Raw genomic sequence first — 288,358 nt, forward strand, 5'->3', positions numbered from 1 at the left:
CAACAAGGTAAACCCGCACCAGATATTGTGATTGGCTGCCGTCTGCCACTAATGGGCTGGCGCGTTTGCTTCCGCACTGAATTAATCTGATTGGTAGGGGCAGGCATTTTTCGCGAAAAGATCTGCACACCTATTAGACTGCAACAAGGTATACCCGCACCAGCGGTTTCTTCCTTGTGATTGGCGTCCGTCTGCGAGAGAAGTCGTTGCCTTATTTGGCCGAGCCACTCAGGACGCGTTTGCTTCCGCACTGAATTACTGTGATTGGTGTTGTTACAATCGACATGTACCTGGAAGAAACTCACCCAATCACGAAACACAGACGATGCTACAGTGTTTTAATTTTCAGCTGGTCTCAAAATCTTTTCGCGAAATCTGCATGGCCCTAATGATTGGTGTGCTGACAGGAGGCATGTACCTGAAAGAAATTCACCTAGTCACGAAACATAGCATAAATGCCCGGGTAAGTAGTGAGAGTAGAGATGTCTGCAAACCACCGCAGCAGTAGTTCCTGTCAACTGCGCATAGCTTACTGTATGTGTGTGTATGTACCTTAAGTATAGGTCTGTTGGAGGTGGTCTTGCCGAGTATGTGTTCCAGAGTTGCTTCTTCAGGCACAGATTATATAGATTTACATGTAAAATATTATAATTTAAATTTCTGGTTTGTTCCCAAATGTGGCACAAAAATTACCTATTATGAAATCATAGCATCATTTATAAAAAAGTATTTCTCAGTGTCAATGATTTAATTTTGTTTATAACATTTACAACAAATAATATAAAAAAAATGTCATCACGTAAATGACACGCACGCTGAACTGAAATTAAACCACGATTCACACGTAGTTTCCGATATATATTTATATATAAATTATGAAAGTATATATATGCAGGGGCGCAACTACAGGGGGGGGGGCAAGGGTATTTTGCCCCCTCCCCCCCTCTGAAACCTTGAAGTGGGGGCAAACGGGGGCAAAGAAAGTGCTGTGTAATCAATTTTTAGATAATAAAACTGCTTAAATAGCTCCATTTTCCACCTTGAAATACAAATTTTCCCGGGGGAGGACCCCCGGACCACCCACTTCAATAGGGGGGATCGATGATTCTTTATAAAAATATATTTTGCCCCCCCCCCCCCCTTTGGAAATTTAGTTGTTGCGCCCCTGTATATATATATAAATTATGAAAGTGAAACAACTGGTGGATAAAAATCGAATATTATGTACTTATACTAGATTTAAAAGTAATCAGATGTAGAGGACATTATTATGATTATTAATGTATCAGATGTAGACGGATATGTTACTCTTATTATTAAAGATAATGAAAATACTCAAATTAAGCTTTTATGTGAGGGAATAAAACTGTAGATTTACATTGTGATCATAAGATGGATTTTTATTAGGGTAAGTACTTACCTTGTGTAAAATTATAAAGCTGATGTTATAGATCATATAAACTCAGGTGCGATGGGATGATAATGATACAATTATCTTGAACAAAACTAACAAATATTTTTGCAAAACTCCGTTCCCCCGGAGAAACCCCCGGAATGGCCACCGCATGGGGAGCCCAAGAAAAGAAACTGGCTCCCCATTTGGAAGCCACCTGGAAGGTTTTTTTCTGTTCCACCCACCGTTTCTTTTGGTAGCCTGACTTGTTGCAAGGGATTGTATTCCTACCAGAGAAAATGCCACCATTTAGTCTGGGCAATCCGCCTTGGAGGAGCCGGGGCGCGAACCCGGGTCCTACAAGTCACAAGGCAGGCGCTCTACCCCAGAACCAGAGTGGTAGAGCGGATACTTGCAGTCTTCTTAACACTGACATGATGTTATTCCACGAGTTTACTGTGCTTACTTCTGGCAGTTGGTTTTGGGAAGCAATCATGGACATATGTAGGCAACGAGCAAATTTATAATAATTTAACACGAAACTCGGATACGAAATTTAACTTAGAATTATTTAAAAATATTGCCGAACATGATATATATATGCCAACTGTATTTTCAACTAAATTTCTGGACGCGAATCATATGTGGCTAAATTTTGATGTGGGAGCAGCCGAATATAAAATTATTCCATTTGCAGAGCTGAATTTTAAACTATATAATGAAATCGCTCCGATAAAGCGGGAAAGACTGATTTCCAACAAAGAATTTTATTAGTATCGTACCCATATTGATAAAATTCATTAAACAGTTAATTCTATAAAGTTAACCCTGCCATCCGCCAAAGATGGCAGCACCGTTCCATGCACGAAATTTCTCCTACCAAAAGCACAGTGCCGAGAGCTAAGGTGTTACATTTCAAACAAGCAGAATTTATTTATTTATTTATTTTTTATTTATTTATTTTCATATCCTTTGACCCCATTTCTGGGGTATGATACATGTCAAGTACATATAGGAAAAATAATATATATATACATATAAAGTTTCACAAAAAAAAAACAACAAAATATACAATTTCACAAAAAACAAAAGCACAAAATATATAATTTCACAAAAAACAAAAACACAAAAATATACAATTTCACAAAAAAATAATAATAATAATAATATACAATTACATTTTACTTATAAGTTAACATACATTGCAAGTGGGATTGAATTTACCCTATAAAATCTTTGCTATTATTTTTTATTTTTATAAAGTCTTCTACATCTTTGAAAGAATAAAAAAACTGTTTTTCAGCTATTTTTTTTAACTCTATTGCAAACAATTTTTTATTATTAATATTTTTAACATGCCGAGGTAGACTATTATATAAGCAGATTCCCACATAATTACAGTTTTTGGCATATTGGCTGGTGGAGTGAGATGGTATTCTGAGGTTGAGTGTAGTTCTTGTTTGATACGGGTGTATGTCACTATTTGTTTTGTGTAGATGTATGTTATCTTTCATTAAAATCATTAGCTGGATAAAATATTGACAGTAAAAAGGTATAATTTTGAGATCTTGAAATAGGTGTCTACAGGATGATGATGGTTTCGAAAAGGAAATTAGTCGAATTGCTTTTTTCTGAAGCTTAAATATTCTGTTTCCTTCTGCTGTGTGTCCCCAAAGTTCCATGCCGTAACTCATAATGGAATGAAAATTTGCAAAATATGCAGATCTTACATAGTCTTTAGACAATAACATTCGAATCACCCTAAGACCATAACAAGCACGGGTTAGTCTTTTAACAGTGTTGTGTATATGCAAGTGCCAGTTTAGGTGTGTGTCTATTTCAAAACCTAAAAATTTTGTTGAATTTTTTTCCTCTATTAGTTGACCGTTATAAGTGTAAGAAGTGTGTGTGGGATTGAACACTGTGTTTCTCTTGAAGTGTAGGAAGTTTGTTTTATTCAGATTTAGTTTTAGTCTGTTTTCTTTAAACCAAGATTCCATGTTATCTAGAGTGTTTACGGCTAATGCATTTAATTCGGTGTTATTCGGGGCTGTTAAAACAATATTTGTATCATCAGCAAAGAGTATCATCTTTCCATTTATTTTTTGAGAAGGAAGGTCATTTATGTACAGAAGAAAGAGTAGCGGCCCAAGTATACTTCCTTGTGGAACTCCAGTTTTAATTGTATCCCAATATGATGTTACTTCCATAGTATCTTCTTTTAGGTGAACCCTTTGCTTTCGATTTTTTAAGTATGATGAGAGTAGTTTAATGGCAATACCTCTTATACCATAATTTTCCATTTTTCTTATTAAATTTCCATGATGTACAGAATCAAATGCTTTTGATAAATCACAAAAAATGCCAAATACTTTACTACCTTTATCCAGATACTCTAGGATGTGTTTAAGAAGGTGGTAAGTCGCTGTAGTAGTGGATTTATTTTTTTGGAATCCAAATTGTTCTTCACATAATAAATTATGTTTGTTTAAAAACTGTATAATTCTATTTGAAATAATTATTGAGACTTAGTGGCCTACAGCAGCAGTGATCAGTGGCGTAGCCAGGATTTGCGTATGGGGGGTGTTAAGAAGCATGCCCCCCCCCCCCCCCCCGTATTAAAGCGGGGGGTCCGGGGGTCCTCCCCCGGGAAAATTTGGATTTTAAGGTGTATAATAGTGTTATTTTAGCAGTTTTCGGTACTTAAATTTAAATATTGTAATGGTAAAAATTTTATTAATTTATTAATTTTAATATGAAATTTGTTTGAGTGATGAATAAGAAATTAATTAAAGATTTGGAGCTAAGGGGGGGGTTCGAACTCCTAAAACCCCCCCCTGGCTACGCCCCTGGCAGTGATATATTTAAACAGACGCAACTTTGGCAGAACAAAATGCTACCAGAGGTGATGATGCTTGTCACCTGAAGTAGCACAATATAAAATTAAAATATACAAAATTATAATAGTCAGCCCACGAACACGAAACATTCTACGGTTGGAGCCGGGATGTTATAACTATTTAGCAGTTAAATGGGTAAGTTGGCAACGCTGCAGGCAAGCCGCGCCTCGCGTGCACAGCCTGGACTGCGGAGAACGCGGCAGTGCTACCAACAGTCGACGGTGGTGGACGCGCGCTATAAATAAGCAAAGAAACCAATCCAGTTTGGTGTCCGGAGTCGCAGTCGGCGGAGGAATGGGCCGGCATTCCGGACCGCACGACGCACTGCGCATGCGCGGGCTGCTCCGCCTGTCCGGCGACCCCCTCTTCCCCATCCCCATCCCACCAACCGCCAGTAACCGTCACCGCGTAACCGAATTCTGTACTTATTTTTATATGTATGTATAATTGTTGAAACACTTGCTGTCCAACTATCCACTGCATCAAACTTTTTCCAGCAACGGTAAGAAATATGTATTGTAAAATTGTTCAAGTGTTTTATGTTTTTTTCTAAAATATTAGCTATATGTGATCGTGCAACAGCGCAGGGCCGTTGGAAGACGCTGTGTTTTGTATACACTTTTAAAGTGGTGAAATTAAAGTTAAAAAAATAGAAAGAAAAAAAGTCACCGCTGGCTGAGCGCAATACAACTCTCAGGACACGTGGAAACTGATTATCAGATGCTCACCCAGGAATTCTTACTCCGAAAAATAAAAAATAAATAAAAGGAACAGGTTATGGTCCATTATATTTGAGCGTTACAGATTTAAAGCGCACATATATCAGGGTCATTACAGAGCAAGGGAAACTTAGGCTTGCCATTTCGGAGCTCTCATAAATTAGGGCTGGCGTTCTGGAACAAACACAAAATTAGGGTTGCCGTATCATAAATTACGTTGTCTCTAAATGAGGGTTGCCATTTCGGAGCTGGCGTAAGTATGGGTTACGTCGCAGCGGACGTAAATCTGAGGCTGCCATCCCGGAGCGTACACAAATGAGGATTGCCACTTCGCAGTGTGAGATGAGGGTTGCCATTTTGGAACTCAAGAACGCGTGAAGCAAACTGCCAAATAATAAAGATTACCAAAACTCGTTTATATGCTATGCAAGACGCGAATACGCAGTGCAAGAATCAGTAAACTTAAACTTCATGGGTTTCGGGTTGCGTATCCGCATTTTATATTTGAAGTAAAGTTTTGTGAAATATTTAAATAATGCAGACAAACAATAAGTTACCTATATAAGACTAATATTTTATTTTAATTAAACGCCTCGCTTCTTAAAGCATCACATAATGAGAAAAAAAACTTGTTAATGTAATAAAATTATATATGTAAATAGTTTTAATTCATATCAGTTTTGAATTCGTTTTGTATTAAAATGCTATGTAGGCTACATTTGGTACATTTATTGTTTAAAGTCAGTTAATATTGTTGTTTTCTGTAGTTAATAGGCCTTGCAGGTTAAGTTTATGCTCTCGTGCATACCTGATTGTGAAGCGTGAATGTACTCGCGGATGCAATGAAACGGAGGATTCTCGGGCACGTCGATCTCCTTGGTTAGTCTCTGCTTCTGAAGCTCCCTTCTCCATGGCGTCCCTCGGGCCGTGCTGTTCTCCGCACTCAACTTCAGCTTCAAGTTATATCCAGATTGTGGTCAGGGAAGGACCGAATACAATTTTCTAATACAATTTTGGTACATTTTATTTGTGGTTCAAAAACGTCGTATTATCCATAGCAGAGGTTCCCATTTATTTATTTTTTTTCGGCCAGGGAACCCTATGATCGACTTTTCTTTTGGCAGAACCCCAAATTCTTCAAAGAAAGTTATTTGAAAGTCATTGTGCCTGCTTTGTGTGCAGGGGCAAAGCCAGGGGGGGGGGGGGGTTTAGGGGTTCAACCCCCCCCCCCCCCTAGCACCAAATCTTGAATTAATTTCTTATTCATCACTCAAACAAATTTCATATTTAAATTAATAAAATTTTTACCATTACAATATTTAATTTTAAGTACCGAAAACTACTAAAAGAGCATTATTTTACACCTTAAAATCAAAAATTTTCCCGGGGAAGGACCCCCGGACCCCCCGCTTTAATACGGAGGGGGGGGGGGGGGGCATGCTTCTTAACACCCCCCATTCACAAATTCTGGCTACGCCACTGTTTGTGTGACATTCGTTCTGACTCACGGAAACCCAGGGTTCCGCGGAACACCTTGTGGGAACCGCTCATAGATAGCACTGCAGTAAAATAATACTTAAGCAAGTTTGGTAAACTATGATAAGGGTTTAGTAGAAAATTAAAAAAAAAAAAATTCAGTGTTTTTTTTTGGGGGAAGAGGAGGAGGGGAAATGCTGCTATGTCCTCCCTCGCCTCTGGATCCTCAAATGGGTTTTATAAATGATAAATTAAAACCAATTCCGCCAAGTTCCAGGCATTAAATCTCACTACAATGGTGAAACTTCTTGCTCATTAGGTATATACAGAAATAAAGTTATTAGTATTTTTTTATAATCGAACAAACGATAATAATTGACAATATTAAAGATGCGGGTATAATCTAAAAAAAATTGGTTGTCTGTAAAGTCGGTTTACGGACGATAGTTTAACGTGACAAGGTCATAACAAAACATTGATGAAATGATTGCATACTTTATGAATAAAATTGAATCATTTTTATTTTAATAATAAAAGAATAAAACTTGAAATTATACTAGTAATCAGATTTTTAAAATGCAAGAATAATTAACCTTTATTGCCGAAATTGTTGTAATAAGCAATGAAAACCACATTAACTTTTCACTTCACTTTATAAATGTCGAGTGGAAGAGAGATAGATGCGGCGCAAGCGTACAATGGGCGTAACGGGACACAGCGTAACGAAACAATGTGTGTAACGGGACACTTTTTCGTGCGTGCAGCCGGCGTTCATCGATTTATTAGACGTCACTTCAAGAATGGAAAGGGCAGGCGCGGGGTCCGGGTGTGGAGCGCGTGTCACGTGACTGTCGCCGAGCGAGTTCAAGCAGTGTCGAAACAATGGACACCATTCGGCCCGACCGACTGTCCCGCATGCGTTCCTAACTCATTCATCCGGTTACGATGAAACCTTTTGCACACTTGACCTTCGAAACACTAGGAACGTCACTGCCTACACGAGATTTTGAGGAAAAAAAAAAAAAAACCATCCCCCTTTTTCATTCCTTAATGCATTGTGTTGGTGAGTATAAATTAAATCAAGCACAATTAATGTTAAAAAAACACGAGGAAACTTAGGCCTACTGCTTTATCCGATTTCAAAATGGCCGAATCCATCTTCCAGACCGCGCGAGGTTTCGGAAACCACCATGTCTGGCGAGTGAGGAACTGGACGGTACACAAGAAGCTTCTGTACTGATCTTGGCCAATCAAGGAAGGGACGTTGCGAACTAGTGCGCAGTGGGTGGAAGTTTCGAAACACCAGTCGAACATTTCCGCCAAATACTGTCACGATTTTATACGGACTTTTTTTTTTTTTAAATGCACTGCGAACTTCACTGTGACTTAACTTCACGGAAAGACGGACCTAGCTTCGAAATTTTTGAGGAACTTATTTTTTTGGGGAAAAGGATGATTGGGGGGGGGGGGGATGCAATAACTATACCTCACAGTTAAATGGGAGTCAGATATTTCGAAACGTAATAGCTTTTTAGTTTGACGTACGTATTAACTTTTTTTTGTAAATCCAGTTATTTTTTGTTAAAGGGGTTATGGAAAAAAAAAGGGGGGGGGGGAGCCTATACCACTGCTCTCACGCTCGCTAATACATTGTAAATCAGGCTCTAATCTGTCACTGATCTTGACAGTCGTCGAGCATTTCGCACTCAATAGAGCGATCTGTAGACCGGAAAAATTCGCGGGTTATTTCGCGATAAGCTAGAATTCAAATAGTTATACCTCATTGCTGCCTCTGCTATTGGCTCACAACTCACCTGGATGACTCTGGGCCAATGAGATAAACTCAACTAAAGCAGCATCAAATCACAGACTGCTACGTTGGGACGTCTCACAAGACAGCAGCCAATGAGTGGGTGACATTTGAATGAGTGTACGTAGAACTATGGAGTTCATGCTAGAGGTCATTGAACCCGCGAATTTTTTCAGGTCCCCAGGGATCTGCGTGCCTCACCCCACTCCGACGAGGTGAAAGAGCGGACAGGATCCCCCCACCATGTGTCGGCTCCGCCAAGAGCAAGCGCCATGTGGATTCTCGCGGCACACACAGCGGCGAACTGCCCCGTACTGGACGGGACTTTACGTATCTTGGAGCTGAAGTAACTACCCCGTATCTTGAGCTGAAGGAATAACCCCTTATTTACGGCTAAAGGAATTATTATGGAGATGAAGGAATCACATCTTATAGCGGTGCTGAAGGAATTACTCATCCCTAGGGCCATGCATATTTCGCGAAACGATTCCGAGACTAAGCTGAAAGCCAAAACACTGTAGCATCGTCTGTGTTTCGTGATTGGGTGGGTTTCTGTCAGGTGCATGTCTACTGTTGGAACACCAATCACACTAATTCAGCGCGGAAACCAAAGCTTCCTGAGTGGCTCGGTCAAATGAGGCAACGGCTTCTCTCGCAGACGGCCGCCAATCACAAGGAAGAAACCGCTTGTGCGCAGGGCCGCAACTAGAGTCTCTGGCACCCGGGGCATGAAGCCGGGTTTATAGAAAACGCAAGAACGCAGAAACGCAAGAACGCAGGACGCGACAACCGCAAGAAATTCACAGTCGTTTATAAAAAACGCAAGGACGCCGGCCATCGCCAACGTCAAAAATTAAAATTTCAGGATTAAGTCATGATTATTTTTAAAATCTTTGTTGTACTTAGCGTACAGGTAGGGAAAATTTTGGATAAGCTGAACAAGAAATTCATCAGCTTCCTCCATTGCGCTGTATTCACTTGAAGAATGCCAGCCCAAAACATAAATAAACACAAGCGTAGCGATTAATTACAATCGCAGAGCCTTTTATATGCATTACATAACAGTTTCAGTTTCCACATACTAAGCAACCAGTATAGAAGGCCGAAACGCAAGAAGTAGAAAGTTGAACAACTTCTGCGTTGCGTTCTTGCGTGTCTTGCGTTTTTTATAAACGTGCTGGTAGAAGAGTTAAGGTTGGACTTTTACCGTAGTTGCGTTTCTTGCGTTTCTGCGTTTTCTATAAACCCGGCCTGAATGGATTCATGCGCCCCCCCCCCCCCCTCTTTTTTGCACATACCACACCAATAAATCGGGGGGTCCGGGGGCCCTCTCACGGAAAAATGGTGCTATTTAAGCATTTTCCATACCTACATGTAACAGTTTCTGTGCTACTGTACCTTCCATGCATGAACTCACTATGTCCATAAAGTAGTCCGTATAATCACTAGACTTGTTCATTAAATATATGTTGAGACGTTATATTGTAAATCAGATTAGACATTCCTGGCATGCAAGTTAAAAAAACTTTTTACCAGTTACCAGTTGTAGTAGGAATTACAATGCAAGCCGGTGATTTTGGCGCCCCCACAGCTTTGCGCCCGGGGCGTATGGCCCGCTTGCCCCCCCCCCCCCCCCCTAGTTCCGGCCCTGCTCGTGCGGGTATACCTTGTTGCAGTCTAATAGGCGTTCACATGTTTTCGCGAAAATTGCCTGCCCTTACTCATCCCGTATCTTAAGAGCTGACGGAATCACACAGTATCCTTGAGCTGATGGAATCGCCCAAATAGTTAGATTGATCATCACCCATAATATGTTTGTGCTGAAGGAACTATCCTGTATCTTAGAGCTTACGGAATAATAATGTAATTTAGAGCTGACTGCACCATCCCGTATCTTGGCTCGGACGAATAAACACGAATATTAGAACTTATGGAATCACCCAGTGTCTTAAGAACTGACGGAATTATCCTGAATATTAAAGCTAACGGAATCATACTGTATCTAAGAGCTGATGGAATAAACCTGTAAGCTTGAGCTGACGTAATCACCTCATATCTTACAGGTGAAGGAAGTCCCCTGTATGTATGTATAATTGCAAACGGAACATCTTTCATCACATTATGTTTGGCAAGTATGCCTAATATTTATTAGTTGTTCATCATTTTTTTGGCTCCCTCAGTTTGCTGATCTAGCGAAACCAGATTTTGTCAACAAATATATGGCAGTCGAGCTTTTGTTTACACCAAGCAAAGAAAAAAATATATAATCACCACTGCAAAAATATTAACTTAAGTATGTCATTGCATAGAATTATTTAGAAAATATAAATTATTCCTAATTTTGAAGAAAATCATCCTACATAAATTACTTATAGTTATATTAGTTAAAAAAATATTTTATCCTAATTCAGATGAAAAAGTTACCACTTAAATTACTGGTTGAAAAAGCATTTCACAACCATATGTGGTCAGAAATAAAGGTACAAAGAATGGAAACCACTGAAGTTTTAGTTTATTTTGACTTCTCAGATTCTGCACCTAACTTACTACTGGATTCCAAGGTTCTTCCCACCAAGCGCCTCTGTCTCATCGGCTTCTTGTAAAACAGAAAACTTATATAATAAAAAAATTACCTTATTCCATCTTGTCCTAGATGAGACAATATTGCATATAGGATGGTGAAGTTGTGAATGGGACATCAACACTAATTTGTAAGTGGGTCATTGTAACACTGCAATGATGCATTAAGGTATCCACATCATGACTAAGCATAAGTAATGTTACCATTTATAACTCTTGATATTACTAAACAGCAATTTTCCAGCCATATTTTTTTTTTAAACACAAAACAAAAAGCTTAGCCACTTTATTTTATGGCGTAAACTTAATCATGCACATGCTGTAGGCCTACATTAAATATAAAGCCTTGTAAAATACTGAAATATTTTTTTTTTGATAAACATTCGAACTAATGGCCATCTCTTTTCATTCGACAGTGAGTCACAAATTGAGGGGTGTGGTTACTTCTGTTAGCAGCTGTTGCACTGTGGGTTAGCCTTATGATATAAAGAAAAATAATTAATAAAAAAATTAATTTTCAAATTATGTATATATTTTTGATGTAAGCTAGCTGTCTGACGAGACACTTCTCGACAGTACTGCCACACGCTAACTTGGTGCCACACCTCCAAGGCCAACAATCTTTGTTTTTAAACAACTTTTAGCTCTAGTTCTGTTGTTTATACTTAAAATGTACGGCTTGTTCCTAAGGCCTATCCAGTGATCTAATAGTGTGAAAAGTGTAATTTTTATATTTAAGTATTCATTATTTATATTTTAATGTTTTGTACTTTATGAATTTAATACTATGCTGTATACATCAGAGACTCAACAAATCAGTGCACTTAATTTTGGCCTGGAAGCACAATTTTGGACAAATAAAAAACCAAATGTGAAATTTGGCTGATATTTTCCCAATAGTTCTGGCTGGAAATAAAGACTCAACTCTATCCCCATACTCACAAAGCATTAGCAAGACAAATTTTAATATAACCTATCTAAAGATTCCTCTTTTATCCACACAACATTCTAAATATATATATTCTTTATTTGAAAATTATTGATCTACAAAATAGAAAAATATTAGCTCACCAATTTCAGGAAAAACCTAATAACTTTTGGCTTAACACGGGTTGTTACATTTAAAGAAAATCTTAAAAACCAACATAATATAAATTTAGATATGTAATTGTTTTTAATAAATCACTACTTAATGAATAAATGACCTCATGCAAAAGCTCAAAACCAGTTTATAGTATTTTTCCCGAAGTCCTAAATTTTTTTTTGGGGTTATTTATTTTAATTGTTAATATCATAAAAATCCATAACATCTTTTCAAGCTTTTAATATTTATAAAAAGTTTTGAGTTGTAACTGCCGGGCAGAAATAACTAAATAAATCACAAACCAGTTCACTCTACCTGTTTGTTGTGCATCTCCGCACACTGTGATCGTGGAAGAGTGAATAAGATGCAGTGCATATTACCAGTGGCGTAGCCAGGATTTGCGTATGGGGGGTGTTAAGAAGCATGCAACCCCCCCCCCCCCCCCCCCGGCCCGTATTAAAGCGGGGGGTCCGGGGGTCCTCCCCCGGGAAAATTTGGATTTTAAGGTGTATAATAGTGCTATTTTAGCGGTTTTCGGTACTTAAATTTAAATATTGTAATGGTAAAATTTTTATTAAATTTAATATGAAATTTGTTTGAGTGATTAATAAGAAATTAATTAAATATTTGGTGCTAAGGGGGGGGTTTGAACCCCTAAAACCCCCCCCTGGCTACGCCCCTGCATATTACTGCAAGTGCATGACTATGACGAACAGCACACAAGGGGAGACAACACACAAGTAAACACACACGCTGATGATCAAGATGGCTCAACTTGCATCCTGCATCAGCATTTGCTTTCAGAACTTAAGTCACCGCAGCTTATTTGGAAGTCAAGTACTTCTAAGTTAGTGTTTATCTTGAAATTATTCCAGAGATCGTTCGCTCAGCCAATATGGTCTCATGCCTAGTTAGTCTATTAGATGAATCTGTGGATAGGATACATAATAAGGAAACTGTGAAATAAACTCAACACAATTTACTGTTTTAGCTTTGTTTATTTTAACAGTTTTTTTCTCCATATTTTTATTCTGTTATATGGTGTTGCAAAGAATAAATAATAATACGTAGGTACTTACTGGTATTCATTTTTAATAGTTTTGATGACATACCCACATCAAAACAAATTAAAATCATTATAGCAATGTCATTAATAACTATTTATGAACATAAAGAGTAAAACAATAAAAAATACAAAAAATCAACAACCTGGTATTCAATGCAATCAAAAACACCCTGCAGGAAAAAAGACTAACAATGTAGCACTTATTTCCACTAAGGAATAAGCATTACAGACTCTTTGGCAGCATGAAAAAATATGTTAGCTGTACCCCTTGCTCGCCACAAAACAGTGTGGCAAACATAGATAAAATCTAGATAATGTACAACAAAGTATAACAACCACTCAACAAGTTTGGCACACTTTTCCTCCTCAAACTCTTATAAAAATGTCAAAGACATTTTTTTTTTACAAACAACCACACTGTTAGTATTTGGGTAGTTAGATAATCCTAAAGCAATAAATCATCTACTCACACTTTTTTTTATCCAATTTAAAATTACAAAATTTAGAGTAATTATAATAATGACTCACTATTAACAGACACCTATAACACACATTCTTCTATTGCTGTAGTTGCTTTTTAGAATCGAGACTCCCTCAAGTTTTACATTATGATATTATCACTACTATGCTGAAATTTTTTGAATACTTGAGATTTAACAATCTTAAACAAGAGTATCTACACAGACTGCACTACAAGTCTTAAACACGCTGCCCGATTGTGAAAACATCAGAAAGGTTTGTGCCAAAGCTTCGTGCGCATCAGTTTCGACACACATTACGCAACTTCCAATCAATAACGCCCACAATGTCAGTAATGGCCACAATCTGAAAAACCAAATTAAAACGTGGCACACCAGTTTACAAGCCCCCTACACCGGCCACCGTGAAGGCACCCCTCTCGACAACAGCTGTCGCAAGCAAGCGGTGTGTCTTTAGCTCCCCACCCACGCCACAATCAGTCTCGCCAACCCGCTATACTTACACCTAACACCAATAAATAATAATAAATATGCACCCCCTGATGTACAGCACCGCCCAGCGGACACCAGCGCTACGAAGCCAGCAGAGAAGGCAACGGGAAGCCATGCACAGTGTACAACGACTGCAACCGGGCCTGCGACGTTCTAGTAAAGAACAAAAGGTCAGAATGTTGCACCATTCGCATAACCGACTAATGTAGTCGTACCATCACGAAGTATGTCCTCCAGAAACAAACTGAATCCCGAAAAGCCTATAGTGACCACAATGTAAAAAATAAAAATAAAAATAATAATAATAAAAAAATAAACAAGGTTGCTGAAGACTCGGAACAATGGCTTTCCCACAGTCACGGCAGCCAATACTAAGTCTGGAAAGTTTTTTCAGTACAAGAAAGAAGAAAAAAAATAGAAGTAAAAAAACAAACATCATCCCTCATACCTCTCAAACCCATACAAAAATTACAGCACCAAAATTTTTGAGGACAGTCATTTAGCCAGTTTAAATTTACAGTGTCACATATGTATACCATTAAACGTCACATTTTTACGCATTAAAACATACAGGTAATGATATTATCCCTTGCGTTGTTCAGCCAATAATGCCACCATTATTAATGTACAAGGAAACTTATCAAAATTTAAAATTAACTCAAAATATGTACACTAATCAGCATACAGGTTCCTAACAGAAATTAAGAAACTCCTTTTCGACAATCATTACTCTACGTTTTCAAATGTGTTTCCTCAGAATTACATGGCCTACTGGCAATCAAAACCAATCAAACTCATTAGTATATCTTTGGCACAAAACTTTCGTGGTCGCCCAAGTGTCACTCTTCGACACAAGTCCTGAGCATGACGGGAGTGTGTACGCTAAAAAAAAACACATGAAGTATTCTATACAGTAAGTTGATTGTTTGTTTTGTTTATGAGGAAGAGCTTTTATATCACTGGAGAGACATAGTTGAAAAAATATACATGATTTATATATTATATATATGTATATATGTTACTGTACAACAGTAAACCCCATCACCTGCCCAACTATTTGGCTAATGAACAACTATATTATTAGTTATGTATAATGTGAGTAACCTACAAGTACAGTCTGTAAATGTATAATACAACCACTCAATCTAATATATATAATCAATCTTCATATAACACATATACAAGTAAGCAACAACCTAAATATACTCACACATTTTCATTTTAATTTTCCCAACCCTTACCATTATTAAAGCTAGGAAATTTGGAACCCGATACTTATTTCTGTTAAACCTAAAAATTGTTCCAAAAATAAAACTGTACAGAACGGATTAGAAGTAAAAACTACAAAAATGCACAAAACAAATAATTCACACAAAGCTTTGTACACATTAAAACCAAAGCAATTCTAACCATGATGAAAAGCAAAATAACTGCATGCTTCTCAAGTCAGATCTACTGATCGGAAATGAAAAACAACCGTGCGTCCCGTTAGTTGCACGCACAGGCTCTGTGCACAAACACACCAAGAGTTTCCTTAGAGCACCTGCCGATCACGCGCTTCCATGTTCGAAACTCTCAACTATAAATGGGTAATCACCAAAGCATCTGTGAAACCAACAAGTATGTCACTCAACTAAGGAATGGAACTTTCACGATGATGGAAAAACTACATGCTAGACTTCTCACACAGCCAAAAACAGCTCTTATCAAATGCTGCAACTCAAAAAAAACTCTGAACGGACATACGCAAAACTAGGGTAGGAGACTGCACAAAATGGAGAGCGCGACAGCTTAGAGCTCGCGCGGACGTCTCCCACCACAATACGCACCAGCTCGCACTCCGTCCGTGCATCGCGCACACGAACGACGTTAGTCGGGCAGCGAAGCACGAGCTGGCTTCCGCTGATTCAGGTTATCGAGAGCTACTCTCAGCTTCCGTCCAAGCTCCTCCTGCTGATGGTATTTAAAACCGATTCTTGTTCATCCCTTTACGCTACATCAAAAATACTAAATTTAACATTAAAACTACATACATTAAAGCGAAATTGCGTCGAAAATTTCGGGACATGAATTTACATTACATTTATATTTCTTTTGGGAGAGAAAGTAGTAAGGCAAAATGGTGATTGTTTTCATAGTAAAATAGCTATTTCAGCACATCATGTGCCTAAGGAATACATACTTCCTAGATCGTCACATCACCGAGCTGTAAGGTCAAACGTAGGTACATCTGTCGCAGGTATACAACTTGTCAGGGGGGCAAATCTACGACTACCCCGAAACAGTCCTCTCTCCCACTGCCACAAGAACATCAACTCAGAACGACAACATTGAAAACGCACATCTGTTGTTGCTCTTACTTTTGTGTTTGTAAATTATGTTTTTTTTTTTTTTTGCTGGGAGTGTATACAGTTTTTAAATAGTTCGCCACAATATGTTTTTTTTTATATTCCTTATAACACAACATTATGGGAATTCATTTAGGATACTGTGCACACACAAACTGACACAATTTAAATATGCTAGCACCAGCTTTTTATTTAATTTTCCTAGAACTGTTTTAACAGGTGGGCTGTTTATTTTATCACTCAAGTGCAGGCTCCAAGACGGCTTATGTGACGTCCCAAGGCCCGATTGTCCTGAAAGCAATGAAAGAAAGGCTGCGCAAAAGAGCTCTATATGACGGTCATAATAATACATTGAAGGGCCGGTCAAGTAATTAAAATCCTGGTCTGGCAATTCTGGTTTTGGTTTACTGTAGTTTCTCAAAATCACTCCAGGCCAACTCTGAAATGGTTCCTCGGCTAATTCCTTCCCTCGATCCTTGTTCTGCGCAGTGCTGTTATCTCTGTGCCCTCGCTGTTGACCAGATTAAAAAAAAAAAATATTTTCATATGCAGAGTATCATTTTTCTAGAGCAGACAGAAAAGTCGGAATACTGTATTTCAAGAATTAATATGGTGCTTCATTATTCAGAAATTTTGAAGTTGCTTATAAGTTACTACTTGCTGTGTGTGAGTTTGTGTTTGTATGTGTACAAACACACGAGCGCAATGCCTTAGCGATTACGTCACTGAGAAACCTTTAAAATGTGCCTGTTTTTTTAAAAAATTAATATTAAAAAATTTACCCTTGCATGTTAAATTATATGTGGGAATTAGAGCCATTGCTTTACTTATGTGAACGATGCACAATCATGACTTCACTGTATAGTGAGCCTGTGTTTGCCGAGACTGTACACAGTGATGCAGGGAGTCGTCGTTAAGGATATACAAGTTAAATTAAATGCTTTTTAAAACAGGATTTTTTGAACTATTCACAACAAAAGTGTTTAAATCAGTTTAATGTAGACGCATGTCAAGGGAAGGAAATTGATGTCTATGCTTTATGGAGATCCTCACACTTCTCTAATGAGCACTGTAAGAGAAGGCAGTAAATATCCCTCCACACGCAAGTACACTGCTACAGGTTTGTCCCACACCTACCAGTTTCTTTGCAGCCTGCTTGCAGCTAGTCGCTATGGACTCTGACAGGAATAACTACCTTGCAATTCAAGATGCCGTACTTACGTTAAACTACCCAAGATATTTGAAACTTGGTGATATCCGACTCCATAACGTAGCTACCACAGAGCTTTAATCTCACAACGATGACATACACAGTTCTACGAACACACAACAACTAGGGACAAGATTGTGAGGTAAATAGAGATAAAACTGAAATAGCACCGCGAAGCATGTCCACACAACATAACACCAATATGCAAGTTAATACACCATTTAGCACCAACATTTAACAAAAAATATCCAATCAACCGGCAGTTTGACAGCAATTAACTGTAATTACAAAAATTGTTATCTTTTACTATGGTTAAATTGATTGAATGTAATTTATTTAGCACAAATGTTTACCAAAATGTACAAACTATGGATTGGAAAAAAAATTGATATTACATTAATGATGACTTATTTTTCAAACAAAAACTTGCAGATTAATTTTTATTTCTCTGAGAAGTTTTGTTCAAGATATGCTTATTACTAATGGTTTTATTGTATAAGTGCATCATGTGTTATTCAAAATGTGACTATTTTATGAAATAAATATTCAGAAATATATTAATTTTCGTATTTGCTGAATTATAAAATATTTTTTATGAATAAGGACAATGTATAAAAATTAAAACATTAGCACAAAAATACCCAGTTTTAAAAACCTAAATTGGTCTAAAAATAAAACCAAAAAATGTTGTCTCTAGCTGTACCACGTCACGCCTCCGACTGGAACTCCAGCAAGAACCAGTCACCCGGTGATGTGTTTGTTCACAGGCCTGTGCTCGCGTCGACACGCCACAACCGTGCTGATCTCTGCGCCACTGCTATCCAAGTACGACGTCCTCGCGCTCTACCGAGTTACCAGTCCCACAGGGTCACGCCAAACCAACCAAACAATTACTACATACATAAAATAATGCATGCGAGCACCAATGAGAATTTATAAAAAATAATACAGATCGTATTTTGTATTTCAATCAGTAAAGTCAAGTTTGCAAGGTTTTAGTTTACAATTTGCGTAAATGGAAACAACACTTCGAAAGAGCAAGTTTCTATTCAGTTTTACATGCAACTACTGCTTGTCTCAATAAATTACAGCAAAGGCCACAAAGTTAATTAATGCTCGTATAGTACACAGTTTAGTGAAGTTGTGAAATCAAAAACAAAAAATAGATGGCTACAAAATAACATGGGAACTATACATTCAACATGCAGCAAATCAATCAAGCAACAAGAATTAAATTTTATAGAAAAATATATTACTACATCATAACACATTGCTTGTAGAATCTGAACATTCTATTTACTTGTATAAGCTATGTGAGTCCCTTCTTAAAATCTATCAAGAGTTTGAATTATTGCTTGTGTTATACATGCGTCGAAAGTCACACTTGCAATTTACAAAGGAAACTGCAAGTAAAATTTGTTTACAAAAAGCCTTCTAGCTAAAATCACGAACACATTTAAGACTGGTACTCATGCTGTTCGTGTTGACTAGGTCATGACTAAAAGGTTCTTGACTGCTCCTCATGACATCAAAGGACTTTATTGAAATTGTTGAACTTTTGTTCAAAAAACAACTACAAGAATGTTTGTGTCAGCATGACTTAAAAACACAGAAGTTGTGCAGCTTAAGAAAACCTCTGTCAGCAGTTATTGTAGAGGTGATACAACACAGAGACAGCATGACATCACAAACACTGCACCATTGGTCTTCAAGTTCGACAATTAAAAGTTGTATCTATCGCCTTCAAATTAACACGTAATACGTTCATTTTCTTTTTAGGGAGTTGTGATTATGTGTATATACCATATTAACCTGACAATAATGTGACCCCCAAACTTTTTGATTACGAGTTTATGGAAACTACTTTATGGGGTAAAAATAATAATTCAAACGCATAGAAGTCAAAAATTATTTTAATGAGTAAATTTAAAAAATATTTATTTCAGCTTTTCTGGTGTCACTTTAATGAGTAGAATAATTTACATGGCCTTTTATGAAACAACACGTGGCAATTAGAAGGAAACATAAGAGTTTTATGGCTCTCGTTGAGAAGCCACTCGTCATAATTCTGCGATACATGGGAATATGGTGGTCCCCTGGCAGAGAGAGATGTGCCGTGACAGACTTCCCCTGGAGTTATCCTGTTTGTCCGTCACACCTGCTGATGCCCGACATCATATCACTAGAGCAATATTTCGTTTCAAAGCCGTCTTGAGGACATTGTCAAATGTTTGCAGCCACAAAAAGCCAGTATTTTTAAGTTATAGTTAGAGACCCGTAAATTTCGCGAGTTCATTTCGTGTTATGCTAAAATTCAAATAATTATACCTTAGTTTTGCTAATGTCATTGGTTCACTGTTAATCTGGAGGACTGATGGCCAATTAGAGACCCTCACTCATAGAAGTGTCGAATCACAGGCCACCCAGTCGAGACGACTCACAGGTCAGCAGCCAATGAACAGTCGGCATTTGCCCGAATGTGTAGAGGATGTTGGAGTCTATCCTGGAGGTCATTTAACCCGCGAATTTTACGGGTCTCTAGTTATAGTTGAAGCTTTTTGTGTTTAAATTAATTTTTCTCATGATGATAACTTGAATAAAATCTGTTATCCCTAACATTATCATTAGTTATCATAATTAAAAAATCCTGTTCCATCTGTTGATTCAGCACACACATATTCTGATATCATTCAATAAACCTTTTCATTTCATTTGCAGCATTTGGGATAGGTGTGAAAAGATATACCAAACACGATACTAGAGATGGTCAATTAAATATTTTATAATTAAATTTGAATTTATTCTTTAAAAAAATAATAAAATGAATGAAAACAAATCTATTTATTTACTATCCAAGTTAATAATTTTTTGGGAATAGTGGAATTAATATGTGGTGGCAATATGAGGGGAAAAGGGGAAAGGAAGCCTCTAAGATGAATTCTTGCCCTGGGTGGAAACTAGTCTATTTACGTCCCTGAATCCCACTGATATGAAGGTTCAAAGGTTACCCAACATCATAGGAACTGAACACAAGCTTCGTAATGTCCCAAAGATCTACTGCAAAGATTTCGATAAAAGCTACAAAACAAGTCAGTTCATATGGCTAGATTATGCCAACACAACAACAAAGCTAACGACATCACCAAGACGCAAGACGTAATGTAATAGAGGCCAAATGCTAGTGTGGTATTTATATTAATTATATCCACAGAATGTGAAAGGAACACTTATCCACCCTGTCTCTGAACCGAAGACGATCACACGTAAATTGCCCACAATTGTTACAGAGCCATAAAAAAACTTTATTTTTATAAAAAATAGCATGTCTGAATTTACTGCGAGACAACAACAAAAAACACGCATTGTTTACACCTATACATTGATAAACGCATAAAAAAATAGTTGCTTTAAATTTCCAGTTACTAGTTTTCACATCATTAAAAAGCATCCTATGGGATGTTATGAAGAAAAAACTGTCATATTTAACCTGAGTGCGTTTGCAACTGGATTGTCTGGATTGTCAAAACGAACAGCCAAGTACACAGCACAGAAAACAACAAAGTGGATGACAAATGTGGAAGAGAACCAAATTTCCACAAATTTACATTGGAGAAAAAAAAAAAAACCTTGCAAGAAAACACTAGACATTATAAAAAAAAACACTTTACAGCTGTCCTTTCGTTTGAAACGAACTGTCATGTTAGTGGCAACTGAATACTTTGAAACAAATAAATACTGAAAACGCACACATTCTAATGCTAAAATCACTATCCTGTATAATAAAACACTGGCTACCTGATCTCTCAACACATGAGTCAAAACAGCTATCAGGATCTATAAAAGTAAAAAGTCACATGTACTGACGAGATATCGTCAGACATTAGTAAAAGTTGAAAACTTGGGATTTGTGTACAACTGCATTCTACCTGGCATGCAACATACTGTAACGAGAAGTATGCAAGTTAGCCACTCTTACCTCAAAACATAAAAATTTCTCTTGCAAATAGCCTAACAATCTGGGTAATCAATCAGTCAACCACCTAAATTAGAGGGACGAATCTATACCAAATATTGCACCTCTCAAAAATAACATTTACACACAACACAGAATACAAAAAAAAAAAAAAAAAAAAAAAAAAAACTGTTCTAATAGCAAATGTAAAATACTAAAATGCCCTTGCATACTCCTCGGAACAACGGTGAAAAATGTTACACTCAGGCCCTTTCAAAAATATTTCCCTGGAAGCATTATTTCATTCCAGACATTTAAATTAAATACTAAATAAATCTATTACTCTTAAAAATTGTATCATAACAATTCGATAAATTGTTTTCAAACATACGCGTATTTCACCAAAAAAACAAGCCTATCGAAAACAATGCACTACCGCCTACGAAACTGCACTAGCGAGAGTTGAACGTCCGCTCCGGAAGGAAATCCTACCTCCTGGCGCGGGTCGCCCGCTCCTCGCTCCTGGCGTGTCGAGCCAACACTGCCTCGCTCACAGAGGATCGTTTCGACGCCACTTTACAGACTTTAGCACCGGCCGCGACCACAACGTCGTTGTTGTTGTTGTTGATGTTGTTGGCGGAGGAGGCGGAGCGTCTCCGGCGGTCCGCCGTGCCGCTCCTCTTGTGGGGCGCGCGCCTGCCGGCCCCCTTCCTGCGCCCGCGCGGCGCGGGGCGCTTGGCGGGAGGGGCGGCGCCGGCGCGGGAGGGCGGCCGCTTGCGCGTCGCGATGCCCGCCAGGTTGAGCAGGGCGTCCGCGCCCTCCGCTATCTTGCGCTGCTCCTCCGAGTCCGCGGCGCCCTTCTGCGCGGCCAGCAGGTTGGCGATGTTGGCGAGCAGGCAAACGGGCCGCGGCTCGCCGTCCCTGCGGGGCAGAGCAACCCCCCCTTCGCGAGCGGCTCCCGGGCACAACACTCCCTGACGACAGACGATAGTCCTTCCCATCCGCTGCAACATTCCCCACTCGTGAAGCAAAAATCATCTGCCTACTGGTTACCATATTGCTGCTGTTACTGCAAAAGGTCGTATGTCAAAAATTGGCATTTATAAATTTTTGGCTGTCTATGTATTTCAGAAGGCAACCTACGTTGTGGGAAAAAGTCGTTTGTCAATAACTGTAAAAAAGCATAATTCTAAGAATACTACCAAAATTTCATAACATAATTCGATAACCCTGATGAATGAAACAGTTTTTTTTTATCTCCTGGAAAGTGAGAAATTTTGACATACGACCTTTTGCAGTAACATCGACGATATGTATTCACTTATGGGTCACATATTTTATGCTGATTTTTAGTTTGAAAAAATTAAGTCTGACACTTATATGTGTTTTTCACTTTGGGCTAAAAAAAAATAATAATATTGCACTGTGCGGTTGAGTAAATGTGTTAATAGCTAACCTATGTTTGTTTTCATTGAATATAAATCCAAGAGTAAATATAAGTTGTTTAGTCAAAATATCTCGGCAGTAGCGTGAAGCTTCGTGAGCAATGCCATGTCCGCGCCATGCTGCGCTGCTGCGAGGGCGAGGAGAGGAGAGGAAAGTCTAAAAATAAATCAGCCAGAGAAAGAGAGCAAGTGCACGTGTGCGACAGTTCTCCCCCCCCCCCCCCCCCCTCATCGCTGTTAATGTCAGTGAACTGCACCCTACACAATTAACGTGTATATCTTTGAAGAGATGTTTATGATGCAACCTTACCCAAAAAATTATTGTTTTTCCACGAGATTTACCATGCTTTTAAATGAACATTCCGTGACATAATTGTGGCTATTGTGTTTTGAAGTGTACTTTTTATATTCCTCCAACCCCACACAAGTTTGCTGCTTGAGTGCTGAATTTTACAGAAGAAACTGACAAAGGATAGCTTTCCCCCTCTTCTTTCTCCACGGCAAAGGGAGAGGTAAAAATAATAAAATGCACCGAGATAAAAACAAGGGTATAAAAATACAGCAGTCTTCTCATATGTCTTTTTGTTAGGTAGTGCGGGGAATTATGGGGTCGTAAATATGAGGGGGGAAGCAGAAAAAAGAAAAAGAGAGAGAGAGAGAGAGAGAGAGAGAGAGAGAGAGAGATAGAGATAGAGAGAAGTGGGCCACCTCACAACCTCTCATAGCAAACAGACAAAGAAGAACCAAGGGTCAACACCAGTGCTGTATTTCTTTTGCGACAGCTGAGGTATGGAACACTGACTTCACTTGTATCCATGGAACTCAAGTAAGACAGATATATGGGGCAACCCTTTGGCATGTAAATACGGTGAAAATGTTAAGATTTTTATGCCCAAAATTAAAGGTGCGACTCATACGCAGGTAAAACAAGTACATAGTTGAAGTCTGTACCTTTCTTACCCTTTGTGTCAAGGAATAACCACAAACCAGGGAGTCTCTTCCTCTGATTGGTCAGACATACCAAGAGAACTCTGTACTTTACTTTAAGAAACATTGGTTTACCCATCCCCAAGAGAAATGGGTTCATTTATCAACATTTCAGTGCAACGTACTTTACAAAAAATTGAAGCTCAGCAAAGCTTTGGTACAGTTTCTGAAGGAAAAAAAGAAAATTTTACTTCAAATTCCAAAATGCTTCAAAAACAAATCAAACTTTTTGACGATTACAGAACGACACACAGGACGTTGAGACAAGTGATGCTCAAAGCGCAGGGCAGAATGGACAACACAAGTCCGGCAGAGGGCCTTCCCCGGCGCAATGGTCACTCACTCTCTGTCCGAGTCATCCCCGTAGCCTTCGTCCCGGGAAGAACATGCGTAGGACACGTGGGGGTTCAGTGGGGTCGAAGTGGCAGCGCTGTAGGTGTGGTCCTCGCTGGGCGACGTGGTGATGACTGGGATCATGGTCCCGCTGGTGCCGTCCTACGCAGAGCAGAAAAAAAAAACTTAGATTATTCACTTCCCCCTTTAAAAATGTATTCTTGTTTATGCTAGTGTTCCAAGAGGCAGCTTTCCTTTACATTTCACTACATTTGCCCTGTCATAAAACCCTAATTCTAACTTCTTTACAATATCTTTAATGTATGGTCACATTTCTCACCATGTTTAGTTCTGAACTACGCATAAAGTAACCAAACCTGTGATGCTAGTTGTACTTTGCAGTAGTTTGACCACTATTCATTTTATACAACAATTTTGCGTGCCTATAACAGTTGTTTTACAGTAAAACCTCGTTTATCCTACCTCGGTGATCCGGACCTCCAGATGACCTGGATCAGATTACTATAGGAATTTTATTTAATATTCTCACAAAAAAATATTTAACTTCACATCAGACCTGAAATTTTGCATCACAACCGAAGCTTCATAGTACAGTTTTTACTAACAAAATCAGTTATTTTTAAGATGGAAGGAGAAATATTTATGGCAAAATCAGCAGCTTTTATTTGCCAGAAAGGTAGTTTAATTCTTCATAATTAATTCATAAATATTATTAACAACTTTGGTTTGTACTGCTGACAGCCAAGCAGAACCTCCGTCGGTCCGGAAGCTGCCCACGGCACTCACCTGGGACAGTTTGGAAGCCCTGTTGCTCTTCTTTCTCAGGTCCAGCAGACACGGGGGTTCACAACACACGTCCGGGTCCGGTTTCACGAACGAGTGAACTGCAGCAGGACGTTTCCATCAACCAACACACACAGCAGCAGCAGCAGCAGCAGAGAGAGAGATTACAAACACGCCAGTCATGATCTCTTTGACACTGTTTCTATCATTTTCTAGTTTTTATTTTACATTTTGTTTATATTTGTGGTTCTGTCAGTCTAATAGTCAGAGTAATCACAATTGCAGAGATGCATTTCACGAAAATAGCTTTGAAGCTATAACACGCAATGATATATAATCTTTTAAAATTCTTTCAATACATCCACAATTTACTCAATGCGACCAATTCCTTTTCAACGAATCTCTATTTAGCTTCACTCCGACAAATTTCTGAACATGCCAGAATGCATTTTTTAAATTAGATCTTGATGTCAGTTTTCTGAATAAAAAAAAAAACTTTCATCAAAAGCATAATATTTTCCATTCTTTACTGCGAGTTTGCTTAAAAAGTCTAAAAACACAAATGTAAGGATATAGTCTGAAATGCCACATTCTGGTAGTACACCTCTGATGATTGTAAACATGATTGCATGAAATGAAGCAACTGCACTGCTACACGCGATGGAACCGTGGAGCGAGACTGACCTCGGTCGAGGGCGACGACGCGGCGGCCGTGCTTGAGCGCCAGCATCGCGGCCGCCGCGTCCACGTCGTCCTGGGAGTCGGGGTCGTCGGGCTCCCCCGGGGCCCCCGGCCGGCCCCCGGCCCTCAGCGCCGCCGGGCCGCCGCGGCGGGACAGCAGCGCCGAGCTGCGAGACGGATCACATCCCACCACTTCCTTGTCGCCGAGGTCCGTCTCATGCACTTGTCAAAGTAAATTTAATTTTGGTTTCGCTAAAAAAATGCTTGTTTCAAAAAGGTTAAATTTTGTAACTGAATTATTATTTCTCATAATGACGTTTAAATGTTTAACGTTTCCCTTAATATAACAATTTAATGGTGTATATTATTTATTTATCTCTTAAGATTTATTAATCAGATTTGATATCAACAGATAGTTTAAGAAAAAGTCTCACATGCTGTGTTAGTTACTTCATTTTATATTTATTAATATTCCTTTTGCACTTCTCCAGTAAGTATATTATGAAAGCTCTCTTGCAATTATTGTATCACACATTTCCTCACATATCCCGGCAACAGATACTTAATGGCTAATATCCAGTAGCGGTAAGGAAATCACAAAAGTATTCACAATTATAATTGTTTGTGTGACAAGGTGCAGCTTGCAAATAACATTTAGTAATACTATATGGTGATGAAATTTGCAATCAAACAACACGTGCAAAACAAGCTGTCATGGTAAATAAAAAAAAATTAGCAGTTACACAAAAAATAAAGAATAAGCATAATTTGTAAAAGAAAAGAAAGCCAGGTAATTTTGCTGACAAAAAAAAAATAAAAATAAAAATAACAACTCTGGAATTTTCTTGTACTGTATGTCTTCAGTCACATAAAATTTTTTAGTTTAGAAGTCACAAACTCTGAAGGCCCCTACGCACGATCAGTACAAACTGTCAGTTTGGACTTATCAGTTGGAACCGAACCCTCGGAACAGCAAGGATGGTGGACTGATCAGTTGGAACTGAACCCTCGGAACAGCAAGGATGGTGGACTGATCAGTTGGAACTGAACCCTCGGAACAGCAAGGATGGTGGACTGATCAGATGGAACTGAACCCTCGGAACAGCAAGGATGGTGGACTGATCAGTTGGAACTGAACCCTCGGAACAGCAAGGATGGTGGACTGATCAGTTGGAACCGAACCCTCGGAACAGCAAGGATGGTGGACTGATCAGTTGGAACCGAACCCTCGGAACAGCAAGGATGGTGGACTGATCAGATGGAACCGAACCCTCGGAACAGCAAGGATGGTGGACTGATCAGATGGAACTGATGGCTGTCTATCAAGTCTCGAGAACCCTCAGTACGAACTGCCGTGTGGGAACCGCGTCTCGCCGGTCCAAACAATCAGCTGTGTCGTGGCAGACATCTTTGTTTAAACTCATTGGTTACTTTGCTGTTTCCCCACCCCCCTTTTTTTCTAACCAAAAGTGCAACTGCAACTTCCAAAGTTTCTTCCATATTCTACGATGGAATGATTCATCCAGCAACTGCAACAGCAACCACCAGACTGATCGTGTGCGTGGAAGGCTTCAGTTCAGTCCGAACCGTCAGTTCGGGCTGAGCAGTCCGAACTAGGAACCATCTGATCATGTGTGGGAGGCCTAGGGCAACAATCTAACAATCCTCGTTTAACTATAAACTGCTAACTCCAACATGACTGAAATCCCAGAGTATTCAAATACTTGGATACAACTGAACACCATAAGCCAGAAGAATTCACACCCTACTAGTAGAAGTCTGCCAAGTTTTAACATTAATTGGGGTTCAAATTTTGACGTGACGTCTAGTAAATCGATGAACGCCAGATGCACGCATGAAAAAAAGTCCCGTTACGCACATTATACGCTTGCGCCGCATCTATCTCCTCTCTTCCACTCGATTGGAACAACCATCGATTTGACTTTTTCGAGGCACACTAAACTTGAAACACTCCCATTCGTTTCCTACTTTTCCTATCATCGTCCTATCCTTAACAGACTAACACAGATTGGAAGAAGTTAAATAGCAAACATGTATAAAAGTTATAGTTAAAATAATCTCTTCGTTAAAGTAATAAACATATTTGAATTAATGAGTGCAAATAAAAGTAAATTTATCAATTAAATTGTAGATTTCATTTCACTCCTTCTTTGTATCCATACAAAATAGTGATAATTCAATAAAAATTATTCAATTTTTCAGTAAACCGACTTTGCAGACAACCAATTTTTTCACCCCCCACATTAATATAATTTTAAACAAAATGTTGAACGAAGAGGAATGGAGAGCAATGGTCGAGCCCTGCCGCCCCACGTACCTCGGGATGAACTCCTTGACGCCCCCCAGTTCCGAGCTGGTGTAGGGGTGGTACGGAGCCTTCTGAAGGGCCTGCATGAGGTTGGGGCGGTACAGGCCGTCCACCATCCACAGAGAGCCCTTCCCCAAGTTCTGCAACACACAGCCAACTACTGCTACACAAGGCCAGACGCGTTCCCCCCCTGGCTTTCCTCCACGTCTCCGGCAGAAGGTGAGTTCCAGGCATTTATGGTAATTTTTGGAGTTGCAACGGCTGTGCATTCAAAACAGGAAATGCTAGTTTTGTTTTTAAACTAAATGTTAGTATAAAATAAATCACGAGACCAATTACTCAATCCACATAAAACAGTTTAATGTTTGCTTATATTTCTGAAGACCTTTCTGATAAATAATTCAAAATATTTTAATGAAACCAATTTTTTTTTAAAAAAACACAGGTATAACGTTGACAGTTACTGACAATATACAGCTCCAGAGAAACTTTTTCAGCCAACATAGCTGACGGCCCTTCATTCAACTGTTTTCATAATCATGGTAACCATAACTTTATTCTTTTTTTCTTCTCCTTTACCCCCCCCCCCCCCCCCTTTTTCACTTATTACATTGTCATTAGTTTGTTACTGTTACAAATTTTTTTTCTTGTTGCTGGGAAAACCATCATGTAGGCACATGACTGCGAAAAAACTTAGTAGAATATTCGCTGGGTGTTATTTCGGCAGCCAATCAGGACGATCTAGGCTGTGGGGTGATCTGACGCTCCAGAATGTCATGGAACTATGTTCGTATGTGTTAACCTCAGAAGGCTGACCTTGAAACTAGGAGTACTAATTTCAATATACGGTCATGTGTGTTGTGAGTAGTCAGTTGGCCCATGGGGCTACCTCCCTTTGTTTTCACCTTTGTAACGGAAGGTAGCTGCGTTGTTCAACAATTTGTTGCTAGATTGTCTTCCATCGCGGTTGTGCCGTCGGCAACTCTCTACATATTAAATAGTATGAGAAGGTGAGACGAATAACATAACGAGGGGTGATGCAGATTTTAACTTTCTTTTTTCTATGTTTTGGACAAAAATAAGTACATATTTGACCACAGGTGTGGGTGTGACCATGATTACCCCCAGACATGACTGTTTCAAATCCATCCATTACATATTCATAACAGGCACTAATGTACCTAACAGGTATATACTATGTTATAACGTTCCTTATTCTCACTAGTTGAGATGAGGTCATTAGAGATGATAATAGGTGACGAGATTCGAATGATGCACTGACAGAATGAATGTGTAAAGGCAACGGGAATACCCTGAGAAAAAAATCAACCCCACCGACACACAGCAACATCTGCCACGTTTTCCTCTCGCAAAAAGCTTACAAAATAACTTTCTAAGAATTTCATTGTTAGCAATCAAAACGTTCTCCAACCTAAATGTCGATAAATGATAAAATCTTTAGTGCATGGTCTAAAGGGCACAAGTCTTATGGCAATCAAGTTGACTTGTGCCCCTTTAGACCATGCACTAAAGAAATATATTCAAGATGTGACTGTGCAAAGACCAATAGATTTCTTACTTCAACACAAAACATGATTAGTAATATTATCTTTGAAAGATTTGTGCAATGGGTGTGCATGACTTGATGTAATCTTTTGGACATACGCCATTGCTAAGCACTTTTTCTGTAGAAGAAAACTAAAAAATACCCAAAGACAAAAAACACAAATTAAGCAAAAAAATTGCTGTTAACAGGATATAAACACCTCATAATATTCCATAACAGGAATATGGTCAACAAACAAAGAAAAATAAAGAAAAACGGACTAAGAGAACACAAAAAAAAAAGTCAATTTTTTTTATTTTTCTTTATTTGTTGACCATATTCCTGTTATGGAATATTATGTGGTGTTTATATCCTGTTAACAACAGTTTTTTGCTTAATTTGTGTTTTTTTATCTTTTGGGTACTTTTTAATTTTCTTCTACAGAAAAAGTGCTTAGCAATGGCGTATGTCCAAAAGATTACATCAAGTCGTGATTAGTAATGTTTCAAGAAGTTCAGGAAATAACACAGAGGAGGAACTACACGTGCTAAGCCACGGCGACCCGGCAGAGACTCACCGGAGCCTTCTCCACCTTGCGGAAACACTTGTTGAGCGAGAGGTTGTGCCGCACGCTGTTCTTCCAGCCCGTGGGGGCGTTCTGGAAGTAGGGGAAGTGGTCCTGAATCCACGCGTAGATCTCCTTCACGGGCAGGGCCTTCACGGGCGAGTCTTCTATTGCCATGAATATGAGGCACGAGAATGAGTACGGAGGCTTGGAACTTGTGTGCACCTGGACGACAACAACAGCAACAATAATAACTGGTCCAGAGAAACCACACACTTCCCCTAAACCAAAGTGACACCAACATACATCACATACAATATTTTTGACGTGATAACGTCTTGTAAATCTACGAACGCCGGCTGAACGCACGAAAAATTGTCACGTCCCGCCTGAGCCGAGCGTGCAAGGAACCGGCCAACCACTGTGCGAGAAAATCTTCCATGATATCAAACAGGTTAAGGCGGGTTTTTTTAAACTAATGGTTCGTGATTATTTTCAAACAAATTATTTAAATTAAAATTTGCAAAAACTGTAAGTAATATTATCTTTGAAAGATTTGTGCAATGGGAGTGCATGACTTGATTTAAGTTTTTGGACATACGCCATTGCTAAGAACTTTTTCTGTTGAAGAAAAACTAAAACATAAAAATAAAGAAATAAATAAATCCCAAAAAAAAAGACAAAAAAAACCACAAAATTAAGCAATTTAAGCTTATTTTGTTTTTTTTTGTCTTTTTTGGGTTTTATTTATTTCTTTATATTTTTTTTATTTTTTAATTTTTTAGTTTTTCTTCAACAGAAAAAGTTTTTAGCAATGGCGTATGTCCAAAAACTTACATCAAGTAAGTAATATTTGAAAATTAAAAAAAGTATGCAATATTTCATCAATGTTTTCTTATGACGTTATCACGTAAAATTATCGTCCGTAAACCGACCTTACAGACAAACACCCCCCAATATGACTAATGAGTCGCAACGGAGGGCAGTTACCAGGGGGTCGTAGGGCATGTGCTGGGGGTGCTTGTGGCGGGCGGTCCCGGGGGCCGGGCTGGCCGAGTGGCCGCTCGAGCTGGTGGAGTCGGCCAGGTCGCTGGCCCCGTCCTCCACGTAGTCGCTCGTGGGCGACTCCTGCGTCTCCGCCGCCCGGATGTTCATGCCTGCAGCACGCGCCACGTACCACCACACCGTGCTTCATCTTTCATTCTCAAATAGCCTGTCCATCTAAATTACTGACACAAAATAGCTATAACGTGTCATAAATCTTGCCTACATCGTTTTAGTCCGTTGTTAATCAACACGATCAAGCGTTCAACCACAGCGAGAAATTATTCAATGAGGGTGATTGCCGAATGCATGACATTTACTCCAAGCTCCAAACTTTCACTATAACATAGCTTCAAAGCAATGTCCTGTGGTTTGTCAAGCCAAAAAAATTAAATAATACATCTGCACTTCCAGATGTGGTTTTATTAAAAAAAAAATAATAATTCGAGATGGTGGGATATGATACCCCTTAACATCTCCTCAACACTGAGATAGTTTCAGACAAAGGGGCTGGAGAACACGAGAATGGAGCTTGCTGGAAGAATAAGGCGGGGTAAATGGGTGCACCTGAGTTGCCCCACTTCGACCCAGCCAGCGTCGACTGGGTGAGAGGTGAGAGGGGTGCGTGGTCTGACCACTCAACCCAGCTGACCCCGGCCACCGCTTCAGCGCGTTACGAGCGGTATTCAGGCACAAACAAGTCACTTCGTCACACGTGACGAAGCTTCTGCACCAGTAGATTGCAGCCATTGTCTAATAAACCAGTTGGCTTCTAGGTAGAGCCATGTACATTGTACCGACATTTCCCTCTACAATGCAGCACGCATCAGGCTCAGTAGCGGACCTACACTTAGCGGGATCCTAATGTTTTGGAGAGCCAACATAGAACTAAAATTTTAACAACACATTTTTACTAATTTATTTTAACAAATTTTGATAATCTATCTTCATAAATTATACTCTATTTAGTTTTGTAGATCTTTGAAATCTTTGAAAATTTTTGTAATACAGAATAATGAAAAATAAAAATAAATCAAAAGGTATTGACCAGCACTTTAAATTACTTGCTAAAAACAATTTAATTCCTTTCCAAATTTATTTTCTTATTCTTTTACAGAAAACTATACAAACATAATAATAAAAACAAAAAGAACCGGTGTAGGACCATGCTAGTCACAGTTGCCTGACTTGCCCGGCCTTGGAGTCACCCCTGCTAGAACATGCCTGCAGTTTCCTCAACTCTGAGGATGCCTGCTGGAATGCAGAGCGAAACATAGATACAATCTACTACTTAGATGTGGCTCAACCTTCACAACCAAGAAAGTTCACTACTGTACGAGTGTTCAGAAATTAAATTTCTTTCTTTACTACATGGTAGTATCCGAGTGAAGATGGGCAGGCAAGAGACTAATTTATAATAAAAAGCAGTTATGGTTTGCCTATCATCGACCAATATCTCCTGCACCATTGTCCACGCTATGATGGACTAAACGTACCAGAATCTCCTGGCTCGCTCAAGACGGGCAACCACCAGTACTACTCACTCAAACATTGACGAATTTAACACAACATGCTGGCCTGCTAATACTTTGTTGTCATGTATAACAATAAGGAGCGAAAGAGCACTAGCAAAACTCCTGCATCAGTAATGCAGATACTAACCAGGAAAGTGGTTCTCAATATTTTGTGCTCCACATATCATCAGAAATATACAGAAATATACTTGTCAAGCTGAGTAGGCCTATATATGATCACGTGGTAGTATGTACGTTCCGAACATGCCGATTCAGGCCCAGCTAGCCTCGCTAGACTTGGATTTCTTCCAAATAACTATTATTTATGCCCACATAAGGTTTCTCAATAGGAAATATCTCACCCATTCCACACCGAGCAAAGCAAGCCACTTACTAGCTTTTATAGGGAAAAAAAAAAAATAAATAAAAACTACAATGGCAGAATCGCAATGAAAATTAAATTTAGTGTGTGCTTGTGTGTGCATGTTAAAATACTTATATGAAAGCAAAAAGATCCTATCAAATTAATAAGGACAGCGAAGTCATGATTAACAGAGTTAATTAATGTGGACCACTTGAACTTCGGATAACAGGGATGTAATAACCGTCTTGGTTTTCAGCATTGGTGAAACTTTTTGGGGTAGCGTTTTTCCAGCTTTTCTTAAATGTACATTCTCTCACGTCACAGTGTGATTTGCCCAACCAGTAAAACATGGCATCTTACGGGTTAATTTTTTTAGGCGTTAGACAACAGTTAGATCATTTTCGTATCAGGCTTTTCCGGTAACGGTGCTTTAGGTCGGCTCGGTCAACTAAGACTCCGCTGTACTTAAGTGTTACTGCACGGGCGGAGATGGGACGGTACCTTTCAGCAGGTTCTTGTCCTGCAGCCAGGACAGCGAGGTGAGGTCATCGTCCTCGTTGGTCGCCCGTTCCTCCGCCACATCCTCCACCTTCACCGTGGTGACCATGTGGCCCGCCCCGTCCCCTTCCTTCCGACAGAGAGCCACACGTCACTCCACAGCCCTGCGTGCTGTCCAACCTCTACAACCGTACCCGACAAGACACACACACTGTCGAACCTCTACAACTGTACCCGACAAGACACACATACTGTCGAACCTCTACAACTGTACCCGACAAGACACAAAGTTCGAGGTACAATACTGGACTTTTAATTTCTCCATTTAACAAAGTGTGAACGCAAACAACGAACATGTTTTAACACTCGTCACACTACCAAAGTTTATTATTTGACTGAGCCTGCTCAAACTTTACATTTTAACTCCTTTTTTTTTTTTAAATATTATAATAATATATCAGTGCTGAACAGAAATTTGAAAATGCTATGAATGTTATACATTTAATAATACAAAAAAAAAAGTCTAATTTTCAGTTACCCAAATAAATATTTGTTACATATTAAAATAAATATTCTTTTAAAGCTATTAATACAAAGCCATTTTTCCCCAGCAAAATTATCTTTGAATACAATGTTTACATGACGGATACAAACATATTTTATATTCATAATTTCTATTATCCCCTAGTCACCATTTCAAAGATTTGCGGAGCAGGAAATGGTTTGCAATTGTTTTTCACTGGGCATGATTCCGATTGGCTGACGCTATCAACCATACAACAAATTTTGAAACCTGTGATATAACAAAAAAATATTTGTTGGAAACTAAAGCCACCCAACCTGTCAAACAAACATGGCCACACAGGTGAAATTTTCGGTGTTTTCCGCACCCTTCAACTTAATTTGGAAGGTGTTCGAAGCTTAAGTTGGACCGTGACAGGCCTTAATTCTGAGGGTCATGGCTCATGGGGATATGAGCCCTGCACTTTAGCTCTATGTATAATTGGTGGCTGGGATAGGTAGTAATTACAAGTAGATAAAACATCATACACACATAGCAAAAAGTTATTTAAGGTTATGTAAGAAAAAAAAAATCCCTTTCGGCATAGCCTACAGGCGTAGGTAGCTTTTGAAGTACCTAATTATTCTGGAAATATTTTGGAAACTTCTATTAACTTCTGGAAAACTTAAATAACTTAATGTACATAAAATATTTATGTACTCCAATATTACAAAATGTTGATTAAATATTTGCTCATTTTCCATACAGCAAAAATATTATAACTATTTTTAACTGAATGTATTCACCATTGAATAACTTAGAATGAATTTTATATAATATGGCAAATAAGGTAATAATTTAAATGTTTTATCTTTCAAACACTATTTTTCATCCCTTGCACTGGTAATGTGGTCGTATAAAAATTTGTTTTGCACCAAGGTTTAAGATAGTTTGAAATAAATTTAAATGAATTTGAAATTAAGATTTTTTTTAAATTTGAACCCCTGTTTTTACAGTAGTAATTCGTTTCATCAAAAATTGTTTCAGACAAAAGTTTTAAATAAAAATTATAGGATTTACAAACACACTGAACACATTCAATGGTGTGCCTATGAACATGTTATGATTTTTTTTTGTCCTCCAACCCTTGTTTTTTTTCACCCCTTGCAGTTATGGTTGGTGGAATCAAAAATGTTTTTAGGCTTAAATTTTTGATATCACTCCTACAAGTTATAATATGTTCAAACTTCCATATTATAGGAGTTACAGCAATTTTTCTGTTTTTCAAAAACATTCCCCATTTCTACCCCTTTGGTCATAAATTATTTTAAGAATTTACGACATTTTTCACCAAATGTGTACAACTTACAACAAAATGAAAATATCGTAAAAATATATAAATTTTCATGGTAATTTTTCAAAATATGTTAAGTTATATTATGGTCACATTACATAAATTAATTTTTTGTGATTCAAAAGCTGGGAAAAACTTACAACTAAAATACCTCAATACCTTTCTTTAAAAAAAATAATAATATACACACATATTATATATATACCAGCTGCAAGTAACTACGTGGCTGTTTTTTTTATTGGTTGTACATTTAATTATTTATAGCTAATAAAGATTTTTTGTATAAAAGATATGTGTTAAGATATATCTGTTTTTAATTTGTTAATATTTTTCTTTTTTGTAAATATATATCTTACATACTAAGCCTACACAAATATCTTACATAATTATACTAAATAATTTTATTAAAATACATCCTTATACACTACATTTAATGTTTTGTTGTCTGGTGCAAACACAAATGGATTTTATGCGTAAACATTTTTTTATGAAAAATCAACTGAATCATGTGCATCCCACATTTGACACACCCTTAGGTATAGCTATCCCCGTGCAACCACCATGGTGCACTATGGGAGACTTGGAGCTACTACCTCACACAAAACCATTCATCTGTGATGTGAAGTTTTGGCTGCAGAGTGAAATATAGGCACACACATACATGTCCAATTCTATACATATTATGTGCCAGATGAATTTTTGAAACATCAAGGTCCAAACCCCAGCTCTGTGTGATTTCAAAGTAAGAACGGCTTAATTACACTGGGAGTGTCTGTCGCTCTTCAGGCTCCCTGTGATACGGTAGGATACTGACGTGCTCCGGGAAGCCTTCTTTTCACAGACAAGAGAGCCAAATGCCCGATCGTGCATCTTCGGTTTTTTTGTTCATTGTAAATAAATATGGTGGTGTTGATTAAAGGGAAGACCATAAACAAAGCAACAGTATTTATTTGTAATTGTTTTTAGAGGAAAATACCTAATTAAAGAAAAGTACTTCGTGGATTTGTATATTTTTCATACCGTATAAAATCTAGGAAGTCTATGTCTTCCACAAATATTCTCGGGACGCCCCATATTCCGTGAATGTTTATTTTGGACAACTCATGATAACTAATGGTCAATTAGGCTAGGTTAGCTACATTATAAATACTTTAAAACATTGTGGACAGTTGATTTGGTAAGGATAGCTAAATTAAAGATACTGTGAAATCGTGTAAACGGTTTCCTAGCCCTGGATAGCTACATATTAAAAAGGTTACTTGCCGAGCAACCATAAAATGATTTCACAGTTGTTTTTAATGTAGCTATACTTACCTAATATAACCAACCATCCACAATGTTTTAAAGTATTTATAATGTAGCTAACCTATCCTAATCGACCGCAATATTTAATGCCACACCGGTTTATACAATGAGATAGAACGTAAAAAAAAAAAAGTGAGCATGAACTTTGGGGAACTTCGGGAGTTTGGCTGTCTCGTCTGTGGAAAGAAGGCTGTGGCCGGAGAGCGGGGGACCTGCCTTGAGCTGCATGAGGGCGCTGGAGAGGGAGAACAGCGGCACCACCGGGATGGTGACGGGGCCCCGGTGCACCGCGCTGGCAGCGTCGTGGTCGTCTGGTCCCGGCCGCTCGGGCGCCATCCCGCACCTGGACACACGCACACACGTGGACGGTCTCTTCCCGAGACTCCTGCCGGCAGCAGAGGGGTCTGGGTCAGGGAGGACTCCAGGTGCGTCCCAGGCCGAAGCCTTCATGTCCAATCATTAGGGACCGGAAAAATTCGCGGGTTCAATGACCTTCAGGATAGACTCCAATATCCTCTGCACACTCGGGAAAATGCCAACTGTTCATTGGCTGCTGACTTGTGAGTCGTCTCGACTGGGTGGCCTGTGATTCGGCACTTCTATGAGTGAGGGTCTCTAATTGGCCACCAGTCCTCCAGATTAACAGTGGACCAATGGCAGAAGCAGCACTAAGGTATCATTATTGGAATTTTAGCATAACACGAAATGAATCCGCGAATTTTTCAGGTCTCTACCAATCATTAGGGACCGGAAAAATTTGCGGGTTCAATGACCTGCAGGGTATGAACTCCATAGTTATACGTACTCTCGGGTCAAATGCCACCCACCCATTGGCTGCTGTCTTGTGAGACGTCCCAACGTAGCAGCCTGTGATTCGATAAAGCGTCGGTTGGGTGTTTCTCATTGGCCCAGAGTCATCCAGGGGTGAGTTGTGAGCCAATGACAGAGGCAGCACTGAGGTATAACTATTTTGTATTTCAGCCTATCGCGAAAATGAATTCGCGAATTTTTTCCGGTCTCTACGCAATCATGCTGGGTTTTTAGCCCTGCAGAAAAGGGTGGCTAGCATGCATCGTGTGCTTAGCCCCTACCAAGCTCAAATTTTTTTTTTTAATTTTTTTTTTGTAGGGTACATTTAACTTAAATACTTTAATTCATGTGTTAAACTTTTCTTTCATTAAAAGTTTTTTTTGGAACTATTACATAACAGTATTTTAGACCATAAATTAGTACATATCCCAAGCCTATCTCTGACCTTTTTACGCTTCATTCACATCGGCCCAATGAAACTGCGCCACAGTGCGGGTGCGTGGCGTTTTAGGAAAACAAGCAAGAACTGTCTCCAGCCACTGAAAATGCGCCAATCCACCACATTTTCAACTGTTAGCATAAAAATGGATTTGGAGGAAGAAAACACATTTTATAATTTTTTCATTTTATTTTAACTCTCTGAGCATTCCTCTGCAGGCATGTCCCATTGTGATTCCCTTCTGCACTTCTTGAAAAAACCTTTCGGAGTGGGAACGTAATCCCGCCATGACTCGAAGAATCAGCTATACTGCGGAAAGTGGCCTTGATTATAAAGGCAAGGACAGTGTGTGCATTTACCTCCCCCCCCCCTCCCCTTGCCACTGCTGGCGTGAATGTGCCACTCAGTGTGAATAGGTCTGTTTTGTTTCCAAGTTACCACGAAGTGATGAGTTTCTATTAGCGCATTCCACGTGGTGCAAGAGGGAGCCTTGACATTGTGTAATGCAACTGCATCCTTTCTTTGCATGATTGCCCTGCCTGAGAAGTCTTTGAGCTGCCCCTGAGTCAACCTTGACAATCTGCTTTCGATAAGACACAGGGAACACACATGACTGGTGAATTAATTTCATGACTCTTTCTGGAAACTTTTCATAAATTTTTCTTACAACCAATTGTTTTACATCACAGGATCATTTCTTGTATTAAATAAGCAAAACTGAACGTAATTGAAATAGGTATAATATTCTCAGGAACAAGATGATTGTTTTGTCTGAAAGCTTAAACAATTTTTTTTAGAGATATTTTCAACATGAATTAGGTGGACAGTCAGTCTCCAACTATTTATACTTGATGTGAGACTATAAACTGAAGTTGGAAGTAAAAAAAAAAACATCAAATGCAAATTATTTGAAGGCTGCTGGAAATTAAAGTTTCGAGTTTTTGGTGACCAGTCCTTTAATTTCCTTTCCTTTTTGTGACTTTGGTACCTGTATTTACCTGATATAAAATTTACCAGCATGTTCTGATAGTGCTGATAATATTAAATGAATTAACGATTTATGGCTTAACATCTAGGTGACATCGAGATCATTGGAGATGATGAGGGGTGATTAAATAAAGATGGAGCATGGATGGAATAATAATAGATTTTGAGCAAGGGGAAAGGGGGACGAGAAGGGTGCAATGGAAGAACTGGGAAGGGCATGCGGGACCACTAGCCCATCACATTTCCAACTTACAAATATCCTGGACCCTATTAATCGTATCAGTAGTCCTTCTTAAAACTGAATGTTTTATTGAACTCCAGCCTTCACAGGGGAAAAAAAAAAAAACTTTTTTCCAGACAACCAAAATCAACTTCAGGCACCCTACTAAATCAGGTACAATGCATGAACTAACTCCAATTTCTATATCTTCTTGAATTAAATGTTTTGTAGCACTAATGAGAATGTCTAAATAATAAACATTTTTTTTTCACCCCACTTGTTTTTATTTACATGTTTAGTTTCATAACTTTTTATAAATTAAATATACATAAAAGTTACAAAGGTTTGTAAGCTGGAGTCCTTGTGGAGCACTAGCTGCAGTAACCAGCCTTGCCCGGGCCGAACACAGGGTGATATATTGTCCGAGAGTTAAAAGCAAACTGTATAGCGCTATATGACAATGAGGTGGGCAAAGAAATGACACAATTGCTGTTTACCCGTGGCGATCGGTTGAACGGTTTAGAAGTTGTTGCGCTGCAGCGCCATCTAGCGGCGAGGTACGAAAAAAGACAGGATAAAAACCTTCGTCATGAAAAAACACTCCCATGTGCCAACTTTCATGGCGATCTGTCAAACGGTGTCGGCGTTTATTGATGTCACACATACATGCATACATGCATACAACATCCTATTTTATATACAATAAAGTGGGCAGCCATGGGGGAGAAGAGGCAGATTATGCCCCTTCCCCTACTCCCTAGTTACTGTTTCGACATTTAGAATTTAGAATACTGCTTTAAGAATTTATATATATAATGTCCTTAACTACAGCACTGTTCTCTAAAGGCCCTGTCATACTGTCAAACTTTCGCTGTCAATGCCTTTCAATCAAAGTTGTTGAAATATACAGTTGAGGTTTATGATGGCACTGAAAAAATGTCATAAACACAGCCACGTTTGTTTAACAACTTGATAGTATTATTTTATACCAAATATCTTGCACGTATAAGAAAAGGTTCTCAATATTGTTGGATCGTGATGGGAATCAAAACTGAAAAAATGGAAGTTGCGGATGTTTTCATCTCAAAAGAATCTTTAAAATGGACACTAAAAAATGAAGAAATGCATAAAAATCGTTACATGTTCAAATATTCCACTAGGCACTGTGAAGCTCGATTATATTTTAAAACTAAGTTACAATTGAAAAATGAGCCAGCTCAATCAATTATAAAAAGGGGGTTGTCTGTAAAGACGGTATACGGACGATAATTTTACGTGATAACGTCATAAGAAAACATTGATGAAAAATTGCATACTTTTTAATTTTCAAATATTATTTACAGTTTTTGGAAATTTAATTTAAATAATTTGTTTGAATATAATCACAAACAATTAGTTAAAAAGCCCGCCTTAATCTGTTTGATATTATAGAAGATTTTCTCGCACGGTGGTTGGCCGGTTCTTGCACGCTCGGCTCAGGCTGAACGTGACAATTTTTCGTGCGTGCAGCCGACGTTCATCGATTTATAAGACGTTATCACGTCGAAATTTAACGCGACTGACAGGATTAAAATAATTATTTTTTTTGAGGTTGTGTCCGATTTGTTTGTGGAAGAGGGGGGGGGGGGGGGGGCTGGCAAGCGGACGGCGGATGCACGCACACGCGTCACGAGGGAGTCGTGCGCAAGGAGTCTGCGCGTGACGTCATGCCCGCCGCCTGCGCGCATGCGCACGGCTAATTATAGGCGCCGTCTGCTGCTCCTCCCGAGCGCCGCGCGGCCCGACACCGACCGTCGCCGCTGCTACGACACTACGACACTACGACACTGCGACACTGCGACACTGCGACCACACTAGCTAACCAGGGCCGGATTTAGAGGTCTGGAGGCCTCGGGGCAACAGAGGAGCGGAGGCCCCCTGGCCCCAAATTACTTTCCACATAAAATGAACAATTTTTTTCAGTCGAGTTTTCCAATAAATAATTTATTGTGAAATCAAGTAGATTCTCTTAGTATTTAAAAAAAAAAACATACATAAATATAATCGGAGACAAGAATTATATGAATTTAAATTTTAGTGTTAATGAATATTTCTGTTAATATTTAACAATAATATAATCATGTATGTACAAAGAACTGTAGGTAAAGGTAAAACAGCGAAAAAAGAATATCAAAGGATTTGTGGGGGCCCTCCGTTTGTGGAGGCCCCGGGGCTATCGCCCCGGTTGCCCTCCCCTAAATCCGGCCCTGTAGCTAACCACGTATCAACAACAATTTTGCAGCACCTGCTCCATACTTTTTTCTCACACAAAGTGAATGTGATGAATACGAAGTATAAGGCATTTGGTGGGAATAATTTCGTGTAAAATGGAACGGAAGTTGACGAACGGTCATGTGTCACAAAGATGGCGGACCCGCGTGTAGCAACATAAACCCGTACATAGTCAATTTCGTTAACATTAGGGTACACACCAATTGTATATTGGTGAGGTTACGATAGTGAAATTACCCCGGAACATAATCTGAGAACTAAAGAGGTTAAAGTTTGTTTGTATTAATTATTTACAGACTGATTTCAGTAGTTCAAGCAAAAAACTAATATACATACACTTGGTGTTATTTGTTTTAAAATGTTTCATGTTAATATTTTGGTAATGCCATAGAAGTATAACGTCTTAACATGTGCGGAATCTTTATGTTTTTAACGGTTTAGTGAATTTAATTAACAAGATGGGCAGTATTTTAATAAAATTCGTTGTCGAAAAACAGGTCCATAGACGGCGTTTAGGGATATTTCACGTCTCTTTCGCTTTTATCGGAGCAGATTCTAAAAGTTAAAAAAATTCCGTCTGTTTCGTGCTACTGCGCGTGATGGTGGCAAGCAACGTTTATAGAAGTGTAAAAGTAACGGAAAAAAAGCGTACCCGTATGTATTCGTTACTATAACAATTAGTACTCGTTACTTCTGATACCTCATAACATGCTATGTTATATTAGAGCAACGAATCGTATCGTATTGCGTACGCGTACAGTATGACGTCGCGGCGTCGCAACATTCTTAATTTGTATAAAAAAAAAAAAAAAAAAAGTAGTTATGCATTACATACCAAAATGCGTAAGGTGCATTTTCTCACTTTTTTGAACCAGACTTGTATTTAAGTCATTCTAAATTTAATTTGATTTAAAAGGTAAAGTGTGGAACTATAAGTGAAATGCCATACTACGAAAAATGCCAACTGTGTCCTGTGTCCGTATGTGCTGTAATATTTTTTTTCTAACTCCTTCCACAGAATTTGCTGTACTGTCTATGTTTTTAATATTTTGACATCGGGCTGATACTGGCTTGTTTTATGTGTTTGCATATTAATTTTTGTCCGTTATTGACGTCCCTTATGGCATACAGTGTAAACAGCAATGCCGTAGATAAAAAAATATATTGAGTCAGTCTTTCCCATTGCAAGAACCATTCAAAGAATGTATACATTGGAGATAAAAATATCAACGCTATTTACATAAACAACTAAATAACAATATTAAAATGCCAACCTAAAGCCGCGTTTACACCGGGGGCAACATTGTTGGCAACAAAAACGCGAAAGAGCAACTGTAAATGTATGTTGGCAACACATATTCATCTCCCCATCAGTGAATGGTAAATAATAAAGAAACGTTGAAAAAAGCTGGCAACACTGTTATACACGAACACATTAGTGAACACAGTGATCAGCATTTAGCTGTGCTTGAGGGGGGAAGCCTTCTTTTCACAGACGAGAGAGCCAAAAACCGAAGTTCCCCGAAGTTCATGCTTTTTTTCCCGTATCTTTTATGTAGCTATCCTAACCAAATCAACCGTCCACAATGGTTATAAGTATTCATAATGTAGCTAAACTAACCTAATTGACCATTAGTATCATTTTATCAACACCGCCATATTTATTTACAACGAACAAAAAAAAAAAAAACTGGAGATGCACGATCGGACGTTTGGCTCTCTCGTCTGTGAAAAGAAGGATTCCCTCCTTGAGGCTCCACTAGGTGAGGATGTGTGTGCAGTGTGGCCCTACCGACCTGCCACTTACTCCTCAATAAGGAGTGGAGTCCAGAAAGTGTATTTACTTCAATCGGCCAGTTTGTGGCTTGCTTGCTTATTGTTCTCCCGATGTTGTTAAGCATAAACTCCAAATCTGAACTAGATGTTCTTGTGAAATTCTTAAAACTGCCTGTTAAATCTTCTTCCATGCTGCACACAGTCCACAGCCGTCACAGTTTGTCTCGCAACAAATCTTATCTAGAATGCTTTCGGCGACTCTGGAGATAAAGACGAAACCCAAAATCGACTTCGACGTCTACGCGAACGCCCTCTAAAAGGACTATCGCCGCGGCTGCACGAAGCACATGTTCCCAGACAGCACCCTGTACTCAACCATGCTCCGACAATGTTATCCTTTTTCCACTAATCAACAAACAGTCAAAAAAAGTAATAATAAATAATGTTTGCAACCCAAAAGCATTAGAAATAATGCATTAAGGACAAGATATTAATGCACTATACATAATAAATTTATTTTTGCACACATTTGAGGCAATTAATAGTCATATATAATATTTTGACAGGTGTGATGCAACAAGAAAAACATTCTTCAAGGCAAAATAATATTTTATTATAATGTTGTCAACACAGGTTGCCAACATCTGTGCGAACGGTGACCCGTTTCTTTATTATCTTTATGGGTCGCCAAGGAATGATTAGAAAATCACTGTGTGGTCGGAGAGGTTCAAAGAATTACAGTTAGTTATTAAAAAATGCCACCAGAGAACATTTTAACGTCTTTAAACTATTTAGTCTGCCATGAAACGACTAACTCCAGTTCCATGCTTTTTGAATTGCAATGGCTTTGAAATAACAAGGTGGAATGAATTAAAAGCTGAATTTCATCACAAAAAATTGGTTGTCTGTAAAGTCGGTTTACGGACAAGGTCATAACAAAACATTGATGAAATGATTGCATACTTTCATGAAAAAAATTGAATCGATAAATTTAATTTTATTTGCACTCATTAATTCAAATATATTTATTACTTTAACGAAGAGATTATTATAACTTTTATACATGTTTGCTATTTAACTTCTTCCAATCTGTGTTATTCTGTTAAGGATAGGGCGATAATGGGAAAAGTAGGAAACGAATGGGAGTGATTCAAGTTTAATGTGCCTCGAAAAAGTCAAATCGATGGTGGTTCCAATCGAGTGGAAGAGAGGATAGATGCGGCGCAAGCGTACAATGAGCGTAACGGGACCATGTGCGTAACGGGACAATGTGCGTTACGGGACACTTTTTCGTGCGTGCAGCTGGCGTTCATCGATTTATTAGATGTTGTCACGTCAAAAATATCACTGGGCGACCCTCAAACACGTCGCTGGCCATGAATGATTGGAGACAATGCACGGCGACGGGATGACGCAAAACCTCCGGAGCGAAGAGGACTGGCGGCGTGGCAACACTGTACACAATGCTAAACTGTTACACAACACGGCCGCACTGCTTCTGCACGATGTCCAGCAGCAGTAGTTAGCACCAATCAGACAGCAGACATCACAGGCACACAAGCGGTGTTCCTCGTCATAGGAGGATCACAACGTGGTTCATCACGAAATCAACAAAAATACCAAATCTTTGCATTTTGTTCCAAGTGATGTGAAGAGAGAGCCTGTGAGTGGCGGTAACTCTTCGCGAATCATCATGTATATATGTTCGAAAGTGTGTGTAATTGGTTGGTGGTATGTATTTACGTACGTATGTATGCATGTATGTATGACATTGATAAACTCGGACAACGTTTGACCGATCGCCATGAATGTTGGCACATGGAAGTATTTTTTTTTTAATTGAGGTTTTTATGCTATCCATTTTATGTAGATTTAAAAGAAATACTACCTATTGTAGCCATTACCATGGTGCGACTTTCGGAAATTTTTTGTATAGCTTTTCGTTTCATGGTCCATGGACCCCAAAACCTGTCAACTCAAAAGTATATGTAAGTATATACATATCACAATTTTGTGGACACGATAACTGTTGCAATTTTTCACAAATACCTTCCAAACTGATACATGAAATCTAGTAGTGGAAAATCTCGGTTGAATTCGTTATTGGGCAATATCCGACCAAAGGGATGGAAATGGTGAAGGTTTATAAAAAAAAATCTTTACAACTCGCATAATATGGAAAATATCACATCCATTTGAAGGTATTATAACTCATCGAAGTAATATCAAAATCTTTTGTCTGATTAAGTTATTGATACGACCAACCATAACTGCAAGGGTTTGCAAAAACAAGGGTTGGAGGACAATAAATTATAACTCTCTTCGTAGGCACAACATCGAATTCGTACTAATTTTCTATTAATCTTATACTTTTTATCTACAACCTTCGTCTAAAATATTTTTTATTTGACCAACCATCACTGCAAGGGGTAGAATAAACAAGGATTGGAGGACAAAAAAAATCACACCTCTCTTCGTAGGCACAACATCGAATTCGTTCAGATATTTTGTAAATCTTATAATTTTTATCTAAAAATTTGTCTGAAACAATTTTTGATTAGACTAACCATTGCTGCAAGGGGTTGAAAAAATGAGGAGTAGAAAAAAAATCACAACTCCCTTAGTACGCACACTATCAAATTCGTCCCGATTGTTTAAAATCTTATAATTTTTATCTAAAATTTTTGTCTGAAACAATTTTTGATAATACAAACCTTTATTGCAAGGGATTGAAAAAATGAGGGGTAGAATTTAAAAAAAAATGCATAACTCCCTTAGTAGGTAAACTATATAATCCATTCTTATTTATAACTGTCTAAATATTGAATATTGTTAAAATAAATTTTTGTTTACCCAACCATTACTGCAAGGGGTGTAAATAACAAGGTTTAAAAGTAAAAACCATTACTTTTTTATAAAATAGATATACTATCATATCCATTATCATTTAGTATGAATCCTAAACTTAATGTAAATCTTTGACTGAAACAATTTTAATGAAACTAATTATTACCGTAAAACATGGGTTAAAACTTAAAAAAAAAACTTTTTTACTATAAAATTAGTTTGAATTTATTTAATACCATATTAATATTATTTCAAACTTTGGTGCAAAGCAAATATTTATACGACCATGTTATTAGTGCAAGGGATGAAAGGTCAAAAAAATTAAATAATATACTTAGTTGGCATATAATTTGAAATTCGTTCTAATCTATGCTATTCAATGCTGGATTCACCCAGTTCAAAATATTTGTAATATTTTCACTGCAAATGTTCCAGTGGTTTATAGAGGTCCAACATATTTCTAGAATAAATACGTACTTCCAAATCTACCTACGCCTGTAGGCTGTGCCGAAAAGTTTATTTTTTTTTTAACTCGCCGCTAGATGGCGCTGCAGCGCATCAACTTCTAAACCGTTCAACCGATCACCAAGGGTAAGCAGACAATCATAGATCACAGACATACAAACAGCCCTTGTGGGTCATTTCTTTATGTCCACCACAATGTCATATAGCGCTATCCATTTTTCTTTAACTCGCGGACCATATATCACCCTGTGTTCAGCCCGGGCAACGCCGGGTACCGCAGCTTATATATATATACATATACATATATAAATATAAATAAATGTATATATATAAAAGCTCAACCGCAGTTATAATAACTGAGTTTTTCGCCGTAGACTACAGTTTTAATTTGTCTGCGTACCGACAAACAACAATAAAAGTGTGTAACGAAAAAAGTCTGGCAGAGCCCGGTAACATGGCGCACATACACGGCGGCCATGTTGCGTGTTCGTACAGTCCGTTCAGCTTTAACTAAACCTCTCGATACGTACTCTCCGTCTGGCGGCGAGCCACGCAAAGCAGTGCAATGTCCTAACGGTACGCACGGCAAGTCAACACTACGAATATCAACATGGGAATACTAATTTTCTCATAACTTTTAACAGCTGTGATTATAATTTTTATTTTGCCATGAATATGTTTACAAAATGTATTTCACGATAGTTTCACTGCAATCATGGTTGGTACCCCTTTGTTCAATCAAAAAAATTAAGGAGTTTGTAAGAACCCCTTTACTTCATCGCCTTCACCACCAAGAGATAGAAAAGGATAAAAAATAATTTAGATGGTTAGTTCAATTCTTACTGATAAGACTCTAACATCCAAAATCATCTATGGAACCCACCTGCAACAAAAGCATAGTGTCTTACCTGTAATTTATAGCCCTAATTTTTAATTTGACCACTAATTATATTTACTTTGTTTGTTCATGAGACAGTAAAACACATTTTAAGTTTAAAGGCGAGATACAAAATATGGAAAAATAATTCAAAACTCTTGTATGTATTAAATGGACGTAGTTATGCAAAAAGGAACCAACCCACATGAAACATATTCTGAGTGTTTTGAAGTTAAAGTTAATTGTAAATTGTAATTCTCGTATTGATAACATAATGTGGGTATAATTTTAATGGTCCAGTATAAATACTGATACAATAATAGCAACGACGGTACGATCAACCTAAAATATAACAAAATTGTGGGTTGGTTCCTTTTTGCATAACTACGTCCAAATATAATCACGTGGCCCTAAATTCACCAATTTATTGTTCTGTGCGTGCACACAGCATTGCTTGCTACCAAATCCGTAAAATACCCCGTTTGTCCATTAGGCCTATTTACATGCTATCACTCTATATTAATGAGATTTTTTAAAAGGATTATTAGTGAAATTTAAGGACTTTTAAGGGCCCTTATTCAATTAAAGAAATTCTAAGGATATCAAGCAGGCGTACGAACCCTAATAGTAACGTTTAATTGGGCACACCAACTCGTTGTTCACGAAAGAGAATATATACGTGTGTGGTCCGCCATCTTGACGGCGTCGGCTCACGATTCAAGACATCGAGAGTAACGCCTCAGAAGTTAAATAAAAATCATAATTCAAAACTGTCGAGGATTAACGACAGTCGAAACGATGGGGTCGTTACCACAACGCCGAAATACCATAACGCAGAATGTCAAAATTGACCACGACGTCGACAGCTAGAAAACTGCTGTGTACCACAACGCCGAAATAACAACTGAATGAATTTGTGTGTGTTTATTAAATGTACCTTAACGCCGAAATACCACAATCAAACCTAACCTTAACTAACCTAACCTAACGTAATATAACCTAACTTAAATTAACCCAGTCCAACCTAACCTAACCTAGTCTAACCTAACCTAGTCTAACCTAACGTAACCTTTGTGGCAGTCCTGCAATGACATTTTTCGGCGTTAGTGTATTTCGGCGTTGTGGTAATTCGGCGTTGTGGTACACAGCAGTTTTCTAGCTGTCGGCGTTGTGGTCAATTTGGCATTTCGGCATTGAGGTATTTCGGCGTTGTGGTCAATTTGGCATTTCGGCGTTGTGGTGTTTCGGCGTTGCGGTGCGTCCCCTATTATCGATGAGCTCGGAGTACGCCGTGACGGCGGAGTGTCGCCGGGGTGCAGTGGCGAAGGCCGCGCGCGAGGTCCAAGGTCAGCAGCCTAGCGTCACGTCACAGCGCGCTATCAGCTGATTAGCCGATCTCTCGCAGATAGCAGCGATACACGTCGGCGGCTCTGGCTCTGGCATGTCTCGCCGTTTCTGAATACCTCCTTACAACCACCTTCCAGCCTACAAGGATCCTCCGAAAATGCTTCATAATGGACGTCACCCATTTTTTTTGTTTGACCTCCCAAATAATTGCACGGGTGTCTGCAGACTCGCCAACGCAGCCTTACACGAGAGGACAGGTTGCTCGCGTAAGGGTTCGTGGTGCTATATTCCACTGTTGCTTAGCCAGCAAGCTGCTGTCACACGGCCCCCACATTCGACCACGGGCCCTGGACACAGGATCGGATACAGTCGTCCCCCCCCCCCCCAAACCGCAATTATTCAGTCACGTGCTAAATTATAATTGCATGGTAATTTCTTACCTACATTCTTCTTAGAATGTTATTTAACCTGAAAATACAGGGTATAATTGTGGTTACTATTTTATAAATCCAAAATAAGCATTATTGACGTGATAACGTCTTATAAATCGATGAACGCCGGCTGCACGCACGAAAAATTGTCACGTTCCACCTGATCCGAGCGTGCAAGAACCGGCCGACCACCGTGCGAGAAAATCTTCTATAATATCAAACAGGTTAAGGCGGGCTTTTTAACTAATTGTTCGTGATTATATTTAAAAAAAAATATTCAAATTAAATTTGCAAAAACTGTAAATAATGTTTGAAAATTAAAAAGTATGCAATTTATCATCAATGTTATGACGTTATCACGTAAAATTATCGTCCGTAAACCGACTTTACAGATACCCCCTTTTTTCCTATTTTTTTTTATAGTTTGTACCATTGTCGTGGATACGCAGAAGGCACCAACAATGCAAAAGCACGTATTAACATTGGACACATGTTAACTTCGGAGGTAATTACATAATTACGCTCCAGATATACCCCACAGGAACCGTGCATTTTTTCCGGGATAAAAAGTAGCATATGCCACTCTGCGATCTATTTAAATAACGTTTCGATCAGTTGCTCCGTTGCTGCGCGAAAAGAAGGACAAACTAACACACACACTTTCGCATATATAATATTATTAGTAAGGATATTGCAGTCAAATAATTAACTTTAATGCGTAAAAATTTAAAAAAAAGTACGAAACGTAAGTGTGGAAAACTTGCAAACGCAAAACAAAAGACTGCCGAGAAATCATTTCTTAGTTTTATACCACGTTGTGATAGCGTCGAAAGAATTCAGCTGGTCGCGTAAATTCCTTTTCTTTCGCAAATAAAAACTACGCACTTCGTAATTTCGTATTCCGTATGCAACCAAAATGAGCAAACCGATAACCTAACAAGTGTACATCAAAGAGACCGCCCATCCAGTGGCGCGTACAGGCCTTTTTTGAAAGAAAGGGAGAGGGTTAGTAAAAAAATTAAATTATATTTATGTAATTTAAAAAAAACTTACATATGAAAAAGGGCTTGGACTGTTACGTAATTTTTCTCAACACGAGTCACTTCCTGTGTAATTTATAGTTGCAGGTGATGTAATAGCTCGCCTCACTTCACCTAAACTAACACTGCCTTCCCTCCCAATCCGCAAACCCAAGCAGCCATTGCTGGCTGGCCGACAGGGATATCAACATCGGCAGTAGCGGACTCAGGGGCGGATCACCCGAACTGGGCATCGAACCCCAGGCCGCTGAGTGCGGCCCCTAACCGCCTGTTTTGTGCCTGTAAGTAACACGTTTTGACGGCGATTTGTGAACTGACTGACTTTGAAAATTCGCTGCGAAGCTTGCCGACTACAAAAGACCCGAGTTAAATTTAGTTTAATTTCGAGGGAAATTAATTTATTTTTACGTTAAACTCGTGTGTTGTCCGGCCGTCCTTGGTTTTGGCGGTGACAAGGGGGGGGGGATGGGTGATTTAATATTTAGCTGAGCAACTGGCCTTAATTGCTCAGGTTATCTTGTTGATTATTAAAAAAAAAACACTGCCTTCCCCGAGATCACACTTATTTCGGAGAGAAGGTGGATTAGGGGGGGGGGGGGAGGGAGCTATTATCATTATCCCCCCCCCCCTTCCTTCCTCTTGTGGAGGTCTCTGCGCCCCACTTCTCTTCAGGACGCTCACCTCTGTGGTTTCTACGGATTACGGATCAGTACTCCGAGGACAGACCGCTCACGTCTGGACACATCAGGCCGACTGCTTGTGGCATCCTTGTAACGATGCACCAATGGCTGGTGTGAATCAATGCTCGTGCGCTGCTGTTCCCGGCAAGCCTTCTTTCCACAGACGAGAGAGCCAAACGCCCGATCGTGCATCTTCGGTTTATTTTTTTTTGTTCATTGTAAAATGTTAGGTTAGCTATATTATAACTACTTTAAAACATTGTGGACGGTTGATTTGGTTAGGATAGCTGTGAAATCATGTAAACGGTTTCCTAGCGCTGGATAGCTACATATTAAAAAGGTTATTTGCTAAGCAACCATGAAATGATTTTACAGTATTTTTAATGTAGCTATACTTACCTAATATAACCAACCATCCACAATGTTTTAAAGTATTTATAATGTAGCTAACCTATCCTAATCGACCGCAAAATTTAATGCCACACCGGTTTTAAATGAGATAGAACGGGAAAAAAGAAAAAAGCGAGCATGAACTTCGGGTGTGGCTCTCTCGTCTGTGAAATGAAGGCTTCCCGCCATTGGCGTAGCTGTGTTCATAAAGTTGGGGGGGACAAATAATGATTTTGATGTCATGTAAACCCATTCCCCTCTTACTAAGTAAACGGGGGTCCGGAGGAAAATTTTGATTTTAAAAGAGCAAAATAGCACTTTTTAAGCAGTTTTTGTATCTAACCATTGGATACATCGATGTTAAAATTATTATTGTTTCCTTAAGATAAAATATGATGAGTGAAGAAATTACAAATAAAGTTGGGCAGAATAATATTATAAAATAAAAATATCACAGTCTAGAAAGTTGGGGGGGACATTCCCTCCACCCAAAAAGATCAGGGGGACACGTCCCCCCTGTCCCCCCCCGGTTCCTACGCCCCTGCTTCCCGCTATTCCCACCGCGTGCTCTGTTGTTCCCTAATAGCTCACCTCGCGCGCGGGCCCTCCAGCTGTTCGCGACTGCCGACATGACGCCGCCGCGACAGACGAGTGAAGATGTCAGGCGGGCGCCGACTAGTTACGTAACATAACAGAAGGTCAAGATGCAGCAGGCGAGAAGCAAGTCCGGGGGAAAACGTGAAACAATAAAGAAGACTGTTGATGGAGGGTGGGAGGGGAGGGGGGAGGGGGTTAACACTAGGTCCACATCGCTTCAAGGTCGCAGTCTGTCGTGACGATAACTATCCCAGTCTGTTAGCAGTTCCAGTTTCTTTCTACCGATCCATTCCAGACCAATTGTAGACATATTCGATTTTGATAAATTTAATTTTTGATATGGTACAATTTCTTGCAGTTTTGCACTGTTTCGTAACGGAAAAAAAAAAGCCAAGAACGCAAATTAAGAAATAAAAAAAAAACATAAACCCACACAGAACAAGCCTAAATCTGCCAAGTCAAACAGATAAACCCAACGATGTACCCAAACAGGTGTTATGGACCACACAACCACCACAACACAGACGAGCACAATCAAACTTAAATATCAAACACAAGAATTCCCTGGGAGGAATTTAATCATGAAAAAAAAATAATAATACCAGCACAGACGAACACAGTGAGCTAACAACGAAATAACACACTGCCTTCCCCAACAATAACTGTAAGTACAGGCAAACAGCAAGGACGAGGATAAACAGATATTATGGACAAAACGACGACAAATCCAACCAAAACATCGACGAGAAAGAAAAAAAATTCGGTCGAAAGAATAGCGGCGTGACGCTTAGCAAACCATTTTTTTTATCGTTAAATAAATTTACTGACAAAATAAACCTCCAGTCAGGAAGTTAGGGGTTGTCAGTAAAGAGACGCCCAAAAAACCGCGCGAATGGTGTTAGACCACGTCTGATGACGTAGTAAAACACAGTCGCTTCCACGACACTATACTTCAGCCAATGTTTCGGGCGTCTAACCAACATGGCTCAGGCCATTATCTGGGGAAGGAAAAAAAAAAAAAAAAAAGGTGAGCTAATCTTTTAGTACTCGCCAGAGATGTGCAACATCAAACCTCGGTAACCAGTAATAAACATAGTAAAATTTCTGGACGCGAATCACAAGTAGTTTTCGCTCCCGCCGCTAGAATTCGCTGCCGGAGCAGCTAGGTCGACCGACATTTTTAACTACATAACTAAACGGCTCCGATAAAAGCGAAAAAAAGACTCGAAAAAATACTGAACCCTGGCTCTGGTCCTTTTTTTTTTTAAATTTTGTTTGCCTGAGCCTCCAGATAACCACCCATTTATTGAGTGGGCTCCCGTGAGACCTTTGCAGTTTGATTTGGAGTACCTGACCAGTGGTCGCAACTCCTGCCTAAGTGGGCCTAGATTCTACATTGTTGGAGACAATAATTACATTAATTAATTTGTTATTTAAGAACTACCCTGGTTCTATTACTAAGTTTTAATAATAATATTTTACCGTCGTTTAATGATATCCGTCTGATTTTGTTTTGTGTTCCCCTGTCCTCTTTTTTTTTTTTTTTTTGGACAAGGGAATTTTTATTAAGATACTAGAAGTTCGCGCAGTACGCCACAGGTAGCAGCAGCAATCACGCGGTGCAGAAGGGTTGGGAGGGGGGGGGAAGGGGGCACTTGCGTCACGGGCCGCGCCGCGGTCGCCATGGAGACGGCGCGACGCCCGTCGCCATGACGACCGCATCCCCCGCCCCGCCAGCACCCGGGGGGGGGGGGGGGGGGGGGGGACACGGCCACTTGTCGCGACACTTGAGGGGCTCGTCAGGCCGACACCTCCGGCCAGGCCCCTGGGCCCTGCAGCCCGGCCCGGCCTACCGCGCGACCAGCAAACATCGCCCCTATGGCTCGCCTGCTGTTCCTCAACACTGCACTCACCCCTGCAATTCTGTAACGCTCACCTCTCATCTCTCAACATTTACTTAGGCCTTATTGACGTGACAACGTCTAGTAAATCGATGAACTCCGGCTGCACGCACGAAAAAGTGTCCCGTTACGCTCATTGTGGGCTTGCGCCGCATCTATCCTCTCTTCCACTCGATTGGAACCACCATCGATTTGACTTTTTCGAGGCACATTATTAAACTTGAAACACTCCCATTCGTTTCCTACTTTTCCCATCATCGTCCTATCCTTAACAGAATAACACAGATTGGAAGAAGTTAAATAGCAAACACGTATAGGAGTTATAGTTAAAATAATCTCTTCGTTAAAGGAATTAACATATTTGAATTAATGAGTGCAAATAAAAGTAAATTTATCAATTAAATGGTAGATTTCATTTCACTCCTCCTTTGTGTCCATACAAAATAGTGATAATTCAATAAAAATGATTAAATTTTATTCATAAAAGTATGCAATCATTTCATCAATGTTTTGTTATGACATTGTCACGTTAAACTATCGTCCGTAAACCGACGCGCGTTTGAAGTAATACTTAACTCGGCGTGATAAAAAAAACTATCTTTAATCGTGCACGCAAATAATAAATATAAACAAAAGAGAAGGACTGGTTGATACTACAAATACGGTAGGTGTAGTACACATTCAATCAAATTAAAAAAAAAATCATAAACAAATAAAATACACACACATAGCTAGCTCACTTATATAAAAATGCACTTGAAAATGTTTACAGACACAATTTCTATCAATAAATATTCACAATAAATAAATATTTTTAATGATATTTACCAGTATTCAATACCAATCACTAGAGACCGGAAAAATTCGCGAGTTCATTTCGCCTTAGACAAAAATACAAATAGTTATACCTCAGTGCCATAGGCGTGCGCACGGTAGGTGCCACAGGTGCCTTGGCACCACCATTAGGGTTAACGTTATTTTGTTTTTTACAAGCAGAAATAATACATACTTACAAAAAACCGCATTATTTCCAAAAAATATATGTTTTCCAATCGTGTCGAGTTACAGATATGTGCTCATAACACTATCAGTATATCAATTATCAATCGAACCAACTATACACACGGAAACAAGCCAGGTGCAATTACTTGTGTTGTACACGCGGGCCGCGGCTACGAAACTTCTGAAAAGTAAATACTTCTCCTAGTTCTCCTCGAATTAAATAGAATGCGCGCTCGGTATCCACTGTTCACTCCACTCTGCAGGTGCACGGAATAATAGCCGCCGTCCGCCGGGGTTTATTTAAAAAAAAGAGAGAGAGTTTAGTTAGTTAAAAGGATAGGCTTACTCGATGACTTATATGCAGTCGCCGACAAAACATTTTTGTTGTATTCCAAAAGTTAAAACTTTTGCCCACTCTTATTTGTGTATTTTTATTATTTTACATATTTTACATATTTGAGGTATGTTACAAAAACTCCCTTGATTTGTTGATTTAAAACTTAACATTTGAGAATGTTTTTTCTAGCATTTATTTGGCGTCTTCAGAAAACATGTAAGTACGGTTTTTCAAAGCCACCAGCATGAATTCCGTGCAAACAATTTGTGCAATTTACTTTATGGCTTAACAAAGCTTAAAACTGTAAATATTTTAGTAGTTTTCCTGGCGATTATATCGTTCAAAGCCATAATGTCTCATAAAAAATGTTAAAATTTTTACATCTGTGTATTTAATGTTTTTGTTCGGAAACACCTTAAATAGCACCATTTTGCGCTTTCAAATCCAAATTTTTCCGGGGGAGGACCCCCGGACCCCCCCCCCCCCTTCCCGCTTTAGGCTGGGTGTCCCTGAATGATAGGGCTGTTGTGTAATCTGGCACCACCACTACTGAAGTCCTGCGCACGCTTATGCTCAGTGCTGCCTCTGCTATTGGTTCACAACTCACCTGGATGACTCTGGGCCAATGAGAAACACCCAACCAAAGCTTTATTGAATCACAAGCTACTACGTTGGGACGTCTCACACGACAGCAGCCAATGAGTGGGTGGCATTTGACCGAGTGTACATATAACTATGGAGTTTATCCTACATGTCATTGAACCCGCGAATTTCAGGTCTCTACCAATCACTAAAGTATAAGATTTTAAAATAAAAAAAACATAATTCGTTGCATTGTGCGCGCGCATCGTAAAAATTCACTCTCTCATACACACACACACACACACACACACACACACACACACAAAATAACGCGCCTAAATAAGTATAGCTTCAAACAATAAAAGTTGGTTTGAATCCCCCCCCCCCCCAATAGCCGTGGGGGCTGGGACGGGAGGATGAGGAGGGTGAGGAGGGTGCCCATAGTTTCATTACAGGGGAGGATACACTGCCCACCGCTGGGAGGCAATGACAGGCCTGGTGAGGTAACACTGGGAGGGGGGGCGGACGCCCGCTGAGAACCGTGCCAAGGTCACCACGGCCCTCACAGCGCCAGTCCGGTCTGCAGGCGCGACCAGGGACTCGCTAGATAGTCGCTAGATAGTCGCTAGATGGGGCGTACGATGCGCTTGTTACACACCAAGGCTGCATGCGCACACACACACACACACACACACACACAAAACCATAAGCGAGTGCTAAATCGGTTTAACAATTTAAACCTTCCGTTAATTTCAGCCAATGAAATTTCGCGATGCATCCGACATATGTCGTTGGCGGTGTCATTAACTATCTCAACTACAAAACGATTATTCCGTGACATCTGACAAGCAACACACAAATAAATAAGGGTTACATAAAATTACTAGCTAACTATTCTAACCACGAAACTTTTTTTATTTACAATTTTTTTTGCTAGTGACTCATAAGTAATAGCATTAATTATTTTTTTTTAAAGCAGGAATTATGCCTGAGCATTGTAATATCTCCACGATTTCTTGCCACAGTATGATTGACAAATATAAACAGTTCTCTAGTTCCACCAAAATAGCTTCCTACTCTGCTTTCATTGGTTTTTGCGCCATGCGTCCGTAATAGAAATAAAATATATTCATTTCCCTTCTAGGCGCACGATCTGTGTCCCATACACACGACAGTTCTATGCGCTGTTGTGAATCAGTGATTGGAAAACATGGCGGTCAAATTTTGTGGGCGCGACCTACGGCACCTGTTACTTTTTTTTTTTTTTTTTTTTTTAATTGTACACCCAGCTTTACGATTCACATTCAGAGCTGAATTATAAGTTATTTTTACTAATTACACCTGTGAGCAAACTGTAATTTTACTTTAATTTGACTATTAAAAAACCCAACAATTATATATATTTTTAGATGAAGTTGTGAATCAACAAAGGTTACACCGTCAGATTGGTATCCTTGAATATTTAAATCGAACTCGTCATAAGATCGCTGTTTTGCATATGACTCTCTCGTGTATCGAGTAGAGGTGGGTCGAAACGAAAAGTATCAACCTGATCTTTGGCACTGATACGCGCCTGTATCAGGAACGGCAAACGAGTACACTTGAAAAATATCAAGTACTTTAGTATCAGTTCAGAATTCGCCTGGAACAACACCACGGCCAATGTGCGCGTGCGCAGAACCCGATCGCAGTGATGACGGTCACTTGGGCGGAGCTTGTGAAAGGGGAGGGAGCAGGAACGACGAATAAGGGATAAAGAAGGGAAATAATGTAGGGGAGGAAGCGCAGGGGAAGGCGTTGAAGGAGAGGCGCAAAGCGAAATTGTTACGAGTCGTTTGGTTATTGTCCCACATCAAAGTACGCTCAGTGCGCAGTGCGTGCACAGTCTCGTTCAATAATAAAACTAATGAAATTTTAATATTAAAAAATACATTAATACAAGATATAATATTTATATTTGTGCACCTAACAGCTATGAAAATGCAAATAAATTCTCAGTTGACACTAATAACAGATGTAATCAACAGATGGACTTTTTTTTCCGAAAACAATTAGTAACTAGTGTTTTCATACATTAAAAGATTACGATTTTATCAAAAATTAAAAATAAAAACAGATACGTACATTAGTGAGCATACTATATCAATGTTTACGTTTCAAATGTTTCTTCAGATTAGTCGATGATGATTTATAACTCAGTTTTTGTTTACACAAATTACAATTAGCAAACTCATTATTTTCCGTAAAAAAATTCCACACAAATGAAGTCTTTTTCCTGCTCTTATCCATTCCTTATTTCACTATAAAGATACTAACTACAAAGCATGACAGCCCGCAACAATGTACATTGTTTAATTAATACACGGCTAGGACGAACTGCAGTGAATGTTGAACTGATTGATACTGGCTGTATCAGGCGGGCATGAGAGTAACAGAGACACCGATACCTTTTTACGCTGGTGATGACGGCACGGAGGATGTGTACCCTGTAACGAGAATGCTGATACCTTGTCGCTTCCTGGGACCGCTACTGCTCTGATACAAAATTATCAGAGACTTGTAACTAGGTCCATTACTGTATCAGTTTCAGGTTGGAACAGATACCGAAAATTGCTGTAACAACACACCTCTAGTATCGAGGTATTGAATTGGGAAAAAGGGAAAAAAAAAGTGTGTGTGTGGGGGGGAGGGGGGGTGGGGCAGCGGAGTGGACGAAGGTCTACGAGGCCAAAATGTAGCTTTACATCATCTTTAACGCCTAAGTTGGTTTAATTTACGTTACAAATTATTTTTGTAATAACCTTTTTTTGCTTGCAAGTTTACTTTACTCTAGTTTTTTTTTTAATGCACGTGTAACACAAAATTCTTCAAAATACAAACAAACTGAAAATATGTTATTGTTTTTAAGAAAACAAGTACAGTATAAGTTGGACAGCATGCTTCGTTAAAAGTTAAATTTTTAAACTGACTAATGCAGTTGGGAAATGGATGCTTAAGATACTAGAATGTTACGGTACGTTTACGAGGGTTGAAAATGTATATATATATATATATATATATATATATATATATATATTGCTCGTGTGCTAGCTACAACCGGGCAAACGTAATAAGAAAGAGCACATTTAATTCCTAGCGTTACTTCTCAGTGTGGAAACCTTCTTTTCACAGACGAGAGAGCCAAACGCCCGATCGTGCATCTTAGGTTTTTTTTTGTTCATTGTAAATGTGTTGATAAAAGGATACTAATGGTCAATTAGGTTAGGTTAGCTACATTATAAATACTGTAAAACATTGTGGACGGTTGATATGGTTAGGGTAGCTACATTAAAGATACGGAGAAAAAAATAAGCGACCACGAACTTCGGGTGTGGCTCTCTCGTCTGTGAGAATCCAAAATGAACTGCAGGCAGGTCGCATGCCGCGACCCTACCGGCGACACCGCGCACTACCGCAGACACGTGGCCCGTGGCACAGTCCACGTGACCATGAGAGTTGCCAACAGCAGACCGGCTGAGCAGGGCAGCGTCGTTCAACTGTTCAAGGTCGAGCGAGGCACAACATCTACCAACCTCCCAGACATGGAATATTGACCAGTACGGAGAATGAAAAGACGTCGTAGTACTTGTCGGAAATACGAAACATAAGAGGGGAAACTAGCTCGTGCGAAAAAAGCTTCAGCAGACAAGTTTTAGCTACCAAGCGCAGGGTAAGGTTCTGGGTGACCTTGACAGCTGAGACGTGTCAAGCAGTTGAGTTGACTGAACAGCTTTAATCGGCTTTAAAACGTTTAACAGTGTACCAACAGATGCAGTTTTCTAAATAGTTAGCAAGCAGTTTAGCACTGAAATAAATGTGAATATTGTTGTTCTTGTGTTGTATCATTTACGTTCGGTTCGGATATCGTCAATTTAGTAATAAAAAATAATATTCATTACCATGTTAAAAAAATTTAAATGTACTTTTTTTATGTACATCACTGAAATTAAAAAAAGTTTGCTTTAGCCTACACTAAAGGCATTTGTTCCTAACAACTGATTTTTTTTTATACAAAACTAGGGTTAAATTCTGTGTCATATACCTTTTCTCAAATTTGACAGTGCTAAGAAATTGTAACAATGGTTCCCATTTCCCAGTGTCACTTGCAAAGCGCCGCGTAATGTTTGCGAACACCAGGATTTACAAATTGAGTTTTCGAAATTCTTCCATAGCAGACAAAAAAAAATTCCCCAATTTCGGCAACTTTCCCCCAAATATCTTAAATCTACCGTACATATCAAAACGTTACAACACAAACTAAAATTTTCAATTTGTAAAAAAAAAAAAAAAAAAAAAAAAAAAAAAAAAAAAAAGTCTGACCAGAAAATAAATGCCTACACAACAACAATCTAACAGGCAAAGAACAGAGACGACAAAATGAAAGGGTATAGAATCATCGATTGATGAGAGAGAGAGAGACATCTAGTGAATGCCTAGAGAACTAACTATGTTTTGTTTGACCTGAAAAATCAGAGATGACATTAGTAGTCTGGCAAGGCAGGTAAAAATGCTCCCCCCAATTTCTCCGGTACCAATATTTTGTTCCCCAAAAAACTTCCCAAAGATTTTTGTTTTCCAAAACGGTTCCCAAAATAATATTTTTTTTCCCTCTCAAAACTGCGAGGAAAAAAAAACCCAACGTGGAAACCCTGGCAGTCACGGGTGGTGTGGAAGCTGCTCCCCTGTGGGGCGCAGTCCCAGGAGCTGCCACGCCGGACCTCGGAGGACGTCACGAGAGCTTGCCCCCGACCCGAGATGGCCTCTGCGGCGCGCACAGCACAGCATCAAATACACCAAGTGCCTGGTCTGTGGATTCATCAGTTCTCTTCCTTCCTGAGATCACAAATATCCTGACCCGGGGTTAAAATATGAAAGCGGTCCGCGCGTCCGAACCCCCGCTCTTCATCCGAACCATCCATGCATACCGAATTCCACTGCACGTGGCCAGGGTTTTCCTCGTGTCCATGCAGACGTAACTGGATGTAAGATGGGGGAGTGGGGAACTGGCTTCAAGCGCTGACCACGGCCTTTGAATATATATACTGTATAGAAGTCGCCAGCCCAGGTTAAAATTTCTAATACGGTTTTGAGGTAGTTGGTTAATTCACCGCCGCAATCGCCAACCATCTCTAGGGCATCGACTTGTGGTGGTCCCTAGCGGACAAGTGTCGAACTCTTCAAACACCCCTTCCCCCTCCCGCTGAACGATCTTGAGCTGCAGTGAATGATAGTGGGGGGTGCGGGGAATGACAGCGGGCGACAGTGCTGCGCTCTAACGTGTAAATAACAACTAAGACGATACAGGGCGTTACGGCAGCGCACTGCAGCGGTGAAGCTCCCAAGCTGCTCATCATACGCTTCTGAAAAACGTAGAGTAAATCCTATCCACTCGCGACTTCTATAAAGTATACAGTATATATATTCAAAGCCACGGCTGACCAATCCCCGGACACCCCCCCTCCTACGAGCTCAGGGCAACACCCCCCACACCCCTGTGCGGGCCTCTCGCCGCGACTGTCTGCCGTCGTCACGTGACGGCCGGTGCTCGAGAACAAACATCGATATTTTTTTTTCTAACCTAACTAAAACTAAGTGTATTTCGGAGGGGTCCGGGTTAGGGAGGGACCTAGGTGCGTCTCAGGCCGAAGCCTATACGCCCAGTCATGCTGGGATTAGCTGTGCATCGTGTGCTAGGAGGGGATTGGCCAGCCACGGCAGCGATTGGCGCCATGACTTAACTCCCGACAAACATCTCGCGATGCTCTGCAAGTGACACTGGCCGATGGCAACCACTGTTACAATTTCTGAGCACTGTCGAATTTGAGAAAAGGTATATGACACAGAATCCAACCCTAAATTGTGTTAAAACGTTTTGAGAAAAAAAAACATCCAGTCACTAGAAACAAATGCTATTAGTGTTGGCTAACGCAAGCTTCTTCTGATTTCAGCGTTAATCTACATGAAAAAGTCATGTGTTTTTAATAAAACCATTAATATAACCATATTTTCCCTTATTTCCGTCTTAATTGACGATAAAATGGCTATATCCGAATCGAACGTAAATGATACACAAGAAAAAAAAATCACATTTATTTCACTGACAACTACTCGAGAACTACAAAAAAAAATCTCTGCATCTGTTGGTACACGAGACATTTTGTATGGTTAAAAGTTTTCAGTCCATTTACCTGATACAATAATACTGGTAAACTTGAATACATTTTGGCCCCATTCGCCCTACTCCTTCCGGGCCAAAAAAGTATCATGGCTGTTACTTTATCAGGGGTTTTAGATGAGTTCAACTTAAAATTAAATAAGGATTTCTAGTTTTCTGCAAGATTTAGGTTTTTTAAAAAAATCTTGGTTATTCTGTTCGGGACAAAATTCTGCTGTGGACCGAACTTGAAGAGGAGGCTGTCCGGACATAGTATGGACTGATCGGTGAGTTTATGGTAGTTTGTCTGAGAGGGCTGAAGAGGAACAGTAATGCGGTTGGGGCGAACTTAACAGTCGATACGTGCTTGATACGGCGAGCGAAGAAGCGTTGCTTTTTGTTGTTCACTCTGTCACGTTTTATACGATCTTGCGAATGGTTTCGTAACATTCCTTTGCTATCTTAGAGGCACTCACAACAGGTTTTTCCCGACAACTTCCACTACTTGCGCACAGAAGACTCTCTCAAAATGGAGTCTTTTGTGTTCATTTTACTTCCGATACGATCCTTGGGTGCTCAAGTTAAAATTTCAATCCGGGTTCTTAATTTTGGTTCGTCAAAACATGGCGCCAGTTCGAGTGTGGTTAAAAATTTCAATCGGGATTCTTGTCTACTGAGTTCAATCCTGATAGAAATGTTACCATGAACGGGGAAAATCCAAGATATCAGAAGAGTCCAGATAGAGCAAGTGATAGCGAAATCGAGGCGACGACCGGACCATTAGTGGTCACAATAGCCAGCAAATGATTTCTTATGAACAAAATCAAATAAACAGGTGTGTTCAATATGACGCAGTCAGCAGAAACGTATGGTAAATAGTTCCGTTTGAAATTCTTTAGCTTATAAATTTTTAGCTGCCATGAAAATGAGTCGGCAAAATGAGTCTGCCCACACCTACTTGTACAGTTAAGGCTAATTTACGATTAGTTCTGTCCTTTAAATATGACCATGTATACGAATAACATTTAAGCGTTGCTGAACAATTGAAATGCACCTGCAATTTTTAACGAGATTAGTTTATTTCAATTGCTTGGAAGGAGGGGGGGGGGGGGACAGTTTTTTTTTTTAGCAACCAGTACGTACGTTCAAAAAATACTTTAAATCTTTTACATTTGAGCTATCTCGTGGTCACAAAGCACAACTATGTGTCAAAATGAACTTTTGCCAAACATTTAGAAGCTAGTAAAATTCAGAAGAATGTTAAGATTTTTCCTGTAGCCGCAATCAGGGGCGCGAACCTGAGGGTTCGCAAAAAAAAAAGGAGCGGGTGGGGGGGGGGGGGGGGGCGATAGTTTTGCGCGCGGGTTTTGACCGACACTAGTCATCTCTGGATAGGATGCTTGTATGTTGTATACTGCCCATATGCATACAATATGAAGGAAACTAAATATACAGAAATGTTTCATAAAAAATAGTTTTTTTCGTTTACGTTTATCACGATGTTGCAAGCGCAAGCGGGCCTCCCCAACTCCCCCCCCCCCCCTTCTATTTTTTTTTCCAGGGTCTGCGCCTATGGCCGCAAGCAGAGCCGAGAGCGGCAACAATCCCCCATCCTTTCCAAGCCCCCAGACTCCTCCTTGATGGAGGGCCAGGACTAGCCACTGGGTAGTCCTGCTTATAGCATCCATTACATCTGATTGTGGTGCTTATGAAGGACTGAGCAGTGTGAAATAATTTTGGAACTCTGGATATCATCTTAAGTAATGAGTGAATGCCATAAGTATAGAGTTGATGCATTCTCGTGCCAGAGGTATTTATGATATCAACAGCAATTTTTATATATGTATAAGAAACACACTTTAAGGCTGCGAGTCTCAGCCCCCGTGATACACGTCCAAGTCTTCACACAGGCTTCCCTTCAGCACATCAAACAAACCAATAAAATGAGTGCCCACAAAACTTGTCGGATAGTGAAATGCATGTAAATTTACTATTGATTTAACAACAATAAAACTACAGGATCAAAGGGTTTTCTGTCACACGGCTGCAGTTCAACGAAATAGGCTTGCCGACTTCGGTTCCGTTGAAATAATCTCCAAGCGGTTGCCTATTTTGTGCTAATTGTCAGTAGGCTAGGCAACTGCTGGCGACTTCAATGCTGACCGAAATAATGGCGATTATTTCTTCAACCTAGACCTGGCTAAAACCCAAAAGCCAACCAAAAAATTATACTAGGTCGAAAGTGATACTTTAAAATTGTCCAAATAAAAAAAAAGTATCGCATAAACGGGGATAATACATACGAATTAAAAAAAAAAGTGGTCTCTAACGAACCGAATCTATCATTGGCTTTACAGTGAATATTATAAAATTTGGTAAAATTCTTTATTTTATTATTTCAAAGTTATGAACATGCGGTTCTGAGCTGCTACATTCTTGGTCATGTCGCCTTTATTTAAGCATCCGCGTACAACCACCCAGACCTGCCTTCATTTGCAAACGACACACTAACAGGCACAGCAACGTCTATTTTAATAATTTTAGACTAAAATTCCGTATGAAATATTTAACTTTCTCTAGGCAAAAGCTCTGGCTAAGAACCCGAACATTACAAAATAGTTCGTGGATGTCAATGTCAAAATATCGTTCCCCGTGGCGAGATTATGCTACAACAGGAGCCGAAATCGACTTGAGTTCGAAGACCAGCAAGTGCCAAGGCAGATGCCTTAAATGCTCATGGCTATCAATAAGTTTCAGTCGTGCAACAGCAGGGCTCTCTGTCGCTAGGCCTATACCAACGGAATGCGGTTGCTATGGGAACTCCACTGGCTCCGTATCCTAGCAACGCTGCCCATTATCCAGGAAAGCAATGACGACAGTCTGTAAAGACCCGATGTTTTATCACCCACCCATACTCTCATTCGTGTATACAACCATGTTGCACCACGTAGGAGGGCTATTTATGTCTATGTGGCGTGTGTACACAAGTACGTTATACATGGCCGAATACACGCAACCTTTCACGTACAAACTTTCTAACAAAAGTTATAAATATTAAAAATGTGCAAAATATATCATTAAACGAATAACTCCACACAGTTCGAAATATACTTGAAAAAACTTAAATTATAACCTCCTACCAACCATATGGCAAAAAAAACCCTACTTGATTATCTATCTAAACAACATTGCGACAAAGACGACGCAAGCAAACTGTATTTAATAGCATAAAATATTTAATAGCATAAAAGCATCATGTATCACATTACAAAGTTCTAAAATAGGCACCTCAAAAAATTTGTTAACTCACATCCATTGCATTCTATAAATTAAAATTTTTTGTATGAGATACTACCGACTTCCACGATAATAATTATCAGTGAAACCGATTCCTTAAACAATAAACATGCTCCAATTATATATTCTAAATATATGGGTCAAATTTCAGCCATTACGTGCATTGACGAATAAGGACAAACCAGTACCCATAGCATATCACAATTAATGACAACAACTACAACTACATCCAGAAATCAGTTGCAGATTTTTCAAATAAGTATGATGATATTAACTCACTTTTCACACAAATAACGTTCCTAAACAAAAAATTCCTTCACACACCAACCATCCCCAACGAAACACATCAAAACACCAAAACGTAAAACATGTTTAAAGGTGAAAGATATTTGGACTAGATCAAGCTGGACCAAATATATTTTGGGGCGGTCCCAAACGGCAACATTATAGCACATATTATTTTTTTTGGGAAGAGTGATTGGATTCAACACAAAGTATAAAACAAGTAATCATTCAACGTATAATAATTATTTTAAAAAGCTATTATGATTAAAATTTCACAAATGAGCAGTGTAAGTTATTTTACTGTTTCATTATTGTAAAAGTTACCTCAGCCAAGGGTGCAACAAAACGTGACATTCAAATATACAAACCTGTTAATGCTGAAAATTTGTTCTTGGATGCAGTAATAAATTTTTGCATGAAAAAATAAAACATTTGAAAATAATAATGAATACGGAATCATTCATTATTATATATTTTTTTATTTTATCCATACGTTGGCTATACTGATACTTTAGTTTGTTCGCGACTGCTGCACTTCTACAAATCAGCCAAACAAACAAACGGGAATGAGTGAAAAGTACTTTCCTAATCTCTGCAAACAAATAGTAATTAAGCGTTCTTGTTACTGGAGATACTAATCATGTAATTAAATTCCATTGGTGGTTACAAAATGAAGCTTCGCACCTTAAAAATCAGATCAAAACCTATACAGGACGAAATAAAATATCCTGAAGAAAAAATATTGTGATAAAATATTCTTTCATGAACATGAGTAGGGGCATGCTTTATTCACAAAAAAATATTTAATGCTTATTAGACTGCAACAAGATATACCCGCCCCAACTGTTTTCTTCCTTGTGATTGGCGGTCGTCTACGAAATAAGTCGTTGTTTGATTTGGCCGGGCTACAAATGACACTATTATTTCAGCACTGGATAACGGTGATGGTGTACTGTCGTCGAGCGGGCTGATCCCCTTATTGGTTGTGTAGGTTCTTGGGCTAGCTCAGTTGGGGGTGGGTTTCGGGCCGCGTGGCAGTTAAGAGGATCTAGCCTGCTAATAATGAAACTACATAGGGTTTCGTGGCACTCACTCTTTTTATTGGCCACTATTTGCACTGGCACGGGGCTATCGCAGTTCCCGCCTACGACCGTTCTTAGGTGAGGCCTGACTACACGAGAATTTCCCCTTACACGGCCGCCTATGGGAAGTAGTAGGCGCCGGCGTCGCGGCGCTAACCGATGGCGTTTGTCCCAAACCGGCAGGGCTTTGATTTCCTGTCCTATAGCGAATTCAGGCAAGCACTACCTGCGGACACAGTTTCTGAAATGTCCCATTAAAATGGCGAGGTCTCGTCCATGACACAATGGTACTATTTTATCCTAGGCAATGCATGACTATACAAGCGAATAAAGATATATATATATATATATACATACATACGAGAGGAAAGGAAAAAATTATGAAACACTAATAAAAAGAAAACTAAACTATTTACAATAAGGCGACCCCTTGGCAATAGTTGACATACTAATCTCCATAGTTTCGAACTGCCTGACACGACTCGAAGACTGTTGCTGATCTATTCCCCGCGTCACTGTCGTTAAGCCCGGAGGCCTCTATGCTCACCCGTTTCACTCGTCTTGGCGAGAGCTCGCGGCCGACACGTCACTCCTCCGCGGTTCTCCAGACGCGACTCCCTCCTCTGCTCGCGCCGACCCCCTCCCCGCGCGCGTCTCGTGCAGCATCTCACGTCCTCGTGGACGGGAACCCGCGACTTGTTCACCCCGTGCATATTAAAATACATGTTATTTACCCTTCTAATTTAAATTATACATGATGGATGATATTATAGTTTTTACAATAAAAATTATGTCCTGCTGAAAGAAAAGAAAATATACATAAAAAACTACGTCGGAGGGACACTGATTTATTGAAGGTGGCACCACTGGCTCCCGCACACGCCCGCGCACAGAAGAAGGCGGTGACGCGCCATAACGGCCTGTAGGAGCTAGGGTGGCCTCTGGGTCGACGTCAAATGCCCCCCCCTCCCACAAGGCCATTATGCGCGTCAACGTCTCTTAATCGCATCTGCCGTTGCACTCGTTGATCGTAGAAACGAGAGGGTAGGAAGTGTCTTGGCCTCTGGTGTGTATCGTGTGCGGGTGTCTCGCGAAGGGTGGCAGTAAACTCATGACACTGAGTCGGGATCCTGTGTTAGTGTGGTGGCTTGCCTTTGGTAGGTTATTGCACTGAAATTCCCGTAAGTAGGTGGGTACCCGCCGTATCCTCCTAGGTCGGGAGTTTTCCCCAGATTCGCTTCTGGAAATTGAGGGGCTGAGCGAACAGTTGGGGTCTAATGTCCTGCCCTTTCCCCCCATCCTCGTGGTTGGGATGGCAGACCACCCCGAAGATCCTGGTTCACCTGTCAGGACCCCCATCAGTTCTTCCTCCATCCCCTCTGTGTCCCCCCGTTCTGTATCTGAGTCTGGTTCGGTGACGGTCATAATGAACGACGAGTCCGCCAGACTCGTATTGAGGGGCCAGAGAGGGGTGTCTGGGTCTTTCCCCTCCTCGTCCTCCCCGTCCGTGTCCGGTTCCGTGATGAACTGGATCACGTTTGTGTCGGCGGTCGTTTCGTCTGGTTCCCCAAATGTCCTGGCTGGTTCCATTACGCTCTCTTCTGCCCCTCCTGTCTCCGTTCCCTTCATGGCTGCCCCTGTGTCGGCTGCCGGTCGCGTCTCTGTCACGTCTCCTTGTTCTTTCTGTCCCGCCATGTCCTCGTCCCACCTTCCGTCCATGTCACGGCTGGCTTGGTTTGCGTCGGTGACTGGTGTAGAGGCAGACCCCTCTCCCCTGTCCGTGTCCCTTGGAGCTTGTCTCTCCCCCGCGGCTAGGCGCAGTTGGTCTCTGTGAATTTTTGCGGGCCTCCCGCTTGGTGTACGTATTAAGTACGATGTGGCCCCCGCCTGTCGCAGAACGGTCCTGGGGCCCGCCCATTTCGGGGCTAGACCTGCACAAAAGTTCTTTGCCCTTGACGACAGAGGATGCTGTCGGACGTACACTTGGTCCCCGGGGTTCAGAGTAGGGGGGGGTCTAGTGGACTGTGGTGTCGTCTGCTGTAGATAGGCCTCCTGTCTCCGCCTAGCCCTCTCCTGCATTCTGGTCAGCTCGGTATTGAGACATTCGCCCCATCCGGCTTCTGTGGCTGCCGCCTCTACCCGGCATTCTCCTGGCAGCGCCAGGTTCCGCCCCATGACCAGCTCTGCCGGCGAGTAGCCCGTGGCGGCACTCGTACGACGCCTCAGACAGTATAAGAGGTTCGGCAAATGGGTATCCCATTTTGAATGGTCCTCTCCCAACCAGAGACGGAGCTGAGCCTTTATCTCTTGGTTCCGTCTCTCGGTTGGGTTGGCCCTCGGGTGATACGTCGACGTCGTGTGGTGGCTCACCCCCCACCTTCTGCAGGCCTGTTTCCAGCGGGCTCCCGTGAACTGACATCCGTTGTCCGATAGGAGCACCGCTGGGTACCCGAAGCGAGGGGCTACCTCTCCGTCGATCAGCGCTATCAACGTTCCCGACCGGACGTTGGAGACCGGATAGGCCTCGACCCATCTGGTAAACAGGTCTGTTAGTACTACAAGGAAGCGCTTGCCTTTGCTGCTGCGGGGATAGGGCCCCATGATATCTAGAGCTAGTGTGTGGAATGGGTGTTGCGGGCGGCGAGGTCGCTGTTGCTCCTCGCCGTCTGTCCTCCGGGCCTTGCGCTGCTGGCAAGTGTGGCAGCGTCGGACGTATTCCCGGACATCGTGTCCCATGCCGGGCCAGTGGAAGGAGACCCTGATTGCCTCCGCGGTTTGTTCGGCCCCGGGGTGGCCTGCTAGCTGGTGGTCATGGAAATAACCCAGTATGGCCGCGCGGGCCCCCTTCGGGGCGTGAGTTCGCCAAGCATCCCCACCTCCCGGCACCCGCGTCTGCAGGACCCCGTCCACGCAGCGCTGATCCGGTACCACCTGGTTCCCGCACGCCTCCACGGCGGCCTTCGAGACGTCGTCCCCCCGCTGAACCCGCTGCACGGCGCTAATCAGCTGGGAGAGAGTGTCCACTGCCTCGGGTTCAGTGACTGGTTCCTCCTGTGTTACCGCGTACAATGCCGCGGGCCCCATCTGGTCTCCCGTGACGGGTGCGCGCCCTGACGGAGGAAGCAGATCGTCCCACGTGCCCTCGTCCTCAAAGATGTCCTCTGGGTTAGGATGTCGTGACAATTCATCGGCAAGTTGGTTAGTCCTCCCTGGCACGTGTTCCACTGTGAATGCAAAGTTTTGGAGGGTCACAGCCCACCGGGTAAATTTACTCTTCCTCCCTTGCATCGAGTTCAACCATTTTAAACACTGATTGTCCGTCCTAAGAGTAAACTCCCGCCCTTCCAGATGGTGTTGGTACCGCTTGACAGCCCACACCACTGCCAAGCACTCCTGTTCATTCACATCGTAGTTCCGGGCGGCCGGCCCGAATTTGGCACTGGAATACTCCATCACGCGTCGCTCGCCATTGGGTCCGACCTGGTACAACACGGCCCCCATACCTACTTGACTCGCGTCCGTTTGTAGGTACAGGGGTTCGCCCGGCACCAGCCGTGCGAGGGTGTGACTGTCCTTGAACAAGCGCTTGACAGTAGCCAGGGCGCGGTCGGCCTCCGCGGTCCACCTGTATTTTGTTTTGGGGGATAGCAAGTCCGTCATGGGGGCCGTCACCGCTGCGAAGTCCGGTATGAAGGACCGCAGCCAGTTCAGGAGCCCCATGAGTCTTTGCAGCTGTTTTCTCGTCTGTGGAGCCGCCTTGGACGCGATCAGGTCCAGGTGCTCCGGGAGAGGGCGGCACCCCTTCTCACTGACGACATGCCCCAGGAATCTGATCTCCGTTGCCCCGATATGGCACTTGTGCGGGGCGCAGGTCAGCCCGTGTCTGGCCAGCCGTTCGAGGACCAATGCCAGGTGATGCGCATGGTCCTCCCACGTCCGTGACCAGACGATCACGTCGTCCAGATAGGCCGTGACGAAGTCGCCCACGAACCCATCCAGGACGCGGACCATCATGGCCTGGAATGTCGAGGGGGCGTCCATCAGCCCGAACGGCATGGCTCGGAACTGAAACCTGCGTCCGTCCGGGGCCGTAAACGCGGTCTTAGGACGGTCTTCCTGCCTGACGGGGACTTGCCAATACCCGGACCTTAGATCAAGTGACGTAAATATACGGGCGTCCCCCAAGCCTGCCAACGCGTCTGCAATGTTTATCAGTGGTGGTGGGGCGGGTATGGTGACAGAGTTCACGGGTTTGAAGTTCACACAGAACCTCAAGGTCCCGTCCTTCTTCTTAGCCATGACGATTTGGCTATTGTACGGAGATTCACTAGCTTCTATTACTCCGTTCTGGAGCATTTCGGTTATCTGTTCCTGCACTACCTGACGGTCTTTGAGTCCAAACTCCCGCGGCTTTACGTATATGGGACTGTGTGGCTTTGTAGGGATGGCATGTTCCGTCACCGTTGTCCGCCGCAGCATGTCTGTGGCCGCGAACACTAACGGTTGCTGCGACAACACGCCCTCGAACAACCCTGTGTAATTTGGTGGCACGTCATGAGTGAGGTCTGCCAGCTGGATCTGTGGTGAGGGAGGAACAGGGCCCGCCCGGCCCACGCCGTACAGCGTTCGGCGCCCCTGACGGCCCACGTGCAACTTACTGTCCTTGATGTCAATGGCGGCGTCCTCCTGGACCAGCCAAGGCAGGCCCAGGATCAACTCCTCCCGCAGTCCACGCATCACCAGGGCGCTAGTCCGACTGAATAAGTCACGAACACCGATGGTTACCTGTGCGCGTCCAGACGTGGACGCGCTTGTCCCCTCCGTTGCCAGTTGCACCTCGTCCTCGTGTGGCTCCAAGTCCTCGTCCGGCACCAGGTGGGCGGAGACAAAAGAGTGGGTCGCCGCCGTGTCCACCAACGCGTGGACGGGACGGCCGTTCAGGAGCACTGGCACCCGGAGCAGCGCCGCCTGGTCCGTGCCCAGCTGTCCCAGCTGTGCTGGAGGAGCCCCCTGCTCCTCTGGTGGTGACCTGTCCCCTGCTGTTGGACTGCTACTGGCTCCCCCGTCTGCTGTGGCGTCCATGCTGCGGTTCCCGTGGTCCCTCGTGTCTCTTCCGAGCTGCCCAGTGGGGCTGTCACTTTTGGCGGGCGACGTCCCTGTGTTCCTCTCGTCCCTGTGGCTGGTGTCATGGCGGGCGTCGTTGGGCTGACTCGTCCTCGGGCTCGGTGAGGTCTTTTCTGTCATGTTGTCCGGGTTCGTATCTAGGAGGCAGTGGCCGACTCTGTCCCTGCCCCCTATTGTCCGTTTCCCGGATGGCGTCCTTCCCTTTCCATCTTCCTCCACAACTCCGCCTTGGTTGGACACTCCGCGTGCCAGTGATACTCCGGGCTGCGGCAATACTGACACCTGGGTGGACGGTTGTCACTCGTCCGCTGATTCGTACTCCGCTCCTCTGACCGTGTTCTGGTCTCCCGTGTGGGTCCCCCTGTCGTCCTCTGCCCTTGTGGTGTGGCCCCGCCCCTGTATCGGACCAATGTCATTGCGTCCTCGGGTGTCACAGTCTCTTGTGACATCACTGGTGTCATCCTAGGCTCCCGTCGTGACTCTCTTGCCCAGAGTTCCCTCCTACTTGCTGCCAAGTCCATTTCAGTCTCCCGGGCCAGCTCCACGAACTCGGATACCTCTAGGTCCACGGCCCGTCGCAGAAAAGGGCGTAGCGACGGCAACAACTGTTCGCATATTACGGGCATGACCTCGCTCACTGTTCTCTCCGGCCCCACTCGCCGGTGCAACCGCACCTTCCTATAGATAAATGATTCGGCGCTCTCCCCTGCGGCCTGTGGTACACTGTAAAGTTGTCGCTGACACTCGGCTCGTGCCAGTGGTCCGTTGAACCGCCTCTCTAGTGCTCGCTCGAATTCTCCCCACTCGGATAGATAGTCCCCCGTGTCCGTCCACCATTTCGCCGCCCGGCCCCGTAACTGGCCACACACTCTCGTCACCCAGTCCCTTCGTGGCACTCCCCTAAGCCTGTCCACACACGCGGCTACAAACGCACTCGGATCTTCGTGCGGTTCTCCCGCAAACTCCGGTAATGGGCTAGCCACCTCGACCACTCGCATCACTATACTCGGATGACCATGACCTATGGGCTCTCTAACGCCCTCGTCGCGGTGACCCGGTAAATGACTCCCCGATTGTCTGTCATTACTCTCCCCGCTACTCTTCACGTCCGCTAGTCCCCATGGGCATTCGCACGAAAGGTCCTGTCCGTGTCTCCCCCTGAACGGAAGTCCACACCCCACACACGTGTCCATCACCCTCGCCTTTGTCTCATCCGGTCCCTCCATTTTTCCGGTCGTCACCCGGCTTCACTTGGTTATCCGATCCTTCTCGGCTCGGTCGGCGAACTCGCCTCTCGGCGCGCGATAAGCCGCAGCGCGATACCGCGCGAATTCGAGCCCGGCGTGGGCCGCGCCGCCTTATCTCTCTCCCGCGTGAACCTGATCCCGGCGTGGATGCGTCTCCTTATCTCTTTCCCGCGCCGCTCCTTCCGCCTGCTTCCGCCGCTCCGCCGCGCCAGGCAGCTCCCGCGCCGTTCGCGTGACGCAACTCGCGCTACATCGCACGCTACTCCAGTCCATATAATGTCCGTGATGTCCTTTCCGCCCACTTTGTCCGTGTTCTTGGCAACCCGCACTTTGCCAAATTACGCCCTTTGAGACAAAATTTCGAAAGTTTGAAAGTTTTTTAAAAAAAATTGAAAGTTTTGAAAATTTGAAAGTTTGAGAATGCGTTGCCACCTAGTTGGGGGCCACTTGTCGTCGAGCGGGCTGATCCCCTTATTGGTTGTGTAGGTTCTTGGGCTAGCTCAGTTGGGGGTGGGTTTCGGGCCGCGTGGCAGTTAAGAGGATCTAGCCTGCTAATAATGAAACTACATAGGGTTTCGTGGCACTCACTCTTTTTATTGGCCACTATTTGCACTGGCACGGGGCTATCGCAGTTCCCGCCTACGACCGTTCTTAGGTGAGGCCTGACTACACGAGAATTTCCCCTTACACGGCCGCCTATGGGAAGTAGTAGGCGCCGGCGTCGCGGCGCTAACCGATGGCGTTTGTCCCAAACCGGCAGGGCTTTGATTTCCTGTCCTATAGCGAATTCAGGCAAGCACTACCTGCGGACACAGTTTCTGAAATGTCCCATTAAAATGGCGAGGTCTCGTCCATGACACAATGGTACTATTTTATCCTAGGCAATGCATGACTATACAAGCGAATAAAGATATATATATATATATACATACATACGAGAGGAAAGGAAAAAATTATGAAACACTAATAAAAAGAAAACTAAACTATTTACAATAAGGCGACCCCTTGGCAATAGTTGACATACTAATCTCCATAGTTTCGAACTGCCTGACACGACTCGAAGACTGTTGCTGATCTATTCCCCGCGTCACTGTCGTTAAGCCCGGAGGCCTCTATGCTCACCCGTTTCACTCGTCTTGGCGAGAGCTCGCGGCCGACACGTCACTCCTCCGCGGTTCTCCAGACGCGACTCCCTCCTCTGCTCGCGCCGACCCCCTCCCCGCGCGCGTCTCGTGCAGCATCTCACGTCCTCGTGGACGGGAACCCGCGACTTGTTCACCCCGTGCATATTAAAATACATGTTATTTACCCTTCTAATTTAAATTATACATGATGGATGATATTATAGTTTTTACAATAAAAATTATGTCCTGCTGAAAGAAAAGAAAATATACATAAAAAACTACGTCGGAGGGACACTGATTTATTGAAGGTGGCACCACTGGCTCCCGCACACGCCCGCGCACAGAAGAAGGCGGTGACGCGCCATAACGGCCTGTAGGAGCTAGGGTGGCCTCTGGGTCGACGTCAGTACTGACAGTAGACACGTAGTCTCGAAATGCACATTTTCCCATGCAGCATAGTTTTGTGCGACACACAGGATCCTTAGAATACAACTAGCTAACTCATCTGTTGTGAGCTTGTTATTTGTTTTTTACTTACCATTTTAGAAGTTAGCATATCACATAATTAAAAATTAATTTTCAGCATCATTAATTAGGAACTTGTTCACAAATATTTCACAAGTACGGTTGCAGTGTAGTCAGGTTATCACAATCTGCATTGTACATTGGTACTTCAAAATGTATTTTGAATTTTTAGTCAGTCTAGAGTTTTAAAATTATATAAAAAAAGTTTACATTATTCCTATTAAAAATAAAGGTTACCGGTACTGGAAATTCAATAGGTCCTTAAAAGAATGAAACAGTTATAAAATTTAATAGTAATAATTGTATAAGCATTGTAGTGTGTTGGTTCCAGGTCAAAATTAAAGAGTAACTCAGTTTTAGATAATGACCTAGGACATTGGTTTTAGAGATACACATGTGCAAATACTGGTTTGTTGTTTTCTTACTTGCAGCATGAAAAAATTGCTCTTTCCCCTAATTGGTAGAGGGTGAACCTGTAAACTATACTTGGCAACAGGATGGAGTACCTCCACATTGAAGTATCTTTGTATGGGAATGGTTGAACGCCAAAGTCCTGACGGTTGGATTGGTTGTAATGACAGAGCTCTTTTTCACTGGCCTCCAAGTTCACATGAAATAGCACCATGCAATTTTTTACTTTTGAGGCTTTATAAAAGATTGTATCTACGTTCTGCAGCTATCTAATGATTTGCCAAAGTTAGGACACAGAACTGAAGAGGCTATTGCTTCCTTTACTTCGGACTTGTTAACCAAAATGTAGGTAGAATTGGACTTTAGGTTGGATGTGCACCATATAACTAAAAATCTTCAATTTGAGGTATTTGTTGTAATTATTTTAAATTAAATTGTTATAATATGCCATGGAAAATGGGAAATTCTTTTATGGACATCCTGTTAATATACTATATATACTTAATATACCTATTAAACCATTTCATGGTAGACACATTCAAAATCTATGAATTTTGTTTTACTTACATACAGAATGTCCACCGAAATCTGTACAAAAACTTCCGACTTTTCCATGTCCACAAATTAAAATTTCCCTAATGAATTTTAAAAATTAATTTACCTGTTTTATAATTTTCTGAAAGAAAGCCTCTGCCATCCCTATAGCTTTACAGTTCAAACAGTGATTGACTATACACTAAAACACCATCTGGAAAAAAAAAGTGTTCAAAGTCTGTGTGATGGCATACCGGGGCATGACACTTACTCTTCTAATTCCTTATCACGCAGGAATCCTTATGACTTTTCAAGGTTTTTCAGTGAATTCCCATATTTTAAACACACTTATTATTCACATAATAAAATTATGTGAATAATTTAAATTAAAATGACTGCAAATAATTATATTTATTTACCATCTAAGAAGAATCAAAAATATTTGGAATAGTGGAATTAATATATGGTGGCGATATGAGGTGTAAACAGGAAAGGTTTCGATTTGGTTGATTTGGAAGAAAAAAAAAAGGGTTTGGAGGAAGGGAGGAGGCATTACAGCTGTACCCTAAAAGTTGCCAGGTCTAAATTGTGATTTACTTTGTATTTTAACAATTTCCAGAGTTTTAACAAAATTTCCTGACCAAATTCGCTGAATTTTCCTGGTTCTCTTGGTCACTGGTTCACTGTCTAATTTTCGCACCTCAGAAATAAGCGGGTAGACACATCTGGCCCAGCGATGGACAATTGTTGGAAAGTCACCTCACGGAGGTCCAGGACTAGGTGTCTATACACTGCAGGTGACCTTCAGCCATCGCAGGAGCACCTCACCTAAGAATCCCATGACAGGATGTGAACTACTAAGGCCAAGCCACTCTGCTGAAGATCTGGTCCCTCACTGAAATAGTACTTACAAACAAAAACTTGAGTGTTCAATCTTTGTGACTGTGAAGAGGAAATGCAAAATCACCAGAGCAGGTTTGTGCTTCAATAAATTTCCAGATAGTTACAACGGTTTTGTATAAGGAATAGTTTTATCACAAATATTTACAACCAAGACCAATTAATAATAAAGAAACAGAGATCGGCAACAACATGGTAATCAAGACATAAATTTCATAGTAACTTCGACATATTAAGCATTTTTAATAAAAAAAAGTTCATTATCTCTCAACAACTTCAAAAATAACTTTAATTATTTTTGCCTCGGCACAGAAAACAGACAGCCCATTGCCAGAGCACAGGAATGACGTTCACAGCGCTCCGGAGTCTCGTCGCGGCTCGTCGTCCTTGCGCTCGTGCCGGACCCTCAGGTGCTTGGTGAGCTCCTGGTGCATGCGGAACGCCTTGCCGCACACCTCGCACACAAACGCCCGCACGCCCGTGTGCAGCGTCATGTGGTTGTTGCGAGCGAACGAGCGCCGGAACCTCGCCCCGCACACGTCGCAAGGGTACGGTCGCTCGTCCCGGTGAATCCTGCGGCGAACAGGGAAACAACGCAAACTGTTACAATGTGGAAGACAGCTTACGCTAAAAGCAATAATGCATGTGTACAAACAAGCATGCTACGAAAGACACCAAAAAAAATTATTGGTTTACATTTAGGTTCAACGGTTTCTAAACTGACTTCTATTCAAAACCTTCAAAATAAAAAAAAAATATGCAAAAGGAAGAATCTATTATACAAAGGCCAGGCTTCATCCAAATTCAAGCCAGCTGCGGGATAGGCATTTACATACAAAATAAATATTCACAGGAATTTGACAATTGTTGTAATATTTTATATAATATAAAATACCATTTAAAGAGCTGACTTATTCGTTATTCTATTGCTTCAAATTTTTTATTTTAAGTATAAGTATGATGATAAAGTGTAACACAATATTTAAAGTAGCATTGAGTTCAGGTTTTTCAATAATATCTTTAAAAAGTCAGTGAAGTTGATGTTCTGTCTTAAAAAACAAAGCATGCGTGTTTGTAATGAAAACACCGAGGGTTTAGGGAGGTGGCCCGCTACCGGGTGTGGGCATGCAAGGGAGGCACGCACTTGGCGTGCGAGGCATCCACACACTCGGTGTAGTCGTTCATTCTCAGCTGGAGGCTACAGCACCAGTCATCTTGTGTCGAGAACAGCTGGTTCCCTGATGGCGACGCACGAACAAGCAACGACATGCGCTCGGCAGAGGCGTAATTCCAGCTCTTTAACTGGGTGGCAAGGCATACCGAGGGTCTAGGGAGTGTGGAATGCCCCCACGTGTAAGGGGGCTCCCGGGGTTCTCTTCGGGGAAATTAAAAAAAAAAAAACTAGCATTAAATTGTTAACTATTTAAGCTTTTTCGGACTATTCTTTATTACCATTGTTTGTAAATTGTTTATATTTTTACTTCAAAATGGGGTGGCTAAATAATGGGTGGCAACTGCCACCACTTGGCACCCCCCGAACTATGCCCATGGTGCTCAGGGGGTGGCTAAATAATGATGGGTGGCAACTGCCACCCCTTGTCTAAATAATGGGTGGCAACTGCCCCCCCCCTGCCACCCCCCCAACTACGAACTACGCCCCTGGCGCTCGGGGGATGGCTGAATAACGGGGGGCAACTGCCACTGCCGACGGCACCTGCCTGGTGTGCTGGTGCCAGATGCCGCGGGTGCGGAACCTCTTCTTGCAGTGCTCGCACTGGAAGGGCCGGTCGCCGGTGTGCGTGCGGATGTGCTCCGTGAGGTCGCCCCGGCGCACGAACTCCAGGCCGCAGTGCTCGCAGCAGTGCTGCTTGCTGGCCGTGTGGACGCGCCCCACGTGGATGGCCAGGCTCGACGCCCGCACGAACGCGCTGTCGCACAGCTCGCAGGCAAACTGCTTCTCCCCGTGCACCACCAGGTGCTTCTCCAGGAACTTCTGCCGACACGACACCCCGCGGCATCGCGCTCACTCCTGCTCATCCTTGCATTCTCCAGTCTTGAATAAATAATTATTTACAGTATTAATAAAGATAATTCATTTTTCATCCACATCCGGAGGATTTAACTTTTTTTATTTTGACCGGTCTAAATTTGTTTACTTCATCTCTTTCTGTAGAGAATGATTGTATCATTAATCGATTGTTTGTTGTGTCTGTGTCTATTGTTTATTTTGTCCTTTGCATTTTGTTTTTGTTTGTATCTTTTTACATGTTATGTGCTCTTTTATTGTGATATGGTTTTTTAATTGTTTTGGTTTATTTTTTTATATCCCCGTGCACACCCTAGTAGACTCTTTATGAGGTCTTGGTGTGCAAGTGACAACTGTAATAAATAAATAAATACCACTAGACTTAAGTTGGTACAGAATTAACTGCGATCAGCTCGTCCTTCCACGGCGTCTCCCTGCCTCAAGAGGGGCCGACACTCGGGAAACTACAGAGCTGGGGCTAACTGCCCTGCCACAGCAATATCACTGCTACCCTCCGCCAGTCTGTAAGACAACGTGGAGATGAATGCTATGGATGGTGACCCTGGAATTAGTTGAAGTGCCATGATTGGCTAATATTTTTTTTCATGTATTTTTCTGATTGGTTATATAATGTTGAGTCTAAAAATAAAATATAGTTTGGTCATTTATTAGTTTGTTTAATAAATCCTGTGTTTCATTTTTTAATTTAAAAATGAGAAGAAAGAATAATAATTAATTACAACCATTGGATACTGTTTTGGCAATGACTAAAATGTCACAAATAATGAGAGCTTAATAAAACTAGGTCGAATGTGTTCAAAAATAAGACATAAATAAGGATCTGCTTCACATAACCTGTACTTATTAAATAAAAACACAAAAAATAGTAGTTTTTAAAATACTATACATATATCAATACACAATTAGTTTTAAATGTGAAGCGATAGACACGTTACGAACACCAAAGAGAGTACGAGAGGAGCGTCGAGGACCGGCACGCACCTTGCAGGAGAACACCTTGCCGCAGTGGTCGCACTGGTAGCTGCTGGACTCGTCGCCGCGGTGCTGCAGCCTCTGGTGCTTCTCGAGGGCCCACTCCAGCAGGTAGCGCCGCCCGCACTTGTCGCACTTGAAGGGCTTGCTGTGCGCGGGCACCTCCGGCTTGAACACGTTCTGCACACGACACACAGTCAGGCCGTCACCACCGACCACTGATTCCAGGCTCCCCGGGTCGCCCGTGAAGCAGGGACTTCTTTACAGACGTTACTCTATCACGCGGGCTGGCAATCAATTACTGTCACGTCAGACGAATTAAATATCTTTGACATTAACGCTTTTGCAAAACTTTCTAATGTGCAGCTCAGAACAGAAGATGATATCATGTGCACGACAAATAACGAGCTTCACAGAAGAAACTGGGTCATTAATCACAAATTTATATTTTTTAATAGCTTCGCTATTCTGTCACAGGAAAATAAAGTTTACCATTTAATGCAGGGTGTTATAATGCGCTCGAATTCTCATGATGCTTATTCCAATTATAGCATGGTATGAAAAACTACTGTATTTTAAAAGAAAAATATATTTTTTTTTGCAAGTCTTGGTTTGGAAAACATTCAATGATTTCCCATTAAAGTGGAGAAATAATTAATTTGACAGCACGCTGGTCTATTCAAGAAAAAATACCGCCATGTCCGGCCAGTCAGAGGCGTGAAGCAAGCAAGATGATGTCTGTGCAAAGCAGCGATGAAGAAGGAACTAGCCAAGCCTACTTTAGTTCTCCTTCACTCCCAAGTCCGAACTGGAATGCGGAATGGTATCTGCACGAGCGATCTCCACCCTTAGTTCAATGAAAAAAAAAATCAAGTAAATACAAAACGACAACAAAACACTTACCATCCCAGTGACCAAGTATTTAACAGAACTGTGTGTTCTGCGCCGGTGGACGGACAGATACGTCCAGTGGAGGTAGTATCTGTTGCAGAACTCGCACAGGAAATACTTGGGGACCGTGAAGTCTCCGAGGTCAGTGTCCGTGAACAGCCCGTGCGTCACTTTGTGGGTGGCACAGCGGGCAAACGACACGTGCGGCGTGCCGCACACGTGGCATCTGCGAGGGGGGGAAAGTGAAAACACTTTGTCAATGAATGCCACGACACAGCTATAACTGATGGACACCAAAAAAATATTACAAAAATGATGGTGCTTTTAATTAATTGATATACGATTAATAAGCTAAGAGAAATATTGTAACATAACATTACCATTCTGAGAGTGGAAGGCACTTTTTAATATAAAAAATAACAAAACGTGAGAATGAAAAATAAATCACTATACACTTTTCATTATTTACTCTACGTTTTTAGGAAACTATGTATCTTAAATCTGAACTGAAATCGTAAATAAATACAAAACAAACGGCTCTGTGCTGTTACCTGTAAGGCATGGGGTCGTCCATGTGAGATTTCCTGTGGTAGTTCAGCACACCGGTAGCCGAGTAGCACTTCTCGCAAAACTCACACCTGGGGAAAACACGGACACGCAAGTTGATGTCCTTTCCTTCTTTGTCAGTAAGCATGCCATACACACCCATGCTCGGAACAAAACCCAATAATAACCACGCAGAACAATGTTAATAACAAACAAAGTATGACTGTCAAATGTAGCTGAAATTTATAACTCTCATAAAAAATGCAAGAGCTGGTATAGTTTAACCAATTATGTGAACATATCATTAACATGGTTCATGCCTTTTCACATTAATGAAAATTACGGAGTTTTTGAGGACCCCTTTATTTGAATGTCTTTCGTATGAATGAATATCAATATATATATGTGTTTCCCTCATAGTATTTAAAAAAAAAAAAAAAAAAAAAAAAATATGCTGCTTCACTACTGACATAAGAAATGCAGGCACAAAAGAGTATTTGAGGAGCTAAATAACATTGTGAAACACTAAGTGTTTGCACAAAATATTTATTTGTTTCCAGAAAATGAAATAATAAAAACTATACACAATGAGTTTTTGATGTCTTAGTCTTAAATCAAAGATTATTAATGAGTTTTATAGATTATGAGCTCTGAAGCAATAAAAGAACAAATTAAGGACATTTACTAACCCTGATTAACAAACCACCCACACCAAACTAGTCAGTTTCAATTGAGTAACAATTAGCAGGCTAGTGACTATTAACATTATTAATGCGCGACCACGGTTTCGGCACGTAATATTTTTTTACCGTTAACATAACGTTTTTATTTCACCAGAGATTTAAAAAAATGTTCAAACTTAACAAATACCCAAACAAATTCTTAAATACACGCGGAAAGTCAAAAAATATATATTTTGGCTATGGAACTATTTCGTTCTAATCATTGCCAACACACCACTTCTCTCACTGTTTCATTTACACACATGCGAGATCATTAATATTAATAATATTGTACATAGATAGTTACTTTTTTTGTAAAATTTTATTTAACATCATTATACGGTAATTTAGTGTTAATGCATGTTTAATATGCATATGATGGAAAGTATTTTTGCAAACGAACCAAACATGCTGCATCCTGGTGTGTTTTTTCAAAGGTTCGTTTAAAAAAGTAGGAGGTTACAGTGGATGGACATTACTAAGAAACCAGTTGAAGGTGAAAAAAAAATTGATTTTGAACTCTTTTAATCCTTTGTATTGAGTGTTACATTCAAATTATTCATGCCTCATAATTTTTACCAAACCCATAATATTTCATGCTTGAATTATTCCCTACACTGCACTCAAAGTATAACTTAAATAGAACTTTAGAAAAATGTGGAAAAAAAATAAAAAAACAAACATATAATTAGTATAATCAACTGTAATTAAATGCTATCCTAAAGATGACCACTTGCTACGATATTCCATAATGTCAGCACATCCTAATATTTACACACGACTAAAATCCACAAGCCAAGGACATTCACTGAGACTACAAAAAGTTACCTTGGTGTAGTAGTTGCAATGTAAATGATAAGAGCGTCTGAACTAAGCCCAAACAAAGTATCAGCCATAATGCAACACACTGTAAAGACTATGCGTAGAGTTGAATAGAAACTGGACATTTATAAATACCAAGTTCAATTACAACTGAAATTTAACAAGCTTCCCTCAAAGGCCCGATGAAAGCAGCATACAGGCTGCGAGACTACGGGAGAAACAAGCCAGACCCAAAAGAAAACTTACCTGTACACTTTATCGGCCGACTCCTTGGCAAACTCATGCTCACCGCCGCCATCGACTCTGCATCCCGACTGGTCCGACTGCGTGTGCTCGAAAGCCTTCTCCTGGCTGCAGAACACCTCCTCGCACGTCAGGCACCGGTAGATGTCCTGCGGAGGAGCGTTGTAGGACGCGTGGGCCTTCAGGTGCCGCTTGAGGCGCGACGGCCGGCTCAGGTCGCGGCCGCAGATGTGGCACTGGTAGGGCCTCGTCTCCATGTGGCTCACCACGTGCTCCTTCAGCGTCTGCTTGTCGAAGAACGACTTGGAACACGTGTCGCACGTGAAGGTGCGTCTGTTGATGAGCTTGTTGGTGTGCATCTGCTCGTGGGTGTAGCAGCCCGTCTTGCTGTTGAAGTGAATCCCGCAGATGCTGCACACGTACTTGTCCCCCCTGTGGCTGAACTTGAAGTGGTCGTACATGCTGTCCTCGTCGCCGAAGTCCAAGCTGCACATCTCGCAGGTCATGGGGGTGTTCTCCCTCCAGTGGAACTGCTGGTGGAAGTACAAGCGTGCTTTCGTCACAAATGTTTTGCTACACTTACTGCACTTCAAGGAATCGCTTTCGAACTTCTTCAAGCAGTCGTGCCCGCAAAGGGTTTTCTCGGAGCGGAAGACCGTGGTGCACCGTTTGCACTCGTACAGCAACAAGATCTTGTCGCCGAAGCGCTCGTAGGTGGTCACGAAGGAGCCGTGCGCGTCGTGGAAGTGCGTGATGACAGCGCTCCGGTCCTGGGCCTCCTGCCCGCACAGACTGCAGGTGTAGGAGTCCGGCTCCGAGCTGTGGCTCAGCAGCGTGTGGAGCAGGGCACCGCTCACGCCCTCCGTGCCCGCGCCGCACAGGCAGCACGGCACGCACACGTCGCCTGCCCCCCTCGGCACCTGCAGGCTGGTCTTCGCCCGGCCTCGCCCGCGCCCTCTGCCCCGCCCCCGCTCCACCCTCGCTCCTCGCGACAGTCCGCGACCCCGGCCCCTCCCTCTGCCCCGCGGCCTGCTCTCGTCCGGCAGGAGCGCCACTTCCCTCGACACCTCACCTCCGTCGCCCGGGTCCTCTGGCACGGCCGTGTCGAGGCCGTTATCCATCACCGCCTCCACCAGATACGCACTCTCGTCGTAGTCCATGCTCGCGTCGTCCGGAACAACGGCGCGGTCGCATTTCCCAAAGTCCTCTTCGACTACAGCTGTCGCCGCCACGTCTCGGTCCAACTGAGGTTCTAACTCGCTGCTCGACGAAGCCTCGCTGTCTTCCTCCACTTCCTCAAGAGGCTTGGTCTTCATCACACCGGAGACGCACAGCGGGCAGCAGTAAGTGTCGCCAGCATCGCTCTTGACCTCTGGCTCGAGGGAGTTGTCGTACTCCGGCTGAGAGTCCGCGTCAGCCGGCGTCTCACACCTGGAGCAGGAACCAGCTACATCACTCACTGTCGTACAGCTACTGTGGGGTCACTGTGGCGGGGAGGTCAGATTACTCGTCTCTTACCAAGTTGATCCTGGTTTGATCACCGAGAGAGCCACACCTAAATTTTACATAAGTGGGAAATCGAGGCAGATGTTGCAGTGAGCCAGTGTGTTTTCTCGAGGCACCCAACAGATCCATGCAAACGATTCTCCCATTCTATCTTATAAACTCACACCTTCTCTTATGACCTCAAGTCCTAATTTATTCGATCATACAACTATCACACTATGACCCAGTAAGGTAGAACATTCACAGCAACTTGAACACTGTCAAAGTTAACCTTAGAATAAAACCTGCTTTACTAACACAAGTCAAATGTACAACAGGTTTACTTCAAATGAAGTACGGTACCTTAAAGATAACAGAACCCAAACTACAACAAAAGGTCTACGATCTGGCATTCCGTGGTTCCGCACACTCTGCAACCCTGCACCAATCGCATTCAGATTTTTATTTTGCATGGAACCCGGATGTTGATCTTGAGCACCAGGTGGCATCACTGTGGTGTTGGCATTTACAGTTTCGCTCAGCGATTATCGTTACTGTTGGTTTTCATTTTAGTAAAATGTTTCCTGATTTATAGCAGGTTTTTTTTCACAAATGTTTTTGAAGTGCAACCTCTTTGCTGAGGGGGCTACAATTGTTAAGCGTAATGAAAATATGATCGCATGAGGGGATTAGTTAGGTGCGGGGAGGGGGGGGGGGGGAAGGGGAACTGGTGGAGGCGAGCGTGTCAGCGGCAACACCACTCCAACGCATGCACAGCAGTCGAATGGGAAGACGGCAAGGACCGAGGGGGAGGGAGGTAGGTACATAGCGTAGCATGCTATATACTAGTTATAATGGCCAGAAGGGGAGACGGTAGAGGAGAGGTAAAAATGAAGTAGCAGTGCTGCTAGTAATTTTGCTTGTGTTTGTCTGCTCCTCAGTTTTCGTAACAGCTAACGATTGATTCTACTATATTTCTTTTATTTAATTTAAAGTAACTACAAGTTATTTACTTATGAAGAATAAAGTTATCGATTTCTGCAATTAACATTATAATTCATTTTTATGTGAATAAGGTGATTGAGAATGTAAATAATTTATCTCTATCTACACCAAATAAGCAAGAAGTCTCATTTCTGTCGCATGTGGAATCCACGCGAACACACTTTTTTTTTTATAAAACCAGATCTGAATCATGGACGCAATGAGATATCAGACTCTTTTCAAAAAGTAACGCTATTTGCATTTTCTCTTTCTATAGAGCGGTCAATTACATCTTGTTTTAAATGCCATTATACGGTACATAATTTTTCTTCAATATTCCTGTTCAAACTATACTGACATTCTGCGATCCGGAAAAATTGCCAGATTCAAGACCTTCCACAGTACTTGGACACCAATAACAGCTTGTGGTGAATGATGGTCGCAAAGCACACCCCCCCCCCCCCCCCCTCCAAAAAGAGTGAGACACGTTGTTGCGCACTGCAATCAAGATTGGTGTTGAGCGAGTAGCACCCCCATGACAGTACAAATGCAAATAACAATTTTATTTATTAACAACTTTATCAACTGTGTAGTTCTTGTTCCAAGCCCAGTCATATCCGAGATGAAATATCTCTAGCCGCTAAGTAATATTAGCACAAAGATGGGGTTTGTATAATTTGAAGGCATACAAACATAACTACTGATGTGTCAATTGAGACAGACCCAGCCATGATATTTTGATCATCTGACCCTCTTCACTTGTGCAGTGTCTCTCGGATAATGAAAGTTTTTGCAGTGCGTTGTCACAAACATTTGAAGAAAAATTTAAACTACCGATAAATAATCATAAAGCATTTCGCACCTGAACTTCTTACGAACAAGCTGCTGCAGGAAATTGTTCGTTCTTAAGCACTGCATACCAAACTCCTGGCACATTGTCACTTTGGTTATGCAACGTTCGCACACCTGCTTGGGCAAGAGATCTGTTTTCTTCACCTGTGGAGAGAAAATGAGCAATAAATAGTGATCGAAAGAATGTCGGTTCCGAATAACAAACAGCTTGACAGAAATTGAACGTCTAATTCTTCTCCCCTTTGTGCTTCATCATGCACTTGAAGCACAGAATACCTTTATTACAAAGTTACCCACCACATTATTGCTCTGGTAACTAAATATACAGAGAAGTAACATGTTAACAACATGCAAGTTGCAAAGCAAAAAAAAAAAAAAAAAACAGCTAATTTATTAGGAAATGAACACAAACTGCTAATGCAAATAAGAAATATTATCAGGTTGATGGACCTCATGCCGTGTGTGTTTTTGCCTGGGAACACAAAAGTGAAGTTCTTAGACATTTTTGTATAAGAGGCAGGTACTTTCTCCCAGGTAGTACAATGCAGCAATTGAAATAATTTTTTACGAAGTTTTTTCTTCTTCTCATGAGTTATATAAAAAAAATATATATTCACAGTGAAATAAAATTTATATTTCTTCCATTTACAGTCAATTTCAAACCAATACTCAAGTGCCGTTCACAAGTTATGAATAGAGACGGGAAAAATTTGCACGTTCAATGACCTCCAGGATAGACTCCAATATCCTCTACACACTCAGGCAAATGCCAACTGTTCATTGGCTGCTGACTTGTGAGTTGTTTCGACTGGGTGCCCTGTGATTCGACACTTCTATGAGTGAGGGTCTCTAATTGGCCCTCAGTCCTCCAGATTAACAGTGAACCAATGGCAGAAGCAGCACTTAGGCAAAATTATTTGAATTTTAGCATAACACGTAATGAACCCGCGAATTTTTCAGTTCTCTAGGAATGAAATATTTTACTGGTGTTTTAGGGAGAACGGAACACTATTTTAAAATTGTCATTGAGGAAAATGTGACTTTCTTTAAAGAGAACAATAACAATTGACTGGGAAGGAGCTAATGGTTGAGGCATCATCTACTAAGTACTCCTCTCTGATCGGCACGCAGCTCTGAAGCCCCGGAGGATCCAAGAGGAATGACGCCCTGCGAAGCAGCGACAGACTGCCTTTACGGGAGGAAGGGGAGTATCCAATCAGCGTCCACCACGCTGTCCCCGTGCAAGACACACTTGGGACGCTCCGGCCCCGGTGGGAGGGAGGCACAGTCGCCTCACAACCACACACCAACCACATGTCGCACGTAAACGGAAAGCTACATCGTCCTTAACAGTAGCTACAGAATGGTGATCTGAATAAACCCCTTAAGAGCTTTATCGCAAATGAAGATCACAATTCTTGAATGAAAAATACCAGATTCATTAATTCACTTGAAGAGTTAACTTTAAATAGGTATTTAGTTCCTGACATAAGTGCTTTTTACAAAATTATTCCTTACAACTAGGTATTTATATTCACCACTATATTAACCACAGCAATAATTATGCTGCTTGAGTAATGAAATTTCATGTCTGCATAATAGAGACAGCATTAAAATTAGATACAAAGAATATGTAACTTATGTGTTCTTTAAATGATTCATCCAATGGGGAATTTTGATTTAATACAATTTCTTGGACATACACCATTGAAGTTTTGCATTGTTTGTCAAATTTGTTTTCATTTTTAATTCTTAATTTGCGGCTCGAATTTTTTTCCATGACAAACCGTGTAATATTGCAATGGGCGATGGCGTATGTCCAAGAAATTGTATTAAATGTAAATTATAGTCAGCGCATAAAATTCGTACCGATATTTCCACACCCATGTTATGAAAAAAGACGGCACTTACGTTCATGGGTAGCCAAGAGTTTATTTTCTCTTTCAGACACAAACTCATGCCCTCCTCGCTGAATATGAGCACCATGTCGCTCTTCTCCCGGCCGCAGAGTCGACACAGCCGCCCCAAGTCCGTGTCGTCTGCGAGGTCGCCCAGGCTGTCCGTGTCGTAGCTGCCGCCGTCCAGGCTCTCCCCCCCGGAGTCTTCCAAGTCCTCCTCGTATCGGAGGTCAGCGTCGTCGACCACTTGGGCCTCGGCGTCTTCATCGAACACCTCTTCCTTCACGAACACAGTTTCCACCTCCATGCTCTCCCCCGCGGAGGGCGGCGCGACGGCGGCAGAGCCCTGCGAACTGCGGTCCCCACCGCCCGGTCGCACCGCTTCATCAGCGCTGCTTCGCGGAGCATCTCGCACCCTCTTCCCGAGCTCCGTCCCCACGTCCTGCCCCAGCGGACCGCTTACTTCCTGCGGCACTTCGACCTCGCTTCCGACCACTTGCATCATCGCGTCGTCGTCGTCGTCGGCGGCGGCGCAGGCGTTTTCAACTGCACCGTCGCAATAGCTTCCCACTCTCTGCTCCTTGCCGTGATCATCTTCCCCCGAGTTCTGATCCTGAACCTTCTGGAAATTTGCGAGCGTTCCCATTTCAGCTGCGTTGCTGTTCCCCAAACTTTCCAGTCCGTCCTTTGAATTTACTGCAACGCTACCCTCTGAAAATTTTCAGAAGAAATTAACATTGATATTTTTCTTTACAGCTTAATACCACAAATTCATTAAAAAAAGTTTTACAAACATATATTGGCTGAGAATGAAGGGTTAAGCTGGAATCACAATGCCACGACAGGCCCAACAGCCAATGAAATACGCGCACCGGCGGCCCGCAAGGGATAGATAATATTTCCAGTTTTGTCGTGTCGTGCTGGCAGACAGAAAGCAAAATGGAAATGGAAACCTAACAGAACTAAACTTCAAGAAATATTTACCTACTTGGTAAATCTTTATGCTGAAAAATGAAAATTAGTTTTACGTGTGGGTACACTTTCATATTTGTAGCTTGCCTTCATCTGTTTATATGAATAAATGGATATCAATATGTTTATGGTTAAGATTTAATTTAAGAATGGACGAGTTCAGCAAAGAACTTTTTTCTAATAAAATCCAGGCTCATGGTATTCTGTATGACATTGGGTTAAAGGACTACAGAAATCAGCTGCAAAAGCATGGTTTGAAATAGAATGTTATTTTTCTCTCCTACAATGTTTTCAGTGCATTCTATACTATACTTTATGGAAGTATTTGGCTTGGAATGATTTTCCGACAGCCAAATCATAAATCGTCGGGTTAATGTTGTCGAGGTATTGTGACCCTACGCTGGAGCTACGATGGTGTGTTGGGTCTGTCGTGGCATGTTCATCATGGCTATGTGACTCCATCTTGATATTGCACACTGCACACAGAGAGGTGATATGATTGGCAAAACACTTTTGGATTACCCACAGTAAATGTTGATTTATGTGCATTAACACACAATATGTATTTTCTTTTCTCCTTCCTGTATATAGTTTGCCCAGAAAATCTTATTTCCTGCAAACCCAAAAATAATATATATGTACAACAGGATCAATTGTGCAAACTGTGCTCAGATACAGTACATCTTGGGAACAACACAGACCTGTTAGAAACCAAATTTGTATTTTGCAGTTCGTTTGCAACAACTAATCTTCCAAAGCACGTTTCACGGTGAGTTCGATCCCAGCTAACCTTCTTCACTTTGGCTAGTTTTCCCCCCAAAAAATATTTCACATCCTATTCCTGTTAAGAATTCAAGCTGTCATTATATGTGTACACTTGCCCATTTCTAACCTCAGGTATGACTTCTATCATTCAGTACGATAACAAGGTGATGAAATCTAACTAAAACAGTTACAGCGGAAAAAAAACTGGTTAGCTATGGTTTTAGCGGGCAAAAGAAAATTTTTGGAACATTATATTTTATAGTGAAGCTATAATCTGTGATATAATCCTACGTTGTAGGAAAACCCCTCCGTATTCCTAGTTTTGGGTAGCAACAGGACAGGAAGACAGGAAGACAGGAAGACGCGAAGACGTACCTGGGACAGGCAAGGTGCTGGTCATCTGTGCGGGAGACACACCGCACGCTGGCTGCAGTCCCGGACTGCTCGGGCTAGGGGCCTCGGTACCGCCGGTCGGCCCTGCAATCCGTTACCAGCCATATCCACAAAAGTAAAAGCATGGGAAGTGTTTATTCTCAAGTGGAATTTAAATTTAAATTTAAGTTTTCAGCTGCCAAACATGAGTTAAAATAGTACAAGCCACGAAATGACACAAATAAATAAACTATAAAAGCCATTTTTTTTTTGTCACAAGTAATGAGAGACTTGGCCTTTCTACAAATTTGAGAGAACATAGCATAGAAAGTTGAGTACAAATTACGTTTATATAATTTTTTATAGTTTTTTTTTTAAAGATTTTAATATATTGAGTTTTTTTAAAATACTAATATGGATAGTTGGTTGAGTGTTGTTGGATATGGGTACCTACATAACAATTTTTGTAGTAATTTATTAAATCAGTTCAGTAATCAACCATTACGTTAACATTTTTAAGTTTACAGAAAGTCAACCATTCATTCTACTTGATGGTGTTGAAAAGAACGAGACTGTCACCCTTTTATAATTTCTACACGAAGAGCAAGATATATTATTATTCTTAATAACATCAAGTTAGATGTTTATAACAGTGGAAGGATGAAGTGTAGGTGTATGTATATAGTAAGGAGTCATTTGTATTCATAATATTTAAATACATTTCGCAAATATTTCGCTCAGATCTCTAAACAACACAACACACAAGATTTCTGCCCTGAATACTCCAGCAACTTCACATGGCAAATATTCAAAAGAAGAATCCTTTTCAGTCACTCACTCTCACAGACATACAACTCACCCTTGCAGACGTTTCGAAAGTACTCAATGACATTTCCTTTCGGGTCGATTCTCTGGCCGCAGTAACTGAACTGCTTCAAATCCAGAGCCAATCCAATCTCTTTTTCTGCGCGAATCTGCAACGTCTCAAACGTGTCGTCGGGAGAAACGTCCAGAAAAACATCTTTCTGGCTGTTATCCTTCACGCGAAGCTTTATCTTTGACCTAGAGTAAACACACCGAGGTAGACTCACAGTTCGCAATCCCACCCAACTGCTAAAATACACACAACCCTGAATGGAATTTCTGGAACGGACAAAAGAAGTCTTAAAACAGCCATTCTTGGTTTTATAAATTGTGTGTAATAATGCAAATACCTATTTAAAAAAAGTCTAAATATTTTCATCATCATTAAATATACATGTTTGTTTCAAATCATCCTCATATCAGGTTTACTTATTTAAATGCAATGGTGTTTGAGAGGAGAGAGCTACATTTATCAGGCTCTGTAACACATCTAGGTCATACACTACCTAAAAATATTTTAGATATTTTGTGTACAAATAAATTGTAGAAGAATATCAATCATCTCAATAAAAATCTAAAAAGGAAAACTGTTTCATAGTATTGAAACTAAGAATTGTTTCACACCCCTAATATCATAGTAATGACATGGTATAAAAATTGGATTTGCTTGTACGTACCCAAAATTCAATGGCATTAAAAACAATTTAAAAGTTGCACATTTCACATTACATTACAGTTTGCGTTATCACCTTGCTGTAGTAAACTGTGTCGATGAGGCAATACAACGAATGTTTGTTCAAATGTTGCTGGATCGTTGGTGTGTTGATTCTTAAGGTGGGTCTACACTATATAACAAAAACATGTTATATTTGTAACATGTTATACAACAAGTTATACAACTTGTTTCATAACATGTTACATAACAAGTTATATAATAAGTTATATAACAAGTAATACAACTTGTTTCATAACATGTTACATGTTTTTAAATATGTATACCAGTGTGGACAAACGGCCAACATGTTATACAACAAGTTATTTAACTTCCTTTGATCTTTACCGACACTGCATGGGAAACATATAACTTGTTTTATAACACTTATTTTGTTATAAAACATGGTGTTATATAACATTTTTCTTCACGTTTTCATAACAAGTTATATAACTTTGTTGTGTAACTTGTAATATAATTTTCATTCTTTTCATTTTGTAACATGTTGTATAACTTTGTAATATAACATTTTATAACTTGTTTTGTTACACAGTGTAGACCCACCTTTATAAGTGATTGGTCTTAATCTCTACACTTTGATCTTTGAAGTACTTATCTAAGATGAGTTAAGTTTGACACTGATTTGTAACTAAAACATTTTTTTGAAAAACAAACAATAAACAGTTAACAATCATTGCATCCTATGGGAGAGGCGATAGAAGTGATCCCCCCCCCCCCTTTCCAAATTAACATATATAACTAAAAAATTGGTTGTCTGTAAAGTCGGTTTACGGACAATAGTTTAACATGACAATGTCATAACAAAACATTGATGAAATGATTGCATACTTTTATGAATAAAATTAAATCATTTTTATTGAATTATCACTATTTTGTATAGATACAAAGAAGGAGTGAAATGAAATCTACAATTTAATTGATAAATTTACTTTTATTTGCACTCATTAATCCAAATATGTTTATTACTTTAACGAAGAGATTATTTTAACTATAACTTTTATACATGTTTGCTATTTAACTTTTTCTAATCTGTGTTATTCTGTAAAGGCTAGGACGATGATAGGAAAAGTAGGAAACGAATGGGAGTGTTTCAAGTTTAACGTGCCTCAAAAAAGTCAAATCGATGGTTGTTCCAATCGAGTGGAAGAGAGATAGATGTGGCACAAGCGTACAATGAGCGCAACGGTACAATGTGCGTTATGGGACACTTTTTCGTGAGTGCAGCCGGCGTTAATCAATTTATTAGACGTCACGTCAAAAATAACCGGGGTTAAAAAAAAAGACTTTTCAAGATGTCAGGAATGCATTAAATAACCTTAGGGGCCACCACTGTCCAAAACCTCCATCTCCCCATTTAACTGGGTGGGAGGTATTCCGTATGTATTACCCAGAACACTCTGGTAATCTACTCCCCTCCCCCATCACCTAAATCAAATATCCCCTAAATTTCTACATTGTGGCTGCCCCTGTTGTATTGTGTGCAGTTGGCTACAATGTAGAGATGTAGTCCTAACACACTCATGATGTTACCTTGTGATAGTTTCTCTCGTCCCTACGCTAACGTCTCTCCTGTCTCACATCGAGCCACTGGCGGTATTTTCACGAGAGTGCTCTGCATTGTGCTACTTATCACCTCAAGGTAAACTGCTCTTTTATCCATTCACTGGACTCTGTGAACCAATAAATAATAGTTATAAATATTTCTTCCTTGCTGAGCAGTGTTCAAAACAGTTTTAATTTTATAGATATATATTTTTATATATTTATATAAATATATTTCTTGAGGAAATCACATTAGAGTACAGAATATATTTCCGGTATCATGTAATATAATATACTTCACGATGTCCAGGCTGTTACAAAAATTTCTGAAAGTGAAAATTTACATTATAAAAAGTGGTGACAGAATAGATTTAACAGGACGTGGGTTGTAGTGTATAATATAACGTGTGAAATATATCTTCAGTTTTGTGTTCTACACTAGAATAGATAGGCATTAGTATATACATAATAGTCAAAAGTTAATTTCCTAAAGAAACATAAATTGTCCAAAACAAGCATGTGAATGTTCTCCACTCAAAACCCACGTATTCCTGCACTTGTCCCATAAGAATGTAGGGGCGTTTATGACCGTCAATGCTGCCATGTTGGTGACATCATCAATATCATGGTATTGTGTAGTAAACAACTCCTCCCCTTAAATTTTGTGTAAAAACATCTGGGTACAAATGAAGTGATAGGAAATTAGTAGGCAAGAAGAAAAATACTTATTGTTTCAAGTAGATGTACTAAATTTTTTGGTGTTTGAATTTCATAACTTATTAGATTCATTAAAAAAAACTGCTTAAACAAAGAAAATATATACAAGAGTACCATTAACTACCTAGCACAAATAATTATCATTAACTAACATAATGCAATAGTAACAGACTGAAAAGAAGTTTATACGGGAAGCATAACCATCAGTGGAAGCGTCAAAGGGTTTAGAGGACACAAAGAGGAAGCCACCTTTTCTGGCCAGGCCTGAGAGTAAATGAAACGAGCTTGAGAAAGTGGTACAGATAAAAGAGGGTGGGAATTTTAAGAGGGCGGAAATTCCTTGCCACCGAACTGACGTTCAAATTCAACTACGAGTGAAAACAATGAATATCACAAAAATAACTACTTTTGGAATAGCTAGCTACTAAAATACACAAGATTTTGTATTGCAATTACAGTTCTCTCTTTTAGCAGAACCACCGTGACGACACAGCAATAAGTCTTTCAAGACGATTATAACTCTGAAGCATTTGGATTCAAGAATTGTACCATTATAACTGCAACTTGTGGTGGGGCCCTTTTTTTTCATATTATTTATCCGTTTTGATGCTGAATTCCAACTATTCACCTGAGAAACTCAGGTTGGGCGAGGTTACAATAAAATTAATACTGCTGTAAATTAATTCTAGTCAGAAGTTGAACTACAGGCCAAGTATAGTAAAACTATTGTATTCGTAGAAATTATTTAAATAATTAAGCTTGTTCATTTTCCAGATTAATTTCAAAATTATGACAAATCCTTGTGGATAAACAATAATTGCGAAAACTAATTATTGAAGTCAACAAGCAGCTTTGATTCAACCCCAAAAGCCACAAACTTTCCATTAATTCACCGAAATAGCTTTCATGTTTTCAATTTCAAATAGTGGCCCTGACTACAACAGCGGCCATAATATGATTCAATAAAAGAACTATGAACTTAAAACCAGTTGTGTTTTATCATTTATGAGAGCCAACCTTACTCGTTGATATATTTACCTTTTCTTATTAACCCCAGACATATTGTTCAAATTAATTTACAACTGAATGTACAGCCTCTAAAAAAATATCACATTCAAACAATACCAAATTCGTATGGTCGTTGCTCACAATTATGGCCAACTGCTCATAGAGTACGGAGCCACCATAAACAAATAATATTATTTCATCTGAGCAAATTCCCTTCAAATCGGCACTTATTACGACTTTGACAGGACATTTAAAACATATACTTTTTCCGAAAAAATGTCATGCGTTTGTTAAAAAGATAACCTGTGTTACAAATATATATAATAATATTTATTTCACTAACACCTATCACTTGATTATATAGGTGATGCAACTGAACATAAAGGAATATTATTTACAGACGAATGCATGTTGTATGTCGTCAGGGTATGGCCAAGTCAACATGATGACATGTCTGTGTTACATGCAGATGAAGTGTTTTTATCTATCTATCTGCGCCATATTTGTTAGCTGCCCAAATATTTGTCTGAAGTGTTATAATTATAAAAACAGTTTTAAAGAAGTAGTTGTATTTGAAAATGGAGATTCTAATTTATACTTACCTTACCTACATTTTTAAAATGGTTCTTGGAACATGAAGTACCACAATATTGAGTCTTGATAACAGAATTTTCAGAAGGTAGTGTTGCAGTAAAGTCAGAGGACGGACTGGAAAGTTTGGGAAACAGCAATGCAGCTAAAATAGGAAGGCTTAAAATTTTTCAGAAGGTGCAGAATAAGAACTTGGGGGAAGATGATCATGACAAAAAGCAGAGTGTGGAAAGATATTGTCACGATGTAATTGAAAACACCTGCTATTATGCAAGTGGTTGGAAGCGAGTTTGAAGTTCCACAGGAAAATAGCAGTCCGCTGAGGCAAGAAGTAAGAACAGAGCTCGGGAAAATGATGCGAGGTGCAGGGTACAGCTCTGTTCCGCATAACTGTGCTTACGAAGCAGTGCGATTTGGCGGTAGGGACCGCAGTTCACAGGGCTCTGCCACTGTCACGTCACCATCTGCCACCATATGAAAAATACAGAACTTACATTCATGGGTAGCCAAGAGTTTATTTTCTCTTTATTGCACAAATTAATGCCCTCCTCACTGAATATGAGGACCATGTCGCTCTTCTCCCTGCCGCACAGTCGACACAGTCGCCCCAAGTCCGTGTCATCTGCAAGGTCGCCCAGGCTGTCCGTGTCGTAGCTGCTGCCGTCCAGGTTCCCCCCCCCCCCCAGAGTCATCCACGTCCTCCTCGTAACGGAGGTCAACGTCGTCGACGACTTGGGCCTCGGCGTCATCATCGAACACCTCTTCCTTCACGAAGACAGTTTAGGAGACAGTTTTGACTTTAGAGTATTTTTAAAGTTGCTATTATATTTCCTAATGGCTATTCACATTTTTGAAATGTATTCCAGAATAATTTTACATCTAAAAGTTTATTTTGAATTTATGACTTCAGCTCATGGTAATATAAGTTTTTACATTCATTAGCATATTGGACTCTCAAACTGTCAAATTGCATTGTCTAATGTATGCTTATTTTACTTCGTACATTCATTGGTAGTAAAGCCCGATTCCTGCTATGTCAGTAGCAGCTTCTGCTGCCGGAATGTAAACCCCTCGCCCAGACCAGGTGATACAGACCCGCGATTGTCCCCGAAGACGACTCAGGCGATAGTGTCATGTGCATGCAGTACAATATCAATTTATAACACCGAGAACACATGAATATGCTTATTATTTAGGTTAGATGTTCACATATAACTGGCGAGTATTGAAAAACTGGCTCAAAAATTTTTTTCGTACAGTTTCTGACACACATACTGCCTGAGACATTGCCTACCCTAGTTATGAAGCATTGGTTTGTCGTGGTACCAATTAGTGATCACATGGTCGTGACTGATTGTTAATAGCCATGGCATAAAATTACCACCATGAACACAGTCACTTTCATAAAGTAATATATTTCTTTAAAATTGTTCTCACACTGCAAGAAACACCAATTACTAAATTTTCAGGTTGTATCTGCATACTTGTGCATACCATAGCTAGACAAAAGGTAGCTTCGCACCAACAATTTCTGGAAATTTCCAGGTTGTAACTATTCCTGACTCCATGCATGTTGTATAGAAGTATTTAATGTACCGAATGGGGTCTGTTGGGTTGGAACAAAAATTCAATGTAAATCCGAGCGATAATTTGGATTTATACTCAAGAAGTAATTTTCAAGGACTATTTTCATGTTCTAAATATGTTTAAACATGTGAATATACTTCTAATGCTTATTACCTATTAAATTATGTGGTTGTTTAGTTTTGATGATTCTTTTAATTATAAGTTATTTAAAATTAAATTTTTAATTAATTTTTAATAATTTTGAGATATTATTAGTATATTTGTGTTGAGTGTTATGCCTATGGCATTCACATATCTATGCTGCAGACGATTTATTGTAAACAGATGAACAGTTTTGTATATTCTGTGTTTTGTGGAATCGTATTATATTGCAATTTTTTTTTGTGTGATGTAGTTCAGTATAGGAAATCTTTCATTATAGAATATATTTATTTTCTTGGGGATTCGCACGATTATTTGGTAGTATATAATTTTCGTGACACCATTTGGTCTTCACAATGAAGGCTTGTGTTTTTAGGGTACTGTGATATAGATGCGGTGTAGGAGCATAACTGATTTATAACGCGTTGATAATGAGTGATCCTGCTTCTACATCTACTGACGATAAAGGTAAGGATGGAGAAGTTTCTTCAAGTTGTGACAGTAGTACTGCCTCTGCAGAATCTGATACCAGCAATGTTCCACCTGCTATGCCAGTTGTGGAACCTACGGAAAGCGAACAAGACACTGTGTTTGAGCCAGCTGACACATCTGTAGTGGTAGCAGAGCCCACCGTTTCGGAAACTTTTGGGACCGCAAACAGTGATCCTATTGAACGTGCAGAATTGGTAAGTACATGTGGGTCATCATCCGGTAGCGTGGAAGAGTGTGACACCAACATTTCCACTACTTGTGAATTAAATACATCATTAAGAAATCCAGAACGAGCAGAAATTGCTCCGAACTCTAGCAGTGCTGTTTCTTGTGTGCGGGAACCATCATTGCTGGGGCAGAATTTAAGGGAAAATGAGGTTATCTCCACTTCAAGTGCAGATAGTACTACTGCCTCTGTAGGTTCTTCTGAGCAAGAATCCAGTGAATGTCAGGAGAAAGAAATATCAACTACAGGAGACGATTCAAACCCTGTTTCTACGTCTTTTGTTACTCCTTCATCATTAGCGTTAGCACTGAGTCAGTGTCCCCGTGCTGGACGAGCAGGTGTTTCTAATGATTTAAATGTATCTACTGCCTGCCAGCCCATGAGTGCAGATGTCTCAAAATCACCAATGAATGCAGCTCAAAATTCTGGCATTTCAACCACAAGTACATTAGAGAGAGCAGGAATCAACAACTTGTCATCCGCACATGATATTCTGCCTTCAACTAGTAGAAATACTGTAGGGCAAAGTGACTCTGATTCAGTTGCGGGTGTGAAATTAATTCGCAACCTGGTTGATCCTGTTTCTTCCAGTAGGGATGTAGACAAACCTGTGCTTCAGTCAAAAAAGAGTAAAGAAAATAACATAGACACAACTTCTCGTGTATCTTCGCACAACGTTGCAGAACATTTGGGCAACAATAACTCAGTTTTGGGTGTGGGCATCATTGAGATGGATGCCAGTACTAGCAATACAAATGCTACATCCGGTAGCGCTGTGCCCATGTGTGAAACCAGTACTTTGCCCAAGGATGATGCAAGCATCTCGACTAGTGGAGTGGACAGTGTTGATGTACAGCCTTCAGAAATGTTGAGCAGCAGTGCAGTTTCTGCACATTGTGAAGTGTCTACCTCGGTTGACAAACAGAAGGTCCCGGAGTCTACAGCACACGTTGCAAGCAGAGAGCTGTCAACAAGTCCAAGCCTTCCTGGTGACTCCGCTGAGACTAGGGAGGTACCTGCACCGGTGATCCCAGCTGTGGTAGAGTCGTCAGAGGCAGAGCACTTGGCAGCGCCACAGTTAGGATCTGTGACACATTCACCTGATGCTGACAGCAACACTGCTGACTGTCAATACAATCTGGGGAATAACATAACATGTTCAACAAATGAGTCACCGGTGTCTGAAAATACAGCTTCACAAGAAAAATTACCTGAAACGTCACTATTCCTGGGCCAGCCTCCTTCATCTGAGAGTGGTGGACTGTCACCAGATTCTAAATCACATTCTTCTGATTCATTAGTGGATAATGGAAACCTGCCTTTGGTTGCAGATATTGCACCACAAGAAATAGCTAGAGCTAACATTGATTCAGAAGTGGTCACAACAAATTTACAATCTCTGAATGAAACCAGGCAAGTACATCAATCTGATAGCCGCTCTGTAGCTCAAGGGTCAGTGACGGAATGCCCGACTGTCACTTCCGTGAGAGAGGAAGCAACTGCAGGTGGGTCTACGTCAGAGGACTTGGCTGTGCCATTGTTCGCCGGTCTGAGCAGTGACCCCACTGCTAGTGTTCCGTCTCCTGACTGCAAAGTACAGTCATTTGAACATAAAGATAATGTACCTCCAAATACATGTCCAGAGCCAAAAGATGGTGTAATGAACGTTGTTGACTTGGACCCATTAGTGTTGGTAAAGCCAGGATGTGAAGACATGGGTGACAAGAAGTTCAAGGACATTGGTTCAAATCAAAGTAAGGCTTTAAAGACAAACAATGACAGTAAAGCTGAAGTTCAGACCTTGGAGACAGAAGATAAAAGTGAAGAAAGTATATCAGTCGAAATAGGGAAGAAAGATACAAAAGTTCAAGCTGTATCAGATATTAAACCTGGATCATCATTTGGTGTGGAGGGAGTGGGAGCGGCAGAGCCACAAAATGAGCTAATAGAGGAAAAAATGACGCAAGACTCTGGTTCTCTTGGGAACAAACAAGAAGAAACAGACGTAGTTGATTGTGCAGCTGTGAAAGCAAATGCACGTCTGCACACTGATGAACCTAGCAGTAAAGTAGAGATGACCGCGGAAGACTTGGACATGCCTGGCCACCCAAGAAGAGAAGGGAGTGCAGTGTTATCCAATTCCCCCAGAGATGAAGGTAATAATAGCACAACATTTTCAAACCTAATAAAACCATTGACTATTAACTTGACAGACATTAGCAAGCTAGAAAAAATCTCTGTTGGGTCTGGTGCTACAATTTTACTAAAGGATTTGCTTAATACATCAGGTTCTACCGTTGAAGACAGTACTTGTGAGCGGAAGACATCTGAGTCGCAGCCCAAAATAATTCTTAGTCGTCTGAAGTCTGAAGTTCCTACACTGTCTGAAAATAAGCCACTGGAAATTATTTCACCAAAATTAAGTAAGAATTCAGAGAAAAAAAGTAATCAGTCACATTTAGAAAGTAAACAGCCTGCCAAAATTAGTCAGACTACATGCCAAGAAAGTAAAAGTGATTTTTCATCACTAAAAGAACAGATTTCAAAGAAGTCTGTTGATAAAAATATTAGTGGTCAGCAGACTATTGATAAGTCTGTGCTGTCAGCAATAAATGTGGTTGAAGCAGAGAGCGACGTTACAAATAGATCAGATATTGTCTGCAATAAAGATGTACCGCAGAAGGAAGGGGTTGATGTGGTTGAAACAACTGTTGAATCTTCGTGCCATAAATTGACTAAAGACTCTCCAGCAAAAGAATTTAATTCTGGTAATAATTCACAAGTTTGTAAGAATGATTTGCCATCAAGTATGACAGGGGATTTCTTATCTCGTAATGAATCGGGTGCAGAAAAATCAGTTAAGGCATTGGAGCCTGCCAGTGAAACACACGTTTGTAAGGATGTCGGGTCTTCACCTTCATCAACTATGACTAGTAATATATCCTTGAATGATTCAGGTAAAGGAAAACTACAAACATTAGTAGATTCTGCTAACGATTCTCAAATTGTTACTGCATCAGAAGTGAATGGTAATGAATCATGTAAGGAAAAACTTGTTAAAACTTTGAAGCTTGATGATTTGCAAAGCCACAAATCTACTGCTCTGGCTGGTGATATCTCATCCTCTGTTGAACCATGTACAGAACTATCAGAGACAGCATCAGAGGTGGCTTGTGATTCAAACATTTGCAAGGATATCAACAAGTCTCTATCAATTGCAGTTGAAGGTATCACATCATCAAGTAAATTGGGTAAAGAAACACAATCGACAGTTTTACCACTTGCGGAATCTCAAACTAGTGAGGGTTTTAAGTCTACGACAGCTGTAACTTGCAATGTAACCCGTAATGAACCAGGTACAGAATCAAAACCTGCTTGTGATTCAGGTGTTAGTGAGGATTTGGAGATATTCTCATCAGGTGTGATTAGTAATATATCATCTGGTGAATCAAGTAAAGAAAACTCACTGACTGCAGTGGAACCTACTGTTGATTCACAAATTCATAAGGAAGTTGATAGATCTTCATCAGCTATGACCAGTGATGTCTCAGCATGCGAAGAAGTGGGCCAAGACAAACCCTTAGAAGCTGGTGAGTCACAAATTTGTAAGGATGTTGACAAACCTCCACCAACTGTGACGGTTGACAGCTTATTATCTAATGAATCAGCCAAAGAAAAATTATTGAAATTGTATCGTGATTGTGATCCACAAAAATGTGGTGATAATGTCAAGTCTCAATTAACGGTGAATGTTACGTCATCCTCTAATAAATTGGACAAAGAAAATATGGCGCGAGTGTTAGAGCCTCCTGATGTTTCTAATATGAGGATGGATGAAGACAAGTCTACATCAGCTCAAACTGGAGATGTCTCATCCTCTATTGAACTTTGTAAAGGAAAACCAGCACAGTCATCAGGTAACTCACAAATTTGCAAAGACGTTGATAAGTCTTTGACTAGTAATATTTCATCTTCTAATGAATCTAATAAAGATAAACCGGTCACAGCATCAAAGACTTCCAGTGATTCACACAATGGCAAAAATGTTGATAAAAATACATCAGCTGTGACATCCTGTAATGAATCGGTATCAGCGTTGGACACTGTTGGGGATTCCGAAATCATCACGGACATCAAGGAAGCTCCATCGAATGTGACCAGTGATATCATCTCGTCTTCTAATAAATCAGTTAAAGAAAGGCTTTCAGATGCTGCTGGTGATTCATTGAAGAGCAACAGGTCTGGTGATGTAGCTAATGAATCATGTGCAGAAAAAATATTGAAACAACAAGAGTCTGTTGGTGGGTCACACATTTCAAAGGCTGATGGCAAGCTTACCAGCTGTTCACAGGCTGTGAAGAGAGATGAAAAGACTGCTGAAGCGAAGAGTGTTGCTGCTGTAAGTGTTAGTGAGCGTCAGTCACCGGGGACTGCAGAAGCTATGTCCTCTGGAGAGAATGTGTCCAGTGAAGCGTCATTGACACCAACAAACCCAGAGATCAGTGAGAAAACAAAGAAATCATTGTCCACCAGTGGACAAGTAATTTTGGATACAAACAAAGATAAAGCTGAAGATCCATCATTAACATTAAGCAGCGACAAACAAGTAACTGGTTTAAGCAACCCAAAAGAAGGAAAAATCGTTGAGAAAATTACTTTGAAATTAAAAAAGGATGGTGCAGATTCTTTTATTGCCACACAGAAAAAAGTTAAAATTTCTTCTGAAAGTACAACAGATAAAACAAATTTAGGTGAAAAAGAAACCCATAATCCAGAGAAAATTACTTTAAAAATTAAGAAAGATCATTCGAAAAGTTCTGCATTTATTGTATCATCCAGTGAGAAACCTGCAGATGTTCCAGCAGACTGTTCTGGTTCTGGTCCAGAAAGAATCACACTGAAGTTAAAGAAGCATTCGACCAAGTCAGAACAGTTTTTCCTCTCATCTTCACCAGAGGCCCTAGCGGAAGAGGTGGTATCTTCCAAACAGTCTGGTGACAGAGCGGATTCCCTCAGCACAGGTGAGGAACCAGCTCTTGAAAAAATAACTCTGAAAAGGATGAAGGATGGCTCCAACTCCAATGTTTTTATTGCAACACCATCAAAGGATGTCTCTGGCCCTGATACTTCAAACAAAGCGGTTAAACCAGCGGACCTCAAAGCATCCCAACATGCTGATAGAGTCACTGATGTAAGAAAAGATGCAAAAGATGTGACACTAAAGTCAGACGGGCATACGAAAGTGACAAGCAAAATCGTAAGTGAAGAAACTGTTCCTACACCGAATAGTAAATTATCTGTTGTATCAGACCCTAGTGTTCATGATGTGAAAGATAAGTTACAAAAATCAGCGTCAAAGAAGTCTGAAAATTTTGAATGCAAGCTATCTTTACTGCCATCAACGTCTGAAGTAAAACTTAAAGAAGAAAAGTGTCAAAAGGAACTGAAAATAAAAGATGGTGGTAAGTCAGCTACCAAAGGTGAAGTTAATGTTGATTCGTGTGAACTGAAATCAGACTCTGTAAGTGGAACTGTTGAGAAGCTTACAAAACGGTTGCAAGAGCCGGCTTCAACTCCAGAGAAGTCTGTTAGAAAATCAGTGACGTTAGATGCAAAATGTGAACGTGTTGATGAGGACACAGAAAAGGTGGATAAAAGTGAACTGGGAACAAAAGTAGATGAAATAGCTGAAATGCAGTATGCTGCTCCCACAAAACCACCTCAAGTAAGACATGATAAGAAAGAGATGAACTTGAAACGAAAAATAGATATGACTGCTTCATCGTCTCTGGCTTCTAAGAAACTGAAAGATGCTGATAAAGTGACCACGTCTGAAAGTACACGCGTGGAGAGTGGAGATGTTTCCTCAGATGGACCTCCGCCAGCATCTGGCTCTCTTCAGGGCAGCTGCAGCACAGCTGATGTTACGAGGCCAAGCAGCTTGACCGGGTCTCTTGTCGCTACAGAAGTTAGCTCTGAAAATGTAGCGGTGGCAGAGGTAGACACATTGGTTAAACAAAAATCGGCTGAAAGCAAGGTTGGTGCAAGTACAGTGAAAGCAGGAGAAAGTAAGCCTCTGATTGTTGAGATTGTCCAGGAAGATAAAAAGTCGCATGCTGACCAGGCTGATGACGATGCGAAACTTGAAGTAAAGACTTCAGCCGCCGATGGAGGAGACACCGGAGCATTTGGTGAAAAGCAAAGGGCCACCAAAGCTGGTGACCCTGACACGGCTACAAAGTCATCTGGCAGGAAAGCTGAATGTGTGGAAGAGAAGGCACGTGTGAAAGGGGAAGAGTCATCTTGCAGTGAGGAAAGCAAGCCAGGAAAGATAACGTTGACCCTGAGGAAGAGTGCAGCGTGGTCTGTGAAGCAGCCAGGCGGCCAGAAGGCGGGGACGGTCGGGGGTGACGTAGAGGCGAGTGCTGGGGACGAGGATCCCGAGGTGATGGTGCTGGAAGAGCACGTCGGAGGCGCCTGCGACGAAGCGGAGCTGGCCATCAGGAAGCGCGAGAGCGACCACAACTACACGGCAGGTTCTGCACCCATTCTGAAGAAATACAGGCCGGAAGAGAAGCATTTGCTGAACATTCAGACACTACTAGAAGGCAATACCAGTGTGAGACTTAAAAAGACTGCAGAAAAGAGAATGTTTGAATCTGTATGTGGCAGAGAATATGATATGAAGCGCGTGAAAGTTGAATCGGAAAAATTTCCAGGAGCCGGTAGTAGAATTCCTTCTACGAGCAGGTTTGTGCCTCAGCAGATGCGACCACAAAGAAAAGATGCCCAGAAGCCGTCTGTGGAAGACAAGCTGAGACAAATTTTATCAAGGATGGGCACGAAAGTTTCGTCTGTTTTTAACAATGAGGTATCCATCACTCTTACAGCTCCAAAACCTTCTGTCAAGGCTGGTGGTTCTGCTAGCAATCTGAAGTTCTCAGATTCTTGTGAGATAGAGGTCACTCCGGAAGTGAACATCATAGGTTCTGAAGTTGATGTTATCACTGAAGGCGATGACTCTAATTCCCAAGATGTTGTTATACTGGAAGAGAAGATTTTGCCAAAGAAGCAGTTCGATGTGGTCAGTACAGAAAGTTTCGACAGTGCGTTTTTCAAGAAGTCTCGGGGCCGGGTTCGGAAGGCAGAGCTGGAAGGACAGTTGGACACACCCGTGCCTGCATCGCGCCAGATCATGCCTGCAGCCACGCCATCCCGTCCCAAGAGGATGTGTCGAGGGAGGGAAGAGAAGACACCTTCACAGCCCAAGGCCAAGAAACCAAGAGTTGCTGGCACTGGCAGAGGTAAGGATTTGCAACCACTATTGAAATTTCTCGCATTAACTTACTAAGGTTAGGTATATTTTAAATCTAAAATTTTTGAGTGTTTTAAATTATCTTGTATGTATTGTTTTTAGCTTGTGTTTAGAGAACCGTATATTTGTAATGTTGCAGGACGGAAGAAGCAGTTTGATGATGGGACGGGGCAGGCGACCGGAGCGCCATCGTTGCCGGCTGAAGTGAAACAAGAGTCGGGACTGAAGCCATCCACAATGGCAGCTTTACTCAAAACTGTGTCCATCGTGAAGATCAAGGCACCCACCGCATCACACCCCGTAGTCAGCATGCCGAGCCACAGCTCGTCCGTGGCTCAGTTCTCCTCCGTTGCACCCTCGGCAAGTCAACCCGTGCGGGCCGTGACGTCTGTTCCCGGCGCGAAGGCTCCGCTACGAACGTTTTCCAGAGTCCCCAAGGCAGCGTCCCGGTCCGTCCCGGGGGCTGGCGCGCGTACCGCCTCCGCCAAGTCGAGAGGGGCCGCGACCACCACTGGCCTCACCGCCACCGCCACTGCCAGTCCCCCCGTCGCCGCGTGCGTCACCACCGTCGCCACCACCGACGCCCAGGACGTCACCGCCGCTGCCTTGTCGGGTGCCTGCGCTACCTTCGCTCCTGCCGCCGGCTCGGAGACCTCCACGAGCGTCGCCACCGTCCCCACGGCGACCGCTCCTTCTCCGGAAGGCCTGGTGGCCGCTGGCGCTGTGCCCGGCGCACCGCCGGCGCCGCCTGGTTCACCGTGCCCGGCGCCGCTGGCCAGCGCCGTCCAGGTGTTTGAGGAGGAGACGAGGATGAGTGCCGAGAGCAACAGCCGCTCCCAGACACCCGCGCGCTCGCTGCCGCCTGCCGGTACGTTGCACCGTGCTCTCATCAGTGTTCCTTGTTTCCATGTGGTCTCTTCATGTCCCTTATACACACAAGTTTATCATTGGTAAACATTTGACGTAAAGAGTCTGTCACTAGTATTTAATGTCACCGTGAAAATGAGCCAATTGGTACTTTAAATTATGTGATTCTTAATTTTATGCCTTTTTGAAACATTTGAAACGTTGCTTGATGATTTTTTAAAAAGGTTGATTTTGAGTACTTGTTTCTTTCAGTTTCTTGCTGTTATCAAAACTTTCAAGGAAATTAAATACTTTTAGTTTAATGTTGCACTGATGCCATTGCGATTCAATGCAGTGACATCATACCAAAATTCATCTGTGAGTTATGAACTTCCATTGCAAAAATCTGTAAAATATGATATTATATTTAACACCGGTAAATGTTTCCTGTGTAAAATGTGAACTGGTTCTGTGTGGGTTCATGTTAAAGATATGCTTTAATGGAGGCATTTTTGAGGGTAAAATATGAGGCAAGCTAATTGGGTGAATTGTTTAGCAGATTTTATTACAGTTTTTCTGTACCTTAGGTATGAAATGGTTATACATATATTTTTATAGCAGTATTAGACTATAATGCTAAATACAGACTGTTTAGCTGAGGATAGAATAATGGTGTAGTACAAGAATATTTGAATGTTGCCACCATGCGTGTTATAAGTGAAACGTTATAGATAAAAGAATACAAAGCTATAAGAATGTGTGCAGGTATGGAGTACTCACGCAAGTGTATAAGTGCATGATGATGCTAGTGCACAGTTATTTAGAGTACACATTATACAAATGTACAAGTGCACAAGTATACTAATATGCTATAATGCAAACATGCCAAAGAGTGCCCTACTCTTGAGTTCCTTCCGCCCTCTGCCATCTGGTACCCTATACCTGATTGTTGCACTCTCATTACACTCTGATGATGCATCGCTCCGATTCACCCTACAGACTGTAGTTCCTCTTCAGTACCCGGAGGAGGAGGAAGTAGCTGGCCACGGCTCTGTTGAATTCGAGACTCAGCACATCTGGTTGCGCTTTGTCAGCCACGTGTTTCCAAAGTGTTGTGCTGCAGTTCTACTAGGGGCTTCAGACGAGCGAGGCAGCGTGCTAAGACACTGGACCGGCATTACGAAGGACCTGGGTTGGAATCCCAGCTTGGCCATGTTTATTTTGGTTTGTTGTGGTTCCCTGGATCACTCTGGAGGCATTTCTCACCTTGGACGACGGGGAGCTCCTTTTCCGATACCTTCGTTCCGTGGGCTTGAACCCTGTTAAGACGTTTCTCTGGGTTAAACCCTGTTAAGATAGTTCTCAAGGTATTAAGCAATTTAAATTTACTATCAGAGAAAACTTATTAAAAGGATAAAAATATTTGTATTTTATGCATGGGATAAAAAAGGTCCGGAAGGATAGCCGAAGTCATTAATTGCAGTTTTATTTATTATCTATTAACTGCACTATTTCTTAAATTACAACTAATTTTAATCAGTCACACTTTTGTAAGTTCACTATTGCTCTCCCAAGTGGAACTCGGCGTGAGAGTGGCTCTACTGCTCGTCTCCTATCGTGCACCTCGGTCCCAACACACTGCCTCGCACTACTCACTCGCCCGCCCCACACACAACACCGTCCCGGATGCTTCCATCGCTGATGATCCAATTTTCTCACATGCTCGTTGCCTGCTATCCTTGCCAATGAGTCACTCGCCCTCTCCGAGGATTGTTTGGTGTTGCCGCCAGCGTCTGTCGCTCACAACACTCACCGGTGTCGCCACCAGCCTCACTTGCTCTCCCGCCAGAGGTCGGCGGAGTTTCGCCCTGGAAAGGTTTCGTAGCTCTCAGAAGTGTAGTGCCCTGACCTAGCACTTAGAAGCTGTCAGAACAGTGGCCTCCCAGTTACGCCACTTCACGCGACGGGGCTCTCGGGACTTGCGGAATGTACCAGACGGGAACGAGACAGTAATGCTGCGCCCTCAGACTCCGCGGGTCAGGGGCTGGAGGGATGGGTTCCCCCTAGAGTTAAGTGCGGCCAGCGCGCTGTTCCAGCCGTCTCTGGCTTTCTCGTAACAGTATTTATCAGCCAAGTGCTAAGTTTATTAAACTTATAGTAGGGAATTTCCTTATGATGGTTTTTACTGTAAACTGGAGTAAACTGAGCGGCATCATGAGGCTGAAGGTGACGTAAGCGACTGTTGGACCGTGCAGCGACGGGCGAGGCGGCTGGCGAGGAGTCCCAGGGCAGCGTCGTCAGCACGGCCACGACGGAGAGCGTCAAGAACAGGAAGAACCGCATGGAGATCCCCATGGACTCGGAGAAGTGAGTGCTGCCTGCCGTCCGGCTCTGCTGCGTGTGTCTCCCTTTGGAGTCTCTCCACTCCTGCTGGAGGCCACGGAATACACTCAGTTATATCATCATGTCTTTACTGTCACCGCCATTAATTCATTCTGTACTCACTGGTATTATTGTTCTTTCCTCTGAAACATATTTTAAAAAATTTACCATTCTGCAGTAAAAACCTCACTAATACAAACATGGTGCCATAATTTTTAAACTTTGTACAACTATGATGTGTATTATTATACAAAATGTAGTATAAACCAGTTCAATCTTTGATATTTATTATTTAAGTAAGTATTTAAACTTATTATGCTCATATTTTACAGCGGGGAAAATGGGTTTGTGTGTAATAATATTTTGTATTGTATAAACAGGGTTCTGAAAGCTTCCTTTACATGTCAGTTCCTCTGCAAAGTTTGTGTGATTGGTACTTCATCTTGCGTTGATAGATTCCCAGGAAAGCTATCTGTGACTAAGCTGTCGTCTAGGTGCCTAACATGAGCACTTGATAACAGTTTTTTTTAAGGAATCACTGCAACACATATTCGTAGCTTGTCTAAGTTCATGCTTATCTAAATGCTTTTAACTTCAAAATTTTGAGAGAAAAAAGTATGTTAAGTTGCTATGTTATTTGATAAGATTGTTTGAATATCTGAATCAGTATGAGCACTCATTTCGTAGACTCTAATGTGTTCCCGTTTATTGTTGCACTATCACGTTCATTTTACTTTTTTCTGGATTTAACATTTTTTAAAGGTGTATTCCCATTATTTAAGTATGCTAAAAATTTAATTTAATTATTAAATCATTTCTATATTTAAAAACTAAAATCTAATAATTTTTGGTGTGATATATTTAAGTTGCCGAACCTAATAGTTTCATTTTTTTCTCAGCTAAGTAAGTTGGAGTACTCTTGTAGTATTGTTTGCAGAGCTTTACAATTATTGTATTTAATGCAGTTTTTTTTGGACATACACCATTGCAGTACAGCAATGTAATACGTCCAAAAAACTTAATTAAATCAAAATTCCCCATTGCATGAGTGATTGAGAGAACGTTTACAATTAGTATATGTTCATATATCATTTAAATTTTTATTTTTTTCATTGGGTGGCATACATTTAAAATATTCATGTCAACTTTTATTTTAATTTAGGACTGAGAAAACGAAACTCAGTGTGATGCAGAGTTGTTCATGGCTGTATGTTCATGGCTTATTTGTTTATAAATTGGAGATCTCTGTGGAGCAGAGATCTAGTGGCGTGATGTGTCGTGGTTGCCGCAGCATAAAGGAGTTCACGGTGGACATGCTGGCCGAGTACCTGTGGCCGCTGGAGAAGGGCGGGGAGCACCTGATGATACAGGAGCAGATCTCGCAGTACCTGGGCGTCAAGTCCTTCAAGCGCAAGTACCCGGACATCCGCAGGCGGGCGGTGGAGGCCGAGGAGAAGACGTACCTCCGCGAGAAGGGCCTGGTGTCGGAGTACCTCAGTGACTTAGGTGACTTGGTCCTTGTGGTCCTTCTCTGAGCTGTGATGGTCGGGTTTGTTCGAGTGGCGAATATGAGGTTCTGTTATGCAACTTTGTTACTTGTCAAGAATGGCCCGGCTTGGCAACCTCACAGTAACATTCATTACACACTTGAAGCATGAAGAAACACAGCAGTGTAAAAAAAAAATTAATTTTTTGAAGTTGAATAATTTGGTATAATTATTTGAATAAAAGAGAAAATTTTTAATTTGTTCTAACGAAAATTTTCTACACATATCAGCTATGTCACTCTATTGCTAGAGACCTGCAAAATTCGCGGTTTCGATGGCCTTCAGGATAGACTGCACATACCCCTGTACACTGGGGCAAATAACGCAAGTTCATTGGCTGCCGACTTGTAAGTCGTTTCAGCTGGTTTGTCTGTGATTCGATCCTTCTTTGGTTGAGGGTTTATAACTGGTTGAGATTCGTCCAGATGAACAGTAAGTCTAAGAGGTATATGTGTTTGAATTTTAGCCTATCACCGAATGAATCCGTGAATTTTGCAGGTCTATATTGATTGCATAAAAAAAAGGTTGTTTAAGTCTTTCAGTTAAAGTTGCAAGAAGAGGTGCGAGTTAACTGGTTTTCGTCAGCGTGTTGTAATGTGATGGTCTGGCATCCGCCATGGGAGGTGTGTGATTGCGACGTGGTTCTTGTCGACAGGCCTCACGGCGGTGTTCAGCTCGGAAATACTGGACATCATGTTCACCGACTTCCAGGAGAAGTACGAGGAGTACCGCCGCTACATGCGGGACCGCCAGGCGAAGGAGTTCACCTCCAAGCAGAAAGGTGAGAGCGGCATGCTTACAGCGTTCCGGGCGAGGGCTTCGTCATTTCATCTCCGGTCAGTGTTTGAGTTGTTCTCCTATGAAGCTGGTTTACCTTTCTTCTATTACACATACTGATAAGATTAACATACTCTTTAGTTGAATTCCTTTTTATCGCCACGGCCATAATATCCTGACATGACAACTTTATATTTATCCTCCATTACGTGTGGATCAAATGGCAGTGTTGATTAGCTCATTGCTTGACTTTTAGTTTGTAGGAAAACTTGACAGCATATCTTATGAAACACAGTTTTAATGCAACAAGATAGTTTCTGCTGTCGGAGGGAAGTGTCGTTACGCCGTGCAACGGCGAGTGTAACTGCAACTTTGTTCCCCGCAGCCATATCCGCAGTGACGAGCGGCGAGAAGAGCAAGCAGGACTACAAAGAGAAGGCGGTGAGTTCTGCCGCCGCGTGGAACTCCTCGTTCAACCGCTCGCGGAAGGACGACCGTCGCTGCAGCTTCGACCTGCAGAACTTCGCCATCCACTACCCGCAGAACCGACGAACGAACATGACCATGAAAGACTTGCCGAAAGTGGGCTTTTACCCCCTCTCCCTCATTCCTGGACAGTATACAGATTATTACAAAAGGTGAGTAAAACCTTAGAAAGGTGGACATTTGTGCATTGTTAATCTGCTCTTTTCATAGGTGAAACAACCTTATATTTCTTTGTTTGAATCTATGTTTTAGAATTTGTTTTGCTGGAGAACGTTAATAATAATTGTGAAAGATAAACTTGCGTCAAGGTGTCGCTGGGTTTGATTTAAAATTGCATTTAATTGGCTAGTATTGATGAGGTTTTGTTTCAGCATTATTTTGGAAAAAAACCACTTAAATTCCTTCTTACACAGTCATCAGCATACTCAGAAAAAGTGGAAAATTCGTTTTTATTTTGACAAATTTTTTTTTTAAAAATAAGTTTATTCGATTTGTTGGAGGAGTATACACAGGATTGCATTATTGCATACAAAAGTAATTGTAAAGTGATTAGGTTAATAGTATAACTATTGTGGTATGGGTGTGATGTCATTACAACCAGCAGGTGGTTTGGGAGGTCATGTTCTCCCTGGCCAGTCTCGACCCACAGGGAGAACCAAGCCCGACCCGGGAGTGCGAGTGACGGGGCACGCTTGTGTTCCAGGTACACGCCCGCCGAGCTGCGCTACCTGCCCCTCAACACGGTCCTGTACGGCCCCATGAAGCCCAACGAGCAGGCACTCAAGGGCTCCGACGGCAGCCAGTCCGACTCGGACGACTCATCTTCCTCCGACTCGTCCAGGTCTGTCCACCCCCCCCAACCCCCCCTTGCGACCGTCGCTCAGCCTCGCTCCCGGTCGTGCGTGGCCGGACCAGTGGTACACACGAGCAATATGTGATTGCTGCGTTCTCTGGTTTTTTGTTCCTATTTTTGACGTGATAACGTCTTATAAATCGATGAATGCTGGCTGCACGCACAAAAAATTGTTACGTTCCCCCTGAGCCGAGCGTGCGAGAACCGGCCAACCACAGTGCGAGAAAATCTTCTGTAATATCAAACAGGTTAAGGTGGGCTTTATAACTAATGGTTTATGATTATATTTAAACATTATTATTTAAATTAAATTTGAAAAACCTGTAAATAATATTTGAAAATTAAAAAGTATGCAATTTTTGGTCAATGTTTTCTTATGACGTTATCACTTAATTTTATCGTCCGTAAACCAACTTTACAGACAAACCCCTCCCCCCCCCCCCCCCCCCTTCACACCTTTTTTTTTTAAAAATACTTTCAGTTCATCACATTTTTTCTAATAGCAATTAATATTACTTGTCTCTGGTTAAACTTGCTCAAGATATGATAAATGAGAACTGCAGGGAATGTAGTTTTATTAATTACATCAACTGGAAATAATTTTTTGCACAGTTTTGGTTTAGTTCAAGTTCGTAAATTACTACCTTTACCATTGTGTCTATGAATTTAGATTTAGATAGAAGTAAGTTGATTGCATGTTGCATGCTACAGTTAATGTATATATTTTTTTTTACCTTTAAATTTTCTGCCTTATTAAGATCATACTTCATTTATTTTTTATTACTTAGTAGAAAAAAATTAAAAAATATTTTTACTGTAGTTAAATATAAGTGTGAATTCTTGGAATGTTTTTGGATTATGTTGGTTATTAAAATTCATGGGAAACATATAATTATTTGAATAATATTTATATTTAACACTTGCATTCTTGAAAATCGGAGCATATTATGTGAATATTTATGGCAGTGTTACAGTATAATTAGGTAAATAGAGAATCCTTTTTGTGTTTCTATTTCAGTTGTATTTTCTTTGAATGCAGGCAAGTGCCTCAGCCGTGTATGTACCATATTTACCCTAATTTTAAACGACTTAGGGAACACAAGACAATGCCTTAAATAAAGGTTTGTTTATCATTCCTTGCATGTCATGAAAGGCAACACACTACAGATATCATGTGTTTAATTAATTTAGTTAAATACATATCAAACTAGGGAATACAGAAGAAAGTATATTTTGAAAGACATTTTTTTTTTTGTTGATTCACTTTCCCCACTATTTCCATACATATATTCCTTACATCCAATTATAGCAAAAAAAACTTATTTATATTAATGCACTTAAATTAAAAAATTTCAAGTTTGACTAATAAAGTATTTCTATTTAAGCACTAAATTTGAAAATTATTGTACTCGGTTTGTATAAAATCAATTATAACGGTAGACAACCATCTGTTGAAAGAAATATGTGGGTAGTTAAGGTAGTAAAAATGTAAGTTGTTGTCTTTGAAGTGGAATGAATTGGTTTTATTGAACTACTTTTAAAACTTTATATGATTGTCTCATGTGCTTAAGGTAATATAAAAGTATGATAACATGGGCGGGAGGCAGTGAGACGGGCGGGGAGGCAGCGAGACGGGCGGGGAGGCAGTGAGACGGGCGGGGAGGCAGCGAGACGGGCGGGAGGCAGCGAGACGGGCGGGGAGGCAGCGTGACGGGCGGGAGGCAGCGAGACGGGCGGGGAGGCAGCGAGACGGGCGGGGAGGCAGTGAGACGGGCGGGGAGGCAGCGAGACGGGCGGGGAGGCAGTGAGACGGGCGGGAGGCAGCGAGACGGGCGGGGAGGCAGCGAGACGGGCGGGGAGGCAGCGAGACGGGCGGGGAGGCAGCGAGACGGGCGGGGAGGCAGCGAGACGGGCGGGGAGGCAGTGAGACGGGCGGGAGGCAGCGAGACGGGCGGGGAGGCAGCGAGACGGGCGGGGAGGCAGCGAGACGGGCGGGGAGGCAGCGAGACGGGCGGGGAGGCAGCGAGACGGGCGGGGAGGCAGCGAGACGGGTGGGGAGGCAGTGAGACGGGCGGGGAGGCAGTGAGACGGGCGGGAGGCAGCGAGACGGGCGGGGAGGCAGCGAGACGGGCGGGGAGGCAGCGAGATGGGCGGGAGGCAGCGAGACGGGCGGGGAGGCAGCGAGACGGGTGGGGAGGCAGTGAGACGGGCGGGGAGGCAGCGAGACGGGCGGGAGGCAGGGAGACGGGCGGGAGGCAGCGAGACGGGCGGGGAGGCAGCGAGACGGGCGGGGAGGCAGCGAGACGGGCGGGGAGGCAGCGAGACGGGCGGGGAGGCAGCGAGACGGGCGGGGAGGCAGCGAGACGGGCGGGGAGGCAGCGAGACGGGCGGGGAGGCAGCGAGACGGGCGGGGAGGCAGCGAGACGGGCGGGAGGCAGCGAGACGGGCGGGGAGGCAGCGAGACGGGCGGGGAGGCAGCGAGACGGGCGGGGAGGCAGCGAGACGGGCGGGGAGGCAGCGAGACGGGCGGGGAGGCAGCGAGACGGGCGGGGAGGCAGCGAGACGGGCGGGGAGGCAGCGAGACGGGCGGGGAGGCAGCGAGACGGGCGGGAGGCAAGTGACGGCGGCTTGTGCTCGGCAGCTGCTCCAGCGACGACACCCAGGACTCGGACGACTCGCGCTCGTCAGCCGGGGAGGGGGAGGCCCCAGACGCGCCGGGCCAGCCGCCCATCAAAGTGGAGGTGGAGGCTGGGGCAGAGGCCTGCAAGGTCTGCCAGGGCGGGCGCGGCCGCAACAAGGACGGCCGGCCGGAGATCCTGATCCACTGCGGCCAGTGCGGCTCGAGCAGTAAGTGGCGGACGCTGTCCGTGCCCACGGTCTCCGTCAGCAGGATCTGCTGATCGCTGCGTCATTGCTGTGCCAGGAGTGTACGAGTAGGATGTGTACCTACTTCAAGGGAGCCAGCATATTCCTGTTGGTTGTGGTTACTGTATTCACTCGATTCTATCACACCATCGATTCTAAGATTAAATCCTCTTTTAGTCCTTTATTTCTGTAAAAATATTATTAGTTTAAAAACGAGAATGCTTATATTTTGTAAATTATTTTTTCCCCAGTGTTTCACTAACCCCATAGCCTTGCAAATTTCAAGCACATTTTTATTCGTAATTTATGCATTCACATATATAGCAGCTTTAGTTTTGTAAAATTGGAGAAGGTATGTGTGTAATATGTTCATGTCATACACTGTTTTTATGATTATTTTTTTTGTGTCAATGTAAGATGACATTGATGCATCCTGTATTCTAAGCTTGAAAGTCACAACAAACATGCATCAAAAACTTTGTAGCTGTACTCACTAACTGCATCTTAGCTTTCAGTACAGATTTCTCATGTTTTTGAAACATGTGATAGGTTCAACGTTTTGCTGTGTCTTGTTGCAGCTATTATTTAGGGCCAATTATTATTGAAGTTTCCATGTTTTGACGAGTGTATTTATAATGGCCTGTTGCAACGAACAGTGATTGGTTCATTTGAGTGGCCATGGTTAGCGAAAGGTCTGGCGAATAGAGACAAGTGTTTTTAGTTTGAGGCAGCAGTATTGATTGTGGCCAAGTGCATGGTTAACAATAAATGGTTGGGGTAGAATGAACAGTTAAGATTTTACTAGAGATGTACGAACCTGCAAATTTTTAAGGTGAGTCGAGTCGAGTCGAATTTTACAATAATTAGTTCGAGTCGATTTGAGTCGAGTTTGTAGATCATAAATTCAAGTCGAGTCGATTCGAGTCTGAATTTTTATTTGAATCTTTGACACTTAAGTCGAGCTTGAATATTTGCACTTTATTGCTAAGAGTCCTTAGATGGTTGTCTTGTTATATCATGGCCCACTTAATCAAATATATTTAAAATACAAGTATTAATACAAATAATTCATTTAGGTTAAATTCTTAACTGATATAATACAATTCAATAATTGAGGTATAGAGCATAGAATACAAGTATTTTCGAAATTTTTAAATTTTATTTAACAAATATCGCCCAACTGTGAAAATTAAAAAATTCGATATCTCCTAAAGTATTTGAAATTTCTTATATCCGCCGGCTTTAATGAAAAGAGGAATTTAAAGAGCATATAATAAAAGTATTTTCAGATTTTTAAAATTTTTTTTTTTCGCAAATACCGCTCAACTACATATTTACCTTATTTTGAACCGAACGAGTTAGCTGCGGCCTGTAGCATTCACGAGTCAATAAAAAACATTGAATATAATTTAGGCTTGTTGGCGCGAAGGTTAGGGTAAGTTTCACACAATCATTAGAACATTTTTGAAAACTTTCACTTATGGGAAGTGTAAGGCCGTGCTACAATTGGCGCAACATTACAATAAACGTTCCCATAACAAATATAATACATTTAAAGATTATTGCTACAACACTAACGCCGTTACGTTGCCGGCCAATCGCAAGCTGGCACTTCCAACCAATACATGCTTTTGTATTTGTATTGAATAGTTACACTTTATAAAATACTTTATACTTCATAATTAATTTTAACTTGCCACTTAACTTTGGATAGCAAACAATTATACAAAACGCAATCTCGCCGAACGTAATAGTGTAAACAAACACGGAAAAAAAATTCAAGTTCGCCAACCTATACTTCCTAAAATTAGTGGAGCAAAGTTTTTTTTAAATGCCATTTCGTGATTGGTGGCGTATCAGTCGCAAACATGCGCACAAATATAACGCTACGGTTAATTTATTATTGTAACGTTGCGCCGATTGTAGCACGGATTTACTAAAAAAAAAGTAATATTTCTGCCGATATTATGATTATAAAATTTAATTCGTGTTTTGTTTATTAAAAATGTGTTCGTCTTCTTTGCTATGTGGTCACACCTGTTAAGTTGGCAATATGTAAAACTAAAATATAAATAATATGGCCGATTGTCGTCATTGTTTGTAAGTACGTGTTTCGGTCTTATGTACGTAATTTTTAGTGTCGGCCGAAGTCACGTAAGGAGATATTAAGAATTTATTGTAATTCAATTTTATTATATTTTATCATAGAGTTTTACCCGAATTTCCTTTCGAGTTTCGCCCCGTCTAGTAAAATAAACTTGAATGCCGAGCCGAGCCGAGCTGATGCTACTCGCTCGACTCGACTCGAATTTTCGAGTCTCGGCCCATCACTAGATTTTACCTATTCTGTGCCCATTTATCCTGTCAGCTGTAACGAGGCATGCCAAAACTTGGCCACAAAGCATATTTCACAGACTTTGACAGTGCTTGAAAAATCTAGAGTGTACACAGTGGACTTTAAGACCCACTACATAAAATCTGTGCAATATAGCCATACATAGTATGGGTCACACTAAAAGTAGCTTAATATAAGCTTTATTTCAGCTGAAAGACAAGTCTTCAGGTTCTCAGCAGTAAATGGTAAACAAGTATAGGCTAAATGAAGTGGTGGCAAGCTAGGTAAGGAAAAATATTTGGTATTTTTAGGTAGTGTATTTAGTTATAAGACTGAGAATGCTCAATGGTATGTTCATCTACATTGCATTTTCTCTCTATGTAACGATCCGTCTTGCCCTCACCATGATGTGTGAAAAGGTAAGTGTTAAATTGCGCTAAGGACCACATTAAGTATGGTGCAATCGTGGAACCAAAACTGCAAACTCATCTGCAAAATTTTTTCCTACTCTTATCAGAAGAAATTTTCAAACTCATTGTTTCTTTGAAAATTGTATTATTGTTAATTTGAGTAATTTTCAGTTGCATATTTTCATGGTTCTTGTTCTAAGTACATTTGTTTTAAGATAATTTAAAATCTTTATCTGAAATGGTTTTTTTTTGTACATACTGCATATTACGCAATATTAAATTTTTAGTAACATACCATTCTGTATATAGTTCTTTAATAATCATCTTTCTTTGAGATGAAGTTAAGAATACTTCAACAGAGTCTATGAGTAAGGTCTTTCTCTGTAACATATATATATATATATATATATATATATATATATATATATATATATATATATATATATATAATATGAACAGCAGTATTGTTTGTCGTATTTAGTTTTATACATATTACTTATAAGTAATTTTCGTAGTCGATAAACATCACCATATTGTATTTGAAGGTCATAGGAAAAATTTAATTCAGAGATAGGCATAGATTGGTTTTGAATTATTATTTTTTTGTTTCTCTTTAGCACTGTTTTCAGCTCGTGCCTGTTTTACACGGCTCACAATTTGTTAAAACATGTGCTTCCATATTGTATACGGAGTGTGTGCGTGAGTGGAACTACGTTTGTGCATCACCGTGTCACATATTGACAGAACTGCAGTCCGGCTCCTGGGTTGAGCTCGGGACGAGCATTGGTTTGCTCTGTTGTGAGGAAACCAGACGCAATCCGAGGGAAAGCGAAGTTGGGACAGTTGTTTCACGTGCCGTGCTTTCTGTCGGCGGAGATTCAGTGGAGAACCGCTGGAAGTGTAGTATGCCGGGTGAACGGTAGTTATAGGCGTCACAGCTCTTGCATGCGTGATTGGAGGAGCACTGTTGGGACTGAGATGTCCAGGAGGGATGAATGCCGTGCAATCTCATTACTAAGTATGTACCTCACTTTGAAAGTATGTACTATCCATGTACAGTACATTCTCAGATCCCTACAAGATGTTGTACACGTACTAAACAGTTCATGGTCATATATTTTAATCATTAGTTACAAGAACTGTGGGTTTCGTCAGGTACATTGTAATGTGATTTCACTGCATCACTCATGTGGAAGATAATTTTTTTAATACTCACTAGTTTTTTTCTCGTTGGCAGTATGGTAGTTTGTGCATAGTTACAGGACTTCTTGCTAAACTTTTTTTTTTTGGAAAATTCATGTAAGTTTATAAAATGTATGTATATACATTATTGTATTGTGTGTTTTCCATTTATTTTTGATCATGTATAGTTCATTCACTGAGAAGTGATTTTATAGTACCTAACACTGTGTAGTAAACTTGGTATTTATTGTAACTAACTGTGGTAGACCATATGTTAGCTGTTTCATTGGAAGTTGATGTAAGTTCCAAAATTTGTGGTGTAATGCTTCGTTTTTGTATTTTCTAGTTAAAAGTGGCTTAGTTTGCTGTTGATATTATTTTTATATCAATAATGGGCACTCTCTTTCTTAGTATAATGATGTAGCTGACATAAATAATGCATAGAATAAATATTTTTACTATTGATATTTATCTTGAATTTTTTTTTTCCATCTTCTGCACGATGATAATTTTTTAAAAGATTTTATAATGAATTATTAATTTTTAAAATGGTTAAATTTGTAATATTATTTTTGGTGATATACAGATCTCACTCATTTGTTGATGTAAATGGATTGAAATGCTTCTATAGTAGTGTTTGTGTAGCATTGAGATTTAATGTTTTATGATCAAAAAAAGTTGAATTACATTCAGGGATATAGTTGTGTTATTAAAAAAGAAAATAACTTTAGTAGTTTTCCTTCATGTAGGTTAGGGTGCTCTTAAATTTCTACTTGTGATGCAGGTTCACAAGTTCTAATGAGGAAATGAGTAATTTCTATTGACTGGATCATCAAGTTAGTCCGTAACTGCTGAGTTGGATTGCAAAATCTAACTCAGCCATTTGTGTTTGAAATGTTCTTTCAGAATCTTCTCTGCTGTTTGCGACAGGGTTGACTGATTTCAACCACAATGGTTTAAACAAATTGATTTTTATAAAAAAATGAATTTTTTTTTCATAATAATCTATATTTAAATAGAATATCATTATTATTTAATGAAAATTCTTATTCCACTCTAATAGAAAAAAAAGGTTTGTTCATTAAGTTCTCTTGTGATTTACAGCAACAAAAATTTGTATACTAATCAAGATCTTATCTTTTAAATTATCTGATTAAGTTTTAAATATACTCAGCTAAAAATGAAAAAAAAAAAAATTAAATAGTTAATTCCTATTCTGCAACATTATAATTCAGGACAGTCGAAAACCTAATAGTTTCACAATCCTGGAAATAAAATTCATTGTTATTTATGTCAGCTTTTCAATTGAATCAAAAAGGGCCTTATAAGTTTTTGCCTGTGCATAAAAAGCTTTTAGATAAAAATATCATATTAATGGCTCTTGTGTTTGTAGACGTAGAGGGGTTTCTTGTTAGCATGCGTGAACTTGTTTTCACTACCGAATGTTGTATTTACTCTCATAAGCCTTTCTAAAATCTTGTAAAACTTTCACACAAGAATGAATTTTGTGGGAATTATGTTACGACTGTGTTTTGCAATTTAGCATTATGTTGTATACGACACGAAAAAGTTATTTTTAATTGGTGGGGGAAAGTGCGGTGAAGTCACGGCAGGTTCGGAGCTCATCAGTTCGCGGGGGGAGGGAAAGCGTTCCACAGAGACAGGTGAGGGTCAAGGGGGGAGAGGAAATGGCACATGTCGTCCCTCTTAGTGTGCCACTGCGAGGTGACGCACGTTCCAGCGCTTCCCGCCGCCTCCCACCCCTCTTCCTGCCGTGCCCCACTGCGGTGGACACACACCTGTTCACTTCTTATGCCCTCCTTCCGGTCCACGGGCTCTCGTGCCTGCGTCGCTCGCGGGGGCCTCTGTGTTTTTTTATATTTTATTTAGTACTTAAATAAAAAAGCGATGGTATGTCTTGTGCGAGTAAATACAGCATTCTCGTTGGCTGTAGTAAGGCATTCAGTTTCAGGTAGACAAAATGTGCAGTTGTGTTTGTGCTGTATCTCTGTGATAATGGTTTTGTGTGGTGGGTTTGCTGAGAAGCTTGTCTCATGTTCCGGTGTGGACGCGAGAGCCACGCAGATTAAACACCAGACACATTTATACTAAACATACAATAAAAGTAATTGTATTTTGATCAGCTTGAACAAACTATTTTCAAGTCCGAACAATCTGGCTTCTTTTGAACAGGTTTATTGCCATAATTTGTCCAAAAATTTTAGATTCATAAACTTTTTTTCTAAATTAACTTCTAGAATCTCATTCATTACAAATCCTACAGTTTAACAAATTTTCAACATGTGAAACTATGATTTAAAAATCCTCATTTCAATTCAACATACTTGAAACATCTTATTTCAATAAATTATTTTGCCCATTAATACCATTTAAAAAAAATTACTTTTGTGTTTTGTGGTTTCAAAATAATTTTACCTCTCTGACAAATGCCTATTCATTGTGTTAAAACTACTATTAAATTTGCATGACAAAGTGATTTCCATTCTCATATTCTTTCTTGTTTAATGTGTAGTGTCATAATGACATGAAACTTCTTCTGGAATAATTATTTCTTCATAAACTTCCTTCTTCTTGATTGGCATTTCTCGCTTCAAAATGTTAAGACTCTTGTCTCAAACGCCATGTTGATTTTTAATTTTTTCACCGTAAAACTTTTTAAAGGCTGTTTCTAAAATTTTAACTCAATACTTCCCTTTCATTTTTTTGTTTTGCCACAAAATTTTCAACAGATATTCACTTAGTGTTGTATTATGGGCATGAAAAGGTACGTAAGTCTTCTTAATTATTATAATTTGCATACCTTTTCACAATAATGATATTACACTTAGTGCAGATCTGTTGAAAATATTTGTGCCAGAACAACAAATGCAGGGAAGAAATTTGAGTTAAAATTTTTGAAATAGCCCTGTAAAAAAATTACAAAAAATTAAAAAAATCAGCATGGTGCATGAAATTTCAGCCATAAATAAAATTATATAAAAATTTTTTTTTTAGATCTGGCATATGTTATGTGGTTCAAAAACTTAAATCTGGTGCTCTTAGTTCTGTTTTTTGTTAAGAATTGGAAAGTTAAAAAATTAGTTTTAAAAATGTACATTTTCATTAAAAAAACAAACAAATCTACATTTTGCCAGTCTTATGAAATGCATATTCATTAGTCAGCTTCTTTATGTGTAAATAAGTCTATACTTTAGCATAGTAGTGTCTGGACACTACTGTTTATACTATCATGTATGTTGGTGAGTAAAATATTGTATCGCATGGTAGTTTGTGTGATAAGGGAAATTGTTTGAAATTAATATTTGTATTTTCAATGGCAGTTTTCATATTCATGAATTTTACTGTACCAAAAAAAAAAGTATGTTTTAACACGTTGCTTTGTGTAGAAGAAATTTACTCTTTAGTTTTCATGAAGTGTGTTTGAAAGATAATACTCTGTAATAAATATGTTTTAATAAAAATAAATTTTATACAGACCTTGTAAATTCTTTTATCTGTTACAATAATCGGCACTGTTATCTAGACTTATTATCATTGAGTACGTGTAAACAGCAGACAGAACAACATTCGCAATACCCTCAATTGTCATAATTATACAACTATAATCAACAAAATAATAAATGGAATTTTGAGTCACTGCAGTTGTGGTAGTCATAGTGACTCAGTAGTATCTTTATACTACTTTTAACTGCATACTTAATCATTGTGAACATATTTACACTTATTTTCCTTCATAAGTGTGTGGAAGGATAGGTACAATATGTGCTTGGTGGTAATCATATTTTAAAGACGTTGGCTTACAAAATGTGATTGCAGGTTGTGCGATGTACGTTCAGTAACTGGTAACTTACATACGACGTAGTGAACAGACCGTCTGGCTAAACACTGGTTGATGGACTGTGTGTTTGAACCAACTGGCGAGGGATGGAGGGACTTTTCTGTCGGGAGGCGGAGCGTGACGGACTGTCGAGTGAACAGTGAGTGACGCATGGGCGCAGACTCGAGCCAGGGAGCGGAGCACGGCTGCCAACTGTGGAGCGTGATGGCGGCCGTGCGGCACACGGCACAGCTGGTTGTTTGTGTGCTCACTGCGGGTACAGGGGTCCTGGGCAGTACTTGCTTCTGGTCACGTCTCCTGCAGTTTGGACAGTCGTTAAATAAAGTAGGCAGCTTCAAGGATTTTCAAAACACAAGCATTTCACGTCCTTTCTTTTTAAAGCCTTTTGTTAATAGAGGTGCAGAAAGCAAAATATTTGTGTTTAGACGTAACACACCAGGAAATATAAACGTTTTTGCAGGGTAAAAAAAAACTACAATCATATATACAATATTAACATTAATGATTATTGTAGTTCAGAAAGTTTTTAAATTAATATGGAATCGTCGTTTTCAGACGTACTACATTAATTTTCAGGTGCATCTGTCAGAGTTAAACTTCTGTTAAAAAAAAATATTTTTGTACAATTATTTAATTTTTTTAAAGCTACTAATTGTAAAAAGTACGGGTAAATAATTTATAAGCAATGGCAGTAAAAAAAAAATCTGAAGTTGTCTAGAAATACAAGCGTTTTGCATGAAATTCTTTTGTCGTTTAAACTTCTGAAAATTTTCCATTATCACTTTGTAGATAAACAGGGCAAAATAACATGGAATAATTCCATTGCATTGAAACATGAATATTAAACGAATTTGGGTTCCAAATATGAGATTTAGATGACTAGAAAAGATTGATTGATATTTCAGAAAATGTTAAACATAAAACATTTAAGCAGCTTATGTTTGATATTTAATTTTATATCTGGCTTCTTATTGGGTGATTTGACTTAGTTAAAGAAGTGAGTGATGCCAAGTCAGTTGGTGTTCTCGGGTGGTAAGTCCCGTTTCGCAAGGGCCCGCATGTAAATAGTGACTCGGTTGCTTTTCTCTTCATTTCTTCTGGTTTTTGGTGGTAGTTTAGTCACTGAGATACAGTAGTTGTGTTGGAGGAAAGCAGGATACTTGGCACTGTATGTAGACCTGGACTTTATTTTCAACTAAAAAAAAACATGTTGAAGCAGTCATTTTACTTAATTTATTTTAGAGGAAATATTAACTATACATTATCTTTGGTGATGAATAAATTTACCTTCAGGGTGGTAGTTAGGTTTTTATTTTGAGGGAGAATATTTGTGTTGTAACTTCACCTTTACGTGCGGAGTATTTGAAGCGCGGACTGTAAATGTAAAGAGAATTTTGCTGTAGTCTGTGGAGTTTTAGGGAGGGATATACCCATAGACACCTGTGTGCTACGCATGTGTGCAGCCTGCTGTGTTATCTCTGTGGTTCATTAGCAGCGATGATGCTCTGGCTTGATGCAAAAGTGACACAAGTATTGGCAGCTTGACTGTTTTGGGGTTTTTATCAGGGGCCATCCACGTATTTTGTCACGTTGTTGGTACTCAACCTTTTGTAAACCCTTCCTGAAGGTCTTTACTTCATAGAGTTTTTTTTTGTCTTCCATTTTATTAACTGTGTTTAATTGTGTTTAAAATTTGGTGCTTATCGAATGCATATCTTGGTATGAAAATACCCACCAGTTAGAAGTGTGTGGTTGTATTTTAATGAGCCACTTTGTGTTAGCATGTCACCTTGTTCGCGTATTCAGCAAGACCATGCTGTTTTGCAACTTTCAGTGATGCCGATAATATTTAAACCTGCATACAATCGTTACAAGTTCGTTGTTCTAACTTGTCAAATCTCGTTGAGACGTTAACATGCATTTTCTGTCTGCTGTGGCACGTTTTTTTGCCCATCGAAGCCGTGAATTTGTGCTTAATTGGTATACTAAGTGCTGTAAGCATTTTGCTTATTCTAACACATATTGTTTCAGACGTGTCAATTGTTTATGCACTCATAAACTGACATAAAACTGATTTTTCTCAGTGATTCAACACGTGGATGGCCCCTAGCAGTGCGTTATTATAAATTGTAACAGGTCAAAAGAAAAAAAAGTAATGTATCAGTGTAAATTAAGAGAATGTGATTTCAGTAATTAGATATCAGTTCTGCCAATATGTGACAAGGTGTGATTGACAGAAAAAAAAAAACATAAACATTACTGCGAATGTGTTGATATGTCGCAAGATAATTACAAAGCTCCAAAGTTAAAGGTGGCTTTAAAGTTGTGATGATGTTTCTTTTTTCCATGGAAGACTAGTTTGACTGAACATACTTGAAGTGCAGTGGTATAATATATCCAATGTGAGTGCACAAAAGTACCATGATTCTAATGCATTTATTAAGGTTACACTTACACTTCCTTTGAAAACACAGAGACAGTTTTATTCTCCCAACATTTAAATGCTTTATTGACTTCAATCAAGTTACGAACATTTATTTGGTGCAGTGCATGGTAATGTAAGTGTTTGACTTTTCCTTAATAGCCTAACCTGGCTACAGCTATACTGTAGGTCTGAGAACTCTAGGTAAGAGAGTTCAAGTGACAATACTGGTTCATGCGTAGACTACTTCATCAGCTGATAGAACCTCCAAGACAACTGTGTATGTTCCCATGGTCTCATTGGAAGGAGGGCTTGCTCTATCTTGGGATGGTCTCTCTGTCACCAGAGCATCGTGTTTTGTGATAAACATGTACAAGATACTTTTTGGTTCCAAGATATCTTATGTGGTTAGAGTGTGGTATTAGTTAATGTCTCCAGGGGAAATAACCGTCACTTGAGTGATCGAGACGACATGATCGGGCTGTAGGCCAGGAGTGTTTAGTTCAGAGAGGGCTCGCAGTGGGTCCTGCAGTTTGCAGAGGCACAAAATGAACAAATGTGTACTTTTGAGCTGTGGCTGATATTTGAAGAAAAAAAATTATGATGGTGGGGATTAATCATTTTTTTGTGGATGAGTGAATTAAAGTTTTAAGTCACATATCGTTGACATAGAACCTATTAGAGATGGCTGAGAGTTAAAACGTTACGATGGAGCAGTAACGGAGTGACTTGGCCGTGGGAATTGGGAGTACCCGATAAAACTCACTGGCACATGGCAATGTTCGCTGCGTGCCAGCCAGGAATGGAACCGGTGTCTGCTCGGTGGGACGAGACCAGTGGTCCACCGAGGCCGTCATTGATCTGAGATTGAGATGACGGTTGAGGTCGGTGTTTTAGCGGATGTTTGGGTCGGAGGCGTTGCCTGGGGTACGTCCGGTGGACTGCTGTGTGGTGTCGGCTGCTCGAACATTGCGATGATCCTGCGTGCTGCTCTCTGGTTCAAGCTACGGTGCTGAGCTGCGATACTTTCGCACGGCGTGTGGCTCGGTTGCCAGGCCTGATGTGACTGGGCCAGACAGCTCTCGCCACGAGTGTCTTGCATCAGAGTTCGGGTACTGCCGTGGTGCATAGTTGTCGATCGTTCATTAAGGTCGGGCAGTTCATGTGGGTGTTTGGTTGTGTGATCAGATAGCCCCGGGAGAAGGTTGGGGTCGGTACCCTCATGAGTATTTGTCGGATCAGCACTGGGAGGTAAGTTCCTCGCACGTTCATTTTACCAGACACGTTTGCTTTCCCATCCTGTCACTTGTAACAACTCCAGGGAGCGATGCTGCGATAGTTACGAACTACGGAACTCGTAAGTTTTACGAGTAATTTAGGATTGACAGGATCCTGATATGCAGAATAACAGATAATAGCGAGAAAAGTGAAAATAACTGTAGCAACATATTTGGATTAATGCATGAATTAAATTAATAAATTTACATATATTATAGCATAAAATATATATTTTTTTATTGAAACAAAAATTATAAATACGTGTTTACCTGTGTACCTGTATCCAAACACAAAGTACATAATATTAAGTTAATGTAATGTACAGCAGTATTATACACAGTAAATTTTAAGGAACAGTTATAATGTTCTCAACCTTTAACTCAAGTGTAGACTACCAAGAGATGATACCAGATAAAAAAAAACTGAAAAGATTTGTTGATGTACAAAACTTTTTATTATAATATTTCCTCCCTGACAATGGTGTATACAAATTTCTAAACCACACTCAGCAGAGTTAACACACAAAAGGAGACTTATGATATTAATCTAAATTAAGTAAAAACCCCACAATAGCATTGCATCTGATTTGAAATAATACCAATAAAATTTTTGCAAAAAAATATAACACACAATTATAAATTGTTATGCCGGAGTACAAACTCAATAATAATACTAATCAAATGCTCGTGATCATATAGAATATTTAAAATAGCTTCAAAACAAAGCTTACACAAATACATACTTTAATATATATAAAGATTAAAATGTAAAATATTAATAAATAATTATTAAAAAAAAAGGGTTGTAAAACATAGGTTATTTATTTATGCCTAGCTACAGTTGAAAGAATAATTTTTATTTGATCAGCATAACATACCGTACATAAAACTAACAAAACAATAATACAGGACAAATGACAAACAATGACAGAAAAACCATAGGTCTAATACTACAATTATATAATTAAAATTATAAATAAACACAGTTATAACTATACCATATTATAACTAATCAAGGAAATAATAATATTAAAAAGATGAGTAAATATATACAAGATTATTAATAAAGCAAGATAAATACAAAAATTATAAAATGTTAAAACTCTAAATTACTGTAAGGTTAGATGAATAATTTAGTAAAAACAACAGTATCAATATGTGAAGATAATGCTTATTCAGTTAATTTACCAGGTTTTATAATTGGTTAAAATTAATTTTAGTGCTATAACAGTTTTTAATGAAAAGTGAGTCTAGGTATCCTCAATGGTCTTAAAAAGAAATGGTAAGTTAGGTTGAAATAATGTTTTGTATTAATAAAGTTTATTATTTTGTGTTGAATTGATTCAATTTTATTGCTATAAAATGAATTCATAGAATTCTAAATCACTGAACTGTACCTATTCTAATTTTGATCTGATCAATGAAAAGTAAAGAGAGTGAATAGAATCAGAAGTAGTAACATAAAATTAAAAGGTGACTTTTAATTAAGACTGGTGAAAATTTAATTTAGTATCGAAAATAATTCTGAGATCTTTTAAAGTGAACCATTTGGGAAGGACAGAATTTCTTATTATTTAATCATATATTATAGGGAAATATTTTCTGGTAAACTATGTTATTTTAGTTTTTTCCATATTAAGAGATACTAAATTAAGTTTGTACCAATTGTAAATTGCATTGATGTCATTTTGTGGTAATGGACAGTCATTTAAAAAGTTTTTTTTTTTGTAAATTTTAAGGTTGTCAGCAAATAATATTCTGTTGGAGTGATTGGGAACATAAGAAATATAAATAAATATATTAAAAAGTAAGAGTGACAGGGTACCACCTCGTGTAACACCAGACCTGGCTGTGCAGTGTGAAGAGTGGCTATTGTTAACTGAAACAAGGAAGCTTCTATTTCTGAGATGATATCTGGAACCAGTTAACAGAACTGTCACTTAAACCAAAATTAGATGATTTGACAAGAATAATTGCATGGTTAACAGAGGCGAAAGCTTTTGCTAATTAAAAGTAGCAGACGTCAACCTGAACTCTATTAGTATCTTCATTGAAAATGGAATTTAGAAAAGTAATAAGAATAGTGGCAGTGGTGACTCCTGATCTAGAAAGATAATTTGTTTTTCAAACTAAAATTTATAATCATTTATTTATTTATTTAAATTTTTTTTAGAAAGACCACTGAGAAGAGAAATAGGTTGATAGTAACATTTAATTTGGAACCTCCTTTGTGGCTGGGTATAACCTTGACAATTTTCCATTTGTGAGGGAAAACTTGAGTTTTGATGCTCTTATTAAATAAATGTTTCCAAAGAGGTACTAACTGGTAGGTGAGAACAACCTTTTATAGTAAAGTTAGGTATTCCATCAGGACCAGAAGACATGGAAGAATTAAGCTGACTTAACACCCCACAGCACAAGGCTCTCTGATAGGAACTGATATTGTATTATAACACAAGTTTGAAGTAGTAGTTTGGATCTTTTCATTAGAGGACAAATAAGCACTAGAAAAATAATCAGGAAAAACGAGATGGTACAAGGATCACTAGAAACAATGCCGTTAATTTTAAGTGCATGTTGTTCATAAAAACTGTCTTTCGTTAATTCAACAAGGCGCCAAAACTTATTTGGGTTGGTCTTGATGTGGTTATTAATAGTCCTGGTCCAATTAATTTCGTCATGCTTGAAGGTGTTGACCGGCTTCCAGTAGAGAGAAAAAGTCAGTAGTAATACAAGTTATCATTTCTTTTGTAAAGTTTATGAAAATGTTTCTTGGATTTTAGAGTTTGAATCAACGCTCTGGAAAACCAGCAAGCGTATTTAGAGACTTTTTTTTGTAATCTCTGGAATGATGTTAATGTTATGACATATACAAGTGGTTAATTGTTTAACTAGGTCATTAGGATCAGAAGATTTATTTGGATCAACCAAATTTTTTAAAATGTAATTATAAAGACCAAGAAAATAACCCCTTTCAAAAGTTCTTAAAAACAGTAGAAGGAGTGATCATACAGGTAGAAGTGTGTTATAGTTTTTATTATTAAGGCAGGATGATATATGTATTTTTTAATGACAGCTGACTGTACATTGAGAGGAATTGGTAAAACAAAATCTGAAAGATTCTTAGAGATACTCAAGTATTATTATACTGTAATAGATCAAGACTAGATGAAAAATTGAGCAGGACTGATCCAGTTATTGATCCAGATCCACACCAAGAACATTACAATCACCAATCTTTAAAACATGTCATTTATCTTCAAGAGCTTCAAAGTTCAATTGATATGTGTTTGTAGTTGTGTGTGGAGGTGACCATATATTTCCGAGAATAACAAATTTGTTTGACAATGTTTTAATTTCAACCCACTCAGCTTCAATTCGGGGGTGATCGAAGGGTATTAGTGAGTTGAACTGAAGAAAAATTTATTTCGTCGACTGCTATCAAAACACCTCCGCCACATTCTTTCGACGTCAGTAGAGCATCTCTATCATTTCTTGAGATGAATAAAAGTTCCATAAATAATGTGAATTTAGACTATGTTTATTAAACAAGGGTTCCATTAAGCAGATAAAATGATAGTTGGTATTGAGAAGATTATTAAAAAATTCAATAGATTTGGTTCCGAGACCTGTGACATTTTGATAAAAAAAATTCCCACCCCAGGGGGATAATTTGCACCAAAGAATTTTAAGGTGCTCCACCAGGCATCTGGGATGGAATCGAAGCAGTAAATCAATACTGATGGGTTCAGGGCTTGTCTTAGCCGAGTGATCAAGACCGACATTAATATTAATAAGATTAATTATTAATATTAAGTTAATTATCAATTAACATTAATAATATTATATTAATAAAACTTTTTAAAGTTCCTATCAGATCGCTACTGACTAAAACCCAACTTAAGGACCATTGGTTCCAATTTTAAATGAATTATTCTAAGAATTACAGTAAAAAAATAATCCTCTGGAGGGGTGGGGGAGGGGGTTGTGTTAGGTATTATCTCTGCCCAATCATCATCTTTTTCTCAAATAATAGGAGGAAACGTAAATTCAGATGCGCTGTGAAAAAAAACATTTCCACATTTAGCAGGTATAAACACCAGTAAGTTTAAATCATTTTAACTATATGTGTGTGTGTGTGTATATATATATATATATATATATATATATATATATATATATTAAAATGATAACCAAGTGTTGAAGTCAACTGGTTAGCAATTGGATAGCAAAACAAATCATAGTGAATGATTGTTTGTCTGTTCCGTATGAGCTCCTGTACCATTCATCCTATTGCGATGAATTTCGGTGAGTAGTTATGCGCATATCCGCGTTGAAGGTTTTCGAGATACTAACAACCATTTTACAATAAATAGGTGGTGCGCGAATTGTTTCAACGAATGAATGTGTGAATTGCATACAGTTTAGCGGCAGTTTCGTGTGCTTTCATCGTATGAGACATTGTATGCATGACAGAATTGAATTGAATTAAATGTGAAAGAGATATAGAGGGATAGAGATGTATAGAGAATGACTAATAGATGGATATTGAGGGATGGAGGGTATTTACACACACATACACATATGTACATATATATGTATATACATATATATCTATATATATACACATACATACATACATACATACATACACACACACACACACACACACACATACATATGCACAGGGGCGAAGCCAGGGGGGAGGGTTTAGGGGATCAAACCCCCCCCCTCCCCCCCCAATCTAGCATCAAATATTTAATTAATTTCTTATTCATCACTCAAACAAATTTCATATTAAAATTAATACAATTTTTACCATTACAATATTTAAATTTAAGAACCGAAAACTGCTAAAATAGCACTATTTTACACCTTAAAATCCAAATTTTCCCACCCCCGGTTTAATACAGGGGGGGGGGGGCATGCTTCTTAACACCCCCATACACAAATCCTGGCTACGCCACTGCATATGCATATACATGTGTGTGTGTATATATACACACATACACACACACACAGAGAGAGAGAGGTTAGAAGTGGCCAAGGGAGAGCGAAGGGGCGGGTGCTGCCCGCAGGCCACCCCACGTGCCTGGACCTCACCCTGGACATGGTGCCCCACCTGCAGCGCTACAGCTGGCAGTGCACCGACTGCAAGACCTGCATCCAGTGCCAGGACCCCGCTGACGAGGACAAGATGCTGTTCTGCGACATGTGCGATCGCGGGTGAGTGGGCCCGCGTCGCCGGTCCCGGCAAGCTCCGGCTGTTGCTGCCGCCCCCGGAGGGCTCAGGCTGTTCCAGCAGCCGCCCCCCCCTCCCGGAGGGCTAGGACTGTTGCAGCAGCCCGCGGGTGCGTTGTTGCAGGTACCACATATACTGCGTGGGGCTGAGGCGCGTGCCGACCGGCCGCTGGCACTGCAAGGAGTGTGCGGTGTGCGGTTCATGCGGCGCGCGGCGGCCGGGCGGCAACGACGCGGAGGTGCCCAACGCCCAGTGGCAGCACGAGGCAAGTCCCGCGTTTCCCCGACGACCACCAACGCCGGTCGCTGGTGTATCACACGTTTCATACCGAACATTAAAATAGTGTAGAATTTTTTAAGTATCACTAACTTATTTCTACTTGGAGGAAGGCAAAACATGAATTAATTATTTGCTTGTTGCCTAGTAACGACTGTCTTATAGTTGGTGGTGTCAGCGTGAGTTTGACTAGAAGCTCCCTCGTGACAGCCAGGGGGTGGTCACATCTGGCCGACACGTGTTGCTTGGTTTTTTTTTACGAATGAAGTGTCGCGGACTGTTGCAGTACAAGAAGGGCGACAAGCGCACCCGGGTCTACGCCCAGACGCTGTGTGTACCCTGCTCAAAGTGAGTCGACTTGTGGTTTTCCTTGCTTGTGTCTGGCTGCGTGTTGGTTGTGAGAGTGTGTGCGGTGCTCTGCTGTGTTCTTGTACCCGTGGCCGAGATGCCCGGCCGTCGGGATTCAAGGATGAGTCATGTTACAGTACTTGTGGTTCAGTCCACAGACATTGAAAGAGGCAAAAAAATAATTTTTAACTCAAAAATTTTTTTATTTTATATTTTATAGAATTGTTACATATTGCCTTATGATGAGAGGGTCCCATAGTAGATGCCTTACAAATTAAATTAAAATTTTTTTTGAAATGGGGCTGAAACCCATTACTAAAACATAATTATATGCATTAGCTATGTCATGATAATATGATTAATTTTCTTTATATACATAATTGCATTGAAAAGGTTTTTTTTTCCTTTCAGTTTTATAAATTTTACATTACAATATAAATGTGTACTAAGCTCAGTTATGTCTCAATGTAGATATGTTATTCTTAATTATTATTTTCTTGAGTAATTATTTGAAGATAAAATTACTGCAAGAGTTTGTGGCATATTGCGAGTATCCTCGGAAGAGCTCTGTGTGTGTGTTGGATTATGGTTTATGACTTGTTGCTAGCGACGACGGGCCAGATCCCAAAGTTCTCAAATTAAGAGTCACTAAGGGTTACCAGTATTTACCACTTGAATCTACCGTAATCACTCGCGTAATGTCCGCAGTAATTTGACCACATTTTTGGCCAAAAAAATGGGGTGCGGACATTATGCGAGGAAAAATACAAAAATACAATATTTTGTGTTCTATTCAAGTCGTGCGTCTTTGTTCTAATGAGGGAGGGCAGGGGAGGCAGCGACGCAGCTAGAGGAAGAGAGAGGCAACGACTCCGCAGGGGGGCGAGGCAGTGGGGGGAAGAGAGGCAGAGGCAGTGCTGTAACAGGAGGGGAGAGAGGAAGAGGCGTGGCTTAACCTCCCTCCTGCCAGCTAGCCAGCCAACCAGACAAAGGAGTGTTAGAATCCTTGATCCACTTCCCTTCCTCCTTCACTTCCCCTCTACTTCTCCGACAACACTCCACATCAACACAGCGGCAGCGCGCGAGACGAGGTTTCTTTATCTTTATGTCGTTTGAGATAGGACAAACTGCTTACGTCTGGCATGCCTCACGACGGTCCTACTGAGAACGGACACTTACAAAATCACCTCCCGCCGCTCACAATATATGGCTTGTTGTTTGATGCATGCCAAGCTGCCCTGCCCTCAAATAAACCCAGAAAAACACGTTTTTAAATTTTTCTCAAAAATGTTTACAAAACAAGGAGGGGGGCTTATACGCGGGCGGGGCCTTTGACCGTGCTTTGTTCAGTTCAACGAATTTCCCCACCCTTTCAGAACAGGAGAGAAAGGACAGCTCAAGGTTACAGCTTTGTTTACAGAGCCGTCAACTTTCCATTCGTACTGCGTCCTTTAGGGGTGGCCAAAGTTGTGTTGCCCGCCGTAGACGACTGGTGCGGATATTATGCGAATTTTTAATTTTTTCTTTTAAGGATATATAAATAAAGGGTGCGGACATTATGCGAGGGCGGACATTACGCGAGTGAATACGGTACATCTAGGCAATCAAGTACCAGAAATAAAATAGCATGTGAGAAATAAAAATAAAAATACATGAACAATTAATGTTCAAACATCCAAATCTTTAAATGTTCGTTTCAAGAACCAAGATTTCAGAACCAACACATACCTAGTTAATTAATTTAAATAATATATAATGAAAGTGAATTTTCTTGGGGAGTTGTAATAGGATAGGAATGAAGAAAAAAATGCAAGTAAATTTAGTAAACTTCAGAGCGGTAAGTGTTTAATTTTTCCGCTTTGAAAATTATTTTCCTCAAATCTGAAATCTTTGAAGCACCAGAGACTCGATGGAAGTGGAGGGTTGCAGGGTTCTACCAGCCCATCCCGATTCACTACCGAGAAGGGCAGGGCTCTACTGAAGGGAACCAGGCCTGAGTGTGTTCGGAGCTGAGGGCAGGGAGCGTCTCGCTAACCGGGGCTAAGCGGGGCGGGGCCCGGGGTGTGCTTGGCTGCGGCAGGCTGTGGCGCAAGGGCTGGTACTGCCAACTGTGCTGGCGCTGCTACGTCAACAAGCCGGACGAGGAGGTCGGGCTGGTCAACTGCAGCGTCTGCGACAAGTGGATGCACACAGGTACTCTCTCCTCTACTGCTTCCGGCCGCACTGAGCTAACCGACCGCTCTTCGTGCCTAGATGCTCATTGTAGATTGTGTTTCCGCTCAAATTTATCGCACGCCTTTGTGTGCTTTTAATTATGTACAAAATTCCTGGTATACTTACAAAAAAAAAACTCAATTGTAATGAAATTTAAAACTGAAATTTGTGTGTATATCTTAAGACTTTACCACAGTAGAAGCTAATGTGACGAAAGAGGTGGTGAAATTCCTCAATAAGATGTTTTCCAAGTAGTTTTTTTTTTTGAAAATTTTAAATGTTTATGCTTAATGTTCTCAGTCATCAGCATGAGAACCGTGTTTGTTGCCTCAGTGGTGTAGTGGTGTTGTTGATGCACGCAAGTGTGCGGTGTGTCGGCAGAGTGTTGCAGCGCCATCGGCGGGAAGGAGGTGGACCGCGGCTGCAGCTTCCTGTGCGAGATCTGCCAGGAGAAGGGGCAGGCCAGGTCGACGACCATCAAGGTGGTCCCCAGGTCCGTCGTCAAGGTGTGACTCCTCGCTCCCTGTCTCTCGTACTGCGCACTCGACTGACCAGTTATATTTGCACAAATATTACACTTATTTATCTGATGTACATAACAAATTTGTTGGTTCAGTATTTATGTATTTGTTTTTTTTTTTTTTTTTTACAACCAGGTGCAGTGTTGTTGATTCTTGCTGCGAGAAAAAGTTTTCCACATATATAAGTGGATGGTAACTTACCGTTTTAGTTTTGAAGTGGGGTAGCGTCATAAGATTTTGGAACGCCCGGTGCTCCCTCCTTGCTAAATATTTAACAATATAATAAATGTTTTCAAAGTCCTAGTTAAAATAGGATGCTCACTTGAGGTATGGGACTTCAGCCGGCGGCTAATGGTTTCTTCTCTGCTGTTCTCACCCTGACGTACGACGTACCATGCACCAGCCGGGGTGCTCTTGTAGGACATGTGCGAGGAGAGACCATAAGATTTCTTTGTGCTTCTATGATCTTCAGCTAGCCAGCATTAGCAGCCACAACTAAGAGTTTAATGAAGTCAGTAGACTCCTATACTTTCGCCATCACAGAGCTGCCTACCATTTACCTCCGCTCTCGTGGTCTTGGCATTAAGTCGCAAAGAACTGCGACAGTGTTCACTGATTTTGTTGGAGTAGTCTTACAACAGTGACAATTTTTTTTTTCATAAGCAAAGTCAGTTCTATGGTTTCCTTATGTATTTAAATTATTTTTTCCCCCCCTTCATTTGGTAGGTAAGAGCTGTGGCTAATTATTGGAATGAAATGTAATGATCTGCGAGACTTTGTACAAGTTTTGTAATGTTATTACTTTATCGGAAACTGTTACTACTAGATCGTTCATGTCATAAATGATAAAATTAGGCATTTTTACATTAATTCAAGATGTTGACACCAACGCTAGTATTTGGTTGAAATCGAACAGCTGAAGCGGTTTGTTACAGTGATTATTTCACAGGCATTTTTATTATATCTTAAAAAATGTGACTTAGTATTGTTTTGAATTTGGCCGAAATGATAAAACAGTCAGGAAGGTGATTTAACGTAGTTTGACATTATTTATACACTAACAAGTAATGTAAACAATGAACAGCTGAAAGGTTTAGTGATTAAGAGATTCCACCAAAGAAACATTATTGTCATGTTTCAGGGAAACGATTCACCTATTTTACTGCATATATTTAAAAATGTGATATGTAAATGTGTTTAAAATGGTGGAAGACATGTTTTGTGTCAAGTTTGTTGTGTAATGCATGGTCTATGGTGTATTTGTCATTGGTTATTAAAAGGTAACAGGGTGATAATTTTTTAATAACCTCATAGCTTTTCAATAACAGACAAAAATGCTATTGTATTAAAAATGAAACATACCAAATTATAATTTGCAAAAATAAGGGTTGATTATTGTACACAGCTTAGAGCCAAAATTACCTGATGAATAGTGTGTGTGTCAAGCCATCCTTTGTTTTAGCCTTCCAGCATAAAACATAGGCAGTCATGAGAAACAAAAAAGTAAAAAACATGTCTATAAAGAAACTTGCAAGTATCTTCTGTTAACATTTTGAAGACTGGAAAAGGAAAATTTTTGTGGATTATAAGCTCGAGAATATTTGGAAATATGCTAAATTTGAAATATTTTTTAGCATATGGTTTTTAAAAGTTCCCTGTTGAAAAAACACTCTTGTTGTAGTGAATGAACTTGCACAATTGGGCATATCCATTTCATAATATCACGCTATGCCACTGGAAGTTGTTGGATCAAAACATGTTGTTTTTTTTTTTTGTATTATTTCTTTTGTACATGTATTATAGTTGTTGTGACTTGGTACTTTCCAAAGCTGCATTTATTTATTTATGGAATATTTATTTATATTTCAGCATTTACCAAATATGTGTATGTGTGTAGTATTGTGTTGAGTGTGGTTTATATTTTGCTAGTAAACCTTTAATTATTTTTTTATTGCAAATGATGAAAAGAAATGTGTTCACTAACACGTGTTAAGCAATTCTGAGTAGGCAGCTGGAACCTTGGTACTCCACTGGGAAAATGTTCTACACATTTCAAATTGTGTACAAGAATAACTTATTGTCAGTTAAATGTTGTGATGACATTAAATTATCTGAAAATAAAAATTAGTTTTTTTTTTGTTCGCTTCTGGGGTTCCGGTAAAAATGAGGTGTCCACATGATGTTTAAAATGAGTGTTTTTGGACTGTTCAACACCGCAAGCCCTTCTGACCACTGTTATAACTGCAACAAAATTGGGATTGAATCTTCCAAGTGTTATTCAGATATATCTAGATGGCCCAAATGTATAATTTGAAGTTCCTTAAGGCCTTACAAGATAATGTTTTTTCAAGTACTTCAGAAGGCCAGCATAAAGTTTTTGATATAGAAACAGGCTCTTTGCATATAGTCCAGGGAGCGTACAAGGCTGCCCACAAAGAGCTAGGCTGGAAGACTCATGAGTAGAGCCAAGATTACATGGTTTTATTTTGAACCTGATTTCGTCATTTAAAACCACACATTTCGTCGTTATTTCGTCTTTTAAAAAAAATAGTTTTTTTTTAAGCTATTCATGGTACTTACACAATATATTTCACAATTGTGACATAAAAAAATAGCAGTTGGGCCTATTGTGTTGTTTAGAATCACATGTAATCAATATTTTAATGTTATGGTTAAACATTTTCTCTTAAAAAGTACCATACATTCTCAGGAACCGTCAAAAAAATCTGAAACAAAAATCATTGGGGAAAAAAATTGTAAAATTCACAATAAAAGCTTATAAAAAGCCATTATTTAACACGCAGCATATATTTTGTGTGGGTTTATAATAATCGTACTAATGTTCATATAAGAAGAGAAAAAAAATTGACATTCTGCTTAATAATACGGCAGCAGTAGCTTGTACAACGTAAGTGGGAGCGCTAGAATCCGTCTAGACAGGCTGGCGGCAGCACAGGCGGCGGATGCATGACGTCATTCGGCCTACCTCTCCTTCCCTTTTCCAGATTTCAAGGTTGATCCCTCCCAAACCATCGTGTCTCTCCCCCCCTCCGCGCTCAACGTCCTTTGGCATGTGAAACTGTCAACATCCTTTCTCCCCTTCTCCAAACTGTGTGCGATGAAAGCCAGGGTTGTGTAGTCCATTTCTGGTAAAATGAAAAATTTTTAAGGGTCCCCGCGACAGCCATTTACCGTTAATTGTTTTGATACAATTTGTTTGTTAGTTACACAACATTATTTCTGCTGGAAAATCACTGAAACTTCAAAATTTCTTTAATGGAAAGATTTATAGCAGGGCCGTAAAAGTATTCATTTTTACCGCAAATTAACTATACTCGCCCTTCCTGCCGGACAACATTCTCGACGCATGACGCATGGCAACTACAGTCGTGTGCCGCGCACAGCCACAAGAAACCTACGTGATTTCCAAACTACACTAGATATCCGACTGGAGTCTGTTTACGAAAAGCATTTAAGAATTTGTTAATGCCCAACTGGTTCTTTTGATATCGGATCAAGAGGATTTAGAGGAGATAAAATGGCTAAAGGCATGTTTTCGAAGTTTTAGGTGTAAAAAACCCGTTACAAATTTCTTGAAAGTATCAGAGGGAAATGCATTACACCTTTATCATTATTTTTCTGCCATATAATGTTACGGTCACCGCTCAAATTTCGCAGTTATCTGACGGGAACAAGATGGCGCGCCAGTTCAGAGCCTTGCGCTAGAACTACCATTGAGCATCGCTCTTATCATCCCGCTTCACTAACACACACGCTGACCTGACGAAGCCCTAAAGCTGATTAGAGGAAGCACGTAGAAATGCAAGGCAGGAAATTCTTCCAGCTTATCAACCAGGACACGGGCAAGTCTTGACTATAAAGCTTTTCACATTAAAATATACGAGACTTGTATTGTGTAATTTCGGTGTTATTTAGCGGTTTTTCTTAAAAATTGCTTTTTTCACATTTTCCATATAAATTCGCGGAAAATTTCGCGATTTCGCGATTCACCATATAATCGTGGCCCTACTCATGAGTGAAATCACGAGGTAAATCTACTATGTACCCGTTTACGACTTTTGCATCTCGACAATCGGAATACACATGTGTAACTTCTTTTGTGTTTCAACTCAAATTTTGCCAAAGTTTATGGGCTGAAAATTAAATTTTTTTGAAGAGGGCAATTGGAAGTATTGCAATTTGTTATGAAATATGCCCCTGTTCTTGAGAAACACCCGCCAAAACTCCTAAAATTTTGCAAAGATAAAATCTCATTTGGCCGATCCATTTTTGTTGCCTAAAATGTAATTTTTTCTGTCAGCTTCCTTGCAGTTGGAACAATTTCCGATCACATTTCAATCCAAAAATCCAATACTGCCACTTTGGTGTGAAGATTTATGGTCACTGCTAAATAGTATAGCAATCAGATTTATAAATAAATCTGTTTTATCTGATAGCCCAAGTGGAACCAAGTTAATTTTGCCTTGACCCAAGAAACCAAACAAATCTGAAGTCGGTTAAAAATGTTGATGTAGGATTTGGGGCAAAATCTGAATTGAAAAATTTCAAGCTGATAAATGTCCTGCTGTTCAAAAATGAATGCAAACAATTTTTGCAACATTTGTTTCCGAAACTGTGTGTTAAATGCCCCTGAGATACTGTTTAAGAAGTGTTTTGCCAATGTCCAATTGTGATAACAAATGAAGGTAGAGTGAACATGGCTCTTGAAGCATTTGTGGACAAGTACCTAATGGTTTATACAGATGCAGATTGCATTAAATGAGACTACATGAAATTTTGTGAAAATGTACATGCTCAAATTTCCTGGCATGTTTTCCAATAATTCCACAAGATGGTATTCAAGTAGTTTTTCATTTTGTCAAATGTCTTAAGTTAGGTATAAATATAAAGTGTTATTATAACAAGGGTTGGTTGCTATAGATTAGCGACATTTAAAATACTGTTAAAGCATTAGGAATTACCAATTTAAAACGTAGCTAACAATCTCAGAAACAAACAAGTGCTATGGAAAAGCATTTTATGTACGTTAAAAATTGTTATTTCTTGTACATTATTCCATTTTTAAAACCTAGATATTCCATTCTTGAAACTTAGATTTGGATTCGAGATTCAGATTTAAGAAAATCGGGATTCGACCCAACACTAGTTAAAACAAATTAAGTTGCGTTAAAAAAACCTATTACAATAACTGCATTTGAATATATAAAGTTTGCATATAATAAGAGTTCCAAAACCATTATACTCTGAATCCTTAGGATATCACTCGAATCGATGGAATCTGCCCAATCCATAATCAGAATTGACCTAAAGCTAATTTTTTCAAGGGAATGAGTTTTTAGAAAAAAAAAATATATTGGAATGAAAAAAGGTAACGACTTACATCTGTCTACTGTATGGAAAAACTGACTTGTCACCATTCCTTGGACTGTGTAAAGGGGCTGGGAGTGTGGGGTTGGCTAGCAAACCTGTCTCAGCGAGGCTTGAACACCTTCCACCTTGCAAATGCAGACGGGTATAAATAATGATACCAAAAGAAAAAAAAAAGTGAGACCAGAAAAAAATGCTTATAAGAAAGAAGCTTCAAGAGAAGGAAATTCGTATTCTGTTCCGTGACTACGGAAGTTAAAGAATTCACCCGAAAATTGGTGAATTCTAGCAGCACCCAGCATCAACTTGTGTCTAGGCGGCCATCTTAATTTTTTACTGTCCTTTGTTGGACAGACAAGCAAGGAGAAAGTTTTGTCCGCATCCAACCAACAACAAAAAAAAGAAAACACTTTTACATGTCCATGCTCCGAGCACAAACAAATGAGAAATATGTATATACAAATGGTCCTTTTTTAAAGTCACTGAACAGAAGGAAGCTTCAAGAGAGGGAAAATCGTATTCAATCATAAAATGCAGCAAAGTCTGAGTGAAATAAAAAAGGATGTGAAAAGAGTGACTATCCAGTCAGTATTCAGTATTACAGTAAAGTGGAAATAAATAAAAAAAAATCTACAAATATTTTTAGTTTGCACGAACATTTAATTAGCACCAAGGAGGACAGTCAGTTCCGGCGGCCAGCTCACTCGTGCCGCACGCCGCACACGGACAGGAAGGCGCGCGGGCGGGGCAGGCACCGCACCGGCAGCACCGTGTGCGCGATGTTGAAGCCCTCGGCCCGGGCCAGCACGGCGTGCACGCGCTCGGGCCCCACGGCCGCCCCGGCGCGGCAGAACACGCGCAGGTGGCAGGCGGTGGCGGGCGGCGCCTTGCGCAGCAGCTTGCCCAGGGCATAGCAGAGCACCTGGGACAGCTGGTCGTCCGTCATGCCGGCGCCCCCCTCCGGCCCGCTGCCTGCCACAAGTCCCCGCGTCCGTCTCTCAACACCAGACCCCGTCATCTGCGACTTCCCGGTCGTTCGCTGCACGCATTCTCCATTTCCAGCTATCTCATCCTGAATTTTGGAATGTCTTTCCAAACTTTTACACCTCGTTAACAATCCGGTTATTACCAACAGGTCTGAAGTCGACTGCAACTCGTAGGTACCGTGTATTCTCGCATAATCGCCGCACATTTTATTCTAAAATAAAGTTTGAAAAGTAGGGGTGCAACTATTATGCGGAAAATAAATTTTTGTTAGGTAAAGTTTAAACTCGGACTCGCTTAAGAGTTTACACCTGTCTGGCTTTAACTCTAAACCTACAGATAATCAATTCAATAATGACTATGTACATTAAGAGGAAGATAAGCAATATTGGTTTCAACATATATTATGCCATGACAATTTATTTGGCACGTAATATTGAAAATTTGCCTTCTTTAAGGCAAAAATTTGCAAAGACCATAAAATAGTTTCTAGTGACAGTATTATTCCCAAAAATTAAGTCAATATCTAACATGTCACTTTACAGGGTAAACTATTTGTAGCAGACAGTAAATATTAACTATAGGCAATCCACTAATTATATGCAATTCTTTAAGAAATCCAAAATTTGAATATTAAAATTTATAAAACTACAATAGTCTAAAAACTGTTTTCAGGGCATTTCATCAATAACAGAACTTTGCAAGTTTAACATTATATTTTTTGCATGTTAAACTTAGAAAAATTAATCACACCATAAGATGTAAAAACCAGTATTTTAGAGCAGCATAAAAATTGCCAGTCTCAGGAGGTTGAAGATGCGGTGTTTAACCAACTTTCAACTCTTGCACTACATATTTTAACTTATGAGTTTATGACCCAAATGGCTTCTACACAACTAATTCATGTTATCATTGGATCTTGTTATGAAACTTTTATTTTAATAATAAAGAACTTCTGCACCAAGTGAATTGACACTTTACGTCACAATTGTACGACATCGTTTCAGAGGATAGCATGGCATATCTCCTCCATTCTTTTTTTCAACTGGTCTAATACAATCCCTCCCATGTCATTACTGTCATCATCAACATCTTGCTTCCTACCAGGCTTCGCTCAAGGGCTGGGTGATTCGAGCGACCACACAAGACCCCGCGCTGGCCCTTTCCATTTTAATTTTTCTTGTGACTAGTCTTCTGTAAACAAGATCCATGTTAATGAGAAAAAGGGAGGGATTATTCAATAGTTTTAAGCATGTAATTCAAAGTGCTGGTCAATATCTTTTAGATTTCAATTGCTTTTTCATAATTTATTACTATAAAAACTTTTAAAATTTTTATTCTCTCATGTTATGATGCAACTTTACCAGTATTCGATCATCGGCATTTCTAAAATTGACTCAAATATAATTTATTAGGAAAGAATATCATATTTTGTTAAGATTAATAAGGAAAACATTAGCTGAAATTTAAGTTTGAGGTTGGTTTAAAAACTATTTTTTTGAATAGTTTATTTTTTAAATTTTCCAGGGGAGAGCTGTTTCATACCCCCCAGGCTTCTGATAAGGCGCCTTACCAAAATATTTGGTGACCGCAAAAGGAAGTGCCTCAGGGCCCTGTCTGCCAAGTCTAGGGCCGCCTCTCATTTTTAATAATGTCTCGCTGATTTTTAATAATGTCTCGTGTTGTCTCCCATGGTTACTCCTCTATTAATTTCTCTAGCAGAGAAAAATCTTTCTGAAAACAAAGATTTTATGATAATGTGGAGGAAATAAAAAATTCTTGAAATGTCAATGGCAGGAATGTAATAACAGAGTAGAATGAATGAACGAACAAATGAGTGAATAGGTAGAAAGGAGCACTGATGAAATGAATGTGTTGGGAAACAGGAACACCCTGAAAATACCAACTGGCTTGCTGCGATGTCAGACATTTTTCCCACTTGCTTTGCGAAAAAATCCGGGTTTGGCCCTGCCGGACCACCCTGGTAGGGTACAAGAGTTACAATCAACAACAGCCTAAATTTTTATCATACAATTAAAACCAACCCATCTACCTTGATTAAAATACGGTGAATGAATTTTTGAGCAAAAATGATCACAATCCAGCCTCAATACCTGTGGAGACATGGCACACAACAGCTGAGACGGTATGCTCGTAGTTCCAGCGCCTCCTGATCGACACTCGATAGTCGTCGATGCAACATCCCGTCTCTTCATCTGCACACACAAGCAATCACAGACTGTCACAACGTCACTCACCACCATCATGGACACTGTAAGAAGAAAGTTTTATTTAGTGATGAATCAAGATTATTTTTTAAACAAATGATTAGCCTTCAATAAAAAAAAAACTATGTTGAATGGTGACTGACTACAGTAATAATATACAAAATATTATATTACACTTTAATTCAGATAAACATACGTAATTCACAAGATCGTTTGGGTGTGAAACTTCCGAAAATCAACTAAATATTTGCAAATGTAAAAATTCATCAATTAATCTTCTCTATCACGACTATTAAGAGTAGGTGTGACGATAAGATAAAATCGTGAACACAGAGCAAGGCTCTACTCATGGAGAGTCCCTCAAGCTGGTGTGCAAGAAGCCTCGCGGGCTTCGCCAGTATAACTGTAAAAGCTAGTGCCGTACAAGACACACGTGGCGGGGGGCAGCGCTACCTACAGTCGAAGGTGCTGTTGTGGCGGTGTGCCCACACGTGCCACTCGACCAGCGCGTCGCGCGGCAGCTTCGACACCACCACGTAGTCCACAATGGCGTTGTTGGTCTGCCGCTCCCACTCCCTGCGCGCCGCCGCGACGTCGCCGCACAGCGTCACGTAGCAGATCCCCTGCAACCCGGCCCCCATCACGGGCGTCGCCGTCCGACATTTCATTCATTACCGTTGTGACACGCACACCAACACCTCATAAAGAGAGGTTACTAGGGTGTGCACGGGGATATAAAAAAAGAAACGAAAAACAATGAAAAAAAAAAAAAAAAAACAATATCACAATTAAAGATACAAAACAAAAACAAAATGCAAAGGACCAAATAAACAATAGACACAGACACAATAAACAATTGACATGTGCTTCTCCGAGAGGCTCCGGGCGACGGGACCCCCAACTGTCCGAAACACTGCGGGCTCCGAACCACTCCCGTGCGACAGTCATGCCAGGGTGCTGGGTTTCAAACTCCACTCAGGACCACAAACATGAGGGAGTCAGTTACAGTTAAAATAAAAATGCAAGTGCAAAAATTATAAATAAGCTTAAAATGAAGTATATGCAAACACCATAGTGTGTGCGAACTTAATGTAGCCTCATTAAGGTTACTTTGTTTATAAGACTACAATTATGTACATCATGGCAGTAAGACATTATGGAGTGTGTGTGCTACTTATCTTTGCCGTGTTAATTAACAACAAAAACTTAACTCAACATTAAGAACAAACTTCCTCCTTCCTCTCAAATAATCTAGATAGCAAAAAATTTTATTTTTATGGTTTTAATGAAGTTCAAAGCCATATTCCTTGTTGATGTGATGTTGACATCATCTTTGTTTACTCACTTCATGATTGGATTTTTAAAGATTCTTCCTGGCGAGTTTCTTTCGAGCTATCACACAAACTTTTTGCACTAGCCTTTATTCAGCTACTGTTCGTTTCGCAAAACAACACTGTTAACCACACAGACTTCTGTTTTTTGAACAGACATTCCACTCCACAGACCAATACCTCTATGAAAACAGTTTCTGTTGGCATACCTGTAAAGCAAACATCCGTTACGAAGTTTCTTAGGAAATCGTACAGTAATTTAGGCTGGTGCGAACCGGCAAACTTGTTAAAAGTATTTATTTATTGACATAAGGTTGTTAAGCGTGTCTGTAGCGACGCCCACTCACGTGCACGACGTCTCGCAGCTGGGTGCTGGGGTCCATGGCGGAGACGATGCGCCCGATGTGTCGCAAGGCCAGGCGGCACTGCTCCTTCACTCCCCCCTCCACGAGACACATGGTCCCCGGCACCAGCGCGATCTGGCCCGCCACGTAGATGATGTCCCCCACCTGCCGAGACACCCCAGCAACACCCTGTCACAATTTTAAATACCGTATTTGCTCGTGTAAAGGCCCCACCCGCGTATACGCCCCCCTCCTTTTTTTTTTGTAAACATTTTTGAGAAAAAAATTTAAAACGTGTTTTTCTGGGTTTATCTGAGAGCAGGGCAGCTTGGCATGCATCAAACAGCAAGACATGTATTGCGAGCGGCGGGAGGTGATTTTGTAAGCGGCAGTGATACAGAGACTGGTATTATAGTTTGTCCATTCTCGGTAGGACCGTCGTGAGGCGTGCCAGACGTAAGCAGTTAGTCCTATCTCAAACGACATAAAGATAAAGATAGCTGGACTCTCGGGCTTGTGTTGATGTGCAGTGTTGACAGAGTTGAAGAGGGGAAGTGAAGGAGGAAGGGCAGTGGGTGGAGCAGGTACCTACACTCCTTTGTCTGGTTGGCTGGCTAGCTGGCAAGAGGGAGGTTAAGCCACGCCTCTGCCTCTCCCCCCCCCCCCCTCCCCGCCGCAGCGCTGCCTCTCTCCCCCTCCTGCCGCGTCGCTGCCTCCCCCAACCTCCCTCGTTTGAACAAAGACGCACGACTTGCCAGTCGTTCCGCCAGCTGTTTCAATTAATCAAAATTTAATTGGCGTTTAAATAAGTTGTGGCGGTATTTCATTTTGCTTTTATTAAATGTTAGTTTTTCATATCTGAAAAAAAGAAAAATCTATTTTTTCCTCTAAATTCGTTTATAGGCCCCCTCCCCTTTTTTGGAGTCGAAAATGTGGAAAAAAAAGGGGGGCCTTTACGTGAGTAAATACGGTAAATAAAGAAATAAAGAAATAAATAATATACAATTGTTTTCGAAATGTCAGCCTGCGAGCACGGGCGAGGGGGGGGATGGCACGCACACACCTGTACGGCCTGGCTGTAGGGGCCGATGCTGGCCGGGGCCCAGTGCGAGACGCCCTGCACGTGCATGGCGCGGCGCTCGCACGCCACGGCGCCCTCCTCCCCCTCCCCCGCCTGGCACGGCGGAGCGAAGGACAGCGCGTCCAGCGCGACGGGCGTGCGGGCGGGCAGGGGCAGCTCCGCGCACACCCGCGCCGGGGGCTCGGGCCCGCCCAGCGCCCCGGCGTACTCCGCGTTGATGGCCGGCCACTGGGCCAGGTCGGACACGTAGAGCGCGACGGCCACCAGCCGGCGGGGCGCCAGGCCCTCCCTCGCGCACAGCACTGCGCACAGCACACCCGGCCCTTACCTCTCATACACTGCGACACTGACAGTCAGTTCCGCGGTTTCCTTACGTATTTAAAACACACGCCCGGCCTCCCGATTGCTTCTAGACTACGACAGCAAAGTCAGTTCTATGGTTTCCTTATGTATTCAAAATTAATTTTTTTTTTTTGGGTTTTCTTCATTTGGTTATCAACTGCTGTGGTTAGTTATTGGAAGGAAATGGTAATGACCTGCGAAACTTTGTACGAGTTTTATAATGTTATCACTCCATCGGAAACTGCTACTACTATTGATCGTTCATGTCATAAATTTTTAAAATTAGGTTACAATTGGGTATGAGTCACAACACGACTCTCGCCACCCTTCCAGAAACCACACAGTTCAACTCGTTTCTAGATAAAATTATCAAATTGGAAAACCCACTGGCTCACGGCAAATGCCAACCACATTTTCCCGCTCGCGAAAACAGGTAAAATACCATTGATTTTCACTGTCCAGGCCAATAGTAAAAAATATCATAATTCATTAATGACTTTTTGAACTCACGTTAACAGAGGACCAGGACTACACAATACAGCTTAAAACCTCATTCGTTGATATTAATTTAGTTTAAAGGATTTCTCTTCTATGTGACAAAAGGAAAATTTTTTTAAAAGGTTTTTCTTCTCAAAATTACCTTCCATATATTTTCATATTTTGGCAAACAGTGGGCTGGTAAAATTTTATCACTTCAGTCCGAGGATTGCATACGCCCCACATAAAGCCCGGCTACCAGGGGTTGTAGCAGTATAGCAGTAGAGGGAAGCCGTAAGGTCGGGACAAACACGCACATCAGAAGCTGTACTGCCTTCCCACACAAGTTAAGGCGTTAGCACGTGACATTCCACGCCAAGAGGAGATGTGGGACGTAAGCAGCACCCCTACAGTTTTACTGCATGCAACAAAAGGTAAATGTATGCTCATAAGTATATTAAATTTAGTTTTTTTTTTTTTAGAATCTCAGTTTTCTTGTCAACGCACAATGTTTTAGAGCATACTTGCTTCCTGTTTTTGTATTTAAGTCTCGCAAAAATTCTTATTTCATCTTAAGTGAGCATCCAAGAAAAGACCTGCAATGTTTGTGTGTTTCTCAGATCAACGGATCAGAGTTAAAATGTTTAGTTTTGTTTTGAAGTTTAGTTTGTTTTCTGGAGCATCAAAGACCTCTCTAGCTCTATTAACGAAAACATTCAGAGAAATCCCATTACAACATACCTGGAAAAAACCCACAGATACGGTTCTTACTAAGAAAAGTACTTAATGGTGAACTGTTATCAAATGTGATATCTTCTTGTAGGGACATCAAAATATATATTTTGGAATGAATACTTTTGAGTGAGAAAGAGGTTCAACTGTGGTAAACCCTAGTACGAACCACACAGGGAAAGGTGTGTCGGCATATAAGCCTATCAATGCTGTTGGAAGCAGCACAGTACGGGAGCTCCGTGGCGACGGTCAGGGGCGTAGGAACCGGGGGGGACTGTCCCCCCCCCAACTTTCTAGACCGTGATATTTTTATTTTATAATATTATTCTGCACAACTTTATTTGCAATTTCTTCACTCTCAAATTTTATCTTAAGGAAACAATAATAATTTTATCATCTATGTATCCAATGGTTATATACAAAAACTGCTTAAAAAGCGCTATTTTGCACTTTTAAAATCAAAATTTTCCGGTGGAGGACCCCCCGGCCCCCCCGTCTTAGTAAGAGGGGAATGGGTTTACATGACATCAAAATCATTATTTGTCCCCCCCAACTTTATGAACACAGCTACGCCAATGGCGACGGTGACACACGAGGCTCACAGTGCAGCTTGTGCAGGGCGTCCCTCGTGGCGGCCCCGCAGTCTGGGCCCTCGCCCACCACGCCGGCCAGCCAGCTCCAGCCCGAGGCGTTGTGCCGGGCCGCGGGGCCCCCCGGCAGGGCGGTCCCTCGCCGGGGCTCCTCCCGCCCGCACGGGCAGTCCCGCTCCTCCGCGGGCTCCCGGGATGCCTCCTCCTCCTCCTGCTCCCGCAGGTCGCTGGTCAGGTCCTGCCACGTCCTCACCGGCACGCCCTCGATGCGGGCCGACATGGGGCTGGCCACGCCCTGCGAGCACCAACTGGCCTGGTCAGCGCGGTGTCTCCTCCGAGCGCAACGCTGCGTCTTCTCATGAGAGGCAACCATCTCGTACACCGAGCATAATAGGGCCACATCACAAAAAATTTTTTTTTTTACATTTTTGTATATTTGTAATGTCTATGGCCATATCTCTTCGGTATAACAAGGCCATATATGTAGTACAATAAATAATCACCTGAGATGAGATATGTCCTTATTACATTTTAAATTTGTAAAACAGAAATCAGAATAATACAGCCACATGTTGACATGCGGCCTTATTATTCGTACAGCTGAGGGTGGGTTGGAATACACCATGGCCATATTTTGACTTGTGCCATAGAAACAGTGCCGACATTATGAACTTCCTGATTGCTGAGGCTAAGAATAAACTTTCATTTATTCACTCTCCTGTAAAATTTAGTTTTTTTGAGATGTGGCCCTATTCTCATTACATGCACAGTGCTTTCGAGAAGCTCTACCAGGCGTTTCACGGCTAAATATCATTCTACGAACAAACATTTAGCCATTTTCACTCTTCCATAAACACAGCTTAAGAATGAAATACGAAAACAAAAACTACTCATCCGCCCTCAGTGTGTACTTAAATGCTTTTAGTATCCCGAGCTGTTTCCAAATCGTGGGGTTTCTTTCCGCCGCTCTGAACACCACATGTGCGGGCGGGGGCCTTCAAAGACAACACTCATGCAGACAGCAGTAACAGGAAGTGGGCAGATCTATTGAAACTACACTACACAGTACCTCACTTTACAAGATTTCTCACCTTCAAGTACATAGTACATGTGTTTTCAGATCCTTAAAAATGGTTTTACTTAATAACATTCCAGTATTAAGCACTTTTATTGTCAAACCCCAAAACTATGGCTTTTCAAAGTACATTGTTAAGAGATATTAATGTATTTGGATTTACATTTATTTCATTGACAGCAATATCATTATAAATAGACGGATACATTACAAGTCGGGGGAATCTAGGAAGGAATCGGTGATGACCAATTGTGAAGAACCTTCCTGGTATTTGTCAAGAGTGCGTCCAATGTTTTCCCGTTGTGCCCCTTTGCCTGGTGAAAAGCATGGTCCAAGTGGAAAGACAATTATAAAGCGACAAGGGGCAAAAGAACTTGCGCAGGCCCCAACGTCACTGGACGGTCACGTGATGAGTGCGTCGGAAAGTGGAGGGGGTTAGTCGAGCAGTTGCCAACTAGCTGATAACATTTGGATGTCAGTGGTCCGAGCTCCACCATCCGAGTTACGTCGTGGCTTCTACGTCTGAATTTGAATTGCGTATTAAATTGAGTGGCCGCTACGGAAACAAGCACGGGAGGTAATGAATAATGTTGCAACACATTTCAGTGAACATTATAAATTAAATAAATTGATGTTATAGCTAAGCGAATTCCAGTGGAGGGTACGACAAAGAGCAACACCAGGTTTACTTTTTGGACACCTATAGGTAAAAAAATGGAAAACAGAAAAATAATAGCAGCAGACAATTTTACACAGAAAAATATTCACAATTTTTTTTTTACTGTAATAACATCAGTTTTGGCACCAAATAAGTTGAATAAAGAATTGCAAGAAAGGGTGGCAAAACCATTATTAGAATTTAAGTTCCAGGTTGGCTTAAAAATGTTGTTTTAAAGAGTTTATTTTGCAAATTTTCTGGGGGACGGCTCCTGAAACCCCTTTTTCTATTGACTGTGGTTACTGATTCTGATGGCTATCAAACAATTTTTAAACCCTGCACCAGGAAGTGTGATATTATGGGCACATTACTCTGTTTAGGCTTAGTGCTTTTTATTTGAAGGAGCTAGTTTATTCACTGCTGCTGAATTTTTAACTGAAGTTCCTTTCATTTGCTTGTCAATGAACCATGAGTTATGACTACCCTGGTGGTAGTGAAGTGATTAGGGGTGGGTTTCCCTGTAAATTGGCTGTTCAAGCATCTTTAGTTACCTGTGCATGACTGTAACATGTAACTGCCATTACCATGCGTGCTTAGGTGGAGTATTATACAGCAAAAGCTTGCTGTAACATTACCTTTGTAACAATTTTTCTGCTTATTAAAATTAAGTTTCCTTAAATATGATTTTTTTTAAAAAATTCATTCTGTTATGAACTTTTCATTATTATAACGATGGAATTCTTTTGTCCTTTCCGAAACATTATTACAAATTGTCATTTAATTAAAAAAAAAAAAAAAAAAAAGTTAGCATAGCATGTTGCAGTGCAATTTATACACACAGCGATACTCACATTTTTACAAACAAGATGCATTTTCTTGAAATTTAAGTAACCAACAGGAGCAATTGCATCATTGGAGTGGATAACAGTTTCAACTTCATCTCTGCAAAACAAAATAAGAACATGAAGACTAGTAAAAAGCAAAAAATATTTCTAATACAGTAATGAATAAACAATAGTCAAAATTATTAAAAGGATTCAGTCAATATTTTACTAATAAAGCCTACAGTAATGAATTAATATATAGACAAAAATATTCAAAAGATCAATTCAAAACTTTTTTACTAACAGCCTGAATTAATTCAAAACACTATATATAGTAAGCACTAAAAATATGTTATACTTACATGACAATTTTTTTCAAGAACAATGGACAGTCCAAAGTAAATGTCTCGTATTCTCCACCTTCACCACAAACATTTAATCCGTATTTTTCTTTCTGAAAATAAGTCCATGGCCTTATAAACAGTCAATTTTGGCACCTAATCAGACAACACAATCAAACTCAATACTATCTCTGTTTTGCAACTGCAGAATACTTTTAGTTAGTATACAATTTTTTTTCAAAATAATTATTTAGTGTGAAGTAGCTTGGCTTCTGGGTTGTATCCGTGACCTTGGCAAATAATTCACCAACGTTTCTGTCGACATTGCAGTCGCCATCATCAGGGAGCAGTTACCTACACCTGCTCCTAGCTGCAGTAGGTAACTGCTCCCTGATGATGGCGACTGCAATGTCGACCGAAACGTCGGTGAATTATTTGCCAAGGACACGGCTACAACCCAGAAGCCAAGCTACTTCAGACAATAGCCGTGAAAGCCTGAGAACATTATTAATTATTTCAGTGTCACAGAAAGATGCCATAAGACGGTTTGAACTAAATACAGAAAAAAAATTGGTTGTCTGTAAAGTCGGTTTACGGACGATAGTTTAACGTGACAACGTCATAACAAAATATTGATGAATTGATTTCTTACTTTTATGAATAAAATTGAATCATTTTTATTGAATTATCACTATTTTGTATGGATACAAAGAAGGAGTGAAATGAAATCTACAATTTAATTGATAAATTTACTTTTATTTGCACTCATAAATTCAAATATGTTTATTACTTTAACGAAGAGATTATTTTAACTATAACTTTTATACATGTTTGCTATTAAAATTATTCCAATCTGTGTTATTCTGTTAAGGATAGGACGATGAGAGGAAAAGTAGAAAACGAATGGGAGTGTTTCAAGTTTAATGTGCCTCGAAAAAGTCAAATCGATGGTTGTTCCAATCGAGTGGAAGAGAGATAGATGCGGCGCAAGCGTACAATGAGTGTAACGGGACAACGAGTCATCCTTTTTCGTGCGTGCAGCTGGCGTTCATCGATCTTTACTAGACGTTGTCACGTCAAAAATAATGTAACGTAAAAGTTTCTTTCAATGAACAGCTTACTGCAAAGGCAGAAGTAAACGTCCAGTTTTATAAATACGTGAATAAAACCATCACTGGCAGTAGTAGCGACGGCCGTGGAATGCGGAGGGACGGGCAGCGTACCATGAGCAGGATGTGGGGCCGCAGGTCGGCCAGGCCGAGGCCCAGGTGCCGGCCCGGCTCGAGGCCCAGGGCCGCCACCTTCACCACGATGGCCACCACGCCGCAGTCGATCATCTCCTGCAGCAGCTCGGCCTGGTCGCGCCGCCACAGGTAGGCCAGCGCCACCAGCCCCAGGCGAGCGCACCTGCGCATCCCACACACCCGCCCCCACACGACGGTCAGCGGGGACCACGGTGTCGTGTTGTTTCAAGATGCTTACACATGATCCTAGATTACAAACACTTTTTTTCGCGCTTTCCAAACTTAAAGGTACACACATTCAGTTTCATTAAGCTGACACGTATTATTTATATTTTAGCGTAACCAGGGGCGCAACAACTAAATTTCCAAAAGGAGGGGGGGGGGGGGGCAATATACCTTTTTATAAAGAATCATCGATCCCCCCTATCGAAGCGGTGGGTCCAGGGGTCCTCCCCCGGGAAATATTTTTGTATTTCAAGGTGGAAAATGGTGCTATTTAAGCAGTTTTATCATCTAAAAATTAATTACACAGCACTTTCTTTGCCCCCGTTTGCCCCCACTTCAAGGTTTCAGAGGGGGGGCAAAATACCCTTACCCCCCTCCCCCCCCCCCCTGTTGTTGCTCCCCTGAGCGTAACCACTATGGGCTTAAAAGTGACTCGGTAAAGATAGGAAGAACTAGGTGTAACAGCATGTATATAACGTATCTACAAATTTATAACATTTTTTTTTAAATCTATATCTACTTTCCGAAGTAATCATCATAAAATCTAAAATTATACACTTAGGGAAATCAAACTCAAACTAGAAAAGACCTCATTTCAAGCACTTTCAGACACACGCAATTTTTAACGAGTTTCAGCTGTTAGTGTTTGTCATACCTTTGTTGTTTCAAATATAATAATAAATACATAAAACATGCGACCATAAACATTTGAAATGCACAGAGAATGGGGTGTGAAGATTTAAATGAAAAACAAGCATAAAATTTTCTATCGAGTGTTTGCTTGTTTTAATTTCAATAGTCGCGCCGCACCTGTTCCTATTGCAACATAGAGCGTGTTTTGTTCTTAAATGTAGTTAATACAGAGGTATTTCAGTGTACGCCTCTTCGAAAACCACGTCATTATATCTGAAACTTTTTTTACAGACATACACCATTTCTGGTTTCCACTGTAGTTCATAGAGAAACCACACCAATGGACAAGAAAGATGAACTCACTCATACACTGAAAAACAAGCCCAAATCAGCCAATGTAAAATATTAAACTAACAGACAGCAAAAATATCACGACACACACGACAATAGATCAGTGACGACGGAAAGACAGTTGTAACAGGAACAGAAAAACGGACAGACAACAACATTGTAGAACACATTGACAAAAGATGAACCCAGTGATGAAACTGAACATATATTCTGGATAGCACGATGACAACAACGTGATGTGCTGGGAAAACTATGACATACAGTGAAAACCAGCAATGGCATATGTTCCGAGAAATATTTTAAAAAAGTTATGAACCAAATCCAAATTTTTTCGAATCCGAATCTCAAATTTGAATCCCAAAGGGTACCTCAAATATACCCCTCGAATCCAAATCTAGATTTCGAGGGTGAAAAATAAAATAATACACAATAAATAAAAATGTTAACTATGGTGATGGTACATTCAACCCTTTAAATGATTATTTCACAAACTAAGTTGCCAGAATAAATATATATTGTCATTTTATTTATACTATTATATGTTAAATAACAATATCTTGGGGAATGATAACAGGATAGATATGAAGCAAAACATGAGCTAGTAAACTTCAGAGGTTGTCTGTGTTGAATTTTTTAATTTACTCTATTTCCTCTAATATTTTTCTAGCAATATTTTTCCACGAATATTGAATCCTTCAAATTCTAAGGATCTGATAGTATTTGAGGATCTGATCACCCATCTCTAATTTTAAATCTATCTTTCCAATTGCAAGAACCATTCAAAGAACGTGAAGTCATTAGAGACGAACACTTACATCAGAAGTATATTTTGGAAAGTAATCAGCCGTGGCCTGCCTGCTGCCAGAAACCACCCGGCAGTTGCCTGAAGGGACTTGACGAGACCGTGGGAGACCTGAGTCGGGATCGACGGACCAGGATCTGAACCCGGGTCTTCTCGGGACACTTGCTGCGTCACCTCGCTCGGTTGGGGGGGGGGGGGGGGGGGGGGGGAACGGGAGCGCCCCGAGAAAACCCAGCAGCTCACTGCAAACGTTTCCCACTCGAGGGGAACTTGGCTCGACCACTCTTGGATGTGAGGTGAGCTGGGGGGACCACTCAGCCCCTCAGCCCCTGCCCCGTGTAGCACACTCCTACAGCGCGCCTCATCTCTCTCTTTCCCAAGCATAGTATCTGCTGTTAGCGGTGTGCTCTGTTGCCAGATGTACCCGAACACAACAGTTTTAGTAGGTAACAAATTTATAATTTAATGAAAAATTAAAAAAAAAAAAAAAAAAAAAAAAAATTAAAAGAAAATTTTGGATTGAGAATTTTTATAATGCAAATTCTTGTTTTAATTCAGCAACTGCAATATCTGATAATACTCAATTCTTACTTTTTTTAAATAAATAAAAAAAAAAACATTTTGTTTTTCCCAGAAAATATTTTGTCTCAGTTTGACCATAGAACTTAACTTATGAAATGATTTGTCATTAATAGTGACTTACTTCTACAAATAGTTTATCCTTTGAAATAAATTTTTTTTTTATTATTTACATTTTTTTCTTTCAGAATGCATACAAATTTAATTTAACTGTCAATATTCTCTTAGGAAAATCAACAAATACTAAAATAAAAATTAATAATAATAATAATAATAATAACAGACCAAAAAAAAGCATGATAATGTTAACAATCTAAGCGTGATACAAAAGTAGTTGACAATCACAATCAGTAGTAATTTTTGTATACATTTTAAGGTCGTCAGCGAATAACAGACCAGTGGCGTAAATTAACACCTGAATAATGGCATCAATAAAGATATTAAAAAATAAAAGTGATAGACTACCTCCATGATGTAAAGAGAAGTTATTTATGATGATCTAAGCGTGATACAGACAATAGGCTGTACCCACTGATTATCAATGGGAATGGCTTTGTTTTTAGGTAGTGAAGCAAACAGAAATTTTTCTTGCAGAGTCTAAACACTGAGGTTATCTACTTCTGCCAAAAACAATACAGTGGGTCAGTCTTCAACAATAAAGTATCACTAAAAAGAAAAAGAACTGTAAACATCACACTTACACATTTTCCACTCTAATGCGCTGGTAATCTGACAAAATTGCTCCGACAGCGACACCATCCACATTCAATTCTTCCTGCAACAGAAGCAACATTCAACACTTACCAACGTTCCACAGGGCCCTCTCTATCGCGAGTGTTGGGTAACATGTTTGTGCTTGCAAGCACATGCCACCTAACAAAGCTGAACGCTTGTTTGAGTTTGAATTTACAAAACTAAATATGTGGTTTTTAAGTATTTTTTAAAATTTATTATATCAGCTCTTTATTTCTAAGTTTATTACAAGCACCCCAGGAAGAAATAATATAATGGTCATGAGAGAAGCATTCACTGTTTGAAGTGAGTTTAGTGTAAAAAACTTTAAACACTTCATTTTGAAAAAAAAAAAAAAAAAAATATATATATATAATTTTCTTTATGCCACAGAGTGTCATAACTACCAAACTAATGATACATTAATGCAGTGACACAATTCACAATTGGCACTGTTGTTAATACATCGTAGGCTTTGCGCCAGAGAATTAAAAACTAGTTCCGACTACCGTAAGGTAGTACACATTGTTTTCGGCAGCTGGACTGCGATGTGTCAATTTTTTTTTTTTTTTTTTTGGAATGCAACCGACGAATCTCCACTCACTGTGTTAGATTGTGACTTTTAACAGCACTTACACTGTTTGCTAGATTCATATACTAAAGCATGAATTTTCATGTGGCATGATACGGATTCAATTTCATAAGTGCGTGTAAAACAATATCTTAAGCCTGTTATGTGCTACCAAAACGTGGGGCTTACTTTAACGTTCTTCAGCAGCTGGTACAAATCTTCCACCTCATCCTTCGGTGTGGGGGTGTAACTTTTGTCCTGGAGTATTGCCACTCCCTGCGTCGACTGTCGAAACAACGGTATTCCCAATGCCTCTGCGTAAAGTTCCACGCCCTGATGACCAACAGTTTGATACATGAAGCTGTCTAATTCATCTGAATGGAACAATACACCCTATTACCACCCACACGCGCCTGTCTTTCGCTGCAGTCCAGTCATGTTGGACGAACCTTCTCTAACGAACAAGCTTATCGACAAACTACAATTAATTATTTTCTTAAATTTTGTGTTATGATCATGAAAAAATTACCAATAAAAGTTTTTAGCCAACTAGATATGTTGAACATAATAATCCACGCAATTTTCAACCCTAAATAGTTAGGACCTTTCCTACCTATTAAAATTTTCCCAAATAAAAACAAATTGGGACCAAAAACTTTTTCTACGTAATGGTAAAATTAAGTAATGACCGAAAAGAAATAAAAAGACTTGAGAAACATAAGACAAAAAACAATTTTAGGAACAAGTGAAAAAGGTTGGCCAAACATGAGAGGACTGTTAGTACATACACACTACTTTACACACATGTTTCACAACAGCAAACAACAGAGACTACACAGATCAGAAGTGAATTATGGGTTTTTATTTGATACAAGAAAAAGCTATGACAACATATGTGAATCTACCTAGTTGATGAATTAACAAAGTGTATTGTGATAGTTCAAATACTTTTCTTCCTATGTCGACTGCTCGATCTTCCAAATACCCTCACTGGTGATTATATATAATATATATATAATTATCTGAGATGGCATGATCTGTGATATTCAAGGTCAACAGTTACAGTGAATGACCTTGAAACTGTAATCCATCGCACAAAGGCAATGCAGGAGGTCCATAGAAACAGTTTTTCTTAGTTTTTCAATGGTTTTTGAATTTTTACTTTACTACTATTGGGAAAAAATTTGCCGCCATTTATGAATGTGCATGTAATTCTTTAAGAAAATTTCTATTTTTATTATATCTGAATCTTGGACAGTTATAAAAATAAAAATGGCCGAATTATCCCTCCTTGTCATATATGTGAAGGAAATCTATATACTGCTATTATGAGTACCTTTTTATCACATGTAATTAGTGTTGCTGCACATTAAAGGTTATTTTTAGTACACATTTTGGCAATGTCTTTTTCACTGGTTCAGAGATGAGTTTTAACATATATACATACATCTCCTCCAGCTAACACCTTCCTACTGTAAAATGTGGCTGGTTCGTATCCTGAAATTTTAATTTAACTTAGTTCATATGACATTAAGAAGTCTTCAGTAGGACAAATTACGTTTATATTAACATTCTCTTCAACTTAAATCAATCAAAAATATGCTTGCAATTGTGCTTTCGCCCTGTAACAAGGATTTCTCGTATCAACTTTATTCTCCCAGTTCTTGAAGCTGCTTCCGTAAATCCTTCCCATCTGTCACAGCCCATATCTTCCCTCTTTTTGTTAGTCTCCACTCCCTTTGAATTTTCCACTCATGATCTCTCTCACCTCTCTGCACCCCTCTTCTCCTTAACCACTTTAAACACTCTTGCCAACCTTTCTACCTTCCTCCTTCCTTCCGAATAATCACCCATCTCGCTGCCCTGCATTGTACCTTCTCCAGCTCCTTCACCTGTCACCCAGTATTGATCCCGAATTTCTGCTGTTACTCCATCAGTGGCCGCACCACAGTGGCATTTGCCTTTTTTTCTTTAACTTTTCTTCCTGTTCCCTTTGTCTTCCCAAGCAGACCCCTTCCTTACCAACCGCTCTACCTGCTTTCCCCATCCTAAGTTGCTTTGTAGAGTTAAGCCCATGTATATTTGTCCCTCTGCCTGCTGTACCTCCTCTCTCTTCCAGCCATATACTTACTTTAATATTTTTTTTCTCCTAGTAAACCTAACCACCTTTGTTTTGTTTATAATAAATTCCATCTTATTTGCATTTAGTGCTTCACTAAAAAGGTAGACACTTCCCAACTGTATTTTCTTTAAATATTTTTTTTTCAAAACCACCTTCATAATGTAATCTAACAAGGCCAAATAACATGAACAGAAATTTCTTTCTCTACTGCTTACCTTTGTCTACTGGGCGTAAGTTAGCTAGGGCCACGATGTCATGCCCAGCTGCCACACACTGCAGCATGTTGTAGCAGCTGTCTTTTCCGCCACTTATCAACGCTACCACTCTCATTCTCTTGTTTTCCAATTACCTTTCAGTATTACTGTCACGATAGTTAACATTTCATCTGTATCTAAAAGAAGCTATATTTACATTTACTGCATGATTTGAAATGTGAAATAAAAAGATGAAACATACAATTTAATAGGTTATGTATGGTATCTTATCACAAATCATTAATTAAATAACCCTAATAAAATACGTATGACATAAAGTGTGATGAAATTTTTGAAAAACAATCTTCTAATTCTTCGCATAAAAAACGAGTGATTTTATGAGAGAAATGTCTTCAATATTCTATAATTTGACAGCCACTGCGCAAGTGACATCAACGACATCTGTAAACTTTCCAAGAAACACAGGCTGTCTGCTTGAAAATAATATTCAACTAATATATACTATTTAGTCGATTTAAACAAAACATATCTCAACTACATGATTAATCATTAAACGTTTTGTTGAAATTATTTTGTTATTAATGTTCTGCAATTCCAGAAAACAGAAAATCGCGAAATCTTTAGAAAAGGATTGTACGTATGAACAGCTAATCCAAGCACCATACAACCGAATCTCTGACGTCACATATTTTGAACTCAAATTCGAGTGTGCTTAGAAATCCTACAAACTATTAAACAATAGAAAAGGTATTTTCGTGTTCAATTAAATCTCAAGTACTAATAACGCAGGGCATTAAAATGATGTAACTGTTTTGCTTATGAAATAAAAATAAATACAGTAAATTTATAAGGTAATTTTCTACCTCTTAAAGTCAGTTTTCATTAATATTCTCATACATTTCGAAACCATAATTTAAAATTTGCGCGTAAATATTCTTAAAATGGCGCCGTTATTATTCGTTTAGTAATGACCGGAGTCTGCAAATTCATTGAGTATTGTAATTATTTCAATTGATATAATACTTAAAATTGCACAGAAAATCGTTTATAGTTATTTTATTATGATTTAAACAATTTGTTGATCTTAAGTAGGACAAGTAATAAACAAAAGCGCATCATTTAAAATTTGTTTTTAACCTTACGTTGTATGGTGCTCGGAGTGCTACGGATTCGAGCTATACGTGGAGAGGAACTGGCGCGTCGGGATTTTCTTCATTAAAATTAGAAAACGCCAAAGATTGGTGCTCCTTCGGAAGTAATATCAGTTTAAAAGTTATTCTTCGTTCTAACTATGGTTCTTGCCGAAAGAAATACAGATAGTTTGAGGAATGGACGGAGGTCTAGAGGACCTAGCCCGAATGGTCATGTTTCTGATTCTAGTAGCGAAGAAGAAGGTGGTAAGTATCCATTTACGATTTACTTTTAAAAACAGTAGAGAGAAGCGAAGTTACCAAAGATCTATTCTGCATTAATATGCGGAGTTAATTTCGCTTTTGACGTTTATGTTTGGGGTAAATTAAATTGTGAGATGCTTCGTGACGTAATTTTTTTGGGCATCTGCCCTTGGGCTAACTAATATTAGGCCTTTATTTCGGAAAACTGTAGTAGTGTAAATTATGCTGCTTCGCTTTTTAAGTGTGTTTCACTATGGGTTAGGTTTTCAAAAATTACTTTTCATCATCTGGTGGAAGTGGTGACAAGGAAATCTGGTTCATAAAGCTATACAGGATATGCCCACATTGTATGCAAAATTAAATTATGTGTATATAAGTGTCTAGGAGTATGTTTTTTCCAGCATAACCTTTTTATAATGTGATATAAGAACAGTGAATATACAATCCAATATTTAGGTCATTAGTTTATTGTTACCCTTTTTAAGTAACTTACAAATATTTTGCAGCTTTTTCATGACAATCTGAATATACAAGAAATTTGGGTTATACTGTATGGGAGCAACTTTCTCAGATAAAGAAAATTCTGAAACTGGTATTTTTGGTTTCGGAAATGTTTCCCGCTTGTCTCTTAACATTGACTTTTTTTCCTACTGTAAACAATAAAGTCATGATAAAGTTGTCAAAAAGTTTGTGTTACGAAGAATAAAAAATAATTAAAAAAAAAATTTTTTAAAGGCTCTTTAACAATTAGGATATTTACAATGGTTATAATTATTTCGCATCAATATTTAGGCCTCTCGTTATCAACTATCCAAACCACAAATGTTTCTACAACTTCGAAAGCCTTTCATGACTACAGAGTTTTCTAAAATCTAGTAGGAGTGAAGAATGACACTTCGCGAAAACATTTTCACTATTTGACCTGGAGGTACACAAACCTAACTCAACTATCGTTAGAAATACACAAACAAAAATTATCACTTCACTTTTTAGAAATCACCCATGTTACCACATTTAGGTATTAGTAATTAATACACTATTTTATGCACATTCAAAAGGAAATCTGTATTACAATACCTGCACTCATTGCATAAATTCTTCCATATTTAAGGCAACACAACTGACATACAAACTATGTACTACATTTGACTAAAATTCACAACCAATAAAATAATGATATTTAAGAATTATTTTTACTTAAATTATTTGAAAGATTTTTATTTTAGTTTACCTAACCAAACCTAACCTTTCATGTAATTCCATGTACAAAATCAACATTATTGAGTTTTAAAAACACTTAACAAATCAAGAATGTTATTACACAGTTTCCATTATTTAAGTATGTACCATGCTAACTAGAGCACAGAAACATTCAACGTAGCTCTTAACATGGTGCAGTAAAGCACAAACACAAAAGTTGCACTTTGAAACAATGCCATTATCAAGTAAATAAATTGTGTTCAGTAACACAATGCAGGATTTAAAAATAAATAAATAAAAAAAGTTAACAAAAAAGTAAAAAAAAAAAAAACATTATTTTTGGAATTTTATTTCATAATTTTTCCAGAGAAATCACTCTCATTCAGTATTCCCAGTTTTTTGTAGTATATTTTGAATACTTGAATGATGAATGAGCTGGGGTGGGCCACACTACACAGAAGGAGGAAAGTAGAGAGATTGGTGAAGTTGTTTTAGGTCGACAAATGGCAAGGGGGGCTGGGGGGATGCTGAGAGACAGGCTGAACAAAGGGGTGTAGATAGGGAGGAGGGATCATGGGTGGAAGATTTAGAGAGAGTGGAGAAGAACGGAAAGAGGAAGGCAAGTATTTCTGGTGGACGGGGCGGGAGTGGAATGGGATTGAGGGAAAGATACTGGATGTGAGAAGAGGAAAGGACTTGAGGAAGAGGCTTCAGAAATTGGGTGATTAAGGGGTGGGGGGGGGGGGAGTTTCCTTGCCACCGGGCGGAAGCCCAATTGCAAATGTATCAATCAAACATTTAATCACCAAAGTACCTAAGACCATAGAGAGCTTTCACGTTAGAGACCTGCAATCTGAACTACCCAATGAAAGTACTTCATAAACTTGTGATTATGCCAATGTGTTACAGGTATTTGATGCAGAGGTTGCTTGCTTATTTCTCAAAATAATAATAATTGTAGTAATTATTTTATCATAAAATATTTGGCAATAAATTTAAATGTTTGATGACCAGTTAGGCCAAAAACAGTGATATAAAATATCTTTTGAGATACATAATTTCTGTTTCCTAATACCTTCAAGGACCTTTATTCCTATATGATTCATTTTTTAGGAAATTGTATGTTGACCTTCTGAATAATTGCAAATATCCATATCCTCACAGAATCCCTGTTACATTATTTCGTGCAAGTATGAGTCACTTGCATCTTTGCATACATGCTTGTGGTTTTTGAGAGATTTGTAGCGCTGTATTTTAGTAAAAACGTAGCGTTACATGTAAATTTTTAAATGCAAACAAACGACTGCAGAAATCTTTGTTAATACACCAGGTTGTGTTAGCATCAAAAGAATTTGAATATCTTTTCACTGCTAGTTTTTAACTAAATGCAGCCTTGAAATTAAAAAAAGAATCTCCAGTTAAGGCTGCACAAATAAAGGTAACAGCTGACTATCCAAAAATAACCTGTGTAGACTGCGTAGCTTAGAATACACAGAAATTTTAAAATTTCACAACAATCCATCCAAACAATTTTTACATTGTTGTGGAGCACTGAAATAGTTGTTCAGCTTCTACCTGCATGCCCCTTCACTTCTGCAGTGTGTTGTTGCGTTTTCTTCAGATGTTGGTGTGGATGTGCTTTCAATGTCCGTTTCCCAAGTTCGTCCATGAAGGTGTCAGTGTCTGCAGTTTTCTTAATGAGTTTGTTTTACATAAACTAGCGAAGTCTTCTGCAATGTTTTCAGACCAAGTGTCTGTAAGGCGAGTCCTTTCTTTCCAGGGCAGTCAGTACATTCCTGAAACAAGCAGCTCTTTTGCTCTTAACCAATGTGTCATTGTAATACCTTCGAGAAAGTTCTTCAGAGAGTTACCTTTCAAAGTTCGAAATTGGCACAATCTCTAGGTGGGTTTGGACTCATACGTGAGTTGTACTGCATAAAATTTAGATCTTCCAGTGTGGAATAAAGGATTTTCCATTTGGCAAAAAAAAAAATTTTTTTTAATACTGCCGATTATGTATCTTTTCACTTTCGCCAATTTTTTCTCCTGCTCTGGTGAGAAAAGTCCCATTTATCTTCCAGATGAAATGACTGAGCATTTGAATATGAGCTGCGGTCTCGGGCTGACCAATAGGAATCTTGTTTTCCAAACACACTCCTCTTGCAGACCTTATATGTTTTGTTGCAGATTTAGTGTGGTGCATAATTGGTACCTTTGGGCTAGTTGTTAGAACGTGCACTATTCAACAGTTCAATTGATGTTTGATTTTCACAAGCTTCTTTAGATTAATTTTCTTCTGAAGATTGAATTTCTACGTCAAAGAGTTTGATCTGGTTTCGTTTGGTGGACTCACCCACAGCTTCACTAATTTCTCTGAGGTTTCTTGATGCTTTCAGCGTACAACCTGACTTCATTGACCTTGGCTTCCTGACAGGTCCAGCACTAACCTCTACAGCTGACTGGTTAAAATTATTTGGAACACAGAAAGTCATATCTAGAAACAGCATCACTTTGAAACAGTATTAAAATTAGCAGTCTTATTCCCAACCTAAACGAAGTTTTTTTTTTTTGCTAGTCTTACGTGTCGCTCTCACGGATGTGTGTTCTCTTTTGGCCGTAGTTGGAAGACATTTCAAACTCTGCCTTTTCTACGAAACACCACATAACTCAATCAACACAGTTCTCACCAAAGCTTGCTTACGTGCTGTTTGACCACAAACTTGGTGAACTGCTGTCTTTGTTTGCCACTTTCAACGGAGCTGTAAATTTGTGTTACCTTTTATATGCTAAGCCAAACACACAGAATTATCTGGATGGTTTCATATTGTTTTATAATACCAGTTACGACTTTGTTTAGTTTATAATTTTTCATTCCGTCAACATTAAGCACATTTTTTCGATAAATAGATTTCTGGAAAGAATAAATTAAAATAAACCACAACCAAGTGGCCTGTTCTCATTTTCAGGATATGTAAGCTTGTTCCTTTGGATATACAACTCAAAGTTCTCAGAATTTTTGAGATTTTTTTTTGAGAAAAAATATGCAGATTTAGATCAGCAGAAAACATCAAAAACAGTCCCATCTTAAGGGTGTATATTAGGTTCCAGGTAATTATTCTATTTTTATGTTTAACACGGTTAAATTTGTAGCCTTTTTCTGTGGCTGAACTTTGGCAAAATGAAAAAAAAAATATATATTGTATAGTGCATATTTTTTGTGTATTAGCTGTATGAGTTGAATTTGTCACATTTTTGTGCAGTATGAATGAGGATAACCAGATTGAATAAATAGCGGAATTTTTTTTTTGATTTAAAGGCAATGCTTGTGGCTACTATTTCAGAAAATATCAAATAATTTATTTAGTCTTTTAAATCCATAAAAATTCTCATGATTTAAAAGAGCCAGGTAAAATTAAATAATTTTTTCTGAAAGAAATTAAACTGTATCACATAGCAGCCAGTAAAATTGACACTAAACTTAATTAATTCCAGTTTTATTCACCTATCCATACTCCACAAAAATGTTAAAAATGAAACTTTTTCAGTAAATTGTGCAAAACGTATGCGATATAAATTTTTTTCATTTTAAGTTCAGCCACTCAAAAAGGCAACCGTGTGGAACGTAAATACAAAATGATGACCAGGAAACGGGACATATACCCTTTAGGGAAGAAAGCTGAGAGCAGAAGTAAACTCTGGTGATACTAAGAATTTCTCAGACTAAATTAAATTATCAAAGTTGGGTTGCCTACCACAGGGTAGCAATTTATGCCCACTACTATTCTTCATATGAATGTGTGTCTTACTTCTGAAAATTTATTAAAGTAAGCTTAAGTCTGCTTGCAGATCACATTACTTAATATTCTAAATGGGAAAACCATATAATTTATTAAGAAGACAACTATTATAGCAATTGATCAGATGAAAAATTACTTTACAGACTACAAACTGGTCTTGATACACTTTGAAAATATATAAACTCACGGAAAGATTGTTTTTCAGGTCTCTGCATTAAAATTCTTACTAATCTTGATCAACAATTAAATTTTTACAGATCATTATTTTTGTTGCAAAGCTGAGTGTGTGATGTCTCAAGATATCTTGTGGATATGAGTGATTTTAAAATCATCAAAACAGTTTACCATGCTGACTTTCACTCAATCATGTCATATAATTTTGACATTTTAGGAAATACTAAAGAAAACAACACTTTACTAAAAAAAAAAAAAAAATACCCATTTGTATAATAACAAGAGACTTTAGATTATCCAGGAGAATATAATAATTCAAGAAATATGGAATTCTCACTTTTACTAATGAGTGCATCTGCAGTAAACATCCCATAGACCTTAAAACAAGGGCAAGAGAATCACAGATATCCGCAGTTAAAATACTTGTGGTTGTAACAAAATTAGAATGACTACAAACCACAACTCAGTTTGAAATAGATAGCCACTATTTAGGTAGAACACTCTATCATACTAAACCATATGGCATAACAGTTTTAACACTGTATTTTGTACAGTTCACATAGGTGATCACTTGTGTGTATGGTCTAAGGATGAAAATGAAATGAAGTTGTGTAAGATAGTGAAGGATTATTTATATAAACTTGAAAGAAGAGTGGTGGAGAGGAAAGTGTATTTTAAGGTTAGTGAAGGAGCAGATACGGTGGTTGAAAAGAAGAGTTTTAGGGGCTAGCAAGAAGACAGGCTTTTAAATATTGGAAAAGATGAATGTTTTGAAAAAGAAATAAGGATAAGCGATGGAAATTTCTAGGAAAAGTAGTCAATAAATAATACAGTAGTAAAAAAAAAGTGGATGAAATTTGAGAGAACAACAAATAGAATTTTTTTAAGTGTAAAATAGGAAAGGGACATTTTATAAGAATAGTGTAAAAGTTCAAAGCAGAAGGTGGAGAAAAGATAGGTTTTTATTGTATTGAGTGTGTTCGGTGAACAGTAAGGTGCAAGGTGAAAAGGTAGAAGTATAGATTTAGAGGAAAATGGAGGAGATATATGGTTTTAAAGAAAATTAAGAGATTAAGGTTTTAAAAACAAATGAAGGAATGAGGTTTTAGAAAATGAGTGGATAAGGGATAACAATTGTAAACAAATACGTCAGATTAAAAAAAAATGAAATAGATGGAGGGCTTGAAAGAAAATGGGGGAGAAGGAGATAAGGTATTTAAAGAAAAATGGAAGGAAAGAGATAAAGGATTTTAAAGAAAATGTAGGAAAATAGATTTATAATTAAAAAGGAATGGAATGCTAGATTAAGAATTTAAAGAATGCTTGTGTGGGTTATTTTTTTTGGTACGGATGAAAGTAAGAAGGAAAAGTGGGAAGAGATAAAAGTAGTGGTTGTTTAGAATAAAAGGAAAAAAAAATTAAAGAAGAGAGAATATTATAGAAAACTTAAAAGTTGGTTGGAGAATAGATACAGTACTTATAAGACGCTGGAGTAGTAATGGTTTATTCATAGATTCTTGAAAGACAAGTTGGAATTTTTATTTAAAAGGTATTGAAGGAGAAGAGATGGAATTTTTGAAGGAGAGAGTATAAGAGATGTAAAGACGAATCAAGGATAAGATAAAGTGTGTATCATTAAGGAGATTGGAGGATAAGGGTGGGTGTAAAAGAGAATAGAAGATAAGAGAAAGTATTTTTTAGAGAGGTAGCAGGTTTAAAAATGTTTACAAAATATTGTGAAGAAAAATTAATGGACTCTTCAAAGGTGTGGTGGACAGTAGATGTGGATAATTTTAACATACATGCTACGTATGCCTGATTATTCACCTTCCCACTCTCAAGTTGGTGACAACACTGACTATAGCTTAAAAAACACACAGTGACTCAAGTATTTGCATGGGCTTTATTTATCAATACACATACAAATTATTTGCCTTTCATTTTGTTTGGTTAACTATACAATGATAGTAGAAGTAATCATACTTGCTATTAGATTTAGGCACATAATGGTCATATCTTTGGAACCAGTTCATATATTACAGTAAAATAATTAAATAAATCCTAGGGGGGGTTAATTATAATGTACTTGTTTTGAATTTCAAGTCAATAGCATCAACAGTTTTTGAGTGTAATAATTTGTTAATGAGGGACGACAAATTTTCAAATGTTTGATTTGATTTTAGGTTGGCAGAACCTAATCCTCCTTACAACAAATCAGGAGATAAATGTAAATAAAATGCATGGTTTAAGACATAGTGATTTAAAGAAGGAAGACTACATTAAAGGACGCGATAAAGGTGACATAAAAAACTCGGGTGTGCTTTACGACGAGACAGTCAGCTAACGACACTTGGGAGGTGGTTTTGAACTTGGTTTCTGGTGCACATTGTCTGATGCAGGTCTAATATATATTTGTGTAAGTACTCCTATTTTCTGAGTTTCTCCAAGGAAGTCTTCTGACAGCTCCACTATGAAGAAGAGCCTGTTTGTGATACTAGGGCCTCAAATAACAGTGTCGCATTATGTCATTGCCCAGGAGAAACAATCCGGAGAAAGTGGTTGATAAATTGTGGAAGGTGGTACCAGTACAGCAAAAAAAAAAAAAAAAAAACACTTGGAATATTTGCTACAATGAAGAAGTGAAGGAAGGAAGTAGATGGGCCACGGAGTAACACGAGGTGTGGAATATGCATCAAGGCCATGTAGATAGTTAATGAAGCCAAAATAAGGAGTGTCAGTGGGGTGGATTACGTGGAAGGACAGCAGATCAGGAACGTGATCAAGGAAGGTTTCTTGTTCTGATGTTCACCCTACCGCTTCTGTTCGTTTTTAGTCTCTCTCTTCAAGGCTAGTCTGTAGTGTCTTATTTTCAGAAGAATCTCTTTTTTTCTTCGCTTTGGAGTGGTCTGAAATGAAACCAAAATTGTGATGCAGTTAAATATACTATAGGTATCTTTTTGATTTGACTTAATAAATAGTATTATAATATATAATTAATATTTTAATGGCATGCTGTGTGATTTGAAATGTTCTGAATTAATTAACATGTAAGTTATTTATTGTATTCTGAAATACCATCCTATTTTCAAGGAGAGGAGCTAATTGATAGTAACGTGATTCACATCACACAACAGTGTTCATAATGGCTGTGGACTCCTGAGGTGTTCATGAACTATCACCTGTTCATTCTACTGCCACGTAGTAATAGCCACTGGAAACCCAGGAAGTGTCATATATATATATATATATATATATATATATATATATATATATATATATATTCATTTTTTCCTGTAATTTTTTTTAGGATGTATTAGGGTGTAAACTTAACTTATTTAAAAAAAAACCTAAAAATTATTTGTTAAACATTATAATTTTTTTATGTTTGCATTATTTAATATATATATATATATATATATATATATATATATATATAATATGTACCAAATCACTAATTTCATGTAACCAGACTATTCCTGATCTAACATCAGAAAAGCAGGAAACTTTAGTGTGAAATACATCAACTTATAATTTATTATTAAATCTTTTCTTAACTAACTTTTGTAGTATTTGATTGGAAAAAAATTAAGAATAAAGAAAATCACAAGGAAAATATTGCAAATAAAAAACTATTTAATGTCAAGCTGAAAAATGTTTCTTATTTTTTTTACACATGATCACATCTATTTTTACTATTTAGAGGGAAATATTTTTTATGTTTTTTTTTTAGTTGACTTTTGTTTTGTAAATTAAATATAAATTCCGTTAAAACAATTTTGTGGAAAATTGAGAATTTCAAAATGTCAGTGGATTTTTTTTATTTCTCCTATTTTTTTAATCTCTTTTCTTGCTACTATAATCTTTAAACTTTATTTTTTAATGATTTTGTGCTTTTAAAAAAAATTCTAAAAAAACTTTTTTATTGATTAGTTGTTAAACTGTTACTGTTGGGCTAAAATTTTTATTCAATAAATTTTTTTTGTGAGGTTGACTTTTTTTTCCCCTTTGAATAGTTGACTTGAGTCAGAATTATTACAGTTGTAATATCATCCTTGGAAAGTAGTTTTGTCCCAAGTGGTTTCAGAAATGGTAGCTTAGTTTATCAGTGATCCCTACCAACTCTAAGCAGTCTGAACTGTGCACACAGAACTCAGGATTGTGTTGTGTGTATTACATTTTTAATGGTATTGTAGGTATTGTTTAGGTTCTGCTTCAATGCATGTTTTGACAGAGTGGAACAATTTTGTTCCAGCAGAGAAGATAAGAGTCGGCAGAGACTTTCAAGCAATAGTTCCTGAATGTATACCTGTAAATGGTAAGTCTACACAAATCCCCTTTCGAGAAAACAACATTACTACATAGTATGCCATAAATATAAATTATTTTGAAAAAAGGAGGATATAAAATTTAAATTAGACGTAGTACATTGTTACATTTTAAATGTTGAATCTTAATTGGCTGCAAACTAAAACATAATGGTTCTACGCTATCTTGTCCAACGATCTTACATTCAAAACATTTTGTTTGTACGCCTGGTGTTGGTCAGTGTGCATTCGTGGGGTGTTTTCACTTGGGGGTTCTGTGGTCCACACCTCACCCCCAACGTACTGTTTTCAGAGCGAAGGCCGGAGCAGTGCAGCGAACGAGCACTCTTGGTGTGGTCGCCAACCAACGACATTCCGGACCAGAAACGTGAGTTCCCGTTCCCATTCCCGGTCACAGTTTGGCACAGTTGCGTAGCAGAGCACATACGTAGGCTTGATGTCGTCTGTTCTGACCTCTCTCCCCCTCCCTCCCTCCCTCCCTTCCTCCCAAAGCGAACTGTAGAGCGTTTAGATCGGTATGTAAGGTTTGATCTGAATTCCAGTCTCGGTTCTTGTAAAGCACTAGAAATTGCCATGTGTAAAATCTTTTTGTTCGACATATATAGTGTGTAATTAAAAGTTTAGTGCTCTCCTCACAACTTATAACGTTTTTCCAACAAAAGATTGTTAAATCTTAATTGTCAATGATATATGTTTATATTATAATAATCTAGGAAAATGTTTTCTCAAATTTATACACACGCACACACGTAATACTTGAAATTACTGGCCATAAATTTAACGGGTGGTAAGGAACGCCAAAACAAACAATTTTTTAAGGTAACGTAACGAGGAAGCAGTAGGACGTGTGGTGAATGTCCTCCCCAGTGGACGAGTACATCTCCCTCGCCAAGGAGAAGTACGGCTACAACGGGGAACAGGCGCTCGGCATGCTGTTCTGGCACAAGCACGACTTGGAGCGCGCCATCAGCGACCTCGCCAACTTCACGCCATTCCCCGACGAGTGGACGGTGGAGGACAAGGTGCTGTTCGAGCAGGCCTTCCAGTTCCACGGCAAGAGCTTCCACCGCATCAGACAAATGGTGCGTCCACCAGCTCTCCTTATTGTGATTTCAGTGTTACTACTTCTCTCTTCTACATGCTTTCCTTAACATCTGCTGTGTGTGATAGGGAAAAATAAAATGTTATATACCAAGTGAACGTGAAATGTCTTTTAGAAGATGCTTCTCAGAGAATTTTAAGGAAAAAAAAAACTATGTTTGTATTAATAATGTGCGCAGGCTTTCACTGCCATTGTCTGAAGTAGCTCGGCTTCTGGGTTGTAGCCGTGTCCTTGGCGATAAATTTGCAGACGTTTCGATCGACATTGCAGTCGCCATCATCAGGGAGCAGTTACCTACTGACGTAACTGCTTCCTGATGATGGCGACTGTAATGTCGATCGAAACGTCTGCAAATTTATCGCCAAGGACACGGCTACAACCCAGAAGCCGAGCTACTTCAGACAATGGCCGTGAAAGCCTGCGAAAATTAGTTTCTAGACTTGGCAAGGTTGGTATGTGCGTGCTGTGTTGGCAGCTGCCCGACAAGTCCATAGCGAGTCTGGTGAAGTACTACTACTCGTGGAAGAAGACTCGGAGTCGCACCAGCCTGATGGACCGCCAGGTGAGGAAGCTGGCCGTGCATCGCGAAGAAGGCAGCGAGGGAGGCTCCGAGCTCGGCTCCAACACGGACTCCGACTCTGACGATAAGGTTCGTGTCGCCGTCCTTGCGAGCACCGTCACCAGCCCATGATGCAAAATATATCACGTTTTCATTTTAAATGTGTTGTGGGTAAAATATTTGATAATACTTACTTTTTGCAGAATTTTTATAATTTTTTTTTTTTTTTAAATTGGTGAAATTATTTGTAATTAATGCTTTTCTAAAATATATTATGTATTTATTTATACCATTTAGTGATGTGTTAGTTATACTTTTTTTTTTTCCCAGTTCTCGGTTCGGTCCCTTTTCTTAAAAAAAATGGTTCTCGGTTTTAGGTTAGACTCCACACAATTTCAAGGCACACCAAAGATACATTGAGTCCTAATAAAAGGTGTTTTTGTTTAACATGAAATATCAGCGTCCGTCTTAACCATAATTAGACCACAAACAAGCCACCTAGCCCCAAGTAGCACAATATTTTTCTTCTCAAAGGTAGCTTCTGCTCTACATCAGTGATGGGAGTTCATTTTGATACCCTAAAAATGCCTTGTTGATAATAATCTAACAGGTTTAATAACAATAAAACAGAGTGAACAAGTAAGCTATATAATTTTTCAAATGCTAGTTGTCAGAAACCAAGATAAATGTCATCTCTGCATCCTATTGCCTCTCCAGCGCAATGGTAATAGTCTGCCATCACATACCATTTATTGTAATTTTAAATGCTGAATCCCGTTTAGTGTTTCATACTATCTGATGCAATGTACTATATATATGGTTCAGTGTACCATTGTAATCGTGTGTTCGTGCCTAATTGGTTTATGATAAAAAAAAATGAAATAACTAAACATTCGTGGATATTTGTAAATACATAGATACGAAAATTTGGGTTTAAAATCATTCACAAATAGGTTTGCGAGTGAATCTGAAGTTAACATACCTTTTAAATTATATTTAACTATCATTAAAAAAAATTATACTGTTTGATAGTGTTTGGTGATTTTTTGCAAATTCATGAGTCACAATATTTTCGGGTTTCTAGTTATAAGTGATGTAAAGCTTAAACGTCATAGGTAATAAATACCTACAGTTAATTAGTATCAGACAAATATAAATCATTGTAGTTAATTTTCTGATAATTTTTAAAAGAATATTTATTTATATATATTTAGATGTATTTCATATGTATTTTTCTACAGGTCTACTTTTAGTTGAAATGATCATCCATGTCTGCTAGCGAAAGGAGGGGCAAAAATGGTACCGGATCTCGGATCTCGGCACAAAGAACTCTGTTTACGTTCTGACACTTCCTGCCGGCATTATCTTTCCATCTTTGAGGGCCAGCGCTAGCGCAGGCCTTGAAGGAAGGGAAGGGGAGACTGCCCTTTGTTGGTGTTGCCAGCAATTTTCAAAGATTTACCAACCATACTCTTGTCACATGGGTTTTAAAGTGAAGTTAAAAAAGATGTGTGCGTGTTGGTTGCCAGCGATATACTGCTGCCTTTTACCGGGAGTCTCCACTGATATGCTTTCCATGGTACTGGTACTGAGATATCTATGGTTCTCGGTGCCGGTTAATTAGCTGAGAACTGACTGAACTGGGATCGACCCATCACTAATACAATTCTAACTTAACAAAATAAGCTTGATAAGTTTACTGAACTTAATATTAGTCATGACAGAAGATTATTAGTTATTACCGTAAGCTGCTCTGGGTAAAACAATTTTTCCCCCATTTGCATCAGTATTATTGTATTTTTAAACTATTATGATTTTTTTTTGATTTTGGATTGAAAATAATATTGTTTGCTTATAGAACTACACTTGAATATTTAATTATTTACTAAAAATGCTGTTACTAATAATGCCTGCTGTTTTCTGACACCCATATTATTTGAGTTCCAAACAGTTGTGTCGGTCCTATTAAAATCACCCTTGAGTCTTCGTGTAGTCACATCTAACATCCGTGCTTCCTTTCTTCAGGCCTTCCAGAAATTGTCACTCTCCACAGATGCAGACGTGATAGTGGTTGCTTCAGTGGATCACTTGACTGGGGTCCACTTTATTCTTATGGTTGTGTATTTTGTGATTTTTATTAGATAAAATTGTAAATTGTGGGTTGGCTGTAATGCTTATGCTTAGTTTATGTGTGAGTAGTGACAAATGCTTCTGTGAAGTTTGTTCTCTACTAGTAACGGTGTTAATGCTGGTTTCAGAAATGGACCATTCACAGGGGTATTCGTCGCAAGAGTGGCTCGCCACCTCACTCCGCACAAAACAGCGAAGACCAGAGTCAGGTGAGATTTGCACGTAGACATTGTTTTTTTGGGAATGATTGATTATTACAATCTACATATACTAAAAGTCTATAGTCAAGGGGTGTATATTGCTTTCTGGAGTCAGACGAACGCTATGTTTGAGTACTTTGGCTGCGATATAAAAGGGTATTTATCACATTTGAGATGATGCAAATTTTTATGTGAATTTCAATGTTTATTTTTGAGAAAAACCACAAATTATTCCCTTTTTATAAAATACTAAGATTCACATCCAAGTATTCAGAAAACAGCAAAATTGACACGTAAGAACAAACTTAACTTTGGTTTTAATTTTTAAACTATTTTTGGTTTTTATTTAAATACTGCAACATCACCAAAGATAATATTTGTCAATACTAAATATGTGATTGCAAGCAAACAGATGCTGAAAAAGCACACAATCAATAGTTCGTTCAATATTATAAGTTTTCTATGTGGTGTTTTGTTTTGGCCAGAAACTATTTTAAGTTATGTGGTGTTTTGTTTTTACCAGCAACAATTTGACTAAGATGTGTTCTGTTTGTGTGTTTAAGATTTTGTTACATTTATAAATAATTACAATGAAAGTACCTAGTATGATTAAAGAAAGCATCCTGCACTAATATTGCTATGTACCACCTGCTGGTGTTTATCAAGCCTGAGCTCATGTCTCCCTTAAAACAAGCGACTTTAATATTCTAAGATGTTTATGAGGTTAGGTTTTTTTTCTGCACCTTCCACTTTTTTGAGGTTGGTTCTACCCTAAAGCAAAAGCAGCTAATGTTTGCCGGCCTACATTTTAATTACGTACTGGTTCCCTGAAATTCGATGGATAGAGGTTTGCATTATTTGACAAAATGTACAGTTTCACCATTTTTTAAATTGTATTATAGCATATGTAGATATAAATTTGTTGAGCATTTCATTACTTTGTACTGCTGCTATTAACTATAACCAATAAGCTATAGTGCTTTTTAAATTATGTATTAATATTGGTATTTTGATAATAAAAAATGAAAATATTTGGGTAAAAATTGACATAAATGTTTAAAACCAATTGGGGAAAGTAACACCACTTTCCTCTGAAAGATAACACCTTTTTAAGCTAAAAAAAATTTCAACACCTTGTGAGAAATTATGCTAACACATTTAAGATAAACACTGATGTATGAAATAATAATAATAATAATAATAATAATAATAATAATAATAACATGTAAACATGTCCAATGTTTGCAAAACTCTCAATGGAATGAAGTTGCCCCTCGAGAATCGCTCTCCAGGTGACAACGTCCGAGAAGTGGAACAACATTCGCGGATAGGAAGTGATGTGAATTCAATATTAACGACAAGATACTTGTATCAACACAAATGCTTGGGTTGGCTTGCCCATCAAGAGCTCTGATAGTTTCTTGGTGTTTGGTTGGTACGTATGCATGGAAGTGGGCAGAGCCGTGCAGGGTTGATGTGTGTGTGCAGAAGGACGCCGCGGACGGGGGCAAGAGTGCGTGCTCGAACTGCGGGGTGGCGTGCACACACGTCCACATCTCGCCCAAGGGTAGCATGTGCAGCACGTGCTTCCAGCACTGGAGGTGTGTGTCTGTGTGTCCGGCCCAGCCTCTCACTGCGCTGCACGTTCACTTGTTCTTTCAACACGGGTTTGTGGGAGTCTGATTCTTACTGTTGGAATTTGATATTCATGTTTGTATTCGATCAGGGTGGCCACTCACCGGGAAAACCGGGAAAACCGGGATTTATCAGGGAAATCACGTTGATCGGGAATTATCAGGGAAATGTCAGGGAATTTTTTTAATAACCGGGAATTTTTTGTGTCATGTATATTTCCCTGCCAACCATTACGGATTTTCCGTAATTATTACGGATTTAACACAATATTACGGAAATACGGAACATCGCTGGTTTATTACGGAAACGAGGCTTTGTGCTGCTGGGTAACGGAAAAAAAAATCCGTTTCTGGTGTGCGTGTTTCGTGAACGCAGTTCGAATACATCACGTGGTTGCGCAGATAACGGAACTGATAAATGTGCGCATGTACTGTCGAAATAAGTAGATTAATTGTTGTGTTTTGTAATAGAAATGGTACGGTATTACGTCCGTTGTACGATACAACTAGTACATATTCTCGGACTTTTCGTCTGTTAGCTACTTACATCACGATAATTTTTGTATGGTACTTTGGCTAACCTGTCTTGTGTTATTTACTTTGTTGAAAGCCATTTTTTTTACAAAGTGTTTTTGTCGTGTGTACAGACGTGAAACCTTTTTATGTCGTTCGATAGTGTTGTGTTCTTCAGTGCCGGTTGTAGAAATGAAGCGTGTGACAGAACAATGTGTATCTAAGTCAAAAAAAGAACGTTATTCTTCAGAACTTTCGACCAAACTATATAAAAGAATGGTCATGCTTGTCATCTTCAAATGTTGTGGAACGCCACGCTTTTTGTAATGTATGCACGTGTGACTTTTCGATTGCGCATGGTGGAAGGGATGACTGAGGACGGCATATTGAATCAAAGAAACATGCAGAACATTTTAAAGCCGTGACGAGCAATAAATCTATATCGTCGTTTTTCGCTACATCTGAAGAAACGAAAGTAACAAACGCAGAGTTATTGTTTACAAGTTTTTTGGTAGAACACAATTTACCGATAGCAGTAGCCAATCATTCGGGTAATTTGTATAGAGCTATGTTTCCGGACTCAAAAATTGCACAGAAATACAGCTGTGCGAGAGCAAAAACATCTGCCTTAGTGGAGTATAGGCTGGTGAAACTAAATTGAAACTGTTGAATCTTTAGTAAGTTGACCATTTGCTTTAGCTACAGATGGGAGTACTGATTGTAATGCAGTGAAGATTTATCCATTAGTTGTTTCACAACTAGAAATGTTACACTTCAAAAATGAATTAAAGAACAGTTATCAAAAGTTGTGTGAAAAAAATGTTTGAGCACTCGCCACTGAAATACCCCATTACATAAAACAAAACACAGACTGCATGTCATTGAACGGGACGCTATAATGTAAAGTGACATATTTAAAATGTATTTGTTATTTAACGAACTTCCGTATGTATATAATGAAGACAATACAGCAGGGTGCTAAAATATGAGTAATCTCTTTCTATAATATATTTTTTCATCAAAAGTATTTTTTTTTTTTTTTTGTAATTGTAAATATCAGGGAAATTTTGAATTTTTAATCAGGGAAATCAGGGAAAAATCAGGGAATATTTTTGGTGACTGTGAGTGGCCACCATGTCGATTCAAACTAAAAATAATAATTGATATTATACAGGCCTGCAGTTGGCTCAGTCTTTTGGAATTATAATGTATGTGAAAAATTATCCAAATTTAAAAAGAATCGCACAAATTCTTTGAGATATTTTGTTTGATTAAGTAATTCCTATATGTAGTTAACAAAAAAATATTTATTTATGCTCCATTCCATTGACTACAGTTTTAATTGTTAGTGAATAAGGATAACTTCATCACATTAGACAAGATAGTGCCTTGTACATATATATAATTAGGGACCTCAAAAAATAGTAAATAAATTTTTTTTTTTACTAAATGTGGATGTTAAAATAAGACAGAGAAAGGCAAAAATTGTGTGAAAACATAAAAGCAATTAAAAAACATTGTCTAAAAAAATTAAATGTTATTTCATAAAATCTTGTACCAATTGTTCATTTTTGCCTTTCATTTCTTGTAATTTGTATTCAATGGCCTATGCATTAAAATGTAACAGTATGTACTGTGTAGTTACAGTTTTAATAGCAGAGACTATAAACAAATCTTCCTTTAAATAATAATTCCACATCTACACATGATGATCACTATAACCTCATAAAATTCAACCAACAAACTAACAAATCTTACTGTTTAATCATGCAGATTCATAGCCTTGTAGAAAGAGGACAGAACATTCACAATATGTGTGTTTCTTAATGTTCTAGGTTACTGTGAAATGCTTTTTTTTTTAAGTCCGGATTTATAATTTAGTATAACATTTATTTTACCTAGGGATGTGAGAGTATCCAATATTTTGGGGTATGGTTCGAATCCACAATAACCCGAACCCGGAATTGTACGTACATGGATTCGAACAGTATTACGAATATTCACAAAAGTTATAAATTAATTTAATACGACTCTAAAATACTAGCTGTGAAAAATTAAATTATGCTACTATTACATAAGTATTTATAATATGATGTATCAAAGAAAGATATGTAAATTAAATAATTAACACAGTGACATTAAAAGAATTTTGAGTTTTTGAGAGCTTAAACTATAATTACGAATTTCGTCGTATAGCAAACTATAAACTAAAAACAATTATTACAAACCTACAAGAAAAAAAGTCTTGGTTATTTATTGGAGAAAAATAGTTTCGTTTGCTGAAACGTTTATAAAACTGAGATTACCCTGCGCTGTGCAGTTTATTACAATTGAGTTGGAGAATCGAATATGTTTTTGTTTTTCATATTTTAAAGTGTTTATTATTAATTAGGTTTACATAATTATTAACATTTCAATCTCAGTGTAATAAATAATTGCCAGTAGTTACAGTTAGAAAAAATAGAACACACATTATTTTTAAATTAATTAGTTATTTTTAATTATTCTGTGCCTAATATTCGGAATCGGATTCATATCTCAAATATTGCCGGGGATTCGAATCGGATTCGAACCGAACTGAAAATCAAGGATTCGCACATCCCTAATTTTGCCCTTGCACGGAAGTGACCGCCGTGTTGCGAGTAGTGAAGGGAGGGCGCGCGGTGTCGGCAGGCGGACGGGCAGCGTCCGGCCGACCACGGGCCCGGTGAAGCGCGACAGGCACTGCCACGTGCTGCTGCGCCACAAGCGCAAGCCGCCCAAGGGCATGTACATCAACCACGACGACCTGGTGGCCATGGCGTCGGGGCCGCCCGCCGCCGCCCCCTCCGCCCAGGGCGAGCAGATGCTCAAGGCCATGGACCGCGAGATCGTGTCCCTGAAGCGCCAGGTGCAGAACAACAAGCAGACCCTGAGCTCCTTCAAGCGCAAGACGGGCGAGGGCATCGACGAGTTCCGGCCGGCGGACAGCACCAGCCGCATCAACGCCCGCTGGACCAACGACGAGCTGCTGCTGGCCGTGCAAGGTGGAACACTTTGGCGTTCAAGCTCCGTTTATACCATTTCACGCAGATTTTCAACTTTACAAAATTAAAATTGGTCGGATTACGTAAAATGCAATGTGACCCTGAATACTTGTTAGTGGGTGATTGGATGATTTGAGGTGCCCGCCCTCTGACGTCACAGCGAGGAAAGGGGTTGGACTGTAGGACATGACGCGAGAAGTCACTGCCTAGTGCTGCTTATAGCCTCAATGAAGCATTTAATATTTTTCTGTTTAGGCATTTAAATAATAGTACAATTTTGTTTCGTCCTGCATTCAGGTCACAGATTTTGTTTTTCTATTTAAATTTGAAGAAAGGTTTTTGTTGCATGACTTATTAATTTAAATTGTTAGGTGTGGTTTTGTATACTTTACTTTTTAAATGAACGTACTTTCCATTAATGGGTTTTGTTTTTATGAATAATTTTACCTAACAAAAAAAATTTCTTCCCCATAAATGTCACATCTCTACTTTTCAAACTTGATTTTAGTATAAAATGTGCTACAATTATGCAATAAAACCTGATAATAATAATATGTCCACGCCAACTCTTTCAAGATAGATTATTCTATTATCAATGGCTGTTTGTTTACATTCTTTGCCCAAAGTTGACAGTGGTGTTTCAACCGGCCGTTACTTGAACTGCTTGGCTCTACCCCATTTCAAGTCGTCCTTTAAGGGCTACCTCGAATGTACAGCAATGTTTTCCGTTCATGTCTTCAGGTCTGTTTGAAAGTGTAACAATGTGTCTTTCGAGCAACCCTTATTTAGTGTTTTTTTTTTCCAGGGGTGCGTAAATATGGAAAGGACTTCCGTGCCATTGCTGAAGTGATAGGCACTAAAACAGAAGCTCATATGCGTAGTTTTTTCGTCAACTATCGGCGACGTTATAACCTGGATGCTGTTCTTAAAGAATTTGAATCTGAAAATGGGCCTATTGTAGACAACGATGAGAAAGAAGAAAAGGTAAGTCAACCTTAACACTTAATTTTTTATATTTTTTATAGGATATATGTTGGACTTCCATGTGATGATGATTCTGTAGTGTGATAGTGTTAACTTATCTTCAACATCACTGCAATTAATTTAGAAGACTTACATACAGGTTTACCTCACTTTTTTAAATGTTCATCTTATTACTGGGATTATTTTTACACTTTTATTTCATGACACTATTTAGCTGTAACTTTCGAAAATAAATGCTCATTTGCATTTTTATAAGATGCATAATAAGTAAAACAAAATCATAGTTTTTAGAGAAATTGTTACAGATTTCTAGTCAGTTCATTCATAGTTTATTTATAGATTTAGTATTTTCAACAGCGTAGAAATCGATAGTCTCTTTTTTTTATATATATACTCTGAGACTCAGTAGCAGTTTACTTGCTGTATGTATCTATGACAACAGAAATAGGGACTAAAAAACAAGAAAGAAAAAGAAAAATAGGTAATGGTCTCTCATTTCAGATGAATTTAGCAGAAATTGTGTTTATAATATTGCTGAACTAAAATACTTGTTTAATTTGCTACTGTTTACAAAAGAGATGAGAAATGTGAAATGTGTGAATATCTAGGGTTTAAATATGTAAACACGAGCTCATTTAATTACTAATTTGGGAACACAGAATAAAAAAAAAATCACATTTTTGTAAATGTATCATATTTCATGGTAGTTCACAAAAATTTTCTGGATCACTATGAAGAGTGGCAGATAGCATGTTTTGTAAAATAAGGCGAAAGAAACTTAAATAAAATATTGGTTTGTTAGATTAGGTTAAGTTATGTTAGCTGCATAAATAAAAAAAATATTTTTTTTTTCTATCAAAATTGATATATTTTAACAAAATTTTACTAATTCTTTATTGCTGACTTAACCTAACCAACCTTTCGCTTTTTTTCTTTCTAATATTCTAGAAACCACTACATACACATTTACTTTGTAATTACCTATATATTACATATGTAAATAAAAAATTTGCCTCTCATTCATATAATTAGAATTAAATATTTGAGAATAATTTGATATTCGTATTCGATTCAAACTAAAAATAACTGATTTTCGCACAGGGCTACTTTTAAGAAATGCGTAGATGGATTTTGTTAACATGCCATGGCAGATTCCTTACTGAAATACCCTAACTAATGTGTTATACATGTCCAACTAATATGCCCTTGCTGTTAAATTTAGAATGAAATATATATTGCAGTTCTTCTTTTTAGTTTGTATATCTTGTTTGCAAAGATTTTTTTTTTTATAGGAATGGTGGTATGTATTTAGGAATTATTTCTAGGGATGGGAAAACCGATTCCTAATTTCATTGATACCTACCAATTCTACTTTAATAATCGAGAATCTGTAATAAAAGTCGATTCCCGCATCTAGCATAAAAAAAAAAAAAAAACAATCATTCCACAACATTGCAAATCTGTCAGATACAAATATTTAACGACTCGTTGAGTGGGGTTATGACTGACTAGACGCATATATAACATAGTCATATTTCCCCAAATAAACAATATCTAAAACTTGGGTCGATGTTATATACAAGACAAAGTACAAAAATTATTTATAAATAAATTATCACTGCGTATTAGTAGAGGCCTGTTCTTTTCGTGATCGCGATTAAACGACGATAAACGCAAAATCACAGTAAAATACAGTTGTTACGCGAAATCGCTACAACACAGCATTTTTACACGAAATTTAGCATTAAAATGCGAAATCGCAGTGTTTTTACGCGAAATTTAAATATTGGGTAAAAGACTTGTCTCGTCACTGGTAAACAAACACCGCAACATGGCCGCCACTAAACATTAGTCATAAATGCACTAAAGCAAACAAAAGCTTACACACGCTCACGTTATAATGTTAAACCCAAAAATATACTGTAAAAATACGCAAAACTACGGCGTTTATTTTCCTTTCCGGCATAATGTTTGGATAGATAAGACAAACGGGCGAAGTTTTAAAGCCTACGCACACCGCTCAGGGCACTGTCAGCTTGGAACAGCGACACCGGATAAATACAAAAACAAGCAGATGATTGGGCGAACGGTGTTTGGAACAGCCTTACATGAGTGGCCATACCACGTCAACCAGGGGCGCTGGCATATAGTTGGAACAACGTCTTTACTTCTTCACCCAGCCGTACGGGGCAGCACAAGCATTTTAAATCGCGCCAAAAAGCGGAAAAATGTAAGCAAACATTCATTTTCGAATGGTGTGACGATGATGATAAGTTGGTCAACACTCAACAGTGTTTTATAGATTTTATTGAGTCGTTACCACAACGCCAAAATACCATATTGCCGAATGTCAAAATTGACCACAACGCTGAAATAACAATGAATGAATTTGTGTTTGTTTCTTAAATGTAACTTAACGCCGAAATACCACAATCAAGTACAACACTTTCATTTGCTAGTTCTCTAGTTGTTGCTTAATTTTGTTACTGTTTCATTTCACAAATTTTTTAGTTAATTTTTACCCTTCTCTAAGTTAAACAAGTTGTATGAACGAAAATAATTTATACAGCTCAAGGAAAGCCTAAAATATTTTTTTTATAGTTTATTCTGTATTACAAAACAAATTTTAGATTAGTTTGACCCCTTCGACATATGGGCCATTAACTTCTAATTATGTAAACATTTATATGAGTTAATGTTAATAACTTAGTTGTGTACTGAAATTTGATAAATATGAATTTATGATGTATGCTACATCATATATGTATTGAAAGCTGAAAAAAAATGTTGCAAATAGAATTTGAATTATTTAATGTTAAGTTAACTAGGTGAGTATCGAGTATCGATAATCGAAGGATTTTTTAAGGAATCGCTAATCGGGTATCGGAATCGAAAATTTTGGAATCGTTCCATCCCTAGTTATTTCCAATTATCAATGTCATGCACTGGAATAAAGATAATGAGATGCACAGCAGCGTGGTTACGAGGGCAGTGTGTCGCCACTTGCTGCAGATGGAGACGGACGGAGTGTCGTCTGGCAGCGAGCCCAGCACCCCGACCCCGGGAGCCAGCTCCCCCGTCACCGTGGGGCAAGGCCACAGCCCCAGCAAGCAGGCCTACTCCAAGACGCCCATCACCGCCTCGCAGGCCAGCAAGTGATACTGGCTCTAGCGTGACACGTGGTGAGCATCTCGCCAACCTCTGTGGTGATTGTCGCACTCACTCGTTCTCTATCTTTGTCTGTAGGAGTTGTCGAAACTTTATGACTGGCGGTAATCGTAGTGGTTTGTATTTTTCAGGTAAACGTGCGTTATAGGAATCATCTCGAATATTTCTATCAAACCACCTGCAATATTTATGACTATTTTGTGGGGAAGATGCAGAGACGCTCAGTTGTGTAATGCGTACAACAAATCAAATATTGCGGTGCAATTGTAGTGACTAAATGTACAGCATAGTACGTACTGAAGAGTTTAAAAGCGCGGTTTTGATGTCAAGATACTACTGTATTTCTGAAGAAAAAAAAAAATTGTATATATATTGTTGTGAACATGAGGTCATAAATGGATAAAGGTACATATCAACAAACCATTTGTCTGCAGTTAAAAACCAAAGAAATACGAACTTGCATTTGTCTATTTCTTTACACGTCACGAATCATGTGTGCCTCATTTCTGGTTGTAAGATTAAGAATACCTAGTGGCGGTTGTTGTTTTCTTTCGATAGAAAACACAACGTGGTTCCAAAGTGCTTATTCTACTGATCTATGTATGTATCTTTTATTTTTCCATTCTCTTAGACATGTGTGTATAGCTTTGTCCATTTATGGATGTCTTGTATTAAAACGTTGTATATATACTGGTAACATTATAGGATTGTGAGAAATGTAAAACTATAAATTACGTAAATTATGCTAGGTTATGTGTAATGTTAACTATTGTACATATAAATATAATTCACTGTAGAGAAATTGCACCAATAAGAGTAGAGCTTAATATATAACAATTGTGTGTACATTTTTTATCTTATTTATTGTAAAAAATCATTAACTATAAGGTTCCAATGTGATTTACTTTTTAATTTTCCTGAAGAGTTCTCAGATTTATTCAATCCACTGCCAGTCTTGACCTTCATTTTGGTCATACTGACCACTTTTGCCATCTTCTTTAGTTAATCACTTGTACTTGTAACTGTAGCTTGCTGCATTATGCAGTGTTTTGCTGTTTTACAATTAAACTTGTAAGTATTTTATTCATTTGTACTTTTAAATTTGTTGTTTCAGTGCTGTTTTTTGGACTATGTTTGTACTGGTGGCAACGTGAAAAATGCTGCTGCTGTATTGTCCAGAGTAAAATATGATCATGTATTTTTAAGGTATCTTTTGTTTAACTTTGCCTCTGTCATCGGTACCGTCCAAGTGGTGCAGGATTTGTACTGTGGAAAACATCTTGGCTAGTCGTTTGGGATCCACGATGTTTGAGAAGTCGGATCACTCGCCTTTCACCATTCCTGCTTCCCACCAATTCTAAGGGGAAAACCTGGAAAAGTCAGGGAAATCAAAAAATATTCCTGGAATTACTACACATACTTATGAAACAACACACTTTCTCCCACGCTGTTAAAATATAATTTTTTAAAATTTGTTTAAGAAAACATGTTGCTTTTCTCCTGTAATTTTTATCTCTTGTCATGTCGCAAACATGACAGACAAGACGGCATTAAACAAAACAATGGACCTTGTTGCGTGTCTCAGTTTCGACTAATTGATAGGCACAAATCTTGGTGTGATGTACGTTGAAATTGATACCTTGTTTGATTTTGATTAGTGATTTTAATCGATGCAAGCAATAGACGGAAAAATTCTCATAACTTCCATTGCGCGCTGTTTTTATAGTCTAGCTATAATCAGAAATAGTTCAAGCAACACAAGTGAAGAAACAAAATTTTTTCCAAGAGGTTCAGAAGGAAGCCCAACTATTAGATGAAAGATCTTCAATTACTATGCAACAGCCTTAAAAGGTGGTGGCGTCTGCGAAGTTGTACAAGAAATACTTGAGTGAAAGTTTTTTTTTTCCGTGCTCACCATAAAAGCGCCATAGCTGTCAGTGAGCATGTCACAAATGCAAATAAATAATAAAATTAATAAATAACATGTTTTTAAAAATTTTAAATTTTGAAAGAATTTTTTTTATGTAGCTAACCTAACTAACCCACCTGCCTTTCATTTCAGTTTCTATTCGCCTTGTTTTCCAGAACCTGCTACTCTACATATTGAAAAAGAAAATTACTTTCGTGAACTGAAAAATACCACGGAATATCCAAATCATGAAAACAGTAAAACAAAAAAAAAAACCTATTGCCAAATTAGTGATTAAATGAGCTCATATTTACATATTTAAACCCTATTTATTAATGTGTTTACATTGTTCACTGCAGACAGCTAAACTTTATATTAGCTAAGCAATATTAGTATAAAAACGATTTATTTTAATTTCATATGAAATCTGAAACCATTTACTTTTTTTGTTTTAGAGTTGCAACATCTGTTTTGTCATAAAATTATGGCGTTTCTTTTAATGCCCATCGCAATAGAGCGTCTGCATGTTTTATCATGTATTCTGTGGCATAATACACGTAATATACTTTTAGAGCCTGATTATTGAATTTTATTACTTAAAAGTTACTAATGTTAAGACTTATCTCGTGTATTTAATTAAACATGCTATTTGGATTAAAGTATAAAGGTGTTGGAAAACTCTTGGACATAAATTTAATGTATGACCAAGAATGCCAAACAAGCATTTTTTTTATGAACAAATTTCCACAAAACAGCCATACAGTAATGATACAAGGGTGACATATAAATTATAACATATAAATTATAAAATTGTGTGTTTGTTGAACGTTGTAAAATGCAAATGAGTGGAATAAAAAATTAAATAAGTAATATATAGTCATCAAAATGAACAACATTTATGGGCACCAAATATTAAATAATGTTTGTATATTTTTTCTCAAAATATTGCCTGAAAATATTATCACTGATTTCTAGGTAATTTAAACAAGTTTAAAATTACACAGAATTTCAGTTAATTATTCTCTTCCCAGTAATAGGGTCATATACAGGCAAAATTGTAAGTTTTGTGGCTTTCTACGGGTAATTTATTTCTCTCAGTAGTCCAATAAGTAGAATATATTAAACATGTGTTAATATAAAATGAACATTAGAAAATAATTTGTACATTAATGCAACATGTTACAAATCTGCAGGCGAATGTATAGTTTCATTTCATTGCAAACTGCCCTTCTAAGAAGGCCAGACGAATACAGTTTGTAAGGAATATATGATTTACTTTTCTTGTAGTTTACAAAATAAACGTAATTTTTTATATGATTTGTCTATTTTTATAAATAGTCTTCTTTCCAATTTTCAATTTTGAAAATGTTGGGTAGGCCTGGGTCTACCATCTGGAGCCGCCACTGTACATGTCGCCTAACCACCTGTACAGTGCAGACGAAGTTGGAAATGTCTAACGGACTAAAGTTGATGACATGAAGTCTAAACTGGATCCTGCACCCACACTAAAATGCAAAATTACATATTATGCAAAAGTCCCATACATGGGTACACATGTTTAGGTTATGTGACCTCTGAGTTCAGGCTGGTCACGCAGACTACCTGTTGGGCCTGAAGCAGAAGGATTCGATAACTTATGCTACTGTAGTGCTGATGTTAGTGAACACAGGTTGGGTGTGTCCCTTGTCTGCTTGAAGGGTGGTGACGAATGGTGACTTGGCTTCTGCATGCTTTCCCCAGCTCGTTTTCCGCAATAACTTGCAGTGTGCAAAAGGGATACTCAAGCGTTTTTCAACCTGATCGTGCTAGTTAAGACAATAATTATTAATCAAACTATAATTAATAGAATATAATTATTGTATTGTAATTGTCTAAATTAAACTGATACAGCATTAATAAGAAGTAAAAAAAAAACAATGAAGAGTAACAACATTTTTCGCTCGGGAAATCATCAATATGGCGGCGCAGCTGGCGTTTGTAACATTGCATTTGCTTGTCCTGTAGGTACTGTGCTGTGGTGCAATCGGATGGCACACACATAAGGCGGTGATGTGCCATAGAGGTCTGTGTGGATTGGAGGAAAACCGACTGTGGTATTAAATAATTTTAATTGACGGGGAAAATAGGGGAAATTTGTTTTAAAAAAATGGGCGGGAAGGCACTAGGTGGTGTATGGGAGGGAAATGTGACTGCACACTTGCTCATTATCAGTAGAGAAATGAGAAATATTAGGAAATAGGGTTTCACCTTTGTGGCAAAAGGATCTTTTGGACAATCATTGCACTCTGGTTTAACTATCTGTATGGCCTGCGGTTTGCAGATAATTCAGTAAGTACACATTTAGAAGTTTGTCATTGGATCACAACATACTTCTATAGTAGTGTGTAATAGGCGGTCCTGAAACAGGATTTGGTGCCGGTCCGCCATCTTGGATATGTGTGACCTTGACCTTTGACCTTCAAATTAGCTAAAATGTAACTGTAACGGAAATTGCAATGGTGACGTCATAATCCAAGATGGCGGTCATGGTATCCTTATTCCTAAAAAAAAATGTCATCGGAGGCTGTAGACATGGGTTCTTAAGCCCTTATTAGGAATTTTCGTGGTTTCTAAGGCAAAACGACTTTTGAGGTTTTTCGAAATCCTAATTTTTGAATTGTGGAGTTTTTTGAGAATTTTTGTTAAAATTTTTTCCCAAAAAAAAAAATGGAAATTTTGACGAATTTTAGCTTGCCGTCGTCCGGGGTCTCGGGCTCGAGTCCCGGTGTGGCTCCTAGTGGGAAAAGGCGGTTCTTGCTACGTATTGTCCGGGTGGGCGCCAGACTAGCTCGGTTCTAGTCGTGAGTTTGGGGGTCGTGGATGTATGTGCCCCTGCGTGGCCCACTAGGGCCGGCGGCGGTGTTGCGTGAGATGATTTTAAATAAGAGGCGTGGAGTTGAGGTGGTGGTGTCGTACCTTTTATTCATAGGAACGAGTCGTACACAATACAACACTCTACAGAGGTCCCCGGGGGGGGTTTGCTCGTTATTCCGTGGCGCCGTATGGTTTGTGTTCCGCGTTACGTGGCCTCGGACGCTGTTACGTCTCATACGTCTCACTGGTTACACAGGTAACGTAATTTCGTAACACAAAGGCGGGACACAAAATACACTGAATTAAGGGGGTGCGCACAAGTTACGTTGCACTCGTTACTCGGGTAACGTAAGTTAGCAATACAAAGTACGGGACACAAAAATACACTGAATTAAGGGGGCGCGCACAAATTACGTGGCACTCGTTACTCGGGTAACGTAAGTTAGCAATACAAAATACGGGATACAAAAATACACTGAATTAAGGGGGTGGACGATTGGAGACGGCCAATCCCGTATGCAAATGTCTCGGCGCGGGTGTTGTGCCCACTGTGGTAAAACACGCACCGCAATTAAGTTTGTCCAAGTTCCCTTGCGGGTTTGTGGTCAGCGCCGTGCGCGTGACCTTAAATAAAGTTCTGTAAGTTGCGGGAGGCGGCCCGTGCCGTATACTGAAGAGCAGCCCCGCTGACCAAGTGTGGTGCGGGGTGTCTTTAAATTGATGCGGCCGGATTAGGTCCTGGACCGAAAAAAGGGACCGGGTACTCACGGAGAGGTTAAGTAATAAAAGGGGTTCTGTTAATTAGTGACTATATTTACCGGACGTTACTTTCGATGTAGACAAAGGATGTTGCCTCTCCGTGGGACGTAGGTCCGCCCCGGTCCGTGAGCTGCGCTGAACTGCCGAACTGGCATGGCGTCCGAGGGAGGCTCGGCCTCTCTCGCGCCAGGCGTGACCTCATTACGCTAGACTCCAAACGGGTGTGTCTGGAAGAGATTTTATTGTCGCTAAAATCCTAATTTAATGTTTTAGGAGGAATGGGTACGGTTCTTCTCTTGTCTACTCAGGTTTCCGCGGCTTTGTCTTTGATTGCTGTTCGGGTCGCCTGACTCGGGTGGGCCATGGCCAGGGGTGTGTTCCGTTAGCGGGAGCGTATACTGGCGGGTGCAGGTCGGGCTCTGGGGTGGTCGTCGGCCAGACGACGTCAAGCTAATTTAAAGGTAATGGTCACACCCATCCAAGATGGCCTCCGTGATGTCACAATCCAAGATGGCGGACCGGCACCAAGCACCACTTCCTGAATCCTGTTTCAGGACCGCCTATTACACACTACTTTCTATGTATGACACGACATTGCCTGACAAATTCTACTCTCAACTCCAGCTATAAAAAAATATTTACATCAGACTTTACGAATTCGAACAATGATGATGTTGAATATTTTGACGTATGGATTGAGCGACTAATTGCATGAATGATTGTTAGCGAAATATTTTATGTTGTTTTCTTAACTACTCACTTTGATACTTAACTGAGTCCTCGAGAGAAACATGCAGGTTCTGTGACCCAAGAACTGCGGAGCGTCACCCCACACAACCGCCCTGTGCGTTCGCCACAAGGCCACATGTTGTTCACACAGTTCAACTCCCCCCTATTGCACATGTGCCTCACACTTTCACTGGGCAGCGTGTACATTTATTCTAAGGTGCATTCAAATACTAAATTAAGTTAATCAAAACAAAAATATATGTTGTCATTTATTTGATAACTACAGCTAAATACAAAGTTATAACAGGATTTGTACTCTGCGTTGCACTGCCGTCACCCGACCTATGTGAAAGGCCCGGGGGGTACCTGACGGGCGCTACGGGCGTCGCGGTGCTCTTGTTGTCCGGAGGGGCGCCAGGCTAGCGGGCTGCTAGGCCGTTGGTGTCGGGTCGTGGGTACTCTGCCCCCGCGTGCCCCGCCAGGTACACGGCTTGAATCTACTCTGAATGGCTCTCCCTTGACTGTGAAGGCCGCTCGGCCGTGTGGAGGACGGGAGACTCCGGAAAATTAGTGTACACGAGTTGGTGAGAATTACCTTTAATCTAGTCCCGCTACAAAACACTCTCACCAACACTTGGCGACGTCTAGCCGTTACACAATTAACACAGAAAAAACATAACACTACGCGACACTAATGGTTACCGCGGCAGTCTCGCGGGACGCGGGTCGATGCTCGTTGGAGACGGCCAGCGCCGAACATTAACGGGTGCAGGGGGGGCTCTATGAGCGGGCTCCTAAATTCGGCGAAACACTTACGTGAGTGATACGATCTGCCGCACGGTATCACGGTGAAGACGGTCGGGATAGGCCCGGTTCCGTAAAATACGCACCGAGTCGACGTGGGCAGCTATGAATTAATGAGGTTTAAATTTAAAGATTTAGTATAGAATAATAATTAATCAATGAAAGAAACTAGGATGCTGCCCACGGACACACGTCTGTTCCCGGCGCGGAGTGGTTCGAGACTGCCGGACATGGCCGCCTCGCAAGGAAATGAAACTTTCTCTTCTTTGTGAGTCGGCGTCAAAAAACTTATATTAACTTAATTTGCTCTATTATAAGCTAAAAACACGTTCCAGTTGCTCAATTAAAAGGTAGCACCTGGTAATTGTGTGCTTAAGGCTTAACAACTGTTTTATAGTAGTATTTAATTATTTGAATTGTGGCATCAAGTTGGCGACTGTAAATTTATCAACATATTGTCTCACTGTGAGGTGTTTTAGTTGGATTTCTTCTAATCTGACACGATCATAGTCACGGGCATTTTAATTAAGGCCAGTGGCCGCGGTGACTTTTAATGAGGTTTGTTGTCTATTGGGGTCACGCCCGGGACGCTCGCCTGACTCAATCCGGCTGGGCAAGGGGCGCGCTCCGAAAACGGGATACGGTACTGGCGGTGCGGAGCACGGGCTTAAAGGCCATGGTCGGTACGACGTCAGCACAAAGAACACAAGTATGCACTGTTGTAGAGTAATATTCTGTAGTCCCTGTAGTTCCCTCCAAGGATTTGAAATAAGTTTTATTTTGTGGGCAATGAAGTTGCATATTAAATTGATATTTTAAATATTTTAATAATAATAAAAATATTAATATTGTTTATCTCTTTACGTGTGATACTTGTCATAATGAAATTAAAATTCCAAAATTATCGATAATAATTATAACTTGCAATTCTTGTAATGTCTTATTAAAATTTCTATCTTTTTAACATTATGATAACTCTGTACAGATTCCATGCTTCTATTGTTGTTTCGAACTTAACCGAGCAGATGTTCATATAAAGTGATCGTATCGAACAGTGTATAACTTGACGTGAACTTGAACATGTCAAACGTGTCGTGTTCGGCAAATGTTGATGCATTTGTTTACAATTCAGTTGAAAATTTTAAACAGTGCTTTGTGTATGAACAAATTATCCATTGATCGTACTTTAGCGTGTTATTTTTATGAAAGTTTTTAAAATAAGTTTGCGATATTTTACCATTTCAATTATCGAATTTTGAAAGTACCGGTGCCGTAAATATTTGTAGAGATGGTTGACTTATCGGGTGGCCCAGATGGGCCTATTGAACATGGTTTTAGTAATACCGTTTTTATAATCCCGGGAATCATCATTATTGGACTATCAGGTATGTAAATAAAGATAGAAACACGTATAACTTTAATTTTGTGTTTGTTATTTCCATACCTATTCCCCGTGTCACTGGGGAAGCCCACCCTTCAGCTTTCCCAGAGCAAAGATATTTAAGTTTCTCGAAGAATTTTTCATAACCACTAGTCGGTTATTCCAGTTTTGGAAATGCAATTTCTATAGTAGTTCACAGTTGTCTAGAAATGGGACTGACTAAAGTTTGTTCAGTTTTTGCTATTAGAACATGGTGCATTAATTAATGGGGTTAGCTATATCAGTACTACAGGAGGAAACACATGCTACATGCAATAAGTGGAAAAAAATATGAATTTAATATTTTCTAAATAATTTTTAATTGAATTGTAAGCTTACTGTTGGGCTTCCACCCGGTGCAAAGAGTCATATTCTCCTCTCTGCTTTTAGTTTTATCCTAATATCTCTCGCCCAATCATTTCCAACACCTTGACCTTGAGCCTATCCACTTATGCCTGGTCCTCACCAAAAAGAAGTGCCTTCTTCCTTCCAATCTTCACTACAACCTTTGTATCTTCCATTCTTGATCTCTTCTTCCTCAATACCCTTTCTGTGAAGCCTGTTTCAGAGCTTTCGGTAATATTCTTAACATTGTGGCATTTCCTTGAAGTAATAATGATGTTCAGAAAATACTTTTTACATAACACATTCTTGTATTTACCCTGGAAACAGTGTTTCTAAATTTCTACTGATTTCTGAGAAATCACAGTTAACTTACATTACGATGCATGTACATTGATGTTGCTGTCACCATTTTTCACTTTACCATATGGTCAAAATAAAACAAATCCATTAATATCAAAATGCTCTAAGCCTGGATTTTTAATGACAACTTTATTGCTAATTGTGCTCTACATCTTTGGACCTGTTATAACCAAAACCATGAAAACCGAATTAAGAGTGAACTAAATAGGCATTTCAAAGAATACTTGCTCAGGTTCTTGTTTATAATTGCCATCTATTTAAAATTTTTGTGAATGAGATAAGCCTATATGTACATTGTAATCTACTTGTAACCAACTCAATATGATTGAGTAAACTCTATCATGTGGTGTAGTTATTCAAATAGGTTTTGTACCGTAAGCTGTCATCAAACCACAACTATTGCTAGAAATTTAAAAATTTTATTTTAATTGTTTTTTTGAAAATTCGAAAACTTTGTGAGAATAATTCAAAACATTTCTTTTAACCCAATATTTTAGTTTTCAATCGCAAGACTCCTTTGTATATTCTAAAATTTTAAGATGATATTGGTAAATTACCAAATTTATTCATTTTTTTTATCAAATAATTACCCACAACTTTTTTTTGTATCCATTGTCTTTGGTAACCTCACTTTTAAATTTTTGGTTCGAGAAGACAAGATAACTGTAGGGACTGGTGGGAAAATAAAAAATTATTTTATATATATATTTATATATATAAAAATAAACAGTAGTGTCTCGCGTATCCAACATACATGGATCGGCACAACGTTGGAGCAAAAATATAGGCCTAGGTTAGTAAAGATTTTTTTCAAGGGTAATTCAAGGGTCTGGTAAAAAAAAAAACCTGAGATCCTGAGTAGTTGCAACTGTTGATCTCAGGAGTGGTGAAACTCAGCTTGAGGCCCGAGCTGGTGACACGTCAGAGCCGGTGACACGTGTCAGAGCCGGTGGCTCGTGTAAGTGCAGTAACACGATTACGTGTGTGTCAGAGACCTGCTGTGTCTAGGATTTCTCCTGGGGCTCAGGCCAGAATCCAGCTTCTCTGTTTAAAAAAAAAATGGAATTTTTTAACATGCACTTACCATTTCCTATTTGCATTCCTGATGCAAATCAACGTTGGTTTAGCGGAGATTGTTTACTGTCGCAACGGAGCATTTGATTTTGAATGTTAGTTTATTGCAGTGTCTGTAAACTGGTGTTATTCGAGTGTTATCAATAAGGAGCTGAACAACCTAATTGATTATACTCATCACTTCCAATCTACTGACATTTTAAAATGCCTTAGCAAAATGAATAAGCTAAATAGGTATTGATATTGGATTTTATTACTTATTGTGCTAAGTATTGGTAGTAGGCAAACTTAAGATACAGTGAAAAAACATTAAGTGGTGCATCCTTTTAGAAGGGCGAGAGACAATAATCTTGGTAGTATTTAGTATTGTTTTATATATATATATATATATATATATATATATATATATATATATATATATATATATATATATATATATATATATATATATTGTTAACCATGCAGTACTCTAAGTCTAAGGGTTTGAATGTAATGTGCTGTTCTTGGTGTTCCATTGTCTGTAATAGCACCAGAAGGGTAATTCTGTGCTAGTTTGCTAGTTTCTCTTATGAACACTTGCAGGCACAATGAAGGACTAGTTATGTAGAGCAGCAGTTCCCAATTTTTTTTTGGGCAGGTGAACCCTGCGATCTACTTTTCTTTTGGAGGAACCCCAACTTCTTCAAAGAAAGTTATTTGACAGTGATTTTGCCTGCCTTGTGTGACATTCGTGCTGACTCACGGAACCCCAGGGATCCGCGGAACACCTTTAGGGAACTGCTGATGTAGAGAGGCAGTCCCCTCTCCCCTCCTGTTAGAGGAATATGCCCCACTTAGCTCTGTGTGTGTTTGGGGGGGGGGGGGGGGTAGACTGCACAGCCAAACAATAAACTGTGCGGTGTTGGACAGCTCGTGTTACGTCAGCAGTTTGTGTCGTGCATGTTTCTGCAACCCAGGGGTGACCAAAGAAGTGTGCTTTGTGAAGCACTCACAGCCAACAGCTTTTCTTTGACGTTGATCTATGTCAAAGTCATGGCAAGGGTTATGTGCACAGATATTTAGTTATAATGGAGTATATAATGATGATATTGTTATTGAACATTATTGTGAAAAGTATGGTGAAACCACATTATAAAGAACCTCAATTAATACCTCTCTTCAAAATAATTATTTTCAGATCCTTACGGATATTTTGCAATAATTTATATTATTATGTACCAGTATATAATCATTTTGTTATTTAGAACAAAAGCTTTTTTTTGTTGGTTGATTAATGATAGTTCATTTATGTCAATTATTCACATCACTCACAATATAGGTAATATTCTTGCTTTTGGGAGAAAAAAAATTATGTTTAATAGATTCTAGAGGAAAGTTGTTTTATAAAGCATTGTACATTGTTAATAACAATTTTTTTTTGCACATTATATTATTCACTCATATTTATATATGCTCTTGATTGTTATTGTAAATACCTGCAAGAAAATGTTAATAATTGGTGATTGTAACTTGTTTATCACTTGAATGTCTCAAAGAGCACCTGTCATGCTCTGTAGGGGAGCCACTTATTAAATAACATTATTATCTACAGGTTTCTGGTACACCCAAAATGCCTGAATTTATTAATGTCAGTGTTTGAGTTTTACACTTGTGAATAAATTGTACAAGTGCTTGTAAGTAATATGTGCTTGTCATTTCTGTGTCAACCACCTTTTTTGTATATTATCTGTAAACCTATTGGTGCATAATTGTTTTGTACACTTAAGAGACAAACATTTTCTATATTAAATATTGTCCGAAAAAAAATTTTAGTAACTAATTTTTTAAAGGTATTGCTCTATTTTTTAAGTGTTGATAAATAATTGTGCATATACAAATGTATTTTTTTTTGTCTCAAAATCATTGAAAATACTTGTCTTGTCCTTGTTCTACATAAAATTACTTTTTAACTTTATTCTGTCTTTTAAGTAATAACAAATTTATTATATATATATATATATATATATATATATATATATATATATATATATATATATATATATATATATATATATATATATTTCAGTATTAAACATGATATAAGTTGTTTGAAATGTATTTTATGGTAAGGAAAACTAGCTTTTATGACATTTCAGATGTTTCATGTTACGGGAAGTAAACAACTTTTATGCTCCCTTTTAGTGGGTGCCTGTTTAGTGCAACAATTCTTGTGGTTCGCTTGAGCAGTTGTGGAGAGGCGTTGCTATAGTGAATGTGCGTTGTTAATACTTGGCCAACTGGCGTACATGTGGCCACATGTGGCACCAGTCTTGGACGCCCCTGAGCGGGCTCCGGTCACGCAGTCTCGGGTAGAGATAGTGTGATGTGTTCCACGTGAGCTGGCCTTACTTGCTGTGTGGGTGCGGAGCGGAGCTAGCATCTGCCTTCAGAGGTACGCCTCTGTCTTGCATACTGCCTGGCAGACTTCATTTCAGATTTGTAACACTGGGTGCATTTTCTGCAAAGACAGTTTTATAGTTTACTGTTACGCAAAAATCTTCTTTTTTTCATTCAGTTAGTTTACTGTGGACACATTTAGTGCTCGTACGGGATAATTTTCCTTTTTTTTACATTGGCAAAAATTTTTTCCCACATCCATATAGGTAGCTTACTATATTTCAGTTACTTGTGCAAAAGTATCGTAGATGTCAGTTTGAAAATCTCGCGGGAAAAAGATGTTAGCTCTAAGTGAAGACTGTCTTCATGAGTATGTTTTAAGTTGTGGTTTTTAGTTTTGTGGACAAAATTACATGTGTAAATCGTGGATGTGAAATATTCAAACTTCAGTGTTTTATTGAGTTGGCAACTTGCTGCTGATATTCATGTTTATGTTGTGAAGCCGCTAGTGTTCTGCATTCAGTTCTTCATCCAGTAGTTCGCAGTGAGAAGTCACTGGCATTCAGCTCCCACGATCTTGTCGTCGGCTGTGGGGCAGAGACTCTGTACGAGTAGATAGGCTCTGAATCAGTTACAGAGTCAGTTTAGGTATTATTTGCTACTGTCGCAAATTATTGGACACTAACTACAGTCAATCATTTTTAAAGAGACAGTAAAAGTGCAATAAAGGCACATAAAATTACACAGGAAATAAAAAGCCAGTGTGGCAAAAAAGAAATTGTATAACTTTTTTTTCTTCAATATTTATTAGTTTCACACAATCTATACAGATAATAAAGATTTTATTTAGAATTATTTTCAAAACATTCTAAAATGAAACTTTGTCCAAGCATGTAAAGCCAACACGAATTTATTATATTAGTGGATGTAGGTCTAAAACACTATATACGTCAGTGTTCACTTGCACTTCTTACAAACCACATTTAACGAATTAAAACGGGGGTTGATGGAGATAGTTGTTGATGAGGGTTGTGAGTGCCCTGACTTGGCCAGGTGTGTAGTCTCGGAGGCTGGAGCGTGAACCTCGAGAGGACAGCCTCAGGTGCAAGACAAAGTAACTACTGGAGTGGTTTTCTTATCAACTGATAAGATACTGTCTCATGTATCTGTGACATGCGTATAAATGTGATAATATGGCTTGTATTCAGTACAGAAGTGTTTGAGAACATCAGTAGTGCCCTGTGCGAGAGGCAGCGACACTTGCCAAGGTTAGTCTTGGTTGACTCGTGTGTTTCACCGAGGCTTGCACGTCTTTTGTTATGTTGGCATTGTTCTTACTGATCCATGTGCAATACATATTTTAAATACTTTTTATCACTGCAATTGTAGCCAACTGTGTTGATAGAGTAAAACAGTAATGAGTGATCCTCATATATTACTTACCAATAATATATTTTTGAATATGTACCATTTTAAAATGGTCATAATATATGATTATGATGCATCCCAGAATATTCTTGCAGGTTGTTTCCCGCTGGGAGGAATCTTTCTAATGCTGTGAGCAAATCATTTCTATCATGTAAATGTTTGCTCAGATGAATTCTCTCTGAAAATTAAATCATGCAGTGATAAAAAAATTGCGGTTGTATAATTCTATAAAATATAACTGTGCAGAAATGCATTGATAATGTATTCATGAGTAATGAAAATTGTAAATTGTAATTGTGGTTTGTAAGGTTAAATATCTTATAACCTTGAATTTTAAAAATTATGTGCTGTTCAATGTGTAACAAGTTTAATAAATTTTGCGACTCTAGTATTGTCAACTGAAAGTAAATGATATTAGTTTGCTAACCGTTTAAAATTTTGTTAGTGAGTTGTGGCCACATCAATAGCAGGAGTATGGTGTGTTGTGATTTTGGCAGTGACTGAGGCAGGAGTGTGGTGTGGTGTGAGTATCGGCAGTGACTGAGGCAGGAGTGTGGTGTGGTGTGAGTATAGGCAGTGACTGAGGCAGGAGAGTGGTGTGGTGTGAGTATCGGCAGTGACTGAGGCAGGAGTGTGGTGTGGTGTGAGTTTCGGCAGTGACTGAGGCAGGAGAGTGGTGTGGTGTGAGTATCGGCAGTGAATGAGGCGGGAGAGTGGTGTGGTGTGAGTTTCGGCAGTGACTGAGGCAGGAGAGTGGTGTGGTGTGAGTATCGGCAGTGAATGAGGCAGGAGAGTGGTGTGGTGTGAGTATCGGCAGTGACTGAGGCAGGAGAGTGGTGTGGTGTGAGTATCGGCAGTGAATGAGGCAGGAGAGTGGTGTGGTGTGAGTATAGGCAGTGAATGAGGCAGGAGAGTGGTGTGGTGTGAGTATCGGCAGTGACTGAGGCAGGAGTGTGGTGTGGTGTGAGTTTCGGCAGTGACTGAGGCAGGAGAGTGGTGTGGTGTGAGTATCGGCAGTGAATGAGGCGGGAGAGTGGTGTGGTGTGAGTTTCGGCAGTGACTGAGGCAGGAGTGTGGTGTGGTGTGAGTTTCGGCAGTGACTGAGGCAGGAGAGTGGTGTGGTGTGAGTATCGGCAGTGACTGAGGCAGGAGTGTGGTGTGGTGTGAGTTTCGGCAGTGACTGAGGCAGGAGTGTGGTGTGGTGTGAGTATAGGCAGTGACTGAGGCAGGAGAGTGGTGTGGTGTGAGTATCGGCAGTGACTGAGGCAGGAGTGTGGTGTGGTGTGAGTTTCGGCAGTGACTGAGGCAGGAGTGTGGTGTGGTGTGAGTTTCGGCAGTGACTGAGGCAGGAGAGTGGTGTGGTGTGAGTATCGGCAGTGACTGAGGCAGGAGTGTGGTGTGGTGTGAGTTTCGGCAGTGACTGAGGCAGGAGAGTGGTGTGGTGTGAGTATCGGCAGTGACTGAGGCAGGAGTGTGGTGTGGTGTGAGTTTCGGCAGTGACTGAGGCAGGAGAGTGGTGTGGTGTGAGTATCGGCAGTGAATGAGGCGGGAGAGTGGTGTGGTGTGAGTATCGGCAGTGAATGAGGCAGGAGAGTGGTGTGGTGTGAGTATCGGCAGTGACTGAGGCAGGAGAGTGGTGTGGTGTGAGTATCGGCAGTGACTGAGGCAGGAGAGTGGTGTGGTGTGAGTATAGGCAGTGAATGAGGTGGGAGAGTGGTGTGGTGTGAGTTTCGGCAGTGACTGAGGCAGGAGAGTGGTGTGGTGTGAGTTTCGGCAGTGACTGAGGCAGGAGAGTGGTGTGGTGTGAGTTTCGGCAGTGACTGAGGCAGGAGAGTGGTGTGGTGTGAGTATCGGCAGTGAATGAGGCGGGAGAGTGGTGTGGTGTGAGTTTCGGCAGTGACTGAGGCAGGAGAGTGGTGTGGTGTGAGTTTCGGCAGTGACTGAGGCAGGAGAGTGGTGTGGTGTGAGTATCGGCAGTGAATGAGGCAGGAGAGTGGTGTGGTGTGAGTATCGGCAGTGACTGAGGCAGGAGAGTGGTGTGGTGTGAGTATCGGCAGTGAATGAGGCAGGAGAGTGGTGTGGTGTGAGTATCGGCAGTGAATGAGGCAGGAGAGTGGTGTGGTGTGAGTATCGGCAGTGACTGAGGCAGGAGAGTGGTGTGGTGTGAGTATCGGCAGTGAATGAGGCAGGAGAGTGGTGTGGTGTGAGTATCGGCAGTGAATGAGGCAGGAGAGTGGTGTGGTGTGAGTATCGGCAGTGACTGAGGCAGGAGAGTGGTGTGGTGTGAGTATCGGCAGTGACTGAGGCAGGAGAGTGGTGTGGTGTGAGTATCGGCAGTGACTGAGGCAGGAGAGTGGTGTGGTGTGAGTATCGGCAGTGAATGAGGCAGGAGAGTGGTGTGGTGTGAGTATCGGCAGTGACTGAGGCAGGAGAGTGGTGTGGTGTGAGTATCGGCAGTGAATGAGGCAGGAGAGTGGTGTGGTGTGAGTATCGGCAGTGACTGAGGCAGGAGTGTGGTGTGGTGTGAATTGCGCCGCGACTGAGGCGGGAGTGTGGCGGGCAGCCTCCCGGGAGCGAAGCGCGCAGGATGGAAGGCGTGCCGTCTCCCGAGGACCTGCTCAGGCTCCTGGACCAGCTGAAGGACCTGTCCCCCGAGGACCGCGAGCAGTTGCGCCTGCAGCTGCTGTCGCAGGCGGGGGTGTCGCCCCCTGAGCCGCCCCCCGCGCCCCCCTCCAGCCAGTTCTTCCTGCTCGTCTCCCTGCTGGCCATCGTCACCTTCCTGTTCGGTAAGGGCTGCCGGCGGCGAGGCAGCACAGCGAGTCAGCAAGTGACAGTGTCGACAAGATGACGTCTTCAGCTTGGCCTCTAGAATTGAAATTGAATTTTTTGTGGGACAATTTAAAAAATTTTTTATTTGTTATCTTTGAAATTTAATGTTTTCTGTTGCTTACTTTTTAAAATCACATTAGATTTAACCCTGTTTGTGAGTGGCATAAAAAGACATAGACATAGACAATACACAATTTTTTTGTTTTATTTTGTACAGGTACATACTTTGCCAGCGTTCACACTCTTGTGGCAACAGGCCATGCATTGTGCATCATCAGTTATTATACTGCAGTGCTTAGTCTGCCCCAGAATTTTATATAATTATTTTGATTTTTGTTTTTCAAATTTTTTTTAAAATTTTCTTTGCCATGGATTCCAAAAACTTTAAAAGTTTGTATAAAATATATTTTTCCAGGGTGGAATGCAGGAGAGTTTCTAAATTAGTAGTAATATTCATAATTATTTCGAGTCTTTGAAACAAACATTATTAACCTTAAAAATAATTATATTTTGATTTGAATGCACACTTATGACCTTTTTGTTGAAATTTATTGTACACCACAGATTGTTTCTCCACATCATGAAATTTTTGTTCCCAACTCTAGCTTCAGTCTGAGTGAGCCGAAACTTGTCATAGAAAAATTAATATTAATAAAACAATCTTAAGTGGTTCGATGTTTGAACAAATTAAACAGTGTAATAACTTTTTGAAAATTTGCGTAATATGAATCACTCAACTAAAAAGTGAATAACGTTACAAAGGTTAAACCTCATAGCTAGCCAGTAGAATGCCTGGGCCCATAGCCGGAGCCAGACGTAGAGGTTTTGTTGCATATTGAGACCGGGACCGAGTCCAGCGACCATTGTGGTTGGGAAGGGGGGGGGGGGGGGAGTAAATACAGTGTTTCAAGTGTGTAGCACAACATTTGCACCTTCTCTGCACCATGTTAGGAATACATACTGTATGTTTTAGGTATGTTGCAATTGGTACCAGCTTGTAGCATGCAAAGAAGTCAGCCCTGTATAGGTTCCAGGCGTAGTCTGACAGGCAGCACGTATAAATTATCATGACTGCTGTTGCCAATGTCCTGTGATGCGTGTTCCAAATCTGTCTATAAATTGAAACTTTACTAGTGAGTTGCCCACTTTATCGCTTGTTTACTTCAAATAACAGATCATAATGCCTTTCGATCTGCTGTGTAAAGAAACTGGATTCACGTATGATAGTGGCGACGTAGCTATTGCGGCCATCCTAGTCGTAGCTCTTGCTGGATGCAAGCAAAATGTGTGTGTGCCAAAACAAAGTTGTAGAAGCATTTAATAAAATCATATAATTTGATCACTTCACTACTTAAGTATGCTACGTGGAATATTATTATTAAATATTGTTCTGAAATCGTAACTTCCTACAAGTTTACTTAAATAAAACGTACGTGTAATATTTACTTTTATTTCATAACCTTTCAAATCTTTTGTGCCTAAAATTACTAATGGGCACCCACTAACCAAGATGTGAGTGTACGCTCCAATCGTAGTTCACTAAGAGCATGAAGAACAGCATGAGATCATGGCGAATTATCTCATTGGCTCCCGCTAGGGAAGAAGTGGGGTTGGAATTGCCTCACAGTGTATTCTGCTGCACGAGCGAAAAATTTAAAAATAGTCACATTTAATCAGCGGGGTGATCTCGTAAGTAAGTGAAGTTGCAAGATCGGCCAAGCTGCTCGAACGCATCGCGCTTCAGACACATTATCTCACCGCCAGCCGCGCGTTTTCCTCGCCCCCAAGACAATTGAGGAGTGTGTGGTGACGTGGTTTCCGCCTGATTGACTGACCTCAGGTGTGCCAGTCGCGTGTCTCAGTTTAGAAATGACTTGGCCAAGTACCTGTTGCTTGTACACACACGCATGCACACACACAAACAGGCTGCACTGTACCAAATCAGCACTTAATAAAAGTCGGTATAAGCATACAACGACGTGAGTACACGCAGGCATGCTCATACAATCTGTAGTGCAGCACGAGGTTAGCCTCCGTGGCATAAACTACGCAGATGCTGAATAGCTGGGGTTATGTGGCAACTGCAAGCTGATGTCTATCAGAGCAGTTGTTTTTATGGACAAGGTTTGTGAATGTAATACTTGACAAAGAAATGAAGAGCGTACTTGTTGAAGCGTGTTGAAGCACAGGGTGTGTGGGTTCGACCGTGGCCATTGCTGGGGCTGGCTTGCTGCACCGGACGATGCTGATGCAGTGTCTGTGCCTCAAAGAGCTGGTCGGTAATTGGCGTTGAGCTGTGGGCCGGCCCTTCAAAACTAATTAAACAATAATATAAAATATTGTTCCGCCAATATGTAGTTATCGATGATCAGCAGTGGTTGGATGTACAGATACAAAATATTTAAAAGTTATGTATTATCAAAATGTGGGCTTACAAAAGAAAACATTTCCTTGTCGAAATGTTAAGAAAAAGGCTATTTATACTCAAGGGAGTGTGTAAAATACATTGAAAGGTGTGTATTCTATATGTTTGATGTCATAGAATATGCACTTAAAAATGTAAAAAATTTGGTCAGTTTTTCAAGTGTGTATTTATAGGTCTCGTATGTCCATAATACCTTAAATAAAAATTTATTATGTTTTAATCATATTGTAAAAGAGTGATATGTAGATTTGCTAAAGATATCTTTTATGTAACAATTCTCACATGATATAAGCTTTCGTATTTTCTTTAGAGTGAATATTTTTATCAAGGTATAATTCTGTAAAGAAATTTTTTGGGAGTCAAGTGAAGTAACTAATTAAACAGAAACTCACGAACATGAAAATTTTCACAGGATTCTACAGTACCGGCACCAATGTGATTCAGATAGTTCTCTTAGATTTTCCATCTGTGATTAAAATTCACAGTATTAAAAAGTGTTTTATTGTCCTTTACAAAATAATGCTTATAATATTTGTGTGGTATGATTACATTGCTATCACAGTAACGCTGCATTATTCCATCCATACATACATACATGCATGCATTTGATGAAATTGTGTACATAAACTGTTTGTAATAGCTTTTAAATGTGTGCTGATAAATGTAACAAATATATAAAGTATGTACTTATTTTTGTTTACAGTTTTCTTTGGCTACAAACTGTACAAGAGTTTGAAAGAGAAGGAGCGAAAAAGAGAAGAAAAAAAGAAGTTAAAACAGCAGAAGAAGAAAAAATGAGTTGCTCAAAGTTGGACCTTCATTTTTGCATCACAGACATGGAACTTACTTTTTCAAAACAAAAAGTGTTCTTTTTACATTGCTGTACTGTTTTATGGGCAGATATTGAGACTTGGTGCATTATTAATGCCGTTTGAAACATACAGGATTGTTATGTTCGTGATGGATATTTCTGGTGGATAGGAAAAGGTTATCGGTAAATGTTTGTGTGACGTTTAGGGGAGTTTAGGAGGATGGGAAAGTCTTTAAGGTTAAGCTAGTCATAGTCTTTGTTCTGTTAGAGCTATTGTTTGTGTGTCAGTAGGTACATAAGTGGGTTACATTGCCTCTGTTGTCTACATCGGAAATCTGATATGTTGTGGAATATTTAATTTATGTAAGAAATATAGGTATAATGGATTTTAATCCTTTTTATTTATAAAAAAAAGAAGTAAATTTTCTTACTCGTTGCATTTTTTTTTAAATTCCAGTAATTAACATTACATTTATTTGGACAGTTATCGTCTAGGTGCATCTGTTGGTACATTACAAGAATACAGTTAAGTATTCTTGTCCTGAAGTAAAGTAGGCTGTGGGTGTGTTTGTGGAATGCACTGTGAACTTGAAGTAGGCAGTCATCTGCCAAACAAATGTTTGATCACAGCTAATGATAAAGATGTAGTGAGTAAGAAGACTGGTATTTATTGTTTTAGTTGGGGGTGTACTGAAGGGTTGCGTGCTCTCAGTGTAAATTTTATTCAAGGGATTTTTTTTATTTATTTATATTATTATGTGAGTTTTAAGCGGGCGATGGTAAGGGATATGAGATATTTGGCTAAATTTAATTTTTTTCTACAAGTCCATATTTTGGAACCCTTTTTTTTTCTTAGACATTTTTCCAATGGAGGGCCTTTTGCAGATAGTGTGTGAACATATGTAATTATTTGTGGAATTTTTGATTTGGTGGGTAGGGTGGATTCTTACTTGTTAAGTTGTGATTTGATCAGCAGCAATTAAAAATGTGAACAATATGTCTGATACCTAAGGAAAATTTTTTAGAAATGGGATACATGTCTTTTGACATGTGGGAAATGACAGTGAGAAATTACTTCTAAAACAGTTAAAAAAATTGCTTATTTTACCTGAAGTTTGGTTATGCAATTGTCACTTAAAATGTAAATACCTAAATATAAATTTTGAAGTGTAATTTCGGAAGAATGTTGTACAGCGTGGTAGGAATGTTTTCCTCACAGCATCACGTAAAGGCTTTGGAGCAGTATTTTGTGGAGCAGACGTGTGCAGCTTACGATCACCTTCCTAAAGTTTAGATTATGTAACACGAGCATTATGTGATGTCTACTTATGCTCCTTGAAGTACTGCTATTGAGGTAACTCTTGGAAGTATTAGTGCATTCATTTCTGTTCATTATGTACATAGTGTACATTTAGGAGATTGCTACTTCCTGTTGACTGCAGTTGACTGGTGTTGTCCTAGAACCCGAAGTATTATTTCTGATGTAATTCACTGCCATTGTCCGGACAGGCCTTTGGCTTGTGGATTTATGAAGCCTCAAGTTTCGAGAAGTAATCTCCGATGTTTCGCTCAACATTGCAGTCGCCATCTTCAGGATAGCAGGCACCTGCTTGCAGTTGCAATGTCTTTCAAAACATCGCAGATTATCTCTTTCATCTTGATGTGGCTAAAACCAATGATCAAAGCCAGTTCATGATATTTGTGAAGATTTAGAAACTTGCATTTGTCTCGTCTAGGCTCAAGTGTGCGAAGGTACAGTTAAGTACCAACCAGAGCTGCATTTACTTTCTGAAATCAAACCAGATGTATTTATTTGTTATATTTTTATAAAGATATTTATTTGTTATGATGTAACATTAGGTTTTACAGGAAACTAGAGCACTTATTACAACTCTTGTCAACGTTGAGTTGAATTGCCAGTTTTAAGATGATGCATTTTTTAATGTATGAAACATTTTATTGTACATGTGTAAATGTTCAAGAATAAATTTACAGTTCCTAAATGTGTGCATTGATCATTTTCTTGGTTTTCCTGTAGTGACACTGAGACAGAACGGAGTGTAATGTCACAAAGATGAGATACTCTTTTACTCAACCCATGTAATGAGATTATGTTTTGAAGCAGAATTTGCAATATTTTGGGGTAAACTTGTGTGTTAGCCATAGGTTCGTATTAAGAATTTTTTTACACTTACTATGTAGTATTCAGCTGACTCTTCATTCCTGGAAATGTTTCCTTTGCATCTGCGTACACAACCAAAAATTATTTATTTAAGTTTTTCTTGAGTATTGGTGTTGTAAGTCCAGATGAAGTAACTGAAAGTTCAGATTAAAAATACAAAAAAAAAAAATGTTGGATTCAAGTTTCTATAACATCTAGTCCATAAACTTGCAATCTGTGAAGCAAGTGTATCAGAGCGCAGTGTTGGAGGTACATGATGTCTGTGGCTGAGGAAAGTAGGGAACTCTGACGGGAGGTGTGTTGTGTTTGGGAAGATCAGCACGTATTGGCACTGGATAATCACAAGGTACTGGTTATCTTGCTTCGTTAAGATAAGCAGCAGATACAGATATTGGCTGCTATTGCCGAGTTATCACAGCGTGGCGTTTCCTGTTGTCAGTTGTCGGTGCCTCCTGCAACCAGTGCCTTGGAATGGCGTTTGTTAAGAAAACACTGTTGTTAGTGTCGTTATTTTGCTTCAGCTGTAGTGCCGCTGATATTACCTGTACCGAGGACTATTGCTCAGTAAGTGTCTAATGTTACGCTCAGGACAAGTATAGCAGCAGTCCGGTGTGTTTGTTCAACGAGCTCTGTGTGAGCCTGCTGAAATGTTAGCTGGTTGCAGGAACTAACATCTGTTTTATCATTTAGGGTCTTTTGTATTTGGGTGTTAAATTTTTTTTTATTAAATTTCATTAAGTGCAATTATTTAACAAAATGTTCTAAGTTTTAAGTAGTGACATGCTTAATATTTTCAGTGGCTGAAACTTCATTTTCATAAAATAAATAAACGCTAGTACATTTGTCTGTGATACATATATACATAATTGTGTGTTTTTCAGTTAAATTCAATAGACACAGTTTGTTTGCAAACATGATTCACCTTATACATGTGTGTGAACTGCACAATGGTGGACATTTTTAAGTTCTGGTATTGATTGATGGTTGTGTCCCCAATGAGCTGCAAATATTTTATAATATTCTGTATTTAGTTATTCAGTAAATAAATACTAATAAAAAAAACAGTTAAGTCCACCCATATGCACAGAAAACACTTATTTTTTGTGTAAAAAAGGGGGGGGGATGATGATTTATTTTCTCAACCTTTCAAGCTCATAACCATATTTTAGACATTTTTATCGAAGTATGGCATATAGAGTCAGATACAGCTAACAAAAACTGTACAAAAACCTTTTTATTCTTTTCTCCATTCAAGAAAGAATGACCTACAATAATTTACTGCGAACAAAGAAACTACGTAATTTAGTTAATGCCCGAAGTTACAAAAGTAGCATGTTATGCAATATTTTTATATCAGCAATTGCAAAAAGTGTATACTACTAGGTATTGAACTCTTATTGTTTACACAAATAAAATTTTTTTAAAACATTCAATATGCAATAAGTGAACCATTTTCTTAAATTTAACAGCTTGAGATGAAAATCCTACCCATGTAGCACACACACATTTTGTTTATCATGGCGATTTACGAGCAATTTCAAATTTAAAAGTTTACACTTTTGTTTAAACTAGAGTAGTATTATTTACTCTTTTATGATAGCCTATGACATTTTTCCTGAGACGCCTATCTTTGAAATGAGTTTCTAACTCATTAGGAATAATTTTAATCTTCTAATAATATGCTCTCTTGATTGGCATGGATAGTCTGGAGTTTACTGTGTACAGGCTTACTGTCAAGTGTACTCTGAGATCATTGGAGATGAAGAGAGGTGAGGATATGAATGGAGCTCTGACGGAATGCAACACACTGGTCCACTACAATGTCTGCCATATTTCCCTCTTGGAATATACTCCATGGCCAACCCCTACTGTGTATTAGCCCTGTAAAGATTTATAACCCAGTAGATCGTCCTAAAAATTTGTGATTTTTTTACTTTTAACACCTATGAATTAACTTGTAAGATTTAAAACATGTGGGGCGCATGCAATCGATAATAGTAAGGAGTATGGGGAGTAGTTGTTGAGAAAATTGACATAACATTTTGTATCATGTGTATGTGCAGCTGTGATGAACGCACCAAATGACAGTGCATGTAAAATTCAAAGTAACGCCATTCATTGACGAAGTTCTAAACTAAACTGTTATCAGCACCATTAGTTTGTTAGTCGCCTTGAGCTCTGCTAAGCGGACGGGTCTCGCCATGGAGAAGGATGGGAAGTTGCCAGACCTTACTATATGACCGTGCGGCGGACATTTCTCCTAGCCCTGTATACGTGATACAGGTACCGCCTGCGAGCACTGCGTTATGCATCCCGCAACACTGTTCTGTTCTGCTCGTAGCCTAATGCCGCAAATCCGGGGGTTTTTGCTAAACAAAACAAGTTTGTTACGAACAAACAAACTGAAAAGAAAGCGAGTTAATATTTTATTGTTATTCAGTTCTGAGCTATGTTCAAAGTTTCAAGTGTCTAACTCTTCGTAAAGTTGGTTTAAAATCGATAGGAAAATTTTTACCAAGCAGACAAACGGACAAGAAAGTGAGTTAATAAAACCATTTTCAAAACAGGAAGTGATGCGAAATATGCCATCTGTTTTGGCTTACTAATACCCCTTTAAGCAGCGAATATGGGTGGCATATTATTATGAAAGAAGGAATAAGTTCCTACATGCAAAAAAAAACAAAAAAACAAATTGAAAGTATTCCAAACTAATAAAGTTATAGCCTAACATGTAAATTTTATTCCATCATACTGAAATTGCATGATATAGTCTACAGTCCATGTTTATATATGCAGTTTAAATCTTACAAGCAATGGCTTCCTGGTTTTTTTTTGACGTAACGTCTAATAAATCGATGAACGCCGGCTGCACCCACAAAAAAGTGTCCCGTTATGCACAATGTCCCATTATGCTGTGTCCCGTTACGCTCATTGTTCGCTTGCGGCGCATCTATCTCTCTTCCACTCGATTGGAACAACCATCGATTTGACTTTTTCGAGGCTCATTAAACTTGAAACACTCCCATTTGTTTCCTACTTTTCCGTTAAAGTAATAAACATATTTGAATTAATGAGTGCAAATAAAAGTAAATTTATCAATTAAATTGTAGATTTCATTTCACTCCTTCTTTGTATCCATACAAAATAGTGGTAATTGAATAAAAATGATTCAATTTTATTCATAAAAGTATGCAATCATTTCATCAATGTTTTGTAATGACGTCACGTTAAACTATCGTCCGTAAACCGACTTTACAGACAACCAATTTTTTCTCCAGATAAACTGTCATGCTAACTCCTTCATGTATACTTTTTTAAAGTAAGTACTACTGAAGCTTGTTCTCAGATGGTGTACAGTTTTTTATATATTTTTTTAATGATTTTTCTGTTTGAGTAGTTTTTACTGAAAAAACTGTAACTTTTTGGGCGCGAGGGGAGTAAATTTCAAGGCTGAATTTTAATCACTAACAGTGCTGTGGCCAACCCTTACCTATCGACTTCCTCTCTCCCTCATCTGCCTTGTGGATTCAAGCATCACAATCTTGTAATAAACATTCACGTGTATCATCATATATATAACAAATTGTATTTATCCAGTTTGATAGTAAAATGAAAACTTTTCTGGGTCGATGACTGGAGGAGGTGGGGGTGAAACAAAACACGCAGTTATTGAGGTGAGGTTGCCCTCCCGCCCCGGCTGTGGCGTGTGTGTTGGTCGCTGCAGGAGTGCGGACCGGGTGGTTCCCGCAGGACTACGTGGACTCCAGCGGCTGCCCCGCGCTGCCGGACGCCTGCAACGGCAGCGCCAGCCTCGCCGACTACTTCCCGTCCCCGACGACGTGCAGCTGTTGCCGGACCTGCCTCGTGCACCTGGGTACGTCCTTGCGCACGTCGCGGCCAGGCAGAAACACTTCCCCCTCATGATTTCTGGATGAAACTAAAATTAGTGTGTAAAAGAAAAATTTAAAACATTTGTAAGTTCATCAAACCTTGTTCTTTATTAAAATTTTTCGCCATTCAGCTGCATTAAAAAAAAAAAACTTACATGTTATATGACTATCGAAGGAGACTTTGTATTTGAGATCAATCAACAAAGCTGCAGGGCAATGTACTCGACACATTTTTTTTTCTGCCTGGGCACAATTAAAAACGAGTCTGAAGTTTCCCCACTTCCAACCAGGAAATGTCAGGAATTTTAGTTTAAAATTTTTGGTGGTAATCTTGTTAGGCAAGCATTATGACATTTTTAAAAGTGAAACTTCTTTACTGAGGGGGCTGCAATTTTTTGAGAGTTACGAAAATCCCGATCGCACAAGGGGAATAGCTAGGTACGTGGTGAGGGAATCGCCGTTCCAGTGCAGGCACTAGCGGTTGAAAGGGAAGATGTCAGGGTGGGGCGGGGGTGATCGATACGTAGCAGAGCATGCTATATGCTCTTTGTATCAGCTAGACGGGGAGACGGCCGGGGAATGAGGAGTGATGCTACTGAATTCTCGCCTGTGTTTGTCCACCCCTCAGTTTTCGCAACTACTAGCAATTGTTGCTACCATATTTCTTTTATTTTATTTTTTCATTTGAGATCATACCAGGATTCTTACTATTATCAATTCATATATCTTGTTCAATAAAAAATACTAATAATTTAACATTTCTGTAACACATGAACTATACGCATTCAATTTTTTCCTCTCTCTATAATGTTCATTTTGATACATTACTATATTGACAGGGCAGGTTTAACGTTAGTTTAGTTTGTTTCTTCAACTGCATAGCTCATAGGCAGCAGTAATGAGGTAGAGTGCCTAATGCTCGCTGTTCAAGTTTAGTTTGTTTCTTCAACTGCATAGCTCATAGGCAGCAGTAATGAGGTAGAGTGCCTAATGCTCGCTGTTCATGTTTTCTGGTAATGCTGTGTAATCACAAGCCAGATATCTTTTTCAGGGTACTCATCTGAAGAATCCAAAATCCAGGCATTTATCATTACTTTGTTTTTAAAGTAATTACAAGGAAAGTCATTAAAGGCGTAAGTGGATTGCTGATGAGAGGCAGTCTGAAGCAGGGGGGAATACATCGGGCTGAGGAAGGGCGTAGCCCTGGCCGACGTCACACTAATTGTTATTTTTATGCCCTCTTTAATTGAGCAAGTTGCTCTGCCCATGACAGGTATTTTGTGTGTGCTTATTCAGTAGTTTAAGGGCGTGCCTCCCATTTCAGGTCATGTTTTATATTTTTATTAATCACTGATCAGCTTTTAGACTTTTTTAATTGTTTAACTTTCACTAAATGAAAAATATATACAGCGCATACTTTTTGCATAATTAGCTGCCAAAGTTACATTTTTAACATTTTTGGGAATAAGGAGAATTGAATTTATTGCAGAACTGAAACTTTTTTTTTAGGTTTAACTGCAATGCCACTGGCTACTTCACGATACGGTTTGCATTCCTATCACAAAAAAATCATTTCACGTTACTTTGGCCGTCAAAATCGTAACAAATTTGAGAATTTCGAAATGCCAGGTTAAATTAATAAATATTTTCTTAAATAAATTCGAACCATTTCTTGAAGTAGCCGGTGGCATTGCAGTCAAACCTAAAAAAAATAATTCAGTTCGGCAATAAATAAAAATTCTCCTCGTTTGCACAATCCAAAAAACGTCAGAAATGTAACCTTGGCAGCTAGTTATGCAAAAAAGTATGCGCTGTACATATTTTTTTAATTTCGTGAAAGTTAAAACAATTGGAAAAGTGTACAAGCTTATCTGTAGTTAGTGTATGTGAAGTGTGGAGGCGTTGTCGTTGTCGTTGTGGTGCTCCACGCCCGTGCTGTGGGGCGGGGGTCCGTGCTGCGCAGGGGAGAACGAGACGTGCGCGCAGGGCGTGGCGGGCGCGCCGACCACGCAGTCCGTGTGCGGGCCGGGGCTGACCTGCACCAAGCAGGCGGGCCAGGAGCGCGCCACCTGCCAGCAGAGTGAGTGGGCTCTGCACAGACACGGACACGCTCCCTCGCCAGGGGGTGTGCCGTGTCGCGTCGCGCTGCGAGATGCTCATCACAGCTAGTACATACGTGGGCAAGGCATACCTGGCAGCGGCGTAGCCAGGATTTGTGTATGGGGGGTGTTAAGAAACATCCCCCCCCCCCCCCCCATATTAAAGCGGGTGGTCTGGGGGTCCTCCCCCGGGAAAATTTGAATTTTAAGGTGTAAAATAGTGCTATTTTAGCAGTTTTCGGTACTTAAGTTTAAATATTGTAATGGTAAAAATTTTATTAATTTTAATATGAAATTTGTTTGAGTGATGAATAAGAAATTAATTAAAGATTTGGTGCTAAGTTGGGGAGGGGGGTTTGAACCCCTAAACCCCCCCCCCCCCCCCCCCCCGGTTATGCCCCTGATACCTGGACAATGTACCCTTGTGACTACCTTGCTGCAATGACCAGTCATTTACCTTCCGCCCATTCCCGTCCGGAACACGCTACTTAATTTTCAGTGTGTGAAACCTAACAAAGGGGGTGATGATATCCATGCCTTTCGTGCTAGTAATAACCACAGGTCCAGTTTACTTTTTATGATTCAGTCGAAAATATTAATTCTGACGTACTTGTAACAAGTTTGGGTGTCCCACAAGCTGTTACATTATCACCTTTACTATTTTACATTTTTATTAATGATTTTGTAAAGCTGCTTAAAAAAAACATCTTGTTTGCTGATGATTTAAAAATTTATAGAAAAATATCATGCTGCCAGGATTGTATTTTATTTCAAAATGACATAAATGTTACTGCTGCTTGGTGCAAACTGAATCTAGTCAACCTGAACTATGGGAAAACTGCTATTGCAACATTCACCAGAGAATTTCACCCCATTAATTTTAATTATGATTTAGAAAATCAGACACTTACCAAGACTGAATTGGTTAGAGACTTCGGTATCACGCTTAATTCCAAATTAGTTTTTAATTACCACATTGATTCCATTACAGCCAATAGAACACTTGCTTTGGTAAAATACATTACTTTTTTCGCTTCTAAAACGAACTCTATCTTACGTCTTTATATTTCCTTGGTAAGATCCAAATTAGAAGACTATTCCATTATTTGGAACAAATAAAGTAAACAATGTCAAAATTGACAATTACAAACCAAATTAATCAATTATATTAATCAAAAATTTATTAACTCTACTTTAGACCTACAATCTATGCTAGGCTCCTTTGCCACTAGAAGGAACATTTTAGATGCAAAATATGTTATTGGTTGCTTAAAACATAAGATGTATTGCAATAATTTTTTTAATAATATAGGCATCAAGGTTTGTACTTTCAATAGTCATAATCATTCTTTTATTATGCACTATTAATAAAAAAAAAACATTTTATACAGTTTAGTAAGTCATTTCAATGGAATAAATAGTATTTTCCAGTAGTAGAAAAAGAATTTAGTGTACGCTCCTTACAAGCATATTTTAATATACCCTAGTTATAAATTTGATATTTCTTTTGATCTGTCATTATTTTGATATTTCTTTTGATCAGTCCAATATATGATTAATTATTTATCTTAGTTTTTATACTTAAATAATTCATGTAATTATTTCATTTTATTGTAGTGCTTAATGTGTATTGTTATTTATTTATTTACATTTTCTTTCAAATATCACTATTAGGTGTTACTTAATATTATATATATTTTTTTTTCTGTGTGCTTGTTTTGTATTTGATTGTATCTTTGTTCATATTTGTTTGTATCTATGTATGGTGTCTACCACCTTGGCCCTTCGCAGTTGGTAGGCATGTAACAATTTAAAATAAATTAATACAATATATAAAAAAAATTGGGCAAATTTATTCAAAGTATAAATCATAGCATAAACATTTATCACTTCTCTTTAACTAAAAGATATACATACAATTATTTGGGAACAATTAGGTTTGATGAAATATGTAGGCAGTTGTGCCACTTTCAGAATTTGTTTTTATTTGTGAAGGAAATGTATGTGCTGACCTTGGCAGGTAAAAACTTACAGTTAATGGTTCTGGGTTCAAATCTTGGATATTTTAAGCTATAAGATTTTAATTTACAGTCAAGTTAACGTTTTCTTCTAGTCTTTTTTCCCACTCCAATACTGCCATTCCTCTCTGTGACTTCTCTCCTTTCTTGTGCTTATATCATGTCTTACTTTATGTTTCATTCCTATCCTACTTGTAGATTGTTCTTCCTCACATTTCCAAGAGAATGTTTCCCGAACATGTCAGTAATGAGCCAACAAAGTGCCTGAGAGTGCCTGCGAACACGTGGCTGGGTGTGCAGTGTCCACGCCGTGCGTGCGCTTGCAGAAGGCCTACGACGAGCGCGCGAAGAACGCCCAGCCGTTGATGACGGAAGTGCGGCCCCAGTGCAACGCCCGAGGGAGGTTTGCCCCGGCGCACTGCATCCTGGGATCAATGTGAGAGCAGCGTCCGCAGCACGTCGTCAGAACCGTCGCGACCGTCGTGCTTGGAAGGTCTTTAATCCGGCAGGTTCGGCACCGCAGCCATGATAGACTAGCGATTCTTCCGGATCTCGAAATGTTGATGGAATACCGAAGGAAAATTAATTTACGGTACAATGGTATTTAGAGCAAGTTGTAATAAATTCATCTATGGGAATGTACACGTGAAATGTGACCCGTTAGAAAGCTGGGAACTCTGTACTGAAATGAAAACCGACAGTAATGATGAACTCTGAGTGAGCTGAAGTAGTAGTTATGTGACCAGGCAGCGCGGTCAACAGCTGGGACCCACCTGCACCATCCGAACGCGAGCGGCTGGATTGGTGTCTGATTTCAGAATGTGCCGAGCCGTGGAATGCCGGATTAAAAACCTCTCACTTAATAACAGTTTCACCAATACGTTTTAACTTATCTTTCCTGAAAGTTATTTTAGAGTATAATTCTACTGTATCCTGCTGCATGAGTTTTACCTGCCTGACTTAATGTTATTACAAAAAAAAATTTTTAGAGGCCTCGTGTTATATGTTAATAGCAAAAATTACTTGTGATAAGATAGAAATTTGCAGTGTAGTAACTGTCGAATTACATATTTTGATTTCATGTTATGTTATAGTTCTTACTGTAGACTTGTCAACAGGGCCGTCGAGAAAAACCAAAGACACAGGGATGAAAAACTAGCGTTGGGTCTTCATCCCATTAATTAATGTACATTTTTTCAAAACCCAAAAATTTAAAAAAATTCCAAGTTTTGTGAACATTACAGTGACCATAACTGTAAATGTAATATGGGTGTACTGCATGACTTTTAAGGTTTCCAATGAATTTATTAGCATTATACACGTAATTTCATCCACATTTAAGAGTCAATTATTAAAAAAAAAGTCTCGACGCTCAGCCGAGAACCTGGGGATTTCCCCCTGCCCCGTCCCCACCCTGCCCATCTCGACAGCCCTGCTTGTCAGACCATGATCCATCCTTAATCAGAGCAAACATGCGTGGGACTGATGGACACCTGCAGTGTACATGTGTGTGTGTGCAGCTGCTACTGCGTCGCCCCGACCGGCGAGCGGATATTCGGGGAGCAGGCGTACACCTCCCCCTCCCTGCTCAGAAACATGACGTGTGGTGAGTTGCCCCTGCATCGCTCGCTACCGAGGAACAGACTGGATTCTAGTATACACGCATTAGTTGCGTAATTGACCGATCGTGTTTCGTTCATCACAGAAACATGCCAGCTCTTTGGCATCTTTCATGAAGCTACAGCTGCGAATGTGCGACTTATTGTGCTCTTGCCACGAGGGAGTTTGGCTACAAGTCTTCATGGTTTTTGTAGTCACTTTCGAAATAGGCCTTTGTAAACTTTCCTTACCAATTGTGAGACTCATTTTAACTCAACTTGGCTGTTGACCAGGAAAATAAATTCCAGTGTCCTATCATTTTTCTGATGTGTGTGTGTTACATCAGATTCACCTCGTTTCACCCAAAAATTTTATCCATGTTGATATTTATTTAGTTAGATTATACAAATTAATTTAATTCGTGTGACTGTCATAGTTGAGCAGTTACAGAAGTGAAAGCAACTTGCCAGGTGTTGCGAGTTGTGGTGTTGAAGCGAGGGGCATGAGCGTGCTTGTCGCCCGCCAGACTGCGCGCTGGCCGCGTGGACAGCGGAGCAGCTGCTGGGGGCTCACGTCAGCACCGCGCGCTGCCTCGCCAACGGCTCATACGACCCGCTGCAGTGCGTCGGCGACAAGTGTCTGTGCGTCAACGCCACGGCCGCGCCCGTCGACGCCGTCACCGCGCACCCGCTCTTCATCTCCAACGCCACTCTGTCCTGCTGTGAGTGCCCGCTCTCACTCGACTGGCGTGCATGGCCAGTCCCATCGCAATTATCGTAGGAAAATAATTCTTTCCCATCCAAAGATCTCCTGAACTGAAAACTAGATTCCTGCACTCCCTTGAAACTTAACGAAACAAATATGTTTTTTTACCATTAGTTAGTCTGGTGACAGTAATGAAACCAATGAATGTTGGATGCTGTACTTGCTTGATATATGTACTCGGTTTGGTTTCACTGGTTTTAATTTTATTACCTGCACAGAGTTTTTATTAACATTGCTGTGACATATCCATTGGAAAAGAATATAATTTTTCAGACAATTGTTCTACTTGCGAGAGACATCTAAGTGAAAACTCAAAAATTATATCTAAAAGATATTTCTTAACATAGAAAAAATAATTAGGTGCTTTTTATCTTCGACTTTGTCTTCAGTGAAGATTTAGATCATCATCTGCAACTTCAGTTCGAAATGTAAAAATGGTCTTCGCACACTCCTACTGTTAATCCTGCATCCTGTAGAGCACTCCTACTGTTTGAACTGCATCTTGTAGAGCACTGCTACTGTTTGACTGTGTTGGTGATTCAGTACATGATCGTAAACAAGATGATGTTGCTTGTTGTGATGTGCTGACGGAATGAGGCCGGACAGTGCCGGTGGTCGGGAAGGCCTCAAGGTGACGGAGGCGTGTGCCGTGTTGCAGTCGACCCCAGGCTGCACGTGGAGGGAGTGTTCGAGGGCCCGTGCGAGCAGCGACGCGAGGACGCCTGGAGCCAGCTGGAGCTCGCCCGGCTGGAGGGGGCGGAGGCCCTGGGGGTGGACCTGCCCCGCTGCTCGCCCGACGGCAAGTTCCACCGCGTCCAGACCAAGGGACACACGTGAGCCACTCAGGAGGCCACTCAATTTTTATTTTCATCTCTGTTTTTTCTCCAACTTCTTGCAGGAATGGTTAGTCTTATCAGACAAAAGTTTTAGATTATAATTATAATATTTACAAATAATTTTAATGGGTTTGATGATGCTTTATAAGGGAGTTATGAATTTTGTTGTCCTCCAGCCCTTGTTTTTTTCCACTCCTTACTTGGTTTAGTTCTGATTAATGAAAAATAAATTGACAGGATTGAATCAGAATCAATGGCTTAAACAGTGATAAATTTAATTAGGGCGAGTTTAATTAATCTCCCGGTGGCCTGTTTTATTATATGTTTAGCTCAATCTATGTACAAAGCTTCAGGAATGTAGTGCAGTGCACACCCACATGTATGTACGTACTGCAGTTGTATTTTGATTGCAGGAAAGTGTGTGTGGATCCAGAGGGAAACCAGTTGGAAGACTTCGCTGTGGATGTTGATAACACCAATGCCACAGGCATGAACTGTAGTACGTATTCGCCCACAGTTTCACTACTTCTATTTCGGCGGGGCTGTTGGTAAAAACTTTCTTAAAATATTTCTCACTATGAATTTTGCATTCTCAGATACCTTCATTGGGTATTTAATAATGAATGATGATATAGTATTTAATAATAGTTTTGTGTAAATCACTTCCATTTAGACTTTATTCATGCACTTCATATTCAATATCTTTTTCTTGGTCTGACAGGTCCTGTGATGTAATGTACTGTGTGTATTGACCAGGTTTCTCATTCTTGACTTGGCCGACTGAAAGTCGGGGTATTTGTAGTGCGATCGAAGCCGAGGTGGTCGAGGGGTCAGATAACGGGTCCCCACCGGACGATCCATGTTTGAATCCTGGCAGGGACGAACAAGGCAGCGGTCGTCGTGAGCCGTGGGTTATCTCTAGGTGCTCCGGTGTCCCTCCGCCACGCACTCCTCCAACACTCCATTTCCATGAGCGCGATGTGTACTGTACGTCGAACCTCAGTTCGTTCATTCAGAACAAGTTATTGTGTCCAAAAAATTGGACGATGACGACGGACGGCGTGGTTTGCAATATAAATAAGCTGTCCATCCACCAACTAAGAAAAAATCTGAATTTCGACCCCAGTGCAATACCCGTGGTAGGTGGTGGGAGTTCTTGACGCTAAGGCAGGTTATGCGGGTGAGGAGACCTACGGCCACTGAAATAATTTTCTCGTTCAAATTTTTTTCTAGCGTGGTAACTGACACCAAGTTATTAATGATGTCTCAGTAGTCTGTGACGGCTGAACACGGGTACACGGTACTTGCGAAAGTGCAGAGAGACTGTGTCCGTGCAGACTGCGCGCGGACGCGCTGGGTGCTGGGTCAGGCGGGACTGGCGGAGCTGCCGGCCTGCGCGGCCAACGGGAACTTCCGGCCCCTGCAGTGCTTCCGAGGGAAGTGCTTCTGCGTGGACGACGACGGCAACCAGCGGGACCGCGAGGTGGACGCAGACTCGGTCGGCTCCCTGGTCTGCCAGCCGCACTAGACGTCTCGTGGACTTGCACTGCCCTGCTGTCTAGTGCCTCATCTTGTTTAAAGTTTAAGGAAGTGTATGAACCGTGAATCCTTATTGCAGCTCTATAAATATTTCATGTTTTTGAACTCTACTTATCGGTCTGCTGGTACGCAAGAGAATTGGGACTGAAACTTTCAGGCCACGATACCCACACCTTCCATAAATGCCCTAATGACATGTCTTATCTTGAAACTCTGCTTCTGCGAGTACTGTTTTTTTTCTTCTAATTTTGATCAAAAGTTCATTTGAGTATCAAATTATTCACAAATATTAAATGTTTTTTTAATAAAATCGAATCATACAGTGAAACTTTTTTTCTACTCCAAGAAAAATTCATGCAAAATACAATAAAACGAAAGAGAGAAAAATTTTATATGTATGAAACCATTAATGAGAGGCGTAAATTAAAAAAAAAAAAAACTAGCAAAGCATTTCCTTAAACCAATAAAATTTTAAGTTTGAAAATTGTTTTGTTAATCCAACTGATTATACTATAAATAAAGATAGAGTATTTTTAATCATAATCACAGATTATTTGTTATGTACTAAAAATGATGTATGTGCAATGTTGCAGAAAACAAATTTTGTCAATAAATTCTTCTTAGCCTTATAAACATTACATTTCCTTCATTTAATTTTTTTGTGAATGAATCTCACTTGGTGTATGTATTGGTAAATTTTTAATGAAAAATGTTATTTATTTGAAATCATGAATTGAATATCAATTCATTCACAGGTATGAAATATTTTGAAAATACTTGCAGATTCCTATCTGAAACAAAATTTGTCGCAAATGTAATTATGAACAAAATAGTTGTTCTGAATTGTTTGACCCTGTAACTTTTCTAATGTTACTAGAAAATCTTTACAAATGCTGTGCCTATGCTCCCACTGCCAGAAAATTTTGCATGTTTGGTATTTGAGAAAATAATATTTTATTTATCAGTATATTTATCATGCTCAGCATTATTTTAAAGAATTATACGTAAAATTTTGTGTCCGAGTTTCATGTTGAACAACACGAGAACACATGAGTCTGCTCGTTACCGAGGCCAGATGTCTACACTTCACTGTCAGGTCCGACAAGTCTCGCTCACTTTTTTTTACCATCATACATTTTCTGTTTTGTAGCTGTTACAAGAAATTCAAGGAAAACAAATTAAATAATTTTTGTTATTCAAAGAAATTTTTTCTTGAATCAACGTGTTTTGATTTTGAAAGAAGTATATTATTCTAATCTGTTGGAACAAGTATTCATCAAATATTATACCTTTTATGTATGTATTTAACTTAAATGTAAATACATTTGTATGCTTGTAGGAAACAAAGAAATGTTTGGTTTTCATTGAAAATGCTGGTTTTTTTTTTGTGTGCACAGCTTTTATCAACTGTGAAACTACACAGGAGTAAAGAACTGTTCTCCTTTACGTAACATGAATTTATCTCGATTTTTTCCTAAGGAAAATTTATGTACAAAAGCCAATGATAAAGAACTTGAATTAGACATTTGGTTTTTATTTCTTTACATTTCACTTTACAAATTTTTACATAACTTTCAATCACGGTGTCATCAATTACATATATGTACACTTTCAAACTACTAGTACAGACACTTTGGAACTGCCAGGTACAATTGTAATTATATATTATCTAGTTTTCTCTGACGAAGTCTTTTTAAACTGATTTTAGTATTATTTCTTATTAATACCTGTATTATCTGAAGAGTAAGTGGAAATGTGCTGGGAACAATCTCGCGAAGCAAGCCACAGGAACATGAAGTCTGGCCACACTTGTTCTAGCTGTTGCTCGATCACACATGCAGTGCAGGGTTATGTTAGTGCTGAAGCAACGATGGACCTGCCACGTTAATGCTCACACCGCAGGCAACCTCAAACACTCGGTTGCTGAAGTTACGGGACCTCGTAACATGATCTCAAGATGGATGCTGAACCCAGCTACGTCATCAATCTCTATCCTTTTAAAGTGCCATAGGCCGACAATTAATATCCCTCCAGTTTCTAATTTTTTTAATAATTGAGATTTAAATTTTTTTTTTCAAGTGTGTTAAAAAATAGTTTCATGGTATTCCACAGCTGATGATGAAATCGTTCAAAATTCTGGCTCGTTGGTGTTGGTGTCAGGAGAAAGTCAGGAGAACCAACACGAACAGTGCACTGCCGCATGCCAGCACCGGCTTTGCTGCAGAGCTGGTGAACATGGCTGAAAGAGAAATGTTAGGTTGGTAACACTAGCTACAACATGCACACTACTCTAGTGCTAAACCTAAGCAATTAGGCATGCAGGCATCTTCATATGATATGAGACTGAGCAGAAAATGAGGGAGTCTATCTGAGCAATCACTGCTTTAGATTAGTACGTGCATACATGGATCATGAAGTGCAAAACTTGCATAAGATTTCCCAAGTAATTTCACAGTTTAGGTTTTGCAATAAACTAATGTGCAAGTAAAAACTAGATAGATGATTTGGTTTTCTATGGGTAATTTTTTTTCTTCTTTATTATATAATTTATAGGCCTGTACGAATACTGGTTTGAAGTGAAGCAAACATCAAATCAAATTTTTTTAAATATTCGCGAATTCAAATCAAATTGCGAGTATTATTCTCAGTAAAGCTGTATTACACTTACCTTATAAAATACAGGTTGAAGTAAAAATAAAAGTTGTTTTAACAACTGTAATGTTTGAACTAATTAAGTGATTAACCAATTGGGCCCTATGTATAACATCATTCAATAAAAATTGTAAAGTAATCATGCATAACATTGGTATTGAGCATTCATAGGAGCAAACGGAGTGCCACCTTTTAATTTTTTTAAGTAACCAACTATATTCAAGAAAAAAATTATAACAAGAAAAAAAAAAAAACTAAATATTTTTATGAGCAAATCTTAGGCTTCCAATGTTTGAAAGCTCTGCAACAAATGCTAAATCTTAACACCAGACATGAAGCTTACACCAGACACGAAGCTTTGCATCACAAATGAAGCTTCAAATAAAACGAATAGAAAATTTCCTGGCGAAGTCAAATCCAAAATTAAAAAGAACTTTGATTGATTCACTTAGTCGAAGCTTCACACAAGCCTAGTAATTTAAATGGATTAAAGATTTCGAACACAATTCATACAGGTAAATAACAGTGAAATATTGATTTTTTTCTGTAACGGAAAGAAGTTTGTACCAATAGTTGCATGGCTTGTGAATTGAAGAGTGCTCTCAGAGGGCTGTGCGTCTATCCTGTTACCATTCCCAAATATATTGTACTTTTAACATGTAATTACATGAATAAAATTACAGTATGTGTTGATTCTGGAAATTATTTTGTGAAACAAAACATTTAAAGGGTAAAATGTTTAAAAACTTCCGCACCATAGTTTAATATATGTTTAATTTATTGTGCATTACTTTATTTTTGACCCTTAAAACCTAGATCTGGATTTGAGGGGTATATTCGAGGTGCCCTCTGGGATTCAAATTCTAGATTCGGATTCGAGAAAATTGAGACTGGGCCCACCACATAAGTGTGGTAGATTTATAAATTTTTTAAATCGGTCCTCATTAAGTGTTGTCCACCCTTGGTGAAACAAAAGAAAGAAAAAAAACCACTAGGAAATTTGTATTTTCTAAATCAATGTGGTGGTTGTTAGATGTTAAGGGAAGTGTTCAGTGTAGGATTGAGGTGCGCGGTTTGGAAATGTGTCGAGGCAGAGTGCTAGCCGCGGCACGGCAGCAGGCAGGGTTTCCACAGTTAGTACTTTCGTACTAGATATAGTACTTTTATAAGTTTTTTTAGTGGTCTAGTACATTTACGCTCAGATATAGTACTTTTTTTCTTTTTATATAATAATATTACAGTAACTCCAATATGTTTTATTATTAGGCGTAATTATTTTTAAAAACTATGGAATGTATGTGTGTGTGGTGTGATATTTAAGTTAGAGCATTGCAATTTCATTATAACTTTCTAAATTGTTAAAACCATAAAAAATTATAATTTAGTACTTTTTTTTCTTCAAATCCAGTACTTTTTTCTCGCTTAAGTTGGTACAAAATATTTATTCCTTGTGGACACCCTGGCAGCAGGGTGTGGCGTGGAGGCCTCATGGCGCGTGCAGGCAGCAGCTTGTTGGTGGCGTGCAGAGAGGGGAGAGGTACGAAGGGTAAGGTCTACAGACATGCCAACAATCACGATGCAGTCATAACAATTACGAATCTTCTATACACAGTTATACACGTTCACGCGTGACACCCGACAAATTACGATTTAAAGATTAGTTTTCGGCGAGCATTTCAAATTTCATGCGTGTCGAGAGAACAGCGCATGCTTGCAGATTCAACGAATTCTCTCTAGAAGTAGTCTTCGCGCTTATTTGTCTTTTTTTTTTTTGGGGTGACCTTTTCGAGAAGGAAATTTTATCCGCTAGCACCTCGCACATTGCGGACTCGTTCCGTGCGTGTGCTGATTGATTCCAATTGTTTGGTAACGAGTGAGTTTGTTTTGTTCATTGCGAGAAACTGGGTATAGTTTAGTTAGTGTTTAACCATGAATTCTGTATTGTGGAAGAATAATCTGAAAGTGTTTGATGGTGTTTTAGGTAGTAGGTTTTCACATTAGTATATTATAAGCTGTCACAGGGGTTTCCCCCCTTTTCTTTTTTGACCCAGCGCTCTTAGCCGTTAGGCCCTACCGCCCTGGGGCCCCCATGGGCATGGATGCGGATACGCCGCATACGCAACCAGGAAGAGCGTTAGAGCTTTTGGCTATGCAAAGAGGCTGAGGCTACCCATCCCAGCTTATGCACCACCTCCGGCCCCCTACTCCACTCAGTTTTCACAGACCACCTTCACCTCCTTGAGGGTCCGGAGGGGGTAGAGGGGCCAGAGGGCCAGGAGGGCGAGGATCAGCGGCGGGGCGGGGCGAGCCCCGGGAGAGGCGCCACACGGCACGTGCAGGTGGATGGTGAGCCCGGCGCGGCGAGGGGTACCTATGTCGGCGTCGGAGACGGACCAGCCCACGGAAGCCTCGCGCCTGTTCTGCTCCTGCAGCCAGGTGGCGAGGGGCTGGAAGTAGTGCAGCAGGGCGCCCGCGTCCAGCCGGTGGGTGCGGCCCTGGGTCAGCACGTGGACCGCCTCCGTCCAGGGCCTGGACGAGCCCATCTGCAGCACCTCGCTGCGGCACACACGCCGCGTTCCACACTCCTTCACACTCGGTTCACGGACAACAGTTTAACGTGATGACGTCATGACAAAACACTGATGAAACGATTGCATACTTTTATGAAAAAAATCGAATCATTTTTATTTTAATAATAAAATAATAAATACTTGAAATTATACTAGTAATCAGATTTTTTATATGCAAGAATAATTAACCTTTAATGCCGAAATTATTGTAATAAGTAAAGGTGTATGAAAAGAGCATTTAAAAATTTAATTTATAGCATCTATTATGTGAATTTTAGCATTTTATAGCATTTTCCATTTTGTGATTTTTAGCACTTTGTAGCATTTAAAAAAATTGTTTACTCACATTTATTTTTGTTGATTTTGTTGTAAATAATTAAAGCATATCTACAACGCACATAGGTATTAAGTAATGACAGAGTGAATTTTAAAATGGAGTTCGCGGTTTTTGGGGATTTCAGTTGCATGTTTTGAAATTACAGCAAAACCCCTTATTTGCACTTTTCATGGGGACAAAGTAAAAAAAGTGTAAATAAAGGGAAAAGTAAGAAATATGTTAAAGTTAATTAAAATACGGTTGCATCCTGCAACGTTCATAACAAATACGGGCTACATTACACATACGCATTGCACCACAGTAAAAAAAATTAAAAAAAAAAAAAAAGGGCCGCAAATTGGAAATTTAGTCAATAGCGCGCCGTGCGCGGAGAAAGGTCATTGTTCTCGATCAGCTGTTGTTACGGCGCGGCGTAGCCGCCGTCTGGCTCTCTCTGTTCTCTGAGCTGCGTATGCGCAGTATATCTCACTCAACGCTCCGCCCAGACTCGTGACGTTTCATCAGCAGCCAGCCAATAGATACGAGCTTAGCGGAAAAAAATATAAGCTCCACCTCCTGTGTACCAGTTTTGTTCAGTTCTAATACCAGTTTATTGGTATACGCACCAGTTTTCTCGTTGCCGTGACATGTTCAAGTTTACGTTCATCTTGATGTCTTGATACCAATAATGAATTATTTACAATCCCCAGAAATAAATGGTTAGTTTAAAAAATATGCGTCAACTGTACAATACTTGCGAAATTATAAAGTACCTATAAAACAGTTACAAGACTGCGCTCATTTTATATTGTGAAGTTTATGTCTCGTACCAGTATTTCGGCTAAGTTGTGACATAAATATAGTATAAGAACTTATAAGCTGCCTCGTAAAGTCGTAATATTCCCGTTACGTTTATACATTCGTGAGTTTACGTTTTTCCCTAGTACATTTTAGATTGTCTCCACCTATAATTACTCGGACTTTAACACGCCTAGGCTTAAGTTATTTTATGTTTAGAAATAAAAGCAACTTTTCATGTTATAAAATATATATTTTTTGCTTTAAAATTTTCGTTGCCGACTATAAACGTTACGTTTTTCACAATGTTTTTAAGCCTACTATGGTTGTTACGTTAGGTACATAGCGGGATGGATTCAATTTTTGAGACGTAATTCGCGTGAAAGTATTGTATTGGACTAAATGGGAACTAAACGGGACCTGAAGTATATAGTGCAAATAACGGGAAAACGTAAATAACGGTAACGTAAATAACGGTAACGTAAATAAGGGGTTTCGCTGTATTTAATAAATGTTAAAGTATCGCAAATAATGACAGTAATTGAAAAATTTCGCATCTATTTAGCATTTATCGCAATTGCGAATTTCATACACCTCTAGTAATAAGCAATGAAAACCACATTAACTTTTCACTTCACTTCATAAACAGTCGAGTGGAAGAGAGATAGATGCGGCGCAAGCGTACAATGAGCGTAACGGGACACAGCGTAACGGAACAATGTGCGTAAACGGGACACTTTTTCGTGCGTGCAGCCGGCTTTCATTGATTTATTAGACGTTGTCACATCAATAACATCAACCAGAATGCAGTAACTATCTCGTAACATATCCTTCCGTGATCACTATAAATTTCGGAGACAAACTTTTGCTGTCATATAAAAAGAAGACAGAAAATGTCAACCTCAACCCACAATCACAAATGTGGCATCAAATGGTTCCTGTTCTGCTTTCATCTTGGATATTACTTGTTGAGTGCTTAGCTGTGTACTATAATTCCCTAGTCACCTTTCCTGCCCTTGTAGCTCTAGTTTTAACAATTTAAATGAAAATAATGTTAATTTATTAGTTTGTTACACATGTTGCTACATGATTAAGATACATTTTTATTATTTTATTTATTTGGAATTTGTCACAGTCGTAGACTTTAGTGGTGGGCACTACATGTAATAACAGGAACACAGTTACCACTACCAGTGTATGGACTCCCACCTCCGTCGGTACCATAGGAGGAAAACATCCACAGATGGCCAGCAAACGAGAGCAATAGTACCACACACTAGCAGTGATAACAACATAACAGACAAAACACTAACAGAGGTTAAAGAACCATAACACATAAAACATACAGGTAAAATCATATTATTAAATGTTAAGAGAACAGATGAAGGAAAAATAATATAGATATGACAGGCATAGATCAGAATTTATAATTAAACACCGTTGGAATTCAAATATAGATTATTGTAGTTTGTTATAAGTCTATAAATAATATAATTTTCATTATGAGTATGAAGAGTACACAGAGTATAGCGTATCACTTTTGTATTTTTTTGTTTTGGTTTTTATGTTTGTGGAGGAACCATTCGTGGCATCTGTGTCGGCCCTGGCTACACCACAGCATGCCGACCGGACTCGGAGCTCGGGAGACGGCGCGGGTGCGTACCTGAGCAGGCGGCCGGCCTGGCGCGAGCGGTATATGTCGCAGGCGTGCAGCGGCCCGTAGTGGCCCGCTTCGCGGCACAGCGCCTCGTGCAGCTGGAACTGCAGGATGAGGCTCACGAAGTACCTGCGACAGCCACCGGGCGGCACTGTTACCTGTGGTGCCCTCATTCCTGCGTCTGCCGGTCCCGGCCACTGCCTGCTACTCGGCACGTCACCGGCGCACCTACTTCACGGGCGGTAACGCAGTTACTAGGGGCAAGGTGATGTGGTGTGATTTGCGATAAAACCGAAATTACACCAAAAAGCATGCGCGCACACCACATAACACCGACATGCAATCAAAATAAAGAAACAAACAAGCACTTTCAATCAAAATGTATCTGTAATGACTAGAGACCTGCAAAATTCGCCGATTCATTCAATGATAGGCTAGAATTAAAACACATATACCTCTTAGATAATTTTGCTATTGGCTTACTGTTCGTCTGGACGAATCTCAACCAGTTATAAACCCTCAACCAAAGAAGGATGGAATCACAGACAAACCAGCTGAGACGACTTACAAGTCGGCAGCCAAGGAACTTGCATTATTTGCCCGAGTGTACAGGGGTATGTGCAGTCTATCCTGAAGGCCATCGAAACAGCGAATTTTGCAGGTCTCTAGTAATGACAAATAAATAATCTTTCAAATATTAAATTCCATGAAAGTAATTTATTTTGCATAAAATTTGTACCACAAACTATTTTTAAAATAAATTTCATTGTTTATTTTTTAGTCTTGCAATTGTAATTAGTAGGTAATTTATTTTTACATTACAACATTAAAACACACTTCAACACAAAAATACTTAATAGATTTATTTTATTTGTTCCAAATAGTTAAACAAGCGTATTACATATAATTATACATATTGTAAAAGTGCGTCATGTGTCAATCAAAATGAAACTGTTTTGGAAAAATTCACACAATGGGTCATATATTGTTCAGTAATTTACAGTCAAATTTAATAAACAGATTTCATACAAAATAAAAACAATAACACAGAAATCTAATGTTTTTAAAAACGAAATTGGCCTGACAATAAAACCATTAAATCTAGTCTCTTAGAAATTAAACTACAAAATATTTATTGGGTCGTAATTCTTCACGGTTTCAGCTACATAGCTTAAGTTTCTGATAAAGAGATTGTACTTCTATAAGTGTAGCTACTCAAAAAGTATTTCGCTACATTCACAAAAATAATTGTTTTAAAACGAAAATGGGTTTAGGTACTTTTTTGGGAATGAAGAATGAACATTTGTACAGCATAGTTCTGACTATAAAATTCACTGATTGACTCGAGCAGTTTTAGTGCTGTTCAGTGACAAGTTATGAAGCAAGTCCTTTAGTAAACCTCGGAGGGGACCGCCCCCAACCTCGCCAGCCAGAAGCCCACCTGAAGTACGGCACGTCTGCGGGCACGTGGTACTTGGCGGCCGGGTCGAAGTCCCGCTCGGAGCGCGGCACCGGCGGCGCCAGGCCCTGGAACCTCAGCCGCAGGTCCCACCACACGGCGTTCATGCGGTCCAGCTGGTGCTCGTCCGAGAACACCGCCCAGCGCCACTGCAACCACCCGCCACCCTCCTCAGTCTTGCTGAAACACTTCCTTACACTTCTCTTCAAGAGTGTACAACTTATAGTTCATTTCTTTTTCAACACTATAATTTTTGTTTTAATTTTTCATTTTGACGTGATGACGTCATAAATCGATGAATGCAAAATAAATTACTTCCATTATTTAATATTTAAACACTGCGAGGCGGGTGGTTTTAAAAACCATATAACACCGAACTGCAATTAAAATAAAGAGATAAACAAGCATTTTCAATCAAATTGTATCTGTAATGACAATTACCAAATCTTTTAGTTAAATAATGAAAGTAATTTATTTGGCATTAAATTTGTACCACAAATTATTTAAAAAAAAAGTTTATTTTTTAGTCTTGCAACTGTAATTAGCAGGTAATTCGTTTTTACATTACAACATTAAAACATTTTTCAACACAGAAATACTCTATGAAAACTTACCTCAATCTTACTAAAATACTCTTTACACTTCTGGGAACAATTTTCTGTAAGAGTAAAACTTTGTTTTCATTTCTTTTTAAAAACTATTATTTTGTTTTAATTTTTGACGTGATAACGTCTTATAAATCGATGAACGCTGGCTGCACGCATGAAAAATTGTCACGTTCCGCCTGAGCCGAGCGTGCAAGAACCGGCCAACCACCATGCGAGAAAATCTTCTATAATATCAAACAGGTTAAGGCAGGCTTTTTAACTAATCGTTCATGATTATATTGAAACAAATTATTTAAATTAAATTTGCAAAAACTGTAAATAATATTTGAAAATTAAAAAGTATGCAATTTTCCATCAATGTTTTCTTATGACGTTATCACGTTAAATTATCATCCGTAAACCGACTATACAGACCAACCCCCCCCCCCCCTTTTTTTTTTAAAGACTAGCAATATTTTTTCAAACCTATTAAAAAAATAAAGTTTCCACATCAACATAAATTCTCCTCAAGCATTGACAGGATGATAACTGTGAAATTGTTTGTACTTCACAAAATGCTTCAGTATAGTTAAAAACAAATTTACAGCAAAATACAAATCTACAAATACATTATGTGGAAATAAAATATGTTTATTAGTTTATTTAAATGGGTGACGTCTTGTAACTCACCTTATCAACGATGTATGCGTACGGAAGGTATGCTACCTTTTCGAGAGCCATCATCAACAGAAAATTTATGTTTGTTTCTGAAATAAAAAAAAAATAAATTAAATAATTGTCAAACTGTACAAATAAAACAAATGCTGTTGGCAAAAGAAAGCATTTTGAGGATTTTGGAATAGAACCAAAATGATTAGCAGCTGAAAATACAATTTTCTACAACGTTATCCACATTTTAGATCCCAATAAAATTCAAGGTGTGTACAATTTTCACACCTTGTAGAAAAACCCAAAGTAATATCCACAGACAGACCAAACATCAATCACCAACATTTCAGATTTTACACAGCACTACGATCCCAATGCCAGTTTGCAATATAATAAGTGATTATTAAAATGTGTTAAAAATATTAATCATGAAATCATTGTTACTTTTTTTAAGCAACCAATTGAACTTGTAGCTCCGTTAATTAAATTTTATACATGATTATCTGTTAAAATATTTTTTTTTGTGTGAAAGTGTGATTCTGTGACGAGACGAGTGTCGGCAACTGCCGGAGTGAACGCTCACCGTAGTCGTCGGTGAAGTTGGCGAGCACGCCGATGGCCTGCAGGTGGCGGGGCGTGGCCACCGACAGCCCCACCGCGTCGCCCACCGCCTCGTGGAACCCTGCGCACCACCAGCGCTGTCTCAGCCGTCCATCAACATTCCTGTTGTTGTTGGTTTGGTGAAATAGTCAAAGAGAAAAGGACAGAGACACTACCGGCGCGCTGTGGCGGTGGTGGCACCGCCACGCTGCCCCGGAGCAGGTGAGATGTTCCACGCCACGACCGCACGTAGCAAGCCAGCGGAGAGACTCCGGCCGGGTTACGAGAGAGACGTCGCGGGACCCTCACCAGTACAGTTTACCAACTTTGCAACCACCCGAAAAATATTCCTAAAAATTCTAAAATATTGAATATTTTGCATATAATGTTATTTTTGTTTATTTATAACCATTAATATGATATATAAATGTGTGTATGTGTGTGTGTATATACAGCAAAACCCCTTATTTGCACTTTTCATGGGGACAAAGTAAAAAAGTGTAAAAAGCGGGAAAGTGTAAATAAAGGGAAACGTATAAAAAGGAGTACAGTTTACCTTATTTAGAATTTTTTTCCTTTTGTTTAATAGCACATACTACAATGCAGGTACAAACACACTAACAACAAATTTTACTTTAGTATTTAATCAATTATTAATTTACCACATTTGACAAAAATAAAAAAAGAATGAAAGCCAAAATGTTTTTCTGATTACTTCCTAAAAAATAAATTTGAAATTTTCTTCTGCTTGCTTTTTTGGCTGTTCAAGGAGATTATTTGCCTCTCCAAATTATAAATACAGTTGCAACCGGCAGGGTTTATAACAAATACGGGCTACATACACATTGCTCACAGTAAAAAAATTTTTAAGAAAAGGCCGCAAATTGATGAATATTTACCGTCAATAGCGCGCCAAACGCGGAGAAAGGTCATTGTACTCGGTCAGCTGCTGTAACGACGCGGCGGCGCATGCGCACTCTATGCTCCGCCCAGACTCATGACGCCATCAGCCGCCAACCAATAGATGCGAGCTTAGCGGAAAAAAATATAAGCTCCACCTCCCGTGTACCAATTTTATCCAGTTCTAATACCAGTTTATTGGTATACGCACCAGTTTTCTCGCTGCCGTGACATGTTCAAGTTTACGTTTATCATGATGTCTTGATACCAATAATTAATTATTTACGATCCCCAGAAATAAATGGTTAGTTTAAAAAATATGGCGTCAACTGTACAATACTTCCCAAATTATAAAAGACGTATAAAACAGTTACCAAGACACCGCTCATTTTATCTTGTGAAGTTTATGTCTCGTACCAGTATTTCGGCTAAGTTGTGACATAAATACAGTATCAGAACTTACAAGCAGCCATGTTTGTACATTCATGAGTTTACGTTTTTCCCTCGTGCATTTTAGATTGTCTCCTGCTATAATTACTCGTACTTTTACACGCCTAGGCTTAAATTATTACATGTTTAGAAATAAAAGCAACTTTTCATGTTATAAAATATGTATATTTTGCTATTTAAAATGTTCATTGCCTACTAACTCCACGGTATTTTCTGGTTGTTTATGGTTGTTACGTGACGTAAATAGCGGGATTGATTCGATTTTTGAGACGTAATTCGCGGGAAAGTATTGTATTGGACTATATGGGAACCAAACGGGACCTGAAGAATATAGTGCAAATAACGGGAAAACGTAAATAACGGTAACGTAAATAAGGGGTTTCGCTGTACTGTGTTTTATCGCAGAATCGTCGCACGCGCGTAATCGCCGCAACCATATTTTCGGCTGTTAAAATTGGGATAAAAAAACTTCTCGCGTAAACGTCGCATGTTTTTGGTCCCGCTAGTAAATGCCGAATGCTTTGTGTAGGTATCGTTTCCGTATAAAACGATGTATTTTAAAGTAGAAATACTAGAAATCTAATATTTATCCGGTCATTACCACTTACTTAATAAATTAACGGAAAAATACGACGTTGTTTGGCATGTAAATTTTCTTATAAAGACTTTTTAAAAATTATTTCCTTTATCTGATCGTCTGCGTCGCCACGGTGTAGGTGTAATCTAAAATTTAATTTCGGTCATTACCACTTATTTATTTTCACGTCAGATTCTAGTGGCTTGCGTTCGCATTAGAGTTTTTAATGTTGAAGAAAGGTTTTTGTTTAAGGATTTATTAATATAGATTGTTTGGCGTGCTCTTGTATACTCCGCCTTTTTTTAAATAAACGTACTTTCCATGAACGGGTTTTTATGAATAACTTTACCTAACAAAAAATTTTTTCTGCACAATGGTCGCACCCCTACTTTTCAAACTTGATTTTAGAATAAAATCTGCGACGATTATGTGAGAAAACCCGGTATATACATACGTATAACCATTTGGCAATATATTGTAAAGTTATTTGTTAAAATATGGCTTTTAAACTATTAATAAAAAATTAATTCTTACAATTTTTTTTTACTACCCTCAATATATGTATTCAAACTCCATTCAAACTAAAATACTAGTATTCACACATGCCTACTTATTTTCAATGGTAGCTTTTAGTCAATGCCACTCTTATCTCAATATTAAATACCAGCGATTTTGGAGAGAAAAAAAAAAAAACCGGAGGTCTGGTTCTCTTAACATTCATTATGATTTTGGGCAAAGTCTGCTGGGACTACTTCGGGTGTAACTCCCGCTCTAGGGCGGCGGGACCTACAACCTGTTCTAAGGATCAGATTCTCAGGCACAAGAGTAAACGAGTGAAACTTGGCAGTATTCGCAAGTTCCAGTGATCAGACACGGGGCCACAGTGGTTGAGTGGGCATTTCACTTGCCTTCCATAAGGTGTTCTGGGTTATAAGTTATAACACCCCCGGCGGGTGACTCCGGATGTTGGAGGTCGTTTGCGGAAGCCAGTGTGCTCTCTCGAGGTTATCCCGTTTCCCGCACCCACTCATTCCGTCAGTGATGCGTTCTCGTCCCATCGTCTCTCTTAAGTTCACAGCCAGTTCGTGTCACGTGGGCACGCTAAAACTACTACCTCCAAGCCTTGGATTGGATACAAAAGCATTAATTATTTGTTTATAAACTAACTCACTTATCATGTTTAAATAAAACAAAGTGTAGTATGTAAACCTTAACATAAAAAAGTTTACAAAATTTACTCCACTGTTTGGGTGCAGTAAAAGATCTTCAGTGCAGCCTTCTATGGCTCGGCACAGTCTGTAAGTCAACACCAATCGAGCCGCTCGAATACAGATTTTTTTTCAGGTGGATTCCAGCTGTTGGCATGAACGCCAGGTTGCAAAACTGCGCTGCTGGTGTTTTTAGTTCGATATGAGTTAATTGTTACTTGTCTGTTTTAATTTCAGTTCTGTGTCCCTGTTTATTTTAGCATGTTACATCTCATATTACTAAGGACAAGATTATATGGTGAATTGCGATAAAATCTAAAGAAACTTGAAAAGCATGTCAAACACAAATTCAAGTTAATACACCACAAAGGACCGAAAGGCCAATAAAATCATGAAACTAATAAGCATTTTCAATCAAAACTTAACTCTAATGACAAATACCTAATGTTCTAAATATTAAATTCAATAAGTAACAGAAATACTTAATATATTTATTACATTTGTTCCAAAAGACATGCTTGTTATAAATCATTATATTGCAAATGAACATAATTTATCGGTCAAAATGACACAGTATCACGGATCATGTATATAATATTTGTTCAGTATTAACGCCAATCTTATCAGATTTCATAAAAAGTAAAAAATAAAAACCAAATTCTCATGTTTCAAAAATGAAATTTGCCTGAAAATAAAACCATCTCTGCACTGTATCCATTTGCACATTTGGTGTGCCAGTCAGCGCCCGGCACGGCGCGGCAGGGCGCGGCACAGACACCCACCAGGGTTGGCTCCGTCCCGGAAGAGCAGGGGCTGGCCGGCGTACTGCAGGTAGTACTGGATGTGGGCCATCTCGTGGTGCGTGGACAGCAGGTCCTCCAGCGTCAGCTGCGTGCACTGCTTGATCCTGCACGCACACACACATCCCCTCGCTGCACTCCCCTCCCACCGCACGGCACCCTCGAGCGGGCTCTTTCCACGGCAGATCAGCAAGTGGTACCTGTAGTCAATACGGTTGCAGAAATCCCACGCCGAGGCCTTGCATTTCACTTCCCGGTCCAAAGGCTTCTCCAGCATCGAATACTGCCAAAACTCGATTGGCATCGGCTTCATTCCCAACGAAGTGAAAAATTCTTCTGCCACTTGGAACATTCTGGAGGGAAAAAAAAAACAAACCAGTTTTGGCATCACTTGTTGGATCCTAGAACTTTGCACATGCAACATGCACTCATGAATAAATATGAGCCTGGACAAAATGTTTGTTCCTCAGTTCAAAACAGTTTACAAAGGAGTTTGTGTGTTGTTTGTGACTAGAGATGGCACTGTCTGAAACATTTACTGAAAGACTGCTACCCAGTAAAACCAAAAAAAGTGTAAGGCCAAAACACTGAAGTGACTTGCCATAGAGACTGCAGTCAAAACAAGTTGCTATTTGCTTCCATACTCTTAAAAGATACATCCAAACCAAGTAATTTTAGCTTTCAGATAATGCATCAATTTTTTTTTTTTTTTTTTTGCTAGAGTAAAGCAACTTTTGAGCTGTAACAGATTTGAAGAATAAACAGAATTCTTCAGATGCAGCACACAAAGTATCGCATATTTTTATGCCCATATAGGTATGTATATTATTATTAAAAACACGGCAGTACATTTTTTGAATCCTTGATTAATCATTCTTAAAGGGTTTAAAAGTATAGGCGATTCATAAGACATGAAAAAAAAAAATGTTTTTAGTAGTGACAGTAGGTACTGCCATCATTTTAGTGGTTAATTATTTTTTTGGCCTTGGCTGTTAATTTCAAAGTAGACTATGCTATAGTCAATAAATTTGCCTTCACAACTTAGGCATTAGAGAAAATTTTGTAAATTATAAATTTAAAAAATCACAATCACTGCCAATACTAAAAGTAAGGTTGAGACAGACAGTAAAGTCACTTCAGAAAGATGTTACCACGTACCGAGTGTCCTGCAGGAAGTAGGTAATACCGCACGGCCTACCTGAGGGGCGTGAAGCGCTGCCGCAGCAACTCCAGCCTCGCGTCGACGGGCGGCTTGCCGGGGAACGGCAGCACCAGGTCCGCTATGTTCTTCCAGTTCTGGGCCCACATGTTGCCTGCACCGCACACACACCGACGCTGCTACCCCCGCTACCAGGGCCGTCCAGAGGAACCTCACGTACAATTCCTCTAACCCCACATTTAAAAAAGGGGGGGTTGTCTGTAAAGTCGGTTTACGGACGATAATTTTACGTGATAACGTCATAAGAAAACATTGATGAAAAACTGCATACTTTTTTAATTCTGAAATATTATTTACAGTTTTTGCAAATTTAATTTAAATAATTTGTTTAAATATAATCACGAAAACAATTAGTAATAGAAATAAAACTGAAATCAAATCAATGTCAATAAATTGTAAATCTGAAATGACGAAATTGGACAAATAAATCAAATTTTTTAAATTGCTGCTTTTAAAAAGCCAGTGACAATGAGTCATGCTTTTTTGTGCGTGCAGCCGGCGTTCATCATTTTATAAGACGTTATCACGTCAAAAAAAATTTAAAAACTAAACATTACCATGACCATAACTGTAAAGGTGATCTGCACGTATTGCATAGCCGTATCGCATAACTTGTAAAGTTTCCAATGGATTTTATTAGCAGCAGACTTGAAATTTTGTCGTATCAGGCTAAAACGTACACATTAAAGAAATATTTTTGAAACGTAACCAGGACCCGCTGGTGCTTGGGCACTGAATGTTTCGCCCACCCTCCGCCCCTCCTCCCACTTGTTGCTCCTGACTGCCACGCCATTATTTTGTTCAAATACCTCCTTAATATACTTTCAAAAAATATTTGATTTGTCTTGTATTGTAGTGTTACACAACATAAATTAGTTTATAGTTAAAAAGTACAGTAAACTCCCTCTTATCCGCGGGGGTGCGGATTTTCCGCGCATGCTACGAAAAAATACAGCACATATGTAAACCTGTATTTTATTACAAGTGAGCAAATTTGAACTCTACTGACGAGTGTACTGCGTGCAGCATACAGTAAAACGCCCACATGCCTTCTCGGAACTCACGCAGTATAGGCTGGCATGCGTTGCTATTTTTGTCTCTGTCGCGCTTTGCTTCTGGTCGTATGGTTGAACACTTTTATGTTCACATTACTGAAATGTATTGTATGTTAATTATTCAGTTTAAAATACTTAAAATTTTAGCATCATTTAAAATTTTTTTTTACTGTTATAATTATAACTTTTACTGTACATAGTGTTTTAGATTTTTAAGTTGAAATTAATGTTTACGTTTCTGTTTCCCATTTTCGGCTCTTTTGCGGATTATCCGAGATTTACACTATCCGCGGTGACCCTGCCACTTGATTTCGCGGATGATCGGGAGTGTACTGTAGTATTATAGCTTGGGTAATGCACACACACATGTGTGGAATCCCAAGCCCTGCACGCCAGACGGGAGTGGACTCGGAGGGACGCGCGAGCTCACCCAGCAGGTGCGCCGGGATGGGGCCGTCTGGCCGCACCCTCTGCGTGCCGTAGCGCTCGGCCAGCCGGCGCCGCACGTACGAGTGGAGCTGCTCGTACAGGGGCGCCACCGCCTGCCACAGCCGGCCCGCCTCCGCCTCCAGGTCGTCTTCCTCGTACTGCTGCCTCTCCTGCTGGCCCGCGTCCCGGAACCCTGCCCCGCGCCCCCTCGGTGTCGTCACAGTCCCACCACCACAGACTGCACTTCATGGTTTCTTTTGTGGGTGGTTTCGTTTTCCAAACAGGAGATTTCGGCGTTTTTGAACTCTGTTTATTCATAAAGATAGCAAAATTTTCAACAAATGCAACACTTACTTGACTGATGATGCTTATTTACAAACAGCAGAATAATTGAAGTAATATTACATATTTTGTGAACCTAGGTTCTAATCTCCATTTTTTTCGCAACTGCCATTTAACAGTTTAAAAAAAAGCCTTGTAAATTATTTGTACAGCACGAAAGTGGGTCCGTAAAAACTGTCACAAATGCAGTACGACTGTACTGCAGTTTCTACAGGCAACCGGACGGTGCACTGCAAAAACCCTCGTGATGAAGGGGCTCTCGTAACAACCGCACTCGTACCACCGGGTTCCACCGTACTGCACGTCAAGTATTTCACCAGATACTTAGCACACGTTTGCTGTCAAATATAAGGAGTTCATTTATGAGTTAAATATTATATTAAATAGACTGCACTGTGGCCACAAAATAACAATTCATCTGTTTCACAGCTGGATAATGCTTAAAACCCTCAATAATCTCAGTTTCAAAATATTGCTTCTTTGGAAAGAAAAAAAATTAATATTGGCAAAAAATGTCAATATGGCGAGAGAAACGTACTTTCAACAGTTTTACGGAGTTTCACGACTGATCATCCTCCCACGCTGACGCCCTTGTGACAAATGGCCTGTGAATAGAATGAGCCAATAAGGAAAAAAGAATTTAGTGGGTCCATCATCTGGGATTTTTTTGAATGGTTAACTGTGGGTGGAAAATGGTTCTGGTTTTTCTCGAGGGTACTTCTGTTTCCCATCGCGACAGTGCTGCTCCATTTCCAGGGGTTTGGTTCTGCGTCGTGTCGTGGAGATGAGGAGGCCCGCAGGCAAGATGATGGTGGACCATGGCGAGCTGCCGGGAGCGACGCACTCACCGTCCAGCTTGGCCGCCCGGTTGGCCAGGCGCACGTAGCGGGCGTAGCGGCCCCTGAGGGCCGGGCCGACGGCGTCGCGCCACGCCCTCCACAGGTGCAGCTGCTCCTCGTAGTCTCGCGAGCGTGCCAGCAGCTGCACGGCGTCTAGGCACGCACGCACGTCTCACACGGTGCACGTCTCACACGGTCCGACAACTGAACATCTCTGCGGCGTCAGCAGGGCCGGTAAAAGGTAAATTGGCGCCCTAGGCGAAAAACCTTAATGCTCCTCCCACCCCCCCTCCCGGGCCGGACTACATAAAAAAAAAAAATTTCCTTGCCTTAAAATACATCACGTAAGCCTAAGATTTTGTCAACAATCAAATGTAAGCAGGCTTGTGGTTTTTTTACTTTTTTACTTATTACAAATCATAAACAGGTCACCGTGGACTTTAAATAATTACTTATATCAATATAAACATTCCAAACTGTTACAAAAATTCATTTTCATCTAGTTTCAATAATCGTTAAACATATTATATCAGCTATTATGTGTCGTGCAGCGCCGCCCCCAGCTACTTGGCGCCCTAGGCGGTTGCCTAGTTCGCCTATATGGGCGCGCCGGCCCTGGGCGTCAGCACCCGCCTGGGGCGGGAGAGAACCAGCCCCAGAGCAGGAGGCCCCACTCCCTGCTAACGTGCTCGGTCGACAAAACACAGAGACCACCAGCAACACACTCTTGTGTCTGTGCTGTCACGACTAAGCGGTGGTAGACACCGCCTCTCCAACAGTTCCGACCAAGTGAAGGCACAGAAGAACTTGGGGATAACCATCCTACAATGCTGCTGGGGACATCAGAAGTGCTAGAAAATGTGTACTGGACATATGGTCTGAATGGTAATGGGTGTGCGATTATTCCAAAAATATTTGATATTCGTAAATAATTTCATATTTGATTCAAAATTCAATTTGAATAAAAAATAATTCTTAAAAGTCTACTAACGATTATTTTTTTTAAATAAACGACAAGAATATTTTGTTGCCAGTTACACCGAAGCAGATGAGCACCACACTAACAGCTCTGTCATGTGCTGGGAGAACGTGTTGTATGTTTATGACAGTAAACATTTGCACAAAAAAATAAAAACCTAGTCAATGTAAATTTTTTGTGACATGAAATTGGTACCATCAATTAGCTAAATCGTGAAAGCAAGGTTAATATATTGACTGATAATGCTATAATAACCGTTAAGATACATTTACGATGATAATAGTATTTAAATGGTCTGTCAGGAGTGTAAATAAAGAATTATTAGACCTATTTACAGTTAAAACTTACTGTTCACTAAGACATTATGGATGGCTTTGTTATGGACTTGGAGTATGAAACGTCGCCCCTAGCGCCGGCTTACCTGGCTCCAAGGGCATGTTGCAGTACGTGCTGGTCTCCCGGCCGCGGTAGGGGCAGATCCTCGCCCGGGAGTAGATGTCCTTCATCTCCGCAACTATCCTCTGCAGCTGTGCACCACACCACACGTCTCACTCCGCAGCAGTTGTCAGCACTGCGCACTTCACTCACCGCCGACGGATTCAAAGAAAGCATTTGGTGGCTTGTGTACGGCCGTGAAAATGGGAAAGTTGCTAAAAATTCCTTTCGTCCAGTGATGCCCTTGGGCATCTGGTAGCCGCACTCGGGCCGGTTTACTTCCGGAAGCATTAAGACAGCAGAGTTTTGGTCCCTTTCAGATTGCATTACTGACGTTCTAGAGTAAAATAACAATGCTGCTGAGCCCTCGCCGCAAGCCGTGACAGCAGGTAGTGCAATGAAGTCTGCAGTGCTCCTGAGCTTCTCGGGCCAGAATGACATCGCGGTGGCTTAACACTACCATCCGCAGTTCGGAGCTGAAGAGACCATGCAACACTCTGTCTTGGAGCAGGGAAGGAAGTTCTCAACAAGAAACAAACCCCAGATCTGGTTGGGATATCAAATCCGTGACTATTGGCTTCAGAGGCCAGGAGTCACGACTACTAGACCGAACTACTCTGTTCCAATGCATAAGTAATGTACTTCCCTGTCTCAGTAGTTTCACATGTTTAACACATTAAGATATTTTAATTATGAGACACCTTAAACGGTCAGGGAGACCACAGAAACGAAAGAGATCCCGAAATTAACGTGATGAAACCTCAAATGTAAGAACAAATAGAACATAATTTATACCTACTTATAATTTAAAACACAACTCTACAAGGTAAACTCAAAAAACATAAAATTGATAAAACTTTATGGAATCATCAGTCTCAGCAAATTCTTCCTTTCGGTAAATAATAATAATAAAAAAAAAACTGGTCTCATTTGCTAAGTTGTTTTTATTCAAGTTACATGTTTGTTTGTTTTTGGCCACATGTTCTTTTGATTTCTCACTATTTTTGCAAATACATACAAGCATTTCGTTTCACGTTGCTTACGTTGCAATAATTTTCCAACCCGACGTCCATGAATGTTAGTTACACAATAAAGAGGTTCAGGGTTACAGAGTATCATCGTGCCTGGGTAGCGCAGACGCCTCGCATGCACGCACCTGGCCGTGCTCCTGGTCGGGTAGCGCGTGCCTGCCCCGGGAGACCAGGGCTCGCAGCTTCCGGCGCAGCTCGGGGTCGGAGAAGCGCGTCCAGCCGAAGGAGGCGGCGCGGCGCCAGGACGCCCGCTCCAGCTTGTCCTGCAGGCCCTGCTGCTCCAGCTGCCGACAGTCCCGCCAACCTCGCTCGCTGCCGACAGTCGCCGCCTCGTCTTCACACGGGACGATAACACGACAAAACGAAAAAAAATTGTCCGACAGATTAAAGTGTTAGTTAACCTTTAGTTAAGAATTAATTTCCCCAATGTGCCACTGACTGCAAGTAGTACTAGACAGTAAAAGTGTTCACAAAATACATATATATTTATTTAAATGATGATATGAACTTTGTCAGGTCAATTAATTAGGAGACCAAAAAGAATTTTTTAACATTTTGAATCCACTGGAAAAATAACAATCTCTCTTGTTAGTTAATCAAGGATTCCTTTAAAGATGTGCAATGATCAAAACCTCAGTATGTAACTACTGTGTGAAATCTTACTTTAATTAATTTAAAAAAAAAGGGATAGACGAAAACTAGTGTAAAAAAAAAAACAAACAAACAAATAAACAAAATTAAGGGACTACCAATTAATAGAGACCGGAAAAAGTCACGTATTAATTTCGTTATAGGCTGAAATTCAAAACATGCGTACAATTCTGCTGGTTCTGCTATTGGCTCGCAGTTTAACTAGAGCTCTCTGGACCAATGGGAGACTATCGACCAAAGAAGCGTCGAATCACAAGCTACCCAGTGGAGACGCCTCACAATTTAGCACCCAATGAACATGCATGTTTACTTGAGAAATGCAGAGGATAATGGGGGCTATCCTAGAGGTCATTGAATCCGCGAATTTTTCCGGTCCCTACCAACTTAATATTAGTGCAGTTTACGAACGAGAGTGAACATATTGTACGGCCCGCGAGCTGCGAGCCAGTGTACTCGCCATGTGTCTGCGGTGGAAGTCGGTGACGTTGGTGCTGAACAGCCACTGGGCCTGCTTCACCCGGAAGCACTTGTCCGTGGCTTCGCGCTCGTAGTCGTCCAGGAACTGCTCCGCCTCCGCCACGTTCGTGTTGGCTCCCTACGCAGCGCGAGCACGGGTCACACTGGCCTCTTAAGCCCGACGAGTCGGACACTGCTCGGGACTGTCATCCGCACTTCAAGTTCCTAATCACGCCACTTCTGTAGCGGTCAGTTCCCGGCAGTATCAGACCCCATTTTCAAGTTATCGTTAGGGCCGTGTAGATTTCGCGAAAAGATTTTGAGACACTGGCTGAAAGTTAAAACACTGTAGCATCGTCTTGTGTTTCGAGATTGGGTGAGTTTTTCTCCCAGATAAATATCAATTTGTAACAACACCAATCACGGTGATCCAGCGCGGAAGCAAACGCGTCCCGAGTGGCTCGGCCAAATGAGGCAACGACTTCTCTCGCAGATGGAAGCCAGTCACAAGGAAGAAACCACGGGTGGGGGGGGGGGGGGGGTATACCTTGTTGCAGTCTAATAGGGGTGCAGATCTTTTCGCGAAAAATGCCTGCCCCTAGTTATCGTGAATTCTGGCAAAAAATTGACACTGGACAGTAGATTTTAACTGAGTATTCGTGTCTACTCCAGCCACACTTTCACTGTGCTTCGTTGTAGGACTGCAGTCCACTTCGTGCTTCAGGTTGGGTTGGTGAGGGGGGGGGGGGGGGGGGGGTTTGCTGAAACCTGAAGCTGTTTCAACTGCTTGGAATGCAGGACTTTGGCACCATCTGGAGTTTACAAATTAATCAAGTCACAAAGCTGCGGTGAAAAATGATCAGAAACTGTTGCCTGCACGTTTGTAGCGTCTGCCTCGTGTGTAGTGCCTTCACTAAATGCATTGCCCGCCTCATGTACTATTCCTTTTTATTATTGTTAGTTTGTGTAATGTTTTTTTCATTAATTTGTCCCATTTTGAGTTAGGCCTACTTCAAAATTAATGTAACTGTGGGTAGGCATGTTAAAAAAAAAAAAAATAAATAAATAAATAATTAAATACCGTAAAACAGGTTGAATGGAAACAGATGGGTGAATACGTAGGATCAAAAGTTTGTAACATTATATTTCGAAACATAGTATAGCAGAAAATAATTATACATAGAAATATGTATTGGAACTACCGTTAGAACTATTGGAACGCTGTAAAAAAATTTTCTGCTATTATTATGTTTCAAAATATGTTAAAAACTTTTAATCCTACTCACCCTGTTTCACGGTACTTGATACATGTTTAGACGTCAACGACAAGTGTGATAGTCTTGGCAACACTGCAGCGCGACTGAGGATGAGAGCTGTGCCGTCTGGAGAGGGGAGAGTGTGCGAGAAGTGCGAAGCGCGGGCGGAGAGGGCTGGGCCGGCACGTGGATGGGTGTTTCCCGTTGTTTCACGCTCCGCGTCCCCGCGCGCCAAGACAGGCATTAGTTCCAGCACGACCGGCTGCCCACGACCTGTCGTAGGGGCTGCTGGGACGACTCTGCCGCCAGTCACTGCGCTAGGCCGCGACATGTGTGAGGCTTCGGCGACTACGAGAAGAGCAAAATGTTCTAATATCCAGCTCACATTATGATTGTAGTTACATCTAATAAGCAATTTGAAATTCCCTTTTTTATTTTCATTAATTATTAAATTTTGCATTTTTTTAATCCATCATCTTGTAGAATTTAAAAGCACATTAACATTACTTTTTTTTTTATATTTGAGTTAATTTGCACTTTATCCCATCTTCATCCAGAAACTATCCTAATAGTGAATGTAAACTCTTTGGCTGCACATGATAAGAAATACGTGATGACACCAATGCTGCCAATGCTTGGAAAACGCACTGCATCGAACATATGTGGCTTAGTTGTTGCTGTAGTTACCAACGACACTCTGGTGTTGCACATGGGCAGAAGAATAAAACAGATGCGTGAAAAAAAAAAAAAAATGTAACAGTTGCTATCTTGTATGGTGTGGTCAGTCAAACGTAGTCATCAGTTAGTGGCAAATGTCTTTCATTGAAAGGTATTGCCAACCTATCTTTTTTTTAAACCTTTTGTCGCATTACCTAAAAGTTTGTTTTATAATGGAGTGTGCCAAATGTTAAACTAAACCCATATACAAAAATGTAGCCTAAATATGGATCTGTGTAACAAACATTACATTTATTGCCTTATGCTCACAATGCCTATCAATTTATTTGCAGTTGATGTATACTGTGAAAAAACTCAAGCCAAAAGTTTATGGAAATTTTTGCTCTTTGCAACATAACGTAAAAATTCTCTGAATTACATCAGATATCAAATTTAGCCCATTGTAGCAGCTGACAACTAGCATGTACATTGTTCACACCCTCTCTTGCAATCAAAAATCAAGGACTCCTGTAGGACCCCTTTACTTCATTGCCTTCACAACTATCAAGAGGTAGAAAAACTATTTGTAATATCACAAAAAAAATCTCAAGAAAATAACAATTTTAAATAGTAAGTGCACATAAAATAATTTCCTTGATTAGTTAAATTATTCCATAAATATCTCTGGAACATACATCTAACCCAAGCATTGTATTTAGCAGAAATTTAAAGCCCAATCATTTAATTTGATCACTAATTACATTTACTTCGCAAGTTCAAAGCAGGACAGTATAATACTAGTTTTCAGTTGAAAGGTGAGATGCAAAATACATATAATGGAATTCAGAATGTTTTTCAAACATAGAATCTAATCGTGTGGCCTGAAATTTGCCACTTGTACTGTGTATTTGCAAAGTGTTAATTTCTGCCATGTCAGAAATAAAAGAACATTAAAATGCTTCCATTTATCCATTACTTGCATGCCATCGGTTTTTATTAATGTGTTTTTTAGGATTCTCACTGGAATTTAAAGACTTTTATGGGCCTTCATTCAATATGAGACAAAAAAATTTTTTTTTATAAGTATATTAAGGAGGCATTTGATCCTCTTATTATCATCTATCTATAGTAAACTGTGCACCAAATTTCATTATTTTTTTCAAATGAAAACCATTAAATAATGTTCCCCAAATAAAAAAAGGTGTATATGAAGAGAGGACAAGTCCTACTCAGAAGAACAGCAAGTGTGATTGTAGAGAGAAGAGGGCAGTTAGAATGACTAGATATAGGAAAAAGCTACCTATTCCACTTTAAAACTCGGTTGAAAGGAGTAGTAGGAAAAAAAAACCTCCTCCAAAAAATTCAATAGATAAGCTTATTAGCTTCAGTTCAACACAGGAAATAAGACTTGTTTCCAAAATCAAAATTTCATACATATATTTAGAAGTAATCATCCCCCTAAGTTTAAAGCCGTTAATAAAAAGTAAAATAAATGAGTAATTTTGTTATAATTTTTGCAAGTCTACCAAATAAATGCTCATTATTTTAACTCAGGTTTACAAAACTAATAAGTGTCTGTGTAAAGCATTGCAAGGTAAGTGCATTCGTTTAATGGCTTTTCTCTAATCAGTCCATTTCATACATTCAATCATAACTGTAAAATAAAAATAGATGATTAAAACTTAACTATGTATGTAACTGACGCAATCACAATTAGTAAATGCTGAAAATGAATGAAGTGAAAGTAAGTATACCAGACTTTCTTAGTTGTAGAAACTGTGAAGACTCACCTCAACGTACCTCGGCTCATAATACGCACTCTGAGCTCGTATCAGCACAACACTGTAGAGCAAGACGAGGTGGGCCGCGTGGCCACGGCAGGCGGTCATGTCTGCGCGCGCGGGAGCCAGGCACTGACAGGACCGTCGCGAGCGCGGCACGGATGTCAACCCCCGCCCGTCACGCCAGGCCGGCCGCGTGGTCACATCTTGTCGCGCCCCGACCGTGACCACGTGCGGGCCACTCGGCGCGAGTCCTTGGAGACAACAGACCTAGTCCTCACCGAGACGGCACCTCAACACCGATCATCACCCGGTCGTGAAGAGGCACGCGCTGGGAGCTGCGACCACCCACCATCATCCCAGCCGGACGAGCACGAAGCCAGCAAAGCGACTAGAGTTCGAAGGGTGCGGACGAGGGTCGGTGCGATGTCTGCAGCTCCGGTAGTAGCGGGGCCCAGCGGAGCGTGGCGCCGGAGGGGGCACCAGGGCGTGGCAGTGGTCACGCAGGGCGGGCAGCACAGTCCCTCCTCGCAGTAACAGGATCCTGCTCCACTTACCAGGAGCGCCTTCCTCGTGGGTTATGAGGCGTGACAGGGTGTTCCAGGGCCGGCCGTCCGACACAGATGCCACTGCCCCCGTCCAACAAACAAACACACACTGTACGATTTACAACTGGGACGAGCGAACCAGAAAGCAAAGCATCATCCAAACAAATGCTTGGCTTTGGAAAAAGTATGTAGTCTTCCGCTCCCTGGAAAGCTGACTTGACGTGAAACCTCACACTGTGGCAAGTACTGGTGGTGGGGGAAGGGTTAACCCACCAAGTACCGCCCACAGCAATTTGGGTTGGATCCCGAATGGCCACGAGCGGCCAGTGGGTTTATCCATGACACATTCATGCCAACTTTCAAGAGATTGCAGATGCCAGCGAGTCCCAAGTTTCCGGAAGTCTGCTCTGCGCGTAGGTCATGCCACGTCTGCGAATTAAGCCCCTCAAACCCAATCGCAATAACTAAGCAACAAAGATAACACGGTCCTGCATGTATTTTGTGATAAAAGGTTGGCTGTGCAGCTTTAGAAAGTTGCAGAAAACGAGGCATCATCGAGGCAAGCGAGGGAAGACGCGACAGTTCCGGCAGCTAACGAGGCTCGGGGGCTGTAATTACCGCGACAGCCTCGAGGGGGCAAGGAGGACGCCTCGTCACCTTGGCAGCCAGGAAGCCGTGGCCGGCCGAGTGTTGCGGTCGTCCTGTCCCCGGCACGCCAGGCTGCTTCTGCGTTAGCACTCGCACAAATATAACACAATTACCTCTTTCAGTTTTTTTTGTATATACATGTATTTTATTTAATCACTGAACTTTTTATTACAATGACCTGAAAAAAACCAAAGTTTTGGTGCTTAGTAATGAATGTGTACTTTATATTGAACATTTACTAAACTTACAACCTCTTGCAGGGATCTGACAATATAACTTAAACCTGAGTAATCATCTTCATAATGAGGTTCTATAGTAGATAATTCTTGTGCAAAAAAAAACTACTCGTAAAAATTGTTTCAACAACCACAAAATGGTAAAAATTCACACCACAAAATTTTTTTCAAGATACCATTTTGAAATAGCCTGCTGTACATAATAGATTAATAACACAACAAACTATGAAAAGAAAATGTTTTAATGTCAATTGATTGTTTTCTACTACAATTGATAGCATTGCAGTTTGGCGTGAACACGGAAATGATACAGCATGAATCCCCATATCTTTCACTGTCTTGTCAAATTGGTAGACTGCTTTATTTTTGTCTGCACCAAGTTATTACATATTTAACACACAGACTTCTTTAAAGAAAGTACTTGGATTCATGTTTTGCAATGCTTAAGTATCACCATTTTTGCAGCCAGGACATTCATTTCAAACAAAAAAAAATTACAGAAGGAAACAAAAAATAATACAGAGTAAATTTTTCTGTTTGTTTACATTTTTAATAAGGTAATAGGATAAGTGCAGGATTTTAGTATGTCCATTTAATAGTGTTAAAATTAATACTTAGTGAAGAAACTGAAATTTTTCAGGGGAAAATAAATAAAAAAATTAGAAAAATATATTTTTGAATACTACTTATGTTACTAGATTATGCTGCAAAAACGTTTTTTTTTTAATACAACTGTGTTATACACATAAACTCAACAGTCGAGATGGCTACGAAGTTTGGGAAATAATTATGAAGGAAAGTTTTTTTTTTTTTTTTTTAAAAAGCAATTTATGAAATGTTTTTTGTCATTCTTTAAGAGGGCATTGTGATACTTCAAGTAGTTTACTGTTTCAGTGAGTGGTTAGGAACACTTAAAACAGTGTTAAATTGTGAGAATAGTCGGTTAGGTCGGGATAGCTACAATAAAAAATATTTTTAAGTCATGTTAGTACTTACTTACTATTTTATAGTATTTTTAATGTACATAACCATTCAAACAAATTTACAGTAGTTTTAATATAGCTAACCTTACCTATCCTACAGTCCACACAATCTTCAAGTACAGTAGACTCCTAATTAGCCGGCGTGTTGACTGACAAGGAGTTTACAGATAACCAATAAACACAGTTAAAGTGATGTCAAAAAAAAACTTGATTAAAATTTTTTATTCCCACTATATAGACAAAAATTGTAACTCCCGTCCCTCAAAGTAACGCCCTAATTCGTTTCAGTAAAACAGAGCATTAATCAAAACAGCCCTAGTTTCATACTTTTTTCCATAAGAGAATATTTTAATCAAAATAATTTGTTTTCCAAATAGGTAAATGTGATTGCTGACTACCATTTGAATAAAGGACACTACTACTGTTCAATTAATTTACAGTTCTAATACATATCTAATTACACTTGAAGTACATTTAAATAAATGTTGAATAAATTTAACGATTAAACAACCTAAAATTAAATTAAAAATTCAGGTACTGCATTGTTTTGCTTGGGCCGCAACATTTTTTTTCCTATGTAGGAACTACCAACATTTCTGAGTTACAAAACAATAATATTATTGATATGAGATATATTTCAGTTCCAATAAGAATTTAAAAAGCATAAACTTACAGTTTTATATTACAAGAAAGCTTATTCAACCTGCTAACGTGATTCCCAACTCTTGTTTATTAAATGCGTGCCCACTATGATTTGCTGCTAGTGACGCAAGATAAGCTAGCCCTGACAGCTTATGGCTTTTCTCTCTAGAGCTGCTGTTGACATGCAGGATGGCAGAATATAAATGTTTGCTAAACACTTCAGCGTTGTCGGAAATAATCATGCAATGAAGGAAGCGAATAAGTACCGAAGGAAAAGCAAAATATTGTTTGCTGATTCTTTACATTATTAATTAGTTGCATTGCTAATTTATTGCATTGTATTTAACGCTACACAAGTGCTGTTGCCGTTGTGCGCACATAAAAGTAAAGAGCCAAAAATTATTTTTTTGAAAAATTAATTTATATTTAATTATTATATTTAATTAATTAATTTATATTTAATTTAATTTTTTATTTATTTATTTTTTTGAAAAATTAATTAATAAAATAAATTTTGAAAAAAAAAAAAAATTTTAAAAAATTATTTTTTTATTCTATGGTTCATGAAAGTGAAATATGGCATGGTTAATCTGCAAACCAGATAACCTGCAACCTGGATAATAAGGAGTCTACTGTATTTGAAAAGTAGCTGATGTTTTTTTGGGCCTTTAAAATTAGGCTAGAGTCAAATACTCAAAGCTCAGCTCGACATTTTTCAAACACTTGTGCATTTGCCGTTTCTTCGCACTGAAACACAAAAATCACACGAAAACATTTTACAAATTAGCAAAATATTATTATAATTAATTATACAATTTCAAAAATATATTTTTAAAAACTAACATTTGTATGTACACATTTGATTGGAAACATTCTAAGATTTTTTTTTTGTCTGTTTGTAATACTCAACAAGTCCTTGAGAAACACATCAAGAGAGTTTCGCCGTATTTCACGCTGAACGGGAGCGACTCTCTGTTCAGGAACAGCGCACCAGGTTGCTACTGGCCGGCCGACACTTATCAACACTCAACCAAAGAAGCGACGAATCACGGGCAAACCAGTTGAGACGACTCACAAGTCAGCAGCCAACGAACTGGCCGTTATTTGTTTGCCCGAGTGTACAGAGGACTGTGTAGACTATCCTGGAGGTCCCTACCTCGAGGTAGGGACTGGGAAAATTTCGCGGGTTCAACGTCGCGATGGGGCGGCCTACGCCGAGTCCGTGTCCTGCTTCAGGTCCTCGCCCCTGTCCAGGTGGTGGAACTTGAGGTGCTTGGTCAGCTTCTGCTTCAGCCGGAACGACTTGCCGCACACCTCGCACACGAAGGCCCGCACGCCCGTGTGGATGGTGCGGTGGTTCTTCAGGGCGAACGAGCGCCTGAACGCCGCGCCGCAGATGTCGCACGGGAACGGCCGCTCGTCCCTGTGGATCCTGGAAGAAAACTACTACTTAATATATGAGACGATGTAACTGACACACAAACAGTCCAGCAACAACTTCAAAATCACTTCGCGCAAAATGATCCATCACTAAAAACACTGTTTAGACACCACAAAACAAATATAATCAACTTTCTTAGAAGTGACACCACAAAACAAATGTAATCAACTTTCTTAGAAGTGTAGCACTAAAGTCAAATTATATTACAATTTATAACTGGTTAACTACACATTTAAACTCCACAATTCAAATCTTAAAAAAAAAATAACCTTTTCAAGTTTTGAAATTCAAGAAATGTAATTTCCGGACAAACTAACGCTGTCATGAAAGTAAAGACGATTGTTTCGAGAGAGGAGCGGGGCGGAAGGCGAACGCGAGAGCACTCGCCTGCTGTGCTCCAGCCAGATGCCGCGCGTGCGGAAGGTCTTCTCGCAGTACTCGCAGCTGAAGGGCTTGTCGCCCGTGTGCTTGCGCACGTGGTCCGTCAGGTCGCTCTTCTGCACGAAGCGCTTGCCGCAGTGGTCGCAGGCGTACGGCTTGTGGCCGATGTGCACGCGCCGGATGTGCGTCGTCAGGCTCGAGCTGTGCACGAACGAGCTGTCGCACATCTTGCACACGTAGTCCTTGTCGCCCTCGTGGGTCTTCTGGTGCGACTCCAGGTACATCTGCGACACACACGCTGGGGGGTCAGCTCACAACAACATCAACACCGGTGGCTGAGTAGGCTTGAGCCTAGGGCGGCACATTTTTGGGGCGGCAGATTTGCGGGCTGAATTTTTTTTTGATACCTCATAGCTAGAGACCCGGAAAATTCGCGGGTTCAATGACCTCCAGGATGGACTCCAATGTCCTCTGCACACTCGGGCAAATGCCAACTGTTCATTGGCTGCTGACTCGTGAGTCGTCTCGACTGGGTGGCCTGTGATTCGACACTTCTATGAGTGAGGGTGTCTAATTGGGCCTCAGTCCTCCAGATTAACAGTGAACCAATGACAGAAGCAGCACTATGGTATAATTATTTGAATTTTAGTATAACACGAAATGACGAAATGAACCCGCTAATTTTCCGGGTCTCTACTCGTAGCATAAAAAAAAAAAGGGACTGAATGTGTGGAAATGTAATCTACTTGAACATATTAATTTGAAAAAAACTGAATTAAACTTTAACTATAAAAATTGAAATGAAATAAATCCACATTTACCGAAACGACTTGGAAACCTGATACTGTACATATAACATGTGACATAATATTGCATGACGGTTTTCTGTTTTCTGATGTTTTGCAGATAGACGTCTGCAACAAATTTTTGCCGATGACTTTCCCCCTCTCCCTTGTCATTGAACGAACGTTCCGTGAATCCGTGTAGTAAACTCCCATATTCTAAAGTAAAACAGCTAGTTCGCCCCCCCCCCCCCCCCCCCCCCAGTATCAGCCTCTGCGCCCTCTGCCCACATGATTGAGCTTTGATTAGCTCAAAAATATACCCAAACATTATTTTACGTGCAATTTCAACGAAATTGTTGGATTGTAAAAGCAAAAAAATTACAGCCTATACCTTGAAAATTTGTAAATCCACCACTGATAAACACACTGTATAGCTGTGTAGTAAACCCTACTCTTGCAGAGGTATCTCGTAAGCTTCTACATCATTCACGTATATTGCAACAAGACACTTGCTGTACCAGTAACTCTGTAATACTCTCAAAGAACGGAATTTTAATCTCTAAAAAGTTAATTTGTACAATTTAGCTCTGTCTGACTATCTTCTTTCAAGGCAGTTATATTTTTTATTATTTGTTACTCTACTTCAGCGGGGATTATCTGAAGAACAAAGTTAAAGGGACCTGACTAAGCAAAGTTTTAATGTACAGTGAAATATCATTATGTACAAAGTACTTCACTTAAATTACAATCATTAAATTAAAATACATTTTACATTTAGTAGGGATGTGCAAAGACTATTTTCCATTTTTTTTTGTTTCAAATCTAATTAAAAGACGAAGCCTACTTAAATACAAGGATGTATCAGTAAGTAACGCAAATGTAAATTTGAGTAAAAATGAAAATATTTACTGAAAAGGGAACCAGAGAGCGCTACTGACTGGGTGCAGTGCTAGCTCTAGTGATTGTCTGTCACTGGTAAATTGGTGTTAGTGATTACGTAAACTGTGGAGGAGCAACAGGAACCCTCCGATTTCCATCTCAATAAGTCCCACCCATGAAGAAGTCCCACCCACGAAGAGGTTCCTTGGCAATAAGAAGTTTGACTCTGAAGACAATCTCACTCGGGTCGTGCGAGTGTGGCTATTCTTGCAGCTGATGGGAGACCGGGCTTCTCAAACTGATCCATCATCGGGACAAATGCCCCAACATTAATGGAAGTTACGAGGAAAAGTAACGGGTAACACTTTAATTTCTGTTTGATATTCTCATTAATGTATGGATCTGACAGAAAAAAAAATACAGCTTCAAACTGAGAAGTAAGGTCGTAGTAATGCTGACATGTTTTTTTGGGTAGATAATTCACAGTGATGGTCCAGATCCATTAAGTAACATCATGCACGCCAGGGGATGGGATTAATGAACACTGCCTTGCAGTGCGAGTGTGACTGAATGAATGGATGAATGGAGGAGAAAACCCGGACGGGGCGGTGCGGTACCTTGCGGGAGAACACCTTGCCGCACTTGTCGCACTGGTAGCTGCCCGACTCCTCCTCGCAGTGCACGTTCTTCTTGTGCATGAAGAGGGACTGCTCGCAGAGGTAGCGCTTGCCGCAGCTGTCGCACTCGTAGGGCTTGCTCTCCAGGGGCGCCTCCCCCTGCGCCTCCCCGCCCCGCCTGCTCTTGCGCCCCTCGTACGGCACGTAGTGCTGCTTGCGGTGGTACGACAGGCTCCACGAGTTCGAGAACTCCTGCCCGCAGATCTGCCCGACACACACGCACTGCCCCCTCACTTCCCCCACCTCTCCAGGGACCACGCAAAAAAATAGTTTTCAAATGCACACCAAATAAAAGTTGTGTATAAAGTCAAAAAAGTACGTTCTGATGAAAAAAATTTTTTTTTTGCTTATGTAAAATGACATGACTTATATATAAAAAATTGCATAATAATTCAAGACCTAACCAATGCTCAAGACTTGTTTAGAAAAATGTAAATAGTTCAATACTCAAATTATGAATTATTATTCTCTGTTATAATTTATTTACTGTATTAGCATATAAATGTATCATTGCTAAAATATTAACAAAATATATCCCTTCAACACATACATTGAAACACAAATTTTTTGTACTAAGGGAGTACTTATTTTTAAAAAATCCACATGCATAAAAATTTGAGATGTTAAAAGCCTGCTTTATTATGAGTGAAAAGTAATACGCTATTCCATATTCTCCTTTTTGGATTCCTTATACATTTTTGACAGTTCATTAGAGAAGGATACATAGAACAACCTTTGAATATATATACTGTATAGAAGTCGCCAGCCCAGGTTAAAATTTCTAATACGGTTTTGAGGTAGTTGGTTAATTCACCGCCGCAATCGCCACCGTCTCCAGGGCATCGACTTGTGGTGGTCCCTAGCGGACAAGTGTCGAACTCTTCAAACACCCCTTCCCCCTCCCGTTGAACGACGTTGAGCTGCAGTGAATGATAGGTGGAGGGTGCGGGGAATGACGGCGGGCGACAGTGCTGCGCTCTAACGTGTAAATAACAACTAAGACGATACAGGGCGTTACGGCAGCGCACTGCAGCGGTGAAGTTCCCAAGCTACTCATCATACGCTTCTGAAAAACGTAGAGTAAATCCTATCCACTCGCGACTTCTATACAGTATACAATTCAAAGGAACAACTAAGGAATGAACAAGCTATGCCTATGGCCTTCATACGGTAAGAAACCATTACAAGTCTGAAACAATTTTGAGTAACACTGCAAATCCGAAATGACAATGGCTAGATGAAGATTTGGACAAGAGTACTTCGGCGCAAGGATAAATTAATGGCTACCATCCAATGATCTAGTGCTTCTCATATTTTGTTACTAAATTTGATTCTCCCCAAAGCTTATTTATTAAAAAATGATGCTTAAAATTACAGAAAAATTAAATATTTCCAACTGTTTGCCTACTTCCAACCATTGGTTAAGAACAGTCAACTAATTTGTACAAACGGTGTGGTAGCAATACTGGACAAATGAATATTACTGTCAGTTGAGTGAGTATCTTAACAAATGATAAAAGGCCAGATACAGGTTACAAGCCGTGAACAACTCGCCCCCAACGCAAGCACGACTCTTGCTCACGACACCGGCAGCTTGACGGTAACCAAGGCCGCACCTTGCACTTGAACATGTACTTGATGGGTCCGTGCCGAACACGCCTGTGCACGGACAGGTAGGTCCAGTGCAGGTAGAAGCGACCGCAGTGCTCGCACAGGAAGTACTTCGGGACGGAGAACTCGTTGACGTCGGTCTCCAGGTATATGCCGTGGGTCACCTTGTGGGTCGCGCACCGGGCATACGACACGAACGCGGCGTCGCAGACGTGGCACCTGCGGGCGGGAACACGCTTCGCAACACGCAAACACACTCGGGGAGGAGGAGATCAAGCAAAACATACAGCATGCTGCAAGGGGAGGGGAACTTCCTACCGCCACACATTAGGCATAATGTGCCGATTTGCTAGCAGAACTAGGCACTTTTAATGTTTAGGACTTCATAGGTACTATGCCAAATTACATAATCACTTGAACGAAATGTGGAACAATCATTTGAATAAAGGCAAAACGTTATAAGTTAGTCAGAGCAGCACTAAACAAACATCTCATGATAGATTGTTTTTTTTTTTGCCAACAAACAAAACAAAGAGGTAAATACAAGCAAAATTAACCAGATGTTCAAAAATTCACATTACCTTTTCTATATGAATATAAGAATATTGTATACATCTGTCAAACTGAGTTAAAATGGTGCGTAAAATGCACTAATATTTGATGATCGGCAATCGATGTTGGCTCAAATTGAGTAAGAACGCAAGAACTATGGAAAGTGGTATTATGTTGCAGGTTGCGAAGTCCTTCCTTCCCGTCCCATCACAATTGCCTGCATTTCCTACAGAGCAGACAACGCAAGAGTTGTGCTGGCTCAGGCAATGATGAAGCGTGCATCTTCGCACTATTTCTCACGTTTGTGCACGAGATTGGCCTGTTTCAAGTTGTCCTCATTTCACACACATACACTCCATAATTGGTCTAATTTTTTCGTATGTTTGGTGTCACATGCGAAAAGTAAAAAAAGTGAATTTCCGAACACCCAGCAGGCAAACGGAACGCAAATAAAAACAACTACATTTCAAACATTTCATGTAACCTATTTAACTGTCATAACTGTATATAATAAAAAAAATTTTTACGATGCTGGGAGGGTGGTTAGGACCTCCAGCCATCACCACGGAGAGTTTAATCATGGTGTGAGTGGCATAACCACAGTGTGGATGTAAGTCAACAACCAGAACTGAACCCAGGACCACTGGCTCACCAGCCAGTAGGCCTGTGCGAAGCTTCAACTAAGCAATTCAATTGAAGCCTTTTTAATATTCTAATTGACTTCGCCAGGAAATTTTTTATTCATTTTATTTGAAGCTTCGGTTATGATGCAAAGCTTCACATCTGAGTGAAGCTTCGCATTTGTTGCAAAACTGTAGAACACTAGAAGCCTAAGACTTGATCACGAAAAAATTAATTTTTTTTTGTGTTGTATATGTTTTGCTTGAAAGACATTGGTTACTTAAAAAATCTAAAGAATGCACTCCGTTTGCTTTAATGAATGCTCAATATTAATATTATGCATGGTTATTTTATAATTGTATTGAACGAAGTTATAGACAGGGCCCAATCGGTTACTCTTTAAACGAGTTTAAACATTACAAACGTTTAATGATTTTTTTTACTTCAATCCTGTATTTTATAACTTTTTTACATTAATTTTATTTTTTATAATTTTTTACTTCAATTCGTATTTTATATTCGTATTTCAATGGGTACAATATTCGTATTTGATTCAAATTTGTGAATATTTTAAAACATTTTCAATTTGACATTCACTTTGCATCAAAACACTAGTTTGCGCACAGGCCGGCGAGCCGAGCCAACAGTCGCACTTGGGAGAGCGATGGGGACCGGGTCTGGTGGTGCTCGGAGCGCTACCTGTAGGGCAGGTCGCCGGTATGCAGCTGCCTGTGCTTGTTCAGCACCCCGGGGATGGAGTAGCACCTCTCGCAGAACTCACACCTGGCAACCAGATCAAACACCACCTCGCTTAACTTTACCTGCCATCGTACCTGCACGCATAAACAACACCATCGCCAGTCAGTTTCTCAAATAAATAAACTAATAAAACTTGAGGAACAACCCATTAACAATCTGCAAACAACTATCACAGCAGAGATTTTGCTATTGAGCTATCTTCAACAGTGCCGCATCACCATCTTGCTTTAAGCGAAACGTTATTCACAAAGTAAACAATGTGTAAACAGGACACTAAAGATTTTTGCGTTAGCATCAAATTGCTGTGAAATGCATAATTTCTTTAGAAAAATTTTTTTTATTAATCACTAAATGCAAATACTGTACAAGTTTTGAAAATCTAATCTGAGAGTTTTCAGTTTGCAAATTGATGTAGGTTTCGGTCAGAACCGATGAACAAGAATAATATTATGGCTGGAAACACTGACCAACGCCCAAAATATTATAAAACCACCAACTTCATACGACAAGAGCCATTTAAGTAAAACCGAATTCCAAGCAGGGCACACTTTCACGCTTCCTTATTTGCGACACAAGTTCAGTTTTCTTTGCCTCATGTCCCTCCTGCACGTCACTGGCTAGGTGGTCACAATTCTCAGTGCGATTAAACCCAGGTTTCTGCACGTGATAAAACACGGCGCACATTGCCGGTGACTGGTGGACTTTCTCAAGGTGCTCCCGTCCCCCCACTCCTTCACTGCTGCAGGGTCTCGGTCCACATCGCACTTCAGGGAGGACCCCTAGAGCCTCAGGTCAGAAGTCTGCCCCTCAACGGGCGATGCTCCTAGACGCTAATGTCGTCACAACCACTGGAGGAACACTATCACAAACAGACTCTACTAGTCACAACCAGCACTTTGCAGCAGTCAGCAGCAACAGACTTCAGGGATTGGCAAATAATTCAAGCGGCAACTGCACAACCACAGGAACGGATATCCTGTCGGACGGAGGGACGGAACACGGGTGGATGACAGACTCATCAGACAAGCCTTTTGTCAGTTTGCAGCCACACAACAGACCCTTCCTGCTGCACAGGAGGGGCAGCATTTCTTACTTACTTTAGATGACAAGCTAGATATATGTTAGCCTGGACGTGTCCTTGCCCCAGCGTAAATGTACCTACTACTGTACCTAGAGCAAGATCTGCAAATGCCTTTAAATCAACAATATTCCCGTTTGATTCTTACTTAAAATAAAATAAATTAATGGGCAAAATACAATGTAAGCTTGATGCTTGACTTACTGAAGAACAGCAATTGTAAGCAACTACCCTACCTTCAGAATTTAGGATTTTTAACAAAACATATTTGAATGGTTATTGCGAAGGGGAAGACTGATTCACGATGTAGTTTGGGACATACGCCATTGCTGATTATACTGTATGACATAAGAAACCTCAATAACTGACATAGGTAAATCTGCAAACACAGAAAAAAAAAAAAAAAAAAAAAATCAAAACTCAGGCGATGTCAAGAAATTTGTAAAAATACACAGCACAGAAAATTTGGTGTAAAATGTTAATCAAAAGATTATTTCAGCACAGACGGACACAGTGGGCTAAAAATGAGAACATAGCAACAAGAACAAAAAGTAAGGACAAAGAATGATCTTGGACTGTCTACCCACAAAATTTAAATGACACTTACGAATATTAAATAAGTGTCCTCACAATCACAAGACTACAAACTACCCTGTCATACTGCACTGGTAAACACAATCACACACAACTTACCTATACACCTTATCAACAGATTCCACGACAAACTCGTGCTGAGCGTCAGCTCCCACTTTGCACTCGGAGTTGGTCTCCTGAGTGTGTCCAAACGCCTTCTCCTCATTGGAGAACACTTCTTCGCAAACCGTACACTTGAAGACGTCTTGGGGAGGCGCGTTGTACGACTCGTGGGCCTTCAGGTGCCTCTTGAGACGAGAATTCCTACTCAGGTCCTTGCCGCAGATGTGGCACTGGTAAGGCCTGGTCTCCATGTGGCACACGATGTGCTCCTTCAGCGTCTGCTTGTCGAAGAACAGCTTGGAGCAAACGTCACATTTGAACCTGCGCTTGTTCGTGTGCACGCGCCCGTGGCAGTGAAACGCAGACTTGCTGTTGAAGTGCGTCCCGCAGATGCTGCACACGTACTTCTCGCCCCTGTGGCTGAACTTGAAGTGGTCGTACATGGTCTCCTCGTCCGTGAAATCGAGGTTGCACGTCTCGCAATGCATGGTCCGGGTCTCATCCCAGTGGAACTGCTGGTGGAAGTACAAGCGAGCCTTGGTTCTGAAGCTCACACCACAGATGCTGCACTTCAGACATTTGCCTTCGAACACCTGGTCGCAGTTGTGGGTGTGGAGCGTCCTCTCGGAGCGGAAAGAGGTGCTGCAATCGTAGCAGTAGAACAGCAGGGTGATCTCATCTCCGTAGCGCTCGTAATCGGTCACCCGGCAGGCGTGCACCTCGCGAAAGTGCGCGATGACGCTGCTGCGATCGCTGGCGCCCTCGCCACACAGGCTGCAGGTGTAGGAGTCGGGCTCCGAGCTGTGGCTCAGCAGCGTGTGCAGGAAGGCGTCGCTGGCGCCCTCCAGAAGCGTCTTGCACAGGCAACAAGACACGCTCATGTCCCCGGCGCCTCCCGTGCCGTAGTGGGAAAGGCTCCCCCGGCCTCGCCCGCGACCCCGCCCCCTGCCTCGGCCCCTGCCCCTGCCGCGAACCAGCCCCGAACCCCGGGGCGTGCCGCGGCTCCTGCTGCCCCTCGGCCGGCCGCGCGGCCGACCCCTCCTCGGGAGGAACATGCTGAACGGCGTCGGCTGGCTGGCCTGCCAGGGCCCCGGGGCGGCGCCGGCCGGCTCGCTGTCGTACACCGTCTCCACGAACGCAGCGCTCTGGCCGTAGTCCACGGTCGCCTCGTCCCACGTGCCGTCTTCGCAGACGGCAGGCAGTCTGCGAGGCTTCACGTCCTCCGTGAAAACAGGGCTGGGAGCCTCGTCCGGCACCACGAGCGAATCGGTTTTCAAGCTCTCCGTCTCCTCCTCTGTGCTCGACACATCGCTGTCTTCTTCCTCGCCCTCGCTGGACTTGGTGACCATGTTGCCGGTGACGCACAGCGGGCAGCAGACTTTCCCGTCCTCGGCTGTGCTACCAGCGCCACCTTTGACGTCGTCTTCAGGAGCGCCGTCACCGTCCCCATCAGGTTCAGCATTTCCGTGGACCGCTTTGCGAAGAGCAGTTGCAGAACTCTCATCAACACACCTGCAAAAGACGGCAGAAATAGCCATCAAAAATATCACAGTAAACCAATTAAAGCAATCAAATTATCACTTCTATTTCAAAATTATCCTCAGCACTCTCCTGATCCCTTACTTTCCACATGAGTGTAAATTGCTGCACTTTCCTGTTTTCTATTAAATTTAATTATGTGTGTTGCTAACTCATCCCCTTAATTTTGTTATCTAATTGAAAAATTTTTGACTTAAATACTATTATCCTTGTTATTTACTGTTTATGTTTACCTTAGTTATATTTTGTTTCAATGTACGTGTATGAGTGTATGTGTGTGTATGTATTAATACTTTTAATACAACAATTAATAGTCTTAAAAAAAAAATTCACGAATAAGAGCCTAAGCAGCTAGATGAGAATGTATTTGTTAAGGCTACTTTTTTCACAAAATGTTTGTGATCTTACGTTTCCATAAAATACTAACGGAATGGACATTGTTTTCTTTGTTTGAACACTTGTCTGTACCCCACATCGATGGTAATGAATCCCACCTGAACTTGTTCTTGTTGACGAGCCGCTGCAGGAACTTCTGTGCCCTCAGGCACTGCACCCCGAACTCCTGGCAGATGATCACCTTGTCCACGCAGTCGTCGCACACTTGCTTCGGGAACTGGTCGGTTCTCCTCACCTGCCCAGCACATACATACATACACGTGCACAACAGCACATGCTGACACATGATCAGTAGAGACAAGGCTTTATGGTTTTATTTTTAGTACAATTTAGTTCTTAAAATAGGGAATTTTTTGTGTTATCATATTTTATAATAGCTGTTTTTTTTAATACTACTCCACCAAAAATAGTGGCAAAATTCACATGTTGAAATTTTACAATAAAACAATTTGTAATTAATTGGTCTAAAAAGAATACATTAAGAACATTAAAAATAAATTAGCAAGCATTTATGGTTTTAGAGTGTTTCAATATACACACAAGAGAAATCACATTTGTACTTTGATGCAACAATTTTCCAGTTGGACTAGCTTCTTCTTCAGGCAGCAAGCGGCAGTGACCAGCTGTTAAGTTGGTGACCAAGCAGTTCGTCAAGTCTCTTTCTGCTTGAGGAAGCTAGCACATCCAATGAAATTTACATCTGCGTAGAAATTTATTTATTTATTTTTTCATATTTAAAAATATTCTTACAGAGTACCCGTTTCCATTTTACACTTTAATTTAGTTTCCCACTAACCTTTTATATTTTTTTATACATTTTAATTACTTTCGTCAAATATAAACTGTTAGGTAAACGTTATAAGAAAACTGTTTTCTGCTCATCTGGAATGTAGCATGTCTATATAACAGCTGTAACTTCAGTTGTCAAACTAACAAGAAGAAACAATACTCACGTTCAGGGGCAGCCAGGAGTTTATTTTCTCTTTGAGGCACAAGTTGATGCCCTCATCCCCGAATATGAACACCATACTGCTCTTCTCCTGCCCACAGAGTCGACACAACTGTACCAAGTTCACTTCCTCCGGGACTTCTCCGAAACTGTCGGAATCGCTGCTGCTTTCGTCTGTGCTCTGCCCCTCCGACACATCCTTTTCATCGGAGGCTTCATCGGCGACGTCGCGGACTCGAGTGCCACCCTCGTCGACCTCGTCTCCCGTGGCCGGAGACTCCGCCTTCACCTTCCCCTGTTCTTCACCATCCCTGCTCGATGGCACGGCAGTCCCGCCTGTCCTGACAGCGTCCTCCCGGTCCTGGTAGCAGCTGTCGTCCCGCAGAAACCCGGAGGCGGGTCCCCCGTTCACCTCCAGGGCACCCATCTCGTACTCCACCCCCAGGTACTTGCTCTTCATGTCCGCCATCGACAAGCCACTGCTGTCGTCCTGCAGAAGCTGCCCGCAGTCCTCCACGACCTCCATCGCCACGTCGCTGCCGTCGCTCAGGTCCGCCAGAGCTTCCCCGTCAGAGGCGTCAGCGTGCACTTCAGAGTCTGCGATGCTCTCTCTCACAGAACCATCTGTCTCGGTGAACAATGCTTCACCCCCTCCAGGGTCAGTCGTCAGGAATTCATCTGAAACAAATTGTATGAGCCAACATGGTATTAAAGTAAGAAATGTTAAACTTGTTGCACATAACGTTCATCTAAGAAGATCCACAATTTTTACTTTATTTGAGTGTAAATTTTGTAACTAATCTAATAAAATCCCTACAGAGAATAAGTTTTTGGAGTTGACTGAAGGTTTGCCTAGATCGATAAACAGCAAAATTACATAATAAAGTTGTTATAAAACAGAGCCACAATGCATCATTAACATTTACAAAAATATTTCTTGGCTGAGTTTGTGGATTTTTAAGCAATTTTAATAATTAAATGTACACTAAACCTTTTAGCATACTAACAAATAAGTGGCATATTGTATTTAAAGGGATAGCTTTTGACATTCATAATTAAAGGCTGTCCTGAATCCCTCAGCCTAATGGCATCCGTGCAGTCACCACAGCATGGCTAGCATGGAGTTGAAACCTTTATAATTCCCTTCAGACAGGAGTTTGTGACTGCATGCATGTTCAACAACTAGTTGTCAGAGGCAGGCCAAGTATGCCTCCGTAAGCTCCAGTGTTTGGCTCGTGGTTTGTTAATCCTCAAGTCATTCATACAGTCGAAACCTGCCACAAACACAATCTCAGGTCTTCCTCTCTTCAACCCTGAAGCCTCCCTCGCCATTCCAAGTCGCTGACCATGATTACTCACAGGTATCGCTAAACCGATAAGATTGCCTCAACTGGTCAGCAGACGTGCTTATACACCTGTGGGAGTGGCCTACGGAATGACCTCTTAGTTTTCCAACTGTTGCAACAGATGTCCTTTGCCTGTTACTGTCCCAGCCAGCAGCAACTCGGCACGGGCCAGTGCTGCAGAATTATCACAAGGGCCGTTGGTGCCCGGTGCTGCATGTGTGCAGCGCGAGAGACAGACACCTGATCACTCCATGAACACCTCCCACACACCAAGAGCACACCACAACACCGTCTCTGGAAACTTTCTTTTTCTTGTGAATAAATAAATAATTTAATGTTTATAATGCACATCCTCATATGGTATCATTCATATAAAATAAAATATATTTATTTTCAAAAAGAATATTTTTAAGGAAAAAAAAATATTTTTGTGCATGTGAAAGTCAAACGTTGTATTAAATAAAGCAAATTCATAACAACCATTGCATTATTACCTAAAAAGGTCTAAGCTGGTCAAAAACCATGAGGCAAGGTCCACTCCTGGAAATCAGGGCCTCAACTGTGTTGTCAATATTGTATAAAGTAGAAAGGCAGTATATGGCATCGGGAGGTTTAGTGTGGTAGATAGGACCACGCAATGTTTAACACTCATCACGACGGAAGTGCAGCTGGCGTCACGTGGCACGTACCCGCGCTGGGGCCCAGTGCGGGGGACGCACCGGCTCTGCCCGGCCGCTGCTCCAGGGGCTCCTGGCCGGCCGCTGGCTCGCCGTCCCCTGCACACGACACACACGAGGCATGACCAGGACCATCTCCTGGGAGCCAGTGTTCTGCTGCCCTCCCATTTACAGGAAAGTACAGAAAGAGGGTCTTTCATACTGCACAAAATGCAGGAAACTGTGAATACAGTTTTCTTTCGCACACAAATTTGTTTACAGAAAATTGTACCTTTGCTAAACTGCCCCGATGGTGCAAATTAAATAAATATACTATAAAATGATAGCATAGTACATGTGAATCTTTTGCTTCAAATAATGAATCTTTCTTCTGAATGTGACATGCGCACTTTCTAGTGGCAATGGACTGAGAAAAACTCGCCAATAAGCTGATGTATAGGGTGTAGCAAGTCAGACCTCCAGATAGCTCTAATTGGTCCGTGTTACGTTCATAATCACTTGAAATATTTGTTAGGTTCGAAACTACTGATCATATTTTGTAGAAATGTTGCCCTAAATAATGAAAATAAAGTCTCATGGACAACTTATGGATTTCAACTGCTCTTTATTTCTTGTCAACTAAAATCCACTGTGGCAGCCATCGTCCGACCACAAAAAAACTGGTACGTGGTGAAAATACAAAACTCGATGCACAAAGCTGCATTAATGGCTTGATATACAATTTTTCTGTTCTTGGTACCTAAAGTTTTTTATATATAAAAAAAAATCCCGACCTTGTAAGAAAATACAAGGACTATAGACCTGGCAGCTTGTGGAACAATATCAGTCAATCCAAATGAAATAGAATCGGGCGTCTTAAAGGGTAGATAAGGCCTTGATTAGGAGTCGTAGGTGAACTTTAGGCAAACCAACAGAACTGGAAACAGAGTTTCTCTTTTTAGTTTCACGGTTGATGGAAACTAAACCTTTTTTAATGAATTAATTGTAAATATTTCTTCTGCTCTAGCTATTCAGAGCTGAGCGAGCTGAAAGCTGTAGTCGACAGCTCAACTCTTTTGCCATTAAGTAATTTTCTTATGTTGCATCAAATGTATTGGACTATTGTATAATATTTATTATATGTATTAATAATGTTTATTTTCTTGAAGTGTGTGTTGCTGTGCCAGTCTACCTGCATTTCCCAATCATTGTTGTAATCAAATTACAACAAACATGTGCATAATTACTATTTGCAACAGTACAATAGAGCAATACTTTAAATTTGAATTAAACATCAGAACATTTAATGTAAAACAAATGTAAAACTACTTATAAAGCAATAAAATTAAATTAATGAAGCACATTAGTCAACATTTTGTATTATATAGTATAATTTATTAAAAATTTTTAATAATGATAACTATGACAGTTTTATTTAGCATAAATCAAGTACCTTAACTTCATATAAATAAAAATACTAAAACGTATTTTGAAGTTAATCATTTTTTTTTGTAGCAAGCCTATAACTTTCCTCGTTTTACTGTCTTTAGTATGTATGGCGTAAACTACGCAAAACTAGAATAGACAGCAAAATGTGATAACACACCATCATTAAGGCATTTGAAATATTCAAACACATTCCTCTTTGGGTCTATCTGCTGACCGCAGTGACTGAACTGCTTCAAGTCGAGAGACAAGCCAATCTCAGATTCCGTCCGCTGCTGCAACGTTTCAAATGTGTCGTCGGAGGAAACGTCCAAGTCAACTTCGTTCTCGTGTTTGTCCTTCAATCGAAGCTTTATCTTTGACCTGTAAGAAGCAAATACACAAGTGTACTGCAGTCACTGAGCAGCACACACAGAATTAAAAGTACAGTTTGGTGTTACGTTTCACCTGTCTAACATGCAGCTGTCAGCTCGGAGTGAGAAGTGGGAGAGTACAAGTGAGGTGGAAGGGGAAGTAGCGGAAAGCATTAAGTAGCATTGGGGGCGTGACCAAGGAGGTTGGGAAATATACTTAGGTGTAGCATTTTTCTTGGAGCGCCACACCCGTTCAAAAAATTTGTTCATTCAATGAATAGCGAGCGATACCTACGTAGATCATTATGATTAATGATAATTTTAGAACAGTTGCTGTGTAACTGGGTCACGCCAAGTCGAACATTGGCACTACAGGTCCAGTCTGAGCAATGAATTTCCACCCAACTCGCAAGACATTTCACGTGTACTATAGGAACGTTCAAAGATGCAAAAAGTGTTATGCATAGGCTATAGTGGAAAAACATTTTTTTCCCCCAAATAGCTATTATATTTTACTGTCTTAATAAAAGGCTTTCCTGAAAATCTTAAAATTAAATATGGAATATTGTAATGCTAGGTGGAACGCTGATGGCTGGCGGACTATGCTTGGCTAAGAGTTCTAATCTTGACAGCTAGTAGGTGTAGTAGTTGGTTGATAGTAGGACATCACCAACTTAAACTTTCCAAGGCCATCACTGACAGCTAATCATAAATCATAAAACGATTTTGAAAATGTGGAAACTAGCATTGGCATTATTAACCAGCTATCATTTTAAACACCATTGCAAGGTTATAAAATTTAATTTAAAACTAAACTATAATGATCTTTGTGTCCGCCCCTTTAAAATATGACTAATATTCAGAAAAGAGATTCTGTCAACTGTGCCTGGTGCTTGGGAATTGCCAACTGCATCATTAGCTACCCAGCAAACTATATGAACCTGCCAGCCATCAGCTGGCGGACAGCACAGCTCATTCTACCCAGGACTTGCAGTGAGCAAGGTTGTTACACCCGTCTATCTGCTGCCTCTTGGTAAGTTCAAATAAGAAACAAAACATGTAATATTTGATTTTCACACAGGGACGTCAAAAGGAAATATCAAATTAAATACTCTATTTTGTAGGATAGATAATAGTTCAAGCCCAACCACAATATTTATTTTTATTTTATTATTATTTATTAATACATTTATTACAATCAACATAAGCAAAGCCTTCATTTATACATAAACATGAAATTATTACTAATTATATGTAAACCGATGTCGTTGATATTTACTGTATGATATAACCTTGTATTTGAATTTTAAAAATGCTTCTTAAAACAATACTAATACTTTTCGCTTCACGCAAGTGCCATTATTTTCAATCTAGCTTTTGGCGTAAGGGAATTCTTTATTCGTAGCCAGGAATGATATTTTCAATTAATGCCGGCTATCCTTTTCTAAAATCAGCGAATTAAAAAAATAGAAAAAAGAAATAAGAACTTATGGAATATTTTACCTCGTGCATGCACGAATTTGCAAGTATATCATGTTAATGTAATTAAATAATTCTGGTGTAAATGAAAGAAATAACACGATACTAAAATATAAGTAATTGTTCACCACGCATACACTTACATCGTTATTGACCTACCGCATCAACAAACATTGACAAAATTTTAATTTGGCGACTCAGGTAATTATATAATTTAAGAAAATCACAACTACAATAGTTCATGCCATGTCGTAAAGATAACCAGCAGCCACACCATTCGTCACCGAGTTGTATTACCAAAATCCACAGATATAAGAACCATGGAGTTAGGCAAGACCTTGGGAGTTAGGTACATAAAACGTTGATAGAGAGTAATCGATCATTGCAGCTACATAATCAATCGAGGTTTAAAATGCCCATGATATTCAAATCAATTCAATCAAATCGATTCTCGTAAAAAAAAAATAATAATTGGTTGTCTGTAAAGTCGGTTTACGGACGATAGTTTATAGTGATGGGCAGAACGGTTCTTTTGACCGAACCGGTACTTTCGGATCAGTTCCGTGAAAGATTCGTTCAGAACGATTCGTTCATCTCGGTCATTTCGTTCTTTTCTGTGAATAGGATCTGGCTCTTTTATCAGGTGTCGTAACTCGTTCATCCTTTAGAGTATTGGCTACGTGTTTGCTTCCAGCCTCCCCTCGTTATCGCGTGACCCGATAACGAGAGGAGGCTGGATCGCGTGGGTGGTTATCTTTATCTACTCTGCATGGGTAAATGAAATTTCAAACGTCTAGTTGTATACTGACTGTTATAAAATTATTGACTGTTGATCGCTGCAAATGCTTCATGCAGTGATTCTATATAATACGGGAGCATTAAATCTAAGAATGTTAGGTACGAAAGTGATCTTTCTTAACTTTAATTTGTAATCGCACTATTATAGCTAGTACTTGAACATTGCTTTTCGTAGCCAGTGAATCACAGTTGCGTATATGAAACAAGATTATTTATATTGTATTACTTTTTAAGTTACAAATATTAATATACAGGCTATTTACACTCTAGAGAGAGTAAAGTGTTTACATGTAGACCAACACATTTAGAGAAAAAAAGACAAAAATTGAATACTACTACTGCGATTCAGTATGAAGAGAGAAAAATGAAGTAGGTACATTAATTAACACCTAAATGGTAAGTGTGAACATTTGTAGTTACTTTCCCTGTTATTTTTAATTCATGTTTTTTTCCCCCCCAAATTTGTGTATGTGAATGTGAAAACGCAATTTTAAACCACTACTTAACAGTTGACATTTTCAGGTATAGATACTTTTCATGTTACCCTATTTTATTTGATCAGTTATCGTTCGCTCTTATGAACATGCTCACGCTGTGATTACTAATTCTTCAGACTCCTGACGTCATGAATCATTTCACGAACGAATCAGACCGGGCGCGTGGCCGGTTCTCTCATCTCGTTCTCTCGTTCTCTCCGCGTTTTCGTTCTTCCGAATCTTTCAAGGTACCGGCTCTCAAAGAGCCGGTTGGTTCTCTCGTTCTCTCCGCATTTTCGTTCTACCGAATCTTTCAAGGTACCGGCTCTCAAAGAGCCGGTTCTTTACATCGCGAACGAATCGCAAGATTTCGTTCTCTCAAAGATTCGTTCTTTTTGAACGAATCGTTAACGAACGACCCATCACTAATAGTTTAACGTGACGTCATAACAAAACATGATGAAATGATTGTTCCAGACGAAAATGAAATATCATATTCGGCCTGAGACTGATCCTTAATAGGTTTTTGCAACCAAACCATTTAGGCATTAAAAATATTATATTTTTTTGAGGAATTTTTTTTTTTTTAATTTTTCTATCTTTAGTATGATAAAATCAACCTCTGCATACTTTTATGAATAAAATTGAATCATTTTTATTGAATTATCACTATTTTGTATGGATACAAAGAAGGAGTGAAATAAAATCTACAATTTAATTGATAAATTTACTTTTATTTGCATTCATTAATTCAAATATATTTATTGCTTTTGTAGTGTCACCCGCGCCGTATTTATTGCTACAACACAAGTACAAAAATGAAGGTATCGCAGCGGCCCCGATTCGATTCGTAAATTATGGTAGTCAGCGATGTAGACCACGGGAAGCCTACAACTCACGTAGTTTCGGTTCCCTGCAAGAATTTCCGAAGATTTCCGAAGTTTTGCGTTTTGGTATTAACGCCACTTCAGCCGCTAAATCAGAAGTTTCCAATGAAAACAAGCATGTTGTGACTGCCGGCGTCCTGGTCTCCAGTCCCGTGCGAGCCACCTTCGAGGCTAGACGCGGCCGCAAGACGCTCCATAAACTCGCCGCTATTATCGCTTTTGGGTTCTGTTCTATAGTGTGTTATAATCTCTTTTATCGTTTTCTTTACCGTGTGCGTGAGTGTTGTTTTGTATCCGGCGTGTCCGCGGGCCAAAACACGTGGACTAACACTAGCCTGCACCGCACATTTCTCCAGCGCGCGAGACGTCCCTCGGCAGCTGCACGGGCCGGACGGTCCACCCCTGCCTCCCCGCAGGAGGCTGCTCTACGCGAGAGAACTGGCGCCGGGCAATACAAGAAAACGGCCGAGAGACATCCGCCACGTCTCCACGTATTCTACGAAGACGGGTACGCGACAGTAATTAATCTTACTTTTATTATATTAACTAAATCCTGTACATATTCAAGGTACAACAAAATAATTTCGGCCCATCCTGCGCCTTCTCTGGCCCAGAACCCGGAGTAAGTTACTTCCTCTGCCCACCTCTAGATCCACTCCCGACTGTAAGTTCCCCGATATATCAATAGCTCATGGTACTAGGCAAGTGGATGCAGGAGGCCCCTTGCTTGCTTCATATGTGCGTACTTAAGGGGTTAGCCGGTAGGAGTCTCTTACCTTTTCCTGCGGGACTGCACAGTGATTCCCTTGAAGTGGAGGCACTTGGTATGGTCTGTGTTGCCACCGTTCAGGCCCTGGTCCATGCTGCTGGAGAATGGCCAAAGTCCTGGCAGTTCCTGTACTGCTTCGGGCTTTTCCGTGCCGACTACCCACAACGCTGATTATTCATTCAGAATTGTTTGACGTCCATCCCACTGCCTCACGGATTGGTTTTGAATGCTGGCGGTTGTGCCCGGCGCCAATCAGTGATTATGTGCACAAATACACGAGACTATCTCAGGGGGGTTATTGGCCTCATGGCCGGAGGCAGTGGATACGTCGGCAGAGGTGACTTCTTATGCCCTTACTGGCCTTCTCAGATGCCACACACACAGTAATTAGTAACTACGGGAATGCTCAGAACGTAAGGAAATAAACTATGGAATACACCAGCAGGATTTATTCGACAAACCACCCTTGTACATGGTGCTGACCAAGTAGCTGACCTGTCCTGTGCGTGAGAGAAGCTCGTCTGGCATTCTTTGATATCTGAAACACTTTCGGAAGTTTTAGCTCGAGGGAAGTTCGCAAGGGTTCGCGGAGTCTTGATGACCCGGAAACAGAATGACCACACACGCTCAGCCACGTGTCACACAGGGCAATGATAAAAACACGAAAGACCCAACTTGAGTTAAACAAAGGATTAAGTAAATGCAGGGCCGGTGTAAGGTAATTTGGCGCCCTAGGCGAAAAACCTTTAATGCCCCCCCCCCCCCTCCCCCCCTCATCACCGGACACCCCAAAAAATTTTCCTTGCCTGAAAATACATCACGTAAGCCTAAGATTTTGTCAACAATCAAATGTAAGCAGGCTTGTGTTTTTTTTTTTTACTTTTTTACTTATTACAAATCATAAACAGGTCACCGTGAACTTTAAATAATTACTTATATCAATATAAACATTCCAAACTGTTACAAAAATCCATTTTCATCTAGTTTCAATAATCGTTAAACATATTATATCAGCTGTTATGTGTCATGCTACGCCGCCCCCAGCTACTTGGCGCCCTAGGCGGTTGCCTAGTTCGCCTATATGGATGCGCCGGCCCTGAGTAAATGAAGAAAAGGATTAAATTAACCCTAAATCATTGCGGCGCGGGCCGGTCTGTTCACTGCACTGCACACGTCTGCTTTGCCCCCTAGGGGTCAACACCAGGGCAATGGGCAGTAATGGCCTAAGTGACCGGAGGGATCTTCAACAGGTGTCGTCATGCTCAGTAAGCAAATTTTGTCTGAGTCTATTGCTTGGAGGACTTTGAAACAAGTTTGTTGCTTCTTATCTCTGGTGTATCCCCAGTGTAGGACTGGCAGAGGCATGTGGCCGAATTGCTGCAACAAATACACGGGTGTGCACCGCCTCGCGGCAAGAGTTTCTGAAGGACATCGTTCCTCTAAAGGACCGAATTATCAATAAATATAAAAATAAATTCTGGGTAGGCTGTGTTTTGGACTACAGCCGCCAGGGGTTTGTTTCATGAATTTCCATCGTGCTGAACAGAAATTTTGGGTATGAATAAATAAAATAATTTAATAAAATTTATGTTGCTTTATTTTTTAATGTGAATTCGATGAGTGTCTTGACGGTCTGGCAGCCTCACCAGAAAAATTGCAACACCAAAAATTATGTCACCAAACTGCGACAAACTGGACCCATCATTCACAACCAATGGCTCATGTGAATCCATATTTATATTAGAATCATCAGAAAATATATCCACCAAACAATTTTCTACATTCCCCATCACTTCTTGCGAGGTGAAAGGCTGAGGCTGTATCGAGCGCAGATTTCACGCCTCTTTCAGGGGTTCGATTTGCCCCACTGGCTCACTTCTCTTGGTTACTTTTTGTCTCATTTGATACCTACGACACTTCTCTGCATTTTTAATTGTTTCAGCTTGGCTGATTTTGCTTGATTTCTTTCTTTCCTCCAACATAACCAGTTTTGGCTTAGGCATTTTGCGATTAATGGCTCCAAATTCAAAGTTTGTAACTTTACAATTATTCCACTCAACTAACACTACTCAGTTCTCACTCACAATCAAATTAAAGTTTAAATCCCACAAATTGGTCTATTACTTTCGGAGTTACAACTCTCGCTGACTTACATTTGATGCACCCCACCAACATTTATGTCATAACTGCAGATGTTAATTGGATGAGTCATGCATAACGACCAAGAGCAAAGTCTGCTCTAATGAAACATATTTACTTCAACTCTGTAGCTTTCATAGTTCACAAGTTTTAAGCGGAGTCGGATCCTCGGCCAAAGTGACACCCAACCCGAGATTAAAGACATTCAAATTCCTGTGGGAAAGTCATGACAAAAAGTTTTATTTGCAGCCTGTGAATGAATGGGACTCGCAGCTGGTGCGCCAGTTCAAGGGCTTCAATTCTTGCTCCTGGTAGTCACTCATAAATCTGTTCAAAATTGATTCTGTACTAGACATCACAATCAGTTACTTGAAACAGACATGTAATTTACTTTCTCCTGCAACTATTACCACTTATTTAGGGAAGGTTCTAAAATGACATTTGACCCAGAAATAACTAGCGATATGTAAGGCATTGGGTCAATTTGGACATAATATATATCTAATAGCAATAGGCAAAAAAAGTGTTAAATCATAGTTTTTTTTTTTTAAGCAGAATGTTGCAATATTGTTTTAAAAAATATATTTTTTAGGTTTATTTTTGTATTTATTTCACAGGCATTGTTTTGTGTTGGTTGGCTGCAGTGCACGGTGGTTGTTCAGGTGCCCGCCGGCAGGGTGTTGAGGGCGAAGGACACGACGCGCGGGGGCTTGCGGTGCAGCGGGCTGAACTCCCGCTCGTGGGTCAGCAGCCTCAGCAGCCGGGGGTCGGCGTACATGGGCAGGTGCTCAGCGCTCTCGCCGAGGTATCGGGCCAGCCGCCGGGCCAGCTCGCTGTCGCAGCAGGGCGCCTCCGCGAGCGCCCTCGCCCCCGCCGGCTGCAACAGGGGCGCGCTCGGTCCCTCGGTGCCCCGCTACGCCCCTGCCCTTCTTCCAGACACACCTTTAGTAGCCCCGCTGTTTCCAGTTGAATAGGGTGTGAACATTACCCATTTAGGGTTATTACGCCCCTGTCGTGGTTGCCTCTTTGTAACAACACGTGGACTTTGAGACACACGTCTAGTAGCCTCGCTGTTTCCAGTTGAATAGGATGTGAACATTACCCATTTAGGGTTGTTACGCCCCTGTCGTGGTTGCCTCTTTGTAACAACACGTGGACTTTGAGACACACGTTTAGTAGCCCAGCTGTTTCGAGTACAGGTAATAGTTGAATAGGATGTGAACATTACCATTTAGGGCTATTTTACTGGTTATTTTAAGCTTGTGTGCAAATTACGAGATGGGGCTAGCTTCCAGCTGATAATAAAACTAAGCTTAATGCCTACTATGCAAGCCAGGATAAATTTTCTGTTTCATACAGCAGCCGAGAATAATCTTAAGTATCACTTGTCTATGTTGAAAATGTTAATGATAAATTGCTATCTGAAAACAAAATACTAAGTACATTTGAAACTTTTTCTTCGGATAAGTAATTTTCTGTGATGCTGATATTTTAGAATAAAATGTCAATTGCTATGATAATTCTGACTTGTTTGCAAATACATAATTGCATAAGAACATTTTTTTCAAACTCGATGTCTAATTTTAACAACTGAGTAGTGGGGAAGCATCCCTTATGGTAATGTTGACAAAGTTGGTAACCCTAGCTGCAGCTCGCACAGCCAGGAGCGAAGGATAATTCCGACCCACGCCGCGAGTGAGGATTGAGACCGACACTGGCGAGTGCAAAACATTAGTTTGCTTTGTAAATGAATCATTATCAAATATACTCAAGAGTTCACTAGCTGTGTGGGAAAATACAGTGCAGTTATTTTACTCTTTACGTAATTGTTTAATCACAATAGTATTTTGATCATAATTTAAGTTAAACTGAATAAAATTAAATTATTTATTACAGATTTTAAGACAAAAACAATAAGTTTTTTTTTTATTGTAATTAATTTGGTAGCTATAAAATAACTGTTTATTTTTCTACTCAAAACCAATTCCACATTAGGTGCAGGATATACAATACAATAAATAACAAAAATATTTTAAACGTGATAACGTCTTATAAATCGATGAATGCCGGCTGCACGCACGAAAAAGCATGACTCATTGTCACGTTCCGTCTGAGCCAAGCGTGCAAGAACCAGCCAACCACCGTGCGAGAAAATCTTATATAATATCAAACAGGTTAAAGTGGACTTTTTAACTAATTGTTTGTGATTATATTTAAACAAATTATTTAAATTAAATTTGAAAAAACTGTAAATAATATTTAAAAATTAAAAAGTATGCAATTTTTCATCAATGTTTTCTTGTGACTTTATCACATAAAATTATCGTCCATCAACCGACTTTACAGACAACCCCCTTTTTACTTTAAAGCTTTGTGCAAATGATACACTCAAAAACAATTCTGCAGGTAAAAGAGCAAACAACCTTACTCACTTCATGAGGGCTGTACATGTGCCTTGCTTTTTCATTGAAGGACTCGAACTGGTCGTGGAACAAGGCGTAGGCCCACGGCTCGGAGAAGTAGTCGTATAGGTCGGTGATGCGTCCGGACTCGAACCTCGTCAGCAGGTTGTTGCACAGCTTCTCGTGCTTCCCGTACAAGCTTATCAGGTTGCCCACAGCGATGGTCTGCAGCACACGTTGGCAACACTTCAGGAGACATGGCTTCCCCAAGAAAGGTTTGGAGTAATTTCACTTCTGACATCGTCCCGGCCTGCGCCCTTCTGAGCCCGATGTGCCACCAGCTCTCCCCTTACACGCTGCGAGCCCCCTCCTTCCACCACCACCCTCTATGGCCGCCCGCCGAAGTGTGTGTGTGTGCGCGTACGTGTGTTGGCCCGCGCCCGCCAATGTGACGTCAGTGCTCCGCTCCCGAAAGTTGCCGAGCGAGGACGAACGGGCAGTGAGTCGCGAGCGCTTCTAGAGGAAGGAGCTTCATGCACCTGTCGTCGTATCTCGGAGGTTTTGACGTTTTGAGTGATACAGGGGGAAACGGGTCTCGCCACACACGGGCTACGTCACGGTCCTGAGGACAGAGCAGCCGGGTCCACATGCCCGTTGTACATGTGGTGGCGCCCTAGGATTCGACCAACACTTCAACCCCCCCATTGCGGTAGCACTTCCTAGGTTTCAGTGGGATCAAAGCTACCGGGTTACGACTGTGATCGACACATGGCGAGTACCAACTGTCACCGTGGGTGCTAGATTGATTTTGGAGCGCACGATCATTGGGAACTCCTTTCTTCCTGAAAACTTAAAATGTTCGGTAAATATCAGCTAAGGTTGACAATGATAAAAAATAGCGTTGATCGAAAACTGGTCTTTAGCGCAAACACTAACGGCGAGAATCTCCAACTCTTAGCTGTGTAGCTGTGACCACTAAGCTGCTCTTAAAACATCTTTGCGAGTATTCTTCTTGTGTTATTGGAGCATTGTTCATCTGACACTACTATCAGCTGGATTGTTGAAAACGAAAGTGGCATCTGTTACGAGGTGCTCGTTAACGTAAGGTACATGGTACTTACGTTCAAAGTAATGATCTCTTTCAAATTTGCTTCCTTGAGGAGTTGTTGTGCGTCAGTAAAATGTGCCCTAGTTCAGCATGAGGCTTGCCTGAGGGCGCACTCACCTGGTCTGTGTAGCAGGTGACGGTCTCCACCTTGCCCAGGGCGTCCAGGTGCAGCCTGAAGTAGTTCCTGTCGCCGCAGCCGCCCGTCAGCAGGACCACGCCCTGCGCACACGGCCCGTCACTCGTCGGCGAGCGGGAGGACTCAGCGGCGTAGCCAGGATTTGTGTATGGGGGGGTGTTAAGAAGCATGCCCCCCCCCCTCCCCCCCATATTAAAGTGGGGGGTCCGGGGTTCCTCCCCCGGGAAAATTTGGATTTTAAGGTGTAAAATAGTGCTATTTTAGCAGTTTTCGGTACTTCAATTTAAATATCGTAATGGTAAATTTTTTTATTAATTTTAATATGAAATTTGTTTGAGTGATGAATAAGAAATTAAGTAAAGATTTGGTGCTAAGGGGGAAGGGGGTTGAACCCTTAAAACCCCCCCCCCCCTGGCTCCGATCCTGGGGAGGAGTCACCGAGACAACTGACCGCCGCAAGCGCACTCCTCGGCTGCTGTCTCCCGGACGACACGACAGGAGCAAACACAGGGTATCATTTGGGAAGGGGGAGGGGGCCCGAATAGAGCCACTTTGCTCGCTATTTGCTTTAAAATTCTTCCCATTCACTGGGGAAAGGGATATACATTACCGCATCCACCCCCTTCCTTCCCAGCCCCAGCCCCAGCGTATGCCCTTGCAAGATGAATATGGAGTGGACAAGAACAGTAGAAGATAAGAGCCCCATTATGCTCCCTCGTCCATCCACACCATTTTTTTTTTTAGTGTCTCCAACTTTGTCAGTTGCCTGGCATGAGCACCTTCCTTGCCCGTGCCGAGTCAGTGCTCAATGCTCAGTGCTCAGTGCTCAGTGCAAATTGAGCTGGGCACGTGGCAGTGTGTGGGTTTATTTTTATTTGTTATTTATTTAGGATTTGTTTGATGCCTATCTCTGGCTGGTAGCCTTGGATGGTAGGCAGAATGCAAAAAATACTAATACGTTCTTGCTTTTATGAGAGGGAAAATGTAAATTAAATCATAACACATTTATAGAAACGATGCCAAGGACATGATAGCTTGATGACAATAAACAACTAGACAACATAGAATATGCAACATAAATTTATTTGACACTCTAATTCATACTATTTAAAAAGGGGATTTTTTTTTAAAACTTTTATGTATTTTATATACTGATAAAGGAAAATAACTTTCATACTTGATAACAATTTGGGATGATCCTGTATAAAATTATAATTAGTTTTGGTTAACAAAGAACGATTGCAGGTCACATTGGGGACGTATCGTTGCAGGGCATTGGGGTAAATCCACGCAAGCACGCGAGGTCGAGAAGCGCGGGAGTGACACTGCATTGTGCATCCGCGCACGGCCACCTCTCAGCTCGACAGACACCAGCTGACGTGCAGGCTTTCGGTTGGCGACTTGCAACTGTGATGACCCGTCATTTCATGGCAGATTAATGAACGCTCATTGCAAATTTTTAATTAAAAAAAAAGAAACAAAATTATTATTTATGAAATCACCAGTTGCAGCCATTTACACAACACTTCAAAAACATGTAATGTGAATGGGATTTTAAGTTTAAATGTTGTTATATACATGACATTAAAATCATTATATTGAAGTTTTGTGCTGCATTTTTATATCCAGCCCAGGGTTTTTTGGCCGTAGGGGCGGAGAGGGGGGGAGGGTGTTAACTCTGAGAGGCCAAAAATCACAAGTCTATTGTTAACATGATTCATAGGAAACCTTACACGTAATGCGATACGCACAGATCAGATTTAGAGTTACGGGCCACATCAACGTTAACAGAATAGTTGGAGTTTCAAAAGTTGTACATTAAGTATTACGGAGGGGATTTGTACTATTCCAATATAATCTGACCACTTGGGAACAACATCTGGCTATCATAGATGTATACAGCTGCACAGTAACACAGTGGCAAGTCGCATGCGACACTCGTCAGCTACGACGGCCAGAAGGACTCACGTAACCGTCCTTCCTCATTGCTGTCTCCTGGGGCTCCGAGGGCCCGGGCCTCCTGACGTGCAGGTAGTTGACTCTCCCGGGCAGGACGCAGCTCACCGCTATTGGCTCGCTGAACACGTGCGGCATCTGCCCGCTGTCCTCCGCCTCCGCCTCCGCCTGTCTCCTGGTCGGGTCCCACTGCTTCATCATGCTGTCAGCCACCTGCACCGAGGCACACCACGCAACCCTGCGAGACTACGCAAGGCCACAAGAAGGGCATATCGTTACCACTTTACTTCTTAAATTGTTTCTATTCACCTCGTTATACGATATTTAAGATATATATACTATTGACTAAATTTTGTGATAAGCCTAATATGAGTAATTTTAATTATTATAATTTTACCAAATGGAATGCAGGATACTATAAGTCATCCGAAGCTAACTTCTGCAGGTGCCACGGCCGTTACCTTGGCTCCGACCTCTGCCAGGTTGTACAGGCAGTGGTTGAACTTGTCGGCCCACAGAGCGCGGGTGTACTTGGTGACGCGTCCTGCGGCCAGAATGCACGGGTCGTTGGTCTGGAACTGGGTGTTGATGACGAGGCGACCGTCGTACACCAGAGACGCTCCGTTCAGCACTGTCGAGCAGGGACGGCAGTCGGTTCGTACGTGCAACTGGGGAGTGTTTAACTATAAGGACCTAATAAGAATTACAAAGTTACTTCATAATGTGATGTTTCATGTGATATTATTATATATTTTTTTTTTTTAGATTTGTCTTCATCTTATACAAAAAGAATGCTCTAATGTTCTAATTAGTGTAAAAATAGATTTTATGTTTTTAAATTTGTTTCATAACATTTCACTTAGGCTAAGGATGAAGAGCAGGCTTTTAAAACCCTATAGAAATGTAAAGCAATAATTATAAATATATTTTGCAATTTTAAGTTATTTAGCATTTTTCGTAAAAAAAAGTTTTAATTATGCTTTTAAGTTAAATTTTCATGCACAGAAAGGCATAAAGTACAAGCACCTCCCCAAAAGGTTAGTGGGTTTAGAATTCATACTAGGTGTTAACACAAATAATGAGTCTTACTAAAGGTTGGGTTTGAACAACTACCATTTTGTTTGCCGGATGAGTTTATGGGTGGTTTCAGGAATAGACCATGTGAAATCACTTGAAATCAAATTATTTTTTTATGCATGAAAACTTTCAAATGAAATAAATGTGCACTAAATTGAAATCGTAACTGAAAGCAGCGGCAGACACAGTACTAACTTCCGTAAGGGGAAAGGGGGCACCGCAAGTCTGGAATACCTGATTCCAAAAAAAAAAAAAAAAAAAAAAAAAAAGAACGGGACCACTACTGTAATAACTTAGTCTAGATATTAGATCCAGCCTAAGATATTAAAAACAAAAGTCATAAATCTGTTTCTTGTAAGAATTTAAATTAAAAAAGCAGTCCAAAATGTTTTTCAGACATAATTTTATCCAGTACATCTTTTACCTTTCAAGAGTGGTTGAAGGGTGAGGGGGGGGGGGGGAAGAGGTCATATAGCTCTGTGTCCCATCTGGATGCATTTTTTATTGAAGCTGCTTCTTTTCATCCATACCAGTGAATTTTAAATTAATTTTTCAAGTATCAGTTTTCATATGCTTGTTGGCAATATCTTTCTTTTATCTTTACTTAAAAGGTCCAGAGTCCTTGGTCTGCATACTGGGAAACATTCTCCACAAACGAACTGGGGAACCCAAGCTCACCGTTGAACAGCTCGTCACTGACTTCTTTGTTGCCGTAGAAGAACAACACCGAGCACTTCATGCAGAAGCAGTAGGTTTGCGCTTCGATCGCCAGGGTAGTGACGACCGGCTCCTCTTCGCCGCGCACGACCCAGTGGTGGAGGTGGCAGCCCGAGAACACCTTCACGCCTTCCTTGCGCAGCTCCGAGAGCACGGCCTGGTACACCTGCAGAGACACGAGCACGGCTGCATGCACCGAGGGACCACGCTCGTCTGGCGAGCCGAGAGCTTTCAGGTGGTTGTACGGGGCCCATCACAGTCTGACACTTGATGACTTACCTCAAACAATAACCACCTCGGCATAACATGCCGTCCCTTTGTATCTCGACATCTGAATATCTGTGATCTGGAGTCCACCCTCCCCTTTCTGCAACTTGTTACTAACATTATACTATATTTATTTGAGTTCAACTCTTGCCAAAATATTTTGATCTATTTATCCATAAATATCATAATGAATAGTTTTTTGTTCATACTTGATATTATTTAAAATACATACACTTTGAAATAACATATATTCAATTGTATTCTGGGTGTAACTGGTGCTACAGCTGACTGCTATCAACACCAGGACCTGCAGAGTAAAGAGAGCTGCCAGATCTCTGCCGTCACGACGAGGCCGTCACTCACGTCCAGGTCGTCACGACAACGAGGCCGTCACTCACGTCCAGGTCGTCACGACCACCAGGCCGTCACTCACGTCCAGGTCGTCACCACCATGAGGCCGTCACTCACGTCCAGGTCGTCACGACAACGAGACCGTCACTCACGTCCAGGTCGTCACGACCACGAGGCCGTCACTCACGTCCAGGTCATCACGACCACCAGGCCGTCACTCACGTCCAGGTCGTCACGACCACGAGGCCGTCACTCACGTCCAGGTCGTCACGACCACCAGGCCGTCACTCACGTCCAGGTCGTCACGACCACCAGGCCGTCACTCACGTCCAGGTCGTCACGACAACGAGGCCGTCACTCACGTCCAGGTCGTCACGACCACGAGGCCGTCACTCACGTCCAGGTCGTCACGACCACCAGGCCGTCACTCACGTCCAGGTCGTCACGACCACCAGGCCGTCACTCACGTCCAGGTCGTCACGACAACGAGGCCGTCACTCACGTCCAGGTCATCACGACCACCAGGCCGTCACTCACGTCCAGGTCATCACGACCACCAGGCCGTCACTCACGTCCAGGTCGTCACGACCACGAGGCCGTCACTCACGTCCAGGTCGTCACGACCACGAGGCCGTCACTCACGTCCAGGTCGTCACGACCACCAGGCCGTCACTCACGTCCAGGTCGTCACGACCACCAGGCCGTCACTCACGTCCAGGTCGTCACGACCACCAGGCCGTCACTCACGTCCAGGTCGTCACGACAACGAGGCCGTCACTCACGTCCAGGTCGTCACGACCACGAGGCCGTCACTCACGTCCAGGTCGTCACGACCACCAGGCCGTCACTCACGTCCAGGTCGTCACGACCACCAGGCCGTCACGACAACGAGGCCGTCACTCACGTCCAGGTCATCACGACCACCAGGCCGTCACTCACGTCCAGGTCGTCACGACAACGAGGCCGTCACTCACGTCCAGGTCGTCACGACGAGGCCGTCACGACGAGGTCGTCACTCACGTCCAGGTCGTCACGACGAGGCCGTCACGACGAGGCCGTCACTCACGTCCAGGTCGTTGAAGCAGGTCACGGAGGGCAAAGAGAACGGCTCGACGAAGCTGATGCAGGTGCCTGGAAGGCCGTGGTCGAGCAGCGCGGCCACGCAGCAGAAGGCCTCCATGTTGTGTCCGTACACGACGATGTTGCCTGGAATGGCACACACGAGCATTAGCGTAGAGACTCTGCCATAAAACTTTTAATCTGTCTGACTATTGGCGGTGTCACTACTGCAACAGTCTTACGTTATGTTTGTGTGCTCGTTAAAACAAGATGGTGGTTGTGTGTGCATCAATCAATTGTGCAGTCTTATAATATCTTGTGCTAGGATGCTCTAATTTTAACCACGAAAAAAAGTAACTTTCAATGAAATCCTAAAAATATCTGTAAAACATCTATCATTTCCATCAACAAAAGGAAAGAATTTGAAAGCTAACATTTTGCAAAGTGGTCCCCCCCCTTTCCCCATGAAATGAAATTATGCATACACTCCTGACCACAGGCATTAAAAACATTGCATAAACATCACAATAAACACTCGGAATAACAAGCTTAAATATTTCTTTTTTAATTAGAGCTATCAGCAGACAACTCATTTTTGCAGGAAAATTCAACAGCTTTAAAAACGTATGACTAAAACTAAAAGCGAAGCAAGTAACACAACTAAAGCAAAAATATTGGCCTAATTTGAGTCACTGACCACAGACAGAGCCCAGCAGTCCCGGGCAGACCTGAACTGGGCTAACGCGGGCAGTATTTTAAATATTAATTATTAAATTGCTGTATGTTAATGAGTAGCGAGGGCATGGGATGATGTGCCTCATTTAAGTAAGTGCCTTTGTTTTGTTTTACATACACCCATGTCATGAATTCGAACAAATGTAACCCACTAGTTCAGTGCGGAGGCGTCATGATGCTTCCGAGAGTGGACTCTGTCACCCCAGTTTAACATTATCACCGGCCGAGACAGGAAGCACCAGCTCCCCAGGGACTTCATCCGTTGTCATTGACCGAGCTAGTCCTGGGGCCTGCCTCGGGCGACGGACTGCTTAAATAATTTGTGCTAACTCGTAACTGAGACTCTGAAATATGCCTATGTGAAAATTCAGTGTGACCACGAGGTTGGCTCACACCTTGCTCTAACCGCTTTGTGCCATAGAGCTGTGTAAAAGTTTTAATCGAGGCGTGTGCGAGGGAATGTTGTAATTGACAATGAGAATAAAAAACGCGTGTGGGAAACCGTGTTACTTTCTGGCCACGTGCCGACCAATCAGATGTGTGGGACACCTTAGGAGCCCTGTACTCATAGCATGTCCGACGCTGAGAGCGGACCAGGCTTGGGCAATGTGGTAAGTGCAAAGGAGGCTCCACATCTCGTTCATGTCAGGCTCTGAGAGGAGTCTCTGCCAGGTCCTTTAACAGACACTGGTGCCCACTTTTACATCATCCATTACAAATCCACCCTCCGAACTTACAACATCTTAAAAATGCCTTTCAGAGCCATGTTCGCACCATCGAATGCTGGCACAGAGCTCGACTTACAGTCCTGGAGTTCTCTCATGATTTCGTTTAAAGCACCCAATGCTCTGGCCACGTCTGGGGCAGAGTTGATGTAGAACACGTTCTGAGGCTCTGGCTTCACAGCAGGCTCTTCCTTGACCCTGAGAAAACAAAACTATAGCAGCATTGTCAGCAACGAAACTACAAGCGTATTTCAGTGTTGGCTAATGTTGTAGGTTCAGGTGTGAAAGTAATAAAAACTAAGAGATAAATACAGTGAAAGGTCATTCTCTGGTTCGGCACATTCTATGATCCGGAAACTATTGAGCCACTCGCGTTCAGATTTTTTCGGGTGGGTTCCGGCTGTTGACTTTCGCCACCAGGTCACATTACTGTGCTGCAGGTGTCGAGACATTAGAGCTCATTTTCACTGGCTTCCACGTTCACCTGACAGAATGCCATGCCATTTTTTTTTTCTTTTGGGGCTTTATAAATGATAGTGTCCACGTTCCGTCGCTACCTAATTATTTGCCAGAGTTGAGGAACAGAATTGAAGAGGCTATTGCTTTCATTGCTGCGGACGTGTTGACCAAAGTGTGGGAAGAATTGGACTCTAGGCCGGCTGTGTGCTGCACCACTGGGCCTGGGATGTCCTGTCTGAGGACCCCAAAGGGGCAGTGTCCCAGGGCCGCCCAGAGCCGCTGCAGTCGGCGCACGTGAACTGCATTGACCAGTAGGAGCGCCTACCTCGCAGAGGCCAGCCACCGCTCTCTGGGAGAGACCACTCTGTCGTTGCCGCGCTCCGGAGCCAGGAACTCGTCGTCGCTGAAGATCAGCAAGTAGCTGTACGGCAGGACCGACTTGTCATTTATGCGTATGTTCTTCCCTTGCCTGTAACAAACAAAAGAGATTTTCTTTTACTATCATTACAGTCGAATTTGATGGAACCGTAATTTTGGCACCTCATGAAAACGGGATTTGTAGGAACAAAAATATTGCAAAATTAGTTTGGACCTTAATCACAAATTTTACTACGTATTTTTATAAAATAATTCAATAAAATTTTGAATATTTTTTAAACTTTTTGCTATAAAAATAACACTCCTAACAGGCATTTACGACAGCTGAATGTACCCAAGTGTCCGACATCCCCTATGAGACACACCATCATTTCAGATGAATACGAATATTCTAAATTGTTTACCTCAGCCTACACTGAACCAAGTTATCAGTATTATTTTAGTTAAAACTGCACATTGTTTCTTTCATAATTCTGTGATGCTGGTAATAATTATTCCTTTATACAGGTAATCAATGTAGTAGTTGTTATAACACCCATGTAATTGTATGGACTCTGAAAGCACTTTGTATTGATGAGAGTTTTGTATTAACAAGGTTTTCATTAATGAAGTTTCACTTATGCGAAATGGAAGCTTCCACATTAGGAATTTCCAACTTTTTAGTTAGTACCAAGGACCAATTGAAAGGCTCCAGAAGTCTAGCAGATCAATTTGTTATCAGGTCGCCCTGCTATGCATTTCTGGCTATAATACTTTTATGCTAATGATATTATGCATTGCTCCTGAACTATACAAATAGGGGAGAAAAACCTAGAATGGTAATCTATTTTGGGGAAAAGAAATTTCAGTTCCACTCCACTGGGAATCATTCCCGGATTGCCTTACTGGGAGCTGGGAAGCGATACACACGAGCACTCTCCGCGATCATTTTCTGTCTCACACATGATCGCATGAGCTAGCCATGCTGCATGCGATGTGGTTTTACGCACGCACAGTTGTAGGGCCTGTAGCTGTAATGTTGTACTGTTTGGGAGTACATTTTCAGACTGATGAGTGTTGTATGCAGTATTGTGTTAGTTTTAACTTTTGACGTGACAACGTCTAATAAATCAATGAATGCCGGCTGCACGCACAAAAAAGTGTCCCGTAATGCACATTGTCCCGTTATGCTGTGTCCCGTTACGCTCATTGTATGCTTGCGTTGCATCTATCTGTCTTCCACTCGATTGGAACTACCATCGATTTGACTTTTTCGGGGCACATTAAACTTGAAACACTCCCATTCGTTTCCTACTTTTCCTATCATCGTCCTATCCTTAACAGAATAACACAGATTGGAAGAAGTTAAATAGCAAACATGTATAAAAGTTATAGTTAATAATCTCTTCGTTAAAGTAATAAACATATTTGAATTAATGAGTGCAAATAAAAAGTAAATTTATCAATTAAATTGTAGACTTTGTTTCACTCCTCCTTTGCATCCATACAAAATGGCGATAATTCAATGAAATTGATTCAATTTTATTCATAAAAGTATGCAATCATTTCATCGATGTTTTGTTATGACGTCGTCACGTTAAACTATCGCGCGTAAATCCGACTTTAAAGACAACGTATTTTTATTATTTGAACCTCAATGTTCAACAGTATTTGAAGGGGAAAATGTTAAATTCATTCCAGCCAAGAGAACCATGGCTTCTCGGGAGCCCCGAGGCCGCTCCCGCCGGGAAGCAACGGTGTCGGCGAGACGCGGAGCGGCTGACCTGTCGATGGCGGTGACGTCGCCGTGCACCACGTTGACCCAGGTGGGCAGCGACAGCAGCGCCAGGTAGGCGGGGCTGAAGCGCGAGCGGCGGGGCAGCAGGCCGCGGCCCGGCGCCGAGGGCAGGCCGTACCGCGACACCAGCGTCACGTTGCAGAAGGTCAGGTACGCGCACCACGGCCTGCGCAGGGGAGCCCGCTGCTCTGGGCACCAGGTGCAGTGGCGTGGCAGGCAGGGGTGGTCCCCGCCAGGGCAATGGTGGCTCCGGGAAGACCTCTCCGGCAGGGCTCTCGCACACAGGAGGACGTGACATTGCCCTTGGGATATTCACTAAATACACGGTCTCAAATACTGAAATTTAGTATTTTCGTACAAATTTTGATTGAAGGAAGAGTTTAGCACATTAACGAAACTTTTGAAGTTGACATTAATATTCCCTACAACGAAATAAGAAGTAAAATTTGGGCTCGGAAGGGGCTGTCGCCCCTTTGCGCCCTTCCTCTGGAGCCGCGCTTGCGCCAGGGGCGCCGCCGTTACTGAACCCTCCCCCCCCCCCCCCCTCTCTTTTAATCTGAGAGGGGGCGCCATTTTCAAGTCTGGCCCGGGGCGCCAGTCACCTTAGCTACGCCACTGATCACATGCTCACCGCTTGGAATGACATGGAACTATAACACATCACTTAACTAATGGTAATGCCCTGTTTCGCTGCATACTAGGCATTGTTTTAAATCCAGTTGAACATTTTTTGTTTTTACTTTTGGGTCTCAGGAAAAGAAGGTGCGAAAATCAAGAAAGTGTTTAAAAAGGAAATACACAACAAAGGAACAGTTCGTGAAACCCCTGAAAAGTGGTGCAAATTGCAAAAATGTGTAAAATTTTTCACTGTGAATAAAAATTTTTTCAGTATACATGCAGATACAGGCATGGATTTTTTCATGTTTTGATTCGGAAAATGTTCAAATCGAATGTAAATGTACTGAAATAACCCTGTGGTTCTGTCAAGCAAATGAAAGAAAGTTGAACACAATAGTAAAGTGAGATACAATGCAGTAATATTCCAATTGCACGTACAAAATGTTTGGATATATTACTAGCTCCTTTACCTGTAGCATTATTAGTGTACCATGTACCATGATGAAGCGATCGTGGTTCATAATAGTACCAGTACATAGGTAATACAAACTAAAACCAACATGAAAACTCAGTAAATGAAAACGTTTACTGGAACATATATTTAACTGGGGACATCATAATGAAAATTGTCTGCATGGTAATGGGAACAGTCATTCTGCAACAGGGACTATAAAACTTCATGAGTATTACCATAAATTAAATAGCAAATTGATCTTCTTTAGAAATGATAGATTCATTGTGCCAATGAGCCATTATTCTGAATGTTTTGTACCACGATGGGTTGATTTGGTAACTTGTTTTGACAGTTGTCTCACCTGTTACGCACAGGCTCGAGTGTTGAGCTCCGTGCTAAACGCCTAGAGCCCACGTCACACAGGCATGACATGTCAACAGTCACTGTCACCAAGGATCCCACCATGACGGGACACTGACCATCTAACACCTCTTGTTGTCAGTGACATGTTCAGGACAATTCAAGTGATGGGCACACAGTTTCAGAGTAGCTTTTTTGACGTGATAACGTCTTATAAATCGACGAACGCCGGCTGCACGCACGAAAAACTGTCACGTTCCGCCTGAGCCGAGCGTGCAAGAACCGGCCAACCACCGTGCAAGAAAATATTCTACAATATCAGACAGGTTAAGGCGGGCTTTTTTAACTAATTGTTCGTCATTATATTAGAACAAATTATTTAAATTAAATTTTACAAAAAACTGTAAACAATATTTTGAAAATTAAAAAAGTATGCAATTTTCCAGCAATGTTTTCTTGTGACGTTATCGCGTGAAATTATCGTCCGTAAACCGACTTTACAGACAAACCACCCTCTTTTTCGTGACACGCCACGTTTTGTTTTTTTTTCTTCTTGAAATTTTTTGAGCCATTGAAAATACTATTACTTTGCCACAGAATCCTAATTGTAATTTTGTTTTGAACTACGTACATAAATTAAAATAATTGATAAATATAATTTTTTTCATGAATTAGTATGCTGTGAAATGAACTAGGTTGGGAGAGAGAGAGGCGTGCCACGCCCGTGCATGATACTTGCCCGAAGAGCAGGCGCTCCAGGAAGCCGAGCGCGGCGTCCGAGGCTCCGAGCACGACGACGCGCGTGCCCACGGCAAGCTTGCGCAGGCTGCTGAGCCGCTTGCACATGTGGTAGAGCGCGCAGGGCGGGCGGCGCCCGGTCACGTGGTCCCCCGGCTCCCGCATGGACAGCTTCGCCAGGTCGTACTCGGTGCGGCGGCGCGGCAGCACCGGGACCATGTAGCCCAGCACCGTCACCGTCCCCTCCACACGTCACCAAGCACACCGTCCATACCGCCGTCGATCCCGACAAGCACCCCGGCTTTCCAGGTCGAAAGTGACAGAAAAAAAGGGGGTTGTCTGTAAAGTCGGTTTACGGACGATAATTTCAACGTGATAACGTCATAAGAAAACATTGATGGAAAATTGCATACTTTTTAATTTTCAAATATTGTTTACAGTTTTTGCAAATTTAATTTAAATAATTTGTTTAAATATAATCACGAACAATTTGTTATAGAAATAAACTGAAATCAAATCAATGTCAATGAATTGTTAATTTGAAATGAAAAAAATTGGACAAATAAATCAAATTTTTTAAATTGCTGCTTTTAAAAAGCCCGTCTTAACCTGTTTGATATTATAGAAGATTTTCTTGCATGGTGGTTGGCCGGTTCTTGCACACTCGGCTCGGGCGGAACGTGACAATGAGTCATGCTGTTTTCGTGCGTGCAGCTGGCGTTCATCGATTTATAAGACGTTATCACGTCAAAAAATGTGTCAGAAACAAAAAAAAACTTTTTAGGTAAATTAACATCAATTATCTGCTTCTGCCAGCATTAAACATATTACTTGAAAGTATGTCTTCGCATGACCAAATAAAGATAGTCTGAATATTTCTGAAAGCAATTCTTGGGTCAACTGTGTGTTCATAAATACATTCATATACAAATCATAAACTGTCAAACTTATCATCCACTGTCCCTTGTGGCCTCTGGCATAGCAAGTTGGTTTCAAGGAATAATAAACTGCATGCCTGATCTTGCAGGTGCTAAAATTGTCAGCATGTGTAATCCTTTAAATGGTCTTCATGTTTTACAAAAACCGACCTATTCACAATGATTCGCACATCCATTACGATATTTTTATACTTGGATGCTGCCAACAACTATTAAGGCTTGTATTTTTAAAGAAATTTCTCTTGTAAAGGTTTACCAGATTGACAATGACGTACACTAAGCACTTATCAATTATTAAATAAGATATATAATATTTATTTAAATGTAATTTCAAGTTACTATGCATTATTAATTAATAATTTTTTTGAAATATCAAATTCAAAACGTGCTTACAGGCAAGTTAAAAACATAATACGGAAGCAAACTAAAAAACCTTTTAAAATAAAGACAATGCCTTTCAGACATTTTCGAAGTTATAATTTCATCCGTCCATCTGTCAAAAGTTAAAACTTGGCAAAGTTTTGACGAACGTACGGGTGGAATTTTTTGAGCCATCTGATTGGCTGAATGTTACATGATTGACAGACGGATGGGTGAGACGGATCACTGTGAGTCCAGCTTTAGATTGCACTTTAACCATTGGACAGTAAAGAAAAATACATTCAGAAGATGACATATTGTGTGGTAAGCATTGCACAGCATGGATGCCTGGTGTGCACAATGGGTATTTTGTTTGTGCCAATGCACGTTTCCATTGTAGCTAGATTGCCTAACTTTCCAGGCAAACGGTGCAGTTGTTGTTCCGAGAGATGCTGTGAAGCTGTCAGATGTGTGTCTGAACCACGGAAGGTTCCTGATTGGTAGAGGGTGGAGAGATATGTGTTGACAGGCAGAAAGTGGAGGTAGAGGATATCAGTGAGGGGATTCACTCTGTTTTTATGTACTATATTAGATGTCCTGCTATCATTAATTACAGTAGATCCTCTTTAAGGCTGATAAGTTGGCACCGAAGTTTATATTTAACAAAACATATTTAAAATGTAGGTCACCTACAGACTCCGTCCCGTAATGTGGACGACTTCCTGCATCACTGTGTACAGTCTCGGCAAACACAGGCTCACTATACAGTGAAGTCATGATTGTCCATCGTTCAGATAAGTAAAGCAAATACTATGGCTCTAATTCCCACATATCACACAATTTTAAATTACAAAAAAATCATCAGATCTTTTAATCTTGCTCTTATTATAATGCAAGGATGTTTGTTTTTTTTATCAATCAGGTTCGATCATCCTGGATTCCCGAGACGGCATCAGACCACGGCAGGTTTCTTCCCCAGGATCCTTGTTCCGTGCAGTCGAGAGTTATCGATGTCATGTTCCTCTGGACTGCTAAGGGTTTCCCGGGGACCCTAGCACCTGCTGGAGTGTAGTCCGCACCTGCGAGGGGGAGTGGTGGGGCAGCGGGGCGTACAGGCAGGTGACGTCGCTCTGCCGGTGGATCTCGGCCAGGAAGAAGCGGGCGTGGTAGTTGAAGGCGGGGCTCAGCACCAGGTGTCGCACCAGGCCGTGCTGCTCCGGGCCGTGCGCCTTGCGCAGGGCGTAGCGCTCCAGCTGGTAGTGCGCCCACAGGTAGGACACGTCTTCCCCGCCCCTGCAACCACACTGCACTCGTGAGAGGAGCAGGGTCGGTGGGTTCGCTTCCT

General features: G+C 40.2%; 10 protein-coding genes and 2 long non-coding RNA genes across 24 annotated transcripts in view; 6 read left to right on the forward strand and 6 right to left on the reverse strand.

Moving 5' to 3' along the window:
* The first annotated feature begins 4,568 nt into the window (after positions 1-4,568).
* Positions 4,569-11,755, forward strand: LOC134535175 (uncharacterized). The gene is made up of 2 exons (XR_010075583.1): positions 4,569-4,795; positions 8,475-11,755. It is a non-coding gene; the product is annotated as an uncharacterized LOC134535175 (long non-coding RNA).
* A 4,619-nt stretch (positions 11,756-16,374) lies between these two features.
* On the reverse strand, positions 16,375-65,652 carry LOC134535174 (forkhead box protein N3-like). 2 transcript variants are annotated; one of them, XM_063374186.1, is made up of 10 exons: positions 65,549-65,652; positions 36,993-37,123; positions 33,623-33,745; positions 31,190-31,356; positions 30,212-30,424; positions 28,098-28,228; positions 25,763-25,926; positions 25,082-25,179; positions 24,285-24,436; positions 16,375-22,430 (listed from the first exon to the last, which is right to left on the reverse strand). In XM_063374186.1, the coding sequence occupies exons 2-10, from the start codon at positions 37,114-37,116 to the stop codon at positions 21,998-22,000; spliced, it is 1,605 nt and encodes a 534-aa protein (XP_063230256.1). In that variant the 5' UTR covers positions 37,117-37,123; positions 65,549-65,652; the 3' UTR covers positions 16,375-21,997. The 2 variants fall into 2 exon arrangements, with proteins under 2 accessions (XP_063230256.1, XP_063230257.1); XM_063374187.1 differs by lacking the exon at positions 65,549-65,652 and adding an exon at positions 51,952-51,981.
* An 11,072-nt stretch (positions 65,653-76,724) lies between these two features.
* LOC134535404 (uncharacterized) lies at positions 76,725-95,205 on the reverse strand. The gene is made up of 11 exons (XM_063374478.1): positions 94,967-95,205; positions 90,932-91,134; positions 90,076-90,177; positions 87,977-88,674; positions 86,076-86,209; positions 82,748-84,175; positions 80,963-81,049; positions 80,424-80,637; positions 79,530-79,700; positions 78,220-78,494; positions 76,725-77,074 (listed from the first exon to the last, which is right to left on the reverse strand). Exons 1-11 carry the CDS (start codon positions 94,987-94,989, stop codon positions 76,852-76,854), a joined length of 3,558 nt encoding a protein of 1,185 aa, XP_063230548.1. The 5' UTR covers positions 94,990-95,205; the 3' UTR covers positions 76,725-76,851.
* A 2,189-nt stretch (positions 95,206-97,394) lies between these two features.
* On the forward strand, positions 97,395-137,254 carry LOC134535176 (uncharacterized). Its single transcript, XM_063374188.1, has 13 exons — positions 97,395-105,277; positions 105,428-106,156; positions 108,390-108,501; positions 109,808-110,022; positions 110,719-110,844; positions 111,226-111,478; positions 112,030-112,167; positions 114,821-115,026; positions 131,608-131,755; positions 131,895-132,036; positions 132,334-132,395; positions 134,476-134,588; positions 134,991-137,254. Exons 1-13 carry the CDS (start codon positions 97,687-97,689, stop codon positions 135,119-135,121), a joined length of 9,966 nt encoding a protein of 3,321 aa, XP_063230258.1. The 5' UTR covers positions 97,395-97,686; the 3' UTR covers positions 135,122-137,254.
* A 3,903-nt stretch (positions 137,255-141,157) lies between these two features.
* On the reverse strand, positions 141,158-159,584 carry LOC134535177 (uncharacterized). Its single transcript, XM_063374190.1, has 12 exons — positions 159,000-159,584; positions 156,852-157,036; positions 156,061-156,134; positions 152,749-152,932; positions 151,547-151,638; positions 151,212-151,302; positions 148,640-148,922; positions 146,469-146,788; positions 145,409-145,570; positions 144,188-144,353; positions 143,617-143,718; positions 141,158-141,490 (listed from the first exon to the last, which is right to left on the reverse strand). The coding sequence occupies exons 1-12, from the start codon at positions 159,112-159,114 to the stop codon at positions 141,219-141,221; spliced, it is 2,046 nt and encodes a 681-aa protein (XP_063230260.1). The 5' UTR covers positions 159,115-159,584; the 3' UTR covers positions 141,158-141,218.
* A 125-nt stretch (positions 159,585-159,709) lies between these two features.
* On the forward strand, positions 159,710-184,414 carry LOC134535178 (REST corepressor 1). 5 transcript variants are annotated; one of them, XM_063374193.1, is made up of 11 exons: positions 159,710-160,396; positions 169,817-169,879; positions 170,182-170,256; positions 170,757-170,971; positions 171,467-171,640; positions 173,809-173,889; positions 175,369-175,481; positions 178,701-179,053; positions 179,859-180,037; positions 183,050-183,243; positions 183,320-184,414. In XM_063374193.1, the coding sequence occupies exons 1-10, from the start codon at positions 160,291-160,293 to the stop codon at positions 183,194-183,196; spliced, it is 1,506 nt and encodes a 501-aa protein (XP_063230263.1). In that variant the 5' UTR covers positions 159,710-160,290; the 3' UTR covers positions 183,197-183,243; positions 183,320-184,414. The 5 variants fall into 5 exon arrangements, with proteins under 5 accessions (XP_063230263.1, XP_063230261.1, XP_063230264.1 ...); XM_063374191.1 differs by having other exon boundaries at positions 183,050-183,219; positions 183,337-184,414; XM_063374194.1 differs by having other exon boundaries at positions 159,725-160,396; positions 169,820-169,879; positions 183,050-183,219; positions 183,337-184,414.
* Positions 184,415-195,599: 11,185 nt separating this feature from the next.
* LOC134535184 (uncharacterized) lies at positions 195,600-205,330 on the forward strand. 3 transcript variants are annotated; one of them, XM_063374204.1, is made up of 3 exons: positions 195,600-195,889; positions 199,826-200,048; positions 203,220-205,330. In XM_063374204.1, exons 2-3 carry the CDS (start codon positions 199,850-199,852, stop codon positions 203,312-203,314), a joined length of 294 nt encoding a protein of 97 aa, XP_063230274.1. In that variant the 5' UTR covers positions 195,600-195,889; positions 199,826-199,849; the 3' UTR covers positions 203,315-205,330. The 3 variants fall into 3 exon arrangements, with proteins under 3 accessions (XP_063230274.1, XP_063230275.1, XP_063230273.1); XM_063374205.1 differs by lacking the exon at positions 195,600-195,889 and adding an exon at positions 195,905-197,102; XM_063374203.1 differs by lacking the exon at positions 195,600-195,889 and adding an exon at positions 197,130-197,155 and having other exon boundaries at positions 199,807-200,048.
* A 347-nt stretch (positions 205,331-205,677) lies between these two features.
* Positions 205,678-218,890, forward strand: LOC134535183 (thyroglobulin-like). Its single transcript, XM_063374201.1, has 9 exons — positions 205,678-206,073; positions 209,260-209,383; positions 211,363-211,479; positions 213,817-213,952; positions 215,037-215,122; positions 215,642-215,836; positions 216,539-216,713; positions 217,130-217,215; positions 218,054-218,890. The coding sequence occupies exons 1-9, from the start codon at positions 205,981-205,983 to the stop codon at positions 218,242-218,244; spliced, it is 1,203 nt and encodes a 400-aa protein (XP_063230271.1). The 5' UTR covers positions 205,678-205,980; the 3' UTR covers positions 218,245-218,890.
* An 814-nt stretch (positions 218,891-219,704) lies between these two features.
* LOC134535180 (angiotensin-converting enzyme-like) lies at positions 219,705-245,376 on the reverse strand. 4 transcript variants are annotated; one of them, XM_063374199.1, is made up of 15 exons: positions 244,638-245,376; positions 240,936-241,073; positions 239,953-240,111; positions 238,783-238,888; positions 237,392-237,535; positions 236,203-236,394; positions 234,697-234,811; positions 233,699-233,851; positions 233,481-233,605; positions 229,547-229,645; positions 228,985-229,061; positions 227,690-227,856; positions 226,255-226,377; positions 223,279-223,463; positions 219,705-220,494 (listed from the first exon to the last, which is right to left on the reverse strand). In XM_063374199.1, the coding sequence occupies exons 1-15, from the start codon at positions 244,734-244,736 to the stop codon at positions 220,412-220,414; spliced, it is 1,965 nt and encodes a 654-aa protein (XP_063230269.1). In that variant the 5' UTR covers positions 244,737-245,376; the 3' UTR covers positions 219,705-220,411. The 4 variants fall into 4 exon arrangements, with proteins under 4 accessions (XP_063230269.1, XP_063230268.1, XP_063230267.1 ...); XM_063374198.1 differs by lacking the exon at positions 219,705-220,494 and having other exon boundaries at positions 220,906-223,436; XM_063374197.1 differs by lacking the exon at positions 219,705-220,494 and having other exon boundaries at positions 220,906-223,463.
* Positions 245,377-247,045: 1,669 nt separating this feature from the next.
* Positions 247,046-265,465, reverse strand: LOC134535179 (uncharacterized). Its single transcript, XM_063374196.1, has 11 exons — positions 265,354-265,465; positions 263,658-263,860; positions 262,085-262,171; positions 260,054-260,727; positions 259,199-259,335; positions 257,163-258,677; positions 255,332-255,415; positions 253,465-253,678; positions 251,789-252,052; positions 249,514-249,791; positions 247,046-249,117 (listed from the first exon to the last, which is right to left on the reverse strand). Exons 1-11 carry the CDS (start codon positions 265,383-265,385, stop codon positions 248,895-248,897), a joined length of 3,711 nt encoding a protein of 1,236 aa, XP_063230266.1. The 5' UTR covers positions 265,386-265,465; the 3' UTR covers positions 247,046-248,894.
* A 798-nt stretch (positions 265,466-266,263) lies between these two features.
* Positions 266,264-271,954, forward strand: LOC134535186 (uncharacterized). Of its 2 annotated transcripts, XR_010075585.1 has the most exons (3): positions 266,264-266,523; positions 267,847-267,998; positions 271,061-271,954. It is a non-coding gene; the product is annotated as an uncharacterized LOC134535186 (long non-coding RNA). The 2 variants fall into 2 exon arrangements; XR_010075584.1 differs by lacking the exon at positions 266,264-266,523 and having other exon boundaries at positions 267,473-267,998.
* Positions 270,966-288,358, reverse strand: part of LOC134535185 (cilia- and flagella-associated protein 61-like) — a 33,784-nt gene continuing 16,391 nt past the window's right edge. For both annotated transcript variants that reach the window (XM_063374206.1, XM_063374207.1), the window contains 12 exons: positions 288,093-288,306; positions 285,717-285,958; positions 283,532-283,711; positions 281,716-281,859; positions 281,011-281,129; positions 279,479-279,618; positions 277,756-277,960; positions 276,462-276,631; positions 276,013-276,213; positions 274,026-274,127; positions 272,831-273,025; positions 270,966-271,275 (listed from right to left, as the gene is read on the reverse strand). In XM_063374206.1, the coding sequence (XP_063230276.1) occupies positions 271,057-271,275; positions 272,831-273,025; positions 274,026-274,127; positions 276,013-276,213; positions 276,462-276,631; positions 277,756-277,960; positions 279,479-279,618; positions 281,011-281,129; positions 281,716-281,859; positions 283,532-283,711; positions 285,717-285,958; positions 288,093-288,306 (2,131 nt within the window). In that variant the 3' untranslated portion in view covers positions 270,966-271,056. The remainder of the gene's footprint in view (positions 271,276-272,830; positions 273,026-274,025; positions 274,128-276,012; positions 276,214-276,461; positions 276,632-277,755; positions 277,961-279,478; positions 279,619-281,010; positions 281,130-281,715; positions 281,860-283,531; positions 283,712-285,716; positions 285,959-288,092; positions 288,307-288,358) is intronic.

Source organism: Bacillus rossius, chromosome 8 (genome assembly GCF_032445375.1).
Source record: "Bacillus rossius redtenbacheri isolate Brsri chromosome 8, Brsri_v3, whole genome shotgun sequence".
NCBI lineage: Eukaryota > Metazoa > Arthropoda > Insecta > Phasmatodea > Bacillidae > Bacillus > Bacillus rossius.

What these genes read in the sequence shown, in the direction of transcription:
- LOC134535174 (XM_063374186.1), bottom strand. Translation starts at nt 37,116, where the DNA reads ATGGCGCCCGAGCGGCCGGGACCAGACGACCACGACGCTGCCAGCGCG. An exon ending in CCTCATGCAGCTCAAGGCAG is followed by an intron (nt 33,746 to 36,992) that starts GTCCCCCGCTCT and finishes GTCGGAAGGAAG; the next exon opens with GGGACGGGGCGGGCCACATG. An exon ending in CGTCGTCGCCCTCGACCGAG is followed by an intron (nt 25,180 to 25,762) that starts GTCAGTCTCGCT and finishes GTCCTGCTGCAG; the next exon opens with TTCACTCGTTCGTGAAACCG.
- LOC134535404 (XM_063374478.1), bottom strand. Translation starts at nt 94,989, where the DNA reads ATGTCTGGGGTTAATAAGAAAAG. An exon ending in AATACTTGGTCACTGGGATG is followed by an intron (nt 79,701 to 80,423) that starts GTAAGTGTTTTG and finishes TGTCGTGTGCAG; the next exon opens with AACGTGTTCAAGCCGGAGGT. An exon ending in ATCTGGCACCAGCACACCAG is followed by an intron (nt 77,075 to 78,219) that starts GCAGGTGCCGTC and finishes TGTTCGCCGCAG; the next exon opens with GATTCACCGGGACGAGCGAC.
- LOC134535176 (XM_063374188.1), top strand. Translation starts at nt 97,687, where the DNA reads ATGAGTGATCCTGCTTCTACATCTACTGACGATAAAGGTAAGGATGGA. An exon ending in AGTTGCTGGCACTGGCAGAG is followed by an intron (nt 105,278 to 105,427) that starts GTAAGGATTTGC and finishes GTAATGTTGCAG; the next exon opens with GACGGAAGAAGCAGTTTGAT. An exon ending in GGAGTACCTCAGTGACTTAG is followed by an intron (nt 110,023 to 110,718) that starts GTGACTTGGTCC and finishes TCTTGTCGACAG; the next exon opens with GCCTCACGGCGGTGTTCAGC.
- LOC134535177 (XM_063374190.1), bottom strand. Translation starts at nt 159,114, where the DNA reads ATGAGAGTGGTAGCGTTGATAAGTGGCGGAAAAGACAGCTGCTACAAC. An exon ending in TGCATCTTGTTTGTAAAAAT is followed by an intron (nt 148,923 to 151,211) that starts GTGAGTATCGCT and finishes TGGTGCTCGCAG; the next exon opens with GGCGTGGCCAGCCCCATGTC. An exon ending in AGCTGCGAGACGTCGTGCAC is followed by an intron (nt 144,354 to 145,408) that starts GTGAGTGGGCGT and finishes GCCGGGTTGCAG; the next exon opens with GGGATCTGCTACGTGACGCT.
- LOC134535178 (XM_063374193.1), top strand. Translation starts at nt 160,291, where the DNA reads ATGGTTCTTGCCGAAAGAAATACAGATAGTTTGAGGAATGGACGGAGG. An exon ending in ACTCCGACTCTGACGATAAG is followed by an intron (nt 171,641 to 173,808) that starts GTTCGTGTCGCC and finishes TGCTGGTTTCAG; the next exon opens with AAATGGACCATTCACAGGGG. An exon ending in ACGTGCTTCCAGCACTGGAG is followed by an intron (nt 175,482 to 178,700) that starts GTGTGTGTCTGT and finishes CGGTGTCGGCAG; the next exon opens with GCGGACGGGCAGCGTCCGGC.
- LOC134535184 (XM_063374203.1), top strand. An exon ending in CATCGTCACCTTCCTGTTCG is followed by an intron (nt 200,049 to 203,219) that starts GTAAGGGCTGCC and finishes TTTTGTTTACAG; the next exon opens with TTTTCTTTGGCTACAAACTG.
- LOC134535183 (XM_063374201.1), top strand. Translation starts at nt 205,981, where the DNA reads ATGGCGTTTGTTAAGAAAACACTGTTGTTAGTGTCGTTATTTTGCTTC. An exon ending in CACTGCATCCTGGGATCAAT is followed by an intron (nt 213,953 to 215,036) that starts GTGAGAGCAGCG and finishes GTGTGTGTGCAG; the next exon opens with CTGCTACTGCGTCGCCCCGA. An exon ending in GCTCAGAAACATGACGTGTG is followed by an intron (nt 215,123 to 215,641) that starts GTGAGTTGCCCC and finishes GTCGCCCGCCAG; the next exon opens with ACTGCGCGCTGGCCGCGTGG.
- LOC134535180 (XM_063374197.1), bottom strand. Translation starts at nt 244,736, where the DNA reads ATGACCGCCTGCCGTGGCCACGCGGCCCACCTCGTCTTGCTCTACAGT. An exon ending in ACTTCCACCGCAGACACATG is followed by an intron (nt 240,112 to 240,935) that starts GCGAGTACACTG and finishes GACTGTCGGCAG; the next exon opens with CTGGAGCAGCAGGGCCTGCA. An exon ending in CAACATGCCCTTGGAGCCAG is followed by an intron (nt 237,536 to 238,782) that starts GTAAGCCGGCGC and finishes GTGCGTGCCTAG; the next exon opens with ACGCCGTGCAGCTGCTGGCA.
- LOC134535179 (XM_063374196.1), bottom strand. Translation starts at nt 265,385, where the DNA reads ATGATATACTTGCAAATTCGTGCATGCACGAG. An exon ending in CAAATTCGTGCATGCACGAG is followed by an intron (nt 263,861 to 265,353) that starts GTAAAATATTCC and finishes TGCTTCTTACAG; the next exon opens with GTCAAAGATAAAGCTTCGAT. An exon ending in GTCAACAAGAACAAGTTCAG is followed by an intron (nt 258,678 to 259,198) that starts GTGGGATTCATT and finishes CGTCTTTTGCAG; the next exon opens with GTGTGTTGATGAGAGTTCTG.